Below are 219,161 nucleotides of genomic sequence, written 5' to 3'. Positions count from 1 at the left end.
TTTCGAAACGCTACATCCCACTTCTCTACATCTAAAACAGTAAAACAATCGTCAGCTCCTTCGACGCAGCGGTGACAAAATGAGCAGAGGTCAGCGTGACGAGGAGGCAAGGGGCGGCGGGGTGTCACCCTGGGTCAGACGGAGAAGATCGGACGGGGTCTCCGGCACCGGGGAGAGGGAGGAGGAAGAGTAGAAGTGGGAGGAGGCGGCTGAGGCCCCTGCTGGGTGAAGGGACTGACCCAGCCAGGATTCTCTAAGTCATTTGGTGGGGTGCTTCCAGCATCTCCATCAAGAAGGTGTCGATGGGCGTGTCTCCTATTAGCTTGAAGAAGAACAGGTGCTCCAGGCATTTCAGGCCAATGGATCGGAGGGCAGGGAGGCGAAGCAAGAGTTTTGCAAACCTGCAAGAGTGAAGAAGAGAACATGGTTAGACACCTCACACTCAGCTGGCGTTGTCTGTCGGCGTCAGAGGTGCGGTGCAGCAAGGAAGGGAGCGCTCGCATGGCTCCTGCGCACGTTCCTGGTAGAGATGGGTCTAGTCTGAGCACAGCTCGCCCTTTGGGATGGACTTCTCTCTAGTTACTGGAAAACACGTGGCTAAATCCCCCCTACACTCATTACACTGAGAAGTTACCAACTGGCTCTCTCTTGCGGGACATGCAGTCAAGGTAAACAATGACAAGAGTCTGTGGTTACCAGATATAAAAGGGGGTAGAGGGAATCTCGCCCTCTGGGTTGTTGGGTTCGCATTTGGCAGCACTTTGTGTAAAGCCATTGAAGTCATTTTCCTGTATTGGTTGTGTGAGTCTTACACAATAGCACAAGAGAGAAGAAACATATTGGGCCAGGGGCAGGCACCAGTTCAGTGAAGACAACAGCTCAGCATCTGGCCCCCTCCTTTTTTTCCCCTTTGGAAATAGGAAAATGTGACTGTAAAACCACAAAAACCAGCCAGGGGGGCTGGAGTGACTTTTTACTCATTTCATGAAACTGACTAGACAGCAGCCTGACTGCATCCCTTTACTACAGTAACACAGTAACGGACAACAGACAGCAGTGCCACACGTCACTCTTCACAGATATCCCCAGGCAGGTACCCTGCTTCCACTGCTCTAAGCCTTTGGGACCCGCTGGCAAAGCAGAAATGTGGGTTGAGGGGCACTATACCTGGGGTGAATCAAATGGAAGATGGCAGCATCTTCTCAAGCAGGGGGTTGAAGTTGGAGTCAGGCAAAGACTCCACTGTCTGTGCCAGGGCAGGTGTCAAAACACAGCCCCTCCTCCTCTCGCTGGGTTGGGTGAGCAGCTCCCACTTCTCTTTGGCTGGGGTTTTGGGAGCTGCTCATCTACTTTATCCACCGGGTAAAAGGAGCTCTCTCCCTCCGCTCAGCCCAGCAGAGGCGCTTTTCTTGTTGCACCTACAATGCTTTAAAAAACTTGCTGACAAGCAACGAGTGCTGCATTCACATACATGGGCTTTGATGCTCCATGGGAAAGTCTTTCAAAACACGGGAGAAACAGCGTTTGGCACTGAGGGACACGCAAAGCCGGAGCAGCATCACAGGTTTAAGGAGCTGGCTCTGTGGCCTCAAAAGCTCCCCAGCAGTGAGGGACAGACTGGCCCTGGTGATTTTTGGCAAAACCCTGGATGTGAGAGACCCCACAAGGCTGGCTAGCAGCTCCGGGGAAGGCTGTGCTCTGCCTGCCCTTAATCTAGAGTCCGGTGGAGAGTGGCCAGCTGGTGGGGAATTCATTCCAGGCACCAGTGAAGAGAGGAGGCCAGGAGCTCCTTTTAGCTGGGGTAGCTGCGATGTGGCTCCTCAATACAATGTGGGTTTGGACCTCAGGGCAAACTATGCGACGTACTCGCAATTCCTGTTCGTTTGGGATAATGGGCTCAGGCCAAATGAGTTAGGAATTGCACAGGGCTCAGATGCAGAACTGTCTCTCCAGACACCCTTCCCCACCTCCACCCCCAGAGCAGCTCCATGAGATCTCCGCCCAGCTCGTCTGGCTCCCCCTCCCCCCACCCCACTAACGACCGCAGCGCTTTGGACAAATGTTTTTTAAAAATTCCCATTAATAATAGAGAACGTCTTTATTTATTTATTTTTCGTGTCCCCATGCAAGCAGGGGCTTCAAAATAAGCAACGGAATTTCAAGGCTGGATCTGGGCCAGCGAAAAGGAGTATGCGTGGGGGCGCTGGGGGGGGGAACTGTGTGCTCTTATGTATATATATATATGTGAGTGTGTGTGTGTATTTGCTGAGCTGGAAAGAGCAGTGGGACAAGGGCCAGAAAAAACAGATCAGTCCTGCCATCCCATCCAGGAAGTTTCACTCTAAACCAAACCAGATGATGGTTGCAGCCTTCGGATACATTTAACCGTGAGATAACCAGCCCACAGCGCAATGCACCAGGGCTGGGGCTGGGCCAGGAGAGAAGGGAGCTGATCACATGAGGCTGCTTCATGTCACGTACACACCAAGCCCTCCCTGCTAGAGCAGCACAGACTCAGTTATGTTTGGCCTGGGAATGTTTCCCTTAGCCTGGCTGTTTTGCAGGAGTAGCTTATTTGGTGCACGAGCATTTACACTATTCTTGTGAGCCCAGTTCCTAGAGTACAATATTTATTCATAGTCTTGCAGGAAGGGCATCTGAACCTCACCAATGGACGGTCTAGTCTCTGGCAGTGCCTACTGAGGGATGATCCAGTAAATTGCCCACAGAGAACTCAACTGTCCATTGTTCTACCAGGGGAGGAATTTCTTCCTGACCCCAAATGGGGATCATGTTGTGTCATTTTATTTATTTATCAGGAGGTATCTAGTCTAACCCCCTGCTCAAAGCAGGACCAACCCCAACTAAATCATCTCAGCCAGGGCTTTGTCAAGCCAGGCCTTAAAAGCCTCTATGGATGGAGATCCCACTACTTCCCTAGGTAACCCATTCCAGTGCTTCACCACCCTCCTAGTGAAATAGTGTTTCCTATCAGAGGGGTAGCCGTGTTAGTCTGGATCTGTAAAAGCAGCAAAGAGTCTTGTGGCACCTTATCAACTAACAGACGTTTTGGAGCATGAGCTTTCGTGGGTGAATACCCACTTCATCGGATGCCTGTTTCCTAATATCCAACCTATACCTCCCCCACTGCAACTTGAGACCATTGCTCCTGGTTCTGTCATCTGCCACCACTGAGAACAGCCGAGCTCCATCCTCTTTGGACCCCCCCTTTCAGGTAGTTGAAGGCTGCTATCAAATCCCCCCTCACTCTTCTCTTCTGCAGACTAAATAACCCCAGTTCCCTCAGCCTCTCCTCATAAGTCATGTGCCCCAGCCCTCTCATCATTTTCGTTGCCCTCTGCTGGACTCTCTCCAATTTGTCCACATCCTTTCTGTGGTTGGGGGCCCAAAACTGGATGCAATACTCCAGATGTGGCCTCACCAGTGCCGAATAGAGGGGAGTAATCACTTCCCTTGATCTGCTGGCAACACTCCTACTAATGCAGCCCACTATGCCGTTAGCCTTCTTGGCAACAAGGGCACACTGTTGTCTCATATCCAGCTTCTCGTCCACTGTAATCCCCAGGTCCTTTTCTGCAGAACTGCCGTTCCCAGTCAGTCAGTCCCCACTCTGTAGCAGTGCATGGGATTTTTCCATCCTAAGTGCAGGACTCTGATTTCTTTTAGCCCAATCCTCCAAGCATGGAGCATGGAGATGGAGACCCCTTGTATGTTTGAACCTAGCTTTTGTGTAACTGCGAAGTCTTAATTCCTGTAACTGTCTAATCCATTTTGGAAAACCTATTCAGCTCCCTACTTTCAATTATACCACTTGGTGGCAAGGCATGTCACAACTTAATGATAATTATACCCCGCACTTAGTTAGAGCTCTGTGTTTGTTGCTTTCACAGCTGTTTGCGAAGGATGGTATCCCTGTCCCCATTACTGATGGAAAATGGGAGGCACAAAGAGATTAGGTGACTTGTTCAGTGTCACACAAGTCAGTGATGTTGCCAGGAATAGAACCCAGGATTCCCGTCCACTGGACTATGGTAACGGTCACATGATGCACTGAGTATTTTCTTCCATTTCATGGTGATCACTAGCGTAGTCCTCAGAGTAGAGAGATCTCTAGTGGAGTCCTCACACCTTAGTTGAGCTGTGTCAAAGCCATTCAGATCTTCATGGGTTTTGGAACGGTTTTCTGAGAACATTTGCTTTGGTTTTGATCCAGGTAGGCTCACACCTCCCAAGTCTCAGGTTCCAATGAATCCAGAAACTAAACTGGTTGCAACTCTGAATCCCACCCCGCTTCCATGAAGTCTGCCCAGATCTGAGGTGCAAACAAAGGAGTAGTGATGAGCACAGGCTGGAAAGTTCAACGTGGATTTTACACACCCCTCCAAAGACAGAGACATTTGCATCTGGGGGTTTGGGTCAGTCCATTGCTGAGGAAGAGGGCCTGATTTTCAAAGGCAGCTCCCATTGTGGCTGGCCACTTATTTTGAGCCCAGATGGGAGTTGAGATCTTTTGAAAATTACTACAAAGTTCAGTCAAAATTGGGGACAAGTTTGCTTAAAAGGTGACATTTACATGAACCTGAGTTGGCTTCAGAGCTGGCGAGAGGATCCAAAACTTAGATGCGTTGCATGTGGTTTTCTAGGCTTCAACCAACCTTTCTTGTCCTGTTCTCCAAGGTCACCAACCCACCCCCCACCATCCTCCAAACCAAACAAAGCCGGTAATAATATTCACACTGTTTTTAAGCCCATTCTGACAATCTTACAAACATTGCTTGATTACAGGTTCAGCCCTGAGCCTTGCCTCCTGCCTACCCAGCACCAGAGAGGGTCCCCATGTCTGTAGGTGTAGGGTAAGGTTAGGGTATCAGACATAATGCTTGGTAGGTTGTCAATGCTTGCACTACTAGCTACTACTTTTGGAGGCATCTTTAGACCAGATCACATCACTGAGCATCAGCCCACAGAGCACAGAGCGGACTTTTTGATTTTAACTTCTATCTAGAAGTCTATTGAGAGCAGCAGAGCTCTGGGTTTGCTGTGTGGCTCAAAATTGTTCAAAATCAATTCAAAATGTGTAACTGGTTTTTTTTTTTTTTTTTTTCAGAAAAGAAAGAAAAGAAGAGCCCAGATGAGAAGATGAGAAATTTCTAAACTATGTTGCCGTTTTTACAGATATACGCATTCCTTATAACTTTGTACAACAACACACACAATTCACAGCATCTTCATTCATTTTTTCTGACAGTCTTCATAGTTAAAAAGTTGCCAACTCCAAGCTGTGTGGAAAATGCACCATTCTGGAATGGGAATGGAAGCAAAAAGCATTGTCTTTCTCCTCCTGTTCCCAGCTGAAGGGGGTGTGGGGGGGGGGAGAGAGAGAGAGAAAGGAGGAGCTTCAACTGAGGCTTTTGCTTCCCAGCCGTGATGCTCACGTGCCACTGAAAATTAATTTTGTGTGTGTCTTGTTTTTCCGTGGTTTATTCTTGGTGGTTTCCCCTGGGGTGCACTCATCCCATTGCTATATATGTTTCTAGTGGCTAAAGCAGGGGACCAGAAGGAACCCAACGGTTCTATTCCCGGCACTGACTTGCTGCGTGACCTTGTGCAAGTTGGATCACTTCTCTCTGCCTCCATTGGCCGTTCAGTAAAATGGGGCTGGTGACACTTCTGCACTTCAGAATCGGGGGGCTTGTGAGGCTCCATTGATCGGGCAGGGCAAAAATTAATGGTTTTGCTTCAATCGTGTTGCCTCCACCTAAACCAGCAGGGAAGTGTAGCTCTCGGTCTCCATTTACTCATCTATAGAAGGTTAACATTACCTACCTAGACGATTATTGCAAATCTTAAGGCTTGTAAAGGGTCTGCGCGCCCCAGACAAAAAGCACTGCCTATAGCAGGGGTTGGCAACCTTTCAGAAGTGGTGGGCCGAGTCTTCATTTATTCACTCTGATCTAAGGTTTCAAGTGCCACTTATACATTTTAACGTTTTTAGAAGATCTCTTTCTATAAGTCTATAATATATAACCAAACTATTGTTGTATGTAAAGTAAATAAGGTTTTTAAAATGTTTAAGAGGCTTCATTTAAAATTAAATTAAAATGCAGAGCCCCCCGGACCGGTGGCCAGGACCTGGGCAGTGTGAGTGCCGCTGAAAATCAGCTTGTGTGCCGCCTTCGGCACGTGTGCCATAGGTTGTCTACCCTGGCCTACAGTCAGGGCCTAGTGTTGTTATTACTTGGAATGGGGAGGAGGCGCTTCTTGGAACCCTTCCCTAGGAGCAGCTTTTGGGTGGCACTGCGGACAGGTCTCGTCTAGTAGCAAAGAACAGGAGCTCGGTGCCAAGCCTGCCCATGGCAGGCATCCACGCTCAGACACTCACCTTCCAGGCTGGTCGGGGTATTTGTGTTTGCAGTATGCCTCTAGGGACGCATACACCTTCTCACGCAAAGCCTCCACCTCGGCGGGGTTGGAGAGTCCTTTCGAGTCTGAAACACAACAAGGACCCTTAGCCGAGACGAAGGCACATTTTGGAGCATGTTGGACATTTCCAGGATGGAGACAATAGGCGAGTGAGGAGTATCGACTGGTGGGCCGTGTACATCCAGAGCCATCCCCTAATGGCCAGCTAAGGGGAGTGGATGTCTCTGGTCACTGGTTTGATTCTGGCCTAGTTTGGTGGTGACTGAACAGCACTTCAGGGGCACCTAATTGGAGAGGACTGTTTGGTGCCCTCTGGGAAATGAGTCAGGACTGATGGGGGAAGGTGTTTATCTCAGTTTAGTTCCCAGCAGTTGGGTTGTTGGCTGGCTCAGCACAAAGGCCGAGAGCAGAATGGAAATGGAGACTGAATTGCTCTGTCAATCCTAGAATGGAGTCTCTCCCCCCACCCCATGGCTGTGGTACAGCTCAGAGGAGCAGTGTGCTGCAGGGGATGGGGATGGGGACCTGGCTTGATAGTGCTTTCATTCCCCAGCTTCTTTCACAAGCAACAGAACTCAAGTCAGGCAATTGTGGAGCGCCTCTCCCTGTTTGGGAAATCAGCGTCCCCTTCCGGCCCAGGAAACCAGCTAGCTGGATGAAGAGAGCGAGCCAGGGAACTAGACATGGGATGGACACAGGAACTGATGGCCTTCATCAGCCAGCTATGCCTGCTTTTACGCTGCGAGGGAGGAGTGGGGAGGGGAGTTAGGAGGCCATCTATTGTTCCTACCAATTAATCCCCTGTAAGAAAGAGCTACAAAGAACAGCTCTGGAGCTAGCGAGATCATTACATCCTCAGGACAGATACAGAACTCGTGTCAACCCTGCCACCTCTCTACAAGCCAGAGGGGGAGTTTGGTCTCCACCTTGATTTAATCCCTGGCCTCTTTGCTGAGACTGCCATTAAAGGGGCTGGCGGTACGACTGCTGGTGGATTTTGCCCACCAGGAATTGGATTTCGATTGCCCTAACTAAACAGCAATAAGGTTCAGCTGCTCCAGAGCTGGCCTGGATGGGAAGCAGCAAGCAACAGATTCTCCGCATTATCCGTCAATCCCCTGAGCCATGGGCCTCAACCCTAACGTGACATTAACCCTGTAGTTAGGGGACAAGAGAGGACCGGGGCCATTTTAAGCCTTGGCCTCCTGGCAGAGGCTGCCAACAAGGGGGACAGGTAGCACCAGCTATGGTGCTAGTGGTTTTTGCAATGTGGACACAAGGGAACTGGTCTGAGCCCACCGATCTCATTTCATGCAGGTCACTGAACTGCCATCGGTGGGTGGCAGCTTCTGGCGGCTACCGATCTGGATTGCAAAAGTAAATTAAAATATCTTGAAAGGGTTTTAAAAAAAAATAACATGGCAGAGTTACACTCAAATATTTCCTACTCGGACAAATCCAGTTATGCTGACTAATCTCAGATTTGGGTTTATCCCCTTCCATTTATCTACCATGCTGTGCTGCCGTATTCATCCCTAGAGCCTGCAGTCTGAATCCCAGCCACTTTGTGCATCAGTTCAGTGGGTTCTGGGAGCGCTCAAGCGATTGTGTGTCTGACGATGGCTGCTGGACAGATAATCAGCTGTCGGATTGGCTTTGCCTGACTAAGGTTCTATCCTCCCCACTCCAAATCCAGCACTTTGGTTCACTCCAGCGATTACGAGCCCTCATCAAAAAGCTTTAAACTCCCCCAAGCCACTGTCTTGTGGTTTTGCCCAAATGCTCCCAATGGGACTTGGTCAGCATTTACATTCCCCAGCTGATCCTCGGACAATCCCACGCCTTCTGCACAGCAAGACCTAAGTGACTTGGAAGCCTAAATCTCCTTTTCAAACACGACTTAAGTATTTAGGAGCCTAAATCCTATTGACTTGCAATGAGACTGAGGCTCCTAACTCAGTCACACTTTGCAATGCTGAGTGAAGCAATGGCTAAATGCTTTTACAAATCTGGACCCTTGTCCATTTTCTGGAAGGGTGAAAGGACTCCCAAGGGGATATCAATCCAATGATCTCCTTGAGCAAATGTGTCATGGGAACCTCTCCACGATTTTCTTCTTTTGCCAGACATGGTCATTCCCAAATAATTGATGATTAATGAGAAACCAACAACAACGATCAGCAAGGTTTGCTGGAACACACAGCTAGTGAAGTGTTACATGGAGAAATGCCATCCTCAGACTTGTTTTGTTAGGGATAAGTCATCTTAATCTGATGAGCTGTGTGTGTGTGTGTGTGTGTGTGTGTGTGTGTGTGTGGTGCTGGTTCTCACAAAATCCCACAGTTATGGCCTAGTGCGGGGTTCTATCATACTCCCTATCCAGCTGCTAAACGAGCGTTTCACATGGATCCAGTTACTAAGTTCGCTAGAGTGTTGGGCACTATATGAAATCAAGAGTAATTAATACTGGCCACCATTTTGGTTTTGCCTTGGAGACATCCTTTTTTAGAAGGCAGCTACAAAGTAGTTCTCTAGTTTCGATCCACTTTTGCACCTGTTGGGAGATAACAGAACAACTTTGACTTCTGAAATCTCCGATAATTTTGCCTTTGTCAGTCTGCAGGCATAAAATGGTGCAGGACTCCATGAAGATCAGTTCAGCAGTGCCCATTAATACCACCTGAGAATCTGGCCTGTTGGACGCAACTAGGAAAACCCTTGTGTCTACATATGGTCCAAGCAATCTTCCGAAGAAGTGATATCAGCTGGCTTTTGTGCTGTGCTAAGCTCAATTCCTAGTTAGCCTGCGCCTACAAGAGAATCCTAATATCTTGCCCCTTAGTCTGACAATGAAATATTATATTCACTTTAGAATGGGGAGATTTAAGAGGTGATTATGGCTATTTCTCTAGGCATTACATACACCAGCCCTAGATGGAAGGAGGAACCGCACCCAATACACTGATAGGGTAAACAGGCATATTTATAGCATCACACACTCCCATCCCTGGAGCTCCCCTTTGATTTTCTTTCTCCTCTCTTTCACCTGCCTCTCACTGTATCTGGTGCCTAGAGTTATTTACAACAGCATTTTACAGTCAATAAAAGAAAGAGCCAAAAGAACAGAGCCCCAGCCAAGCCTGAATTGGGACATTAAGACAGAGCAGCTGAATGTACCAGGGTTGAAGAGGACAATGGCTCGCAGGCAGCCCAGCTCCGTCTTGTCCATCTGCATGTCTCGCATTTTTGACACGAGTTCTGTCAGTACTCTGCAGGGAGACAAAAATCCCTTGGGATCAGCATGAAAAAAACCAAACTCTGGGCCAGCCCCTCAACTGATGTCATCTGGAGTAGGTCTGTTGAAGCCAATGGAACAGTGCCAATATGTACCAGCTGAAGATTTTCCCCCCTGCTCCCTCTCCCATTCTCCTGTTGCACAAACATAATCCAAGCTGGGTGCCTATGGTTCCTGAGAGACATAGTGAGGACCATAAAGACTAGCTTCGGAGCGAGTTTAGTAAGGGACTCTAACACTGGAGAAAGGCTAAAAAGTAAAAAGCTAGGTATCCAAAAAGCAATTTCGTCTGCTGGCAATTTTTATTATTCCCTTTTCTCTTGTTGCAAGTGTATTTGCCCAGCTTTTCCTGTGAGATCCTGCAGTGAAGTCAGGATCCCACTCCTGTGATCTCACAGGAAATGAATCTTGTCACCCAGTTCAGAAGAGGGACTGAATGAGGCAAAGATAATGAGCAGTCCCTTGGTCGCAATCCAGCTATCTCTGAGAATTATCAAGGGCAGATGATGCAGTCACAATGTGAGTGGTGTTCTGAGTAATAACTGGGTCAGACAGTAGGGAAGTCTCAAGTTAAAATGCTTTGCCAAAGCAGTGGATTAAATGCACCCTAAGACCAGGAGCGTGGCGCCAGCTGGGTATTTTTGGTGCTTTTATGTTGTTCAGAGTGAAAATCAAATATTTTGGTCCAATTAAAGATGAAAAGCACAATAAACAAGCATCCTCTTCATGGCATTAGAGCCAGCTGGCCCCCATGAACGATGTATTAATTTGCTTTGGGTGAGGCGCTCACAAATTATTCTGGGCTGGACGTTTCTGTGCGCTTAAAAGGAGAGACTTGAGGTTGCAGCCTGGACTGACATGGATGGCAAGTTTCCATATGCATAGCATGGCCAATACATCTCAATCCTGGCCATCGGTCCCATCCCCTCAAACCAAACCCCCATGTCACAGCTCCGCCAACAAACCTTAGCCCTGACCTGCGGCACTCACTGCTATTCCAGTCTTCCCCACCCTCAGCTCTGCCAATGCACCTCAGCCTAGACCCCTTCCACAACATCTGGCGTCAGCCCCCCACCTATCAAAGATGGCGCCGACTCCTGCGCTGTGAGCGCTGTTCCGATGCACATGGAGGCCGGTGGCCAGGAGGATCCCATCTTTCACAGCTATGGAACGGTGGGAGAAGGAGGCGATTAGGAGCTCATTCCAGCCTGGAGAGAAGAGACAACGAAGGATGACGGTTAATACCCATGGCTCCCCTACAGCTTTAGGAATCCCAGGCACTAGCCTGCTCCAAGAGTTGAGGAGGGGTCATTGCAGAACAGGTCTTGGCCCCGCCCTGCCTGCTTTTCTTTGGTATCCACCCCTCTTGCAGGGCTCCTGAGTTAGATGCCAAACATTCTATGGAAAGATCCCTTTCCTGGTTCTTGGAGGGGAAAATATGGGAAGAAGCAGTAAATAGATTAAAAAAATCTATTGCCAACGTTAGGTAACAGAGGCCATCTCCTCTACAAACACAATGCTAGCATTGGAGCAAATCATTCCCCTCCCCCAAGTCTCTCTGTGCGGACAGCAATTGGCCTGTGTATGTGTGTGTAACTACACATACCTAATGTGGCCTAATACCCATGACACGTGTCCAATAAGGAGCTACTACTAACGTTGTTTCCAAGGAATAAGCATGCAAAGGAGCTAAGAGCCTGTGATTCAGGGTACGTCTTCACTACCCGCCATATCGGCGGGAAGCAATCGATTTCTCGGGGATCGATATATCGCGTCAGATGAGAAATGAGCTCCTGTCAACTCCGGAACTCCACCAACCCGAACGGCGGTAGCGGAGTCGACATGGGGAGCTGCGGACATCGATCCTGCGCCGTAAGGACGGTAGGTAATTCGATTTAAGATACTTCGACTTCAGCTACGTTATTCACGTAGCTGAAGTTGCGTATCTTAAATCGATTTCCCCCCGTAGTGTAGACCAGCCCTCAAATGTGTGCTTCTGAGAACCGTTGGGGATATTGTCTGTTTTGGTTCTCTGCTTAGCCTGCAAAGCTCTTCAGGGCAGGTACCATCTCTTTGCTCTGTGTTTGTACAGAGCAATGGGGCCCGGGTCCATAACTGGGGCCACCAGACATTATTCCAACACAAATAAATAATGTATTCCATGTTGCTTTATTTCTTTATAGTGTAGGTGGTTGTCTTATTAGAAGTTGTCACTGGAAGTCAGGCATCTGTGAAGGTATATATATTATACCTTCTGTGCTTAGATACTAAGGGGACAGCTACAGCTGGTTAAAAAATATGTGTGTGTGTGTGTGTGTGTGTGTGTGTGTGTGTGTGTGTGTGTGTAGGGGGGATTTCATAAAAAAAAAAAATCCCAAATTTCCACATTCAAATTTTCATCAAAATATCAAAATTCCGGAATCTCTTGACATGCTCTACTGACATGTGCATTGGAAACATCCAAGATGGATAAGAAAAGATGGGTCTGCTAGTAGAACTGGGAGCTAGGACTCCATGATGCAATTGTTTGGCTCTGCCATTGACTTGCGATGTGACCTTGGATAAGTCACTTCATCTTGTGTGCCTCGGTTTCCTCACCCGTAAAATCGGGCTAACAACCCCGACCTACCTCACTAAGGAGGGGGAGGCTTACTTGATGTTTGTACATTACTTTGAGACTCTCAGGTGAAAGGAGCTAGAGAAGTGCAAAGTATCTGAGTCCTTCATCTGACAGAGCCGCCTATTGGTGAAAGCTGGAGACTCAAATTCTAGTTCCACCTCCAGTCACTGTAATTTACACGCTAATCAGGAGACAAGCCCGTTTCCAAAGAGAGGTGTGTACTGCCCTCTGTTGGCGCCCGCATGAACTGCAGCAACATATCAATAAGCTGGAAAAGCAAGACCGCCACAGAAGAAATTCTTCTCTACTAACCGTTCCCTCACTCCCCTTCCGTAAAAGGCATCTCTGGGAGACGTCATGAAGAAAACAACTTCTGCTAGTGGCTGATACTTATATCAGCAATAGGCATTAGGCTCAGGTATGCTGGTGAGTAGCTTGGTTAGGGATTGTCATATTTACATACTTTTGCAATCACGGGCTATGCGCAAGGTATGCCATTAGAATGACATACAAGGGATAAAGTCCACTGTTTCTAAACGGCCATAGAACGTTTCCACCCCAATTAAGAGAACATTCTATGACTAACTCCAGGGAGGGATCTGGTAGCTACAGGGAGTTTGCAACGCTGCATACCACAAGAGGGAACCAGGGCAAGACACGGGGGCTGGAATAGGGAATATGCATGAACCATGCTTTACAACTGCGTGTGAACTTCTGCTGGTATCATGCTGGAAGGTGTTGTGTGAGCTTCCTCCAGGTAGCTATGTCACGTCACATCCAGATCCTCTGCAATTCCAGACCCAGATTTTCCACACAGCTTCAATTAGTGAAATTCAGGGCTGGCTTGCAGCCCTTCCCCTATTCCTGTCCTCAGCAGGCCCTACACAGCAATGCCAATGCAGCTCAGCCCCATCCAACCGCACCCTGCCAGTCCTTGCCGTTTTCCCCTACAGCTCTGCAATGCTGCCAGGCCAGCTTCTAGCACCAACCAGGCTATTCCAGTCCCGGGCCTCTCAAAGCCAGGGGTGCTCCCACCAAGCATGAGAGGTTTTGTGTGTGTGACGGTTTTGTGAGGTCAGCCGACATCTGCATTATTATTTCAAAGAGGGAGAAATTTCAGATAATCAGCACAGCATTACTTATTTGTCTTTAGCACCTAGAGGATCCGACCCAGATGAGGTATCCATTTATGCGGACTACTGTACACACACATATTCAGACACAGTCCCTGCTCCAAAGAGCTTACAATCTAAACAGACAAGACAAAGAAGAGGGAAAAATAAAGTCGTATCATCCCCATTTTGCAGATGGGGAACTGAGGCACACAGATTATGTGGTTTACCCAACATCAGACAAGAAGTCTGTGGAACAGCTGCAAATTAGGAACACGGGATTGGAAAGGACCTCCTCGGTCATCCAGTCCAATGCTGTACTACTGCAGGCAATCGCTGGTTATAATCCTGTTCATAAACTTATCAAACTTGAGTGAGTTGGGGGTCTTGTCCTCCCTATCCTTGTTTGTAGGCTGCTCTAGTACCCTACTCCTCTGATGGTTTGAAACCTTCTGATTTCCACCCTAAATTTATTCATGGCTAGTTTATCCCCGTTTATTCTTGTGCCAGCACTGTTTGTTACATAGCTCTTCTTCCACCATGTATTTATAGAGAGCAATCAGGTCCTGTCTCAGCCTTCTTTTTGCTAGGCTAAACAAGCCAAGCTCTTTCAGTCTCCTCTTGTGAGATGAGCCCTCCATTCCCCTGATCGTGCTAGTGGCCCTCCTCTGAATGTGTTCCTATTTGAATTCAACTTTCTTGAACACGGGCGACCAGAACTTATACCATATTCCAGATGAGGTCTGACCAGTGCCTTGTACAATGGCATTACTACTTCCCTAGCTCTACTGGACATCTCTCTCCAGATACATCCTAGGATCACATCTGAACCCAGATCTCCTGGATCCTAGTGGCTTTATCCCAAGACCATCCCTTCTCCTCAAGACTAGCTTTCTTCTCACTGTAAGTAAACCCAAGTCTGCCCATGCTGGTTTCACTTGTAACGCCAACCTAGGCACCTGACAGCGAAGAGGCCAGCGGGTTAACAACCTGCACCACTAAAAGTCTCAGTAAGCCACTCAGTCCCATTAAAAAACCCTCATGCCCCATATACCAAACAGAGAACCTGTCTTAGATCTTTGGCCAGCCCACTGTCTAAGATGCAGGACCACCTCAGATTACCTCAATCATCTCAACTGTAATTCAGACTTGGAAAGGAAAAAACAACAACATGAAAGCAGGTTTAAAAACTTGGGCTTTTTCTTCCCCTTGAGAAAGTTCTAAGAGGGGGGATTTTAAATGATTAAAGATTACATGACACGGCTGATTGAGGGCCCGTCTAGCTCCTGCTCCTCAGAAGATGCGAGTTCCATTTATTTTGCCACAGAGGATGCATGGATGAATCCAACCGATGCTCTTAGCTAAATTTTAATACTTAAATATTTCATAGGCAGCTGTTCTCAGCAGGCCGCTCTCTTCACTCAATAATAGATAAAGCCACTAGTTAAAAGACTTTAGGGAGGTTATCTGAGGCCCCACTTGATAGAGACACTTGGATTTTGATTCTCTGTTGGAGTTGTTCCTGGCACTGCTTTTCCAGGTCCTGGCACTTTGCCTTCCTTGGTAGAATCTGCCTCTTGGGCACATGGTTAGGAGACATTAAAACAATGCTAAAGGTCAGAGCAATGATGGAACCTACATTGCTGAGGTGCTATAAAGTTGGAGTAGCCCTTCTAAAATTTGACTCACCCAAGCTGGCTTGGAACAGAGCCAGAAACTGAACCCAGATCTCCAGTGTCTCAGTCCAGTGCTTTAACCATTAACAGCACCCCATGCAGGGCTGTAACTCACCAGTGCACCAAACAGAGCTTTGATTTCTGACTTTCTACATAGTAACACTTTTTTATTGTGAAGTACAGAGCTATGAGTTATGGTTGGGTTTCAGGGTATTTTTTTTTCAAATTTCTTCCTTAATATCAACTTTGCCATTTGCTGGAGGCAATTTTAATAAGATAATGTATCCATCCACTTTGAATATGCAGGCAAAATATTCTGTGATGACAAGCCAAAACCTTTTTAATCAGCTATATTTACCTTATCTGACAATCAGAGCTATGCAAACAGTTGCATGCCCAAACCCCGCACCTGTCAAGTTTTAGCTTTGGATTCTCACCCCTTCTATTTTCTGTGCACACCTTCCAGCATTTGGTCTGCAATCTGCACAGAAGGAGAAGGTATTTTTTAACAGCTCACTGCTTTTAGCCTGCCCTCAGTAGTTCCTCTGCAGAGACAGGCAATTCAGAATGAGCCTGGAGAATTGTATTTTTATCTTTGTGGGTGGGAAAGGACGGGTGATTCTCCCCCGCATTTCTGTTTTTAATTTTGATCACACATTTTATTTTTGTGAAATCTGGCAAAGCCCCAAATCCAGTTCTCTTTCAAGTCTCTGTGTGAGAGGAAGATATTACATGGTTTCTTCAGATTTCAGCAACCCATCCAACTTCTGATACGCTTGCCTCTCAGAAAAGATGAACCGGAGTGATTCTCGGGCTGACTGGCAGCGGGCGCTACACTTTGGAGCAGGCTCAGTGACGTGTTTCTTAGGGCTTTTAAAATCCTTCTTGGCAAATAAATTAGCAGCGACTAAAAGGCAGACGTGACTAGTGCCCTTCAGATTGTAGTGTGCTAACTATAAATATAACATTCGTCCTCGGCCGAGCATCCCACCTACACCAACCAGCCCTGTTTAGATCTTCTTCCTATATCCCCTCACTAGGATATCCCTCTTACCTGCTCTGAGTAAGATGACCTGGTCATCCAACGGCAGTTCTGAAAAATGGGGAATTCTCTTTGCCCATTCCACCAAGGTGAAGAGCTGTTTATCTGCCGCTTGGCATATGTTGGTTACCGGGTCATTGGGCTGCAAAGAAAAGAAGACTTAGAATGAGGCACAACAATGTAGCGCAGGACAAAGAGGAGGGATCAGACAAGCAGCTGGGATGGATCCTTTCGGTCTGAGGGACCCGAGGAGCAGGATCAGCTCTCTCACACGATCACTACACTGCAGTAGAATGACGCAAGGTTAAGGCAAAGCGCAAAGTGCAAAGCGAGCCAGCAGCATAGTCGGGAGCAGAACCTAGGTGTCCTGATGTCCAGCACCGAGCCCTATCCACTAGAGAGATCATGCTACCTCTCAATACCCGACTCTAGCCAGTGCTGCTTGGGTTTTGTAATCATTGCAATCCAAGAGGAAAGAAAAAAAATCCCTCTCCCAGATTCCTCCTGCGGGGGATGGAACAGTTCACGTGTTCCAAGCATCAGAATGTCATAATTCAATAAAACACAACAATAGGGGCACTAAAGCAAGAGAAAACCCCTTCCCTTTGAAATACTACCCAATAACAAGAACCATCTGCTCGTTAGTTGGACAGGCAGCCTAAACAGACCAAATCCCTGTTTAGAGGAACTGCTAACAGCTCAAGTGGGATTGTGATTACAAATTGGATGAGACTATTCAACCCTCTGGAAAAAGTAAGAAAAAAAATAAGTCATCGACTATTTATTTTACATCTCTGAATGTATAAATCCATCTATATACACACGCGCACACACACTACCATACCTCTATAAATTTATATATATATATATATATAAGTCTGTCTATACATACACAGCACTGTATGGCTCCATTTAGAGGCTGCACCTTTTATTAAGCATAACTGTGTCCCTCGATGTCCTTAAAACTGCGTGTACAAAACCAGAGAATGTGTAATTAATTATATTACCATTGGATCTCATGGGAAAATCATACTAATCTGGTGCAGCCTATAAATAAGACATACTATGGTGCTGGCTTTCTATTTAGTGACAGATTCTGCCACCCTTACTAACCACATGCAGGGATCAGGAAGGAAAATTTCCTCAATTCACATCTGGTCAGACGTATGCTGGTGATGGTTTTTTTCCACCTTTCTCTGAAGCATCAGAGATGGGCCACAGCTGAAGGTGGGACCCCAGCTAGGTGGCCCAGTGCTCTGAGATGGTACAGAAAATCCTCTTTCTAGGTGCCTGGCTGATGTGTCTTGCTCACATGCTCACTGTCATGCTAATGGCCAGTTTTGGGATCAGGAAAGAATTCCCTCCCTAGTTCAGATGGGCTGGGACTGTGGGGCGTTTCACCTTCCTCTGCAGCGCGGGGTGTAAATTGCCTGCTGGATCATCTGGGCATGTCTCACTTAATTCCTCAGGGCTTGGTGGCACCTCGGTCTCTCCTGTTCTCTGCCTGTGGCGCACAGTTCAGTCTCCTGAGGACTGAATTGCATTGGTCTAACTAAAGTCTTTGGGCTCAACAGAGGGGTAACTGGGTGACATTTAGTGGCCTGTGCCACACAGGAGGCAAGACTAGAGGATCTAATGGTCCCTTCTGGCCTTAAACTCTCTAAAACTATGAAACAAGCCCTGTTTGAAAATTAAACCACTACTCAGTAGATCCATTTATTCATGGTGACAGGTAATTTCTACCACGATTAGTCCCACCAAAATCAGTGGGGTTGTTTGTGGAGCAAGGTTCTACCCAATGTGAGCAAGGGTATTGCATCCAGACCAGTACGAGTGATGGTGGCCAGATATAGCCCTTCAGCTATAAGCTCCTTGGGGCAGGGATGTCTTCCTCTGGGGCTTGTACATGGCACCAAGGGCACTGTCAATGGACAGAAGTGTATATAAGCTGTGTGTATGATTGATATAGTTGTACACATGGTGATGTAGCTGAATAATAGAGAAGGCCTATTAATGAAGGTAGAGCAGAAATGTAACACAGGTGCGGTTAGTCTCTTGCACCGATTTCACTATACGAATATACAGCTCACACCGGATATCCGACAACTGGTGCCTTGTTTTTACCACTGACAAGGGGAGTAACAGTGATCACACGTTGACAGGCAATCCTGAATGGCCACGAGAAGCTTCATCTGGGAAGCGAGGGAACTGGCCCATGATTGTAAGGGGACCAAAGACCGGTGAGGGAGGATGTAACATATCCTGTCGGCACTGTGGTATTCCCCTGGACATTCTGGCAGACAGGGACAGGAAGGGAACGGTTGTTAAGAAGGGAACAATGGTGTTTTAAAGACCACACAGTGGAGAAGACGGGAATTGTTGACCTAAAACGGGGCGCTCAAAGAGGTGGAACGTTGGGCGGTGCGGGAGACAAGTTGCTACTCCAGAGACAAGTGAACAAGTCTGAAAAGGGAAAGTAAAGACACTGCAAGGGAGACGGGGGGAAGGAAAGAATTGTAAAAATAAATAAAATAAAAATGAGGTTCTGAGGTTACTAACCCAAATACTTCCCTTTTGTTTTCACATTGACTGTATTTTACCCGGAAATCACATTAAACATTCAAATGCTGGATGAAAAGCAGAGAAAATCCTATTTTTGAAGGAGCTAAGATTGAAATGTTGAAAAATATCCTTCCCTTCCCCATTCCATAATATGGCTCTGAGAAAGCCCCCGGTTCTCTGCCACCTAGACGTCCTTGTTCTTAACCTCTTCAAAGATACCACTGTGCTGCTACTCACAGTGCCTGCCTAGGTTAGTCTACAGCCGCATCAAAGGAAACATTAACTTTTCGCCTAGGTAGCCAACAGCTCAAATCCTCAGTACTAAAAAATAACAAGCACTTGGCAAGTGCTCCAAGATCAGGCTCCCAAGTGTCTTCACCGGCTGCCTGCAGAGAGGGCTAGGGGCGCGGACTTGGTTTTAATGCTCTGTCTAAAATGCTGGAAATCTCTGCTTAGGAGTTTTCGCTCTTCTTGCTCCTCTCGAGGAAAAGGACGTGAGAGAACCCAGGTCTCAGAGCACTATTTCCTAGGCTAGAGGCCAAAAGGCAGAAGTACTCTCCTGCGAAGGATCCTGCAGGGCTGTCACTCTGCCTTGGAGATGCCAGTCTGAAGAGGGACTGCTGGGACTTACAAGAATTGGGAGGGGAGGTCAGGAGACATTCAGATTACCCTCTACAGCCCCAACATGGTTATGCCAAGCCTGGTGCAGGATCTGGCACCTTCTGATTCCTTCCCCCTTGGTAATGCTGCAGCATTCAGAACAGTCTGCAGACTGAGGTGAGCAGGGACTGTGATACGAGCGGTTCGCCTGAGGTCCCGAAGTGTTATACTCACATCAACAACTTCGAGCCTTACAGCCCACCTTGGGGACTAGAGCAGGACAATCCTTGTTTCACTGGTGGGAGACTCAGAGGAGAGGCGAACGGCTACAATTTTCAAAAATGGCCACAGATTTGGGGTGTTCAATTTGAGAATAATTAAAAGATGTTTCAAGCTGGGCACCCAAAAATTGAAGCATCCCCAAAATGAAAATCTGGACCTTAGGGACTTGCTCACTCAGCGAGACAGGAACTGAATTAGAAATAGAACCCAGGAGTCCGGGCCTGGTAGAGTTAACAGGGGCACACACTGATAGGACACTATGTATCTGCTCTAAAAAGGCACCAGCCATGGCCTGATGGGGAACCACTGGGCATCTGTTTGCCTACACTGGGGCATGCATTAAAACTGGTATTCTACAAGAATTCCATACCCCAGCAAAGGCCATTGCATTTTGCTTTGCTTTTGAGTAGGTTACCGGGATCCATAAGTAACAGGCCTCCCAAAAAGAGCCGCGAGTGAGTTACCGGCGAGGCCTCGCTGCCTTGACATGGCGTTGGTGATTCTTTTAAAGCAGTGCGGTTTGCACTCAGAGTTCAGGGCTCTGCTTAAAATTCCTCAGAGGGGTCCACTGCTGGAGGGATCAGGCCCTCGGAGACAACAGCGAGTGTCAGCAAGGCCAAGATTCTACCCAGCGCATGCTACAGGTGACAGAGAGAAGACATAGGCCCATCACAGACTGATAACCCATCCATCGTGCTTTAATTATACCTCTGATCTCTGTTCTGGGAACCGCTATGGCATTCACTGGCCTCATTTTAATCACTGCAGCATGAGAAGCAGCTAAGGCTATAGCAGCCCGGCCCACCTCCAAAAAGCAAGCCACTCAGAGTCTTTGGAACCTTCCTCGCTCATGGCAAGCAATTCCCAGGCCTTGCAGTAAACGGTAAAGGGCAAAGCACCAGGGCATGACAGAATTAAAGGACAGTCGGGCACCTGATCCTGCTGGAGAAAGAGGAACTTGGAAGCATCTTCCAGAAAACGATCACTCAAAACCTTCCCTTCAAATGCCAAATAAGAACAACTGGGGATAACGCCGATCGCAGTTATAAGCTTTCCCTTTCGGTGCCCGGGGGCCGTCCAAGGAGAGACTTAGACTGCAGAAGCCCTAGGCACAGGGTTGTCAGCTGATAGGAATGGAAAGGCAGTGACACAAGGGGATAGCAGTGGATAGACAGAATTCCTCCTTTTTGTGCTGCTGAGTTATAGGAGTCAGTGGAGAGACCTTAATGCTGGCCTCTAATCGCCAAGCTGCAGGAGGTGATCAGCTACCTACAGCGGGGACAGAGCGCTGCTCCCAGAACACCCGGCATGAAGGTGCTCTGGGTGCAGACCTCAAGAGAGGCCCCAGGATGAACTTATCCCCATGCTGCTCAGTGTCACAGGAGGGTTTTGCAATACACGCCACCGGAAACCGAGACCGTTTAAAACTGGGAGCCATGTGAAGTGACAAAACCTGCTCAGTGTCACGATTAGCAGCTACCCACCGTCACTAAATAGCCACCCTTGGGTGCGATCGCTCTCCGAGCAGGTGATTTAAGGGTGGCCGTTTAAACCCCAACTCTCAGAGCTTGCGTGCAACGGACAGGTCTGAGCATTTTCGTGGGCAGGTCTCTTCTTGGTCACTGCAGCATTAGAGCCCTTCCACTCGGGAGAGGCAAGAGGAACATGTGAGAGGTGGCTCAGATCAAGGTAGCGTTTTGGTACAGCTAGAATTCCCCTCCTCCATCCCACTGTATCCTGCCACCCAGCGGGCTCAGAACTGCTGCAGTATCTCCCTTGCAGCCAACGTTCAGCTCCAACAATGGTCTGGGCCAGCTGAGCAGAGACAGGCCACACCTGCTCTGTTTTCCCTCTCAATCCCTGGGAAACCCAGAGTGGCCTCTCCCCAACATGCCCCTGCCAGCTAAGGCCTTAGACCTACACAGAGCCCTGCTCTATCATGGGTCTCACTTGTCTGCCCACATTCAGCCTGAGCCACTCACAGTTGCCTCAGGATGGATCATTTGGGCTCTGGTGCTGGTGGGCCATGCATGGAGCAAATTCCCTTATTCTCCACCCCTGCTGTCTGCTTGGAGAGCAATGCTGAGGTCCCCCCTCCTAGATTTCCCGGTCTACATAGGATTGGGCAGTTCCCGGAGATTACAGAGCCTCACAGACCTGAGGAGAGGATTGCCACAGCCTGAGCAAGGATTGCAGGCACAGGCTATGATGGGAAAGATCTGGTTATAGGCAGGGAAGCTGTAGGAGGGGATTAGTTCATACAAGGCCTTGTTTTCGCCAGCCCAGTCTGGCACAGCCTGAGAGAAAGTCCCTGGAATCACAGCTGATTCTATCCTCCCAGAGAATTCCACGCGGCAGTGCTGGGAGCAGATGCATCAAGGTGTGGGGGCTTCAACACAAGGACCCAACACACTGGGCTAACGGGAACCAGCTTGTATTTTACGCTGTATCTATTAGGTACTGAATTTGTCTGCCTTTCCATCACAGCAGCTCTCCCGGGGGGAAGCAGACTCTCCTCTCTATCTACCCTGTAGCCTCCTCACCGCTTAGCCACTGATCTCATACATCTGCTAAACCTGCTATAAATGTCACATCATTGACAGAAGCCGCTTGACAATAACAGGACATTTCAACAAGCCTCCCGCCTCTATTGAGATGCAGCACACATCCTTGTTCACTGTAATGTGTGCTGAATTATGCAGGAACCAGCTTTCAATTTGCTACAAGAGGCTAGGGGAGAGACAGTGCCAGATGAAGCCATTTATTTTAGCTCCCTCTCTGGGGTTTGTTTTCAAGTCGGCGCAACTCAGGCGACAACTCCCCCTGAGGTATTTCTAATCCTGATCACCGACACAGCCGTCTAGTATCAGAGGCACCGTCATTAACTGAGGCACAGATCTCCAGCTCCCCCCTGCGAGGAAGCCCCGACTGTTTGATAGGGATGGAGATGCTCTGCTGTTTATTTAGAACAGGAACGGAAGCCTGGCATCCAACACCTGGGTGGGTACAACTGAGCCCAGTGTTTGGTGCATCACTGAGCTATCCGATACAAGTCAGCAGCGCACACAGCAGTTCATATGCTGGTAGCTTCATTTGTGATTTTCTGAGATGCCACCAGACAGGGTATTCCCTCTCCCCAATCCTATGCTCAGTTCCTGTTGTTTTGTAGTGTTGCTGTGCGCTGTGAAAGAGCCGCCACACCCCACCCCAGAAGTGGCTGCATTATTTCATGATTCTCATAGATATCCAGTAAAGCGTATCAGGGTCACAGGGAAAAAGGCTACAGAACAATAAGCTATTACAACATATTATCACCGTCCCATTGTAGTGCTGGTGCAAAGAGCTCACGCACTATTGAATGTCACGAAACATCATAGCTGTGCTTGGGGCTTCTCACACAAATAAAACAGGCACAGTTCCTTGTCCAGAAGAGCTAAGCACAATAAACTACGAGGGGAACTCAAAGTTTAGAGCGGAGAGACGGCATCTTGCTGAGTGCTCTAGACAGATTAGCATGGCTTGGAGTAAATCAAAATAACTTTGACTTAGGACATGCTCCCCGCGCTTCTTACAATTAAAAGCAGAGGTACCTCTGGGCTGAGAGAGAAGCAGAGATTTTTGCCACCGCCCAGCACCACCTCTTGAAGGAAGAGGCTTTAGGAATGGAAAAGGATCTGGGAGAAATGGTGCAATTAAATCTGGGGTAAAAATCTACTTCATCAGTGTGGATTTCCAGTTACAGAAGACAATGAGGAAGGCATGGGGGAGAACATGTGGACTGACAAAAGACTTTCTTAGTGGAAGATCAGACACATTCTGCAAACATCTCCCTTACTATGCTCTGCCCTAGAAGATCTGAAGGAATTATCAGCTAGTTTTTTAGCAGTATAGCAGACATGGTGCAAGTTGATTAAAAGACTCTGTATCTCCCCATCTATTCGATCTGAGCATAGTGGGCCTCAAAGCACCAGTGGCACAGAAGGGATTCATTTAAATGCTGAGAGCGGGTGGTTCTTTACTGCATTCAGCTGTGCCAGGATCGGGGGCAGGCCAAGCTCAGTGAGCGTGAAGTTTTCCAAACCTACCCCACTCAGTTTGGGTGTGCACCACTAGCAGGAGGTCATGAATCTTTGGTTTTTTGACAGTTTAAACTCTCTTCCCCAAGAGGAGAAATTAATTAAAAAACTAAACATGTTTCCCCAGCTAAAGGGCAACCTTTGTTCTCTATTAGGAACCAGAAGAACATTGCTAGACTGGCTCAAGTAGATGGTTTATATACAATGTATGTATATATTACTATATTTTTTCTTATAATCTCTGCCCTTTCCCCCCACTAATCTTAGCTACTTTCTGAGCTTTCACCCTCCACCCTATTTGATCCTGCAGTTTTTTATTCTCTTAAGTGGAGCATGAACCCAGTGTCACTTGAGTCAGAATCGAACTCTCAAATCCTTAACAAAATTAGGCAAAATGATTAACACCACATAGTACATAAACATAACCCTCAGTGTTGCCAGCTCTCATGATTTCACCACAAACCTCACAAGACTTGATGTGGTTCTTAATGCTCCAGATGCTGGAGTCATGTTAGTACATGAAAAGCTCAGCTTTTCATATGATTTTGGGGGCCTGATACATAACTTTTGAATGTTTGGCATTGGGAGTAACAGAACGACAATGTATTATAGCAAAGATCTCTAATTTGTCACTCAGGTTAAATACTAATAATCAGAAACCACCCTGTGAGCTTTGCTGCATAGAGACCTAAGAAATCTATACTTCCCCCACCCCACTACCAGCAAGACTGTGAATTGTTAGGACCATTTATAAGGCCCTTATCCCCTCCCCCAAGGAAAAACCCATTCAGGTCAGATGCTCCCATTTTAAATGACAACTATTTCTCCCCTCCCTCCAACCAGTTGTTTCTACTTAAGAGACTTCCCAGTCCTCCAGCATCCCAGTGTTCCCCTGGTTAGAACCAAGGGGAGGGTTTTGGGGTGAAGTCACTAGCCACACCCACTGAGCCTGATGCATTATAAATTTGCTCAAACTGGGTGGTGACCTCCTCTAATATGGCAGCTATTCTCAGAGGAGCAGGAGTTCATAGACTATAAGGCCAGAGTTGTTATAGCTGAGAACAGCCACCTAAATGAGAAAAAAAATGCTCTTTACAAAACAGGGCTCTTTAATGGGAGTGGTGGGGCCACCTGTGGGTTATTTATGGGGCATCTTCTGTTTAAAAAGGATTCCACTAGAGTCCTAACCTTTAGAAGGGGCTGAGCCACAACTCTGGATTCAAACACCTCAGAACACTGAGCGGGTTTGAAGTCCAAACCCTCACCCATATATATATATTATTTATTTATTTATTTAACAATGGATCCAAACAATCCTCAAATTTGTGCTGTTTAAAAACCTACAGCTCAGTTTTCCCGCTGTAATACTTTTGCACTTTAGTGACAATGGGTGTGTTTATAGGGTTAAGTTGATTGCAAGTTTTTCAAGGCAAGGCTTTTACTCCACTGTTTAAGTAGTGTCCAGCATAACAGGCTGTGTTCCCACAATACAGATAATTTCTGTGCACCCTCCCAACTGCACCTCATCACTAGCACCTGAGCACCTCCCATGCAATGGTTTTATCTTCACTACACCTCTAGGAGGAAGGAAGTGTTATTCCCATTTTATAGATGGGGAAACTGAGGCACAGGGCAATCAAACATCTTATCCAAGGTTGCACAGGGTGCAGCAGAGCTGGGACTAGAACTCAGCTTTCCTGAGATGCCAAGGGCCCCCCTTCCCCTTAACCATGCCTGTCTGCATAGTCCTGCGGTGACAGCATTCAAGGCCTTACCACCTATTCGCTCCGTTGCATTCCCACAAACGGGATGGTGTCAGCGCACATGGGAAAGGGGCAGGCATCCTTACCGAGCTAGGAGTCAAGCCCATATTTGCCTCAATGTACGTCTCGGTCTTTGGCTCCACTGCGAGTTCGGCTTCCAGGATCTTCTCCACGGGCATGTCCTCATTGGCGCTACTTGTCGACTCCACCTCGTTCTCGTTTCGGTCCTTCCCTCGCTGCCTCTCCTCCTGCACAGCTGCAGACACAAACAGGGAAGAAGGGAGGCACCGTAAGTCTATGGTTCTCAGCTCTGGGATGGGGAGTTAAAACACTGAGATTTGGGGAGCTGTGAGGATCGCTAGGCTTCAAAATCGAAAGGAATATTGACCTATGGTAGCATGAGCATCTGTTGTCATGCAGGAAACCCGGGTTCTCTTTGACTTAACCCTTTCACTGGCATGGCCAGTGGGGACTCAGGCCTCTGGAACCCAACTGAGGAACAAAGCAAGCATTAGTTGTGAGAGGAATCGCCGTACAGTTCTCTTGGCCCAAGAAAAGAGCTGGACTGGGCACGTGCATCTCTGCAGACAAGTTTGGGAGCAGAACCTAAAGAGATTTCTCCAGATTCCCCCCTCCCCCCCCTGCAAAAATTTGTCCTTGACCAGAGTTTGGGCTGCTGCAAAGAACTCCTCTCTTGGAAAGAAACTCTAAAAGGTTAAGGAACTTGCAGTAAAGAGCGAAGGAGGAAGCCGGACACTGGTGATGCAGCTGAAGGGAATGGATCAGTGCTGGGATAGGGAGAGAAAAGGGGGCTGCTGGGTGGCAGGATGGAGGAATCCCAAAGAAAAAAAAATAATTATTTTAAAGCGTGAGTCCAGCTAGCCCAACCATTTCTGGAGGCTGTCCAGGGTGAATTTCCAAAGAGGCGTGTCAGGGTTTTTCAGCTGCTTGATTTCCACTGACGTTGATGGTTGCTACCAGGCTATTATTATTATTACTGTACCACCTCGAGGTCTCAGCTGAGATCAGGGCCCAGTCATGCTAGATGCTGTATGTGCACCAAGGAAGAGACAACCCCTGCCCATAGTTCTGAGCATCTAAATAGACAAGACAGACACACAAAGGAAGCATTATTATTCCCATTTTACTGCCAGGGCACTGAGTCAGGGAGAGAGAAAGTGACTTGTCCAAGGCAACACAAGAAGTCAGTGGCAGAACTAGGAATTGAGCCCCAGCCTCCTGAATCCCAGCACTTGTGCCTTCTCCTCAAGACAGTCCTTCCCCTCACTTGTCTCTTTGAAGATTCGATCCCTCGACACTGAAAGGGATTTTCTTTCTGCACCTGAGTCCTTTCCATGTTGTCAAGGGCTTTGATGTCATGTGTTAAGACAAGCAAAACACTCAGCCTATGAAACCCTCCCACCCATCCAGCTTGGCCCAGTCTTGCCTGAATTCCATCCCCATCTTGTCATGTGTCTGCTCTGCTTTGACCGTCCCGGTCCCAGGTTAGAACCTGGCATTAGAAACGACAGTGAGTCACCAATATTTAAAAAATGATAGAAGGGCAAAAAACCCCATCCATTCCCTTGGGACATTTGGAGGGGGAAAGAAACCAAGTGAGAACTGAAGATTAAAAGCTGGCTGATCAGAACCTTACAGTGCACTGTCCAGCCCTGAGTCACACACAGACACTGGGGAAAGGGAATGCCTCCTGAGTTGTCCACACCACATCCAGGGAACGCAACAGATCTGGAAAGCAAACCCTTTAATGATATGGGAAAAGCCACTGCAAAAACCCTTGTTGTCCAGTCCTCCCTACCTGGCTGTCATCCCAAGACGCCAGCAGGAAAGTCCCCGAGCAGCCACCAGACCTCCCACGGATCTAGAAAGAAAGGCCTTTTGCAAGAGGACTCCTAGGGAATGCAGAATGTGCCAACCCTTCCTCCCCTCTGAGGCCATAACACTGCCAGCCACGTGGCCCTATCTACCAGCATGTGGAGACGGAGGGCATAACTGCAATACGCATTCCCAGTGTGCTGCCCGGAGGTATCGGCCCAGTCCCATATTCTCTGTCTCCAGAAAGCTGGCTCCCCCTTACCCCAACCCCCCCCCCCCCCCCCCGGCTTGGTACATAACATGTTAGTTTTCCAGGATAACATAAGATGCCACATACTTTACTGAAAAATACTTCCTCTCTTGAGAGAGGCATGGCCTAGGCATCTACATTCAGATCTGGGAGACAGGATCCTCCTGTGTTCTGGTTCTTACTCTGATACTGATTCTCTCTGGGCTTAGCACTTAACCTTTCTGCCTCAGTTCCCCAAATCTATGTCACGAAGATAATCTCACCTATCTCACAAGGATGTCAGGACCATGACTTAGCTAGAGTCTGGAAAAGGGCTCTGAAGAGGAAAAACACTGTATAAGTGGGTTATTATTAATTATTATCATTCATGCCAGTCTCCATTTAAATGTAGTACACACCATTTCAATGGCAATAACCGAGGAAAGCAGCACATTATGTAGCTAATTGCATTAGCTGATCTTTCCAAATACAAAATCAAGCTTTAGAAATGGAAAAGAGCCAATGAGTCATCTCATTCATCCACTCCCTCGTACAGAATTGTTTCCTGCATTCTACATTCTAGCCCAGAACCACTCCAGCCATGGAGCGTCCATTGCTTGCCATGAAAAACAACCATCATTTCACCCAGTTCTTTGCTCAGTATTGAAAGAAGCTCAATAATGCAGAGAAAACACTATTAGCAGCTATCCTAATCCATTATCTCTTTGCTGGATGCGAAACTGATTATGTGAGCTAATGGGAAGTAACAGGACACAGAGATTGTTCCATTGAAATCAGCACAGTACATAACACAATAAAGCTTTTAAATCAGATTATCAGGTAAACTGGCTCCATGCCACGTGCAAACATAAAATAACAAAAAATATGGGAAATTCAAACACATGCTAAAAGATTACACAATAGAATACGGCAATCGTGTTAGTCTTAAACTCATCCTCTATGTCTAGATCATGCAAATGCTTTTCAATTTTATCGTTAGCCTCCTATCTTAAACTGTAGTGTAGTGTTGTTACTCCGCTGTTAAACAGCAATCACATTCCACCCTAGAGGTGGATGCACCTCTGTGGCAGGTAAAGTGATTCTTGCACACAGATATATATGTCACTACATATCTCTATAGTCTCTGAAGTGCTTTGGGATCCTTTGAGCTAAAAGGTGCTGTGTAAAAATAAGTACTTAGTTTTGCAAACTGATCTAAAGTTTTGTACTGTGTTTGCTACATCTCTAAAGGCACAATGCAACATCTGCTAAGTGGGGAGTCAGAACCTGATATTCTGTGTTGTAAAGCAGCATAGATCCCAACTGATCTTACATCAGCCTAGGATCTGGCCCTGGTCTGACTTGAATTGTTCTATTACCTTTTATAGGCTGACATTAGCCCCTCAATCTCCCTGTTACTGGGGGACGGAGGTGCCTCTCTCTCTCTCAACTGTCATACGCCTAGAACTTTATTGCTCATAATGTCAACCTTTCATTCAATCTCACAGATGCGGCCTCCTTCACTGGAACTCCTTTGGGCACGTTACGGGAGACAAATTGGCTACAAATGACGCTGAGCAAGCCAAAAACCCAATTTAAAAACTTACGACAGAGGCAGCCCTGAGCAAATGGGATTTTAACAATGACTTAAGCTCCAAAGATCTAATATACAATAGCAGTGAGTTCCGAAGAAAGAGTGCAGACAATGAGTCCTTGCTCTGAAAGTAACAATTACCAAGGGAACAGGCTAAATTCTCCCTCATCAGGAGTTTTTACATTGACTGGAAGTCATTCTAAATAAACACGCTGGTTCAGCCACAGGTTATTGGACCCAATCAGAGTGTCACTGGGTGACGCTCTTATGACCTCAAGAGGTCTGACTGGATGATCACAATGGTCCCTTCTGACCGTAGATCTATGAATCCTGACCCAAAGGAAACCCACTGAAATGCCCTCAGGTATGAGAAGCTGTATGTGGGTATGGAGAGAGCAGATCTTACAGAACATGATGGGACAGGGAGACACCTGAACAGGTTCACTAGTGAAGAAAGTGAATCTGGCTGATGGTATAAGTGATAGACAACAGATGGAACAGACACAGAGAAGCCAGAGAGAGAGAAAATATATAAGTATTGTTGTTATTACTGATCACTGCTGAAAAGCACTACACCAAAAAGTCTGTTCCACAGGCAGTCTGTGCTTGTGGCTGGTGGAAAGCCGACTCTCAATTCTGCTCAACCCAAGTCTAAACCCTTGAGGCAGACTTGCTCCAGCCCGGCAGGTCAAGACGATGACACCTGGTTAGCAGAAGCAAGTAGCACGTTGTCATCAAATGCCCCAGCTCCAAAATGAAAACAGAAACCCTGCAGTAAATTCCCAGTGAGGCAGCTTGCTGACTTGCCGGTTCAGAGCTTCCTTGGTCGCAAGGCGTGACGGGGTAGCATAACCTGTTTCGTGGTCTGTTTTAAAGAGGGGGAGATCCCCAATATCAGAATAAGGTTTCCCCCCACCTCTTCTGACATGGGTACATCCTCCTCTCTCCTTTCCAACCACAGCTTCACACACACACACCTCACCGCTTGTAAGCTCATCCTTCCATTCGCTCCTCTTACCAACCATGTGAAAATGAAAGGTCTGACAAGAATGAAAAGCGATAGCTACAATTTTCCATCATCACTGAATTCGACCTCCCTCCCCAGCGAGGATGAAAGGCATCACGCATGTGGGTGCACATCTGGATGAAGTCACAAAGGAAAACTAGCACAGTGGTCTCATTCCAGTCTTTAGTGGATTCATACCCATATCAGAAAGTTCTGCCCAATTAACAGTCTCTACTCAAGAGAAGCCCAGGGCTGGAATAACAAGCATCTGGATTCACCTCCAACACATTGTTTTTTAGCCATTAGCATTGTCTATGTTACTAGGCAATTGAGAAACAAGTCTTGTGGGTAAATGTTTGGATTTTTAGGAGATTTCTCTCCCCACTGTCACATAGATTCATAGATTCTAGGACTGGAAGGGACCTCGAGAGGTCATTGAGTCCAGTCCCCTGCCCTCATGGCAGGACCAAATACTGTCTAGACCATCCCTGATAGACATTTATCTAACCTACTCTTAAATATCTCCAGAGATGGAGATTCCACAACCTCCCTAGGCAGTTTATTCCAGTGTTTAACCACCCTGACAGTTAGGAACTTTTTCCTAATGTCCAACCTAAACCTCCCTTGCTGCAGTTTAAGCCCATTGCTTCTTGTTCTATCCTTAGAGGCTAAGATGAACAAGTTTTCTCCCTCCTCCTTATGACACCCTTTTTGATACCTGAAAACTGCTATTATGTCTCCTCTCAGTCTTCTCTTTTCCAAACTAAACAAACCCAATTCTTTCAGCCTTCCTTCACAGGTCATGTTCTCTAGACCTTTAATCATTCTTATTGCTCTTCTCTGGACCCTCTCCAATTTCTCCATATCTTTCTTGAAATGCAGTGCCCAGAACTGAACACAATACTCCAGTTGAAGCCTAACCAGCGCAGAGTAGAGTGGAAGAATGACTTCTCACGTCTTGCTCACAACACACCTGTTAATGCAACCCAGAATCACGTTTGCTTTTTTTGCAACAGCATCACACTGTTGACTCATATTTAGCTTGTGGTCCACTATAACCCCTACATCCCTTTCTGCCGTACTCCCTCCTAGACAGTCTCTTCCCATTCTGTATGCATGAAACTGATTGTTCCTTCCTAAGGGGAGCACTTTGCATTTGTCTTTATTACTTTATAAACTTCATCCTGTTTACCTCAGACCATTTCTCCAATTTGTCCAGATCATTTTCAATTATGACCCTGTCCTCCACAGCAGTTGCAATCCCTCCCAGTTTGGTATCATCTGCAAACTTAATAAGCGTACTTTCTATGCCAATATCTAAGTCATTGATGAAGATATTGAACAGAGACGGTCCCAAAACAGACCCCTGCGGAACCCCACTTGTTATACCTTTCCAGCAGGATTGGGAACCATTAATAACTACTCTCTGAGTATGGTTATCCAGCCAGTTATGCACCCACCTTATAGTAGCCCCAACTGAGTTGTATTTGCCTAGTTTATTGATAAGAATCTCATGCAAGACTGTATCAAATGCCTTACTAAAGCCTAGCTATACCACATCCACCAATTCTCCCTTATCCACAAGACTCGTTATCCTATCAAAGAAAGCTATTAGATTGGTTTGACATGATTTGTTCTTTACAAATCCATGCTGGCTATTCCCTACCACCTTCCAAGTGTTTGCAGATGATTTCCTTAATTACTTGCTCCATTATCTTCCCTGGCACAGAAGTTAAACTAACTGGTCTGTAGTTCCCTGGGTTGTTTTTATTTCCCTTTTTATAGATGGGCAGTATATTTGCCCTTTTCCAGTCTTCTGGAATCTCTCCCATGAATTCTGATGGGCCACAGAATGCAGAACCGTGATGCCACGGGTATGATACATGCTGAACGTGCGGTGGGGAGGAGGCAGTAACATACAAGAATTGGGGGATTAGATGATTTAACAAGGAAGTAATGGGCCTGAAACTAGGAAAGTGAAAACTTATCTTAGACATTCAAGAAAATATTCTGATGTGGGGGCACTTCAGGAAGGGGGTAACTCACTAAAGGAGGTCACTCAGGAGACTAGACAGAGCTCTAGTGCTGGGGGAGGCCAGGACTAGGCCAGAGCAGAAGGTGAGCTCTTTAGAAAGGGAGATTTGAGGCCACCTTCACTGGTACATTCAAGTGATGCAAAACAGCTGCCAACTTGGTTTCATCAGCTGCTAAAGCCAAGTTTGCAGTTGGGTCCCATCAGTGGAGCAGTGTGAAGCAGATGGAACATAGTGAATTAACCCCCCTGTTTTCATGCAAGTGTCCCACGGGGGGACACCTCATGCTGAAGAGATGGGATCTGCAAACACAAAGTGGTGGTTGGAGCTTGAATGGTTTCCAAAGATGCCTGCGAAAGCAGCGATTGCTCTGGAAAGGTTTGAGATTGTGTGTCCGTGCTGGATTTCACATCTCATGCACGTTGCACCCCTGTGGGGTGGACGGAATGAATCAGGAACCACGCCATCCTAAACACGAGGCAAGGTTTTACTGGTAACCAGATTGATACATGGCCTGGGTTCTCCTCTCCACATGCACATTCGCTCCCATCGCCAGGGCACTCAGAAAAACGAGACAATCAAATCACAGCACATGTACCTCCCCTCCAGTTCTATGCACCATCTGCAGCTGTTAGTTTCACAGCACCGCACTTCCAGAGGAGGGATCTTTGCAGCAGAAGCTGCTCCTGAGCCCCAGATTGGGAAGCCAACTTTCTTGTAAGGCCTCAAAGCATCAGGACTTCACAGCAGCAGCCACAGCAGAGGGCTGAAGCTCAAATTGGACAGCCCCTTAACAACCATTCCAGCCCCATCCCTGTGGCCACCAAAGGCCCCATTCTAGCAGAATCTGCGCAGTTCTCATGCAGAGAGGAGTTGTGCGTGGCACCGAACAATGCTTCCTGCAAGCCCCTGCCTTGTATGGCAGCATGCAGTCGTTGCAGGGGGCAGGGCATAGTGGTGGTGGGATCTGCTGCCGTGCAGCTCTGCCCATGCTCTCCCCCACATAGTTGGCTTCAGAGCTGCAGCAGACGCTGCAGTCACTCCTTACCCTGCAAGTGAGTGGGGCAATTCCTCTCACTTTCCCCCATCCTGCAGCACTGCCTGGCCCCTCAGGCTCTGTGCTGGGCTCAGGGTATGCTTCAAAGGAGCAGTCCCGCAGCTCTGGAACCTTGCAGTGCCCCACCATGGGCAAAAGGCAGATGTGCCGCTGAGCTACAAAGCGGCGACCGGACCGCTCTGTCATAGCTGCACAGGGAATAATTAGCTCATCCTCGCAGGCTGTGTTATCGACTGGAGAGCTATTCCCTATTGATTCAGCAGTGGATGTTAAAGCACGTGTTAGCAAGTGATACTGCCGAGCCCCGAGTACGGAAATCAGTTAAGGACGCTTGTTAGAAATGCCGCAGGGTCCATTTTTTTTAGGTCAGCATTGCCAGCAAAAACAAACAGAACCAATCAAAGGAGACTTGTCCGCAGTGTGAAGGGGACGGAGCTGATTAAACCTGGGCGCTCGTGCCCCAGTGACCCAAAGGACACTCTTCATACCATCACTGTTCTGAATGTCCGGAGGAGACCAGGCAATGGGCTGCTATTTGCAGACATGCCAGGGGTGTTGCTGTTTTCCTCTCACCAATGCATTTTTAACTAGTGTTGAGAACATGCTTGGGGTGTCTGCTGCACATAGGTCACAGCAGGGAGACGACAGAGCAGCAAGTACTCGGCAGCATCTTGAGTGGTGTTCTGTGTGGAGCAGAGCCTACGCCCCTCAGATCTTTTGTTTATGAACGTAGTGCAGATGCAAGGTGAGGCCTAGTTGATGACTGGGCTTGGTGGGCGGAGTCTACAAGAACAAAAGGCCCGCCTCCTCAAGTGAGGGAGGGGCTACAGAAACCAGATATCAACGGAAAGAATGAACAAACGGCAATGGAAGGCAGGGTCAAAGGAAGGAACCAGAAGGCAACACCGAGCAAAAAATGCCAGACCACGGCTGCTGTTGCGAGGCGGCCAAAGACTCAGTGGATGCTTCCCAGGGGATCCCTGCTCGAATGCATGCATGGACAAGAGACTGGACTGCCAGGGGCTGGATCAACAGTCCTGTCAGCCAAAGTCCTCAGTTTATCCACTCTAATGGGCAGTGCAGACCTCCCAACACCGCCTCAGTCCTGACCTGCAGGGACCACCTCTGCGGATGGGAGACGAGCTCTGTCTCCATGGCCCATTCGTACTGTGGCTTCTCAGCTGAGATTGCCAACGGCTGAGCTACTAGCAGCCACAATATCTGTGATGCGTAGGCTCTGCACTGAGGCCTGCAAATGCATCTCACGCAGGCCACCAACAGCCGCCAGACGGAGGACGACTTTTAGACCCTGACCCAGAGATTTGTGCTGTTTTGCAGGTTTGGTGGTTGTTTTTTAAGACAAAAATTATCATCCCTGACAATAAAGAGGATCCTGTATCTCTAGATGTGCCCTGGCGAAGACAAATTACTGCTGTAAAATGATTACCAGTTACACAAGCGTGCAGTGTTGCTGCAGCCAGGTGGGTCCCAGGATATTAGAGAGACGAAGTGGGTGAGGTAATAAGTCTGTGGTTCAGAAGTTCAAGGAGAAGGTGAGAGGTAGAGAGAGGGAGAAACAGAATTTGCACTTTGCAAGAAGCAAGCAAACCTGAAGATGGGACTGAGTTTAACCCTTCGGTCCCAGGTTTCCTTAATGCAGACACCTCTTTTCCACTCCTTGCCTCCTTTTCCCTCTCCATTCTGGAACCCCAAGCTCTTTCCAGCGGTGATCTCTACAGTATTTTATCTGCTGCTAGTCAGCCGCGGGCGAGAACACTTCCCCCTCCCTCCCGTGCCTGGAGAAACCTAACCACAGCTGAACCTCGTCCACAGGAGAGCGATGTTCTAAACGAAATGCCGGTGTTTGGAAAGAGGAGGGGTCCGTTTGTTTTTTTAGGTGCAGAGAACGCAATGGGGTGGATTGAGCTGGGGGGGAACAGGAGGTAGCCGGGAGGGACAGCTGAGGATACAGCTGGATCGGCTAGTTTTGGGATTCAAGCAAATGGACTGCTTATTATCATGCAATCTGGGAGAAGGGACAAGTTCTTTAGTGGCTGTCAGGGAAGCTCTAGTCACGTAGACTTGGGACCCTGTTGCTGAATCTATTCCCTACTCCCACCTGGTCTAGGGGCTAGTCACGGGGGGAAAGGCACTGCCAGCTGACAGAGCACATAGAGCAGTTTGCGATTAGATGTTGGCGGTGGCTGTTTTAACTCTAGATATATAGATATAGAAACTTGGTAGCTGCATGGCAGCTTGTCTGGTAATATTGAAATGGGAATACCTTGTTCTTCTTGGCTTCCCAGAAGTCTTGTGGGCCGGGATGGATGGTGCTCCATCCCTGTAACAGAATAAAATTTAGAAACAAAAATCATTATATCGTTTGGTGGTCGCTGCTTTTTTCTTTCTTTTTTTAATGCTGGTTTCGTCTTTCCTTTATTTACACATAGTTGCAAAGTTTGGCTTATTTCAAAAAAGGGTCCCTCTCTACAAGGGGTGGGAGGCTGTTCCCTCCACGGGACACTATGCAATGACGTTAAGGGATCACTGTCTCAAAGTGTGTCAGTTGTGTAGGGAAGGCCTGATGAGATTGTAAACCTACTGTGGTGGCCTGGATCCTAGCACTTCTCAGTATTTTCTCAATGCAGCTGCAGGATGCCTCTGTCCCAGCACACTGTGCAACTTCTGTACATCTCGATAAAGGAATAGTGTGGGAACCAAAACTCTGGGTCAGAACACCACTGATACCAGCTCCAGATTTCGTGGCTAGTCCGGTCTCTATGATGGGGCTGAAACAAACCTTAGAGGTGAACCCCGCTGAACCTGGGGAGGGTTTGGATTCTGATACAGATGTTGCATTTCGGGCCCTTCTACTGTACACAGCACACCCAGCTCACACCCTGGGTAAGATCCTTCGTGGTTTTTCAGGGTACAGTGGCAACAACCCAACATCCCAAGGGAATGCCACAGCGCAGCAGCATGTCACTAGGCAGCACAACTGGCACGGGAATCATGTGGGGAATTGAAACAATACCGCATGGCAAACTGGGGAAAAGAATTCTCAGCTCCAGAGGGGCTAGTTGTGTGTCTCTCTCCGCTACATCACATGTGAGAGGTGAAAGACAAGACAGCGTGGTTCAGTGTACTGGGCCTCGGACTGGAATTCAGGAAACCTGCGTTCTGTTCTGGACTCTAACCTGCTGTGTGAAGCTGGCCAAGTTATTTCCCCTTTCTGGTCCTCGACTTCCCCCTCCAACTAGTCTGTCTTTCCTGTAAATTCTCAGGGTCAAAGACTAGTGCTAAATAAAAAACAAATAAACAATTGGAGATATACCAATCTCCTAGAACTGGAAGAGACCTTGAAAGGTCATTGAGTCCAGCCCCCTGCCTTCACTAGCAGGACTAATTTTTGCCCCAGATCCCTAAGTGGCCCCCTCAAGGATTGAACTCACAACCCTGGGTTTAGCAGGCCAATGCTCAAACCACTGAGCTCTCCCTCCCCCTGATATTACTGTGTATTGATCCACTAGGAATCTGATCTCAGTTGTCCCTTCTAGCCTTTACTGTAATAACAATAGTAATAATGAGCAAGGGGCTGCAGATCACGCCCTTTCCACTCTGCACAAAGCTACTGCTGATCAGAGCGGGGAAGGATTCAACCAGCCAAGCTGGGTCTGGAATCAGCGGATACCCCGTTTCGCGTCCCTCAAGACCAGGACCCCCATCTCATGAAAGGAGCCTTTTATTACACAGCATCAGCAGCATACTTTTGAGTACACTGATGCCCTATGAATCCGATGAGTGACTGAGAACTGGGAATTCTTTCAGTTTTAATATCCTTCCGTCAGGGGACACTGTATCATAAGAACGGCCCTACTGGGTCAGATCAAAGGTCCATCTAGCCCAGTATCCTGTCCTCCGACAGTGGCTAATGCCAGGTGCCCCAGAGGGAATGAACAGAACAAGGAATCATCAAGTGATCCATCCCCTGTCGCCCATTCCCAGCTTCTGGCAAACAGAGGCTAGGGACACCATCCCTGCCCATCCTGGCTAATAGCCATTGACGGACCTATCCTCCATGAACTTATCTAGTTCTTTTTTGAACTCTGTTATAGTCTTCGCCTTCACAACATCCTCTGGCAAAGAGTTCCACAGGTTGACTGTGCGTTGTGTGAAAAAATACTTCCTTTTGTTTGTTTTAAACCTGCTGCCTATTAATGTCATTTGGTGAGCCCTAGTTCTTGTGTTATGTTATCCTAGCTTTGTTGATTTAGTGGGGCTTTTCCATCTCTAATTAGGGTTAATCTGGGATTTGATTCAAATATATTTATTAAATGATTCTTTATTCAAAGTCAAAGTTCTACCCCAGAGTGGTACAAAACAAAGTAACTGTAATTAATAAAGCTGGCTGAAGAAACGTCAGTGGAACCATATTCCATTGGAATATGCAGTTCTGCCTAAATCAAAATCGTGCACAAAATCAGGTTAATTTTGTCAGAATTTCATTGAAGAGGAAAACTGGGGGAGGGAGGGAAAGTTCCAACACAGTACAAACAGCCCACTGCAACATTTCTGGAACAAAATCTTTTGATTTTTCATTTCGAAAAGACTTTAACAAAAAATTTAAAGTCAAAATCAACATGAAACAGTTCAATCAACCCAAAACAATTTTTCTTCTCAGAATTTTCTTTGCAGAGAATATGGAAATATTCAGTTTTTGCTCCAATTCAGAACAATATCAGATTTGGCAATCTCAAAATCCTTTGTGAAGTAGAACTTCCATCCTCCACACAGCACTAGTCATTAGCCACAAGAGAGAACTTTTTATGAGATTTCCTCTGACCTACAAGTACAAAGTCTACCAAGATCTTTACAGAGTATTTTTCGCAGCCATCCGTTGAGCCCATGTGATTTGGTCTGGTTTTGTTCTTAAGCAGCCAGTGAGAAGCAATGAAACAGAATAAAAGGTGGCTTCTAGGAAGATTCAAGAAAAATTACCCCCACTCCCTCCCATAATATTTCTCCTGATCACTTGAATAGGTAGATATTTTCTCCTTGCAGAGTGAAATTAATAACAAGACGCTATCTTTTAGAGCATGTGAATATGAACTACCACCATGAGGGGATGGTTGAGTAATAAATCCACCAGCTGCTAGAAAAGAACAAGAGGTTGACAATTAGAGCTTTAAATAGGAAAGGGAAAATATTGGTTACCACCTGTAGCGTCACCAACTCTTGTGATTTATAATGCGACTCATGATAATTCGCAATTATCTGAAAGCCCCATCTCCTGGAATCATGTGAATACACCAGAATCTCAGCTCTCAGTGAAAAAGAAAAGGAAGATTTTAGCCCTCATGGTTGCAGAGAAAAGCTTCAAATGTGATCCCTACAGGCTCAAAAATGAAAAGGCAAATGACTATTTGTATTATTATTACTAATAATCATGATTTTTAACCCCAATCTCAGTATTTGTGGAGCCTGACTCATGATTTTTCAGCACTTTTGTGTGGCAATATTGCACCGAAGAGCTAAGGTGTCTTCTAAAGAGCTGACGTATCTTCTGAGGTTGGGACTGAAGATACCTAAACCACTAGGACATAAGGTGCTCTGCCAGTGGAGTGAGGACCCTCCACTCTTATACCCTTCTCTCTGCCTGTGCCTTGCCCTCTGAGCTGGGAAGGGGCTGGATAACCAATTCCCAGACAAGTCCCCCTCTTAGTCAGTACTCTGAGATGAAACCTTAATGGTTCCCATCATCAGACCCATCAGTGCCTGATGCTCTTTAATGGGGGTGCATGCTAAGCACCCAGCTCAGTAACTCACCCAGTCTCTCACCTGTATTAACCCATCCTCTGAAAGGACTGTCCTGTTTCTGCTCAGTGAGGTCTGACAGGTGCCTCTACGCCAAAATGCAGCTCAGAACCCAACACCTCCCCATTCAACTGCATCAGCTGCAGTTGTGTCCTGGGAGCTGAGAGCAAAGGGTCCTGGGGGGTCTATGAAAGACCCGAAGACGTATGACTGAGCAACAGGTGACATGCTGCTGGAACGGAGAGGGCCAACAGGGAGGGTCTCTGATGCTGGAAAGCAGTGATTTATGACTGACTTATCCACAAGTTTCCATGGGGATTGCAGTGCCGATTCAATAGCCCTTTGGATGAGGTACTCTAAGAACCCCTCTGCTTAGGTCAGGCCTGAGACTGATGCCCAGTTTGTGTAACCTACCCATTGGTATCAACAATCTTGCTTGAGAATTCAGGCTACACTGGGCTCACTCTTGGCTGCTTTACCCGACTCCATGAGAAGCTTTGCTGTACAACTACGTTCATCTTTCCTTCACAGCCTTTTTGGCCATTTCAGTTTCAGGGGAGGAGGTCAGCAGGGAGGAAGATGTAACAGGCAAAGCCATTTCCAAGCAGGAGCTAGAAGATCTACTCCCCTCCTGCCTGCACATACCATTAAGGTCTCTCATAAATGTGGCACCACCCAACAGCAACGTGTGTGATGTTCCGTTCCACCACATGGACTTTGCATTCATGTCCCTGGGCACCGCGTCAAAGCCACCTGCCGTTTGCAAAGCCAGATTCAACGTCCCAAAGGGCTTTTGTGTCCAAGAAGAATTTTAATGAGGGAAGCAATGGGGACAAAAGGAGACTGGATTTTCCACCAGCAGAGTTGCCAGAATGAAGCATTTTGAGAGCCTCCATTAGTGCTAATATTACAGCATTTGTTTGTTTATTCAGGAAAAGCAACAGGCTATGGCAGCTTGTAATTACCACTTATCCTGCACTAATACAGATAAGCACTTTTTTCCAAGACGAAAATGTGTACTTATAGGAATAACAACATGGAAGGGGTGCTGCTATTTTCTCACGGTGCATTTTGCTCTCATCGAAAACTAATCTAATGGAATTGAAGCTTTTCATAGGATTCAGCACTCAATCCTGTTATGGGATGGGCATGATGTGAAAAGATAGATAGATGGATGGACAGAGAGATGGAGAGAATTTTTCTGTGGTAATGAAGTGAAATCTATTACGAAACAGATCTATCGTACAGCAGGTCAGAGGGAAATGTTTTTATTAATATAGTACCATTAGCTGTGCGTGGAGCTTTAGAGATATCTACAATCACAAGGACACGCTGATTTCAGTGGCAGTTAGGAACCTAATTATGCTTAAGGATCTGGGCCAAGGTCCCCGCCCACAGGGGAATAGAGAACTTCTGAGAAATTCTATTCCTGGATTCAGAACAGATTTTGGTGGTGCAGGGCAGCAGTCCAGTTGCTGCATAAAGTATTATCACACCCAGTGTTTAATCAACAACGGGGATTTTCACCTGGTTCTTCCCCCTCCTCAGCCTTTCCTTTCTCTCCTTTTCTTTTTCTTTTTACCAAGCCCTTCTGTTTCACGCCATCTCGTCTAACCACTCGTGTCTCTGCGTTGAGCTAGTTTCCAATCCCACTCGAACACGTTATTGCTGTTGCTTTCCTAGCTGTGACCAAAGCCACATGCTGCACTCTGGTGTGTGCACGGGGTATGAACGTGAGTTACTTACTTTCTAACCCGCTGTTCAGTGCCGGGGCAGGAGCAGGGATGCCCTTCTTGATGCTTAAACCCTATCCCCGTTCCGTGGTACGTTTCTTCTCCATCCACATCGCTCCTCCTCCTCTCTCAATCTCGCTCTCATATTTTTTAGCCCAATTCCCACTTTCAGGCTGAATTAGTATCAGAGCCATTACCAATTGCTTGGAAATACCCCAGGGAGATGCAATAGCTGCAGGTGCCACAGTTGAGCTACCACGTCACCTGGATCTTTGTTTGTAAAATGTCTCTTCTCACTACCCCATCAATCTGCCCTATTTTGCAAGATGCTTTTTTTTAATAGCATGTGGCCCTCTGACCATTGAGTGGAGAGGACACAACTGATTAGTGATCAAAGAATCATAGCGCTAAGAGATGGAAAAGGCCTGCTGGGATTTTCCCCCCCAGCAGTATGTTCACCAACCCATGATCTAGTCCAGTTTTAAATGACGCAAAAGACGGGCCTAGCAAAGCTGTTCCTCGGTCCCTATTTTTAACACAGACGCCCACATGTTTTAAGAAATGGCCTTGAGAGCTCTTGACAAACAGCCTCCTGTTCCAGGGGGACTTCGATTTATCGCCAATCAGCACTAAGGGCAATCAGGCCACTGTCCTTTGGTATTCGCAGACCAAAATATTACAACTGCCCAAGCACCTCCAAGAAGTCCACCAGCCATTGTGTGCAGGGACTGTTTTCCGGCAGCTGCCGTATGTTTGTTTGCAGACACCCTTGTGAGAATGGACTAGCCGTTGTTAAGGGACCTGGAGCAGAGTTTCAGGTGGTAAAGAGCCCGGAGGTTAATACTACACCCAAACACTCAAGTTCAGAAGAAAGCTTTCCCAGCTTTGGTAAGATCTCACAGTTCCACGTCTCTTGCTCCCAAACCCGAGACGATAACCAAGCATCAGTGGTCAATTCCCTCTCTAGGCTACAGATTGTTTCCTGGACACAACTGAATCGCACACATCCTGAACAAGTTTCTGATTGCTGATTGGCTGTGCCCACCCAGTCAATATGGTGAGCGAAGCGGCACAAGCTCTGTCCACCAGGCAGGGCTTAGGGTGCAGTACAGAATGCTGAGGGGGGAGGGGGAAGACCGGTCACTCATTGCCTTCAATAATGCCTGCATAAAGCTAGCAACACCGCATACAAAGGGAAGGGGAGTGGTCTCTGCGCAGACCCGACCATGTCTGGCCATGGTGGTTTGGTTATCATCTACCCGATCATAACAGATGATTCCCCATAAGAAGCAGATAAAATGCAAGGTCCCGTACGCTGGGGGAAAATCGCTCCCTGACCTCACATCTGGTGATTAGTTTAACCCCATAAATGTGAGCAAGGATGGCCTCGGTTACACCCCAGGACTGGTGTCCAAGCGACTGTCTAATCCATTGTCTCTTTCAGCTCTCCCCAGAATCTTGAAGCGACAGCACACGAACAGGGAGGCCACCCTGCTGCTCCTGCCCGAGAGAGCTTCTCTCGCTCTTTCAGCAGGGCTGCCCCCTGGGACCAAAATGCCACTGAAGACAAACAGTCTCCATAGAAATTCTGCACGGCTGTGCTCTGCTGCCGGAACTGAGCCATGCAGGGACAGAAAGCATGGGGGAATCTGGGGTGCTGGATTAGCCAAAGCCGTTCATGCCAGGGATTACATCCATCTCCATCACATGGGCAAAAGGCCCTCAGTGGATGATCGATGGGATGCACATTTTCTCTCTTGTCTCTCTCTCTTGCCCTAGTGCTGCCTGATCCTCTCCTGCTACCATCCCAATCTCTCAACTATAGTTCTACTGTGGAGATAAGGATCCACCGGGAGAGCAAATGAAAAAAGAAGACAATCCAGTGGTGAAGTGCATCCTTTCTGGACATTGCTATTACCAGCCTATCTTTGGTACTTACATAGCCCCATCGGCAGGAGAGCTCTGTGCCTCGTAACGTTTCTGTCCTCACAACATTCCTGTGAGGTATGAGTGCCTCCATATTACAGATGGTAAAACTGAGGCACGGATTGACTGATTAACTGGCTCAAGGTCACACAGGAAGTTTGTGGTAAAGCAGAAAATGGAACGCAGCTCTCCTGAGTCCCAGACTAGCACCGCAACCATTGGACCATCCAGCTCACTTCAGTATTTGTTTTAAGTCCCCTCACAGCAACTGTGAGCCAGCAGAACTGAAGTACCCAGCATCCCAAGGTATTAGTAGGAATAGACAGCGGCAGGAGCAGCATCCCCTCTCCTTTTGCAATACTTCCCCTCTCCTTGTGAGTCAGTGTCCTTTGCTGGCATCCTCAGGGCACAGCCTCAGGAATATTTAGTTTCCTCTCTAGCCTTCTGTGAGAGGGTGGCTGTTTTATTTATGGAGCGTTAGGAGGGACAGGTTATTGGAACGTATTGTGTTCTGCTGCCTTTTTTATGAAGTTAGGTGTTACCCATATATTGTTAGGAAACAGGCACTCTTTGACCCAGGAGTGCCTGTTTCCCTAAAAAATACAGTGGTACCCGAGTTAACTAATTCAGCCTTAGATTCCTTTTTCTTTGGCTTTTGAACCAAATAGGGCTTTATATTGCTGGAAATGCAAAAAAGTTGAGAAATAAAAAGTTAAATTGTAACTCTGTCCTGTAACTTGGACCCAAAATTTGTATGGTTTTTTTTTTAAGTTATGCAAAATCTAAAGTTAATAGAAATATGGTCATGATTTTTTTAAATGAAAAGGCTTTTTAAAAAATGGATTTAAACATCCCTCCTGCAAATGCTGCAGCACTGGGAAGCAACAAGTGAAACTGATGGTACACAAAAGTGAAAATTATTAATCTATTGTCATCAAAGTTGAGTGAAGCGCAGAATGTAAACAAACCGCATCAATAGTTAAAAGTAACACAGGAGCGCAGGTTAAGGAGACAGAGAGATGGATGTGATTTTTCAACCTGACAATAGTGTCCCTTTAAAGTTGTGTTATTATTAGAATTAGAATTTTTAATGGCATGGTTCGAAGAACAAAACATCAGACAGACAGAAGTAACAAACACATTAAACTGAAAGGACAGAATTTTGCAGTCTAAAATTACAGCTATAAATAATTTGTTCTCTCTTGAACTTTGTTCTTGCAGTAGGATATGGCCATTTGCCTGCTTTTATATTCATGCAGAACAACAAGCTGGAAAGCTGAATTCCCCATTTCTCTCTGGACTCCTTTCGCTCCCCACGCCCCGAGTCATGCCAGCTGCCACTTAAATGATTCGACAGGAGACAGCCAGGCTGTGGACGTCCCAGGATTTCCTGAGCGTGTGTGATTCGCAGGGGGGTTGATGCACAAGCCGGGGCATCAGGAGAAGGAGGTTAGGTGTGGGTCAATGGCAACTGTGTTACCGCAGGAGCTGAGCTCTGACTAAGTCATTTTAGGGTAGAACAAGGGGAAAGTTTGGTCACTATAAACTTAGTGATTTATTTGAGAAATTCCTAGGAGAAAAGGAGTCACAGAGAGGTCTCGAAACTGCAGGCAGAAGTAACTTAATGCGTCACTACAGCCTAAATCCATCCTCGGGTTAACTCCTTCGGTTTCAGTGGGCTAACAGCGAAGGGGGAGGGTGGAGCAATATGCAAACCGTACTGCAAGCCTTAGGAAATGTGCAGCGAGAAGACGGGGAAAGACATTCCTAGGCTGGGAAGCTTATTGAATGTTTAGAGTCAGGGATCACATAGTTTACAGGAGGGAGAATGCCCCTGGTCCTCAAAGCACCGCTGCTCTATTGTAGACTCTATGGGGCACGGATCATGTCTCTCTCTTTCTGCTGGCACCACGGGGCCCCGATCCTGAATGGACACATCTCTTTCCAAACACAAAGAAGGTAACTAGGCATGTCACTGGTTCATGCCTTTGGGAACGAGCGTGGGTTTCTTTTGCAGCAAGGCAGCTGGAACTTGCAGAGGCTGGCAAGGACTTTTCTGGTCTCGAGCTGGGGGAACAGAACACCCTGCTCGAGTGGTCAGAGCAGGGTGCTGGAGCTTAGCGGTAGCAGAGTCGGGATGCCAGGGCTGAAGCCGTGGCTTTTTCACTCGCGACGTAACGTGCCATGTGCACCAAGGGTGCACTATATAAATGTACAACAATAAAATCATAGTATAATCTGGGATGGTGAGTCCCCAGAATGAACAGATTGGGGTTCTCAGGACATGGGAAATGGAGAGAATTCTTGTGGAGTTGGGAACCGCTGGTGCCAATAAAGAGGTAAGTTTGTAACAGGGAGGGAGGGATGAGGGGGGAATATGGCCCTGAGCTTCATCTTGCAGCGTTCCCAACATCTGCACTGTGTGAGCTGTCCCAGGACTGCCAGAGGGAGCATGAGAAAGGGCTCCCGACTGGTATTTCCTGCTTGGTTTGTGCGATCGCAGCAGACTCTCCAGTATTGGCTGCAGTGGGATATCGTCACACAGGGACGCACAGCAAGGGAAAGGAGTGGAGTTTGCCCTATCTCCGGTGCTGCTTGGACGGCAAGCCTGCCGGAAGGAGCCTGGCCAGATTCCGTGTTATGCTCTGGACGCTGTGCTGCTCAGGCGGTGCAAAGCAGATGCCTACAGGCCATAGCTGGGTCAGCAAAGAAGTTTCCTGGTGGGACTCCTCAGTATGGTAAAGCTGGCAGAGACAGCTTCTTCGCCAGCCGCCCCACACACTGGCATGGGGGCATGGCCAGGGGTTGCTGGGAATGGCGGTGGGGAAGCTCCGTTCTGCTACACTGATTCTTTCCTGGCATTAGGTCCCTTAGGGATCTTCGGCTAGGGATATTGGTTAGAGCAGCTCCTACATGGTGGTAGTTGATGCCAGGATTGGGCCAGCACAGAATAAAGGAGCCGTAACTGGTTCCTTGATGCCCTCCCCTCATCCACCCACTGTACCAAGCAGAGTTCAGACACAGAGGGCATCTTGCTGTCCATCTCCGGAAAGGCACTGGGCCAGATCCTTAGCCACTCTGATTCACACCCGCTGAAGATCTGGCCCCCTGTGTTTATCTGCCACTGGAAAAGGAGCCCTCAAACCCCATTCTCAGCACCTAAGGACTGTCCATTTGGGGTTTCTGGTTTAGACCTAACGCCCCTGGGAAACACTGGGGTAATTTTAGAGGAAACTTTTGTGCATGCAAAGATAACAGAAGATGCTCAAGCTCATCTGAACTGAAGAGCCACTGCTCTTCCTTAAGGCCCATTCTCCAGGGTTCACTGCTTCCCCCCTTACTGCCTATTCCTATAGTCTTGTTTTCAGATTCTAACCAACCCAAAGTCACCAAGAGAGAAATCTAAGCACTGAAGATGCTGTGTGCTTCTTCCCAGCAGTGTCCTGCCACGGTGAGGCACTGCCTCAAAGAGAAGGCTAAAGACGGAAATAATGGATACTTAAAAAAACAAACCAAGCAAGCAATAATTATGGGCACGCACCCAGCTCCACCATGCTGCCTACAACGCCTGGTGTAGTTGGATAGGAAAGCCAAGCAGCATCCAGACTCGTTTCAAGTTCAATCAGAAGGATGGTGTCCACTCAGTGGGTTGAACGACACCTAGTACTTTCTATTGTATTTTCCCAGATCTAGGAGGGAAACATATCCCTCTGGTAAGTGGTAGATTACTCGGCTTGCTGCAGAGGAATATAAAATGGTACAGAACGTACAGGTCAAGATTTTGTACTAGGAGAGAGAAGGACAGAAACCTACCAGCCAACATTCAGGCTAACTATGATGAAATAGAATGTGATGGCCAGTAACTGCATCCATTGGGAGCATTTCAGTGGCACCTCCAGTAACACGTCGGTTAATCTTATTCAGAGAGCAACATTTATCAGGCAGACAAGACGGAGGGAGACAGCCAAACAAGAGAAATGAAGCTGCGGTTCTAGCCAACAGTGAAATGAATTCCAGAGATCAGGAGCACTTGAAATCCCTCCCAGAAGAAAGGTGCCCTTCTTTTGAACAGCTGTAAAGCTGCCAACCAATATGACTATGAGAAACTCACAAGGGGCCTAATCCATCCCTGGTGTAACTCCACTAAGTCATCAGAGACACATTTGTCTCAAGGGCCTTCACCCCTATTCCCACCTGCATGTTCCATGCACCCTACTGATATTTTTTGAAGCCCGCTTGGGAAGGCCACGTCTACCATTTCAGTAGAACATGTGGTTGTCAAAGAGCAAGCAAAATGCATGGTGGCCATGACTGAGGTACATGAATGTCTGTGCGGCCAATGTGAGAAGCAAAATCATTCTTAGACCCAGTGCTGGCTCCTGGCTATTCTAACGGCTCCATCCCTTGTTGAGATCACTCAGCTTTCCCCATTCCCAACACATGGCAGCTCAGCTCCTCTGGAGAGAAAGGGGTATTCCCCAGGCTCACCTCCCTCAGAGTGTGTCCCTGTGGACAGTGGTAGCATCACTTCCCAGCGGGCTGACTCTCTGACTTCCTGTCTCACACTGCACATTGATAGTGAATTCTCTCCAGATTGGCATTCAGACTAAAAGAAACCCTTAGTTCAACTACCAGCAAGACCCCCCGCAAGAGTCTGGCCGTGCACTGGAAAGTATTAACACAGGCTGTGAGAGGCTCCTTTCCAGAACACCTTTGACATTGGGTCACCCAGTTCAGAATAACGCCCTGGTTTTCTGGAAAGCTGGCATCAGGAACAAGAATTGATCTGGGCCAGTCCATGACAGTTGGGTGCACCAGTGTCTTTTTTTCTGCAGGCTGCAATTTTGGGAGAAAAGAAATTCAGCCCCTCTGGGGGGATGCAAGAGCCTCTTTTGGCCGCCTTCTGTGTAGGGGGAGGACCCACCTGCAGACTCCACTCCTAAGTTTGTGCTCAGATGGGCGCTGCTCGTCTGAGGGGGCCGATGTACAGGAGAGCTCTACCCTGGCCCGGATCAGTGTGAAGCCTCAGAGAAGCTATTTTCTGAATCTGAGCTCACAAGCTTTGCTAGTTCGCGGTGGAAAAAAGCAACAGGAGCTGCACTTTGCGGCAATGTACGTCTGATCCAAACAACAGAGACAGCATTGGTGATCACTGCTCACGGAGAAAGAGAAAAGGCAGGAGAGACAGTTCTTGAACCTGGGACTCTGGGCATAGTCCCAGACCATGGGGAGGGAGTCCATGGTATGGGGGAAAAGACTACCTCTACCAACTACATTCAAAATTCCAGTTATGCGAATATAAACTATCGACTACTCACAAATGTATTTACTGACTATAAGGATAAAAGCTGGAGAAATCTGTGGACGCAGGGACACCACGAGGTGGTAAAAAGGAACAGGAGAGGCATTGGCCCGTACTGCCTCTTATGCCCTCAGTCCGGCGCACGAGGTGAGCTACGGCGTATGTGACACCGTTTGTTAGAATTTCTGGACTCGAGCGCATGGGGCACATGCGCATCCAGGTGTGAAACGCGCATAGGGACTGGCACTTGAACAGTGGTTCTCAAACTTTTTTACAGGTGACCCCTTTCACATAGCAGGCCTCTGAGTGCGACCCCCCCTTACAAATTAAAAACACTTTTAATATATTTAACTCCATTATAAATGCTGGAGGCAAAGCAGGGTTTGGGGTGGAGGTTGACAGCTCGTGAATCCCACCCCCATGTAATAACCTCGCAACCCCCTGAGAGGTTCCAAACTCCAGTCGGAGAACCCCTGCACTTGAAGAAGAATAGAGAGACAGGGTGGGAGGTAGGTAATATTATTACTCTGTGTTATAGAGATGGGAAACTAAGGCAGAAAGAGATGAAGTGATTTGCCCAAGGTCATTCAATCTGTGGCAGAGTCACGCACTGAACTTAGATCTCCCAAGTCCCGGTCCATTGTTTTAGCCACAAGACCATCCTTCCTCTAAGTGGAGTCTTGTAGAGTGGAGTGGAGCCTGGTAGAGTTCCATTACTCTTCTCCCCACCATAGGCAGAAGCTCTTTGGGCGTGGGCTGTTCGCGGAGAAGAGACACACAACAAAACGATGCATCTTCAGGGTGTCCTTCTTTGCAGCAGTCATTAGCTGAGTGCTTATTCCTCCATCAATGCCACCTCCTCTCCCAGGCTGGCAGCACCAGGGATCTGTGTGTGTGTACGCATGTATATTATGGATTCAATTCAGAGCTCAGGGCTGAATTTGTTTCTCCAAGCATTGAAAACGGACGTCAAGGAGTGAGAGCTATACTACTTGATCCAAATCACTAACCCCACCACAATATCCTCTGCATTGGTGAAGCTCTCTAGATGGTAACCTTAGTTTTGGTGAATGTCTGATACTTAGCGGAAGACGAAGTGCAGAAAACAAAGGCTTGTGCCGCTGGCAGTAATTTATATGGCAAACAACACTTTCAGTTAATCATTTATTGCAGCTTCTGTGTCTCAGAATCAATAAGGCAAGTGCACCATGGATATTAGCATCGATATCCTACTTAAATTTATCAACAGGCAGCCTTGAGAAGAGACTTAAATGCCAGAAGAAATGTTCCATTTATATGCTTTTCCTCCCTTAAACTAATAACTAATAACAAGCCTTAAATTTTAACACCAGGCCCAGAGTACAGACAATTTGATCCTTTTCATTCTAAACTTCAACCCTCTTGCCTTTTGCTGTTGCCAATGATATAAAACACAGGCTCTCCTAAGCTAGCTCCCCAGTGCAGAGCTTCTGAATCCTTCCCATGCTGTCAGACATTGCTTAGGGCATGAACAAGGCTATGCCATCTCTGTCTATCGTGAGCTGCTCTTTGCACTTCCTCTGAGTTCAGTCCCATAAGTTTTCCCTCTCTGAATACTCTTTGACAGAGGGATTCTTAGGGCCCGTCCCCTTTTGTGTCTTCCACCAGCTGTTTAATGGCATGCCTGCACTTAGGCTCCTTAAATAAGCATGTTTCCTTCCTCAGCTATTTATATAAGAGGGTTTTTCCTCTTGCATAAATTTCCATTATTGAAGTGTGGCTTACGTCTCTCTCACTCCCCATATTGATTCCCTGGGTCACAACATTATTCTCCTTCCCCACGTGGGAAATGATTTACCGTTGTGTTATTCTTCTGTTAGAGAGAGAGATCTTGGTAAGAGGGTTTTACCGCACGTCCCTGGCATATAAATACCGGTGGGGCGACAGGAATCAAATATTTATTTCGGTTGCCATAAATGTGGTCTCCGGAGCAACATATTTTGAATGGAATTAAGGCCCATATCACTGGCTTTATTGTGAATAAGATGTAGCTGTTTAGATTAGGAGAATGGACAAATGGGACTGGATCACACAAATTAAACCAGCCCAAAACTTCAGCCAAAACTAGAGCTGAGGAGGAGAGGAGGGGAATCAAAGAGAACATGACTGTACAGATCAGCTATTGAGTATGATGTCACGTCACAATGAGCAGGCAATAGATGAGGGAGGAAGATGCAGTGAGGAAGAGCAGATGTTGGAATGTGGTGCTGGTAGGTGAGATGAGCAATGGGAAAAGTGAGTTGGGAAGAGGTCTCAGATGGGAAATGGGCAGAAGGGAACCAAGTCACAGCAAAGGCCTCATTCTCAAAGATGCAGGCTCAGAGTTGCGTGTGGAAAATATGTATGGATTTGCTTTGCGCACAATTATTGCACCTATATACGCATATGGCCTCTGATGCGTCTGTGGGCAAATGGCCAGATGTGTATCTCACATGCAAATGGTCAATTCCCTCTCTCCACTGCAGTAACCGCATGAGCAAATTCGGTCAACAATTGCATGTGCACTCTGCATGCATAACTGCATCCATGAACTTTTGAAAACCAGAACCATATCCAACTGATTTTCAGGAATAAAAAAAGTGAAAAGACTGCTCCAAAATGGGCAGAAGATGCTTCTTGCAACTGTACATCTGAGCCAGATGGATGGCTCACTTATAGACAGTTTTTACCCACAGACTTCAAAATACTTTACAAAGGAGTATTATTATTCCCATTTCACAGAGAGGGCAACTGAGCCACAGTGCAGTGCCAAGAACAGAATCCAGGTCTGTTATCAGCATGGCACCAAATAGCTTTTTACTATGGGTCAGATCAACTTGGGATAGTTCAATGGAAATCAATGGAGCTCTGTTATGCTGATTCACTTCAGCTGAAAATCTAGCCCCGAACGTCTACTAATCACATATGCTAAACACAAAGACTTTCTCCTCTTTCTCCTACTCCTCCGTAATATACACACTGCACTATAAGATCAGTCTGTCAGTAGTGCGTGAGTTCAGTTCTAGGGTTACAAAGGTCCCATCTGTCACACTTTTAAATAATTGGCTGATTATTATGGATTCATTCGGTATACGTTGTGATAATGTTAATCAAGATGAATTAATAGAGTCCTCACACAGATGGCATACAGTATGCACTCCCTAGGGAATTCCACTGCCGTTTAGAAATTAATTAATGGACCTATAATTTTACAATGGCGCTGCCCGGGCAATTGCCATAATTGTAGGAATTTAATAGTCACCTGATTTACAGGATGTCAGTTCAGCAGAGCCAACAGAAAGAAAACGAGAAAATCCACAGATCACCATGGGCAAGCAGCTGGGTCCATCGTCTGAGCATCAAATCATTTCACTTAAATCCATCTGCAACAGCGGCAGGCCCCACGCCCACTGGGTGCTGCCTCCGTTTCCCCTCTGACTCGCTAATGGCTGCCCACACAACCACATTTCAAGGAACATTCCCCTTCTTGGGGCCAGGTTTATTAAGACACAGCAAGACAAAGAGTTCCCTCAGCCGTCCCAGGCGCAAGCCGTTCCTTTTCTGTTCCTGCCACCACTCGACTCCCCTGGAGCCCAGCCCAGTTCCCCTGGCCAGGCTAAGCGAGGCGTCCTGCTGATCTGAACCCACTGAGCCACTCCTGGGCCCTAGTTCACTCATCTCCAGGAACTCCTCCAGTCCCAATCCGGACCCCAGCCACTGCCCTTCCCCACCCAGGCACCTGCCCACTGCACGAGCGCCCTGCACCAGGTCTCTCACAGTATATTCTCCTTCCTGCTCTGAGGACAGCACCTATTATACTCGGTGCCAACTCTGGACTTCTGACACGTCATCCAGAGCTCTGGGAGAGACAGGGTTGATTCAGGACATCGCGTGCTCTCTCCTTCTCTCTGTTGTCTGTCAGGAACACACCTACTGTGCCGTCAAGTCAGCATCCCCAGGGGACATTGGGGGAAGCTCAGGAAACCAGCCTCAAAGCTGGCTTTACCTTCTGACTGTGAGGGAGGGCTGTCATCTGTTTGCCCCTTCAACAAGAAAACAAATGTGACTCGCACCCTTTCTGCCGCAGCCCGACATGGGGAAGATGCAGACTTGTTGCTAGCGTAGAGAGGGATGCTCAGATTTCTAACATTCCCGTTAAAACTATAGCGCCCTAAACAAAATGGTCTGGGACACACACACACACACACACACACACACACACACACACGTCTAAAACATACCAGAGGTACATTCTGTGTCTGATTAAGACCATATATGTATATCTTATACATGGTTATCCCGTGATAAAAAAAAAAGTCCTTGTATAAAACCCAGAACATCTGCCAGAGTTTCCAGCCCTCCTCAGTGCAAAACATAGCACACTCCCCTCCGGAAATCTCTACTCCGGACACCCAGGGTTGAGTCTGCTGGGGTGAGGAAGGTTCCCTTTAGGAATTCAGTACTCTGCAGTTTGCTCTCTCTGGAGAGCTAACCCTTTCCCCCTAACCTCATCCAAATGCCCTTTTAATCAGTTGCCTTTGGAACTCCAAAGCATCGCAAGCAGAGATGGCTTTGACATTTGAAGAAGCTGCATGTGTGGGTCCTTATATGACCCCGTAAATCAAGCATGTCAGGGTTTGTTAAACACTAGACACGGCTTCAGCGCTGCCCTATTTAGCTAACGCTCTTCAAAGAGACACATCCTGCAGCTTTGCTCTCCCACGACTATTGTGACACCGCAGAACAGAGAGCAGTAAAGAAGCAGATTTATGTGCCAGTCAGCACAGCAGATGTGACTCAGATGATGTAATGACTGCAGATATCAGTGACTAGAGTGATACCAATGGAGGATTATTTACATAGTCGCTCTCAAGTCATAAGCACACACCGACCAACGCAGCGTTCATGAGCCATTGTCAAGTCCAAAATTAAATTTCAGGAGGGGGGAAATTTTTACAAAAACTAAAAAAAAAAATTTGTCATGATTATTCTTCCTCATTGAAAAAACAGAGTTTCAACAATACTGGAAACTCAAACACAACAGCACAGGGCAAGTTCATAGGAATCAAAAGTAAAGGTAACTATAAAGAGAAAATGAAACTAACCAGCCTAGTTCAGGCTTGTGCATGAGAAATAAATTAGGCGGATAACATTCTTCCAGTTTTCCTAATCTAAAGTGCTACAGGGAAAGCATTTTATTAAACACACGATTTGTATCTTGACAGTGTCCCATTTAATAATCGGCACCAATTTCCCAGGATTTAACATCATTTCAGATCAGGTTATCTGTAAAAGGAGGGCCAGATCAGATTACAGAGCTTGTCACCCAACATATATTTAATCCAAGAGCCTTGTACCCAAAATGTAGTCCCGCATTCACCCCTTGATATGGGCTTTGCAGCCTTCTGAACGTGGGAAAAGAAAGATTTTTAAAATCAAGGCAAATCTATATTTTTCTGTTGCCTTCCTCCATGCCACTGGACAATCGCATCCGCTGCTACCCGCTCTCGCTTTGCTTCACCCCTTTGAGACGAACACCATGCCTGCACCTTCGAAGCTTTGCTTGGGCAGATTCACACCCAGTAATATCATGCCACGAAGTGTAACCTTGCTTAGGCCTGGGTAGCCAGAAGAATCTGATGAGGATGCTGCTCCTTACGAGAAATAAAAGCGGCACTCTGGCAATGGAAGCTGTTCAGGCACATTCTATTGCTGGTGAAGGAACTAAGTGAGTTACTCAGGGCAACAACTTCCTCTCAGACACACATCTGGCCTGATTCCTCCATGGCCTTGCACCTTGCTACCGGTCACTGTCGAGCGAGCATAGAATATACGCAAGAGAGACGTGCACAGGGGAGAAAAATCCACCCTTTACGTAGCAGAAAACAACATGGTTAGGACCCAGGAGCAGCAATTCCATAGTGAGATCATTGACATATATTCCTGGCTGCATTCACAATTAGCAACAAAAGGGGCTAAAGGCAGGTTTGGTGCATGTTACGTTGCAGGGCTAGAAACAGGAGGGAGGAGTGTACCTGAGCACCCGCCGGGTCCACTGCACCATGCCTGCGGGCTTAGGGGAGGTCACTGCTCTGTCTGCCTTACCTTCTCGCTTCATGCCCATCGCCAGACACTTCTGATACCGGCAGTACTGGCACCGGTTCCGCTGGCGCTTGTCAATCAAGCAATCCTTATTGTCGCGGCAGGTGTAGGTGAGGTCCTTCCGCACTGTGCGCTTGAAGAAACCTTTGCAGCCCTCGCAGCTGTACACCCCGTAATGTTTACCTGCAGGGGATCGAGGGGGATGAAGAAACACAGAAATCATGCAGACCCGCTGAGCAACAAACAGGTCACCTACCTCCCTCCCCTCCCCCCAGCCCTCTTACTACTTCTCCTCTGGGTTTTTTAATTACCTGAGGCCTTGTCTAGCTTAGGATTTGAAGGGGGGGTCAGGCTTTATCTTGGCCAAATTAGCGTGTGCTAATATACAATTGCTTTGTCTCACCTAGGGTTTTAGACTGTTTAATGTGATCAAGCTAGCTAGCTCAGTCTAGACATCCCTGTCTGGACAAGGTCCTGACCACTCTTTATTCATCCACAGAAGAGGTACAAGGTCCAGGCAAGCTTCCCCCACGTTGCCCTGGCAACCTGCCTCAACCATCATGTTTACCATCATGTCCACTGGTCATGGGTCAAACCCAACTGGAAGTACAGGCCTTGCCACAACCAGATGACAAACTGTCCCTGTCCAAACGGGCTGCAAATCATGTTTAACATCATGAGCCACAGTCGTGTTCTAACAAAACCTAATTTCCAAGTGAAGACCACCTTCTCCTATATAGTCACGTGGGCACAACAGAGAGCAAAATTTGCCTGGAGAGAAACACAAGCAGGGAGCCCACTGTGATAAGAGTTAAAATGTCATGAGAACAAAGGGAATTAACTCATGTTACTTTACAGAGTGGGGATAATCAATCAGAAGTGTCTCTTTGATCTGCTACTCTCTGAGAAGGTCATCACGGGATAAAAGGACGTGGGAGAAGGAAGGATATGGGATAAAAAGGCTACGGTCAAAGGAGGAGCTGCACTGCTCCAGTGGTAGCCAATTTCCAATATCTAATGATGCAACCAGCGGCTAAGCAAAGGTTGAGGCAAAACTTCACCTGTTCCCCACACCAAGTTGTTCTCTGAACACAGAGGAATCTGCCAAGTTTCACCTGGCTTGTGATACCAGATCAGGCTCCCTGGGGTGGTCTGCAAGCCGAGTCTCCCTCTGAGTGAACCTGCTCTGAGCAGAGCGGTGGTACGGGCACCCTCAAACTGTTTTCAGCTGTGGTTGAGGATATTCCACACAGCCCTGCCACTCAATTAAATCCAATCCCCTCCGGCATAGCCGCAAAAGGGGTGAAGGTAGGGCTGCTAATTGGGAACATCCCCCCCGCATTTTCCTCAGGTTCCGTTTCTGCTGCTCCAGCCCTAGCTGGTTGACCATCAATCTCCAGGAGCAGGGGAAGGAGACGCTCGGAGGTTAAGGTTTGGGATGGCTCAGAGCACTTGGCATGGAAGAGTGAAAGGCTCCCCCCCGGACGCTGCTTTGTCTTATCTCTTCCTATGGCACTTTCAGAAGCTGGGGGATGTCTTTAAAGTGATTGCTCCCAGTAGCCGGGTCACAAGACCATTCGGCTCTTTGTGCCCTGATGGGAGGGGGGACATGCTGCATATTCTCTCCAAGGCAGGACACAGGTGGGGAGAGAAGCCAGGTAAAACCAAGGCGTTACATTGCTTTGGCCCAGGGGGCGAAGACATGTGAATGCTCCTGGTGGATAACCCTAACCCTAACAAATAAAGACCAGGAAAGGGGATTCTCCTTCCACCAAGGTCCACCTCCCTGATCCCCTCCCCCATTTGCCATCTGGGGGGTTTTACCTGAAGATCTGTCCCCACAGATGGCGCATATGTGCTTGGTGAAGGAGGCCATGGTTCCTGAGGGGTGCGCTGGCACTTTAAGAACTCCATTGAGACCCAAGGGCGGTTTAATGTCTTCTGTGCTGCTGATGGGGTTCATCGGAGAATTGAGCTGTGCGGAGGGAAACACAGGGAAAGTGGTTATCACCGAGCAGAGGATAAAGGCAAGCTGGGGGGAGGGGTGCTGTACATAAACGTGGCATCCTCCCACTCAGGTCTGGCCCTTCACCCCGAGCTCAGGTGTCTCCAAATGCCACTCAGGGAGCCCTCAGTTAATCTGCAGAGAATGGGCAAAGTCATGCTCTCCAGAGTTGGGATCCGCTTTCATTCCTGGAAGTGGAGGGAGGGTTATGAATCTGATCCTTGCGAGCGAAGGCACCCAGTACCAGCAGCGCATGCTGCATCAGTGGAGAGGTGGGGCGCCCGCTCCACCCCCCGTGGCTGGGGGCGGGCTCTGCTGCCTAGGAGCCAGTGGGCTGGGTGTGCAGCCAGGGCGAGCCATGGTGGGGATGCTGGCACTGCCCGAGAGGCCCGAGACGCTGGATGGGAAGTGACGTGGCAAGCAGGTGCTGGACAGCCCTAACTCCAGCCTGCTACCCAGCCCCAGCCATGGCTGCCACCCCCCAGCGCACTGCGCCCCCCGGGCAGTCTGAGCTGGATGCCGCGGGCCAGGCGCTGCCGGCAGTATCCATTAGACCACGTGGCTGCCCTATACTAGACCCTTACCGACAGCCATGGGAAGCTGGGAACGCCTGGCTGCTGCAGATGATTCCATCTACGCTGAGAACGAGGGTGGGAGAGAGCCCTCCAGAAACCCGAGAAAAGAGCCCAGGGTGTGGGCTGGTCCCTTCGGGCATCGCCCCCCTCCCAGCCAGGATCCCGGCTGTAGCCTCAAGACCCCACCGCTCGCAACGCGCCCAGCAGCAGCCGCCACGCCACCCCTGCAGGCAGGGCCAAGCAGCCCCTGAGCTGTGGACTCAGCAGGTGAGGGCCCCTGCAGGGCTGAGCCCGTGGGGGGAGCCACCCCCCAGAGGCTGAGACCTATGGGTAGAGCCCTGCGCAGTTGTATCCGCATCCGCTCCACTATCCGCCAAAACGGTCTGTGGATATGACACAGATTCGCAGGGCTCTGCCACAACCGATGCAAAGTTCTTGCAATTGCACACTCAACCAATGTGATGATCTGGGCACCATTCACAGCCGGGGAAGGAGCCAGACGGGGCCTCACTAACCTCAGAGCTGACTCTATTCTCCCAGTCTCGACTCCCACCCTGACAATTGCGCCAGACTGAATGGTTGCACCAAATCGGGTGTGACATGGAAAATGTCCTTAGTAGGCATGATGCTAGCTTGAAATACCCAGTATCTTTTGAGCCAAGACAAGGATTCGAACACAGATCTCCAGAGATCACTAATCCACTGCCCTGGAAAAAGAGCGAGCAGCAAACACCCAAGCCCACTGTAATCAGCTGACAAGGGCAACTCATCCCTGCAGCAGGATAAAATCCTGCCTCTGTGAATATGCAGATCACAGGCTTCATGTTACAAGGGGAAGGGGCCAGGGGTCCAACGAATCCTTCCATAAAGCCAGGGAAGCAGTAAGAGCTGACACCACTGTCTAATACGCTAGTCCCATAAACCACTGTTGCCGGTTGATTTAATGGGAAGGCAAATTCCTTTCCTGCTGCCAAATTTCCGCCCACCTCCGCAGGAGAGCCCTTATCTAAATGTGTTAGGAAGATTCCCCCTAATGCCGCCTCAGGACGCAGAACAGAGAAAATGATTTGCAGTGATTATATGTGGGAGCACCCCGGCTGAGATTGCCTGCATGGATGATGAAGACCAGGACACCACAGTCTGGCTGATTTAGACCCTGGGATTTATAGAGCATCTTCTAGTGTTATCTCTTGAAGGGAAAGATACTTAGTGAATGGCTGCAGGTCACAGATACTGGAGGGCTGGAATTAAGGATCTGGGGTTGTGTAGGGCCCCTCGCCTCAATTTCTTCTTATGTTCCCTCCGCAAATCCCCTTGACTTCTCTCTTCCTTGTCCCCTTTCTTCTACTTACTCCATCCCCAGCAGGGTCAGTCAGAAAGTGTTAGAGAGGTTTAGGTAGCTCTCCGGATGTATAGCATCAAACACGTCAACCACTAGCATCATAGTATGTATCCCTTGTGAAGTGTTAGTTACATGGAAAGTATTATGAAGTCTCAGTACGGGGTAGAGGTGGAAACAGAACTCGGAGATGTAAAGTATGATATTTAATCCAGCAGACCATGCGACTTTGGTGATTTGGAATGATTTTGCAGTAGACAGACTGAGACGAAAGCACCGTCACTCCTATCCTCCTCCATACTATCTCTCTCTCTCTCCCCATCCACCCCCTCTATCTATCTATCTATCATAGGTACTTATATGGGCCTCATCACTACAGTAATTCATGATCTTTAATGTACTTCTCACATCAGCCCTGCGAGGCGGGGCAGTGCCATTATCCCCATTGTCCAAATATGGAACTGAGGCACAGAGAGCTGGAGGGTCCGTCTACACAGCAGCAGGGAGGTGTAATTCCCAGCTCGGGCAGACGTATACTTGTTAGCTTTGATTGAGCTAGTGCCTAAAACTAGCCGCGTGGCCACAGGCGAGCTGCCAAGCAGGTGCCCAGGACTCTGGACTGGACTGTGCTTGGACAGCTAGCCCATGGCACTCAGGCCCACTGCTCTTTTTAGGACAGTAGCTTGGTCAAAGGTAGCACGTATACATCTATCCAAGCTGGGAATTACGCCTGCCAGTCGCAGTGTAGACGCAGCACAGAAAAACCCACAGTTGGCCTGTGCCAGCCAACTCAGGCTCACAGGGCTGTTTCACAGCTGTATCGATTTCCTGCTCGGGCTGCAGCCCAAGCTCTGGGACCTTCCCACCTTGCAGGGTCCTAGTGCCCAGACGTCTACACTTCTGCAAAGTCAAACAGCCCGAGTGAAACAGCCTGAGCCCGGCTAGCCCAAGTTGGCTGGCACGGGTGAATTGTGGGTGTCTAGTTGCTCTGTGGACATACCCTAAGTCAGTGGTTCTCAGCCTGTGGTCTGCGGATGCCCACTATGTCTTAGATTTCTAAAAGGGGCCGCACCTCCATCTGAAATTTTGTAGGGGTCCACAAATGAGAAAAGGTTGAGAACCACTGCCCTAAGTGACTTGCCCAAGGCCACACAAGAAGTCTACAACAGCACAAGGAGCTGATCCCCAGTCTTCCAAGTCCCAGGGTAGGGACTGCTGGTCCATCCTTGCTGTTATGAGCACTAGGGATCTCATGCACCAAAGTCGTCTTTTGTTTTTAACAATCATCTGGGTGGCGAAAACATTTTGTGCAAAATTCCATCGTGAAGGAAACAAAGCTCTTCAGGCTGTGTGTGTCACAAACACCAGCGGGAAATAGGCAACTTACATCTGAAAAACCAACCCCTGCCGCACCACCACCAAATCCCTTTCGTTGCAGATATTTTGCCTGGCCTCTCATTCATTCATTCTTGCTATGAACTGCTCTGCACTTCAGTCCCTGGCGCATGAGGATCTTAGCAACCAGCATGGCGTGGGGAGGGGAGGGGGGAATGTGTACATGTCATCATCTCAGAAGGGACCGAAGAGAGAGTATGTGGTGGGAAAGGAAGGGAGGATTCCCGCTCTTATCAGGCTGACCAAATGCCTGATGTGATGCACAGCCCGTGGCTTTTCAATCCACTGTGCTGGGAAAGCACCACACAGCTCTCCACCCGCAAGACACAGATGACCGTTCAGATTCTGTTCAGGCACTGTGAGCCTGATCCAAAAGCCATTCCAGTCAATGGGAGTCTCTCCATCAGCTTCAATGGGCTTTGGATCAAGACATGTGATCTTACAGTCAAATTCTGCTCTCAGTTTCTCGAGTGTCAGCCCAAGGAAAAGCTGCTAAAGTCAACAGAATTACTCCAGACTCACCCCTGAACCCCTGAGTGTAGAATTTGGCCCTTAGTATGTTATCTAATACACGAGACTTCTCCCAGCCTTGCAATAGATGCAGGAATGGAGAACACTGAGGTTCTCATGATGTTTCTGCCCTCTCTGCATTTCTTCCATTAAAGCAAAAACCATCCGCTCCCTCTCTAGAGACGTGCACTGGTTTAAAAAGGTAAGTCTGATGGTTTCATTCATACTGGAGTACTGGTGTCCACACCTGGTGTCCACACTTCAAGAAGGCTATTGATAAATTGGAGGGGGTTCAGAGATGAGCCATGAGAATGATGAAAGGATTGGAAAGCAGGCCTGCTAGTGATAGGTTGCAGGAGCTCAATCTATTTTTCTTACCAAATAGAAAGCTAACGGGTGACTTGATGAGTCTAGAAGTACCTACATGAGGAAAAGAAATTTAGTAATAGAGGTTCTTCAGTTTAGCAGACAAATATCTAATGAGATCCAATGGCTGGAAATTGAAGCTAGACAAATTAAGAACAGAAATAAGATGTACATTTTTAACAGTGAGGATAATTACCCATTGGAAGAACTTACCAAGGGTTATGATGGATTCTCTGTCCCTAGAAATACTTAAATCAAGAGGGGATGTTTTGTTTTTCTTAAAAGATATGCTGTCGCTCAACCACTGCTATTGGATTTCAAGCAGGAATTAATCCAGGGAGGTCCTATGGTCTGTGTTATGCAGGAGGTCAGACTAGATGATGACAACGGTCCCTTCTGGCCTTTAACACTGCACATCTGTGATCTGAGGGAGCGTGTCTGTCAGATGATTAATAACCACAGAAAGGAGCAAGGTAAATCCACCCGCAAGAGAGAGTTTTAATTCTCCTCCCTACCCCACCCAAAAGCCCTGCCTGGTTTGCTGAGGAAATGACAGGTCCTTAGGACCTCTGGGCCCCATCCTTCGAGGTAAGGACATAAGAATATATGAACATCTGTACGGAGGATCCACAGGTTCATCTGAGATATACGAGAATCTTCAGTGCCATTCAGTTACCATGGTGATGAGTATGGGCTAAAACCCCTAAATGGATAATAGACAGATGGAAGACATCAAAGGGATGGACACACAGACAGATTTCCATGGGATTAACTGCGATGGTCACACAAAACTCAGACGCTGACATTTTTTATGGAGTAAAACCCCTGTACGCCTAGGACTTTCGAGCTACCACTTTGCCACACAGACGTCACAGCCTCGGTCGGGGTAGAAGTCAGGGCCTACTGCTCCGAAGCCACAGGTCCTTGCCACTGGGGCTAAAGGGGAGTTCCCATTAGCTGGCAGAAGCACAGGGCCTATCACATACAGCCAAGTTGTTCTGATTACCTCCAGTGGAGGGCAATGGTGCTCATTCACATGTTGCCCATTCTCTACAATATTCAGTCCCCTTCTCACGAATGACCCTGCACTTTTGGTTCCTCAAATGCCCATGGCAAAATCTGCATTTCCCGTCTTGCCCGCCTCCGACACTCCTTCTGAATCAGCTGATGTGGTCTCCTCTCTCGATCGATCATCCCTTCTTCCCCATCCTGTCTCCGTTAAGACTTCTGCTGAACCACTCCACTGTTCCCTTTCAGCTGACTGGCACGTTTCCTGTGCAAATCTAGGAACACAAGGGTGTTTGAAAATCTCTTCTCTGTTCTGTTCAAACTGTCCTGTTGGCAGCTGTCCTTGAGAGAGGGAGGAGGGGGGAAATTTGAAACAGAAATGCTACTGAGTGCAAGATTCATTTTCTGAGAGTCTCAGTATTAGTGCCCCCAGAATATTTGTGATCTCCCCTTTCTTACTAGCACCCTAGGCCCCAAAATACACAGTACTGGATTTTTATTCCAAAATGGGGGAGAGGAAAAGGAGGAGTAAAGCAGGCTTGGATCTCAGGACTAAAAATTGTGTTTCCCTGGGTCCTTCTGTTAAATGCTTTGAGCTGATTTTACTTGAGGACATGGTGGGTTCTCCATCACTTGACATCTTTAAATTAAGACTGGATGCCTTTCTGGCTCTAGCTCAGCCAGAAGTTATGGACTTGATGAAGGAACTACTTGGTCAAATTCCATGGCCTGGTTTATTTGGAAGATGAGATTAGATGATCATAATTGTCCCTTCCAGCTTTAAAACCTATGAATTAGATAAGGATCTACACTTTGAATCTTCATAAGATTTAGGAACAATCAGACCCAACAGTTTGCTTCAGCGCCTTATAGGAAAATAGGTCCGATTGCAAAATGCAGCTGATGATTATTAAACATCTTTCGACAGCACCCATCACCACAACATCTGGGTACCCTAATAAGGTCAAACAACATCAGCTGCCTGTTGAAGATGAAAGTTTTCTTCACCCTCCCAGTAAGCTGCCTTTCTTCAGTGCTCAGGTTTCTCCAATGTTTGTTGAGTGGCCTACAACAAACACAGTTGTTGGGTTGTTTTTTGTTTTTTGGGGGGTATAGGGTTGACGCATTTGTTAAATCTGGAGTCGTATCTTGTAGAGCTCCCTAAGGGAAGGGGTGAAAGCTGGTCTCCTGTAGAAGTAATTCCCCAGCTCTGATCAGTGCAAATTCAAACCTGTGCCCCTCAGTCAAAATGTTCTGGTGTGTTATGGGGAGCGGACAGACAAGTTCTCACTGAGATAGTCAGTCCCAAGCCCATATCAGGCTTTGAAGATGAAGAGTGGACCGGAATTTGAGTGGCAACCAACATACCAAAGAAGCTCTGGTTATGGCACTCACGTTCATCTTGTCTAAGAGGCACCACTTTCTGCTGCAGCTTCTGGCGTGACCTTTAGAATCAGGCCCAGATGGGAGCACATTGCAGCAGTGGTCCAGGCTGCAGGTTCCCAAGCAAGAATCGCTGTTGCTAGGTCTGCCCTGGAGAAGAATGGTACAGTCGAAGGTGATCAAAGATGTTTCTGGCTGTATGGGCCACCAGGAGCAGGGAAGAAAATCCAGACAGCAGGTCCCACTTGGACTGCTGGGCAGCAGGCACCTTCGACAAGCAGGGGAGAAGACTTAATATATGCAGAGAAGGGAAGGCTGGTCTAACGGCCAGATCCAGTGGAAAGCACCATTGTCCCCCTTGGCACATGGCTGGGGTCAGCAGTCCCTGGTTCTTCGCCTGCCTGTCCCCTAGGGGCTGGGACCCAAATCTGACACAGGGAGTGTTCCCCCATGAATCAGCAGGAGCCCCAACCAGCTGCTGAGTCAGCACACGGGAATGGGAACCACCTCCGTTTCCTCTTTCAGCGGCTGCCCGAAACCACAGGCAGGCTACACGTGCACCTCTCGGTTCCCACACTCTGCCCTGGCGCCTGCTGCTCCTTCCTCTTGGGTTTAAGGCTGCAGAGCAAAAACCTGAAGCTGGGGTAGTGAGAAAACCAGCCAGCCTGGGCCAAAGCGTCACCCTCATCGCCATATGGAACCTAGTTCTGCTTTTGGTGAGCACAAACTCAGCTCAGTGAGCGCAATGGAGGGCCACAGGGCCGATGACAAGGAAGTGCTGTGAGTCAGCTCACAGTGGAAGTGGGCAGCATTGCCTAGCAATTGGGACAAGTTACTGCACATCAGGACTCCTGGGTTCCATTCCTCTCTCTACTATTGACTTTGTTTTAAGCTCTGGGGATCCAGGTCCTCTCTGTTGGGGCCTGCTGGCAGCCAGGTCTAAAAACCGCTGCAGAGTCCACAGATGGCCTCGAAAAGAATAAATCGTGTCTGAAGGAATGAGGCAGCTTTGAGAGAGTAGCCACAGCCTAACTCGGTGTCTGATCTCTCCTGGTTTCCCCCAGGCATCTGCAGAGCTGCTACAAGAAATGCCTGGGGGGGTCTGCCGCAGTCGTACAGGCTGCTGCTGCTTCTCCAGCTTTGCATCTGGGTCCTGTGAATGGCACTGAAGTGTGCAGAAGAAGGGGTTATGAAAATATACTCAAATGTAATTTATTTTCTTTCTTTCTTTGTCTTTCTGTCTTTCTTGTATATGTTCTTCAGAGATTCCTGGGGTTGTCAAGAAAAAAATGACGATCCCATAAATTTTTTAAAAAGAGCTAAGTCCTGATTTGTTTATCAGGACTCCTGGGTTCCATTCTTGGCACTGCTAGGGACTCACCATCGGACCGGATTTTCATCAGAATTCAACACACTGGATGTCACCCTGGAAATGGCTGGATGCTGAGCCCTTTTGATGTCATATGCACACACATGTGCGTGCAAGAGAAAGCCCTTTCACTAATCTTGCCCTGGGATCTTCTGAAATCCTGCTCTGCGTGGCCTGCGGCAGACTTCTTGGCCTCTCGGTGCTCTGTTTGCCCGTTGCTAAAACAGAGGTGACGGTACCTACCTCACAAGGGGGTGCTCTCCGAGGCTGGAATGTTTGAAAAGCAGTTTGGGATCCCTGGATGACAGAATCCAGTAAGCGTGAGGCATAGCACGGCTACCCACTAGAATACTGGAGTGACACACAGGGCATTTGGGGCACGAGTCCTGCTCCAGCAGGACTGACTTGCTCACTCCCTTTTATTTCTGGATCATTCACGAGAGGGACAATAGGGAATGTTGCAGGCCAGATCAGTAGAGCTGTGCAGGGGGCCCCAGAATGGAATAGCCGGCCGAGACTGCAGTGCAGATTAGAAGTGAGGTGCATCAACAGGACTGGAATAGCAGAGGGGAAGTGAAGGGTACTGGCAAGTGCTACCAGCTCCTCAAGTGCCCCAAAGAAATCAGAGAGGCCAAGCTCTGCCCTCTGGATGCAGCTGGAAGCTACAGCCCTGTTTCCCCTAAACGCCATTTCCCTTCCTCCTGAAACATTCTGCCCTGGCCCAGCCCAGCACTACGGAAAGTCTGGGGAAGACCCTTGCTGGCCCAACCCCTGGCCTTTCTTTAGCCCCATCCACAAAGCTTATGGGCACCAGCGTATGTTCATCAGGGACAGAATGTTCCATGGGAGAGAGAACAAAACAAACTTTGCAAAGGAGAGCGAGCGGGGCTGGGAGGCATACGGCTTCGCGGCTCTTCGCCCGGCACACCTCATCCTCCTGGTGTCCTTCTGCTCTGCTAGGTTTCCAGCTCTAACGAGGCGTCGTCTGATGGCAAGTGGCATCTGCCATCTGATTCAAACCACCTTCCATCAGTGCCATCTCCACTCTGCAATGCGGGGGACACGCTTCATTAACCCTGGCGCTTTGTGGACTGGTACGACAACAAAGGGAAATTGCGTTCCTCTCCTGCCTGCCTGCCCTCCCTGTGCTGTGATGATGGGGACTGCCTCCCTCCCATCTCACTGCAGGCTCAGGTAGGGCCTTCTGCCCCTAACGATGACGGGGACCTAATGCTCACAGACAGGGGACAGATGGCAAAAGCCATTAGACTGAAAATATCATAACTGTCTCCTCCAGGAAAACCATTTAAGACAGGCCATGAGCAAATGACAGGCACTCTTGGTACACCGTCAGGGTGAATGCTTGGGCTCTGCTAAGCACCATCTGATGCGCTCTCCGTTCCCCTTTTCTGTTCTGCGGCTTCTCGTTTCAGTTCCTCTGTCTCGTGCATCTCTGCTTCCTAAAATAACCGCGGCGTGTCATTGAAACGCTGGCGATGTCGCCCCTTCCCATCCCAACCTCGCACTCTCTCCCGCTCGCTGCTCACACACTCGCATTGTTACATCTCTCCCGCTGCCCTGGCTTCGTGCCACAGATAGTTGTGAAGTGTTGTTTCAGTTCTCCCCTCCTGGCCCTAAAGTGGAAGGCAGCCTGTCTACCCAAGATGCTCACTGTTGACACCATGCTAGGGATAGGCATATGTAGTGGACAGAGCACCAGACTGGGAGCCAGGGGACGTGGGTCCTGGGGTTGGCAGAGTGGAGGAGGACTCGGAGCAGGGGCAGGGGCTGTGGCATGTGCTCTGGCAATTCTGCAACCCTGCAAAGCCCCACAGGGTCCATAAATCAGAGCAGTCGTTCTGGCTGCCCTAGGTGGCATCAGGGGCCACAGTGGCCCCAGAAGCCCCTGAACAGACACATGCTGTTCTCCTTCTGTCCACGTACCCGCACCTGGGCAGGGATGAATTTCTCACTATGTAGCTATAGCGATTGACACCCGCGGCACCGCCCTACCCGGCACCAGACATGTGGCTACGGACGAGGTCTCCATCCCCATGCTGGGACGGTCGGTGCTGACAGAACGCCAGCAGACTCGGGCTGATTTAGGACAGGACTCTTGTCTATCCCCGCACCCCTACGCTGTCCTCTGGGGCACAAAGATGGAACCCTGAGGGCGATGAATGGGCTGGGGGGCAGAGGGGCCCAGCCTCTGTAGCTCCATCTCAGGCAGGCACAAAAGGCCGCTCCCCCCATCCCCAGCAAAGAAAGTGGTTATCCCAGAAAATAAATCAGGCTGATATAAAAATAAAGGTGCCGGCAGGTGTTTGACTCCCAGAGAGGCTGTGAAATAAATAAAGCAGCAGCGAGCGGCAGGTGGTAGCCAACTCCTTAATCTGCCCTTTTGCTCAGCGAAATACGCAGCCGGCCAGCAACAGGTGGCAGGGCCTAGGGGCGGCTCTCCCAGCTCTTGCTATTTTTAAAAAGGGGCTTATCTCTTTATAGCTGGAGATTTTTACATAATCTTCAGGCAGCAAACCCCAGCACTTCCCTGCACCAGGGGAGGGAAGGGGAACACATTCAGCCTGGGAGACAAGAGGGAGCAGTATACAGGGGCTATACAGAAAAGTCTCCTGGAGGGGCCACCAGAATGGCACTATACCCAGCCTGGGGGCGTATGATAGTTCTGGCTCTTCTCAGCTCCAGGATGGGACGGCCCCAGCACCAGCACAGGTGTTAAAACAGCCTCAAGGCTGCTCCAATGTATGCCAGGAGCAGGGCAGGTCCCCAGCTGGCCCTGTCTCCCATTCTGTTCCTGGCTCATCCCAGGATGGAAGCCCTTAAATCCAGTTGTCCCATTCTGCTCTCAGAGACACCAGTCTCTAGCAGGGACGGCTCCACTGACATCAATCAACTAGCTTTGCAAAGGGTCCCAAATGTGCTTGCACCCGCCCTGCTCCTAGGAGAGGCACCGGCTGTACTTGTCATTCGGCTTTTCAGGTGGATTTTTCCTGTTGACCAGGACTGTTTTTTTAGATGGCCGAGTGACTGTGTCCCCATCGCAGCCCAGCCAAACAGCCTGACAATGTCCCTTTCGGGTGACGTCTTTCACTAATGCCGGAGGCTGACTCTTTTCTCACATACACGGGTGCAACTCGGGAGCATGCCCCTGGGATCCACAGTGGTACACGGGGCTGAGTCTAGTGTAAGCGAGAGGAGAACCAGGCACAAGGTTTGTAAAGCCAAGTTCCCATCCCTGATTGTACTGAGCCACCGCCCTGCAGAATTCCATGAGTCCGGGTGCACCACGCAGGGAACCTTGCTCCTGTTTGGAGGTGTCCGGCTCTGGACGGCTCCCATCTGTGTAGTTCAGAACTCGATCTGGAATCAGAAGGCCACACCGGCTGATCTGGTCCGGGGCCTTGGTCTGGGCTCATCGCTACTTTTTCATAATCCATGTGGATAAGATGCTTTTCATTTCCCACGGTTTGTAAATAAAACCCTTCTCCTCCCCCACAGCCCACAGCTCTCTCCTCCCTGCTCACCTGTGGGCTGCCGGTTCCGAATCCAAGGCTAGGGGTTGAAGGGACAGACATCGAGTGAGGCCCCATGGGGGAGTTGATGACAGAGAAAGGAGGGCCCATGCCATTGATGGGGGAGCTCAGAGTGCTGATGGGTGAATGGAGCTGACCCGGAGAGCCCAGCGAGGAGCCAATGCCTGGCCCGATGGATGGATGGAGGGAAGGTGCGGCCATAGATCCCCGGCCAGTCGGAGAGTTCAGGGACGTGGAATTGACTTGAGTAGAAAAATCTGTAAAACAGAAAGGAAATGTTGTGGTTTAAAACCCCGTCTGTGGCATTCTGAGGGGATCTCTCCTGAGCAATCATGCTGCATGCTTAACGAGCTGGCCCCTAGCTGCGTTCCGCTAACGATGCCCATCCTCCAACTTTCCCTCAGACACCTTTGTGCTATCTTCCAGGCCACCCCCATGAAAATCTGAACGGCCACTAGAAAAATCTGAACGGCCACTGTCCTTAAACCCGTCCTTAGAGCACCCCTCCCACAGGTGATGGGCTCAAAACCTTTGACAACGGCGAGGCAGCTGGTGTGTGGAGGCCACTGCTTATAACACCCATTCCAGTTGCCTCACTGTTACCTTTGTTCTGCCTTGGATGTTTGTTGTATCCACTTACACTTACAATTAGGAAAAAGCAACCCCCACAGCTCCTGGGTGTGGTGTTCTGTCCCGTCTAGTGGCACCGAGACCACTTACAGACTAATGAGTCTGCCACAGCCTTAGCTAAGAGCCAAGTGGCTTTTAGCTCATGCAGTAGAGGCTCATGCATTTAGCTCCAGAGATCCCAGGTTCAATCCCGCCCGCCGATGACCAGCGTCTGTTGGTGTTACACAAGCTCTTTGGGGCTGAGATCAACTTTCCATTGTGTGTGGGCAATAGCTCAATGGGGCCTCTGGCACCACCCCGATAATGACATTATTAATCAAGGCAGGTTGTATGTCCGTGAATGAGGGATGTACTTTGGTGCCACTCTGTATGTGGGCTATTTGTGTGGTATTTTGGGAGGGTTGTGTGTTTATGTATCCATGTAGGGGAGGAGGGGTTGTGTTTGTGTTTGTGTCCATGTGTGGGGGGGTATGGTTTGTGTTCATAAGGCAGAAAGTGTGGGTTTGTGTGGCACATGCGTATGTGGAGGAGGGGTGCGTGTGTGTATGTGAGTGAGATAGGGAGCTGCGTGTTTGCATGGTATGTTTGTGGGGCGGAAGTGTGTGAGATAGGGGAGCTGTGTGTTTGTGTTTGTGGGGCGGAAGTGTGTGTGTGTGTGTGTGAGATAGATGGGGTGCTGTGTGTTGTTGTTTGTGGGGTGAAAGTGTGTGTGACAGGGGAGTTGTGTTTGCATGGTACGTGTTTGTGGGGAGGAAGTAAGTGTGTGTGTGTGTGAGATAGATAGGGGAGTTGTGTGTTTGTGCGGTGGAAATGTGTGTGCAGGGGAGTTGTGTTTGCATGGTACGTGTTTGTGGGGTGGAGCGTTTGTTTGCTCATGGACTCCAATGAGCACAGGCTGCCCAGGTTCCTATGCCTGGCTTGCATTTCCCTGGGTCACTCCATGCTCTTTCAGGACTTTGAACTGGAATTCAACTTTGCTTGGGAGTGTTCTGTGAGCAGTGTCCCCACACCCCCAACTGCTCTGCAGTCCCGGGAGAGTGGGGGGATGTTTAAAAATAGACTCCAACTCTATGGAGAGGAGACGGAGCCATTCCTGGCACATTTCCTCCTCATCCTGTCATGCTGCCTGAGAAACAGCAAGGAAGAGAAGGGCTCTTAACGGTGCTTTCCAAAGGCTGTGGTGAGAAATCGCATGACAGGGTGTTTGGCTGCTGGGGAAGCACCTCAGACAGTCCCCATTTGAGGGTGAGAGAGGGGAGTTAAGAAGAAACCCCAAGCCTGAGTCCATGTGATTGCTGTCTCTGGCCTAGACGTGTGATTGCATCTACAATCGTCTCCCAGTGCTGGATTAACGAATTTTGAGGCCCTCTGCACTATGGAAATTGAGGGGCCCCCACCTTCACTCAAATTTGGCCTTCGTCTCCTCTCCTCCGCTCCCGGTTATATGACCCAAGCCAAACCTGAGTGGTGCTGTGACCATATGTGCCAGGCTGCACGGTCACCCCCAGCCAGTGGTCGGGGGACCCCTGAGATGGGGGACCTGTGCAAGTCCACTGAGTGCACATTGGTTAATCCAGGCCTGGTCCCACCTTTGTTGTCCCAGTTTTATCCCTGCAGAATATGAGGCCCAGAGACAGGAAGGCTCAAATTTGCAAAAGTGGCCACTGATTTGGGGTGTCTCCATTTTTTGGAGTCCCCAAATTAGTGGACGCTTCTGGAAACACTGTCTTTTGTGATTTGCCCAAGAGCTGCACAGCTGGGCTGGAGGAGAACCCAGCAGCTGACTCCCCAGGCGGGTTCTTCTCTTCAACCGATGTCACAACACTGTAACTCCACTGGCTTCAGAGGTACTGCTGACGTACGCCCATCTAAGAAGAGAGGCAGTCCCCGGCTCAGACCACTAGACCATCTGCTGGGCCTGAATGTGATCTCAACAACACCAATGAGCAGAGAGCAAGCCCTCTGACCCTTAATAAACAGAATGCCATGTCAATATAGTGCCGGGGGGTTTCTGAGTAATAGAATACAAGTTTTTGCAGACACAAAGAAATATACTTCGTGGTTCTATGGCAACTCTCATCTGAAAATGTTTCACCATTGCCCATTCAGTCAGTCAGTCAGTCAGTCAGATGATATTCACTGCAGGCAAGGAAATATTATCTCTGTTTTCAGCGGGGGAAACAGAGCTAGAGAAGTGACGTTTTTTCCCCAAACTTCGCATGTCAAGTCAGCTGCAGGGTCAAGAACAGACACCCTGGAGTCCTGAGTCCCAAGTCTGTGCTCTAACCACTAGTCGAACTGGCCCCTGTAGGCCTGTTTGGGCAACCTGATTAATTCAGATGCTGACACTGCCGCAAAAAGTCTCATTGGCTGCCTGGCTGACCAGTGACCAGGGCCTGTTTACAGGCCGGCTCTATGAAGGTAGGACACAGAAGCTTGCTTAGGGAATCCCTCTGCCTGAAGAGGCATCACAATGGGGCGTCATGCAGCAAGGCCCTCTCAAGCCAAGCAACAAGCCAGACAAAGGACTGCTGTGTCCTCTCCCCGCTGAGCGCTCCAATCCCATTTTGTAATCCCTTGTAGGCTGGTTCCCATTGTGTCTGGCAGGCAGCGAAGTTGTAGACATAACAGGATTACAAATGTGAAGAAAGAGGCTCCCTCCCTGAGGAGATAATTCTTAAACCTCCCAGCCAAGGGCAGAAACTGGCTCCCAGGATGCTCGAACACAAAAGCGGGAAAGGATTAGGCTCCAAAACCCTGCGTTGCAGCTGAAGTTTCAACATCTTCCATGGAGGTTTCTTTTCCTGCTGGTTGCTGTGACATCATGGGACAGGTGGCTGTGGAAAGTCCAGCCTGGACTCCTCGCAACTGGGAGAAGGTGTGCAACGTGTAGGATGCAGCATGTGGCACAAGTGATCCGACCCTGCACACTCATGCCTGGCCTACAGTGGCCCGGGTCCCAGATGCACACTAATGCCCTGGGCTAGTGGAGAAAACAAGACCACGCCCAGTGTCTGATGCCTGGAAGTTCCTGGCATAAATCCCCTCCTCATCATCACCCACGCTCCACCATCCGAACTTGGGATGAACTGGGTGAGTGTCAGGGTTTCAGTCCCTGTGTACTTTTCATTTGGATGTAGCCCATGGAGGGCCTCATGCCTCCCCTCTTCCCCCCGAGTTCCAGGTTTGCATTTGACACTGTCGGTTTTACCGGGGTTCGGTGCAAAATCGCCAACTGGCCCCGGGACTGGGAACCTTGGCAACCCCTCTGTGGAATCTGGGTGGAGTGACAAGTTTGCAACAAAGCATGAACCCAGGCAAGTTTCTTGTGCTTTCAGAATTTGTTGCAGGCATTTAACACGGATCAAGGGAGGGCTCTCTTGCTCTGCCACTTGGTTCAGAAACAGCTCAAAGGAAAGATGGTCCTGTGTTATATAACACAGGCCCGGGACTCAGGTCTCCTGACTCTGCCACGATATCATGCTCCCCACCCAGGGAATAGCGATCTTAAGCAAATCACTTAACTTCTCTGAACCCCAGGCCCTGTCTACCCTACAATGGCACAGTTATGGAGCTGGAGCTGTGTTGCTGTAGTGCCGTAATGTAGATGCTTCCTATAGCGAGAGATCAGGTTTTTTCATTGCTGTAGGAACTCCACCTCCTCACGCGATGGTAGCTAGTTTGATGGAAGCATTCTTCCATCAGCCTAGCTGTGCCTATACCGGGGACTAGGTCGACACAACTATGGACTTCGGGGTGTGAATTTTTTTTCACAACCCCTGAGCACTGTCAATGTGTATTCCAGGCCTCAGGTTTCCCAGCTGTACAGCAGGGATAACAATACAAATCCACCTCTCTGGGGTTTGGCTAGACAGAGGCTCACACTGACTTAGCAATGAAAAAACAGTACTGCTCTAGTCCGCTCTTCTAACTCTTCCCCGGCACACCCCGGGATGGAACGCAGGCTGCTCCATTTCCTCCCATGGGCTCAACCCGCTTGACTCCCAGAGGCACTGCTCCAGTAATGTATGCCGTCAGAGCACTGCTAAGGGCATGGCGGGAAAGGAGCTAATAAACCAACCAGATGAGCGGCACAACGAACCACTTGAATGCAAAAGGGAGCAGGGGCAGAACAACAGAAGCCCTCAGCAGTGGAGCCGAGATGCTTCCTGCCACGAGGCGCCCAGGTCCTCTGTTGTGTGGTGGGTACTCGGGATGAGTCTGACTGAGGTGTTCTTCCCAGCCACCTCCACGAACCACCTCCCACTCTAGCCTGCACATCTCACAAGACGTTCCAGCCAGGGCGGCCCCCTATAAGCGTCCCACGGGTTTCCCCATTTCCAGCCTTATGAGCCACTCTTGACAGTTACACCAAAGAGCCAGCCAGAGGATTCTAGTCAGGATAAGGCCCATCTCCCCCACCCTCTACTTCCCCCTCCATACCCCCGCGAGCCCCAATGTGAAATGAGTTCAGTGGGTGTCAGCCCTGTTCCCCAAGGGACAAGTCTCCACATGGCAAAAAACACTACCGCAGTGGCACTACTTATCACAGCCATGGCTCTCTCTATGTCTGTCGATCCAACTTGGCTGGACACCGATCAATCTGTCCATCCGTCAGGGTAACCTATGGTGATTTATGCTTTGGCAGAGGGTGAGGATTGAGCTCCTCTCTCAGCCTTAGAGAGCATCCCTCCCGCCAGGGCAGGGCTAAGGCACCTGGGTAGGCCAGCATAGACGAAGCCCTTGCCTGGGCTCTAGCTGGATAAACAGAGGAGCATCATGGGCAGGACGGCAAGAAACTGCGACCAAGCAGTTTGAGCACCCCCAGGCAGGCCCCAAAGGAGCCAGGAATGGACAAGACCCGCTTTGGCTGATACCACCCAGAATGCTAGGTTGGAGAGATGGAGCTGAGGATCCAGGCTTTATCAGCTCCTAAGAGGTGCGCAGCAGAAAAGAAAAGGCTGGTGAACTGAAAGGAGAGCGACGGAAAGGAAGCTGGGTGAGGGGCAGGGAGGGTCTTTCCTTTTAAAACAAGGCCCTGAATATTTAAGGCAAATGCACGAAGTGGGGAAGGTCATGGGCAGGTTACTGGAGATCAGCCCACATCCAGCGAACGCTAACAGAAAACAAAGAGCTCGCTGGCCCCAGCCTGCTGTCCAAGCGCCTTTCCCAAAACACACGGCTACCTTTCAGTAAAATTAGAACCAAAAGCAAAACATCCCCCCTCCCCGGCCACCACACACACTCACTCTCCTGAACCGGCTTCTATTACTCATCCTGTTTACACATTGCTTTCCAAGCAGACACATTCCCAGGCACCCAGTGAGGAACTGGGCGTGTTTTCTGGGGCAGGTCTGGAGAAAATCATCTAGGCACCAAGAAAATGAAGACAATTTTTTTTGTGTGGACGAGAAACCTAAGTGTGAGTGCATGAATGTGTGGGTTTGTGTACATGTATGCATGCCTGTGCATTGTTTGGGTATGTTTCTGCTCACGTGTTGTATGTGCATGTTTGAGTGCAAGGGTATTGTGTATGTGCACATACATGGCCGTTGTTTGCATACGCGTGGATATATTTGGTTCTTGTGTGCACGTGTTGTGGGTTTGTGTACTTTTGGGGACATGTGCACACGTGTGTTTTGTTCATTTGTGCTCACGTTTGCACAGGTGTGTTTATCAGAGAAAACCATGCTTCTTCAAATCTGAACCAGATCTGAATTTTTTAGAAGGCCTCTCTATTCATAACAGGAAAGACTCAACCCCTGGAACCAAACAGCCCTTGAACTCTGGGTGCTTAAAATCCTAATCCAAATATCGCTATCTTGCCTAGTGCTGTCTCACAGCTAGTCTTAAAGAGGTGGTTGAACAGGGGATGATCAATAACATTTCACCGCACATGGAATTTTCATTAAAACAATAAAAAAGGGAAAGGAAACTTTCAATTAATTTCACTTCCCATTTCCCAACCAGCTCTCGTGCACACGCTTTTGTGTATGTGGATGGGTACAGGTGTCAGGTGTATTTTTCACAGTCACCACTCCCTCACCAGGATCAATAAACCTCTGATCTCATAGGAGACTGCGGGATCTTGATTCTTACAGGTGCGATAAGAGCCGAGCAGCTCAAGGGCTCGGTAACAAGGCTTATGCCCCCAAGTCACCGGTTAGGAACCCAGTCTAGGTCGGTAGAGACTGACCTCTGCTCATTGAGCCGTGTAGAATGGATTTGGGGGGTCTTAGTCAGCCCCAACAGAGCAGTGCCCATGTCATACAAAAACCACGACACTAATTGTCCCCTTTGTTCGCACTCTCAGCCAAAAGACCAAGGACTGAATAGAGCATTGAGACTGAGTTACTCACCCCTGCAAGGGCTCTCTCCATGCTTGGGTTAAGGCACATTGACAGGGAGGTTGGATGTCATTGCCTTTCACTGTACATGCTCTGTGCAAAAATACAAGGTCTGACTGCTAAGTTTTGCCCACATGCTCAGGGTCTAACTGGTCGCCATATTTGAGGGTGGGAAGCAATTTTTCCCTGTGGTCAGATTGGCAGAGACCTTGGGTGGGGGATGGGGGATGGGTCACTTACAAGTTTAAACTAGTGTCAATGGTGAATTCTCTGTAACTTGCAGTCCGTGATTTGAGAACTTCAGTAAGTCAGCCAGAGGTTATGGGTCTATTACAGGAGTGGGCGGATGAGGTTCTGTGCCCTGCAATGTGCAGGAGGTCGGACTAGATGATCATGATGGTCCCTTCTGACCTTAAAGTCTATGAAATGCCGATCTCCAAGAACGTCAGTCTGGAATGTTTCACCAGCACTGAATTCGCATTTGCTTTTTCTTTTCTTATCTTTTTTCTAAAAAACGCAAAAAACCCAACAAGAGTCCACTCTAGACTAACACAGATGTTACCAGGCCCTTGGCATAACCATTTCCAGCAGCAAAGTTCTGTCCTGGGAAAATCATGACTCAGGGCATCAAGGAAGCTGAAGTAGCGAGCTGTGTGCGTAACACCTTTAATCCACAGCTGACCTGACAAAACCCTTATGCAGCTTTCGAAATGCATTTCTCATCCAAAGAAGCCCTTTTCTCATCTCAGTGAGGATGCTACAGCAGCAACCTCCCAAGGAAAATAGTCTCAGCCGTGAATGTGAGTCTCTGTACCCCAGACGGTCACGAAGGCACATAGTGACTTGCACTGGGGATGGGTGTTAGCACCAGAGGAAGAGATTGCCCAGCTTTTCCCTGGCTCTCTCCTTTATCAACACCTGTTGCTCAAAACCATAGGCTCAAAGAGGGATTTAATACATGTTCTAAAGGACTTAAATTCTTATTATAGTAGGGGGAAAGGACAAGCAACACCAAGGTTCATTCACTCCTTATGCACACAACAGCCTCTATGAAAAGTCAAGAAGAGGATGGCAAATTCCACAGGAAATTCACCCTTTCTGGACTATATCTTTGAAGGTCAGGGCCATCCTTTATCTGGCACGCTACCAGCACAGCAGCAGTCATGCAATTACAAGGCACAAACCTATTTCTTATTTTTGGTGGGTGGGTTTGTAATTATTAGTGAACCGTGCAATTAAAATACATGGAGGTCCTGACCTAATGACAAAGAATGTATGGGCGCTCCTGCCTGGGACAGGTTCCTGCGTCTGTCTCTCTTCTCTCTCCTTTCTTTGTCATCCATCTCTTCTTTCTCTCTCCCCTTTAGCTGGGTCAGCACCATCCAAGGAGGATGCTCAGTCAAAATGCATCAGAGAGCCTCATGCACAGAGCAACTAGCAGGAGGAAACTCACTAGTGACTGCAGCTGGCTGTGGGCTTGAGTGGCTGCAGGTACAGGCCTTTCTTATCCTCTAGGCTTCTGGGGCCAGAGTGCACCCTGGCAGGAGGAGGATTAGCTACCAGCACTGGGCCAACAAGTCATGCCAGACCCAACACAAGGGCATGTGGTGCTTTGACGAATGTGGCAGCCTTTGAATGCAATTGTTTCTCATCTCCCTTGCTGACTGATCTTCACCCTGGAGAGCCGCTATTTTTCCTTTCTCTTATTCTCTTTCCCTCTCTCAGTTGGTTTCTCTCCACACGGTGCCTTGAGAATGTTAATAAACTCTCCATGTTGTAAGTATTCCATTAAAAAAGAAACCACCTGTTGTACGTACCGAGAAGACCCAAATCCTTCTTAAAACAAATAACTCCACTGCGGGATCATTGTACAGCCACATTTTAAAACAGCCATTTCGCCCCCCAGGCACGGCACTGTTATGCCCCAATCCAGACCCATCCTGTTTGGTTTCAGGGTATATTTTGTGGGGATGCTAATGACCAAGGTTTTGTTTCCACGTCTTGTATACACCCAGGTGCCAGACTGTAGGCTGTGCCTGGCTGCTTTAACATGGCAGATGTAGGAGTGCACCACTTGGAGGTGCTCAGGAAGCGTGGCCCAATGGTTAGGGTGTTGACTTGGCAGACCTAGGCTATTCCTACAGCAGCACTGATGCAACTGCTCTGAGCCAATGGGAAAAAGCTCTCCCATCAGCTTAATCATTCCAGCCCCTGCACATGGCAGTAGCTAAGTCGGTGTAAGTTATGTTGCTCCGGGGTGGCTAATTCACACCCCTGAGTGACATAACTTATGTCGACTTAAGCTGTAGTGCAGTGGTTCTCAAACTTTTGTACTGGTGACCCCTTTCACATCACAAGCCTGTGAGTGCGACCCCCCCCCTTATAAATTAAAAAACACATTTTTATATATTTAACACCAGTCTAAATGCTGGAGGCAAAGCAGGTTTGGGGTGGAGACTGACAGCTTGCGACCCCCCATGTAATAACCTCGCGACCCCCTGAGGGGTCCCAACCCCCAATTTGAGAACCCCTGCTGTAATGTGTACATAGCCCTAGTTCATTCCCCTGCTCAGCTACAGACGTGGACAAGTCACGTGGTCTCTCTATGCCTCAGTTGCATGTCTGTAAAATGGGGACATAGTATTTCCCACCTCACAGCAGGGTTGTGCAGTGCTCAGATACTGTGGTGATGGGGGCCATATAAATGTGCAAAGTTAGATAGCTAAAAAAAAATTCCAAAAATTCAGTTCTGCATTTAAAAAAAAACTGTCAGAAAATAAGTAAACACAAAAGTGATGGGCACTGGTTGGACTGTGGCTAAAAGAGGGTTGGGTGTGGGGAGCATTTTCCAAGCACATTTTAAGTTAAACAAGGGAATTATTTATTCGCCTGGTACGCACTGTTCATTTTTCTTATGCAGTTCTGTCATTTGGAAACGGTTTTGTATGACTAGTTTGAGACCAAAATAAACTCTGTGTTATGTGTGCCTGTTTCTAAATCAAAGAAATACATTATCAAGGCATTTTCCCCTCCCGCTCCCTACCCTTAAATTGCAGCTATTTCTCTCTCTCTGCTTTCCTTTTCTAAGCACGGATGATCTTTACATATTCACAAGGCTCCCCACAACAGTTAGAAATCAGAGTTGGGTCTGTTAGGCAGCTAAATGAGTTGCAATAAAATTCTATTTTTTTCTCTTTTTTTTTTTAAACTAATCATGAAGCCACAAGCCACAAAGTCTGGACTGGACTTTTCCTAAAGTTCAAGGATGTTTAGATCCAGGAGGTTAGGTTTGACCTATTGTAGAGATAAGAGACCTGACTCTTTCTATCTTGGGTACTCATATGGGTTCCTATCACTTTAATAACTAAACACCTCACAGTCTTTAATGTATTTATCCTCAAAACACCCCTGGGAGGCAGAGCAGGGCAGCACTATTATCTCCATGGTACAGATGAGGCACTGAGAGGCTAACGGACTTGCCCAAGGTCACACAAGAAATCAGTGGCAGAGCTGCTAGCCAAGAGTCGGCTTAGTGTCTTGCCACTGGGCCATCTTTCCCCAACCTTCCCTATTGCCTTGCTCATTATGTCCTTGTTAGAGCCAATTGAAATTATTTAAATTTTGAACATGTTCAGTGAAAAAAGGGGACACGATTTCTGCACAGATTTACACTAAGTATTGTTCCATGTGTGAGCCAGCTCTAACTGCCATTCACACCGGTGCAAAGTGAACGTGAAATGCCACTATTCTGATTCCCCAGCGTTTCACACCCATTTGCACAGGTTACTAGAGTCTTGCTGCTAAGTCACAGCCCGATCCAAGTTCCACCAAATGTTGGGGGGTGTTCGAATGTGCAGGTCCCCTTGCGTTTGCTGCTGTTTTGGAGTTACACGCACTGAAAGCCGCTGAACAAAACTGATCCCTGAAGCTCATTTTGTCATGTGGTGCACTGGACGTGTTTCTTTTTTTGTTGTGTGTTGCCTTTATTGGGTGTCTCTGGACTGGGTTCCCTTATTATCCCTGAGGCCGGGTCTAAACTAGAAATGTTTGCCAGTATCAAAACATCAGTTAGGAGGGTGAGTTTGTTATAACATTTCGATACCAGCCAAAGCCCTAGTATAGACACAGTTATTCCAGCATAAAGATGCTTTTGCCCAGCCAGCTTATTTAGCTCACTGAACTGGTATAAGCTATACCAGCAAAAGCATTCTTTTGCCAGTATAAGCTACATCTATGCTATCATGGTTTGTCAGTCTAGCTACACTGGCAAACCTTTTCTAGTGTAGACCTGGCCTTGATCGAATACTTTCATCAAAAGCTGCATGGCTTAGCAGTTTGATGTGACACAGAGAGGATGTGAAAAATCAAGTCACAACGGATTCTTCTACCTGGGCTTCCTGCAGCCAACGAAGGCTGCATTCGCCGGGGCAAAACCAGAACTGTGTGGCAAAGAAACGACATCCGGGAAATCTGAAAGGCTGCCTGATGCTTCAGTTTTACATCTCTCTGTGGTCTCAATGGGGAGGGAGTGCGTCAGGCTTTCTGTTCGAAGTCCCACACGCGGATTGCAGCTAACCCCGGGAGTTCCAAACCCGGAAACTAACACAGATTTGAAAGGCAGCCCACACCCCAGCTCTTCCTTTTTTTAAATCTTTCTCAATCTCTCTTCCTCTAGTCAGAAAACAGATGAATTCTGGGTATTAAACAGCAGGAAATTCTAAGTTTGGGCGGCCACTCCCTTCCTTTATTCAACCCACTGCACATAACATCTGCAGCATTTGGAGGCCAATTTTCAAGGGCTGGGATTTTCAAGAAGGCTCAGACTCCTTTCCCCCTTGGCCTGCGCTTCTCGTTGTGACCCACAGTCAGATTCTCAAAAGAGCTCAGCACTCATCACGCACCCAACGGGTTGAGCTTTTGAAAACCTGGTCACCTATTTTAGGCCTAAATGGGAGCACAGCTCCTTTGAAAATCTAGTCCATAGCATGTACTAAAGATCATTCATTTTCCCAAAATCTCTGCAATAACAACTATATTGTTGTTGTAGGCTGCTATATTCTAGCATGCCTTTCATCCAAAGAACCTAAAGTGGCTGACAAACTTTGCCAATGTACATTAAGGGATTACCAAAATGCAGCCATTTCTGGGGTAGACTGTGGCGGCTGCCTACTGCACACACCAACACTACACAATGGTATAGGAGAGAAAGCAGCAACGACTATTGTACTGAGTTGTGACACTGTAGGAAAAAATTCAACACACTCAGAATGAACACAGCTGAGGGAACTGAAATTTGGCCAGAACATCAGAGCTGACCCCAGCATTCATGTGAAAATTGCCTCCAGGTATTTAATGACCACAAGGGGTCAGGACTTCACTTTTATGCCGGATGAGAGACAAGCATCGAAGAGTGGGCTTATTTGGAGTCTTTTATTTATATAGATTCTGGCCCACTGTCTTTAAGGAGAGCAGCTCCTGATTTACACCAGCACAGCTAAGAACAGAATCAGTCCCACCGCCTCCAACCACTGCAGCTCCATGCAGTTCCCCCCCAGAGTTCGTCCCATCCTACAAGGAAAGGCGGAAGCAGCTTTCTCTGTGGCAATAAGGTCACAGCCAATTTCTGTGAGCCTGTCGGAAAGCTCGGATCTCTACCCAAACCACATGTGTGTTTGTGAGAGAGACAGCCAGACAAGGGCTAAGGACGATATGAAGAGGCAGCCTGGAGCAATGAAATGCTCTCTCTGTTTTTAAAGAAGCTCAGTTAAATACACTCAGACATGTGGTAGGATGGGGTGAGGCCAAGATCTGCCCCTCTGCTCTCCAGCTCATGGTTCCAAACATCAGTCACACGGAAGAACTTCCATGGGAGAAACTGCAGCTGGTCTCACGTGAGCTTGTGACTGGACATCATACGACATATGAGCAAACCTGCCTGACTGCCCCTTCGGGAGAGAGCCCTCCAGTGCACGTTCCCATATTCTGGTTTGGCCTCTTCCCCATAAGACCAGCCCATATTTGCGATCAAGGAATCAGGGGGATCTTCTGGCCCAACTACACTGCAGTGCAGTACGGTGGGATGACATTCGTATGGCTTTGGCCTGGCGACCCAAGACTGGGAAGTGCCCCCCCCCCCGCCAGAATCGACATGAGGTTCCGTCTCCGACTACCCACCAGCCATCCACGTGCTGGAAGCGACTCGGGAGCCTGAAATCCACATTAAGCCAGGATGCACTCAACGGCTTTGCTCCCAACTTGTCTTTGTCCCAGCATCGACATTTGCGTTCAGTAGCCACTGAACAAAGACCCACGAAGTTCAGGGCTCCCTTGCAGGGCTGCCAACTCTTATGACATCCAGTGGTTTTCTTACGGCTCCAACGTGTGGTTGCTATGTAAGCGTCACCACTTCATTCCACGGGGGTTGTGAGAATCTTTATTTCCCCAGAGTTCTGATCCGGGTGGGTTCACACCCACCAAGTTTCACTTTGAACAAACTCAACCGCAAAACCAAACGCTGATGAGGCCACAACATTTCTCACCCCACGCTCTTACATGTGGCACTAGGCGTGCCTGAAACGCAGGCTATTCGGCACTCTACCCTGGGCTCCGTAAAACATGCGAGACACTGATGTACATTTCAGGACTGGAGCAAAACGTTTGGGTCTCACTATGGAAGTTTTGCCCAGCTCTAGGAAAATCAGCCTTGGCTTAGTCTGTGGTCTCTAATCCTCCACACGCTATGACCTGAGGCCCCGCACCACACACACACACACACACACACACGCTCTTTATAAATGTTAGATGTTGCCTCCTACCAGTTTCAGCTTACTGGGCCGACGTTATATGGGATGGGGAATAAAATTACAGCACTGATTAGGTGCTTTTCCACTGTAACACTGTACACTAATCTCTCCCTCCTCCAGCTCCAATCCCATCAGCCATAAAGGATGAATGAAACATCTGCTTGTCTCCTACAAGGACAACGGGGGTGGGGGGGAGGTGCTACATAAAAATCCCCGCAATCAAGAAATGGAAGCTGGCAGGGATGTCTTTCATTTAGGACCTTCCCCCAAATTTCCAGGGAATGACTAAATAGCAATACTGTGGCGGCACGTGGTACAGCTGTCAACACTAGAGCTGCGCAAGTAATGGTTTAGGCTTGCTGACAATTCAGAAAAAAAATTAATAAAAATAAAAATGTGTTTTGGGTCAAACCGAAGAAGAATTTTTTTAAAAAAATTCAGCAAATCAGAAAGTCCAAAAAAAATTATTTTGGTTTTGATAACGTTTTCTTCCACCCAAAGTCCTTTTGATTTTGAAGAGTTTTTAACAGGTTTGATTTTTTTAAAGATAAAGCTGAAGGAAATTTAAAAATGGAAACATTTTGAGCCGAAAATTTGAAATGTTTTGATATTTTTTTCTGAATTTTTGTTTGTTTGGTTGGTTTTCTTTTATACAAACAATTCAGAGAAATCCACATGAAATCGCAAAACATTTTGGTGTCAATGAATCTACAAATTTTCACTAAAAAAAAGTTATGGCCACAAAATTTTGCCCACCTCTAGTTCACACATCAACCCATCCAACTTCAGTGCTTTCTCTCTCTCTTTACCTCACTCCTCTTTGCTTTCCAGATACAATTTAGGAATGGGCAGACCAGGGTGGATTAAAATTAGAACAGAGCAGTGCCAGGAGGAAGGATGACCTGGCGGTTAATGCACAGGGCTAGGACAGGGAGTGTTCTCTTCCCAGCTCTGCCACAAACTCACTCTGTCACTTCAAACACAATTTTTACAAGTGACCTGGGGCTTACTGGGCCTGGTTTTTGGAAGTGCTAACCACTCACAACTCCCAGTTAAGGTCAGTGGGAGAACACCTCAGAAAATCAGGCCCCCCAAGACATCCCAAGACAGGCACCCACAATTAGCAGACATTTGAAAATGGGGCTCCCCTCCCTCTCTTTGCCTCATTTCCCAGTTCTGTTAAATGGGAATTCTGCAGCCCAGGATGCTTCACTAAAAAGGAAAGATCCACGAAAAGTGAGCTGTCAGGAGACGCCTGAAAATGCACAGTTGCCAGAAGATGCTGTGGAGGAGACACGGAAGAGTTAATTGCCGTGGGCTTGATGCTGCTGTCTATAAAAGCCAGGCAGATCCCACAGGATCTCCCGGGAGCCGCTGCCTAGCGCTGGAATCACTGATTCAGCAGGAAGCCCGGCAGGGCTATTCCCACCTCTACGTGGAAAAGCTTCAAGGACGAACAGTCCAGAATCACGCTTCCTGCAACTCCCAGCGAGCGTCACTGGGAAATTCTGACACATGCTCCTTCCCGGAGCCTACAGGCCCACCGCACTTACACGATCCTCACTTGCCTGCGGTAGCCTCCAAAAAGCTCCCTACGCCCAAAAGACGTGTCCTATTTATCTCGCCACGGATCCAAGCAGCAGCATGGCCATGGATCCAGGACAATGTTTTCAACCCCATTCTCGACTCCATTCCACTTGGTTTGGGGGCGGGGGAGTTGGCTTGCTGCCGTGCGCTGAGCAGGGGTCTCCAGTGAGCTGCTCGCTCAGGTTTTTTAGCTGTCAGTAACTGAGGCGAGAATCTGGCCCACAGGATCTTAGCCCCATGGTCAGCAGGGGTGGAGAGCGTGGGTGACTGGTGAAGGCAGGAGCAGGAAATGTGAGCAAGCAGGGGACCAGGAGGGACTGGAAAGCCTGAGGAGCGTAAAGAGACAGGAAATCACAATGTGAAGGAGAAACAGGGGGAGGGGAAGGAGAGAGAACCGGCTGTTCCAAACTTGGCTCTTTCTCTGCCCAGGAGCATCATGGGACAAAGCCCTGGTGTGGGGCGGGGAGGAGGGAAGGCACTGAGGCAAACAAGGATTGTGCTGATAAAGCAAATGTGACTCAATCGCACGCTTGTGCAAAGATGTCACAACAGTCCTGAGAAATTACAGGCTCCTATTTCATCCCTCGAGGGCCAGCGCTGTCCTGGCTCTCACAATGCGCTCTGTTCTGCTGTCAGCCTCTCTCAGAAAGTGCCCCTAATTTACTGGCTGGGAACCCATGGCAGCAATAGGCAATAACAGGGACAGTGTAGTGCGGGCCACTGGGAGCTCCTGGGCCAGCAGAGGGCTGGCTGGCAGGTTTTAAATGAGCAAATACGGTGACCCTTTCGCGCCCACACTGTACTGACTTGCCATTGCTGTTAGTGGGGGTCCGCTAATCCAGAGCATCTCTTATCTAGCTGCCCCCTACATCTTTCCGTTCTGCCCCTTCCTCCTGCCAGAACCTCCCTGCCAGGCCGGCCTTGCCACAGCCAAGGGGTGTCCGTTCTCACACACACGAGCACCTAGCTTACCCACGAGGGGCTGACGGGAACACTTACAGGCTGGTGTGAGTGCTGCCGTCCCCTCGCCCCCGTGCCAGGCTCGGTGCCCCCAGCTCGGTCACTGCATCCCCCAGGCCGTCCCGCACTGCACCGGGGACATGGGAATGGGGAACACACTGACCCCCAGGCATGGGGGAGGGAGGGGAAGTGGCAGGTGAGTCCCTGAAATAGAGGGGGCTGGAAGGGTGGCTTCGGGGGAGGGATGGAGGGATGCAAGGAGCCCCTGGTGCATGCATTGAGCTTGGCCGGCAGAAGCTATGAGAAAGTGTAACCTCCCCCAGTCAGAATCCGTTCTGGCCCGGGGCCTAGGTCCCATTGGAACCTGAGCCTCTGGAGGAGCTGACAGGCTCAGTGCAGTAGCACTCTGGGCCCAGAGACTCTTGAGTTAAGAGCAAAAGACCAAATCCTTCACTCTTAGATACTGATGTGGCCCCCCCCACCACAGCATCTGAACTGCTCCTCGTCATTAGTGTAGTTATCTGCCCAGCGCCCCGGCTAGGCTGGGTACTGCTATTATCCCCATTGTACAGATGGGGAACTGAGGCACCGCAGCTAAATGACTTGCCCAAAGTCACACAGGAAGTCAGGTGGAGCAGGGACTGAAACCCAAGTTTTCCAAGTCCTAGGCTAGCCCCCTTAACCACCGAGTCAACCTCCTCAAATCCTTCTCCAGGCTCGCTCCGCTGAAGCTGAATAGAGTTACTTCAAGGGATGAATTTTGCCACTCTCTGAGCTATGGTCCTCCTCCATCCCACAAGGCATTGCGTGTGTGCTGAAATGCCCACACAGCACCAGATGATGTGTATGTATGGGCTGTTTGCACCATGGTCACGTGTCCTTTTGAAGTGATGGGTAGGGAAGTGGTACATTCCAGATGTGCCACCCAACATGTGTTGAGAGTTCTGAGCCCAGGCTGCTGGAATAATTTGTAGATTTGGAGTGCTGAGAGCCACTGAACCCAACTGTACACCTTATATATGATGGAAGACACTTCAAGCCAGGGGGTGCTGCTGCACCCCCAGCACCCCTAGTCCCATTATCTATGGCTGAGCCCCACTCCTTGCTATCCCAGCGAGACAGAGTCCATTCCACAACCATGTGCCACGCCCGACGTTATATTTAAGGGCAGCTGATGACCCTGTAATTTTCCCCTCTGGTGAAGTGCAGGGTTTGAGCCCCTGCGCCGCTGCTGTCAATCATCCCAAATGGCAGCCTAGAGCCAATTCAGTTCCGATGCCAAATGGGTGCCGCATCCCCAGGGGCACCTCTCCTGCCTCTGCTAAAATTAGCTGCTTGAGCGAAAGAAAGGGAATGGAGGAGGAAATGATGCCCACTTAGCCCTGTAAGAACTGCAGGCAAATGGGGAGAAAAAATGGCCTGAAAGGGGCACTCAGAGTCCTTTCTTTAGCTGCTAGCACTAGCTTTCTATTACACGCTGGCCTGGGGTGTGAATGGCTAGTAGCAGAGACAGGCGACGTAAATAAACAGCCCTCCAAACTTTACTGGGAACCCTGCAGTTACAATGCAGTCAGCCTCCTGGAATGCCCTGCAGACACCGGCCATCGATGCCTTCCCTGCAAGGACACTCTAGAGCCAAACCAATGCGCTGTGGCGCCCACTTGGCCAAGCTTCCCTCATGCCCCTTTGCTTCCTTTAGGGCCTACCCGTTCTCCGCGGGGAGCGTGCCGAGAACATGGGCCCACGGGTTGTCGAGGACTTTTATGGCCTTTTAATTACACTGAATTGGTTTTATGGGTGACGGGCAAATTGGAAATGATCTAATGGCCCTTGAGGGGGCGCTGCGTCAGGATTCAGTGAGCTGGGTTTTTCAAGGAGGAGCTGACAACATTAGGCTGGAAGCAAACAGAATTTGGTTTCACTGGTAACATCCCAAAGGGCCTGACGATAATGAGTCACACACGCGGAGCGGGCGCTGACGGCACAGCTGAACACAGCAGCCATTGAGCAACAGCTCACAAATAAATTTGGACAACACTAGGGTTACACCTGGCTTTTTTCATACAGGGATTTCAGTTCCCCCCTGAAGCAGCCACTAGACCTGGGTGGAAAAGAGCTTGGTTGAGCACCTCATCTGAAGTCCAGCATCCGCAACAGCAAAATACCCTACTCCTTCAGTGTCAGCCGCAGGTACAGGCCCAAGTCATTGGGCAGGACTCAAACTCACATCTGTTGGGCTAGAGAACTCACAACTGAGCTATGTGGGAAGGGGCATCGATTGACATGGAGAGAAGATGCACTTCTGAAGCTGGGGCAAAGAGGAACTCTTAACTACTGGCCGTCAGCGCATAAGTAGCAGCCTTCCTCAGGGTTATTGCTACACAACAGAAAGCCAAGGGGAAAAGGAGAGTCTTGTGGTTCAGGTATAATGAGCTGGGACTGAGATCTGGGGTCAATTCCCAATGAGGAAGAATGCCACAGACTTCCTTTGTGCCCTTGGGCAAGGCACATGAAGTCAGACTTTCCAAGTGCTCAGACCCCAGCAGCTCTCATGGTGACACTCAAGTCCAGATTTTCAGATGGGGCCATTTAGCCATTGTACTGAGCTCTTTGAAAATCTGGCCGCCTCTTTTGGTGCCTAAATGAGAGCCCTGAGGTCTTTTGAAAATCTGATCACTCCATGCCTCAGTCCCCCATCTGTAAAATGGGGACAATAATCCTTCCTTTCTCCCACCTTGTGTCTATCTTTTCTATTTAGAATATAAGCTCTTAGGGACAGGGACTGTCTCTCACTATGTGTATGTAAAGCACCTGCCACAATGGGGCCCTGATCTTGACTGGGGTTTCTAAACACTAGTGGAATACAAGTAGATAACAATAATAGTAATTTAACTGTGAGGGAGCTAGATCAGTAGCTATCTCTCTGTGTCCCTATCTGTAGTAGTGGAAGGAGCTAAAGGAAGAACTGGAGGTGTGTTTTTAAAAAAAACTATTCTAAATCCAATCTAGGGAACACAGTGTTTGTTGCAATTGCTAAAGAACAACTGTGCTGAGGAATTTGCACTGTTAAATAGAAAGCATTACAAAAACCTTGCACACCTGGACTGGGATGGTATCAGGAGGCTGGCAACAAAGGAAAGTTTACTCTCTGCTGCATGAAGATTGCAGTGTTGATTTAACAAATCAAGGGAAAATTTGGCCCAGACCTTCTGACCTCCTCTTGCCCAACTCTCCTCTCAACTTAACACCGGCCCCCTTTCTGCAAACAGATCGGTTACAGCAGCAACCGGTGCAGGGTTGATTGGTGCTAGTGAGTTCTGATAGCTGCTGAAAGCTCATATTACCCCTATCACAGTCACCATTAACCCTTGAAAGAACACCCATCCCACTCCATCCATTGCAGGGGGGCAAAGATGCTGTCAATATTCTCTGCACATACTCCAGAGAGTCCAGATACCAAAGTCTCAGGCTACCACAGAACATCAACAGCCAGCCGGCTCCTATTTCCAGCGGGTCTGAACTCAAAAGGCCCCAAAAGTCATCAGGTTGACCACAACAGCTGACAGATCTCACTGGCACTCCAAGCCCCGTGGGGGCGAAAGGCACTACAGGAATCTAAGCTATTTTTATTGATTGCAGAGATCGGCCAGAGGCAGTCAAAGCTGACGGGAAACTGCCAAAATGATATAAACAGTGGCAGATCCAAAGAGGTGGGCTCTTCCCTCTCTTCATTGGTGGGGTCTCCCACCTCCTTAGCCTCAGACAGGTGAGCTTTGCTTGTCATTAAAATATTGGTGAGGATTTTACTCTTTTTATTATTTAATATTTGCATTGCAGTAGTTCCTCGAGTACCAGTCCTGGTCCCCACGGCACTAGGTGCTGTACAAGCTCAGAACAAAGAAATGGGTCCAGCCCCAAAGAGCTTACGATTCGCATCTGCAGCTTTGTGGTAGTGAAGCCATAACAGCAGCATCTCCTGAGTGGCTGCTTTTCTTCCCCTGAGGAAAAACATCTGATTGTTTAGAAACGAGTCTAACTTTTGGCGATGACTATAGGGGCTGTCCTGCTACACAGCAGCCCCAACCCACTTAAACAGATGCACCTAGGCTGCTCTCCGTTGTCAAGTGAGGATGGGAACACCACTGAATTCACTGGGAACCACCCCAATGTAGAGTGAGGACAGAATTGGGTCCAACGTCCTTTACACCTGGCTTGCTAGGAATCCAGATTTGCCCCTAAAGGAAACAAGCTCAAATTTGGTGCTACGCCTTGAGCACCAAAGATGCAGCCTGGAGGAACGGGGGAAAGGAGGCTTTACACTATCTTCGCACCCTCTAGAGTCTGAGGCCTGAAACGGCCCCTGGTCTAAGGTAGATCAGCCCCCAGTTGTGCTAACTTATAGCAGCCTCCATGGGGCTGCCTGGCCCAGAATCCCTGTAGCGATATACACTATGGGCACACCAATTCCCCAGCCCCATCTGTGTCAAAGCTTGAGAAGGAGGCAGCATATGCTTCTTACAGTGGCTCTGTGTTGTGCCTGCACCAGGACAATTCTCCTCTGGCCCATTATTGTATATTAATGGCCCGTCCCTACTCCTAGAATAGCACATAGAGGCCAGGATCTGTCCCACCATCCCAATTCAGCAATGGGGTAGAAGTGCAACTCTACACAACTCAATGGAGCTGCACCAGGGTTGAATCTGGCCCAGTATTTTAGCTGGGCTTGTGGTTTAAGAAGAACATCAGGAATTTTCCAGAGCAGCCGGTCATGTCTGCAAGGGAAAACCAGCAATGTACATACGGCCCGAGCGGCAGGAGCAGCTGACCTGGGAGAGCAGGGGAATATGGACTTATCTGGTGGAGTTTCTTTAAGACTAGTTTCCAGGAACGCTGGCCTACAAACACCCAGCCAGAGAGATGCTATTACGGTGCAGCGTGCATGCATTAATCCACATGTGAGATAATTACAGTCATTCCCTGGGCACCATGGGGTTTAATTGACCCAACATGGCTGACTTTTGTGCTTGCTTGCCACTATGCAGCTGGCATTTAAAGCCCCTGAACCTGCTTTGCCACCAACAACACGGCTACCTCCAGCAAAAGGAGAAAGTGCTGGATCAGGTGGGGTTTCCTATGACCCCCCATCATGAGCTTTTTTCCTTTTCTCGTCAACCTTTACTGACTTCAAGCCTTGGTCTCCCCTTTTATGCCATTTACTTTTCTATTACACGGGTGACTGTTTTCTCCCCTTGGCAATAAAAATCTCTCTCCCCCCTTCTTCACCTCAACCCTACAGTCTGCTCACCTACGAGTCCCCCAGGAATCATCTGAGCACGCAGTGCTCATACTTTGCCATCCGCCTTTTGAACCAGTCACTGACACTGGAACAAGCCAGAGAATTTGGTGAGAGGGGGAGATGTCCTCAGAGCACATCTCTTGAATTGCTGAGTGTGGAGTGATGTCTCTGAAGGCAGCATTTCTGCTGTAACTGTTAAGCACTTGGATGCCTTGAGTTAAAATAAAATACAAGGTGCGCAAAGAGAAAAGGCATATCATTGACTCCCAAGCACCCTGTTCTTTGGCCCAGATCCTGGTCTTCTTGGGGAATCAGCCACCTCCTATAGAACAGAAGCATGACGCCTGAAATCTCAGGGAAGCGCCAGCTATTTGAAGCAAGGGATCCTCTATTCCTGCTCTGGAATTACACAGTCCTAGTCCCATCCACTCAGGAATAACAACACCCGACTGTGCTCCTCTTTTCGCCAACTGGAGCATGCTCCAGGACAAGTCACTGGCCGCAGGGCTACTGCGGCCACCCACCCACTCGCTTTCTGCACCGCAGCTGGAGGTCTGGGGGAACAGCAAGCCTGAGAACTGGGTGCCTACGTGCTGCAGGAAGAGGCCTGACAAGATAGGGAAGGCAGCTGCCAAATCCAATTCGCCTTCGCCCCTCCTGCAAGCTAGACAGAGCGCTCCTTTTAAAGAGACAGGACCAGATTTTACTTTCCTGAAAACCCACTGACTTCAGGGATCTTATGTGTCAGGGAGAGCAGCATCCGACCGCTATGCTTTCCCCTTCAAATCATCCGTGACGTAGCTGCCTGAGGCTAATGAAAAGAGTCACGTGGCTACTGACAGCAATATATTAATTACTACTGTACTGTCATTTTTGTTTGCGCGCTCTGCCACTTTTGGTCACTGGCTCTGACCCCTACCAAACACTAAGAACTCCCAGAAGCCCCAGGCTGTCTGCAGCTGCCTGGAAGCAAATGACAGCCGGTCTGGAAGTGGCCTCTGGGCTTTCATGTCTGGATTGGTTCCAGGCCTAATTAGGATGTTCCAAGTCCAGTCGGATAACTTCAGTGATTCCAGTCCGGAAAGGTCCGGTCAATGGCCAGTGGACTGCAGCATTCCAGGCATACAAGGAGGTCTCTGGATAGATAAAGAGGTCGGGGGCTGCAAAAGAAAGGACCCTTCCAAAATAGAAAAGCTTGGTTCACACACCCCCTAACCCTTCGCCAGTGGAATAGCAGTTAACCCCTTCTGTGCCATGGGCTCACACCCTATGCTCAGGCTACCCTACCTCCTGCAGTTATGAAGACCCCAGTTTGGCAGGCAAGGGAGCAAGGCTCAAAGTGCAGCAGCAGCTAAAAAGGTAGGGGAGTTGTCTGGATGTCTCTAGCATCCCCTCCCACATTTGTCAGCAAGCAGGGGTCACCTCTAGCATCCTACCACCCCACTCCTTTCGGCACTGACAGACCAGCACTTGCAACAGAGTCATGAACAAACTGTGAAGGAACTGATGCAACGTGCCATGGCAAAGGGTGGGGGTTCTCTCGTGGGGGCATATGCAAACAGCAGGACGCAGCGTGGCAAATCTCTGACAGGATAAAGCACTCTAGCACCAAGTGGCATTCAGATACCAAGTCCCATAAAGTTCCAATGGTGCTCTACCACTGAATCTCAGACTGACTAGCAGCCCAGGTAATCCCCAGCGCTACTCATCTACAGCTGTTAATACCAGAGTAGCACAATGGAAGATATTTTAGAATGCATTCCTTATCAGAGGGGGATATTATGTGTTGTGCCCACTTACAAATAGGGAAACTGAGGCAGAGAGGGGGGGAAGTGACTTTCTCAAGGTCACAGAGCTGGAATTAGAACCCAGAGCTTTTTATTCTGAGGCCTGTGCTCTAACCATCAGACCATCCTGCCACCTAGTGTCGCCACTACACCAGCATGTCAAATCATAACAGCTGCCCCCTTTACCACCCGAAGCGTGGAACTAATGTTTGGATAATAACTATCATTGCCATTATTCACATTTGGTGCTTTTTCTTTCCTGAAAGCCAAAGCAAATCATGAACACTGCAGAAATTGTGCAACCAGGGAAGTCGCCACTAATCAGGCAATTGACATAAAACACAGTGTGGGAAAAGTTTTGAAATCAAGGATGCTGCGGAAAATACCAAATCTTATGGAGCGTGCCATGGCCATCTTTCATGTTCATAAAGAAAAGACAACTCATCCCTCCAGTCTTTTGGATCATCTCTGAAAGACCCCACCCAGTAAACTATCGACCTGAGATGGATGAAGGGCTGATTTGAACCTGTGGTGCAATGGCACCATATCTGTGACCGGACTCCCCTCTTAAGGCCATTTTCACACCAACCTGACTCAGAGGAGAATCAGGCCAGTGGTGAGTTGAATGGAATACAACTTGTCAATCATGTAATTTTCTATAGAATGACACAAGCAAGAAGAATTGGACTACATCAGTTGCAAAGGGAATACTGAAAAACAACTTAAACTAAAGCCAACCACCCCATAATTCTTGGTTTATATGATGTCTTCCTATATCCGCAGCTGTGGTCATTCCTCAGCCACTGCATCTTGCAACAGCCTGCACTCTGCTACTCTAAGTAGTGAGAGTAAACTCCCTAGAGTCAGAGTGAACTCCTAAGAATAATGCAGCTAATGTTCACAATGCAGTAATTGCCCCGTATCTCATCCACAGCTTCCAGCTGATTTCCTCCAAGATTAATAGTGTGGAACAGCAGGAGAAGATGCTCACTCACTGTAACACCCCTTGTGAAAACAGCCACTAGCCTCTTTTTTTCCTATTTCCTCCTTTGACAAAGCAGCTTTGGGATGTCCCTTCTCCAGGGGCAAGCTGCCACTGAATGAAAGGAATGGCTGCTGTCCCCTGGGCAGGTTCTGAACTGAGTCACCAAGGGGGTCTTGAACATTCTCAGACAATGACCTTGAACCAGCAATGCTCTTGATCCATCAGTGCCCTCCATCCATGCTGCACCATTCCTGTCGATGCCAGTGGGAAGTGGGACTGCACTTTGAGGGCATTATATGGTCTCGGTTGTTCCAAGAATAAGCAAGCGTCCGGGTTGCAAAACATTAGATCAGAAGTGGGATCATCATTAACATTTGGTTTTCACAGACTCAGCGTATATCCCAAGATGATCCTCATAGCGCTGTCTCCAATGTGAGAAAATGCAGCTCCTCTTATTCATTCAGCAACCGCTCATGGACAGACTTGGGCACTAGAACCTGTTTTTGTTGACAGAAGGAATGTACGGTGGGACGCCGTGGCTGTTAAGCGCTAGTTATATTAAAAACCTCCACCGAGACAGCTAGCAGGATAGCAGTGAGCATCAATATAAGAATCTACATAAACAGGACGGGTAGATAGCTAGTCAATAGATAGATACAAGACAGAACACTGATTTGGGCATTTTCAGATCTATGAAATAGTGTCTCATTTGAAATGTGTTTGAATTTCAACAATCAAGAGTTTACTATCAATCTTGCTTATTACAATAGTGCCTAGGAACCAATCAATAGCATGGTCCCATTGTCCTAGGTGCTCTACAAACACAGAGTAATAGACAGTTTCTGCCCCAAAGACCTTACAATCTATGCCAGCTGACTTCTCTGCTTCCACCCAGTACAACTTCTCTGCTTGCACCCTGTCCAAAGTAGCCTTCTCTCAGTTAACAGGATTCTGATCTCACTTATGCATCAGTGGTGTAATGAGAATGTAACTGAGAGAAGAGTCTGGTTCAGAGACTTAATAATAATGCAGCAGTGGTCCGGTATATGTATTGTCAGATCTGAGAGCCCATAATGGTGGGAGCTGTAGAAGAGCCTAAAAGAGAAGGATGGATGGATTTATGTTTGAAATCAAAGATGTTTCACAGACGTAGAGTATTTGTCCTTTGATCTCAGCACAACTACAAGGAATGAAAAAGGGAATAAACGCTCAAGAAAGGGAATATCGGGCTTTTCCTCCTTTCACACCAGGTTTACTCCATGAGACAGATCTGCCAAAATTAGCAGCCTTTCAATAACTTCAGTGGACCAAGAGTGAAAATGAATAATCCCTATGGCCATGCTGAGAGGGGACATTGACTTCAATGGAGTTATCCCAATTTATCCCAGCAGTCGGGATTTCAGTGGCGTTACCTGTAATTCATGGTGGGGAGAGCAGAGAATTGGACTCCTAGCTACAAAACTGGAGAGTGGATAAAAACACTGGAGCCAGGGCTCGGTTGGCGTACCTCAGCCTAGTTCTACTGAAGTCAATGGAGCCATGTTGATTCACACCAGCCAACTCTTGCTTTCTACAACTGAAATTACAGCTAGGAAAATGCAATATCCACCTTCCTAGCAAACATGCACCTCCTCTGTAGCCCTGCTTTTGCCTTCTGATGTCAGTGTCATTAATCTGCCAAAATGGCCAGCAAGATGGCAGCCCAGAGCTTCGTTAGGCACCAGACCCGTCGCCCTCAGTGGCAATGCCAAGTGAAATCAGGGCACTTCCATCCCCTCTGTTGCTCGCTGCTCTGAGGAAGGCTGGTCCTTTTCCGCTGACAAAGAGATGAGCCGTTTCATTAATAAGCCTCGGCTTCTCCTAACACGTCTGATTACAATCTCACTACTGGGATCCGTGCTCATGTTACATGGTCGTCTCGAGTCTATTTTCCTTTCTCTTTAAATCCCCACTTATCTATTCTGCCATGTAAATCACCAAGTCTCTTTCTTTATTCTGTATTTTGAAAATAAACACAGGTGGGTGACTCATGGAAATCACATGGGATAATTGTTGCAACTGGGGGCCCATCTGGAGAGATGAAACCTCTTGCACACAAGCCTTTAAATCCCCTTGCTGGGGCTGAGCCAACGTAGACGATGGAAAAGCTCCCCCTGACTTCCGTGAACTTTGGATCAGGCCCCGGGAGTGTGTATTTTTCAGTCTGCCTTCCCAAATGTGCACGTTACTTCCTGGTCATTATGGGCCAGATCGTTACTCAGGCTTCACCAGGGCTAAGGCTCCCTAAACGGCTATGCAAAGCACTGAGGAAAGGATCACTTGACCTTATATTATGGAACGTGACTCTAAATGACAGCCAAGCGGAGAGCGGGCAGATTCCCCTCCCATCATCCATGCCACACCCCTGTGGCAATGAAGGCAATTGCTTGCATGGGGACGTAATTATATTAGGAAAGTATTTAGTCATTTTTAACTGTTCTGCTGGGGTGGTTTGGCTCCCTGATAGCTGCTATGCTGGCTTCTCCTTTTTGCAGCTGCTTTTAATAGAGAGAGGAACAGCGCGGTCTAGTAGTTAGGGTCCTGGGCTGGGAGTCAAGAGATCCAGGTTCTGTTCGCAGCTATAATGTGTAACCTTGGGCATATCATTCCACCTCTCTGACGCAGGGCCGGCTCCAGGCACCAGCATTCCAAGCAGGTGCTTGGGGCGGCAGTCCCTGTGTTTTTGCCCCCAAGCAGCGCGCCGAATTGCCACCCCGGACGGTGGGGGCAGTCCGTGTGCCATTAGGGCGGCACGCGCGTTTCCGCGGTGGCGGCAATTCGGCGGCAGCTTCTATGTTCAGCTGTCCCCGGCGGCGCAGCTTCTGTCTCTGACTAACCATATGTACAGCACCAAGCAGAATGGGGCCAGCAGATACTACTGAGATGATAACAGTAACAATGCATTTACAGGCATCCAGGTTCTTCTTTTAAATGAGGTGTCTTGACAACCGTAAGCAGCAAAGAGGGTGGAGACAGCACCCTGTGATCGGCTTAGCCCTTCCTTGCGCTCTGCTGCAGTCTGAGAGCCAGGGAAGGATTCACAAGGAATGATTTGCCTAGTTCGGCTCTCATCATATGAAGCAATAGGAATTTTAGTATGTTCTGGATCATCCCAGACGCGTATTTCTCATTTGAACCTTATCGTTCTAAGGGAAAACTCCAATGACAGAGACACCAAAACATGATTCATCCTGAAAAGGACCAGCTGGGAGATTCAGGTCTGAAACTGGGTTCAGATTCTCTGCTTGACCCCCCCACACACACATACCAGTGGTCAGAACTGAGGCTCAGCTGTACTAAGCACATAGTTTAAGACAGGGTTCTTGGGTAATAGTGGTCACAAATGCCTAAGTGATTTAGAAGCATGTATCTCATTTCCAAATGACTTAGGCACATAGGATCCTAAATTCCATTGGCTTGCAATGAGACTTATGCTTCTAAGCCACTTTAGAAAATGAGAATCATTCTCCTAAGTCACTTCGGCCCTTTTGAAAATTATACCCCTTACCTGGAAGCACTTATACTGCAAATAGATGAGCTGCTAGACAAAGGACATATTAGTATCCCCATTTTACAGATGGGGAACTGAGGCACTGGGAAATGAAGGTCACGTTTCCAAAAGGGCCTAAGTCCTATTTTCAAAAGCACCTAAGCGAGTTGCCCCCGGTCGTTGGGGCAGAGCTGCGAATAGAACCCAGAACTCTTGAATCCCAGGCAAGACGACCCTTCCACTGTGCTTTCGATTTAAGCTCACCTCTGTTTAAGTAAAACAGCAGATACACATTTCTGTGCAATCCCATCTCTGGCGTTCCTGAAGGAGATGGAGCCAAGGACATCCAGCCGCAGCCTTCCCTTCCCTTCCCTTCCCTGTAACGGGGAAAGCCTAATAGCTGTGCTGTGTCTTTAAGAGGTGAGGAGGGAAGGTCTACAGTTAGTTTGCCAGGGTCACATGTTTCGCAGCTGCAGCCTGGCAGTGATTTATAAGGCCCTGAAGTTCATCAGAGGGAAAAGTACTTTCCAGACGTCCTTTCCCCCCACCCCCTTTCCTCCTCAGCACAGAGCTCCCCATGGCCAAAGCCGTTCTGAAAACCAAAGGAACCGTTCATCATCCCAATGTGTTATTTCCCCTGCTACTGCCCCCACCACCGGGCACCCCCTTCGTCTGCACACTAAGAAAACATCCTCTCACTTACTCAAGTCACTGACCCACCAAACAGCAACCCATTAATAAGGGGCAGCTCAGCTCTGGCTACTTCTTGAACTGTAGTTGTCCAGTAAGCCTTCCCCCGCCCCCTCACACCCAGTCCCCATGGCCAAAATAAACCACATAAACAAAACAGATCTCCCCTCCCCCATGCCGCCACCGCTCCACCCCCTTTACACCGTCCTGCAGGGAGGTTCAAAAGTTCAAGATTTTCACATTTCCCTAACGTTATTTCAGGAAATTGCTGGAGAAAGGAAAGAATATGCAGCCTAAAAAATGTAATTCAGAGGTGGAACTTTGTTCAGGGAGTCTGCACTTGGCAAACTGGAGTGGCTAACTCAGAAAGCACATCAGCTGCGCAACACTGCCTCCCGAAATATACAAGGCCTGATTCTGATCGACTCATGCCATTTTTATACCAGTATATCACCACTGGCATCAGTGGAGTTGATCCTCATTGATACGGGTGGAACTGTGATCAGAATCAGGCCTGAGGTTCCCTTGCTAACATTCTGAGAGAGAAGTAGCAAAAATGAAGAGATTGTAATGAGGGTTTTGCTTGTGTCTGTCTGGGAATGGGTGTAAATGTTGCCAAATCTCCCCCACTGAAAGTATCACTCTCTCTGTCATTTTATCCAATGATAGATAGATAGATAGATAGATAGATGATCGATCCAAACCCTGAACGATCTCCCCTGAATGTTGGAATGTTTCAATCCGACTCCAAATTTTATGCCTGGCTCTTATCTCTGTGAAGGTTCACATTGGTTGAGTCAGGATCCAAACTCTGTGGTTGACTCCATTTCTATACTAGGCAAAACCAAAATGTTGGATTTCAATGCTCCAATATTTCAGAGGAGTTGGGATCTGGAACAAGTTAAGTAGAAGCTTGGGTCCCAATGTGCAAAATTTGGCAATTTCAGAACATTCCCAGGGCTTCTTCCAAACATTTCCTTCTGTTTTGATCTGTATATTTTTCTCTCTTCCTCGGGGAGTTTAAGTCTGACTTTCAAAGTTGCTGAGTCACACCTGGCTTTGCATCCAAATTACAGACTTTGCATTGTATTGCTAAAGATTCATGGGAAAAGATCATAAAGTGACCCAAAGTTTTCACTAACCCAGCCTTGGGTTTGTAATAAAATATGAATGCGGGCAATTTTCATGTGGTTTGGGGGGTTTTCTTGAAATCATTTTGTGTAGCAGCACTACACACAGAGGCTGAAGATGAACTACAGTATGGTGTGTGTCTCTGGCAGTAAGCAATTAGTATACTAGAACAGTGTTAAATTGACAGATTGGTAGCTTTTATTTGAAGCCATCTAGCTAGCCTGGAGATCTGCATGGAACTAACGCACTGGAAGTGTCCTGCTGGAAATGCACTGGGTCTTGGAATGGAAATGGGATGGATGCCTTGCTCACTGCTGTCGTGAGTCACTGGAAAAAAAAAAAATAATATTTCCATGGTGTTTGCATAATGAAAAAAATGGAGAAGACAAGAAGAAAAACAAAGACACACAAGACTGCAATTTTGGCTTTTGCTGGCCCAATTGGCTTGTAACTACAGACACTAATGTACCTGTAGACACTATGACTAAGTTCTCTGAGGTTCTGATCCCCTAGAAAGAGTTGAAGTTGTAAGTTGTTTTGTTCCTTGTCCTGGCTCTGTATCATGTCTATGTAGTCTCACATAATGCACCGCAGCCATCATGGACCATCATGGATGCACCATGCACCATCTCCCATCGTGCACCATGAGATGGGGTCTGACAGTAGGAACCACCAGAACCCAGGAGAGAAATGGGGAATGGGAGCCATCCCCACTAGACCACTTATGAGGCATCACACATTTCCATTTCCATTATGCATTTTTTCAGTTTTATATTTCATATTTCATTATTTTTGGCCAAAAAAAAAAATCTACACCGGGCGGGGGGGGGGTGGCTTTAGTGCCCAGCTTCCCAGCTTCCAGTGCCCCCTCTGCCCAGGGAGAGGGGGGGGGGGAAGAAGAAATGAAATGAATGAGCTGGATGATGATGGAGAGGGAACAAGAAAGGAGTAAAATGCTAGTGAGTGGTGAGGTTTTAGAAGTGCTCAGGGGTATTCTGCTCTTGCTCCCCATGTGAGTCAGTCTCACCAATGATGCCAATAGGAGAAGAGTTAGGTCAGTGCAGCGTGATTTTGAAAACCTCACCCTCAATTTCTTCCTCTTGTATGTATATTAATTACGCAAACTATATCACAGAGATCCCACCAGCACCAGCCTGCCTCCCTGCAGAATGCAAACTTTCGACTTTAAAGAGCAATCCCCATTGATAATAACTGCCCCGAATGGGGTCTTGGAAGCCCTCAAGCCAGAGTATTGTTTTATTCCTTCCAAGCATAAAGTGTTAAAAAAAAAGGGGGGGGGACATTTGGCCAATTCCTTTCATGTACATTGCAGTTTTCCTGCTTCAGTTCCCCAGAAGCTGTTTTACTCGAGAAAGCTGCGCTTAATAAAACCAACACATAAGGCTTCTTTCATAGCATTCGCCTGCGGAGCGTCACCCTTGGCCATTCAGGGCTGGCTGGTGCACAGCCATTGCTCATCATGCCAAATGACAGGTTTGGTGCAGCCCGCTCTGGAAAGCGTCAGACAGGAATCGCACTCCACGCCCTGACTGACAAGGGTGCCCAGAGGAGGTCAGTGTGGGGGACGATGGGATTGGAAATTTGCTGCCAACCCCGCATCCAAGCTTGGAATTAGAGATGGACCTGCAAGTCTGTGGGGTTTGGGGAGCTGGGCCCATTTTAGAGAACGGTCTGGATTTACACTTCCATAAAGTTAAAAGGGGTGGTTTGGGCCTAAAGTTTCTGGTCACATTTCTGCCTGTACCTCAGGTTCATATGGGGGGAGGGATAGCTCAGTGGCTTGAGCGTTGGCCTGCTAAACCCAGGGTTGTGAGTTCAATCCTTGAAGAGGCCACTTCAGTATCTGGGGCAAAAAGCAGTACTTGGTCCTGCTAGTGAAGGCAGGGGGCTGGACTCAATGACCTTTCAGGGTCCCTTCCAGTTCTAAGAGATAGGTATATATCCTACTATTATAATGAGAGGGGTTCTTATATTTAGGGTGACCAGACAGCAAGTGTGAAAAATCAGGATGGGGATGGTGGGTAATAGGAGCCTATATAGGAAAAAGACCCAAAAATCAGGACTGTCCCTATAGAATCAGGACATCTGGTCACCCTCCTTATATTCAAACAATAGACCTGAAACATGGTTTCTGTTCATACAAATACATGCATGCACTTGCAAATTTTGCAAGCATGATTAAGGTTGAAAATTACCAACATACACATCACAGTAATTGATTTCCTTGAAGGAACGTGATTCTCACAGATTAGTTCTTTCCATGTATCAATGACCCCGCTGGCTTGTGTTCACCCCTTGCTCTTATGCATGAAAAACAGTCAGTGTTTGGCCTTTCAAGGGTTATTTGCAGAAGAGAAAGCATCTCTGGAAGGAACCCTGGAGTCTGGTGTTCTCGTGCTCCCATAACCCACTGGCACTACCCAGGTAACAGCAAGTGAAAGGAACAAAGAGATAAATAGCTGCATTTTCACACCCGCACTTCAGCCTCTGGGACAAAGCTGTGAAGGTGCAATCCAAGGGACATGCTGTTGACAGCAGAGACTGAGGCACTGGGCAATTTGAGGGAGCTCAAGCCATCAGGCATGTCATCAGAACGAAATCTCATCCGAAACAAAAGAGAGGAAGATAAAGAAGAGTCACGTGGCAGCGAACGGTGATACTTTGGGACTCGGTTAATTAGGGAAATTCGTAGGAAGTTTATAGAAATGTGCTAATATGCTGGATAACTGGGAATGTGGAATATAATCGCAGCGAGTATGTCTCTTTCTAGCCCAGCTTCCGCCCCTCAGCAGATTTGTATACCCCTACATACAGCTCTGCTAATGCACCCGCGAGGTCTCTCTTTATTCCACTCCTGGAGCCGCAATACAGCTCTGCCAAAGCTCAATCCCAATTGCAGCACCCCGCTGCTATTCAGTACCCTTTGCGCCACCCAGCTCAGTCTATCTGTCTCGCTCTCTGTGTATTTCTAAAGCCGCCAATAGTATCTAAGCACTACCAGAAAATCTGGGACCCATTTCGCACAGATTTATGGTTACATTGCAAACAAGTTGAAATTTAGTGGCCTTTAATGCAAGACCAGGAAAAAACTAGTGGTTTCAGATTAATTTTTGCCTTGAGTTTTTGGGGTTGTTCAAAACCAAAACTTCAGAGATTCAAACCCACACAAAGGGAAAACAAAGAAAAGATCTGCACAAACTCCAAGAGCATGATGCAAACTTTGTGAGCACATCCCTACTGGTGAAGAACAGAGAAAGTGTCTGATTTTTTTTCTCCCTCCTTATGTCTATGCTGAGACCACAAAGTGCAACTTAATAAACAAAAGAAGCAGCTCTTCAATACACTAAACTCATTTCATAGGCTGCCCAGCCAAAACTAAGGTTTCGCGGTCTGCATTACATAAAGATGCTTATAAGCTGATTGGAGGAAAGTGGCAATTTTCCCCTGGCAAAAACGTTATTTAGAGCGTTGCTCCAGTCGGTAATCGTGTGAAAACAATTAACATCATTAGAAACGCAGGAGTGGGAGGACCCTAACAGGGCATGGGGTCACTCTTTGGAGCACGGTCCCGGCCAGGGAGTCACTGGAAGTCATTCACAGCTGAGCAGTAATAATAAGGATGTCCATTTGTGCTGTGGAACTTTTTTCAATACGCCTGGATTTGTTAGCGATCAAGAGTAAAAGTTTTCAAAACCACCAACTGACTAAGGAGTCAAAGTCCCATTTTCAAAAGTGCCTGCGTTACTTTTGAAAATGGAACTCAGGGTTCTAAGTCACTTAGGAGCTTTTGAAATTGTCACCCCATCACAGATATTAAATAAGCCCCTTAACGCTACAGCGCCTCCAGCTACAATCAATGTTCTCTATTATTTCCACTGTTGGCTCCTTAGGAGCCTATGTGCATAGGCGCTGACTTTTATTTTTCCCTGTAGGTGCTCCACCCCCCAGGCCCTGCCCCCACTCCGCCCCTTCCCCCAAGGCCTTGCCCTCTCTCTGCCTCTGCTCTGCCTCCTCTCCAAGGCCCTGCCCCACTCTGCCCCCTCCCTGGGGGCCCTGCCCTCCTGCCCACCGCTCACTGCTCTCTGCCATCCCTCAAGCCCCTCCCCGAGCTGCCAAACAGCTGCTGAGCACCCACTATTTTTTTGCCCTGTGTGCTCCAGCCCTGAAGCACCCACGGAGTCGGCACCAAGGCCTACGTGAAATGAGTTTATGATCTCAGCCCTGCTGCCAGTGGGGAGGTGACTATGTTACAAAACCACCTGCTCCAGCTGGTGACTTTACTGGCAGTATCCATGATGAAGCAAGAGGTAAATGAGGCGGTGGAACGCTGTGCATCCATCCCCACCTCTCCTACAAAGGCACTTGTGGCTCCGGGTCCAAGGCACATTGTCGGGATGTAGTGTGAGGGGGGGATGCTAGCACACACGGCGCTATCCCCTGAGTTCACTCTTCTCCAGCAATAAAACAGCAAAATAAGAGTTAGGGGTCGAAGTAGCAATCTAGTAATGAAGGGGACCTTTTCCAAATGTAGCCCTGTCCCAGGAGCACGGGAAGTCAATGCCACGTAGCGTTGCACATCTGGGACATGTCCCTTCCATATATCACAGAACACGCACTGCCTGGGCTGATGTGCTTCTCCATTCCGATCTGGCATTCCCAGTTTCGCTATTGATTTGTGCTCATTACTCATTTTTATAACCTGGCCAGCACTTTTACTGACGACTGTGACTAATTTCACTTCAACATGCGGAAGAGGTCAGCGCATTTAACTCCTTGAGAACGCAGACCCGGGGCCTTGCTGTTGGGTTGACTATGCTGAACTTCCCTTCCAATTCAGAGGGCTTTAGATCCCCGGAACATATCTTCGCCCAACAGTAGGAGAGGGTATTGAGGAAGGGTTGATCCTCTGTAGTTTACCATAACGCACCCTCGAATCATTCAGATCCCACTCAAAGCAACTCAGTCATGGGTGTCTTAGCTTTGTACCACATGGGTCCTTCTTCTCAACTCTAAGCCACTCTAATAGAAAAGAAGAACCCTTTAGCAGCTGTGAGCCATCCTTCCTACAGAGATAGGGCAGGAGGAAATTGACTCCTGGCTGCACAGAGAGATGAGAAATGTATGGGTGTTTTGCCCAACAATTTAAGCCAAACCAAACCAAACCAAACCAAACCATCTCCCCCACCCTGTTTCTGTGATCAGTTACCTTCTGCACTTAGATTGCAAGTTCTTTGAGGCACAGACCATCTTTTGGTTCTGTATTTGTAAAGCAGCTAGCACAATGCGGTCCTGGTCCATCACTGGGGTTCCTAAGCACGGCCACAATACAAATAATAAGGGATGATCAGCAACAGGAGTCAGCCTGTTGAGAAACTAATTTGTTTAAGAATCTAACTATAATATCTATCCACTTTTCCTGGGTAGATCTCAAAGCACTCCATAAGAGAGGTCAGTAGCATTATCCTCATTTTACAGATGGGGAAACTGAGGCACGGAGCAGGCGGCGACTTGCCCCAGGTCATCTAGCTGGCCAGTGGCCAAGCCAGGAATAAAACCCAAGTTTCTTAAGACCCAGTGCAGTGCTCTACTGGTAGACAACACTGTGCCCCCTAATGCCCAATGAGTTTGGATCAGGTGCCTTTCCACTGAGCTCAACAGGCTTTTGATCAGATTCTAAATAAACAAGCCAGTTTTTATATAAAGTGACATTTTCATAAGTGTTCAGCACATACTGTTTACTCATTTATATAGACATCTGGGATTAATAAAGGGCTACAGTGTATGTAATGCTTCACATTTACATCGCAGGGCAGTATGTTAGTCTAGTATTGATTGTCCTATGTCCAGCCTTATAGCCACTCCCAAATGTCCTCAGGTCAACCAGCAGGTGTGTCCATTACCTCTGTCTCCAGGAATGGATAATGGATACGGCTGCGCAGCCAGACAAGTCTTAATGAACTTGTAGCTGACTCATGCCTCCTGATCTCTGGCCCAGACGAAATACAATCCTGGCAGATTGCGCCTTCTTCAATACCTGGCAAACCAGAACCTGGGGACCCAATGCCCCTGTGAGACAAGAGCTGATAACAGTGTCCATCTTTCAACAAGTGTCAGGCTCACAGATCTCTTATGGTGTAGTGTGTAGTGCTTCCCCAGGAGTGCGAACAATACCCACTGGAGTGCTACCGAGGACTCAATGAGGCATGGTGAAGAGGCTCAAGAGGTAAGAAGCAGATTGTTTCCCACACAACCCTGCCCAGCACTTGAGCTGTTCATCGTCAGGGAAAGCCGCCTCCTCCACCAAAGGTCCATTAAAACTAGTCCCCTCAAGAACCCCCTTCAGAATTCAAGCAGCAAATGCCCAAATGAGCCCAGCAACTTGAGCATCGGCACGAACACCAGAAGCTAAAACTAGTGACACGAAGTCTATTCACACGGAACCAGTCCAACTTAATCTTGGGTTTGATGCATTCAGAAAATCTCTGCTCATGCTCATAGAAATACCACAAATGGGGGCAGCGGCTGTTCACACAGCTGGGAAACCAACGTCGCCTCCTGTTCGCCAGCAAGCACCGGGACCTCCCTAATTCCCTGAGACGTCCTTGCGGAGTCCTGAGATTGGATCAAGTTCCCTAGAGAGGTTCCGGTTTGTCAGGCTAGAAATTTACAAGTGAGTCCCCCGGAGGTAACTGACATCCAGCCCCTGCAAATCCAACCCCTTATGTCAACTGAATCCTCTGCACAGCTTAGCCAGCACCATAGCTACCACCTCTGCCTAATATGCAGATTGACTGGAGGAATGTTAAGAGCAGAGGGAAAGGGCTGCGCATAGGAAGCCATTTGCAGCGCATAACTAACGGGCATTGCTTTGCCATTGTTGAAGATGATGAACATGGAGAACCCATGCTTGCTTCAGGTTGCATGAAGTATGAAGGTTCAGATTTTCAGTGCAAGGATTCACCAACTTGCATTGGTCCTAGAACACCCATCACCAAGGCTGCGCAGTCTTGAGTGCCACCTGCTACCACCTTTTCCATGAATTAGCTATTTACAGCTAGACAAACACCTCTGTTGGGAGTACACTCTCCTAAGAGGTGCACCGAGCGCACAGAAGGGTTTGAAGCGCCCCGAATGCTGCAGCAAAGTCCATCGACGAGGGCTAGCGCAGAACACGTATCAAACATCTTTTAAACTGTGCTGAAAATAACCAAGGCCACACCCTGATTTGACAAAAACCAGAACATGTAGAGCGGAGGCTGGAGTGATGTTCTTTAGGTCAAGGTATTACAGGGAAAATCAGAGCAGTGAGTGCTCCTAAATATTACTATACTATTGCTGCAATAGTGAGATCCAACAAGTTGTGTTATGTTCTGCCACCCTCCCTTTCGGAGACAGGAGTTAAATAGTCAAAAGCTGATTACAAATGTGACTTTCGGATCAGTACACCACTATTTTCTGATCTTGCTGGTTTTTTAAGAAAAAAAAAACCCAAACCACCACCAGATTAACTGGTTTGAGACTGTCCATAGCCACTGCACCTTGGACTGAGCTCTCTGGTCTCGCAACAAGCTAAACAGGGTAGCTAGATATAACTGCTGCTGCATTTCCCCCCAGAGGTGGCTGCATTTCAGTGGCAGGCAGAGTGATTACCGTACTATATTTGCTTTGTGAAGCGTACTGAGATCCTTTGGGGATGGCAGGCATTGTAGATATGGAAAAATCCATGGACCTGATTTGGCTCTACTTCTCTCCATAGTGTGAGTCCATGGCCTGCAGTGGAGGTCCTCCTGATTAGCAGTGGGGTGAGCCTCAGCAGAACCGTACCCCTTGACACAGAGATCATGCTGGTGGACTGAAATTTGTCTCTTGGTAAGAAGCAAACCTGGGGCTCTGTTGGGGTTTGGCCCCTCTACTAAGACAAACCTTAAATCCAACATGGGAAAAACTCTGAAAAACTAACGTTCAATAAAACCTTCATGTGACTGCAGGCCCACTGTCCTTCAGTGTCCCCATTAGGATCTCGCCCCCTAACCAGGGCAGCTTGAACATGTCAACCCCAAAAATAACAAACGCCAGACCCAACTGGCAGCCTGGATACCTGCATCCATTCCCCCTTACTCTTATGCCAGCTTTAAGCCTAATATGACATTAAAGGGGCCAGAAGACTTCCACCAATGGTCTGAGATAACACCTCACCATACCCCACCCCAGCCCCAAACAATGGGAGCTTGGAAGGGAAACAGCAATGACCATTGAACTGCAGCTGCCCTGTGCACAGCGATGAAAACCCGGGAGTACCTAGAAGCCAGTAGTGAGGAGATGCGCTCCACACCTCTCCACGTGCCCAGGGGCATTCCCAGCACAGGGCATGTTGAGATCCATCCACCGGGGAGGGCGTGTTGAGTGAAATGCTGTGCACGGCATTTTCAAAAGGGCTAGATAAACTTATTATTGTTTATAGCTTCTGTCACTGTGCACATTCAGCTACGGGAAATTCAAATCTCATGCTTCAGGGTTCGGGCTGATCAGTGCAAGAGTCAGCGAGGAATTTCTTTCCTCAGATACAGCAATGCACGCTTGGGCAGATGAATTAGAGAGAGGGGCGGGCGCCTAAGTTTGAAGCCACAGTGAGAGGCAGAATACCAGACTTGAGCTAACAATGATCTAATCCGGTACGGTGACTCCTGGGAGGTCAGATTCTCCTTTCACTTCCACTAAATCAGCATCACTATTCCTACTTAGCAAACCATGTGTTGTGTAACTGGAACAAACTCCAAGCAACATATCCCTGCTTCATCCTCATTCCTTTTGCTTTGCTGATCTCACACGTGATCCTCTCCGATACCGTCTACTCCTACTCTCGTGCCTGATCCTTAATTACTTGTACTGTAGCTGTCTAAATTACGGCTGTAGGCTCCTCAAGGCAGGGCTCTTGTCTTCCTGTTTGTAAAGCACCATGTACACCTCTGGCACTATTTAAATAATAAGCAAGAGTAATAAAACTTGAAACCTTGGCTTGGAAAATAATTGCACAGAGAGGAAAGGGGGAGAAAATCAACCTAAGACTGCTGAGTGCGCTGGAACAGAATGGCTGTCAGTGAGATGTGTGACATTTGACGTCTTCTATTCTCTTCCCACTAACAAGGGAAATTTATGTGCAAATCTGTGGGGAGAGAAGCTACTCCCACTGAGAAGCCACGCAGAATGGCCAAAGCCACATGTCTCTTCACTTGCACGTACTGGGAAGGGTTCTCGATAGAGGAGGCCGCTCCTGTATTACCCCATAGCACCTCTCCTCCTTAAATATCACCATTTTACTGCAAAAGAGGTTTTACTCGTGATGGAATCAACCTCAGAAATGGGTTTGGGTTTAAATAAAAAGCAAACAAAACAAATGAAAAGACTGTATAAAAAATATCTGTACCTACAGTAGGCCCTTGCTAATCCGCACTTTGCCAAACCACACACTTTATAATCTGAGCAAACAATTACTGGTCTTTTCCCACTGCCGGGCAAATATTTAACAGCAGATGATTCTGTGTTATGAAGGGCAGCGTTTTCAAAAGCACTCTGGAGTCAATTTTACCGCTGATTTCAACGGGACCAGAATCAGGTCAATGTTGAGCACTTTTGAACATCAGACCCTGAGGTTTCACTGCTTTTACGAAATATATGATGCATTACCAGTCTACGCTCACGTATGAATTTAAATACTTAACACCGCAAAGGAGCCAAGTACATTTGACATTATCCTTGCTCTTTTATTATGATCATTCTCTTGGGGTCGAATCAGCTGAGCCTTTAGATTCGCACATTTTTAAGGCCAGAAGGGACCATTAGATCATCCAGCTATAACCTAAGCTAAGCTATAACATAGATCAGAGAATTTCACCCAGTTTCTCCTGTTATATGCCTGATAACTTGTGTTTAACTAAAGCATGCAAGGACCCACTTTGAAATCAATGGGACTCTTTGGGACTTGGTTCTTGCTTGCTAATTTGCAACATTTACAATTTAGTCAATGGTTTTTTACCCACGAGAGCTTCTGCCCAAATAAATCTTTGGTCTTTAAGGTGCCACCGGACTCCTTGTTGTTTTTGTGGATACAGACTAACACGGCCACCCCGCTGATCAATTGCAGCGAGTTTCCCAGGCAGTGTGAATTAGCAGGGTTCTGGCTGGTGAGTGTATATATCTGGGTATATCACTACCACGCAGCAGGAGTCCAGCATATGCACAGATCTTATGCATTCTCTGTGTGTGGGGATACATGCGCATGTACCCAGTTTGCCAGAGGCAGAATAAAAGGCGTGAAGTCTGCTGTAATGTGGATCCACCTGTGCAGACTTGATCCCAGCAATCCAGAGGCTGGGCCAACAAAAACAGAATGCTCGGAGCTGGGAAGATGGGAGTTTCACTGCTGCAAACACATGGCAGGCAAATGGAAGATCTAAATTTAGGGGCAGGTTTAAGGGAGCCTGTGGGGGCTTTTTAAAAGCTCTCTTTAAGGCAGCTCATCTGTTGTGGCCAGCAGCTTTAATAGCCACATGGCGCAGCAAGGGGTGGGATAGCTCAGTGGTTTGAGCATTGGCCTGCTAAACCCAGGGTTGTGAGTTCAATCCTTGAGCAGGGGGTTGGACTAGAGGACCTCCTGAGGTCCCCTCCAACCCTGATATTCTATGATCTCTCATCAGCACAGAGAGGGCTCTTTTCCTCCTCCATGTGACTTGGCATTGTCACTATGTGGCTGAGAATGGAGGACATGGTGGAGAACAGAAGACAAGGGGTGGCTGCTTGGCAACTGGAAGCAGTCACTCTGGGACTACACACAAAGTACAAAGGCTCCCAGAAGGGAAGGGCTAAACGACAGGGACGGAGGAATGCTATCGGAACAGGGCTTTTGCTGGGTGGTAGCATGGCCTCATGGATAGAGGAGACTGAATCAGCACAGGTTGGTTCTGTCCCGACTCAACTCTGAGCCATTGAGCAAATCACGTAACCTCTCCGTCTGCCTCAGTTTCCTTATCGTTAAACAGATCTCCTACTACTCACCTGTTTTACCATGCCTCCCGGCGCCACTGGGTGGCTTAATTAGTTCATGTTTCAAAGGTACCCTGATGCTACACATGTGCCAGGAATTGCTGCCCTACGCTAGAACAAAGCGAGGCAACAATTTCTGTAGCAAATTTGGGATAGAAAAAATCAGCCCCTGGTGTAGGGTGCCTCAGTTTTTGGCCACTGGGCCTAATTTCCCGGGCGCTGAGCACCTGCAACTCCAGCTCAAATGGGAGCAGCACCTCTGGAAGTCAGGCCCAAGGTGTCTAACGTTGGTTAACCAGGAACCAAAGCACCCAGAATCGGTGGCCACTTTGGAAAATTTGGCCGCATAGCTCCAACTAGCATCCCAGAACTCAGCTTCCTTTTCCTGCCCCCACCTCCTCCTGTCGCTCATACTCTGCCCTGGTTTCGATTACAGCGGTGAAATCTGCCATTTGCCACAAGCGCCGACTGAATCTGCTTCAAATTACCAAAACAATGCTGGGCCCCAAGCGGACATGTAGAGTGTCTCAAATTTATTGTAATTTTAAGCCATTCCTAAAACTCCACCGACATTGCTGGAATATTTCCACCTCCTTTAAGACAATGTGACGACTTTGCTACCCAGGCAGAAAAGCGTAAAAGACAGCGAAGGGTGAGGGGTTGGGAGCAAGATGACCGAAGCCAGCTGGTTTGCGGCGGAGGGGGGGGGGTATTTTCTTTGCTGGCTGTGTAAACTATAAGAAGCAAGCAGCAGGATACCCAGAGGTGAGATGCAGGGGAAGGTAACTCTCCTGAAGGTAGGAGGTGATGGACGAGGGCAGAGAGGAGCTCTGCTGCCTGATGTGTCAAGCAGAAAAAGGTCAGGGAGGGACCGAGGATGGAGAAGACATTGGAGGGAAGGAAATGCAAACAGTTAGGATCATAGAAATTCAGGGCTGGAAGGGACTTCAAGAGGCCCTCTAGTCCATCCCCCCCTGCTGAAGCAGGATAATTGATGCTTTAGTTTCTCTGGAGTCTAAACACCGCGGAAAAGGAAGTTCTCACTATATACCCAGCCTGTCCAGAATCAAAGCATCTCACAAGATAATCCATTTTTGCAGGCCCAAGATCCCCAGATCATTCAGATGAGGTTTGGATAAGCATTCATCTCCCACGGATCCTCTCTCCCTGTCATCAGCTTGGGGCAGTCCTGAATCTCAGTAACCATGTGAGCGGGCATTCCCTGAGATCTCTAGATGGGATCACACACACTAACCCAATGGAGCTGCGCGCTGTAACTAAACAGCCAAGCAACTCCTTAGCTTGCTTAATCCTTCACCCGGAGTCAGCATAACGTCACACAAATTACACCTGCGAAACGCTACAAGAAATAATTGATCGTATAAATGCAGTAATTGGAACTTGCAAAGCAGAGATAATCACCCTTTATTAGTTCCTGCAGATAATCCATTATGCACTGATTGGGTATGGGTAAGGATCTAATAGTCTTAGTTTGATTAATGACCGCTTATGGATATTAAATTCAAACTGGGGCAGATAACATTACTGTTTGCTTTCTTCAAATCCCACCCAGTGAGCTGCTCGTGGAAAAGCTTTTCCTGCCCTCTGATCTGTCCTGGGTAGAGAGGCGTGTCTGAATTCTGATGCAATTCGGAGCCATTTTCCCCAAAGGCAGCTGGGACGGTGGGGTGGCCTGTCTGGGGAGTTGAGACAGGGCAATACAGAAGAGAGACAAGGAGAATTGTGTTCTGAACATCTGGGTGTCCGTCCGCTGCTGTGTGGTGGAAACTCACAGCGCCTGGGAGAGGCTGTTCCTTCTCCTCTTGTTCTGCTTTTGCTCAGCACTTCTTCTCTCACACCACGCCAAACCCACAGAAGTTAACCAAAGGGAAGAAACCGCCTGGGGGGCCTGATCCGAAGATCCCTGACATCGGTGGGAAGACCTGCACTGAATTCAACGGGATTTGGACCAGGCCCTCAGTCTTGTGTAGCAACAACCCATGTGTGTGTCATTAATTGTAGCAGCTGCTAGGTTGCCAGATCGGCAGCAGACTTATCTACCTAGCTGGGTGCCTATCTGCTGCCTGCACATTACCAAACCCTGGACCCTTGCAGTTCTTACTTCTCTGCCAGGGCAGCTAGGCAAGGTGCACAGGACATGGTGGGGTCTGCAGAACCCCTAGTTGGGTTTGCATTGTGTTTGCACCCCATATGAAATCCCTATATGATGCATCATTGCCATCCACAAACCAGGTCACGTCCACCCCAAACCGGTCCCAAGTCTGGTTCGCAGAAAGTCTTGGGGCAAGTTTGGGGCAAAGTTTCAAGTTAATAACAGAACCTGAGACTCAAGGAGTTGGGTTCCCTTCTGAAACTGGGTCCGGCTGCAGCTCCGAGGCCGTGCGAGGCGAAAGCTGATCTCCGTACGGGTCTGGTATCACTAGCACGGTATTGCTGGAGCGTGGCTAGTACCTTTCACCTCGCATTCTCCTCACCCTGCTGCCAAAATGGAGAAAGACAGAGACACCTGCCTAAATTAACAGGGCTGGAACAAGCTGTAGATCAACTGTAGGAATTCTTAGACAGAGAGGAACTTCGGTTCTGCTTAAAGAGACAGCAGACACAAATTCCTGCCCGGAATAAACACGGATGAAATTGGGGATGTTTATTATTATCAGAATTACAGATGCAACCAAGCCCAAAAGTCAGATCCCTATCTGAGCTTCCCTGAAGATTAAGCAAGGGAAGTGTCTTGGATCAGGAGTGTCATGAAGTCTGCTATCAAATAATACTTTGTACTTCTCCAGCACCTTTGATCTCAGGGTTAAAACTGCCAAACTTTTTGAAATGAGACAAGACATTTTCATCCACGCAAAAAAAAAAAAAAACCCACAGTGGTGGAGAGTCTTACTATGAGTCCCACTACCTGGGCCAAATCCCATTTTACAGATCTACGTGGAAGGGGCAGGGACCCTCTATGTGTGGATTTCTCATGGCCTTTATGACAATGTCGTCCGTCTGTCCATCCTCTCTATCAATCACCCTCCTCATATGAACTGCTCCCCAGTATCTCAGGACCTCTCTCCATGTCCTCAAAGGGTATGTCTCCGCAGCAATTAAACACCTGCGGCTGGCCCGGGTCAGCTGACTCAAGCTCGTCAGGTTTGGGCTCCAGGGCTATAAACCTGTGGTGTAGACATTTGGGTTTAGGCTGGAGCCTAAGCTCTGGGAACCCCCAAGCGTCCCCCCCCCATATAGGGTCATGGGAGAGAGGCATACACATCATTTGCCTTCCTACACCTCTGTAATGAAGCCACCAAAATATTAACACATCCTGAAGCTTTTCTTTTCCCTTCTTATTTTTTCATCCTCCTCCTCCTCTTCTTAGATTCTTTTTTATTTTTCCATTACAAAATTGCTTATATTTGGGGGCTATTTAGTATTTTTGACCATTTCCGTTTTAATTAAATGTACATTTACCCTCATTTTGATCCTTTGGCAGGGATTTTTAAAAAAGCCAATATTTTGATCCATTGATTTTTGTTATACTTGTTTTTGTAAACAAATGAGCCTCTTTCTCCTCAGACTGCGAATTCCTGCCCACGAGCTGTCTGTACTTGGGTGTGATTTTATCTGTTGGGTTTTGCAAAAACAGTTAAAGTTTTGAAACTTTGGAAAGAAATATTTTCACACTTGTCATCATGGAGAAGATTCATAACAGGTCATAAGGCCAGAAGGACCCATCTGATCTCCAGGATAACTCAGACCGTAGAATGTCACTCTGTGAGTCCTGCATCCAGACTAATAATTTGTGCCTCAGCTAGAGGTTCGCTCTTAAACGGCCTCTTGCTTTTATCCTCTATAGGTCTCAAGGTGTTTTCCAAAGGAGGGCAGTATTATTACAGATGGGGAAACTGAGGCACTGAGCGATGACATGACTTATTCTAGGTCCTCCCAGCAGGCCAGTGGCAGAGCTGGGAATAAAACTCCTGGATCCAAGTCCAAACCACACTGCTGCACACACTCCGGTAGCAATCGGGCCCAGTGTAAAGGGCAACCATTTCAACGTCCGGGCTTACAAAGTGGGTCGGGACATCTTGGGAACCAACTCTGAGAGGAGATCGCTAGTAGTCTGAGTCCTATCTGGATCCAGGAAACGCATGGGAATGAAAAAGAATGAGGAAAATAAGGCTAATCTGATCATCTAAAGAAAAAGCGTTGGCTTGCATTGCATTGTGGGAGACAGCAAGGCCCGTCCTTATTTGAATCTCCTCACCCTTAATTAGCAGTGGTCTCACACTAGGTGACACACTCCCCACGGAAGGCACTCCATTTCCGTGAGGCTCCGGACACGTTTGTGGCCACTCAAAGAAATAATAGATGGCAGCAATCATTTCTCCGGTGAGGAGGAATCCTGCCTTTGCAGCTAAGCCAGCCACAGGGAGGGTGAAGTGTTAAGAGACATCAGCAAGAAAAATCTGCTTGACTAGCTGACGGGAAGCAGACTTCCTCTCCTGGAGGAACACAAGCGGAGAGAGAAGCCCCCGTGCCCTCGCCTGGGTGAGTTCAGGGGTCACCCCTCCGGGGGAACGAGGTCTTCTCTGTAGGTTAGGCTCCTGCGTCAGCGTGTCACAGTTACCAGCAGAATGCCCTTTGCAGGGTCCCTCAGGGGCTGACACAGTGATGGTTCAGGAAAACAGCCAGCTTCTTAAAGGGACAATCGCTCAGGTTTCATGAGACCCCAGAAGAGGCTCTGGTTTAAATCTTCCATTGGTTCCAAATGCCGCATCTTAGCCCTCGCACTGTTTGCTCAAAGACCCTCGCAAAGGAGGTGATTTTAACAAAGCAAGAAACCCTACCTGGCTCTTCCTCCCCGCCCCCTGGCAGTTCAGACATTCTCCTTTGCCTCTCTCCTGGCAGTGCCCACGCTGAAGCCACAGGCGCTGGGTGGCAGTTGCACTGGAAAACGCCATCAATCAAGGGTTTATATAAGCTGGCTGGAGAACTGCTGCCGTAGATTGAGAAGTTGGCACATGCAGACAAAGGTGCAAGAAAGCCTGATTGGGCAATTATGGAACAGTAATGGTAATTTCTGCCTTAACTAACCTCTGACATGAGGGTTTATAGCCTTCTAAACCACTGGTTTGCTTCGTTTTAGATCCTATGTCACTATGTGGATCTGCTCATCACCTATAAAAATGCCTAATGCTTTTTTAAAACTCTGAAAGCTCTCGGCCTCAGTGATACCTTGTGGCCATGAGTTCCACAGGTTAATTGCATGCTATTTAAACAAGTATGATATAAAATAAATATAAGTTATGAGTACAACTCTCCCTTCCCCAGCACTGTATGACTGAGGAAAACATAATTCAAAAGTGGCTTTGATTCTGAAGTGCAAAGGAAACTGGCTAATGATTGCACCACGAATCTAGCCTGCTTTCATATGTTCTTGTACTGTGCTCATCACCATCATACCTGAGTGCCTTCCAGCTGGGCATTAAGCGATGGGACTAACGTCTGTCACATGTCGTTTGTTCTTTCTCTCTCTTCCTCACCCCAAAGGGAGAACTGAGTGTGTGCAACGGAGTGCTATGTTTTGGTAGGGTTTGGAGATTGGATTTGTTTTTTTAAATGTCCACGCTGCTCTGTGTTTGTTAGCAAGGGCCAGTCGGAGAAGCACGCCTGGCATTGGGAGTGGAAGGTGAGGAGAGTTGCAATGCTCCTTAGTCCCTGCAAGGCTGGGCCCTGTCTGTTTCCTGAACAGATGAGCTTTATCCTGATGGCAGAAAGTTCTACCGTGCCGGGGAGCAGAGTTGTCAAACACGATCCTGCTCCCGGCACTGTCAGGGATGTTTTCATGTGACGAGGGACACGGAAACAATTCCAATGCCCAGAATGAATATTAGGATTCAGAGCAGACAAAAACATACTTGTACAAAGCAGCTGCTCCGCCTGCCCGGTTGGGTCTGGGATTTTTTGATTAACACGGCACACACCACTGCAAGCTTTAACAGCTGCACAGAGTGTAGAACGCAGCAGGTATGCATGTTCCAACAGCCCGGCAGGAACGGGCTTGTCTGTCAGACAATAATCTCCAGGCGTGTCCTCACTTTCGGAGCCCTGGCTGTCTGTTGTGCAACAGTTGTGCTGCAGCTGAGGGCGAGCACATTAGGCAGCGAGGAGTTAGCTCACAGCTAGTGGGATGTGGAGTATTGGCACTGCTGGCAGTGGAAGAAGCAGCCAAACACCCATGGTGTGGTCTGACGCGCACTCAATCAAATGGATTCTCCTCCGTCTCCTCTGCAGTAATTTGCTGGCATATGGGAGGGATGGAGTCTGTATGGTATCAAAGTGCCCTCCCTCTGCATGGTTGGGATCTACTGGGGAGTTACTCAGAAACCCTGGATCATCTTATGTCTCTGATTCTTCCAGCCTCCCCCCTCTGCAGCACTCAGCCCGCTACCATTTGGATTAAATGCTTATCTAGGAGGCAGACCCAGTGTCAAGAAGGAGGCTAATGGGGAAAGCTTGGAAGTATTTTGTTTCCTTCCACTGTCTGGCACTGCCTTCCCAATTCCCTCTTTTACTTCAGCAGCTCGTCCATTTTCATTTGCTCCTGCCTGCGGTGCCCCAGCGACAGTATCTCAGCGGCTCTCCGTTTAGAGCGCTAAAAATAAACACCAGCCAAGCGGCCTGCCTCCGAATCGCTGCACGCAGAGGTGCATTCTGGAGAGTCTGGCGTGATCATAAACTCATAGAATGTAGGGCTAGAAGAGACCTTGCAAGGTCATCCTACAAGCACAGCGCTCTGCATTGAGGCAGTACCAGGTAAATGTAACCCATCCCAGCAGGGGTGAAAGTAAGGCGGTACGGGCCGGTACGGCGTACCAGTAAAAAGTGGCCGCCGGTACCAGCCCCTGCTGCCTTCCTTTAAAGCACTGCCGCAGCTGCGCTTAAAGTGCCCTGCTTAAAGTGCTGCTACGGCAGCGCTTTAATGTCGCTGCCGCGTTTGTACCCCCTGTCGGCGGCTGAAAGAGCGGCTGATGGAACATATTGGACTCTGAGGCCTGGGCTACACTAGCAGGGGGGGCTCAAACTAAGATACACAACTTCAGCTACGCGACGAAGTATCTTAGTTCGACTTACCTGGCCATCCTCACGGCGGCGAGTCGACTGGCACAGCTCCCCCGTCGCCTCCACTTACTCCTCCTGCCAAGGTGGAGTACGGGGGTCGATCAGCGGATCGATTTATCACGTCCAGGTAAGACGCGATAAATCGATCCCTGATACAGCAAACACTACCCACCGATCCGGCGGGTAGTATAGACGTATCCTTACTATTCTTTCCGCCTTCCCTTCTCATTGGGATAGTTTGCTGTTGTTGCCTTTAATACTGCCTCTTTGAAAAGCTGCCAGGTCTCGTGAGCTCGTTCCGCTTACATTTTCTTCCCATGGGACTCACCTACCAGTTCTACCAGATCATCTGGGCCTGCAAGTATATTTTCACTAGAGTGTCTACATCACCTCCGCATCCCCCAACGGCTGAAAGGAAAGGCCAGCTATCCTCTCGGTGGCCCTACTGTACCACTAAGGCTACATTATCTACCAGCTAGAAAACAAGGGTGAAGCAAAGTGAAACACCATCTCCTGATGGAAACAGCAAACAGGGACCAGTGCTGCACCAACAGAAGAAGAATATACCATATAGCAAACCCTACAATGAGGCTCAGATTGGAACTGGGTTTTATCCGAACCGCCCTCCCACTCTGGCAGTCTGGTTAAAGTGGAACCTTGATTCATAGATTTTAAAGCCAGAAGGGATCATTTGGATCATCTAGTCTGACCTCCTGCATGACACAAGCCAGAGAACATTGGCCAGAGAGCCCGGCATCGAGCCCATGAACTTATGGTTCAAGCATAGCGTGTTTTTTTAAAAAGACATCCAACCTCTATTCAAGCCACTCCCCTGTTTTGCAGAGTATAAGTGAGTGGGCTGTAGACAAACAGACAGCAGTACAGATAGCAAGAGACAGCGAGAGAGAGATCTTGACCGATGATGTTTTACAAGCTTAAATCTCCCTCCCCCCAACCTTTCTGACCCATCTTTAATGCACACATCTTGCATGTCAGAATTACTTCCAGCGCTAGGTAGTGATGAGCACATTTCAAAAGCTTTCAAGAGACTTGAAATATATCATTTTCCATCTCTTAAAGTCACAACCCCCAACAACAAATACGTCACACCAGGCCTAGTTAGCTCTGAAATAACAGCTTGCATCCTTGAAACTACTCATCAATGACCCCTTTACATTGAAAGCAGGAAAACTTTCTTAGTCACTCACCATTTGGCTCAAACATTTTCATTTATACAGAAGATACATTTGTGTTATTGTGTTATTACCTAACTATCTACTTCGGTAGATATTTTGTTCTGGCTTTTCAATGCCGTCACTAAACTATTGGGATATTATCACCCATATCATTTCCCCCCCCCCTTCAATGTGTTAATGTGACACTCTCCCCATTGATTCCCTCAGGGGCCGAGATGCTGCATTTTTCAACACGAGAGGAATCCATCAGAAACATCTGATTGTGGCATCTCGGCCCTCTGGATGCGAGTCCTGCCGTACTGCATGCCAGGGTCAGTTTTCACATCTCTGAATGTACGGGAGCTTGGGGGTAGAGAGAGAGAAAAATCTGGCCGCAGGGGAGAGAGGATGATTACTTATAAAATACTGTCTGTGATTATCTGAGGCTAGTCTCCAGCTGCAACCTAGAGACAGAAAACAGAGGGGGGAAAACATCTTTCAAGCAAATAAACAAAACCTAGCACAGAACGGATATGACAGACTGAATCACAGGCACAGAACCCTAATTTCCTCCTGACCAGATAACCTCTCTGGTTTATCAGTGTCATGAAGGGGATTAAAGAAAGGAGGGAAAAAATAAATGCAAGCAAGGGGAGGAAAAGAAAGAATCGGCCATGAGATGTTACACAGAGGCAGAGAATCCAAGAGCACAGACGCAGGGACCCTGCAGTTAAGTGTGAGCCCATTAATCCTGCGTGCTCGTGACTGCCAGAGCTTGGGATGAATGAGATTTACTGCCCATTAAAATAAAGCCCTTTCTGTAGTTTATAAACAACCTTGCTGCTCGGTGGGAGGTTGGACATTTTAGTTCATTAAGCAGCAAATAATCTCTGTCACTTTTTATTTTGAAGTTTATTTACATGTAGCTTTTCCTCTCCCTCCTCATCCCCCCCACCCACACCGTGGTGAGCTGCAGGCTTGTTTGCGCACGAACACCAATGCACAGGCGACTGCTGAACCGGAAGCTTAATGGCACAGCTCTGATTGAGAGCGAGAACGAGCGCACACACGGAGGGAATCGCCATTGAGGAGCCCAGGCTGTCTGTTTATGGGACCACTGGCCATGCCATTAAAATAATCCTGTTAATAAGCACAATTATATATATACAGGTTGGGTGGTTGGTGCATCATAGCTGCACTTCAGGGTCAGCAAGTGCACCGGGAGTCACAGGCCAAATGCAACGCTGGGTGTAAATCCACGGACGCCAACGGAGTGGAGAGGAAAGGAATCTGCACCCAGGACTGTGCAGTGTACAGTGCCCCCCCAGCAGGGACAGCACTGTTCAGGGGTCCCCTCACCCTGTAAAGCTGTCTCCTGGGAACAGTGCACTGACTTAATCAACGCCTCGCCCATGTGCGGGGTTTGCAGACCAGCGCCTTATCTGATGGAGCTTAGGCAGATCAGCGGATAGTAATTCAGGGAGGGGGGGTTGGGAGAAATATCTCGGGCTGAATCCTTACGGCCCCTGTAACTCCTAGCAACTTCGGCAGGAGTTGTTGTGATGCTCCCAAGAGCTGGCCCCTTACTTTCAGAATGAACGTTCCCAGGGGGATGAGTCGATACACTAGCGGCAGATTAATGCAACAGGGGGCTATTATTGTGGTTTTGGATCCTTTGTACAGAGGTGGCAGGAGCTGCACTGCCCTTCAATAACAAACTAATGTCCTGGCAGGGTGTTACTAGAGAATGAATCTTTCAGATGAGTTTTAAACTCAACATCCTGGCATCTGCGGGTCAGTAACGACCCCAGGGTACCATTTGCAAGAGGAAGGATGTTAACTTCCTAGATATTAGCCCAACTTGAATTTGGGTATTTACATCTGCCTGACCTACACTTCCCCTGCGGTTTTCATTTGATCAGCATAATTCTTCATTGTCTATAATGAACTATGGGAGAATGTTGCCGGTCACTGTTAAAACAGCTACCACGTTTCACCCCAGAGGTGGCTGCTCTTCAGTGGTGGGTGAAGCAACTCCTGCCCATCCAGTCTGCAAAGCGCTTTGGGATCTAGAGGGGCCACATGAACGTCATGATCACATGGTGACACGGTGGCACTTAATGACCACCCTGGAGGCAAGTGCTCCCTTAATACATCAAAGAAAAAAGTAAAGATGATGCATTGAAAAGAGGGAAAAAAATAAAGAGCTTACAGTTTCCTGCTGCGTGTCCCCTTTAGATAACAGATGCTCTCTTCTTAACCTCTCACTTCATCCGATCAGCTCCAGCTGTGTTTGGATCAAGTGCACAGCTTGGCCGGCATCCAAACACCCTGTTTCCTGGGTCTAATGCCAGCTACATCACTTTGGTTCAGAGTCAGCAGCCACTAGCTGGATCTGAAGAGGTGGGGAGGTGCAGGGGGAGATGTGTGATAAATTCATGCTTATTCCTCTAATACGAGAAGTGAATCAACTCCCCTCTTAAGCACTTCAAGTGGTCTAAGATAATATAACACACGGACTAACTGACCAGAGACCAGTGGTCCATCTAGCGTTAGTATCTTCTCTCTAACCAAGATCCTTTCAGAAAAAGGTGCACAAAACCTTGTAATGAGCAGTCAGGATATAACCTGCTCACAGGGGATGTTCTTCTCTACCCCTGTTAGATACTAGTCCATGGTCTTGGCACAATAGCCAGGCGCTGACATTGTTAGTAAAACTGTTTCAATAGACAGTGCTAATAGGTTGATACCATCTCAGATATAAATCACAGGACCACCACCTGGAAAGTCATTCAGCCTCCCTGCTTCCACTCACACCACCCAGTTCTGTGTTTATTTGTAAATGTCTCCTCTTCTGCTCCCTTTGGCTCTCAGCCCAAAAGAAAACCCATTGATTAATAGCAGTACAACAGCAGTAAAAAGGATCCCTTACTGCGAAGCTGTGCCAATGCACCGACGGGCAAACGTGCTAGGATCTTTATTTGCCATCCAACTGCAGTTTCTCCAAACATGATCAGATGAAGTCTGTGCTCTTGCTCCCTGTGTATTACCGTGATTGGCTTATCAACCAGGACCCATAATGCCTAATTAGTTGTTTTTCACCCCCTTCATACACCTCCTGCCCCAACACCCCCCAAGCACCATGCTAACCTTATATACAAAGTCCCTGAATTAGCCCTGCAGAGATGCCTAATTCTCAATCAGGAAGCGGCTAGAAATACAACAGCTGCATTTTATACTGTAGCAGAAGCTGTTGCCATAATAGGGCCAAATCGCCGGCTGGTGTAAATGGGCAAGACTCCACTGAGGTCAGTGGCCATGGTTTTGCACTTACAGCAGAGGACAGTTTGGGAATATACTTCGGCGTGCTCACACATAGTGGCTGAGAACTTGGTCCTAAGGTGACAGCAATTTATACCATCATCAGATATGCCTGCTGTATCTCCAGCGGCTTTCTGCTGGAGAGCTGGGCTTCTCTGACCAACTCCAGGACTACGGTGCTGATCTTAGCTCAGCCCCTGGTGAGATGGAAGGAAGGTCCCACAGCTGAGCCCAACACCAGAAGGGAAGAGGAGAAGCACTGGCAAAGCGAATCCCTCTGATCAGTACGCCTCTCGCTCCAATGAATTCAGCGTGGATAAAGCCTCTTCGTAAGCCTTTGATAGATCCCAATGCTGCTAATCCTCCAAGAGCACAAAAATAATGAAGTGTTATCTCATCAGGGCCTTAAACCCAGTCATTTCCCCAGGGGTGAGCTTAATAAGGAAGAGACATTCACCTGCCAAATAAAACTCAAGGCTCGCTCCTCATCAGTTATACAACACAACCTTTACCCTGCTACTTGAGGAGGCAGGGTGTGAAAAAATGCTACCCAGTGAAGAAGCAATTATGGAGGTTTTACCTCCCTGCCCTTTAACTCAGCCAGCTGGATGGCAGGAGAGAAGGAGTCAGTAAAGCAAATTAAAAATCTTCACGCCTCCTGATTTTTAGGACTTCATAGATTCAGGGATACGAGAGACAGGTAAGACCCACTGGCACCAGTCACTTTGTCCGTCCATCCCATCCGCAGCCAAAGCAGGGGAACCATTCCCTGCCGCAAATACTCCAGTGTTGTGTCCCAGTCTAGTTTTACATGGCATAAACCCAGGTTGGATATGGGTAAGCCCAGAAAAGGTCTCAGGTAAAGGTGTCTGCAGCAGACGGAAAAGGCTGTTTACCACCTAATCCCCCTACAGATCCCCACAAATCTCAGCTGTTTATTGGTCTGTTTGCTTACAGAAGTGAGTCGGAGCCGTTCTGCAGGCCTTCTCTAGCACCTTCCTTCCACCTGCTCCCCATCTCAGCGGCTTCCCTTCGCCACATGCTTCCTCCCATGGCCTTTCTTGAATAAACATGACAGGTAGGGGAAGGGGAAGGCCCAGGCTGAACGAGATGCTCAACCTGCTTTCTACCATGAGCCAGAGAAAAGCTGTACAAATCCCTTTACATCGTCCTCTCCCGCTGTCCCTTCTTCACAGCCGTGGCCCACCTGACAGCGCTTCCCTGGTGGAGTTTTGCAGCCAAACCCCAGCCTCCGATAAAGGCATGGGTCACCATAATTGTGAACCCAGATCCAGAGACGACATCAGCTGACGGGGATGCTACCTCACTGCATTAAAAGGTGACGAGACTGAGAATGTATCAAATGCCTCTTGAGTTTTACAGACATCAGTGCCAGGGGCCAGACCTTCCTCAGCTTGTCCTGGTGACATCAATGGGAGCTTTGGCCTGAGCTGAGGCCAGGAGTTTCAAGACTGACTTTGGACACCTGACCTTACAGGGGCTCCATTTTCAGACATCAGGTGCTCAGCACCTTTGGCAAACAAAGGGCCTCTTTCAGAGCACCCCAAATCACTCTCATTCCTGCAAATTCCGGCCACGGATTTAGCCTGGCCCTGCAGCAGGAAAAGGGAGCCAGCCGCAGAGGAGAGTTCTTTCCTTGCAGCTCCCAGCCGCAGGCATAGGAAAGAGCCCTGGAGTCTCTGACAGCTACGGGCTACTCTCTGAGCCGCAATATCATGAGATCTTGTACAAATAAATATCATTGCTCATTATCACAGCACTCAAGTTAGGTGCTGGGTAAGATGGGTACTGAGATTTCTCTCGCTGATCTAAAACGGATGCCGGGGTTTCTATGATTAATCTCCCAGGTCTGTCTCCCTCACATGCTCTCCCTCTCCCTCCTGCCTCTGATGAGCTGCGATAACATGGCTGAGAGCACGTGCGTGAGGAGGGACCTGGCATGTGCCTCCCTCTCTGGCTGGGCTTCTCCGTCCAGTAGGAGATGCCCCCAGGCACCCAGACTGGGCTGTTGGCAAGCTCAGAAGCAGCCCTGCAACCGTAAATCTGTATCAAACTCCCCTAACTGCTGCACAGCGGGTCGCCAGGGTCCAAGAGTTTTCAGAGTTTTTGTTCCTCCGCTGAGCCCATTTCTGAACGAGATCCTGGTAGACGTGGTCATTGGGGGCCAGGCACCTCCTCTTTCCAAACTGTCAAAGAGGAGTGAAGAAGGACGGCTGTTAGCTGGGATGGCAGGAGGCTTATGCATGGAATAGTATTTAGCTAGCTGGTACAGCACAGGACTCAGACAGAGTGAACCTCTGTAGCGAGTGAAAGCCCCAAATGGCTTCAATGCATCACACTGGGCAATTCATCATACGAACCCCCCTCCTGCTTGGGCCTTGTCTGCATGGGGATTTTGGCCACCCGTGCAGCTGCAGCGTAGCAAATCCCCACGAGTCACACCTGGGCAGTGTGATTTGCACCAGGGGCTGCAGACCCCGGTTTGAAGCCTCCACGTCAGCGTGAAAGCCAGATAAAAAAGCCCTAGTGCAAATGGTGTCCACACTAGTGAGATCTTCAAAAGGCACGAGTGAGCCCAGGTGCCTCCATGGAGGGAGGGACCTGTGAGACTGCAAAAGGGCCTGCGTGCTGAGCACCGACCCTCTGACTATCAGGCCCCTCCTTGAGCACCCAAAACCTGAGGCATCCAGAAGGACTAGATCATTGCGGCTGATCTAGTCCCCCCTAGCGGCCCCGCTGCCGCTCCTGCAATAACTACAATCCCAGTGTCAGACAGGGCCAGGCCTAACACTCTGCATGTGCTCTGCTGTACCCTGGCCCCACTCCGGCAGCGGTGCATGACCTACGGCCTGTGAACGTGTCACCTACACACAGCCCGGCGCCCCTGCTCGGGGAGCAGCCACAGTCTGGTGGCAATGCCAACAACTCCCCCCCTCCCCTCCGGTTGAGGGATCAGGTTCAGTTTTCTGCAGCAAGGTGAACGCTGCCACATTGCATATGCTGTAAATCTTGCGGCGCACGCTGCACCAGCTGTCCACACACAGGCTTGGCTGCTGTGAATTGGCACCTTGTGCTTGGCCGAATAAGAACGGGCAGAAGCCTTCAGGGCAGCCTGTATCTGATTCAGATGGCGCCTTCTTTAGTCGTTAATTCTGCCTCTATCTCTGGTTCCTATTCCTGCCCCTGGAGACTTGCTGGGGTTGCCAGTGGGGTTCAGCAAGGCTTGGTGAAAACAGAGCTGAGAAGTAACTGCCCAGCGCTTCCTTCTGTATTTCAGCACATCCAACAACCGCTTCCGCAGAGCCCAGGGGACAGTGAGTCACTGACACAAAACCATTTGAGTCATCGCTGGAGCTTGATTTGTCATTTTGTTTTCTTCCCCTCACCCCTCCCTGACTTGACTGAAAAGGAAACAGGAATCACCTCTTATACCCCTGGAGTTAACGAGCCAGATCCGGCTGGTGGTGCCAGGGAATGCACAGAAAACTTCCCCGGTTCTTGAACCCAACCCAACCAATATTAGTCATTATTATTATTTGTACCAAGGCAGCAGAGAAGTCCCAACCCAGATCGGGTCCCGTTGTGCTAGGGGCTGTACACACAAAGAGTAAGGGACAGCCCCTGCACCAAAGATCTTACACCCTAAATAGACAAGCCATGGGAGAAACTGAAGTATTATCCCCAACTGGTAACTGAAACGCAGAGAAATTAAGTGACCCCTCTAAGGTCACGCATGGAGTATGTGGCACAGCCAGGAATGAACTCAGGTCTCCTGAGTGCCACGGCTTTAGCCACAAGACTCTGCTTCCTTCCTAAGGGAAATATTAAACTTTGCCATTTTGCACCCCAATGTAGGTAGAGAATAGCTTTGATCACAGTGGTAATCCATCCTTCGGTGGATCACAGCCCCCAAATTCACGGTCAGCACTCTGCCTATGAGACAGCTAAGACCCAGGGACTAGACAGCGACTAGCTAGTCCCCCTTAGGAGGAGAGATCTTGTCCTCAAGATGCAAAAATCCCTCTCACCCATTAGTTTTATGCCACATGAGTATCTAAAATAGTCCCAGAGGACTCTTCACCCCTGGCTACTAGAGTAGGTGGGAAGTTCTGCTGTGCTGCATCACACTGCATACCCTGAAAGAGAGAGAGCTGTTGACACTCCAAGCTGGGAAAGAAATGTGTATTTCGACACACTTTCACTTGTCAGCTGTTCATTTCAACATTCGCATAACTTGTCACTCCATCGCACTCCCTCGCTAAGCATGGGCCAGTTGAAAAACTGTAGTTGTCACCTCTAAATAAATATTTATTAACGGGACTATAGGTGTCTCTGCTCCCTGCCTCCTGATCTCTTGCAGCCACATGTATGTCTCAGCTGCCTGATTCTAGTCTTCTGCAGAGCTCAGGGACTTCGGCTGGCAAAGGTTCTGATCTCTTCAGTTTCTGTGAGTTTTGGGGTCGAAAAGCCGCCCCCCCCAGATCTCACAGCCAGGGGCTTCTTACTACATTTGGCTATATAAGAGTCAGCAAAGAGAGGGCAGTTGCCAGGGACAAAAGACCTGACACTGGAGGTAAACCTCCCCCAACTCCTTCCCTGTCATAAGGACCTGGGCCAATAGACGAGACTCCAAGGCACCAAGCCAACTTGATAGCTCCAGTGGATGGAATCTGGCCAGCCCTGTGCCGTATCACCCATGTATCACCTGAAGTCAATAGGATGAAATTCAATAAGGACAAATGCAAAGTGCTCCACTTAGGAAGGGACAATCGGTTGTATGCATACAAAATGGGAAATGACTGCCTAGGAGGGAGCACTGCGGAAAGCATCTGGGGGTCATAGTGGATCACAAGCTAAATAGGAGTCAACAGTGTAACAGTGCTGCAAAAAAAGTGAACATCATTCTGGGATGTATTAGCAGGAGTGTTGTAAGCAAGACACGAGGAGTAATTCTTCCGCTCTACTCCACGCTGACTAGGCCTCAACTGGAGTATTGTGTCCCGTTCTGGGCGCCACGTTTCAGGAAAGATGTGGACAAGTTGGAGAAAGTCCAGAGAAGAGCAACAAAAATGATTAAAGGTCTAGAAAACATGAGCTATGAGGGAAGATTGAAAAAATTGGGTTTGTTTAGTCTGGAGAAGAGAAGACTGAGAGGGGACATGAGAACAGTTTTCAAGTACATAAAAGGTTGTTACAAGGAGGAGGGAGAAAAAATGTTGTTCTTAACCTCTGAGGATAGGACAAGAAGCAATGGGCTTAAATTGCAGCAAGGTCAGTTTAGGTTGGACATTAGGAAAAACTTCCTGTCAGAGTGGTTAAGCACTGGAATAAATTGCCTAGGGAGGTGGTGGAATCTCCATCATTGGGGATTTTTAAGAGGAGGTTGGACAAACACCTGTCAGGGATGGTCTAGATAATACTTAGTCTTGCTATGAGTGCAGGGGACTGGACTAGATGACCTCTCGAGGTTCCTCCCAGTTCTATGATTCTATGTGCTTTGTAGCTATTAATAAAACCCAGCCACCCGCATGGAACGTAGAACTTCTGTACATCCCTTGGAGAGGACGAAGGACACTAACCTAGGACTGGGGAGACCTAGATTCAAGTCGCTGCTGTGCCCCGGGTTTCCTGTGTGACCCTGGACAAGTCATTTTGCTCCGTACAATGGGGACGATAGCACTGCCCTACCTAACAGGGGTGTTGTGAGGATAAACGCATGAAAGGTTGTGAGTTGCTCAGATTCTGCAGTCATAGGGACCATAGAACTACCATAGATGGTAACTAGCGAGGGCCCTGGCTACTCTCCCTATCCGTGAACTGATTCTTCCACCACTTACGGAGCGCAGCTCACTCCAGTAACCAAGGTCTACTATATCCTACCTTTGCAGTTAAGAACCGCAAGCCCAAGCATGCCCTCCTCCTGCCCGACTGCCTCCCCAGGGCATTTCAGTCCCTTGCTAGTGACCAGGAACATCAGCTTCTCCTTTCAAGTTAGAATCCTCTGGAATCCTCCGACACCTTTAGGAGAAATTCCTCCAAGGGAAAGACCCGCAACATGTCAAGCTCTAGGCTCTGGAATGCCAGCACCGACCTAAGAAGGGGCTCTGCGCCTTCTGCCACAGCCAGTGACTCCTGCCAGGCTGTGAGCAACTCTATCACGCTGCCTTGACAGCGTAGAGAATGAAATTGAACATGCCATAAGAGCGGAGATATTCCCCAGTGCTGCTGGCAAAACAAGCTCTGTCTCCTGCTGGGTCTACTAACCCCGTCTTCTGTCACTCGGTGGGTTTTACTTTTCGGAGACCATTATCCCCCTATTGATTCTGCGGATCAAGTAACACTGCACTCTCCTGCACACACCCCCGCTTTGTGTGCTTCCCATTGTTCCCAGCCCTCCTCCAAGCACAATGGAAGACTTGTCAGTGCAGCCCCAAAGATGCTGAGTCGCTTATGCCTCTGCATTGTCTGGAACCGTGTCAGTTCAAGAAGGTAGCCTAGAAATCAGCGTGCTGCTTCCACCTAATGAACCAGGCAAACAGGAGTTGCAGCTCATGAATCAACACCAATGATAGCATCTGGAGAGAGAAGAGGACGTCTTTCGACTGGTTAGAGCAGGAGAGTGGGAGACAGGACTCCTGGGTTCTATTCTCGGCTCCAAACTTCCCCCAAACCCCAGGAGCTGCGCTTGGGTTTGATCCCATCTCTAGCCTATCACATTCTGCAAAATGCACCAGGGCGGCGTCTTTCTTGTCTTCCTTAAACATCACCCGCTTGCTAGAGCACAGAAACACAGCCCCTCATCCCACTAGCTGCTCATTAAAAATCCAGTCCAACTCCAACTGAAGTCAATGGGAGCTTTCAACTAATCTCAAGCGATAGGGATCGGGCCCTAGATCTGTCGACACGAGAAGCTCCAGCCTGCTCCATTCCATCCATCATTCTCTAGGAATCCAGGACTTTGTTTGCTCGGAGCGCATGTCGTTTGCCCACTGAGAAATGTGGTCTCTCTTTCTTTGCTACGTCCTGATGCTTATAATCAATTCTTTGTCCTTCGAAAGCGTCAAAGAGAATCCTGGAAACTCTGAGCTGCAGCATGTCTCTCTTGCCTTTAATTCAATGGAAGTTTTGTTTTGCTTGGTAATCTGCAAAACACATGCTCTGTTCATTTTTTAAAAGTCTCAGGTCAAAGAGTGCAGCACTTCTGCTTAGAGCTAACCAAATAATGATCCAGCGACTTCAATGGTAAAGGGCTTAGCGGGTCAACTGCTTTCCTGCCTCAAGGAGGATCTGAACTAAACGCTTGGTTAAGCAAAGTAGCCAGTCTGGTGGCGATGTCAGATTTAATTGTCAGTTTACCAGGGGATCCACTTGCTGTGTTTTGATATTGGCCCCATGCCGTTTCGGCAGGGTGTTCTCTCCCACCCTTCCCCCTGCACTGCGGATGCACCATTTAAAGCAGGGGGAATACCACGTGTACAAGGAAACTCTGGCCTGGCTCTTAGCTTTAATGGCAGTGCACAGGATGGGTTCCGCACGAGGCCCTGAACCTGCAATGAGCTCCATGTGACCGGACAGCTGGGCTTGAAAGCAGTCTTACTCCATTGCACAGAGGGTGAGATTGAGGGACAAAGAGCTTGGGGCCAAAATGTTCAGTTCTGCCATTTTGGGGGTGCCTGACTTGAGTGCCCAAAACCTGAGGAACCTGAAATTAGTGGCCACTTTTGCCCTTCTGGCTGGTGACTTGCCCAAGGACACCCAAGCGAGATTGGTGGCACAGCCGCAAGCCCTAGTCTCCAGCCCTTCACCACAAAACCATCCTTCCCCTCTGTACCCCGCCCCTGCCCTCCGCCTCTCCACTACATTCAGTGAAGAACGGCAGTATCCTCCCAAAGCCGCGCTCCATGCTTCTCTGACCGAGCCCCCTCTCCCAAAGCAGAGACTCTTGCAGCCAGCGATAAGAAGCAAATGCACTTCAGGCGATACTGGAGCAAACACCAAAGATTTGAAATGCAAAAGAAGCGTAGCTGCGTGTGAGACATGCCGGGGGAATAAAACCATCCCCAGGCACCACACAAACCGCAACTGGGGAGACAGGACACCAAGGATGATGCAGATGAGACAGTCTTAGAATCAGAACTACTGACCGACAAGAGTCCTGTGGTTTCTGTGCTTTAAATATGGGGATGTATTGCTCAGCTCAGGGGCTGGCTCTGCTGCTGGAGCGATGCAGTCATCAGCAAAGGAAGGTCAAAAATAGCTGCAGGGCATGGTGAGCTGACTGCATGCACTAGCCCTTCACTCCAGAGGCCTGGGTTCAAACCCTGGTTAAGGCCACAAGGGAAGTGGGTTTGATGGGCCCTTGTAAAAGGACATTAGCCTTAGAGAAAGATGCACAGAGCAGCAAGGCTGGCAGTGTTTGCTTAGGGCAGGCCCAGGCTGGCCCAGTAGGAGGAGGTGTTTGAGATCCAGACTGAGGTATGCAGAACTCAGGTGCAGGAGCACAGCCCTTTGAAGGCTGGATGCTGCTGGGCAGGATTTCAGAGCTGTGTGAGCACCAAGAGAATAGGGGAGCTGGCAGCCCGCATCAGGCTGGAAGCTTGTGCTGTGTGGCTTGGTCGACACTGGAAAGTGACATTGGCATAGCCGTGTCTCCCTGAGAGAGACAGTAAATACACCCGCCTGGTGTAGGCGGTGCTAGGATGATGGAAGAAGTGGGTTACTTACAGCGAGGGGAGAAACCCTCTCATCTCTGTAATAAGTGTCTACACTGAAATGCTACAGCGGTGTTGCTGTAGAGTTTCAAGTGTAGCTACTCATTTCAATGATGGGAGGGGTTCTCCCCTTGCTGTAGGTAACCCACCTCCCCGAGCTAGGACAGGGGTCGGCAACCTTCCAGCAGTGGTGGGCTGAGTCTTCATTTATTCACTCTGATTTAAGGTGTCGCGTGCCAGTCATACATCTTAATGTTGTTAGAAGGTCTCTTTCTATAAGTCTATAATATAGAACTAAACTATTGTTGTATGTAAAGTAAATAAGGTTTTTAAAATGTTTAAGAAGCTTCATTTAAAATGAAATTAAAATGCAGAGCCCCCCGGACCGGTGGCCAGGACCCGGCAGTGTGAGTGCCGCTGAAAATCAGCTCGCGTGCCGCCTTCGGCACGGTTGCCATAGGTTGTCTACCCCTGAGCTAGGTTGACAGAATAATTCTTCTTTGACCTAATGCTCTCTACACTGGGGGTTAGGTCGGCTTAGCTCCATCTATCGGGCATGTGGATTTTCCGCACCCCTGAGCAAGAGAGCAAGGGAGCTGGGTCAACTTAACTTTGGCGTGCAGACCTGGCCATAGCCTGTGTGTCTTTTGGAATGGGTGTGAGTCCTTCGCTCCCAGGAGCATGGAGTTCACCCAACATTTAAACAAGTGAAAACAGAGCTGTGCCTCGCAAAAGGGAGAGGTGAGAGCGAGTGGGTGTGTTCCAGGGATGGAACCAGCCCAAGTGCAACGCACTGGAATTTATATAAAAGCTGCTGCGTTTAATTATCAACTTGCCGTACTGGCAGGGTGGAGAGATGTGCTGTGAATGGCCGGATCTCCATGTCCCTCGTCCTTCTCAGTGACCCTGCTGGACTTTGCTTACTCATGATTCAGCCTTGGGCTGGGGCTGGCTGAGGGGCCGCAGTTCTGGCTGAGTCCTTCCGAGAACCGGTGCACGCAACTGGGAAGGGGCACTGGAGCCCGGCTTGGGAGAAGGAGGTGCCACAGATACCAAGTGAGAGACAGCGACACTGCAGAGCGAGTAGCAAGAGGGAGCGGCGCAGTTGCTACAGCTCTCCGGGCAGGCAGAGGAAAGTTGTACTACAGAGGGGGGCTCGCGGTGGCCAAGGGGCCAATGGACCATGAATTTACACTGCCTCAGCCGATTGCTGCACACAGGGGTGGCTGGACACTGCTCTCCTAGCAGAAGGAAGGACACTACCTCTCCGCCATCTACCAACAGTGGACCACCTACCAAAGCTCCACGGGCTCGTTAAACTGCTGCCTAATGTTCTTCTGAGGTTCCTAGAGACATGAAGTGCAAGATGCGCTTGCTTCACTCTCTGGCCTCTGGCACTCAGACATCGCCCCTTAGAGACAAGGGTGAGACGCAAAGATACAGCAGATAAATACCTGATCCCTTAATGCAGCTCCACAAACGTTGCAGGGGCAGAGAATTCCCAGCTCTAGCAGTAGCTGGCTGAGCTGCCAACTCAGAGAACTAACCCCAAGGTGGCTTCAAGAATAAAGTCCCAGTCGTTGCAGCATCTAATAGTGAGATTGTGATGGACACACGCCCTCTCCAGAGCCAGTGAGCATGGGATGAACACTCTTCCTAGTCCCCTACTGGCCAGAGCCCCATTCACCAAGGGACACAAGTACACCAGATGAGAAAACCACAAGTCTTCAATGGGCCTCCTTCATGGGATCATAGATCGCTGCCTAATAGATCCGGCTGGAGCATGCCCATTAGACTGCCATGCAGGTGCCGGGACCAAGGATGCCCTTGTGATTAAGAGTCAGGACTCCTGGGTTCTATTCGCAGCTCTGCCACAGGTTTCCTGTGCGATTTTGGTCCGGTCACTTAACCTCTCTATGCTTCTGTTTCTCTGAGAGCCTCCGACCGAGGCTGCATGGAGACATGCAAAGAGCCACTGATGGGGCTGAACAAATGTGTGGGCCCTGTGTCCGTGCCAGCAAGGGGCAGCTTGAGTCACTTACCTGCTTTGCAGGCAAAATGGGGGGTGGGTCACACACAAGCTACCACCAAATTTTGCAGGTGCAAAAAATCAGCCTGCTGGGAAATTTGACCCTGGAGCAACAATGAAAGAATATGCAAAAACTACATGTAAGAGCACTGCCCCCATCCTCATCCCGGCCGCCTGCACATGGCCCCGTACTGGTAACTGCCCCCCATGTGAGCCAACCTGTGGCATTCACAGCCCTGGCTGAATCCCACCCAGCAATGAAGGGCTCCCTGACCCGCCGGCTGGTTCTGCTGCAGCTCATCACACTGTCTGGCCTAACTGGTTAAATGTACAGGGAGGTGGGCGGAAAACAGAGTCCAAAAAACTAAAATCAACCCTGGGAGGTTTGACTGTGGGAACGAAAAGTTTTCCAAACCGCAGCCTTGGGAGGCCCGGAGCATCAGCGGAGGGACAAAAGGGAACCACAAGGAAAGGAAAAGCAAAAAGGAGATTTGAAGTTCTGCTGCAATGGGCCAGATGTGTCGCCAGGAACATGCACCGCACAACAAGGCTTGTGGGGGTGCTAACTTCTCCCCCAGCCCGTCGTCGTCTGTCACGTCCCACTGAAAAGGGCCTGGGGTTCCCCCCACCTCCATTAATTTCAGGGAGGGATGGAAATGGCAGTGGCACTGGAGTTCTTTCCAAAGCACCTCGGGATAAGAAGTGTGTTGTGAACTCCCGGGGTTGGGGACAACCCCTGCCCTCTGCACTGTCACCTGGAAAGAAACCCTTAGCCCTTCCCCATCCCAAGCACTGTACAGCCTACAGAGGGAAGTCCTACTATCCCCATAATACAGATAGGGAGACCGAGACAGAAAGATGCAGTGACTAACCCAAGCCCATGCAGCGAGTCAGTGGCAGAGTCAGAATTAGAAACCCCCATTCTCCTGATTCCCAGCCCAGAGCTCAGCCATGCCTGGTGCTGACCCCCTCAGAGCCCATGGAGCTCTCAGCCATCAATAGCCACGTCTGGGCCAAAACACCCACTTGGCCCTGGCAGAAACACCAGCTTGCAGTCTCCCCACCAGCTTCCGCTGGCTAGCAGCCCTCCTGAATTTGGCTGGACAGTGCCAACGGCAAGAGGCCAGAACCAAGGCCACAGGGCAGGAGAGGAATTCCCCATTCCTCCCTGCTTGGGTCAGGTGAGATGTTTCCCTCCTCCCATCCGGGGGGATGATTCCTGGTGCGAGGGGATATTTTTACCTGCACTTGAAGGAAAAGCATACGTCCTCCCTCCCCCACCCCAAACATAACAATACAATAATATGATCAATATTAGACCATGAGGATGATGAAATGGGCTGGAACAAATGCCTAAGGGGACAGTTTTCAGCGAGCTGTGTGGCAAAGGGGTTAATCTTAGACTCAGCAGACCTGGCTTCAAGTGCACACTGTGACACAGACCCCCTGTGTGTCCCTGGGTGCATCACTTAGGGTACATCTGTGGTTGAGCTGGGAGGTGTGGTTCCCAGCTCGTACAGATATACCCTGATAGTGCCTAAAAATATCAGTGTGACAACAGCTGCTCGGGCCAGTTGCCCCGAGTACGATCCCGCCTGACCCCCTGGCTCAAGCAGCTAGCCTTCGCCGCCATGGACACACTGCTAGTTATAGGCACTAGCTCGAGCGAAGGATAACTCTGCAAGCTGAGAATCACACCACCCAGCTCAAGTGTAAACGGATCCCGTGTGCCTCTCTCCGAGCCCCATTTTACAGATTGGAAACTGAGGCAAACAGCCTGCCCTGACTCACAGGGGCACTGGGAGGAGAAATACATGGATGCCTGTGAGGCGCTCACATACTGCAGTCCTGGAGGCCTGATAAATGGCATAAATAGAGTGGGCATTTTGACACTGCCTTCATTAGGAGCACGATAAAGCCTTTGGCAGTTAAAATCTGGGTTTCTTACCTTGCCCTCTTTATGCAGCTTGACTGAAAAATTCGGGGTTAGTTTCCACCATTGTTTTTTCTTTTTTTTTGGTCCCCTTTTCAAAACAGCAAGCATCGATCTCCCCCCGTGGAGCTGACATTAATATGGCAATGTTTATTTAACGACAGCTTCCATTGATCTGTAACCTGAGCTCTGAAGTCAATAAAGAGCTTTGCCTGAGTCTCTCGAATGTAGGATCAGGCCCCAGAGTGCCCCGTCGAGCCACAATGTCTGCGTGCGCCGATGTTATCATCTGATGTCAGTACTGCTCTGGGAACATTAGCTTTAATTACCCAACGCTTTATGGGCCACATAAAACAATGGGTCGGATGGATCGCTGGCGCAACACTATTGACAGAGGAGTCAGGGATCCATTTGGAGTGCGTAGGGTTTATAAAACCTGTGCCTGTCTTTGTGGCTTTGTTTTGTTTTACTCAATTTTAAAATCCCATAATGAAGGGCTGCGTCAGTTTAATAACAAAACCAACATTTCTGGATGCTTATACACGCTGATATCTGACCAGATGTTAATGATGTTAAATCTGGGTACATTTAATAATGTGTAGAATCATAAAAATGTAAGGTTGGAAGGGTCAGTTAGCCCAGCTTTTCTAGGTTCAATTAAGAACCTGGATGTACTTTACATCCATTCAATAATTAAGCTGTACACCCTCCCTGTCAGACCAGTCAAGACCGTTACCCCAGTTTTACAAATGGGGAAACTGAGGCACGGGGCCACCATTCCTTTCCAAATGTCTTTTGGTCTGAGAGATGTCACTCATTTTATTCCAAAAGTTACCTGTGCTCCGTGCAAACTTGGTGCCCCTCCACTGTTATGGTTGAACATTATTTCCGTCAAAATTGTAGAATCATGGAGCTGAGATTATAGAGATCATTATGTACCCTAAGGTAAATGAGTCTCACAGCATCTTAAGTTTCTTGTATGAATAAAATGTTTGTGCCTGTCATTCTGGGCCTTTGTCCCACATTTTGTCCCACGGCTGCTTATTATATTCAAAAGCTGTGTTTGCATGTTCTTCAGCTGCGTCACCAGGATGAACAAAACACCCCAGACTCTCCATTGACATGCAAAAGGGTGCACACCCTGACGCCACCTGGTGCCGTCTGCAGGGCTGCACCAGAGATTCATGGAATCCCAGGAGTGAACCAGATCTGGGAACTTCACTACCCAATCCCTGGGATGACTCCATCAACCATGGTCCTCCGTAGACTATGTATATTTGGGGAGGAGGAGGGCTTGAGAGGTACACACAGAGAGGCTAAGGGACGTGCCCTTGGTCACGTAGACTATCAGTAGCATAACGTGGAAAGGAGCCCAGGAGCCCTGACTCTCAGCCCTCTGATCTAAGTAGAAGACAAGGCCACCACTCCTTTACAACTCTGGCAGTTCCCTGTTCACTATGAAACCAGAACCACGATCATTACAACGCTGATGGTCCCTAGGACACCTTGTAGCTCTCCTAACACGGGCCCTGTCAGCACCAGTGGAGAGGTTTAGCTACATCCGCAAACTGCTCTTCAAACTCAGCTCCTTAGCCCCCCTGGAAAGCATTTTCCACAGGCGGGGCCCGATGCGCCAGGGCGTGACAGCCCTTTGACGCTGTGCCGTGTGCTGGCCAGCGGGGAATTCCCTCTGAGCTGGTCATGGAGCCCTGGCCTGGCACCTCCCCATGCCATTCCCAGGCAGCCTCCTGAATAGGGCACCCAACCGCGGGCCTGGCTAGAGCAGCTCTGCACTCTGGCTCGTCACGGTTCCTGGAATGGCCCGTTGGGGCCATGGGCTATACATTAGGCCAGGCCTGAGGCTGTTCCAACTAGGAACTGACCCTAGGAGCGTGACGCCACAAAGATGGCGTACAGCACATCTCAGCCAGGACGGGGAACCAGGCACCCAGGAGGGGATGAACTGAGTGAGCCAGGCTCCCATTCAAGATCCCTCAGCCTGACGCACACCCGCCTCTATCTCGCTTTGCAAACTGCCAGCCCTGCTCCCGAGCGTGAAACCACGATGAGTCCCTGCCCATGTGGACTGGGCTAGAGAAGGGATCTGGAGTCAGAGAGACCGTCGGCTTCTCCGCAACCCCTCTCCTCCCACCCCCATCAGCCCTTTGTGGTCCCCTCAGCTTGTCCGTCACAATCGTCCATTGTGCCGGAGTGAGCTCTTCCCCCCACCCTGCACCCCCGGGCTCCGTTGGAAGGGAGGAGCTACAAAGATGGGCTTTATGCAGAGGAGAAGGAATGGGGTTTCTTCGGGGGAGTGAATGCCAGCCCTCGCTCTGACAGCTGACACCCTGATGTAACACTTTCCAGATGTGGCCGCAGGAAGACAGAAGCAGAGCTGTTCCCTGCTGAGGAAGCTGGAAACGGTTTGAGATAATGTGGAATTCCTGAATGTGGGCCAGGGCCTGCCTGGGCTGGAGAGAGAGACAGAGAAAAAGAACGCCTGAGTCGACACCAACACGACTCCTCTCTCTTTTGTGTGGGTGGGTTTTATTTCGGGAACTCTGCATGAAAAAGACCCCAACTTTTCTGCTGTTTAGGGTGCCAGCCGGCAAATGGAACATTTTCCCCACACCCTTACGTGTGATAAAAAGCCACTATGGAGAGGCAGAGAACAGAGTCTTTTTCTGTATGCCGAAAAATATGCTCCCAGCAGCGCAAAGTTTCTCAGCTCAGAGATTTTCTTTTTTCCTGTCCAAGAGGAGACCTCGGCCTCTCGCCAGGTGCCCTGTACAGCACCAGGCATGTTGTCGGAGTGCAACAAGGAAGGATGGGTGGCTGAGAAGAGAGGGCAACGTCTGGGCTATTGGTCAGCCCAGGAGCCTGGGCAGGGCCCGCCCCTTCACTTCTTTACGCCTCAGTTTCCCCTTCTATAGAATGGGAATAATGATACTGCCCCCTCTTCCCCCAAGTGGTACTGAAGCTGCACTTGTCAATGGTTGTAAAGCATAGCTCTCAGGGGCGAAGGTGCTGGAGAAAGCTAAAAGCTCAACCTCTGCTCTTCCCGGCTGAGCAGTGTCCCATACAGCTTCCCCTCCACCTGGGGTGTAGTGAGAACTCCCATCCGTTTCAATCTCCTTTAACCCTTGGCTGCTTGCTGTGGCAGTGGAAATGCAGTCAGCTCCCTCCTGCTAGCGTGTTTGGAAATGCAACAACTGCACGGGGGACTGTAAAACTCCCGGCACATCTTCTGGAGACACAGAACCAGGGAAATGTGCAACGGGAGCCTCCAGCTCAGGGGGGGCCGAACTGGCTCATGAGCTGCATGTGCCTCTTTCAGAGCCCCAGGCCCTCCCCCCACATTCTCCACCTACCAGACTTGGGCGGGGGCGGGGAGCTTGTGACCTCTGCCTTGCAGCAGGGTGCTGGGGTAGGGGTTTCTGCCCAGCAGGAAGGGGGATCTTGGGGTTTCAGCCCCACAGGGCATGCCTGTCAGGGCTCGGGGCTTCAGCAGGTGAGCCTCGGCTCTCCAACTTCTAAAGACTGGCGTGTGGCTCGGAGGGCGTGGAAGTTTGGCCACCCTTACTCTAGCTTGCTTGTTTCTGTCGAACAAACCCTTCCGTAATCCCAACCGTACTGTACTAAACAGACACGTGCGACCCTCCGTTTGTGAGCAGTACACGTGCGGTCCTGTGCTCACAAACACTACAGCAGTAACAAATCCATCCATACGTCCCATCGTGAAAACCCATCGTTAACAAACCGGGGAAGGTAGCCCACATTCACAAGCAACAGACCCCGGTGTGCAGCAAACCGTGCCATCACAAACCAGTCGGCACAGCTCTTCACTCATGAACATGCCTACACTGGCAAAGAGCCAGCATGCGCAAGCCAGCGCTCATAAGAAAACCATGCTGTCGAGAACCAGTGTGCCATCTTCAGGCAACCCTACACTAACAAACCTGCGTGTGCTGCTCCGCACGGCAGGGAAGGGGTGTGCCTAGGGTGATCAGGTGTCCCGGTTTTATAGGGACAGTCCCAATTTTGGGGTCTTTTTCTTATATACGCTCCTACTACCCCCCACCTCCGTCCCGATTTTTCACATTTGCTGTCTGGTCACCCTAGGTGTGCCACGGAGGGAGATCATGTTTCATTTAGGAAACACACTGCCATTTCAAAGTTCCAATGAGTTACATTTGTGATGAGAAAGACTGAAGGATACCCAGGAGTGTCCCCTTTTAACAGCTTTATGGAACAACTCCAAGGCTACCTATAAAAGCATTTCACAACACAGCATACATTTATCTACGGTTAAAATTAAAAGAGCAGCCATTTGGTTTATTTTTGCCAGAGATGAAGGGGTTAACGCCATACAGGTCTAGTGGGACAGTCAATTCCACCCAGCTCTGATCACCCCAGGTTCAAGCAGGGAATCTTTAAAACAATCTGACACAATTAGGAAACCTCCGTTCAGTCACTCTTGCTGTCTTTGATTATTTGCCTGCGATAGGGATCATGCAACATAAAATGACTTCCTTTGCTGCCTGTGTGTTTTCCCCTGTTTGCACAGCCGTTCCTGATGGCCGTCCAGTTAAGCTGGTGATAATGAACTCGCCTGGGATAGCAGAGGGATAAAACAGATATTTGCAGTGAGTGAAAAGGGCACTCCAAGCCAGAGATGAGAAATCTGCATCCAAACCATTCACGCTCCTGAAATTCGGGGGCTCTAATGCAATGGAACCAAGATCAGCACCACCCCTGGGTTTTGCAAAACTAAACCCCACACGCAAGAGTCTTTGTCTGCTCAAAGCTCACATTATGACACGCATGGGTGTGCTCTTGTCTCAGAAGGAGCTAATGGTATGGCCCAGGAGTCTGGAATCTCCTTAAATTCAAAGTACTGAGACTTGATAAGGTACATAACCAGATCTCCTCCAAATGGCTATCCACATACAGCACTCAAAGTCCCGTCCCAATATACATGAGGCTCAGTGTAAAATATGGGATAGATTTTCTATTTTGTGTTTGTTCCAAAGTCTTGGTCTAGGCACTGGAAGGAACGTCCCCCCCAAGATATTTACACCTGATGTTTCCTCAGATGTCCCATTACTAAGGAGTTTCTCTCCCATCTTTGCCATTGCCACTCATCTAGTTTTCACCACGTGTTTGGCTGCTTTCTCTAAACTATCTGAACTTCATGGGGCTGCAGTATGGGCTAGAAAGTTGAGCTTTCCTTGAAGATTTCTGGTATTTCCAGCTTCTTGCCAGGGCAGATATCTGACAAAAACAGCATTTCCTGTGGTATTTCAACATTTCCATTCCTGGCCAGAACCGGGGCCCGACGGAATGACTCCCGCTGACTTCCACGGACTTTGGATCAGGCCCAGGAGAAGAACAGAATGAGGATAATCAAAGGGATTCAGACTCTTTTGAACATCACAAAAAGTTTGGCTGGACTTTGAGGCAAAAGCCTGAGTCAGTTTTTCCCCCAACCTGAATGGTTCACTTAGCCCACAGAGCAATTCACACCGCAATGCAGACATTCACACAAAGGGAATGGGGGGAAAGGGATACTAACGAATGCATTGGAGATAGAGAGGAGACCAGGGCCCCTCCCCAAGACAATGCTAAATTCCTGGGTAGAGAAGGTAAGTAGACTTTTTGCAGCGGGGATTACATTGAGGACCCTGCAAAAATCCACAATTTAGACTGGAAATTTTAAATATCTTTGTGGCCCACATGGCATATGATATTAACTGTACAGTAGAACCTCAGAGTTACAAACACCAGAGTTACAAACTGACCGCTCAACCCCACACCTCATTTGGAACCAGATATACACAATCAGGCAACAGCAGACACGCACACAAAAAAGCAAATACAGTACAGTGCTGTGTTAAACATAAACTACTAAAAAAAAATAAAGAGAAAGCAGCATTTTTCTTCTGCATAGTAAAGTTTCAAAGCTGTATTAAGTCAATGTTACGTTGTAAACTTTTGAAAGAACCACTGTAATGTTTTGTTCAGAGTTACGAACAACTTCCATTCCCAGGATGTTCGTAACTCTGAGGTTCTACTGTATCGTTGTTCCCTAGGAAGGCTAATGACTAATCCCATTTATAATCCAGCTGATGTACTGATATGAAGTTCAGGCATCAGTTAATTAGGTGACGCATGGCACTAAGCTTCTTTAATAAAAAGACAAGTAGTGTCATGTGGTCCCTCAGACAGCACGAATGTGTCAATTCCCGAACAGCATGGAATGGAGAGTCCCTGCTTGCAGTGTTGTAATGATTCCCTCCAGAGCAGGATTCTCTTTGCGTTTTTTGTTGGTTTGGTTGGTTGTTTTTACAGAGTAAGATCCGATCAAGTGGTGAAAGCACAGGACGAGCTGTCTCAAGACCAAGCTTCTAGTCCGGGCTCTGCCTTCCATGCGCTGCGTGACCTGGGGCAAGTCACTTCCCCACTCTATGCCTCAGTTTCCCCATCTGTCAAATGAGGCAGAACAGTCCCCACCTCTTGCATTGGGAAGCTGAGTTCATTCCTGTTTGCACAGTGTTCTGAGGTCCTCAGATGGGAAGGGCAAAGTATTGCCATTTATAATGCAAAAATCTTGTTGTTTTATTGCAAGCTGGTCAGGTAGAAGGAACTTCCCTGAGAGAGGGGAACATTCCACCAGGAGGAAAACCCACCCCTGGGACAGCCATTCCCCCCAGCTTTCAGAGAGCCAATAAGAGTGTCCCATGATGCTGAGTGGCAGGTGAGGGGAAGGTAGGGATGTTAATCCAGCAGAGGCGAATCGTTCTATTTCAGGATCAGACCTCTCCTGCAGACTCGCCACCCTCCCTCCTCTGTTAGAGGCTTGCTACATCCCAACGCTCAGAACAGTTTCCACACAAAGGGCTGAGGCAGCAACTAGGTCCAGTCGAACCAGATTCCTGAAGTGAAAGCACACAAGCCTGTGGGATGCAAGGAGGTCATGCCACCTAACTAGCTCTGTTCCACCTCCCTAATTAGTGTTTAACATGCCTGGAGACGAGGTGGCTCGGGAGGCTGGCAACAGGCTATGGAGCCCTTCACCTCTAAGGAATGAGTTTGGTTTCTTCCTGCCTCCCCAGTTAAGGCAGGATATTTCCAATGAAACCGAAGGGAGTTTGGCACCCATTGGAATGCAATGGTAGCTGAGCGCCTAATTACCTTAAGCACCTTTGAAAAGTCCACCAAGAACTTATGCCCTGAAGTAAGGCCCAGGCAACTCAGCTGAAGCCAGTCAAGTGTCCGGGGCTGTTGCTGGGCAGTTCCGAGGGCTTTCAAGGGCAGAGAACTCCCTATTATTTCCACAACCACCAGCAGCAGAGTCATCCAGCCTTCCCGGAAGCAGGCAGAGAGACGGGGAAGAGCCTACTTAACATTCCAACCCTTCTTCTCTTGTGGGCTGAGACCGGCCTTTATTTCCAAGCACATCGCTTACTTGATCTTAACATCCTGCATCCTGCGTCAAGCCAACGCAGAATGCCCTCGGTCCCGTGTTTCAATAGCAATGATGCAGAAGGGCACTCCCTGTGATACGAATGTAGAGGTACAGGCCACGGCTAAGACGTCACTGGGGGCCAGACATAAGCAGGGTCCTGTATTTTCCAAACAGGCTGTCCTCTGTGTCCTGGAGACACAGGTAGGTCACCATAGATGACAGGCTCTACTACTGCCCTGAGGGACACACAAGGCCCCAGAGATCCCAGTTCCATGGTGGTTCCTTTATTCAATCTCATTTCAAGTTTTGCTCTTCTGTTCTTTTGTAAAAGGGTGAGGGACGGTGGAAAGAAGAGGGTAAAAGGCAAATCGAGTGGAAGAGGCCATCATTAACGATTTTCCCAACAGATCATAACACTCCCCTTTTAACCTCTGTTAGCAAGCCAAAGTCCTTGAATTATACGGCCTGGTGAACCTCCTTCCCTCCCAGCTCTTCCTGCTGGACCTTTCACATTCTCCAAACATCGCTCCTTCCTCTCCCTGCACCCCAACCCCCACCCCACGTCCCGGCTGCATTCCGATAAATACGCTCATTTTCCTTCCCACCCCAGACCCAGACCAGCATGAAAAGACAAGCTGGTCCTGAGGCTTTTCCTTCTCGCACAGAGAGAGAGAGAGAAATGCCAACTGAGGCTTGCAGGCCTGAGCGGCTTCGACTATAGGCCTCCCTGCTTCATCCTGAGAGCAGAACGGATGTTTAAGTGCAGCAAAGCTGATACTAATGGGCATGAAGGTCAGCTGAGAATCAAGGTCATCTCCTCCAGTAGACCCAGCCACCCTCCTGAGCCCCTGCAGGGAGCATGGAGAAACCTGTTCGCTCCCAGAGCACTAGGATACCCCTTCCTGAAGAGAATCCTGGCAGCAGGTTTGAGCACGGCTCCTTCCATGCAGAAGCAAACCTTTTAAGCACATCATCTGAAAACCACAGCTGCGTTTACCTTTATTGTCGCTCCCTGCATCATCGGTTCCCATAGTTATCCCTCCCTTCACTATCTTCATGGTTAAAGCAGAGGAGGTCGGCTCCCTCTCTACTCCCTCTCTCATTCATGCCTGGACGCCCACCCTCTCTAATGGCAGAGTCTGTGGCCTGACATTTGATTGGGATCAATATTGGTGGGGCTGAGGGAGTTTTTGGGGATCTGGTACCACTGGAGAAGTCTCCTGCCAAGGTGGACTGGGTGGGGATTGTATGTTTAGTCCATAGGAATGTACAATGCGCTGGGGGACCATCTCTTGGAAATCCACAGAGGTTTCAGTATAATGATCAGATATCAACACTGACCCCTCTGGCCAACAAAGGGATGGTACTTATCTGGTCCCCATTACTACAGTATCTGATCACCTCACACACCCCTGTGAGGCAGCACTGGGCTATTATCCCCATTTCACAGATAAGAGAACTGAGGCACAGAGAGATGGAGTGACTAGCCCAAGGTCACCCACAGAGTCTGTGGCAGAGCAGAGGCTTGAACCCAGGTCTCCAGCATCCTAGGCTAGCACCTTACCCACTGGATCATTGCATAAGTAACCTGGAGTAAGTCATCAGAATTACTCACATGAGTAAATGTTGCATGTTCAGTCGCTAAAGTAATTTAGAAAAAAATCTGGGTGTCGTCTTCGCAAACTGTGGCCTTGTCATAACCCTTTCTGTGCCACAGCTCCACTAATGAATGGCACCGCTTGGCATACAGTGAACGGTCCAGCCACAGAACCCTGCAAGCAAGTAAGCGGGATCTTCTGGGCCAGGATTCGGACCCACTTCCATCTATCCAGACGCTCTGGGGATGACGTCTCTCCTGCCTATTCGGAGGATGTCGACAGAGTTCCCTCTGATTTTAATCAGAATCGCTAGGCACTTGTACACACAATTAGGGGACCCAAATTACAGTATGGAAAAGCTCATTACAAACGAATGATGTGAGAGAGTCATTTACAGCATCTAATGTCTCTGAGAAATTGGTGCCCGTTAGGACCACTTAGTGCGCTGCAATCTCAACCCTCCTCGAGCACGGAACTCATCTGTCAAACATTCTCTTTCGCTCTTACCTTCCTTCTTCCTCCCAGGAAACAATGGATGTTGGGGCAAAGCCAGCCGGGGGCTGACAACCTTGACAAAATCATTAACGGCCAGTGGAGTCCAAGTAAAGGAGGTGGTTCCCCTAATGCCCTGGACGCCCAAACCCTTGAGCCATGGATAGTCCCTGGTTTTGACCTGAGCTCTGTGGCATGAGTCTCCCTGCTGTGCCCAGTCACCCCCAGAGCCTTTAATTATTCTGTAACTAAAGCACACAGACACTGGACTGACTTTACTTGACAGTCAGCTCCTGGCATATTGAAATATTCACAAACAATTTGCTCTGGCTCCTTGGAAACCGGGGCCCCATTTGTGGGTTTGAGGCAAAACCAGGCTCAGCCGTTTTGAAAACTGGGATGTGCAGTCTCCACTCAAGAGGGAAACGGGTTGTATCAACCAAGACAATTGAAACCATTGTGGTTCCCGCCACTCTGGGCATCAGCTACTTGACTGCATGGGAAGAAGACTCGTGAAGGCACTGGACTGGGACTCAGGAGATCAGATGTCATTTCCTGGCTCTGCCACTGACTCTACTGTGTGTCCTTGAGCATGTTCCTTAGACGTAATCACCGTAATCTGCCCTCCGTAATCTCTCACTGGCACAGAGAGATCCCAGGTCACACAGGAAATCTGTGGCCAAGCCAGGGATCGAACCCAGGTTCCAGTCAGTCCACAGAACCACCCTGCATCTCAGACAAGTCTTTACATCACAAACCTCTTGCATGGCCCTCGCTGTCCACTTCGCAGTGTCAGCAGAGAGGCCGAGAACTGAAACGAGCTCAGAGAACGCGCTCCCCTCTCACTGTGATGGCAGTGAACAGGGCATTGCGGGGAAACAAGCACAACGCACGCAGTGCCCGTTCTGTGGATAAAAACAAGGCACCCGTGACTGGCATTAGGATACTCAAAACAAACAGGCCTAAATCCTGACGGGCCACATCATCTACCGAATCCCCTTCCCAGAGCCACCACCCAGCCTCGACCAAGGCCAGCGCTATCCTGGGGTCTATTTCACTGGCCTTTTTTCTCTCTCTCTCTCCTCCCTTTAAGCAGAGGGTCTGATGCTAAAGCCCCCATAGTCTTCCAAGCTCCTGACCAATTAGCTTCAGAAAAAAGGCAAGATGAAGCCATAATCTCCTTTACACTATCTGCTGCTCCGAGTTCATGCTCAAGTGAGCGAACCCGTCATTTCCCAGACGCAAGAGGAGTAATTCAAATTAATTGCCTCGTTTCCTGAGCTGCGTCCATTAGGGTTGCTATATTTAGAGAGTGGGGAGGATGACCAGGAGAGCACAGCAGTTCTTTGGAGTCCACCCCGATGCTAGCTGTGTGTCTGTACATGATACAGAATCCATACAGTATATCTGTCAAGGCAGCATAAACCCATGTGGTCATGCCATGAGCAAGACGTTACTCATTTGCTAGCGTTGCTTCTGCCGGGCGATGTGGTTTTGGTTCAAGAGCAGAGACGCGCCTGATGACGATGTGTTTATTAGTATTCCTCTGTGGACAGAAGGAAGAGGAGCGAAGGGTGAGCTGGAAGCAGTGGGGGAGGGGCAAGTCTAGGAAAACAGGGATGAGTGACACGGCATGAGACTCAGGATAAGGGATCGCTCCTTAGCCACAGAAAGTCATGGGGAAGGTGCACCTGCCTGTGAGTCTGCAGATCTCGGTGCTAATGCCAGCTCTGTCACTCAGCTAATGAGAAAGACGCTTAGGCTAAAGTTTTCAAAGGAGCCTAAAGAAATGAGGTGCCAAAATCCCACTGAATTTGAGTGCTTGTCTTCTTTAAATGTCCCAGCCTTAGACACTCCGTACCTCAGTTTCCCTTTCTTTAGGTGGGGGAGAAGGAGCCTTGCTATGTAAAGTGCTTTGAGACCGATGGGTGAAATACTGCCTTCGGGTAGGAATATAAAACAACCCTGATTTCCATTTCCCCACCCCCCACCTGGAAAAGCCAGTGGGGCTCCAGCAGGGCTAATGTCACTTGTGATTTGTGGTGTTAATATTTCAGGGCAGGATTGCAGGGGGGAGAGGTGCGAGACAGGCTGGGAAGAGCCATTTCTTGGAAGTCAACTAGCAGGGTTATAGCTGAAGGCACGGCAATGATGCTTGATGGATCGGCAGGCTTGGCACTGCACAGGAGGGAGAGGAAGGAAGAAAGGGAATAAAAAGCTGTTGATCGAGAGTGACTGATATTATTAACCACACTTCGCCCTCATACAGCTGCCTTCAAGTGAGGCTCTCTGAGCCCATTACAAATGGTGAACTAATCAACCCTCCCCAACGCCCTGAGAGAAGGGGCAACGCCCAGCCTACAGATGGGCAAACTGAAGGGCAGAGAGGTTATGCGGCTTCACTACAGCTATTGAGGGAGTCAGCAGAAGTTGGCACAGAACCCAGGAGTCCTGGCTCCATGCTCAGTTCTGGCCATTAGGAGACGCTGCTTCTGGGAATCACCCCTTAAGGCTCCGCTCCAGTTTCCGACTGAAAACTAGAGCTGAGCTTGGCTTTCCAAAACAGTCTCCTTTTCACGATCCAGCACCCTTGGCTGCGAGCAGAGCGAGTGATGCCGTGGTGCACTGAGAGCAAACGTGGCATGAATCTGGCTCTTGCTCAGGTTGAGCCCGGTTGCCACCACGAGAGGATATTTCAGCATTTCCTCCTTTGCCGGGAGGATTTGCACCTGGCAGCGGATAGCAGAACTCCAGCACACGCTGGCTTCTTCTGGGAGGTCTGGTTCTATTGCTGGCCAAAATGCACATCCCCTCTGAGACGTCCTCCACTCTTCTCTGTCTCGCTCACTTCCCCGGATCAGCCCTGCCCTGCAGCATTGTGGGAGTCTCCCTGCTTCCCCATCTTGCCCTGTGCTCCACTCCCCAGCTCAGACCTGGGTAAAACTCACAGCATCTTCTTCCTCTCCAGCTCCCCCGTGCTCAGCCCCTCTAGAAGAGGTACATGAGTCCTCCAATGTCTTTCTAGCGCACAAGTTCCTTCAGTCATGAAAAGAAGAAACAGGAGGGGAGAGAACAGATCTCTGTTAGAACAAAATGCCATGGTCTGAACATACAGGAGAGCGTCCCTCGGAGAAGCCTTCTTCTTCGGGGCAGTTCTTAATCCCAAGGGTACTCACGATAGGTCCAAGGGAGCTTGTGTTACTACAGCCTTGTACAGTCGCAGAAATTCCCCCCTACACAGGGTCCAAACCTGCTCTGGTCTTCTCTGCCCCCCAGGACATGACAAACCCACGCCTGCAACGCTTGAGTGTTTATGGGAAGGAATATCTCAGTTATCCTGGCACGAGAGCTCTCGGGGCGGGGGAGCTGCCCATGCTCTTGAGAGGCTTAAAGGACAAGAATATCCTCCTGATTATTCACACCGTTCCTTACACTCCTCTGAAGCAGATGCCGGCTTTAGCGCTTGTCGTGCGCACGCACACACACACACACACACACACACACTCCACACCACTTCTGGGGAAGCAACAAACTCATCCTCATCGTCCTGACAATTGTCAACGCTGGCTGCTCCCCGGCACACTTCGCACCTGAAATCTGCGGCGAGGCGTGTGTAATTGGCAATGGGGCCACCGCCAGCCCTGATAAAGAGTCAACACGCAGCACGAGTAACATTTTGCCAGGAAAAGGGCAATTTAATTATCCCATCTTGTGCTTCGTGACAACACAGGAACACGCTGCTCCGACATGGCGAGCACCAGGCAGACAAATAGCATCATTTAGGGCAATTTTAGCTCTGACACTAACCCTGCTTCTCCTCCTCTCGGCTCCCCAGTGGTGGCAGCTCCTGACGCTTTCCCCCTCCCTCCTCCCTCTCCAGCAACATTGGGGGCCAAAACTTTCAACAGAGGGGCAAGAAGGGAAGCCTTAGGGGTCCATAGTGCTGGGCATCATAAGTGCCAGGGAGAGCTCGTCAGAGTGGGGAAAGGTTTTTGCAAATTTCCTTTTGCTGGATATTTTCCAACCAGGAGAGCGTGTAGGGAGGCGGCTGTAGGACTGGTTCCCTCCCACACTGTGGCTCAGCGTAAAGGGGGCAGAATGGCACCCCTGGGAAATACCGCCTCTGCCAACAGCTCTTCCCGCAAGGGCACAGGGCTGGTGGAGCAGCCCCCAGGGGGCAGCTCAGGGAGAGGGGCCCGGACCCAGGAGCTGCCATGCAAAGCTGCAGTGATTCAGAACAAGCCAGGCAGGTGCGGATTTTCGAGTGGCACAAAGATGGCATAAAGCAGAACAGAAGCAGCTCTCGGTGACACTTCTCCTCCCAGTCCCAGCTGGCAACACAGGGAGATTGGAACAAAATGTTACGCGAAAGCAAATGGGAACTTTTCTCAGCTTCCAACGAGGTCAGTTCCCAGCTGGGGGTGAAAATCCACTTGGGTTATTAATTATGACGACGCTGATTTATTTGAATTACTGTTGCGCTCAGGACCCCACTGTGCTAGGGGCTGTACAGACACAGAACAAAAAGACAGTCCCTGCCCCCAGGGGCTTTCAGTCTAACATCCTGCCCTCGAACTAACACTCCCTCACTTATTGACACAAGAGACAGGCCCAAACCGGCACCTTTGACCCGAGCCTTCTCCCCAACCTCAGGGATCCCCTGCCTGAACAGCCCCCGGATTTGTGACTCCTCGGTGCCATTTCTAAGGCCCCATGAGCTCTGATCTGGCGAGTTACATGGGCAGCCCTTAAGCATCCACAGCAGTTCAGCTTTTAACCACCCTCCTTTGGAGGCCACCATCAGGCAGGTTAAAGCAGGAGCCCTTCCTGCTAAACCATGGCCAAGTTTCGCCTTCAAAAAGAAGCTGCTCCCCCAACCTACCTCCCCACAGGGCACAAACTGAACCAGCTGACCTGCTCCCGTGGGCTGAATGTCCAGGCTGCTTGCAGCGGAGAGCTGCCTTTCTCAACAAGAGCAGTTTTCTACACAGGGAGAGGCCGCAGTCAGAGATGCATTCAAAGGTCTGGAGAGGGTCTTGTGCCTTCACACCGCACTCAAGCTTCTGCCTCAAGCCCCTGGCACCTCTCACCCTGGCTAGCCTGAGGCCTGAGCTGTGGTGAGTCTATGGGCCAGCGTGCCCTGCTTCTCGCCCTGCGCACGCTGGCTGGGTTTGGCGCACATACGTGTGCTGCGACAGCTCGTCAGTTAGCACGTGGGACTCAGGGCCGCCTTCTCTCTTTTTCTCACACACACGCAGAATGCCCCTCCCTGAGGAAACGGGAGAGCCGTCCTAATTAGTACATTAATCAAATTCATTTGCTGGCAGAGTGCAGGTGTGGGGGAAGGGACCTGAGAGACGAGTCCCACCGGCGTTGTATGACACTGTAACGCCAAGCTGCAGGGAGCAGCTGGGCTAAGGGAGTTCCTGGCCACGGTCCCCCTTTCGGGGGTAGCCACGTTAGGTCAGTGACTGGGAGATGGCCTGATTTTCCCAGGCCGCTGGTCCCAACTTACTGCAGAGCCCTCGTGGCCAGTTGTGCGCAGGGTCCGTGTGTGCCGGCTGGCTGGCTCTCGCCTGGGGAGGAAGGTGTGGAGATCCCCCCCAGCTCCAAGCCACTAACGTGAAGCAGTGGGGTTGGTGCAAGACGTATACCTAGCTAGCCCAGCATTCTGGGCCCATTCCCCTAGCAGATTTCCTCTCTCTCCCACCACGCACTCGGCACACGGCGTTCGGAGCTCAGCACAAGGCGGGGTGACGGATTTCTCCGCGACTGTAACACAAGGGAAGTTATCTGAGGAGAAGGCAACAAAGACTCACATGTCGGAATCTGGGAGCATCCCCTCTGCAATCTAGCAGGCCTCGGACCAGTACTGAGCCCAGATAACCTGCGCAGGGTGTGATGCTGTCTGCTGAGCCTCAGAGGATGCAAACGCTCCCGAAGCCAATTGTCTGAAGCCGCCCGATTGAAGTGCACAGCCGCAGCCGGAGAGTGGGGGAAGCTGATGACAGCAAAAGCAGGGGTGCATCATATCAGGGCTCTCACCGCACCTGTTCTCACTCAGCCTGGCTCCCGCCAGCCATCCCAGTCCCTCCTCTCTTGTGGGCACGCCAAAGCCCTTCAGGCTCATCCAGAACACAGCAAAAAGCGCAGCAGGTCTTCCCAAGTGGAACAATGCTCCTGAGCCCCCTGCAGTCCCCACCCCTTCCTCTCAATGCCCTCCATCGACTCCATAACTGCACTGGACGTCTGCAGAAACCGCAGCGACGACTCAGAGCTGCAGAATGGCCAGCAGGATGGAGATACTAGCCTGGGAACTGCTTTGAATGGCCTGCTTTTGTGGGGGGCGGGAGGCGTGTCAAATATTTCTGTCTAGGGACTGACCTCCCTGTAGTTTACTGAGCAGGGGTCTTTCGATTTCTGTCTGCATTAATAATTCCACACACCGCCGCCGGGCACTTGCTGGCTGCCACCCTCCAGCCCAGAGGTGGCTGCATCCTGGTGATACTGCATGTAATCCCAACACTCTGGGGTCCGATGCACCAAAGAAATGCAAACTGCTGGTGTGCTATTATAAACTGATTCAGAGCCAAGCCGGCTACAGAGCCCAGTAGGAGCAGTCAGAAGTGGGCACCGTACACTCTTCTCTCTACCACCCTGGTCGGAAAGCATGACTCCCACCCCAGGCCCAGGCCAGGGGGGAATGACCCCTCTCTTCAGAATTCAGTGTCGATCCCAACACTGCCCGGACTCGGGCCTTGGCTCGCTCTCACGCTCTTTGGATGGCAGCCAAATGGCCACATACCAATTCAGGCCATTCAGTGTGTTCCAGACAGTTTCAGAGCTACGTTGTTCCAAAAAGCCCGAGCATCGCACGGTCTCCTAGTTCTACCGTAGAAGTCACTCCTGTTCCTTTCATTGTCCAGCAGGAGGCGCTGTTCTGCAAACCAGCCGAAATACTTCTGCTATTCCACTTTACAGGTAGGGTATCCCCCTGAAAACCTCACCAGCACTGCAGTGACCCCTCGGCTCCCTGCTCCTTCCCGGCTCCGGTGTAGGACTGACCCCAGCGAGTCCCAGGCCTGGAACTGCCCAGTCCCAGCATCATTTGCCAGCCTTGCAAGCTGAGGGCAGGGCTCAGTCGATGAGGAATATGTGAGTGACATGACAAAGAGAGAGAGAGGGACCAAAGGCCTTTGGAAGCGGGGCATGACGGGCGAGGCCCCCGCTCCATCTCCATCCCGAGAGCTGCGGTTAGTTCCAGACAGTCAAGGTTCTTTGCAGATCTCGCTGTTCAGTGTTATTTCAAGACAAGAACGCCAGTGCTAGTAAATAAGCGCGAGGGGGAGGAAAGGGGCGTTGCATCTGACGAACTGGGGATTCACTCACGAAAGCTCATGCTCCAATACGTCTGTTAGTCTTTAAGGTGCCACAGGACTCATTGTTGCTTTTTGCAGATAAGAAAGCCCGTGCTCCTGCTGGAGAAGGGGAGAGCGAGAGCAGAGACAGATTTTTCTGCTGACTTCCCACTCACCACTAACAGCTACTGAGAAAACTTAGCGTGATCACCCTGCGACCACAAAGCAATAATGAAGGTCCTGCTGGATTTTCATCCCCATACACTACTGGGTACCGATGGGCCAATCTGGTCACAGGCTCCTGTCTGTACCAGGAGCCTTATCTGAAACCTCCCACCCCCAAATCTTGGGGAAGTTAGTATCCAGACCCAAACTTAGCTGCTTGGGTCTGTGTCCCCCATGGTCCTATCACAACAGTGTCACCATCAGAAACCTTTGGGACTCACAGCAGGCCCTACGAACCAGATGGACGCGATGTTCAATGGCCTGTTAGGTGAGTTGATGGTTTAGGTTGTGCTGCCAATGGGCAGGTGACAAAGCCACCTACACTACACAGAGCCCCGCTACCAGATAGATCAGGCAGACTCACTACTGCCCTCTCTCCCCCCCAGAGGTGGTTCCCGACAGATCACGCCTGAGGGACCAGCTTCCCTCAGGTCTGTGGTAGTCTCCAAGGCGCTCTCTCTAGTGCCCCTCATCACATGGAAAGGACAAACACCTGAGCTGAGGAACAGAAACGAAAAGCTGCTGCTTTGTTGGTCCCTGAGCATTAGGGGTAGCAAGTGGCGTTTTCTGCTTTCAGTTCCTAGGAAGGGAGGGTGCTGCTAGCTCCAGGACTTTCACTTTGACACTGGGCATGTCCATCAGAAGCCTCTGTTCAAACTGCATCCTTCGAGTTCAGAGGGCAGAGAAACAGAGCCAGATCCTCCGTTGGTGCAAGGCCGCATCGCTCTGTTAAAGGAGCAGCAATTTGCACCAGCTGAGGATCTGGTCCATGGAGAGAAGGGACTCCGATTTACCAGCCGTGACTAACGCCCGCCCCTCCATCCTCACCACCCAGGACCCCCAGACATGGATATTCTACTACACTCATTGGGGGGGTGACGTTTTGCCACGGTGGAGGCCTGCTCCTGCTGCTCAACAGAGCGCAGTGTGGGCCCTCCCAGACTGTGCTTCGCATTTCCAACTGGCAAATCAACGTCAATCCCCAGAAACGTCTTGAGCGGGCGAGACAGAACCAACATGCTTAAAGGCTCCTGTCCCCCCAGTGACACGCAGCTTCTCGCTTCAGCTCAGCAGCAATAACCGACCGGGGGAGCCGCTTCCGAAGTACCCAATACGACAGAGGAGGCCCGACAGCAAATGTCTGATACCAAACTCGATGACAAAAAGCATTTCTCTCCTCAGGGAAATCTGTTCACATGCGTTTCCCTGCAACGCAGCCAGGCTCCGCCTTGTAAAGTACGGCTGCCACAGCAAAGCCCCAACTTAGACGTGCTCAAATCCTCCCAAGGGACAGCAGGGTTATTTTTCCTCTGATTTATGTTGTGCGTAAAGTGAGGAATGAGCAACAAAGCTGTTAAAGGGTTAAGATGTTATATGCGGCGCGGGGGCATTGCTCGAGGGGCAGAGGTGTTCCAGCTCCTCTCCACCCGGGGAAAAAAGGATTCATCTTAGCGCAGCTCTGCCCCTTTTCTCGCGCAGGCACTCAAGGGAAAGACTACACCTGTGCTGATGTCGAGAAGCACGCCTTCGGGAAGGTGGGACTCCACACCCAGGTGCATAGACTGGTTGAGTTTTCCAGAGCTTATGTCGACTCGCTCTGATTGCTGCTCCTCAACATTATCCCTCGAGGAATAACCCTTGCTGAGTGCACCTGGGGTTTGCTCCTGCAGAGTCAATCCACCAGCCTGCAGTGCCAGGCAAAGGTTAGGCTGTGCACCCAAACTTTGACCTCAGCCCTGGAATTCACTGTATTCTATCATCATCCCCATCCCCGGTAGGAGGTTTCAATGACTGGGAAGAAGGCAACCGCTGATCTCAGTGGCCGGGTCCAGAAACGAAGTCATTTTGCCATGAACTTGTGAGGAGGGTTGAACGACGCACGATTCAAGCGACCTTTGTCTGACCTCAAATCAACAAGAGTCGAGGAAGAACTGACCAAACCCCTGAGCAGGTCGGATATAGAGGAGACAGTTGTATAACACATCCCAGCCAGTGCAGGCTACAGCTTCACCTGTTCTCTGCACTGATCTGGAAAGCCCAGCAGTCCATATTCACTGAACTGAGTTGGACTTTCACCAGTATCTTAAAGGAGAAAGGAGTTCAGAGAGGAAAAGGTCTGAGCTCTGTTCCTGACTCTGCTCCGGGGCGACCTTGAGCCAGGCACTTTACGTCTCAGTTCCCGATCCGTACAAGGGGGGGCGGTTTTCGTTCCTGGTTCTCTTTTGTCTGCCTTGCCGGTTTAGATTGTAAACTCTCTAAGGCCGAGATTGTAGTACCTAGCGCAACGGAGCCCTGATCTCAGCTGCCTTTTAAACCCTACATGATACAGAGAAACCTACCTGCACAGGAGCTGTAACAGATCTATAGCCTTGGGCTGCAGGGCTGGGCAAAGGGACCCTATTCGTTTTTCATCACAGAACATAACAATTGCTCCGCCTGGCCTAGTATCTCGTCTCCAACAGTGGCCAATGCCAGATACTTCCCAGGAAAGTGTATAACCCGGACCAGGACCCAAACCACAACGTTCAGATCTGGATTCAAACATCAAGGACGCTTGGATCCAGATTTGGGAGGTTGTTTAGGACCCATTTTCTATACAACCCCCTATTAACACACCCAGCTGTACAATATTATACCCTGGGGACATTTCTTCTGGATCCCAGTTAGTGATCAGTGAAAGTGATCTCAGTATCCCACTGCCCCCACTCCAGAATTATCTAGTCGAGCTTTGCCTGCTCCCATGAGCAGATCTAATCCTTCATGCAGCTCTCCAGTGATCCCTGTGTGACACATCGGAAGCAGCCCTTGCTTCCTCTGTCCTCCGCCTTCTGCAACTGTCTGGGAAGAAATTTTTTTCCATGCTTGTTAAGGAGCCAACTCCCTTCCCTGCCCTTCATGGAGGAAACCTAGCAAGAGCAACACAAGGTGTTTGGAATGTGCTGTACACACACATACACACACGCCCCTCCTTGTCCCACCTGTCAGCAAGTTGCACGTACTGTGGTTGCTTCATAATTCTGGCTCTGTTCCCAATTAAACTAAGCTCTCAGACGCTTCACCTCCTCCAGCCACGGTGAGCATGACTTCAGCAGCCTTTTAAATCCACGCTGATGGAGTTTTAAAAGCTGTGCCAGGATTTTGAGGATGATGATATTGATGATGGTTGTTGTTGCTGCTGCTGTTTTCCCAGACATTAATGCTTCCTTATTTCACCCACATGATGTTCACGGGAGGATGGTTTCTAGGGTCCAGCACCCACCCCTGGCTACAAAACCCAGCCAAAAAAACCTCAGTAGGCAAGGAGGGAGCATGTCTCCCTGATCTTAGAAGTTCTGCCCTTTTCTAACAATGGGAGACAACTAGCACGAGTCCATGATGAGGGGATCAGCTTTTATCTGCTCTGTTCTATCAAAATAAAAAAGCTTAATGGTTAAGTTGGTGGGTGGGAGGGGCGTTGTTGAAGTTTTTGTGCCATTTCTTGGCCCAGCGCTGCCCTTGCCAAGAGGGTCATGAGAACTGATGACTAGTTTGTCAAGTGCTTTGAGAGCCACAGGTCAAAAGCACCACATGGAAATTGGAAGCCAGAATATCCCAAACAGCTCAGCTCCTACGTAGGCACCAAAACTGAGCGGTGAAAATGTGGCCAACAGAATTCTGCTGTCCCAGCAACCTCTGACCGGGCCCCTCTGCTCATCATGTAATTTCACAGGAAGGCAAGTTGGCTCCAGCTGACGACATATATGACTCACCTGCCGCTCAGCTAGGAAGGCCTGGAGTTCAAACCCTGGCTCCGATCACAAGTGCAATGAGTTTAGAGGTCTTGCCTTGTCCCTTAGCTGTTAATTGCTCACAGTACAACACTACACAACCTGCCTTTATTGGCAGTCGCTGGCCAGGAGACGTGCAGAGCTGCATGGAGGGTGAGCTGCAGGCCAGGACTGAGGGGTATTGCCGGAAGGGGAGTAGCCGAGCAGGGCTGAGGGGCTCACAGGACGGAGTCCTCCTCTCATGGCCATTTAGCCTCGCTAAATTCACGCACACTAAAAACAGAAACAAAATCTTTTCCCAAAGACAGTGTCCAGAAACCAGCACATAACTTAACACACCCGCCCTCCCCTGTGGACAAACGGCTGAGTGATGGAACTGTCCTCCAGAGCAGAATGCATCAGAGCCACCATCAATGCACATTCAAGGGGCTGCAGTTCATCCTGCAGGGCCCGCTCCCATTTTGTGCGGGGGAGCCTTGTGCTCCTATTGATTTAACGGGAGTCGAGGACGCTTTGCGCAGGGGGAGAACCAGGCCTTTACGGTGGAACTGGTCACAACCACTCCAGTCCCCTGTGTGGTCTGGCAACAGCTGCGGCCAGGTTCCAGTCTGCTCACTGTTCTAGATGCATTAGCACTTCTGCCAGCTGTTTTGTTAAGAAGGGCCAGGGAGGGGGATGTGTAGCTACGCCGCAGGCTTCTTCGGGTGCTGTGTTCGTTATGGGAACCAGGCCCATTTTCTACAGCACAGCCAGGGAAAGGACTCCGGACTTGGTTATGCTCAGGCCACTTGCAAGGATCCCTAAACTGGTACTGAAGCCCTCCCTCAGCAGGTGGCTACATCTCTCTAAAGCAGCCTCTATCAAGCCAGCCTTATTTGCTCCATTTCTGCCCATCAGGCTCTCCCCGCCACCCGCCCCCACAGCCATCCGAAAGCTGTTGGCCGTCAGCGCGTTCCCTGCAGAGATGGCAACCTCACTACAGAATGGAAGTTCTCTGAAAAGCACACTCCCTGCATGGAGCTATTTGCAAGCTACTGGAAACAGAAGCAGACAAGGTTGCAAAAATTAGGCACAAATCCTTAAAAAAAAGAAACTAACGCCTTCTGGGCTAGCCGGCATCCTAAGCATCAGATACCCACATGCACCTCCCGCTCTGACCTCAATGCAAGAGTCCAGCAACACAGGGGATCAGCCCCCTCAGCTAGACCTATATCTCAAAGGCTTTATTCTAGCATTGTACTTCTTCATTCTGCTGACACTCCATAAGAGAAAGACAGACACTCTCACAGGCCCACTCCACTCCCAACCACCCAGTGCCCCACAGCACGGTTCTCAACACAATTCAGCCCACAGACCACCCAGCACTAGTCCAACCATGGACTAGAGTTTGGGAACCGCCGTGTGCCAGAGATCAAATGCAGACAGGAACAGCCATCAGCTCATTTCGAGTCCTCGTCACCTCCCATCTCCCCAGGAATCGGAACTCCAGTTGGCTCGCAAGTATCTGTTGTCAGGAAGTGGCCCCTTTTCTTCACATCGGATCTTGTATTTCTCTCCAGACAAGCTCCCAGAATGAATTCCCAGCGGCCAGACTGGAGCGAGGAAACAGATTTCCAAGGTCTAAACACTAGGAAATATAATATTGAGGAGCAACCCTGCACTGGCCAGTGGAAAGACTCGGGTCTTTCCCATAACTCATTCCTGTGACTCCTTATCACAGTTCCATGAACAGTTCCTGTCCCATAAAAGGGAGAATTCCTGATGGCAGGGTAGATGCTAACGACCAAGAGGAATAACCAGGGTGATGTGATAGTAGCTAGTTCCTTATTCTGAAGGCCTTCAGAATAATCCTAACAAGAGGTAGGCGGAATCTGACAGATGCATAGGGCACTTGATCCGGACACAGGAATTTCTGAGTTCTAATCAGTAGGGATTGACTCACCAGGGAACCATTCCAAAGCCTATTGAAGTCTTTCCCTTAGCACCATTAGGGTGCAGTATCAGGACCTAGGGTGCTTTCAGCAAGTCACATACCATTTTATGTCTGAATGTCCCCATCTGTAGATCAGCGATAACACTATTTCTTTACCTATCTTGCAAGGATCTTCATTTGTTCCCTTCTGCAAAGGATGGTACATGCTACATGCTATTGTTATCATAGAAATTACAGTCAAACACTGTGGTTTTGATTCTCAACAATATAAATAGTTCGCTCTTCCTAAATATGTAGATTTCCTCCTAATCCTAATCTATACGAGCGGAGCATTGAATCCAAAACTGTCTCTTTAAATCTGTCCATGGGAAGCACAAGAGGAGGCACTCGCCCTGCAAACCCGACTGTGCGTCATTCAACTCTCATTTTGATTGTTAAAAATTCATTAATGAGAGCAGATTGGTATTATATCGCTGCCTTAATTAAAGAGGGCTACGGAACAGCATTTTAAATAGCAATGTCATTTTCTAATTGACACAGCTACATTATAAAGAAAAATACTTAAACAGAACTTGAAACCGAGCTGGTTTCTCCTGATGGCAGGGCTCATTTTGGCTTAAATTTTTAATCCACTCATGAAATATTTACCGGCAAGGAAAGGGATAATATTTCTCAAGGTGTACAGTTCCTCTTCTCCTGCCTGAGTCCACGACAGCAGCCGCATTCCAAGGTTATTGTGGTGGGGAATGCTGCTCCATGGCTGCAGACTGGAAATTCCTTAGGATCATTCCAAGAACGTGCTTGGGCATCTACATGTGTATAACACCAGAAACCAGCAGTTGCTTTCTCATCACCCATGAGGAGGACCACCGTCCTGGCCACAGCTGTCGAACCTTCCCACGGCAACTAAGAAAAGTCCCCCGCTTCTCCACCCAGGGAACCGTGTTTCTTCTTCCAGCAACCAAACCCTAACAACAACACCCCAAGCACCAAAATCCTCCAGACCTGCAGAGACACATGCTGCATGACAACACTCTCCACTGAGGAACCAACAGGCTAAATGCTGAGCGATGCTGAGCGCTTGCGAATCGCATGCAGTGACGAGCGCGGGATGATGGATGGATCTCCCTTGACTTCACTGCGAGTTGCACTGTTTAAGATTTGGCCCAACGCCTTCTGCATTCCATCCCAGGCCACATCCAGATGCCAAATCTCAGCAGAAGACACCCACATGCTCACACGCACACACCCTGCCCTCCAACTACCTACCCCCTCCCACCCTATCTAACATGTCCACGCGCTCCGACCCCTTTAGCCGAGATACACATTCATACCCTCCCATCACAGTATCATTAGCAGACACCTCCTGTTTACCATTTTAAAAATCAAGTCACCTCATCAGCACCCAAGCAGCAAATATGGCATGAAAACTGCAGCCCATGCCATCAGTGACAGCCTCAATGCTTAAGTCTCCTTTGCCCTCCATCTGGCGCGGCCACTGACACCTGTGTGACATGGGTGCCCAGTGACGGTTACACGCCAGCGCCAAGGAGTGGAGAATTCTCACTTGCTAACGTTTGATGGCCACTTTGGCCAAAGTGGCATGAATATAAACGAAGGCACAGGGGAGAGTGGATAGCCACGCCCGCTGTGTCTGCCTGGGTCACATCCCAGCACCAGAGAATCCAATGGCAGTTTGGCAACTGAATTCAGTCGGACCATGGATTTGACCATGTGAGTTTAGTGCAGCACCAAAGCAAAGGAGCAGTGGGATCCAGTGGACGGCAAAGTCAGGAGAGGGGGGTTCTGTTCCTGGCTCTGCCACTGACTTCCTAAGTAACCTTCAGGAAGTCACAGCCCCTGGCTGCCTGTCAGGTTACCTCCCTTCTGTAAATGTCACTGGGTCCCTCCTTTAGGAAGTGCTTTGACAGCGGGAGCTGCAATGGGAAGTGCTAATTGTTAACAGCAACTAAGCCCCCGGGGTGCGCTGGAGGCACCCCGTTCAAGGTGATCTGGGAGGGGCAGACTCCCAAGACCTGGGCTTTAGCTGGGGGAGAGGGAGGAAGGTGACATTACACCTGTCTGTGTGTGTTTGTTGAGATCCATGCCCGGCCCTCCCTGCTGTCTCCCTGGTGCCTTGTCACACTCTGCCTTTTCACAACTGATCAGGATTTTCAGAAGCAAAAATGTCACCACACCGCAGGGTAGTTTGGTTTGGGTTTTGTTTTGTTTTTTAAGGCAGAAGATTTGGAGGCGGGGGGAAGGAAGGCAAGTCGCCGCGAGCAAAGGGCAGCCACATCAGTTTCTTCCACCCGCCTCCATGCGGGTTTCCGAACAGCCTCTTACAAAGCAGTCTCTTCCCCTCCCTTCTCCTTGGGTCTTGGGAACAGCTCCCTGATTCGGACAATAGCCGGGCGAAGGGCCAGATCCCTAATTCTGCTGTGTAACGCTGCAGTAACGCCCCAGACGCCGACGCGGATTTACACCAGCATAACTGAGGTTGGGAGGTGTCCTGCAGGGTATGTCTAGCCTTCGAGCTGGAGGTGTCATTCTCAGCTCCGAGAGACATACCCGCCCTAGCTCTTGTCAAGCCAACGCGCTAAAAGTAGAGAGTAGCCGTGGCGGTGTGAGGGGGGCGCTAGCTGACTGAACAGGTGCCTCGCGTGTGTACCTGGGACGGCTAGCGCCTCTCCTGCTGCTCGCGTCACCAAGGCTGCAGTCTATTTCTAGTGTGCGCGCTAGACCAGCGCTAGCGCGAGTACGTCTCCTCGCGCTGGGAATTACACCCCAGGATCAAAGTGGCCGTGGCTTCGTATTCAGCAGTGACTTTCATTGGAATGGTCGCAGCTTGACTGGCGCGTAAGCCGCAGGGAATTAATTCTCAATCAACCCTAAGCCGGTTTGGCTTTGTTTAGTTTTCCCCAGTGCTGAGAATCAGCTGTGGAGGATGAACAAGTAGGAGGCGCCCGGAAAGGAAAGACCAGGGGAAAGGCCTTCAGAAACTTGTACCGCAAAACTCGCCACCGCCTGCGATTTCTCTCTCCTTTTCCCATCCCCCAGACCCGGAGCTTACGTCTCTGTTCCCCACGCCACCACAGGCTAATACCTCGCATGAGCCTGCTCCTTCATTTTACATCCTGTCACGAAAGGTTGAAATTGTCCAACTGGCTGGCAGAGGCTCTGGACAGGCTATTTAATCAGAGAGAGCAATTCGGCTGTAATTTCTTCTGATGAAGTATTACAGATGCTACATTTCTAGCCATCTGGCAGTGGGTCTATGTTTCCTGCTTCCCTGCATCTCGCGCTCTCGGGAGGAGAAGAGTGCAAGAGAGATCAAAAATTAATGGGAGGACGGAAGGGGATGGGGTGGGAGAGAAACAGGGGTGGAGAGGGGATGTAAAGAAACCCACCTCCCCACCCCCTGCCAAGTAATCCATCCTCTACAGCTGCCTTCTTGGAAGCTACAGAGCATGGCACTGCAGAAGACACGATGGCAAAGGAAAGAAGTCGGAGCACTTGAATGATTCCCAAGCAATAAGCAGGCACAGAGGATGGCGCAGCAAGCAGCGATTTGATCTCTTAATAGCCAATCTGTCCCCATTTGTTTGTCCCAGCCACGGACACAAAGCAGCAGCCGCTGCCACAACAAGCCATGAGTAAGATGCCGACCCTCCACATTTTACCTTGTCCATCCCACCAGGAAAGCAGGCCACCGTTTCAGGAAACAACAAACCCCTCTGGAGTCGTATAGACGGGTGTCTTGCTCTTAGCCCCCAATTCCAGTGCATCGCATAGGGCAATGCTCCGTCCCCTGAAGGCAAACGCTGTGTCAATGATTTATTATCGGTAGTGGAGTAGCAGTCGTGAGCCCCAATCCTGGACTAGGGCCCTATTGTGCTAGGTGCTGCACAAATCTGGAGTAACCGCATTGATAGGAGTGCCAATTAAATTAAACTGGATTTACATCCAAATAAATTCATCATCAGTATTATTATAGGTGATCCAGCAGTGCCTAGAAGTCCCAGCTGAGAGTAGAAAGCTGTTGTGCTAGGTGCTGTATGAAAGTATAGTGAGAGAGAGTCCCTGCCTCAAAGGGTTTGCAATCTAACTACACAGTCAAAGCGAGAAGAAGTATGATTATCCCCATTTTACAGATGGGGAACAGAGGCACGGATTTTTTTAAAGTGACTAGTGATTTGGGGTGCCTGAATTTTGTGGGGCCCAACTTCAGATTCCTTAAACCGGCCTGTGTTTGAAAAGTGCTGAGCACCCACCCTCTGAAAATGAGGCTTTTTATGGCGCCTCCAGCTGGGCACCCAAAATAATCAGTCATTTTTGAAAGTTCTAGCCAGACAGGCTAAGGAACGTGGCCACGGTCACACAGTGAGTCTGTGTCAGAGCCAGGAGCGGCCCCCATTTCCCCTGTGTAGTGCCTTAACCCCAAGGCCATGATTCCTCTTTGAGTGAGCTCTTTCACCAATGCCACTCGAGTAGCTCCACTGAGGTTAGTGATTCATGCAGGCATCAGTGAGCAGAGAATCAGGCCCAGTGACTTCACTGGAGTTACTCTGGATTTACACCAGTGTAGCTGGGTCCCAGGGAGGGTGGTCATGCTGCACGCACCTAGAGCACTGAAGTTGGGATTAGGAGCTGGTTGTGACGGGACAGCACATTCAGGCTCCCAGCTAATGGGCGAGAAGTGTCTCGCTTAACTTCCCAATGGGAATTAGGTGCCTAAATACCTTGAGGATCCCGGCTATGCCCTGCCTTCCTCAGCAAGATCCAGGACTTCTGATGATCAGACAGTCCTGGGGATGGCACTGCCCATGGAGGAGACAGAATTGCAGGGATGGTCACACCACGCAGCATCGCCACTGGGAAGGCACAGTGCAGCCACCTGGACTGGCGGCCTAGACTACAGCTCCAGCATTTGGGGCCCAACACCAAACGGCAGCCACTGTCACTCTTTCAAGCGCTAGTACAAGGCATCTGTTCTTATGGTAATATGACTAGATGGGGAGAAGCCCGGGCTCAAATGCAAGGGAGCCATAGCCCAACGAATAATTTACACACAGATGATCAATTCTACAGCTCACACACACCCCCAGCACCGGAGGTGGAATCAGAAATTCGGAGGTGCTAGGATGCTCCCTGCTCTGCTTTGCAAACAAAAGGGCAGCGCTCTCTTATTTCCAAGAGCTGGAGCAGAACCGTTGCAGGCTCAGTGCATTAAAAATAACTGAGGGGAAGGGCTCTCACTTCATTACTTTCGACAGAACTGGGTCTTGGTCATGCCAACTGTTTACTTCGGAGAAATCAAAGGAGCTATTTGCCATGGATTCCCTCATGCAGCTCAGGTGTGACGTGCCCAAATTCAAGCTCATCCAGACCTTGGGGGCTTTTTATCCCCCCCCCACCCCACCCCCTTGGTTAGAGCTAAACCCGACTTTGTAAAATGCACCAGTCATTTGTGTCCAGAGCAGCTCCTGTCTATGCCCGGCTCAGTCACTGCAGCCCCTGGTCCGCCAGCTGTGACCACACCCCTCTGTTTGTCATGTCACCATCAGAGGTTTTCCTGCATGATCTCAGTGCCAGCGGAAGTGAGGAACAGGTAGCTCAAGCTTGGAGTGGATATAAATCTGGCAAGCGTCATGAATGTAAGCACATAGGAATCGCCGTAGCAAATCAGATCAATAGTCTACTTAGCTTGTTATTCTGTCTCTGACAGTAGCCAGTGCCAGATGCTTCAGAGGAAGGTGCAGAATTCACAAATATGGAGTAATCTACCCATAAGGGAAGTTTCTTCCTGACCCCAACCAGTCAGAGGCTGGCTTATGCCCTGAAGCATGAGGGCTTATACATATATATACTAATGGAATAGTTGTATACTAATGTATAACCATTACTAAGACAGTTATGCTAATTTAATAAATTACATTAGTCAGATTATTCTATCTATTGTAATTTTATGATGATGTTGTTGTTGTTTGTGTTCCATGAGCTCCCAGAGGCCCTAACTGAGCTCAGAGGCAGGCACTTTTACATACACATAGCAGTAACTGACAGTCCCTGCGGTAAAGAGCCTAATCCCTTTTCAGTTCCTGCTAAGCTCTTGGCCTCAACATTATCTTGTGGTGGTGAGTTCCAATGGCCATTTATGCACTGTGTAAATAAGTATTTCCTTTTATCAACTGTGCAAGCTTCCCGGGCCCCCCCAGCTCTGTTAAGGCACCTTGTTCATAAGCCTCAGCACCCCTTGCTAGTCCACCAGGCATGCATGCCACTCTGTTGATGAACCTCACTTGTGAAATTCAACATCCCTGCTAGGCCAGTTCTTTCCTCCCTCCCACCCCCAACTCTACGAATGCAATTCATTCATGACCCGCAGCACCCCCTGGAGTTCCAGCCCTGTACCCCTGCACCTGACTCCTGCCCGGCAACGCTCCCTCTGCTAGTCCAGTCTGGCCTCTGCCCATACCACAAGCAGGTCTGCCAATGTACGTCTGAGGCAGCATTCCCTGTACGGCTGTAACGTTCAGAAGGGCTCAGCCCCTGCGACTGGGGTCAGATTTTTCTCAACAGCATGTTGGGTGCTGAGCAGAGTTATGCGGCATGGCATGCCAGCCCTGCCTATATTAAGGACAGCAAACGCTGCACAGAGCCGTACAGTCAGTCACGTGGTTCTGACACCAGGTGACTTTAATCAGCACCAGATACATAAAACAAAAAGAGGAGGCGAGCCTCCCTCTCTCCCCAGAGAAGCCGCTTTGGGTTTCTCTCTCTGACACACATGCAGTTCAGTGCAGGACTTTCAGTGGAACACGTAACTTGTCACACTAAGTCCCTATCTAGACTTGGGTGCCTCGGGCTGAACATGACCAGCTAACGTGGTGTCAAACTCTGCCTGGACTAGTGGCTAAATACCAGTTCGCTCAAAAGCGCGAGTGAACATTTTCCTAGTCTAGACAGGGCCCACGGCACGATCGTCACTTTGGCCCTATTTAGTAATATTAAAAAATAAAGCCCGAGGGTTGTTCGTCCTTTGTTATGAAGCCACTACGAGCCAACCCAGGTAATGTCGCTGCCTCCTAGACCCACCGATCTCAGAGCTCAGCCCCGTGGGATACATCGGTCAGAGATTTTGCTTTGTTTTGTTGCCTTTGCAGTGGAGTTTGGCTTATTCTTTCGGGGAAGGAACAAAGCCCAACTGGGCATATGCAGCAGCCAATTAATCTTGATCAACGCCATCCGCCAGAGTGAGTCATCCACCCAAAGTCAATTTACATTTTTATTAAATCACACAGGAAAATGAGAAGCATTATTACTTCCCTCCGATTCAATACTCCCTCCCCATTCAGGTGTGGGAAAACAGCTGGGCTTTCTGGTGTAACCATTCCTTCCCAGTGGGCCTGATCCAAAGGATCCCTTGATTTTGCCTGAGAATAAAGAGAAGGCTGGTCGGACTGAAGGAAACTATGGCAGAAATCAGATACCTGCAGAGACAGCAGCATCACTCTTGTACATGCAACATACACACTCTGTGTACAGGCATAAATGTACATGAACACACGGCATACGGGTTTGCTCTACAGCTGCTCTACATCGCACTGGTGGCTGCATCAAACCCCAACCGGCCCATATTATCCACAATCAACGTAGGGAGGGTTCCTCGGCTGGTGGAAACTGTCATAGCTCCTATCCCCACTGAGGATCTGCCTCATAAAGTTCATTTAGACATAAATGCAGACACATACACACCACAGCCCAAGTACAATCAATACCCATTTATTTCCATCCTTAAAACCATCGCCTTCTGCCATTTCGAGTGTGGGCAAGATTATATCATCCTCCCTGCAACAACACTGGCATCTAAATCCAACCTCAATTTATTTATGGTCTCTACACAACACACGTAGATCTGCGAGAGAGCAGGAAGTATATCTTGTGAGGGCGATAAAAATGTGCGTCTGAGTGAGGGTGATTATAGTAGGTCCGTCTGGGGATAGATGAGTGTGTGTGTACATTGCTGGAGTACAATTAGAGAGAGCGAGAGGCGTGTATTGTAAATGGAGAATTATCAACAACTATATTATTAAATATTATTTGCATTACTGTAGCCCCTGGAGGCTGACATCAGGGCCTTGGCGCTATGCAAAAACATAGAAAGAGACACTCCTTGCCCTGAAAAACTTACAAACCAATGAGCTACTTCACAGCTGGGGAATGAAGGCCAAAGGGTGTGTCTACACTGCATCTGGGAACGAGCCTCCTAGCCTGGGTCCACAGCTGTTTTTAGCACACTAGCGCAAATCTGTGGACCCGGGCTGAGGCGCTCTCCCAGACGCAGTGCAGACAGACCCACAGGAGGTTAAGTGACCTGCCCTGTGGCAGAGGCATCAATCGAACCCAGATCTTCTGCTTGCCCTGTGCTTTAAGCACAATCCCATGCCCCTCTCTGTTAGCAAGTTAGAGTTGTCAGTGTCCGGTCTCAGTCACTTTACAAACGTCACCGGCTGTAGCCTTCCAAAATATACAACTTTAATGCAGATCTGGTCTCTACATCAAGAAGTGTTGTGGGAGGGGGTTATGTCTCTTTTGGTTTTTTTTCTGAGGGGGGCTGGAATCCTCTTTCCTCATTATTAAAAAAATATCTTGCCTCTTTTTGGTTTTAAAGAGCTCCACCTCCAATAGGACTGGGAATAGGATGCTGACATCTGACCTGGGAAAAGGTTAGGCTTAGGGTTGGAAATCTGCTTTGGCTTGACTGACTCACCGGCTATTGAAAATAGCACATGGCCCACAAGCAGTGCACTTTGTATGGGAATTTCCTCTTAGGCTTGTAAAGTGCTCGGTGGAAAGCCAAGTGAAATCAACAGGAGTTTTCCCATTGCCTTAAACAGGTTTTGGATCAGGCCTGAAGAACACAGCTGGGGAAGGTCATGCCGCACATGTGGGCATGGGTAGCTTACAGTGAAATACGCCCCTCTGCAGAACGCGTAGAACTTCTGCCAGCCCTCTGCTGCGGGGCGAATTTCAGCCCTAGTAAGCCTGGGATGAGGGCTCTGAAGTGGATACTAAGATGATACGGACTTATCTTTTGGTCTCTCCAATCACCAGCCATTTGGTTAACAAGCTCTGAAGTGGATCTTTGCTCCAGCTCTTGTGTCCCTCTGATAAAATCTATCTGCCTCAATTCAGACTCAGTTTCACCCTGACATTTTGGGATCTCCCAGTCCGATCCCATGCATTCAGTGCCCTCTGAAGAAGGGACCCTTTTAAATCACCAGCTGATTTCCTATTTAACCCACTTTGCATGCTCCAAGCACAGCCCTTTCTGTCTCCCTCCTTATTCTTCTCTTGGGAGACGTCTACACTTGACGGCATCTGACGAAGTAGGTATTCACCCACGAAAGCTCATGCTCCAATACGCCTGTTAGTCTATAAGGTGCCACAGGACTCTCTGTTGCTGTCTACACTTGAAACACTGCTGCAGCACACTTCAGTGTGGACACTATCTACATCATCTATCTACACTATCTTCCATCAGCGTTCAGTCATCCACCTCCCCAAGAGGCAGTAGCTAGGTCGACGGAAGAATTCTTCCATCGACCTAGCGCTGTCTACACCAAGAGTTAGGTCGGCTTAACAACGTCACTAAGGGGTGTGGATTTTTCACAGCTGGGTTGACCTAACCTTATAGTGCAGACCAGGCCTTGGTCATCTATTGTCTCTTCTGCTGCTCCCGCCAGAAGAACGGCTGCTCCCCAACCACCACCTCAGAAATGAAGCCAATGGTGCTCTTCCAAATGCCATGTGGAGAGAATCCCCCCTTCAAAATGAAGAGCCTGAAATACATCCTCAGATGGAACTTGCATGCCAGTTAGCCAAAGCGGGGGCAGGGGAGGGGGTGATATTTCTCCTGGGAAGAAAGGATGCAACTCTGGGTTTCCCAAGCTGCCTCGAACGTGCTTTTGTGAATTCCTTTAAAGCCTCCAGCGTTTCTGAAGTCCTGTTTTTCTGTTCCGACCGCCGCCCCCCGCCCCTTGTTTTCCTTCTCCGGCTGCTGACCCAGATTTAGTAATGAATGAATCCATGCAGCACTGTTCAGACTTTAATTATTTTTTCACTTTTTCTCATCATACATTATGCATCAATAAAAAAGAAAAGGCACAATTAATTTAAGCTTCAGTGTTTAACTCCTGCCTATCACTAACAGCAAAAGTCTCTGGAAATTGCAGCTCTTTCATTTTAGATCGTCTGTGGCATATTTGGAAATCCAACTAAGCATTTTGAAGGGACTGACGCGGGCCGGGTAAGACGGCAGGGAGAAATGGTTATATTTCTTCATAAATATTATGTAGTTTCAACGTTTTTTTCCTGCCAGAGAGGACCTGATTCTTCCTACGTTTTCATACTGAGCAGTACCTCACTCGCTGAGAACGTAATTAATCCTCTGCATTACTCGAGAAGCAAGATACTGCTTAAGATAAGGGAGACAGAATCTGGTCCTAAATACTTCCTTTAACATAGAGCATTGCCCTGTATCTTGTACACTCTCCATAGATAAACCATGATGAGCCAAACTCCAGAGGCTTTATTCCCATATCAGGGGTTTACTCCAGGCAAACATTCCACTGAGCTCAATGGACTAAATCCTCAAGTCCTTACTCAGTTCTTGCCCCATCGCTACTCAGGCACAATTCTCATTGACTTCATCAGGAGAAGGCCCCTAATGCCTTCCTGTTCCAGTCTCTGACAGAGGTTGCACTTCGGAAGTGGCTCTCTGATGTCTGGATTTAATAACATTTGGGGGGGAGGGATAGCTCACTGGTTTGAACATCGGCCTGCTAAACTCAGGGTTGTAAGCCCAATCCTTGAGGGGGCCACTTAGGGATCTGGGGCAAAATCAGTACTTGGTCCTGCTAGTGAAGACAGGGGGCTGGACTCAATGACCTTTCAGGGTCCCTTCCAGCTCAATGAGATAGGTATATCTCCATACTGTTACTGCTGCACCAATACCATGCACATACTGCACCTGAGGATCTCAAAGCACTTTGAAAACATTTATGAATGAAGCCTCAGAACCAGGTGAGGGTCACTATTAGTTAGCTTAGTGGTCTGAGCAACAACCTCACACTCTGGGTGTCCCCAAACCTCCAGAAGCATCTGGCACAGGCCACTGTCAGAGCCAGGATAGAGAGCTAGGTGGACCATTGGTCTGACCCATTCTTATGTAAGAGGCAATTCTCCTCTAAGATACACTGATACGATGCCACTCATTTCAAAGGAGTGGGTACTGATACAACAGAGGGGCAAATCTTGCTTTAAGTTAGGCATAACTTGGACTCACAGGTTCAAATCCCAACTCTTCTACCTCCTGAGGAGTACCAGGCAGTTAATTGTATGTGGGTCTTTTGAACCGAACAGAGGCCTTAAAGGTTTTTGTAAGTGTCTGCCCTGGTGGTCTAAAATTCAGGCCACTGTCACCTTCTGCCCCAGAGGCAGTTGCATGTACAGAATTTGCGAAGCTTGGGATGGTAGGAGGGTAAGATATCATTAGAGCCATTTGCTAGACATGGGAAATTGAGGCACAGAGCAATTAAGTGATTTTCCTAAGGACACAATTGGCAGAAATGGCATTTTGAATGCAGAGCAGGGTAGGAACACTGGCCTAGTGGATAGGACCGGAGCTCAAGAGAAGTGAGTTCAATTCCCTGCTCCACCACAGACTTCCAGTGTGACCTTGGCCAAAATCACTTAATCAGCCCTGAGCTTCTGTTTCTCCTCCGTAAAATGCAGATAATACGTCCCTACCTCACCGGGGTGTTGTGAGACTGGAACCTGCAAATGGTTGTGATCTGTTCATGTACTTCAGCAGGGAGGGTGGAGAAGAAACTCATATAAGCACCAAGATAACGTTGTGGCCCCTACACCCCTGGTCATACCATTAGATTCTGGCACTAGCATGGCGATCTCTCCCCAGCAGGGATGTCCCTACGGGACATAACACTTAACCACACATATAATTAAAAGCACCCCACGTCTGGCATTAGGGGAATGCAAGAATTCCCTGCCTTCCCTGGGCCCTTTCTGCTCCTGTTTACTCAGCTGTTATTGGCAGACTAGAAGGGCAGTCAGGCAGACAGTCAGGCTGCTCCCTGAAATACTGTAATGCGGCAATTGGGCACCAGAAGCCCAAGCCAGTTGAAAATTAACGTAACGGCTGGCTCATTGGCTCAGCTGAAAAGCAATGTGGCGTCATGGAACAGGCCCCACTCAAGAGAGACGAGACAGGACGGCAAGAGCGGAGGAATGCAACGCATCGTTTCTTAATTTCACTCTGAGTCCTCTCTTGATTCCCCATTGGCTGCTTCCAGCTCCGGTTCTGGATCCCTCCTTGCCCACGGGTTAGCGCTGGCCGGAAGGACAAAGGGAGCTGGGCTTCCCCCTCCTGCCCTTGGCGAATTAAGGCCTAGTCCTGCAAGGTGCTCAGCGCTTTGTACAAGGCGTTGGGCACCCTCAGCTCCTAATGACTTCAAAGGGAATTGGAGTATGAGTGGAACTGGACAAAAAGAGTCAGACTGCAGGAGGCATCTAGCCGATGTTACACCAAGGGCTAGAGGGTTCCAGTTCAACAGAGGTCTCTTATCATGCAACACTGGCTTCTGTGCATGCTCCATAAAGGTCTCTTTCCTCCAACGCTACCTGCACATGGCATCACTGATTGCTAATGTATAGGGAATGGAGGGTGCCCAGCTCCCTGAAGGATCAGACCCTTGGTGGGTGGTGGGTCTGGGAATGGCTGCTCTCGCTGGGCCCCACACCGCCTTTCTCTCCCTTAGAATCTCCAATCAGTGTGAGTCCCGTTTACACCAGTCACACCAAGGCCTCATATTATCTCCCCCTATGGCTTCCCCCGTCCCGTGTCAGGTTTCCAATCATTACAGGCCCCAAAACAGACCCAGTTTGAGAACACCACTCCCAAGGCCCCTCCTTGTGCCTTCTGGAGAACACCAAAGGGCCTGGCAATGACCGAACCACGTTACCACGGACGTCTGTTGGTGACATACATTAAACAAATTCGGTGGTTTCGACTGGCTCAAGAGAAACCACAGAACAAACTGGTACCCAACAGACCCACTGTTGTTAGACTCAGCAGAGAAGCCAATGTCTCAGTGGGCCACAGAGATTTAACTATCCTTATACCACTAGGTCTCGCCAGGGAGGGGAAGAGTCACACGGTCAGGGCCGGATGGAGGAAGGTCACATTACCCACTCTCGCTATCAATTCTGAAGTGTCCAGTTCAAATCCTAGCCCTGTGGAAGTCAAAGGGAGTTTTGCCATTGACTTAGACAGGGCCAGGATTTCACCCTCCATCTTCAAAGCTCTTAATCTGGCCACGCACACACAAGCACTAAATCCATTTTAAAAAATAAAATAAAATAAAGAATAAAGACAAAAATACCCTAATTTGTTAATATTCCTCTGTAGAACATTTGGGCTAAATTTCCACCACTCCGGTTGGAATTTACCCTATCTGCTGTCAAAGGATTACTATTTAAAATAGACGTGTACTCAAGAAGACAAGCAGGCGTCAGCAGGTTATGTAGCTATCACTGAGGCTTTTCATTCAAGTGCACGGGAGAGGTTATCACAGCTGGTGACATTAGGAGATTGCGATCTGCTTTCTGTCCGGTTGGACTGATGGACAGATCTGTGAATTATTGGCTTAATTGCTCTGGAGCTAGCATTTTGAGAGGGGGAAGTGCGGAATCGGTGAGCTCACAGCATCACGCCAACACTTGCCCCATCCCGCAACAAAAAGGAATGTGGATCTAGACTTTTCTCCTGGCAATATCACCTCTGCAATTTCCAAGAATCCTGTCCGCGTGCCCAGGCCATAGGATGGGGAAGGCGCTCTGTGCAGGCCATGCTTCCCTCATGCTTAGCACAACTGCCTGTGAAGCTAGGTGGATCTAATTTTTAAGTGTAGACCAGGCATTGGTTTTTATCACTGAGTTTGGACTTCTAAACAGCCAACTGGGATTGGACATTGCAGTGGAGGGGTGTTTGGGTTAGGGGGAAGGGAGCATAAAAATGAAGTAACACATGATGTCCTGCACATTGCTTCTAAGTTCTGGTCAATCACGAGCTCAGCTGTAACAGGCTCTGAATTTGTCAGCACCTTTGGAATGGGCTTCCTGGGGAGACGGGAGAAAGGAGATTACGAAGTGCTGACAAGTTCATAGGATGTTTTCAAGATGCCCTGCTAGCTGCTGGCTAATACTGATGCCTGTTCCTTCTGACTCTGCTCCGCCAGGAATGCTACACGGAAACGGGCAATCGAATGCTACGGGGCTTAATAGTGAGATCCCACCCTTGAAGGACCTCAGCAACCATCTCAAACACTTCTTTGGAAGCAAGTGAGACACCGTGGGACAGAGCAGGGAAAGGGGTTAAGGCAAGCCAGGCTGAGTCGCCTGGACTCACCAGCTTTAATCAACCCTCCTGGCAGAAAGACCAAATAATCCTTGGGGAAAGATGTTTTTGGAGGCCGCTGAATTATTCTTGGCAGGGCTCAGGGATCGTCAATTCGCAAGAAAATCCCAAGCATTTTAATATAGCCAGAACATTTGCTTACGGGACGGTCAGCCCGGTGAAATGCTTTCCAGCCTGAAAGGGGCCAGTCCGCAGCGAGAAAACCTCTCTTTGTACTTTAGTGCATGAGAGGCAGGACAGCAGGAACCAAGCTCTGGCTAAGCTACGAAAGGCACTAAGCGGACTCAGCGCAGCAGGGGCCCACAGCCACTGGTCTCCATGCCACTATGGGCACTTCAGCCCTGAGACCCCACACTACACTAGCATCCCCTTCCTCCCCCACGGCCTGTTCTCGCTCACACTGAAGGCAATGGGAGGAGAAACTGGACATAGCCCCTAATGATCAGCCCTTAGCGTAGGGGCGTTGCCACCATCCCAGGCCTGCAGCCTCTTATTCAGCAGCACATGCTCTCCTCCACCACTGAGCTTGGGCTTCTCAAAACTCCAGCTTCTGTCTTTCTGGGCTTGGAAGGGGTGAGACCACTGTGGTCAGTGAAGGAGCAATACTGTAAGGCTCTGCCGGGGACTCCCATCCAGGCTTCCTCATGAGCCGGGACAATGATGGCCACAAGGCAGGGACTCTATAACAGTGTGTGTTTAAAATGCAGGGGAAATCTTCAGGATTCCAGAGGCCGGTGGGGGCAAATCAGCTACACTGGATGGTGCTGCCAACTGTGTTGTTAACTCTCATGACTTTATTGCGAGCCTTGCAATGTTTGATGTTTTTCTTAAAGCCCCAGCTCCTGGAGTCCTGTGATTATGGGAGAATCTCAGCATTCATTTAAAAAAAAAGTACATTTCTGACCCTCATAATTGGGGAGAAAAGCTTGAAAAGTGCATTCGGTAAGCTCAGGAACCAGGAGGGAAACAAAAAGAATCCCCTATTGTTTGGGAGGACTTTTTGATTTTTGAACATCTGGGATTGGCAATACTGTGCTGATGCCATGTTGACAGGCCATCGGTGACATGCATGGCACCATCTTCATCACAGAACTCCAATTCAGGAGACCCTGCCATCATCCAGAGAGATCTGCAGGACACAGGACAGACTTGTAAAATATCTGCACAGTCCTGTTAGTGTCAGGTCTCATAGCCCATCCCTGGAGATGCCTCTGGGAGAAATGCACATTTCATCCACAGTCAACCGGAGCTGGAGGAATGGTGAGAAGAATGTGGTTCTAGTTCAGCTGGTCTGGTGCACACAACCAAACTCATACACTTACATTTCATGCGACAATGCAACCCCAACACTTGTGAGAACCTCCACCAGGCATTGCTAGAATGAGACACCCATTGCCATCACCAAACGGCTACAGAGCCCAAGATGAGAAAGCTGAGAACCAGTTGGCTTGATCAGAAGGAGCACAATGGACGTCCCTGCATAGGGCTGCCGTCTGACCACTTACCATTCAGCCTGGTTGCTCCAGATACCTTGGCAGATAAACGTTGCTATTTGTTTTAATTCCATGCAGCCCCGATTGCAAATGGAGAAGAAGTGGAGCTTCTGCAGGCATGCAGGGGAGGAGTTAGAGAAGTGAGAACAAAGTACAAATCGGAGGAGGCATGTGCTGTTCATTTAGGTCCACAAGTCTGTGATGGGACAGACTCACCCCTAAACCTCTGGCTGCCCAGACATGTGGCTAAACCACACAAGGATAAATCACCGATCACTCCAGTGCCATTTTTGGAAGTGGCTCTTCACCTTGGTTTCCTGGCGGCTGCTCTCGTCACAGGCACGTCTGTGAACTAACTGCATGGAATGGTTGGTCTATATTAAGTGGTAACAATGAATCACTCCAATTCCATCCACACACAGGCTTTGTAAATCCCTTGGCACAGGGAAACTCTGTACAACTCTGAGCACACTAGCCGTGCTGCTTAACATGGAGCCAGAATAAGGATGGAACCAGTCCTGCAAAGTGCTGAGCAAGCTCAACTCTCACTGATTTCCAAGAAGCTGGGAGAGGAGGGGGCGGGGAAAGAAAGGGCAAAGAAGTAAAACCCCAACGTCCTGTCTGCCTTGGAAGGCACCAGATCCCAGGACTAACCCAGTTGCGATAACCCTTGTGAGGCACTCAGGTGCAAAGGGGATGAGCACAGCGCGAAGGATGGCTGCATGTGTGGATGGCTCAGAAGCTCTAGGTATTGGTTCCACACTCCGAACACCCTACCCGGGATCCCTGCCCCTGGAACATGGCAGTTTTGAGCCTCACATTACCGCCAGGTAGCCCAGTCTGGAGAAAAACGGTGTTCTTCCATTTCTGGAGACGTTCCGAGGGAAGAGAAGACGCCCTTCCTGATGCTCTGTGACAAACACAAACACCCCTTTGGCCCTCAGCCCATCCCTAACGGAAAGGCACGGTGTGGCCCAGATGACCTTACGGATGCCCCGAGGCCCCTTAGACCTCACTAGTGGAGGAAGTTAGCTGTGTGGCTAAGGGCGCTCCACCAAGCCTGGTATTATTGATTCAACAGGGATGTTTTCTGTTTTGTTCTCACGCTGCCCTTGTGGGGCGGGCAGTTGCCGTCCTTGAGGACGGCTGGCTCCCTGGCTTGTTGACATTGGTTGACCACCTGCGAGGCGGCCCTGGTGAAGAGACACTGCCGCAACCAACCAATGTCTGCTGAATATTTTCTCTTGGCTCGTGGGGAAACCCATTTTCCTTTCATCTATTTTAACACCAGAGAACTAAAATTCTAGTCACACAATGGACCGCTGAGTTTTAATCCCATCCACATACAGACGCACCAGATTCAACAAGTTTCTATATGTGAGTTTTTTATATAAACATTTTATGCCACCAAAATAAAAAATAGTAATAAACTCTGTGCTACATACCTCAGTCAAATGGTGCTTTAAAAATAAATGTACCGCACACTGTCTGATTGTTATTATGTGCATAAAGAATATTAATAAAAACATTGATATAGTGCCTTTCATATACATGTGACACCACTGAATTTCCACCACTTCTGGGGTGGAGAGGGAGAAACTGATAGGCACTGAGCCTGCTGCAGGGGAAATATTTACCAAGGGTGTAAAAGCAATCCCTTATTCCTACAGAATGTGACGCTGGATTGATAATGTCTCAGGCAGACAGAACCAACATTTGAGAGAGACACAAACTTTAAATTGCATGGATCTCAATTTATTTATCTCAGAAAAACACGAGTGAGTCAACTGTGCTGGGATTTGAACCTCTGATCTCAGGAGCCCTATGTGTGTAAAGTACAAGTGTAAAAAAGAAGAGAATTTGGCCCATGGGCTTTAATCCCAGCTCTGACATTAACAATCCTTGACATCATGAGCAAGTGACCTCCCCATCTGCCTCAGTTTCCCTGTCTGCAAAGAGGGGATTATTATATGTTCTGACCGCCTTCACAGCAAGCTAATTAGTTCACATTTGTAAAGCACTCTAAAGTTAAGTCCTCATGAATTATTAGAATGCACTAGCTAGGCTTTGACCTTGAGGGCCTGGTTTCAAATCATCATTTGCTTTGCAAGTGAAAATGACACTCGATGGATGTTGAGGGCACTCGCTGCTTCTCGAGACACCCGGCACCTTACGGGATCAGGCTCGGTGTTTGGATTGAGACAGGATCCCTGCCACTTGCTTGTCAGCGCGTCGAACACCTGTCAGTCTAGAACACACGCGAAAGAATCCAGGGGCCAGGTGTGTTACACGAGCTCCTCATTCATGTCAATATTGACGCCATCTGACTCCTCCATTTGGTGTTTGCCCCAAAATATTGATGTCGGGAGGCATATTTGCTGTACACAGCCGCTGGAAACCAGCAGCAAAAACATGTCATTGCTGTGGAGCAAACCGTGCCATGGCCTGTCTTAGGGCGATCTGCACACGCAACAAAGCTGAGCAACGTCCCACACTGGGCACAGCCCCCCCCTCCCTCCTTCTGCAGCCCCCACCGTTCCCTGAATAGACACGGCCTTCCCAGCCCCGTGCCCTGGCTCCAACCCACAGCCCGGCTGTGCCGCCGGCCCGTTCACAGCTTCTGGGCAGCGCTCATTAATAACCCCAAAGCCTGGATTGAATGCAGCCTCTTGCATCTGACCGGGCTGTCCGGCTTCCCAGAGTGAAAGCTCGACATTTCCACAGGGGGTCCACGCCATGGAAACAAATACCCATCTGGCGCTAGACTACGACCATATGCTCCTCGTATTGGAGTGTCTGTCTCGTGTGCAGCCAGGAGGGGGCGGGGGAACCCACCGCGCTCCCCTCTCTGGGTTGTTCCCCCCACACCACCAAACGCACTCTCTGTTCCTGGGCCTCTCGCTGTTTCCTCTTCCTCCTCAGCGGCCCCAGGCACGGCAGGAACTAGTGAGAAACAGAGCCCCGACCCGCACCCCCACCCTGCCCAGAACGGACTCCTCTTCCCAACCCAGTGCACACGTGTCTTGCTGTCACTCCTGAGTCACTGATATTCCTCCCAACCGAGACCACACCAACGTGTCAGTCAGGGGCTAGCTTCACTGCCTGGTGCATTACAGCCCCCTCAGTCAGTCCTGCCTCCGGCCCTTAGGGGAATGGCTGGAGAGTCACCTGCACAGCTCGCCGTGGGCTCACACACCTCACCAGCTGGCACTAATTGTGAGAGGCCCGTCCGGCACCCTGCGAGGCTGCCCCACGGAACGCGCCCCTGTGCGCATCACACGGACATCATCACGGCGGGGGAATGATGTCATCCGCTCATGACTCAGCCCCTCAGGGATGACACTGTGAGAGCAGCAACTGTAGAAAGTCACTCTGCTAAAATCAGCCCCCCACCCCACCCCAAACCTGGAAAACTGACAAACTTCTCTTCTGCTGAGTCTCTAATTAATCCCAACCTCCAGCGCAGCGCGCAGCAATGCAATCTCCCTGACTTGGGTCAGGGTAAAGTTTCACACACACCCAGCCCAGGGCAGGGAAATATCCCACTAACCAGCCCCCCTAGATCCAGCATTCAAGAGCTCTGCACAAGTTCAAATTGGAATCTCCCCTATGCTAAATGGAAGCAAAGCCAAGTCTTGCGATGTTTCTGTCTGGCTCGCTCCGCTGGACACGTTGGTGAACAGGGGAAGCTCAAGCAATCTACAGCGCTTCACGAAATCCATCAACCTTGTTTGTGACCCCGATAGAGAGGATCAAAATGATACTTCCTTAAAGTGACAATGGTAAAGCCCAAAATGTGACCCACCTTTTGACTTTCTTCCATTCGCTAAGGCCATGTATTTCTGCACACGTGTATTTTTGTGTTCTTAAAATAAAGCTTCCTGTTAGCTCAGCCCTTATGAGCAACTCTACAATAACAAACCAGTGTTTACCACCAAGCAGACACGAGTGACCCTACAATAACAAGCCAATGTATACAGGTCAGTTTTTGTGAGCAACCCTATAATAACAAACCAGGCCAGCACATAAAGCCGAGATCTCAGGGACAATCCAACAATAATAAACTCGTGCATGAGTGACAAAGGGAAAAAACTAGTAAGAAAGCAATATTCAGCTTGACTCTTCCACGAGAATATTATAAATAATGAGCTTTTGTTTCTTATTTGTTTTAATTATGACAAATACCTTTGACTTTCCTACTAATTTGTGAGCACTCAGGTCTATTAAGACAGGAATGAGGGCGGTACATCCCCACAAAGCCCCAGTGTCTGGATGCTGCTGCTTCTCCAAAGAGAAAAGGAAGCTCTCTAGGGTCGTTCTCTGGGTTCGTACAAAGTAAAGAGAAATCTGTTGGGGAGGAAAGATGGTCCGGTTGCTCAAACACCGGGCTGGGACTCAGGAGATCAGCATTTCATTCCTGGCTCTGCCACAGACTCCCTCTGTGACCTTGGACAAGTCACTTAATCTCTCTGTGCCTCAGTTCCCCATCTGTACAATGGGTTTAACAATCTTTCCTATCTGCCAGCCTTTGTCTTCCTTGTCCATTTAGACTGTAACTGTCCCTCGCAATGTACAGCACCTAGCACATCAGGTCCCTTATTTTGATTGGGGGCCTGTTTACAGCTTGTGAACTTTGCTGGGACTCAGGTTTGGATGCCGAAGGCCTGCTGCAGTCGCAGGCTCTCTGCAGCACCATTAAGGAAGCCCTTGGGCATAGCAAGCCACAGCACCTCTACGAGACCACGACCCAAAGGACACGGTCAGAGGGCTGGATCCTGCTCCCACAGACGTCAACGGCAAAACGTCCATTAATGAGAACTCTTGTAGGCTTCCCGATGGAGCGCAGGCTTCCCATGCTACCTGGTTGTTCTAGGGTTGCTTGTGAGCGCTGGCCAGTGGTGGCTGCTTTGTTGTTGTAGGGTTGCTCATAAGCGCTGGGCTGCACACCCTGGTTTGATATCACTGGATTGCTCGTGCCCTTGTTATTGTAGGGTTGCTCAAGACAAGGCCTAAAGAGATGTAGCCAAACCTTCCAGCAAGTTCTCTAGCTGAATGCTACACTTTTTACCGTCCTCATTTTATGTGGAACGGTGCCTAATAAATTCAGTGTTAGCAAAGCGTCACCCCGCCACCGCCCAGCACTCTGCCCTGGCTGCTGTAGGAAATCCCGAGTCTCGGGGATCCTCCCGAGGTCTCATCCCAAGTTCGTGCTTGCAAGGCGGGGAGGAGAGCGAGGGGATTCTCCACGCAACCTGGCAGCAGCCTGGCTCTTGGGGGTGCCCAAATCAGCCTGCCAAGAGCAAGAGGATGTTCTTGGCATCCCCTGCAACGCGAGGCTGTAAGACAAGAGCTGGTCCCAGGAAGGGCTGGAGTGGGAAAGGTTATGGGGCAAAGGTTTGAAATTGCAGCCCACGCAGTGCAGATCAGCACGGCTCACTGCAACGGCAAGGAAGGAAATGTCTTAGGCGCTTCTGCCTTCCCCCACTGCAGTGAGGGAGCAACTCTAGAATAACAAAAGAGTGTGTATACCCCAGCTCACGCAACCAACCCTGCAACAACAAAAGGGCGTGTATATCCCAGTCTGTATGAACAACCCTACAATAACAAAACAGAGTGCATGGCCTCCTCACAACAACAAATGTAAAGCCCAACATTCATACGCAATCCTACAATAACAAACTATGTCAAAGAAAGGATTTACAACGGGACATTTTCACTATAAATTTCTGATCTGAGCACTGCCCCTCAATGGGGCAGGCCAGTTAACTTTGCTGTTTCTCCTTTGAGCCCTCTAGAATAATGCCTAGCTCTCGTACAGCACTTAGCTGTACATCTCAAACCACTTTACAAAGGAAGGGTAGGATCATTATCCCCATTTTACAGATGGGAAAACTGAGGTACAGAGACTTGCCCCAGGCCAACCGGCAGCAGAGCCAGGAATAGAAAGCAGGTCTTAAAAGCCCTAGTCCAGGACTCTATCTACTAGGACACACTGCTTCCCAGACAGGGGGATCAGCAGCTGTAAGTAATGTTTGTATGGTGCTTTGCGAGGCACTATAGGATGCAGTGCACTAAGCCCTTAGGGTCTGGCTCAAATTTTACTTAGTCCTTACTCAGGCAAAACTCCAGCTGAATAAAGAACATAAGAACTGGCAGACAGGATCAGACCTGTAGTCTGCCTAGCCCAGTATCCTGTCTCTGACAGTGGCCAACAGCAGATATTTCTACAAGAAACCCTGCGGTATGGCAGTTATGGGATAATGTGCCCCCAAGCAAGTCTCTTCCTGACCTCACGTAGTTAGTTGATATAAGCCCTGAAGCCCGGGGGTCTGTATCCCTTCCAAACGTCTTCCGGTATTATTTACTGTTACAACTCGGGGTATGCTTGTTATCCATGCCCATGTACAATCCCTCTCTGAATACTACTAAGTTTTGGGCCTTCAAGACATCCTGTGGCAGTGAGTTCCACAGACCAGTTGTGTGGGAAAACTCCCTTTTTTCCTCAGTGTTAAATGGACCGCCTCGTCCTTGTGTGAAAAAGTATTTCCTTTGATCACTTCTGAACTCTCCACCTGTCCTGGGCATGACCGGTCCCAACACCAAGAGACTTCTGAGCAGAGAGCATCTGTGGAAAGCTCAGAGGAAAGGACTCAACCCAGCTTAAGGCAAAACAAATGAACAATTGCAGAGCAAAGCTCAGCCCTCAAACCAGTGATAGAACCAGGGGAAAATGCAGCAACACCATCTGGTGCTGCCGTTCCAACGACAAAACCCTCCCTTCTCAGGAATCCAGTGAGGATTCTTAACTAATCCACTCAGCACTCACCAACATTTCTTTCTTTTATTATTATTTTTTCCGCCTGCTCAGCAGACTTTAAGTTCATCTTAAATAAACGAACAGCCAGGGCATGCTGTACTATAGGGATTTTTAATCTAAATCTTAGATGAGCCAAGTTCAGGAAGCCTGAAAATGGCATAAAAGCACGTGACCCGCTTAGGGGGACGCAAAATGAAACCAACCCGCTGCTCTACGTTCGCTTTATTGTTTCACTTTTAGATTTAATGAGGTCCCAGAAATTAGAGCTGGTAAAGGGAATCGCCCAGGAGTTGCGGAACTAGGCTGGGACTTGAGACACCAGCACTCAGTTCCCTGTTCTGTCACAAACCTTCTTTGTTCAGTCCCTCTCCGTTCCCCAGCTGTGAAGGGGAAACAGCACTGCACTACCCTGCAGCGGTAATGTGAGGATAAATCCGTTACAAATAGCGAGGGGCTAAGATTCTGCAGCGATGGGGGACATACAAGTACCCAAGGTAGAGAATATCATCCAGTGACCATTCTCGTACCAGCTAGTATGGCACCTTCTCCTGCCTAGTTTAAATGTGCTCACTACTATTCATTCCCCCGCTTCCCTTGGGAGACTATGCCATGGGCTTAGCCATCCCCATTAGGAACAGATTTAAAAATTTTATTAAAGTAAATGTTTGAAATGAAATATACAGAGGTTGAGAGGGAAGGCACTGTACATCTGGGGGCAGGCTTGGGTTATGGGGGGTTACAGATATCGTTTGCAAGGATGAAAAGATACATACATACCGCATACTACTACTCTTCCAGCTCAGCCAGCATTTTCCTTTGCTCCCGTCCAACCCAGGAGTCCTGACTTGGAGTGCCCTGAACAATCCATCTCTCTCTCTTGGCTATCTACGCACTTCGGATGCTCTTGATCCCCCTTTGTTCTCGGTGGTGTGGTATTTAGTGCTGTTTCCCCTGCCTTGACATGAGAACTCAAGAGAAACCATCAGTGGATTGAAAGATTTATTGGTTTTTGCAGCAGTTCCTGCAAGTGGTTCAGTACGCTGGAATGTGCTCAGACAGTGGCTCCTCCATCAACCACAACCGGTATCTCGACATCTCCTTCGGCACTAGCGGGCAGTGACGTTCCCACCATTATCATCAAAGGCTGGACAAGACTCTAGTTGTCTCTGAGAGGGAACACAGCCCAGGACTCTCAGGGTTTGTTCTGCGCTCTGACACTGATTCAGTATATGACTCCAGGCAAGTCCTTTAAAATCCCCAGGCCTCACTTTCCGCACTGCACACAAGGGATAATGATACTTACCAAGGGTGTTATGAGGCTACGTTTCATTGGTGTCTGTAAAGCTTTGCATGGAAGGCATTAGCCAAGTACAAAGTGTTCCAGGGATCTCCAAAGGTTATTATCACATTCTCACAGCCCACGCCCAGAACGACAGGTCAGTGCATAAAGGATTTCATTTGGCTGCCTCGAACAACCTCCCATCTACTCACTGACCCAAATGTAGCCAACCAGGCTTATTTATAGGTCACTTCAAATAGCTTCCACCCCTCTGAGAGCTCAGTTCATGTCACACTTGTCCTGGTAAAATAGCAGCCAGTACATTACAGACTCTGCATCATGTGATTTCGCTCACTGGGTCCCTATCAGCGAGGACTTTAACTCTCAGGAACTTGCTAATCCCCTGGTTGGACGGACTGGTTAATTTCCTAAATTGCAAGAGATCCACTAGGAGGTGCAGCTTGAGGGGAAAGTTTCTGGCCAAGGAAGGGGCAGTTTGAGAATCTAGAGTGAGTCTGGACTGGCCCGTACTTTTCTCTTATCCTGCCCTCCTCGGGTGACCCTACTGCTGGTTCCCAGCCCCCCCATCAGGCTGGAAAATAGCAGCCGGGAGGGATGTTGTACCGACAGGTCAGGCCAGGAGGCATGGATGCTTGCAAAGTGTTTTACCAATGATTTTGGCATCAAGTCCCGCATCCCTCCGTGGGGCAGGTACATGGCATCACCCTCATTATACAGAAGGGGAAACCAAGGCACAGAGCAACTAAATGGCTTACAAGTCGGCAGCAAATCTATGACCAGAACCCAGGAGTCCCGTCTCTCCCTCCCCTGCTCCAAACACTACACAACAATCCCTCTTATAACAGGAATACATGAGTTACCAGGGCAGTCAAAATTCCAAGCCAGTTGCCCAGAATGCATTGAAAACCCTGAGTTTTTGAAAAACCCTTAATTGCCTGAAGACCCTAAATCCTTTTGTGAGAGCTCTACCTTTCCTTTCTCAGAGAGGTGCCCGTCCCCCACCACTTCCCAGAACGGAGGGAAAGAAGCCCTAGCTGTGGGCGGCAGGAGGACATCATAACAATAATGACAGTAGCGATGTGATCGACAAGGTGCTTGCGGAATCCTAACTGCAGTAATGACAATTTCTGCAATGAAAAGATCACAAATGGAAAGGGAGGTCCAAATCCTCAGAGGCTGGGGAAAGTACCGCAGCGCTTCAGTCAATTTCTTCTTCGGCCTGAGCAGATTCCCGTGTCCCTGCTAGCTAGCGCTCACCACTTTCTCACAACTCCCCGGTTCCTAACCCTGAGCGGAAGGATGGTTTTGTAGTTAATGCATTGGACTAGGACTCTCTAGACCTGGGCTCTGTTCATGCCTCTGCCACAGACTTCCTCCAGGACCTTGGGCAAGGAACTTAATCTTTGGTGCCTTTGTTCCCCACCTACAAATGGTAACAACACTCCCCTGCCTCCCAAGGGCATTGTAAGGATAACCAGGGACCAGCACCTCAGCAGGAGTAGCTGCATTGAAGTTCTGCGCCATCAATATCTGAGACTCTCAGCTACATGGTGATGGAAGCCATATAGCTACATATCTATATCAACAGAGGTCTCTTATCACAATTGCCTCCCTTCAGAGCTGATCTGCACCTCCCAGACATCCTGAAGGATCATGAGTAACCAACCTAAGCCAACAACCTCACTACTTACAGACCTAGGAAGCAAGTCATCAAGTGTGATATCCAAGTCTCTCGCAAAGCAACACGGAACATTGAAAACTGAACCTCAGTGTTAGTCCTCCTTATGTCATCGCCAGAGAGGATTTACCACCTTCCAGTCAGCTGAGAGACAGACACTGTTTTTATTCCCAGTGATACACACCTTAAGGAATCCTCATTTCATTACTTTACAGGAAAGTCTATTTAATGATAGGTATCATGTTGGCTTCTTTCTTTTGCAAGAGCCATGAGCTAATTTCCTGATCCCCAGTAGATGAGAGGGTTTTATGAGTAATTTGCTCCTTTTGTATACAAAGGGTGATGGGTTTTTGACAAAATGTGCCAGAAGGGTTAGATCATGGCCTAATGGGGTTTAAACTTTTTACACCATTTCTTCAGAGCATATGCAGCTATCTTCAAAATTATGATCACTTTGTCTCTCCCTGCTGGTAAGAAGAGGAGCAGGCTGACAGACGGTTATTCAAGGATCAATTATGGTTTCATACACAATTACTCAAAGGTTCATAACCAAATAAGAACATTCTGGCATATTCCTTACATGTTCCTCATAATCTGGCCAGTCTGGGATCTTTCTATGACCGAAAAAATAGCAGCACTTTCCCCAATCAGGCCTCCATTTTTTATAATCTAAGGTTAGAAACAAGGTTATGGCATATTCTAAGGTAGGTAGGTAGGTTCCTCAGAAGCTTAAGAATTGCCGTAGCTTGTTGAAAATTTTCAAAACTTCAAGGAACTTTTTTATTGCAGTTTCAAATTACAGCTAAAAACAATCAAAGTTTTCAACAACATTTTCTTCAAAATTTTATCCCATTTTTCATTCAGCCCTTGGAAGGATTAACAAACCAGACACTTAAAATTTGCATGGCTTTTTAACCAACATTTCTCAAATTTTGATTTAAAAAAAAAAAACACAAACTTTTGTACGAGTGAATTGCCTTTTCTTTTTCAGAAAGGTGCCCAGTCCCCGCCCTCCCCCAGAATGGATGGAAAAACACAATAGCTGCCAATGGCAGGAGGAATTAATACCAATGATAGTGACAGTGCAACTGACAAGGTGCGCGCAGGATTCTAACTTGCAGTGATGGCAACCACCCTTTTTCAACTGTCTCCACATATTGCACAAAGGATAACCCATGATTGGGGAAGATTTTTCACCAGACACACGGACACCTCAATGGATTTAGAAGTTGGATGAAATTCACTCCGGGGTCTAAAACCTATGCAAAGTGCCCTGCATCACATATCCTCCAATGCAGCGTTCAGTGGATCAGAAAAGTTTGTATGCACCCACTACGAATGAATGAATTCCACTAAACAAATAGAAATTAGCGATCACATAGACCAGCTGGTTCTTACTCAGCGTCCCGAGATAACGCAGTATTGTTCCACATAGTGCGTTCCCTAGTTCAGTTTTAAATGTATCAAGCCATTGGGTTTCAGTCACTTCCCCTTGATGGGAGACTATTCCACGGTCTAAAATATCTCTCATTTAGCAACGGTTCAAAGAGCGTTCACAGTTAAGGAGGTTGTAACAATTCTGTGCCATGCATAAACTTTCGATTATCAGCCCCCTATGGATAATAATATTAGTAGTCCTCACAGAATGGCCGGCCTCCTTAAGTGGAAATGGGTCCAGCCCCACCTGTGACACACTTGCTCGCCTCCCCAGGTGAAGAGAATGAGGAATATCAGGTGGTTCATGTGATTAAATCAGGCCTCTAGGGTATAGCTAAGGGAGAGGCCTGTGGAAGTTAGCCAGAGCAGAGCAGAGCGTCACAAGGTAGGCAGTGGACTGTGGGAGGGCCAGGGAGAGAAGCTCTTGGATCCTCTGAAGTAGGAAACTTTCAGAAGACAGTACGGAGCCAGGAACCACTAGAAAGGCTGGAGTGTAGGGAACAAGTAGGGTGAAGGAAAAGCTTCCCCAGTGAGTTTTGTTTCCCTTTGAACTTTATGTTAATAAACCAAACAAAGAAGGAGTGTTCATATTGGACCCATGAAAACCTTTGTGAGTTAATGAGGAGCCCAAGAGGGAAAACTGAGGCAGCAGCTAGCTCGAAGCCAGACTGGGTAGGCAGTGCTGCTGCTACAGTAATATACATATTTAATGCTTTTTTCAAACATTAATCCTCACTAATGAGGCAATCCTGATCTTCCAGATAGGGAAAGCAAAGCACCCAGATATCAGGTGACTTGTCCAAGGGCACTCAGTCGCAGAGTCAGGATTAGAGCTGTCGTGTTACCGAACGCTAACCATTTTGCGCAGCCCATTAGATCATGCTCCCTCACAATCGTAGGCTTGTTTCTAACAGAGTTTTCTTTCCAGTGATTTTTAAAGGAACTCGTTTGCTCCGATATAATGAGAGCTTTCCTCTGTATGCATAACCGTTATCCAGCACAAGGAGACATGAGAATCGTTAACGAGCAGATAAATCTATACAATTTATGAGAGAATCACAGAATCCAGTGACGGACCAGGTCCATTAGTCTATCTTCCCTGCCGGAGCGGGTTTGTTGCTTATTGTTTTGTTCAGTCTCGTTTGAAATGTGCCAAGCGATGGGTTTCCTGCCTCAACCCTCGTGAGACTGTCCTGCAGCCTGACAGATCTCTGTCTGGAAAGCTGATCAGACATCCAATCTAATTATTACCTGGCCAAATTTCATCCTGTCATTCCTAGCGCCAGCCAATCCCTCTTCCTTATTCGCATCTTCAGCGGGGTCACATCCCTCCCAGTCACCAAGCTGCAAATAACCAGGCCCCGATCCTGCAAACACCCATTTGTGATTCAATTCACACCTACCAGAGGGCCAGCATGTGGCCTGCGCCCCATTTAAGTCCCTCTTAAGGCCTATTTTGAAGACCTAAATGGTGCATATGGTTGGTGTTGGTTGCTCTGCACATGGATGAATTTCACCCTCAAATAACTTTACGCCCCCCGAGTTCCCCCATGGGTTTCATGGCGTGCAGCATCGGGGTCCCAGTTCTTTCAATCTTTCTTTACGGGTCTACCTCCACCAGCCGCCTAACCAAGGAGTCTGCCAGTGATCAGGCCCCTGAACTGCACTGCTTTCCATAAGCACAGGCTGGAAACTCCCATCTCCTGCAGAGCTGGGACAGGACCTAGGAAGAAAGAAGCCACCCTGCTAGCACCAGCTTCTTGGATGCCATTTGGGTTTGGTTTTATAATCAAGTCACAAGCTGGGCAAAGGCCACAAATAAATAACCCAATGCAGAAGCATCTCTTCGTTTGGACCAGATGGGACATAGGGTAAATGGCAGCTCCCTTTCCTGCCTGGCTTAACCATCAGGAGGAGAAGTTTTCAAGTTCAATATTTCACTCCACTGGGGCTCGGATCAGATTTTTACTATCCCCCCTTCTCTTCCCAAGAAAGAGGGGCCCAGACCAAAACCCCTACAGCCATAGTTAATGGCCAGGTGGCTTTTAGCTCATGCGCTAAGCTCCAGAAGTCTCCGGTTCGATCCTGCCCGCCGACGACCGGGGTCTCTCGGCATTACACTTACACCTGGCGTTGTCACATACACCTGTGCAAAGTGGGGTGTGAGATGACCCCCCCCCCAGACCAGAACTGCCCACCTGCTCCATAGTTCACGCCCCTTTTGCAAGGGTATAAACGATGACGCGAGGCACAGGGCAGGGGAGAATCGGGCCCCCAGTGTTTCAGACACCTTGGAGCACCCGGCCACAGTAAGGGGCCTACTCCTGCAAAGGGGATCAGGGAGCCCTCACCTCCCAGCAGCATAACGCCATTGGGTTCAGTGGAGTCGCGGGAGCTCAGGATTGGGCCCTTACAGGCCTATAACTCCCTCCAGGTTTTGAGCTCATTGCCATGGTGGGTAGAAGGATCTGAGAGGCCCTATAGCCACTTGCAATGTCATGCCAACCAGTAGCCATGGCAGCAAGCCTTGCGGCACATCCAGGGTGCTATGGGCCATGTGGCCCTATTTCCTGGCCAGGCCGCTCGGGCATGGGAGGTAGGTAAACAACAAGAGAAAATCTTCTCCCCGCCCCCACAGAGCGTAAACAGCTGTGTGGAAGGAGCAGATTGCGCAAGGCAGGCGTGCGGGCAGCCTCTTCCAGAACCTTCGCGGCGGCAGTCGGCAGAATGCACAGCCCCAGCAGGGCAAAACGGAGCACACCGGGCCCAAGCAAAGGGTCCCTTCAGCTTGGTTGGGGCTCATACACCCAGTGGAGCCCTCCCGAGTTCAGAGCATCCCAGAGCTCGGGCTAACTCTGGCAGACATGTATTAGATTGGCCTGACAAACCAGTGCAAAAGAGAGACAAAAAAAAAAACCCAACTTGATCCTCCTCTCAGCTCCGTTTTACACGAGGGTCACTGCAGCCGAGTGACTCCTGCTTGAGGCTGGAGCAAAGGATCAGGCCAGATGGGGCCAGCTCTCAGAGTTTGGGATTTGAGCCTCCCTGTCACTGAGTCTGTTTCTGACAGGTTGCTATAGATGCGTTCCCTTTTCTCTCTCCACAGCCCTTTTCCCTCCTGCCTTTTTAAAAGAAAGGTGGGGTTTTTATCATTTGAGGAAACCTCTCTTGCTCGTGCTTTTATATTTTGGACATTGGAGTAGGAAGTTTTCTTTCATCTCAATCTCTGCTCTGTCAGACACACACCCACACCAAGATAAGTGCGCGTTGTAACACTCACACTCTCCCTCACCTGCCCACAAACCAAAATAAATGGGTACAACACACACACCAAAATGTCAACACTCAAACATGCACACCCACACAAAGGGAAGTGAATATTACAACTCTCACTCTCACCCACACACTCCATGACAAGCGAGCATTAACGCACTCAACACAAGAGTACACAATGCTGGCTGGATTTCTGTTCCCACCTGGAAGGGAATCTTGCCGCAGGATTTATGAGGGTAACACCTTCCCGAGTAACAACCTACACTACTCGCTGAGGGTCAGATCTGACATAACATCTCTGCAATGTCTCACATTTATTTTCCTTTTAAATGGACAGCGTCGGCTTGAAATCTTATCCATTAACACACCAAGAAAAGAAGAAAATAAAAGAATGGGAGTTTAAAGTAGTTCCAGGTGCTACACTTGAACACCAACCTCCCTTCACAATTTTGGGGGCTCTGCAATCACATTTTCCTCTCTTTTCAATTGATTTTTCTCTCCCCTGCTGCTGTGTGAAAGACCAGCCCAAACAACAGAGGAAAGCATGGCTTTAATCCTGCAAAGATTTAGGCATATAAATAGTCCCATTTATTTTGATGGCCTACTCACACGTGTAAAACTAAGCACACGCCTACCTGTTTGCAGGAGCCTGGTGTAATTGACTATACAGAAAAAACAGTGAAACTGACTACACACAAAGTGCTGTCAAAAGCACTAAGTAAACAAAGTGAAATAACAGAGAAATAATGTGTTTTTCTTCTCTAATCTCTCTCAGTTACAGTAATCTTCGGTATTATCTGTAACAATAGCAGGGTTTTCTCTTTAAAATTGCCCACAACCGTGTGATTTTTTTATTGTTTTTTTTTATTATTATTATTATTTTAGGTTGAGGGTGTCCCTTTAAACTACTGAGGAAACCAATAAAATGATACTTGCACAACTGGCAGCATCAGTTTGAGGAAGTGACATTTTAAAAAAATAAATAAAGTTGAAAACCCCGAACCCTCATAAAACACAGAAAATCTGAAAAAGCTGAGCAAGTCTCCAAAGCAGAAAACACAACGGGTGACAAAAACAAAGAAAACAAACTTTACCCACTACTAAAGGGTTCGTGTTTGTAGTTTCTCACCATAAAATAAGTTTCACTTACTGAGAAGCTCATGCGACTGGCAATAAGGTACAAAACCTTTCTCCCCCGGAACAACGGTGTGAATTCAAAGCCAAGAGTCACCAAAAAGTCAGTATCATCTTACGTTGTGTGCAGCGTCACTCAGCCATGCTGGTCCCGGGATATTAGAATGACAAGGTGGGTGAAGTAATATCTGTTATTGGGCCAACTTCCGCTGGTGAAAGAGACAGACTCAGCCGTGAAGTCCCAACCTGAAGTCGAGCTGTGAGCAGCTCGAAAGCTTGTCTTGTTCACCAGCAGAAATTGGTGCAATAAAAGATATTACCTCATGGCTGTTGTGAGTAAGCTCTGTCCGATGATTTCTCAGACCCTAACCTAATCCAGGGGCTAGTCCCTCAGACAGTGTAAATCAGTGCAACTCCACTGACTTCAATTACACCACCTCAGAATCTGGCACCGCAGAACCCACCAGCATCAACGGGCACTAATTTGGCACACCCATCGGTGACACAGCTTCCACAAGCATGCTTATTACAGTCTGCTCTCTCAGCAGAAAATAACTGGGATTGGCTCAACATGGATCTGATCTGGCTCTCCCTTCTGCACCTCCTCCCATCCATAGGGAGCCTTGTTCTCTTTGGACTTCACCCGATTCCTGCTGAAACATACGGGAGCTTTTCCACTGATTCCCCCCCCGAGCACTAAACCTAGCGGAAAGCCAGGCACATCAGCAATTACTGGGACCCTGGGAAAAACCACGTGTGAACATTGTACGAGTTCAGCCTGATGAAAAATACTTTCCGTGAGGTTCCCAACTCCTCGGCCTCCCAAACGCGACTATGGCGAGCTCTGCTCAGCAACAGACAAAAGTCACAGATTTCACATGACTCAGGCTCTTTAAACACTAGCGTGCCTCCTCCCTCATTGGAGCTGCGTTGCCCGCGAACGCATGGAGTCGTCCACAGCTGCTGCAAATTGATTGATTCCCCCTGTGATGGTCAACATGACTGGCCGCATCATCAGAGAGAAGCTGTCTTTTGATTTAGTTTCCTGGACTAACTTTAAACCATTTCCCCCCCCACCCACCCCCACACACACACTTCAACTCGCTTTAACATCTGCACAGATCTCGGAAACGTTCCTTAGACCCACGTTCCAAGTCTTACAGGACGCTAACACTGGTGAGCAGCGCTGGCCTGCGTAATCCGTTAGAGCCCTCCACTGGACTCACCCAAAGGAAATAAGATTAGCAGCCTCCCGACACCTCTGTAAAGCCAGGAGGGGCCAGAACAAATCAGGGTAAAGGGGCTGGAGTGACAGCCCTGAAAACTGAACTCTTGTCCGTGTGGCAATGCTTGGGAACCTACTGACCGGGTCCTCGCACACATCTTTCCCGGCCAACGTGCCTGAACACTGTGCAGATGGCTCTGCCATGGGAGAAAGGCGCTCGGTCTCTGTGGCCCATTCATTCTCTAGCCTCTCTGCAGAGGCTGCCAAATAAGGCGGAGGTTCGTGCAACACAGAATCATAGACTTTAAGGTCAGAAGGGAACATTATGATCGTCTAGTCCGTCCCCCTGCACAACGCAGGCCACAGGATCTCACCCACTCATTCCTGTATCAAATCTATGTCTGAGCTACTGAAGTCCTCAAAGTGTGGTTTAAAGACTTCAAGGTGCAGAGAATCCTCCAGCAAGTGACCCAGGCTCCATACTGCAGAAGAAGGTGAAAACCCCCCAGGGCCTCTGCCAATCTGCCCTGGAGGAAAATTCCTTCCCAACCCCAAATATGGCGATCAGCTAAACCCTGAGCATGTGGGCAAGACTCACCAGCCAGCACCCAGGAAAGAATTCTCTGTAGTAACTCAGATCCCATCCCATCTAACATCCCATCACAAGCCATTAGGCATAGTTACCACTAAATAGTCAAAGATCAATTAATTGCCAAAATTAGCCTATCCCATCATACCATACAAACATGGATGCTTGTCCACCAAGAAGTGGACTAACACTCTCCCCACCCCAACCTTTCTTCTAATAAATGTGTGCAATAGCAAGGGGCTCCGTTAATTCCTGGTGATGTGGAATGCAGGCTACACACGTGGGTTTAGAGAGCATTGGACCCACAGGTTCCGTGGCCTGTGATGTGCAGGAGGGTGACTAGATGCCCATGATGGCCCCTTCTGACCTTCAAGTCTATGAGTCTCTGAGGTCAAGGGGAGCTGGCAGCTCATCCTGCTGAGCACAAATAAAACAGGCCCAGGGGGGTATCGCAGCCAGTCGGGAAGTGCTTTCAGGTCTGGTCTCACAGAACCACAGGGCCGGAAAGGACCCAAATGGTCATCTGGTCCAAACCTCCACACTGAGGCAGGACCACTGTCAAGCGTAGTCAAATACCAAGTTTATCAATGAGCGTCAGACGGTGTGGAAGGGTTTTGTTTTCAGTGACGCTGGCCGGGGGAAGAAGGAGAAGGAGAGTGGGGAACCGCCTCTCAAATGAGCGGGGGCAAGATCGATGGAGCCAGCACGTTGCACCTCGGGATGTCGCCATTGTATTGACACCACCCATAGAAAGGGTCGCACACTCCACACGCATTAGGGACTCTGGGCATGGCGACCTGTGAGCTCTTTAAAGGCCTCCGTCACCATAAGACGCATCTAGCCCTGAATATTCTGGCCCCACTGGGGTGTCCCCTTCCTTCCATGCCGTGGCGGGGAGGCCAAGCTGGGCAGTGGAGAAAAGAACCTGAAATCCACCGGGAGGGAATGTGCTCTGTCTAGCAAGAGGCTCACTCATGCTGTAACCCAGACATTCCTGAAAGCTGCCTGGCCTGTTCAATTTCACTGCTCTGACACAACAGGAGAGGGAAGGCTCTGCCTTAATCACCTCCCTTTTCACAGCCCTCTAATGACAGCCTGGAGCGAGAAGCCAGCCTCAAAAAGAGGCCACTGTTTGTTGTTTTTCTGTTGGCTTTTAGAAGGCGATTGCCATGAAACAGTTAAGGGATCCAAGTTCAGGTCTCCCTCTGACTTGATTGAAAGTCCACAGGGCACTTTCCTGCCACGGACTTTAGCCCCCCGTATGGAAGCTGATTTTCTTGCTAGCAAAACCGTTCCACCCTCCTTTACATCGTGACCATCTACATGGCACAGGCTGTACACACACCCCTGTGTCTCCAGTTCAAATCCAGCCCAGGTCAGACAAGCCTGGGGGTGGAACTCTACTGAAGCCATTCCCACTAGCTGAAGATCTGGCTGCAAAAGTCAGGCCCTCTTTGATGGCTGCTCAGCAGCGCACGGGGGAGTGTGTTTGGGAGGTTTTAGTCCTGTTTATAGTGGACAAGTTGTCCACACCACAAAAACCACCACCACATGTACACAGACTGGACCCCTCAGGAGAGAGGCAAGGACCTGAGCAGGTCACGGAGACTTAATTCTTCTTTTGCTCTTTGGGATACAGCCCCTCCATAGCAGGGTGAGAGGCCTTCGAAACACATGGCTGGCGGTAAAGAAGAGATCTCTCTCTCCAGGGTTGTCAATACAGCCCCTTTCAGCAGGGCTACATATACCATTTTTTAAAACACCAGGTGATGTAATGATAAGCCAGTATTTACAATTCTGAAAGCATCCCACGGGCTCCATCTCTTCCAGCTGCCAAGCACACTCTGTACTCTTAATAAAATAATTGAAATGATGAATAGCCCCTTATAGCATTCCTCTTCTACAGCTCCTGACAGGGTCAGGGATGGATGGAGAGTCCCTTCTTAGCTCTCTTTCAAGGCAGAGAGGATTTCACCTTTTTCACAATGAAATATACAATAAAAAATAGAACTGTGAATAGTAGCCATGATAATTCCTTAGACTTCCACAGAGCCTTTTCTTGGAGGATTTCAGCACCATTTACAGATGTTAATTACTAGCACACCAGTGAAATCATTGTCTTAATAATAATGTCAGAAAATCACTACAGGTCAATTTCATTTCTTACTTAGGCTGATGTGAGGCTGAATCAGTTCAGAAGAATCAATTCAGTTGACCCTGCCGATTTTAATGGTATTACAAAAATCTCACACCAATCCACGGCCAGCTCAGACTTTAACTCCTGCTAGAATATTAGCCATTGAAGAGCATGCCATAAGCCAATGGAAAGCTGGTTTTGAAATAAGGCATCATATCGGATCATTTGCTGCCAAGTCATGATGTATTGATGATTTCCATCTGCATAGTTATACAGGTAACCAAATGTGCTATTTTTTAGGTAGACTGGCTCCTACCTTATTCATTTGCAAGGATGCATTCAGTGGGGTGAACAAACCTCTCTTTTAGGTGGACTGGAAGTTTCACTATCCACATTCTTGTTAATATTTGCATGGCTGCAGCCCCTAGAAGAATGTTGTTCTAGGCACTTCCCATGGTCAGAGGTGGTCTCTGCCACGGAGAGCTCACAATCTAGATAGCAGAGAGTTCATTTTATAGCTGGGGATCTGAGGCACAGACAGATATAAGTGACTTGCCCAAGGTCACACAGGGGTCTGTGGTAGGGATGGACATTGGACCCCTCTTCCCTGAGTCCCAGCTCAGTACTTAACCACTAAGCCATCCTTCCTCTCACTATGCTACTCAGTAAAGCGCATTATTGGACACCAACCAAGGTAAAGCGACGACTTCTTGGGATCTATTTATTGTCCAGTCTCCCCGGGTGACAGCTTGTTAGCAGCTGAAAACTCTGCCTTGAGTTCCAGTGACTGCTGTACCTAGTGGAATGCAGCTGAGTCAGGGAGGCATCTCCCTGAACTGCCCCAACGCGGAAGCTGCAGGCATGAGGCAAAGCTCACTCGCTCTGGTTGCCTCGCCTTGTCTCTGAGTCTCAGTCACTCACCGGGATCCATCTGAAGCTGGGTCTCAGCCACGGCTCAGAATGGGATTTGTGCAAGGTTTGCCTTACAGCTGGCACTCTGAGTGGGAACCATGGCCCAGGCATGTCAGGGACAGTAGCTGATCCTAGAACAGCTCACTCCTACTGAGTGAGCAGACCTTGGGGCTTCTGTGCTCTGGCCAGTGCAGTCTGCAAGCCTGATCCTTGGTTCCTCTGTTTCTGCACTGGGGGTTTTGAAGCCACCTTGGCACGCTCTGTACTCTGGGCCTGGCCCCAGGTGTAAATTAGAGTAGCCACGGGGCTGCTCTAACTTATACGCTCATTTCCAAGCCCCCCTGTGGGCTCTGAGAGGCAGACACTACTTATGATGCAGTGCACTCTGGCTGTGCCCCAACTCACCCTCTACCCTGGGAGCTGGGATACATCTGGCACAGAGCTCTTACACTAGCTGGAGAGGCTGCTGTGGAAGAAGTATTTGCAGTGGGTCATTGCCACATTCCAGCGCAGCATAGAGGGACTCAGTGTAACTGGGAATCAGGCCCTGGGGGTGTTTCAGAGGAATTGCTCCTTGGCAGAAGGGCAGACAGAGGATTGCCCAATACCACTCTCTGCTCAAGCAGCAGAGGCCTGGGCTTTTGAGTAGGAAGGAGCGGAGTTTCAGTCCCACAGCTTGGATGGGTGTGGAGTTTATATAGTCACTGTGTCTGTTAGTTGCAATCCCGGATTTGTTGCAACAGGCTGGCAATAAATCCTCCTCCACATCGCTACACACACACACACACACCCACCCTCAGGCCCAGCTCTCGCCCATGGGCACCTTTCCCCCTAATGGGACCCAGCCTCTTGTTACAGATGCTGCCAGCACCCACGTTGCTGCAGCACATCCGGCCTGCTGCCCGGCATCTCCGAGTACTTGGGGCAGTAACGCGGTGTCCAGGAAACAGCTGTGAGCACAGCTGTACATGGGAAAGCTCTAAGAAGGAGGAACAGCAGCATTTGGGCATAGAAAGAAAACCGAAGGAGGCAGAGAAAAGCTAGAGCAAATCTGGAATTGGTGCCTCTGGGTTTTAAGGATGGAACCCATTTCTCGGGTAATGTAAAACTAAGGCTCTGGCCACTAACTGCGACGGAAGATTTGTTGATTCTTTCCCCATGAGCAAGGGAGAAATCTGAACAACCACATTCTTCCTGTCTAAATTCCTCCTGGAGTTCCCCTTTGGACCCAGTAGTCTCCACCCCCTGGCCTAAACAGCTGTGCAATGTTGCTGTGGGTTCTTAAACAACTGCTATCCAGAAGTTGCTGCATTTCCTTTGTGGCTGAAAAGTAATTCAAGGAAGGAAGGAAGGATAGATAGATAGATTCTGTGAAGCATGTGGAGATTTGGGGGATGAAAGCAAGATCTGATTTTTATATTTTGCCCTTCATCACTCGCTTTTCCAGAAGGACTCAGCACCCACAACTGGGAACAGGTTTTCAAACATGCTCTGCTCCCTATGGGCACCCAAATAAGTGGCCAGATTCTCAAAAGAGCTCAGCACACTGGGTTCACATTGAACCGCGAGCTCCTCGGACAATCCAGCTGCACATGCTGCATTTGAAAATATCAGCGTAAAAAGGGACTACAGCCTTAGAACTAGGCTACAAGGATGGGGAAATAACTCCCTCCCATCCCAAGGGGACTTAAGCACATCTGCCGTGATGCACCGAGGATTGCTGCAGAAGGAGAGGGCCTAGCAGAACATACACGGTGGCACTGGCTAAACGGCTCTCCAACATATTTATTGAAGGGCTAGTGAGTCCCATTTCCAAAGCATGTGACACTGTAACAAATGCCGAGCCAATGAAGTGCATCTGTGTCTCAGAGCATCATAAACAATATGACGTCTCAGAGACTCTCAGCACAGAGTGCCCACTGGGTTTCATTCTGGATGTTATGGCCCTTACTTGATATAAAAGTGGATACTCACAGTAATATATTGGTCTCTTGTAGTGGTGTTTAAGAGCTGCCGCCTTTGATCTGAATCTCCCAGATTTCCCGGGGTTAACTGTAGTTTAGTGGTTGGACAGCAGAAGGCCTTTAAATAAGTAACCTTGTTCCACATCACAAGCATGTTCTCTTAACAGGTCCCTTCTTTTGAATGGGTGTTTATACAAGGACTCTGTAAATTTACAAACAATAGGCCTCAGCTGGCCTGGAGCCATCCTATCTCTGCCTGGGCTCTCACTGGCTCTCGCAAGAGCTAAGTCAGGTCAGGCCTCCTTACTGCCTGACCGGGGACCACCAAGGAAATCCCTGTAGCTGTAGCCAGGGTGAGTCAAGAGGGAAGACGCTTCCTTTCGAGCCACTGCCCTGGCATGGTGGTAGGAGGCACTGTAGTGTGGACGGGGGCTCTGCAGTTTAGAAGAAAGGCAAAACCAATGGCCTGGCTGCATGTGGGTAACAAAGACCTTGGACAAGATGCTCATTTACACAAGCTGAGGGTCTTGTCCTCTGTGTCCCTTTCCAGAAGAGCTGGTGTGAGCTTCACTGCCCCGAGCTACATTCCAGCTGAGGTAGATCTAGCCTGCCTCCCGACAGTCCCCGTAGAGTATCCTCGAGAGGATATTTTTCAGTTCCTCACTGAGCTATTTTGCTCCGTTAAACAGCTGCCAAATCCTGCTTCAGAGGTGGCTGCATTGCAGTGGGCGGGCAAGGCGCTATTAACAATTTGCAGAGTGCTTTGGGGTCCATGTAGGTGAAAGATGCACTGTACAAAGGAGGTTTGATTAATGTCCGCTGGCATGTGTCCATTTCACATCATGTATTTTAGCTGAGGGTTGTAGAACGTTTGCGCTGTCACACATTCACTATTCTCTGTGCCCTAAGGATAGGCACTGAGACTTCCACTGTGGTGCCCTGACTTTACCACCCACATACGGGGCGAGCTTGGACAAGGCTCTTTAACTGCCTCAGTTTCCCCATCTGTAAAATGGGGATAATGATGTTGACTTCTTTTGTAAAGCGCTTTGGGATCTACTGATGGAAAGGGCTATACAAGAGCTAGGTGGCATTCGTTATTTTAACAGAAAGGTTGTGTGGATGGCAGAAGAATGTAGAGGAAAGACCTTCATCTCTCCCAGCACAGCTATGTTTCTCCAAGGTTTCTTTCCTCTGATTTACGCCTTATACTGTTTTTCCGTACACGTAACTTCACTGCCATCAATACCATTGCTCGTGATTTATACCAGTGCACATGACAGCAGTCTCTGGCAGCTTGAAAAGCTCTTAGCATGTGTTCTGTGAGAGATCTCATTCTCTGTAACTCTTCAAAGAACCCTCTTTAGTGGAGAGAGAGCTCGGGCAAGGATAAAGTCCATTCATGCTGCATCCTGTGCTCTGCAGCGCTGTTTGCTTTGCGGGCGAGCAGACAATGTGCGATTATGTGCAGCCAATGGAATCTGTGTTCTTTGCATCTGGCTGGGAGACGGTGGACAATGCACTCGAGCAGTTAATCTGGGACCTGAGGGGTAGGTCCGACCAACAGGAAATCAGAGACTGAGTTTTACACTGCCTTGGAATGCAAACAAACATGAAAGGGAGTAATCAGGGCCTCTGACGTGGGCAAATAAAGGACTAACTATGCCTCTGTGTTCATTAGCAGAGAGGGAAGCGCCAATTGCAACCACAATATACCAACTGTGTACTCTGAATGGGAGACAATTATAACCAGGGGATGTGGGGGGGAGAATACAGCCAGGGTTTGTCACTGTCGGAGTGCTGTATCAGCTGACAGTTTGAATACACCATGCTGACCCCGCACCCGTAAACGTAGGACCTACTCCAATGAGCTATGTTGATTGACACCAGCTGAGGATTTGGCCTATTGACTTCAATGAAAGCAGGATCAAGCCCTTGTAAAGAAACGAAGGGCTTGATTCCCAGCTGGTAGAATTCAGCCTAGTTCCATCCACTTTAATGGAACTATGGCCAATTTACACCACCGGGAAATCCGTCCCCTGGACTTCAATGGAGTTATGCTACATTACACCAGCTGGAGATCTGACCTATTGACTTCAATGGAGAAATGCTGATTTACACCAGTCAGGGATCTGGCCCACTGACTTCTATGGCGCTATGCTGTTTTACACCAGCGGAGGCCTTGGCCCTAAGCGTGGCACTCAGCTATAATCCTGAGTTTCTCAGGCACAGATGCCAGGATCTTACAAAACCACTTCATTTCATCAGCACGCTTTCGTGCCACCCCATGTGGCAAAATGACCACCTCCCCAAAACGTCCATGCTGTGTCTCTAGTGGAGTCCAAATTTACTGGTTCCCAGAGCTGGATGGTGCTGGAGCAACAGCGTCAACCGGCCCAGCCCCGCTGAAGTCAATGGAAAATGTATGTGACGAAGAGGCAGCAGACAAAGCTCTTAAACAGGGATCGTGATTTTTTTTATTTTTTGGTGGTCCAAAAATAGTGCCTGGTTTATTTGACTTTTTAAGCCTCCCAAAACCAGTGTTCTTGGGTTGGTAGTTTTTTTTAATAGCAAAGACGTGGACATTTCCAACCCAGTCAAAGCTAGGCTGAACACTGGGCCTAAAGGAGCTGGCAGCCTTCTGGGTCCGAAGTAGCACAGCGACTGCGATCCTTTGACGCGGCTGCGAAATGCAGCCCGGAGGGGTGGAATGCTGTGGGCAACACCACATTGTAACCGCGCCAGCTGGAGCTACCGAGAAAGCTGAGCAACATCCCACAGAGAGCAGTAAACATGTCCCTCGGTGCCAGGCCGAGGTCTGGGGTGGCACCGAGTGGGAAAGGGAGAGCAGGGAGTTGGCCGGCGCTCCAGAATGCAACTTGACTTTCACTTAAGGGCCTCCTGGGTGGTCAGATTACAGGCTTATTCCCATCCTGTGAGGGATCTCGCAGCAGAAGGAGGGAACCGTCAGACAATGTCAGAAAACATATAAGCCTCCACAGAGCTAATGAAGGGAGGGTACCATGCCCATATCAAGGTTAAAGGCTCCTGGGCAGCGGTCTGAGGATAACGGCAGGCACTTGCTGGAGGGGTGAAACACAGCAAGGGGCTCAGTGAAAAGTGGGGGAGAAGGAATAGGAAGAACTAAGGTGGGCTTATTTGGGGCGCTTGTTGATGACCGAACGGTGCAAATGCTGAGCTCAGCAATCAGGACTCTGAATTTAAACAGGCCAAATCTACAGGCCTCCACTTTTGCACATGTGACTGACTGCGTCTAAGGAAACGGACATGCCACCGTCGGTGGCATGCGGAAAGTGGAAGCTGGCTGACCCGTTCATGCAAGACATGACCAGTGGGGCAGACAAGCAAAGAACAGAAGCTGGTTGAGCCTGGCTGGAAATGAGACCTTATAGATCTCTGCTGCACCCAGGGTTACACCACAGGGGTGACCCAGGGCAATGGCACAGCCTGGTCATTGGGCAAATGGTCATTGGGCTAGTGAGTTACACAGCTCTCCGGGGCAGGGACTGCGTAAGTTACACAGGTCCTAGCGCAACGAGGGAGGTTCCTAGACACTGCTGGAACCTCAGTAAACAGTAATGATACACAGCACAGCAGCCCCCGGCACTGCCTGCTTGCCCACCTCAGCCAAGGCTGAATGCCGCTGCTGCAGCCACATCTGTAGCAACCAGCCAGCTGAGCTCAGCAGAGCAGACAACTGGGGGGGGGGCAGACGCAACGAGCTGTATTGATCTGGGTTTTTAATTTCATGCCACGATTGGCGCTGAACTTCCAACAGGTCCATCGATCCTGTTAGTTACAATTTGTAACGGGCCTGGTGATCACTGGCCTTATGTTACTGGGCCAGCACTCGCAGGGGTGCACATCGGGGCAGGTAATAGGTGGCCCACGGGCCAAATCCGGACAGCCAGACGCTTTGAACGGACCCTGAAATCTTTCTATTTACTTATTATTATCGTTATTGTTAGTATTTCTGTATTATTTTCTCTGGAGTCTGGACCTTGACTATACCTTGAGCAAGAAATCTGGACCTTGACCAAAAAAGAATTGATTCCCCCTGGTGAGAAGCCAGCCCTTCTCCTTCATAACCCAAAGAACCAGATTCCCACCCTCACCACACAGGGCCAAATGTGCACACAGGAGCCAGACACACACACAACCAGATTTCCACCCCTACGATCACACACAGGACCAGATTCCTGTCCCCGACACACACACGCAGCCAGATTTCTACCCCCGGCACACACATGCAACACATATACACCCCCTCTGGGCCAGATACAAACAGAGACCAGATTTTCACCTCAGAGACAGACACACACTTCCTCTTCAGCTGGTGTAAATCAGCTCTGCTCCACTGATTCCCACAGAGCTATGGGATTTTACACCAGCTGTGGATCTGGCCCAGGAGAAGAAGGAACAAGCAATGACAGCATCTCAAAGCCTAATTTCCATTGGACCTGGCATGCCACTACTAACCAGCACCCGCTTCCAGCGGTCCCCGAGTCTGCAGCGCAGCCACAGCAGAAGGGAAATGAAGTTGCAAAGGTTATCGTTTGAATGTTTGACTGAGCATAAAAATCCAGCTCTGAAAACAAAAAAGGGAAAACAAGAATGGGAATCGGAAGGGGGGGTCGTAAATAGAATGACTCGCTCACCCACTACATGTATTTTCTGTTAACAAAAAACAACCACCCAACTAAACAAATTTACATTTTTAAGAGTTTCTATAAAAATAAATGCCAGCTCTGTTGTAAAAGTTTATCTGTCTCCGTGTGTGTATGAGAGAGAGCGCGAGCGTGTCTGACTCCAGTATATAGATGTCATTATTTTCATGCATCTGCCTCACCCAATTTTAGTTAGTTGCTTTCTGCACCATTTCATGCTCATTTCTGCTGCTGAGCTAGACAATTGCTTTATAACTCTAGGGTGCAATTTCACTGTCTGTGAGCCACACACACACGCACGCACACGGGCGGGTTCTGGGCTGAGACAAAGCCACGGATAACCGTCGCCTTTACTATCCCCCAGCGGTTTTCTTTTCTTTTCCGTAACTTTAAAAAACAGGGGACTTAAATTAAAATGCCGAGCCACCTATCTTAATTTATGATTTGGAAGGGATCGTGGAGGGGGAGGATGGGGAATAGCGCTGGTGAGCTCTGTCTCTCTTTAAGAATTAGGAGGATACATTGGAGAGCAATCTTCTCTCACACTAGGTGCACTTGGAAGGGGAGAGGGAGAGGGAGAGACTCGCATGTTGCAGGCTGGAGGGCAAAAGCCCAGTGAATCACATCGGTGAATCACACTGGATTTTCATGATCAATTGAAAGTCACACTTGAACAAGTGCAGGTCAAATGCGAGGGCTGGATTTCAGGCGCAGGCTCCAAGAGGCTTATTCAAGTGGCTGCAGTTTCACTGGGATCGGGATGGTTTGGATCGCAGGGTCCTCTGCAGCGCTTCGGAAGCCCTGTCTTTACCTCACCGTTAGCCCCTGTGCCTCCCCGCCCCCAGTCTTACAGCCACCAACATGCGTCTCTAAGGGATCATTCCTTCCCCGTCAGGAGTGATCACCACTGAACACAGCCCAAGGGGCTGATAATCATGCACAGCAGCGCCTGACTGTTCGCCAGCCCCCTTCTCCCCACACACAATGGCCAGCCACCCACCAGAGGCAGAGGCCACACATGGCCCTTGCCACCTCCAGCTAAGGGAAGACTGGAGCTCAGCTTGAAGGAAGCACCTGCAGCTACCTGGCTCAAAGCGAGAAAGCCACCGGGGCAGGAGGGGAGTTCCGTCTTTGTTTGCCCCCACGTGCTACGACCTGTTTGCCAAGTGGGTCGTCTGCACAATATCTGGGGCAGAGGAGTAACAGGGACCAGCAGAAGATGGGCATCTCGAGCCACAGCCTGCACAGGGGAGCAGGGGCAAGGCCGGGGAGCAGCTGGGACCAGAGGGAAGGAAGACAGGCGCCTGTAGGAAACAGGTCTGAAGAAGGGGAGAAAGCTTTTCACTGGAAACCTGAAGCAAGGCCAGAGGAGATCAAGCGGGCTCAATGCTCAGTGCAGACATTTAAATGCAGAAGAATGAAGGGGTAAATACAGCGCTGGGTGGGGCGTGAGGCTCTCCCTTAGCACACCCCTCTGTGGTAAGGGGAAGCCTTCACTGCCAGAAGCCACATGCCTGGCTGGCAGGGGGATCCCCTCGGGCGCTCCCAGTGCTGGGTTCTCAAAAGTGCAGCAGCACATGACCCAGCAAACTAAGGCCAACGAAAGGATCGGCCTCACCTTAGGGCTGCTACTTGTGACGGAAGCGGGATCGGGAGGATGAAATGATGAGGCTGCTTTTTGCAGCTCAAGCGTCCCCACCACTGGGACACTCCTCCGCCCCATCCTGCGCTCTCTCACCTTGGCTCTGGCCCCTCTGGCCTCAAGCCTGCAGCTCTCCTGCGGAGCAAATGCTGCCGCCTGCCTTCTCCCGTGTACAAAGAAGTGCAGCCGCCTCACGGCCATTCCCAAGCAACTCCGTTCCCTGCAGGATCCAGTCCAAAACTGCCTTCGTTCACATCACAGGGCTTTGCTCCAGCCTCTCACTCTTTCTAACCCTTCTACGCTTTCCACTCACCTAAGGGCAGCCTGCTCTCTTTCCCTCTACACGGTCATCACTGCTGGTGTATGAGTCTTCTCCTTTGCCACCCATGCCAACGCGGAGCAGCCTCGCCGGCTCTCTCTCTGTTTCAGATCTCACCTGGACATAGATCTATTCCCTTATGCCAGCACCTTCCCATGGCTCACCCTCCTCTCACAAACCTCTGCTACTGTATCACATTGACTCTGGAATCCGCAGGTGGGACACACACCACCCAGGACGAAACTGCATCGAAACAGCCCGCAGAGTTCACAGAAAAACTCTCCGGCACTAACCTTCAGCCAAATGCATCCTATTGTAATTACATTTCTGACTTAATGCTGAGAGCCTCAGAGCCGAAACTAGACAACGGTCCTGGCAGCTCTGAATACAAAGGGGTCTCTCTGCAAGCTGAGCGGAGCAGTAAACCTCCAAGGGAGGGGATGCGTTAGGGACTTTGGATTAGGGTTCTCATCTCCCTTTCTCCAGCCTTCCCCACCCCCGGTTTCTTTCTTTTTCGGGAAAGTCTATAAACCCTGATAAAAAGCCCAGGCTCCACAAAGCAAAAAGAGGCCATGAAAAGTAACAACCAGATGGGAATCCCATTACCATTTTATTGGTCACAAATAGCAGCCCTGCCCCTTTTATCTCTTCCCTCAGCAGCAATCACACACACGGTTCAATACAAGGAAAAGGGTCAGGGTTCAGAAGAGACTCAAATCCAAATATGCCAACAATAAAGGAACCTGACCGCTAACTGCGATGGGAAATCCATCCAACAAACTTGATTCTGGCAGTTCCTTCTGGCAGCCCCAGCAAGCAAGTCATTAGCCAGAAAGGTCTCCAAAGCCACATTTTCTTCCACTTCAAGTTAAAAAGTGAGCTTGAGATCAGAAAAGTCACTCCATTAAAAAAAACCTGACACCTGGTAAATTGCACTTATCTTCTCCCCATGTATCTTCGGAGGCTTCCCTGCTCCATTAACTAACCAAAACAAGATTTTACTGCCCAGCAGCCTTGCAAATTTGTCAGGAACAATAGCTAGTTTCAGGATGGCCAATCCCAAGCATTTAAAGATCATGAGTCAGGCCCCCCCAAAAATCACGAGATTGGCTTAAAAATCGTGAGAATTTTATAAAATAATACAGTGGTTGGTTGTTTCCTTTGCCTTCTGGTTTTTGAGCCTTTCATTTTCATTCCTATTCATGTTTTCAAGTGTTTCTCCCCAACCATAAGGAATAGAAACTTACTCTATTTTTTAAAGGAAAGCCAAGATTCTCACATAATCACTTGACCTCAGAGAGTGGGTGTGTAGGAAACACAACAAATATCACGAAACTCGCAATAAAATCATGAGAGTTGGCAGCACTGCCCGGCCACTCACCAAAATCTATTCACCTTTCCCCACAGTGCCAGAACTACACCCAATTCTGATTTCAGTTTTACCAACATGCGTCTCCATTGACTTCCGAGAGATTACTCCTGGTTTACAGAAGTGGAAATGAGCTCAAAAATCAAGCCCAATGTGAGCAAAATGTTGATTCGGCAGGGGGAGAGACTAACGGGTCTAGAACCTCAGTGTAAATTTTGCCCTGTTTTGAGGAGGCAAGTGCTGCATAGATCTCGCTCTGACTCCTCTGCACAGGGGAGAATTTCACCCCTTGATTTCATTCTGCCCAGCTCAGTCTCCAGATCCAGACCCTCCTCTCAACAGTGATATGGAGCAGAAAGAACCCTGCTCTGTTTCCAAAAACCTGCCTGAGGTGCCAGCGGAGGTGGCCCAAAAAATAACACCTGCTGCCACTCGTAACCAGAGCGTATTCAATGCAGATGCTGTTGTTGGGGAATCCAAACAGCCAAGATGTCCTCACACATACCCAAGTCACAGGGACTCTGCCAAACTTAAAACTTCGGTTTGGTTCTCCTCTCGCTCACCACCGTGCTAAGTCAGGAGTGAGTCTATCAAAGTCAGTGGAGTCGCTGCCGCGTGAAACGGGTGTAAGTGCCGGGAATCAGGCCCAGCATGAACACGGAGCCCTCTCCAGAGTCTCCCATCCCAGTTTCTCAAAGCTCTTCACCAGCAGAAATGAATGTAGCTGAACAACGCTGGACACATCAGCGTCACCGGACCCATGCAGCAGAAGGTGATGCATAGGCCCCAATCCGGCATAGCACTAAAGCACACACTTAACTGGAGAGGCAGTGGAGCCTATACCTAGCGCACTAGATTGGGAGCTAACAGAGCTGGGGTGAAATCCTGGCTCTCTTGCTGTCACTGGGAATTTTGCCAGTTACTTCAACAGGCCCAGGAATTCATCCCTGGGATCTAATCTCAGCTCTGCCATTGAGTGGCTGTGGGACTTCGAGGAGTCACTTCCCCTTTTTGTGCCTCTGTTTCCCCTCCTACCTTTTTTCTGTCTTGTGTAGATTTAGGCTGTAGGCTTTTCGGGGCAAGGACTGTCTCTCACTATGTGTACATACAGCCCCTTGCACAATGCAGCCCTGATCTCAGTTGGGGGCTCTAAAGTAGACACTACTGTAAGACAAAGAATAGACGATACTAATAAATCATTTTAAGCTGGTGAGTAGTCCTGTCTGAACTGGAATCACACCCCAGGTCTTTGGACTCCCAGTCCGAGGCCTTCCATAACCACAAAACCATGTTTGTTTAACTCAACTTCAAATAAAAAGAGGGGGTTCCGGCCAGAAGACCAGAAAATCCCTTGGCAATGTGTTCAAACCAGAGCACAAATAACTGACACCTTTTAGGGAAAACTCCTCTGCCTTAGAATGTAGGCTCAGCACATCCAGTACCTGCCTCCATCTTCTCTTCTAATGCCACTTCACTTTCTGTTGATCAGTTGCCAGGAGAGCTAGTCAAAACCCAGAATATCCATTCCCCAGGGAATTCCGACATGTCAACATTTGTTTTAGTTCCGACTCAAAACATTTTTTTAAAATGTCCCATGAAACGAAATTTTCTGAAATATTTCATTTTGGATCAATCCAAATGTTGCATTTTGGTAAAGCATTTTGTTCCCGGTTTATTTTAAATGTTACATTAGCATTTGGAATAATACATTTTCAAACAAAAAGTAATTTCAAAGTGAAAAATCAAAATATTTCCTTTCTGGGGGTTCACCCCCCCAAAAAAACCCCAAAACTTTGTCAAAATAGACACATTCCAATGGAAAGTTTTGATCTTAACAAAGCAGCATTTTCTGGTGGGAAAATGTTCCGCTGGAAGATTTTCAAGCGGCTCTAGTTGCTGGCATGCAAGGGAGAAGAGGAATAGTTTGTAGGGTTTTTTAAATTCTTATTTGTGATGTCCCGTCAACTGCTTTGCTCTGCCTTCGCATCGAGAAGCCTTCGGAGAGACGCAGCCTCTGGTCTCTTCTACTCTGTCCTCCCTCCAGCCATCTCCTTTTCTTTGAGAAGGGGGGGGGGGGGGGCGGGGGAGGGGAATAAAAGACCTTCCAAGAGGAAAATGTCAGAAAACTGCTTTTTGTGTGTGTGTGAAACGTTCAGCGCTATCCCGTAGTCTAGTCTTTAAATGAAATAAAATACGGCAACTACTGACAAAAACAATTAAAATAAAACCACCCAGGCAGCTTCCTCGTCGCTTTGTAGTTATGGAGAGGTTTAAAGCCCACCTGGGTCTTTTAGGAAACATTACGGAACCCTCTCCCTGGGCTGGATCCTGCGCTGACACGCAGCTTAGTTCTGCTGAGTGCCTTTCCATTGATAAAATCCCAGCCTTCAGAAAGGAAAGGCAGACTTGTCGTTAAAGAACTCAGGAGATCTGGGTTTAATTGCTGATTTGGCCTCAACCTCCCTGTAAAACTTTGGACAAATTACTTCATTGCTCCGTGCCTCTGTTTCCCCAGCTCTAGAATTGGGATAACGATACTTCCTCCCCTCCCAGGGGTGCGCTGAAGATGTCTAAGAGATGCTCACGTACAATGGTGCCGAGGGCCATGGAAATGGATAGTAAGTCAGCTCATCACAAAGGACTGTCCCCCTACACTGCTTCCCTCAGCCTAGTTTTCAATGTACTGAGCCTTGCGCAGTCATTCTCTATGAGGGGCAGTATGGTTTAGTGGCTAGGATATTAGACTGCAAGTGAATGGAGTTTGGGAATTAGCACAATCCCCTTCATCTGCAGGGCCCTCTGTTCAAATCCTGGTACATGCCACCAGTGAAAAAGAATTTGATCTCTTGTGTGCATAACTGGAAATCACCACATAGATCAGCAACACCACGGGCAAGCCTGCATTCAGGAGGCACCAAGATTGGACTTATCCGGGGTACTACAGCTCGGGGGGGAAGGTGCATTGGCAGAGCTTGGAGCGGTGCAGCTGGGAATCAGAAATGTTCAAGCTCTAACAAACGGTACCAAAAATGGGTAAAGGCCTTTATACCTGAAGGTGTGTTTGTCTGATAAACACCAGAGCTGCCCTGCCATAGTGACAAGCTACAAAAGCTTCCCAGAAAGGACTTCACAGCCTTACGCTAAGTTGTTGGCCACTGGAGTATCCAGCAGACCGACATCAGGCATGGGGTCAAGTGCGCTTTCTCCTTGTCTTAGTTTTTACCAAACCCCCCACCTAGTAAATAAAGGGATGTCCCTGAACCAAACCCTGCACGTTCCCGGTGTAAGGAACCACTCTTGGCTTCCAGGGCTTTGCCCAAGAATGTAACATGACCCTGACATTTGGATGACTCCAGAACTTCTGTGAACTCGGGTCTCGGGGGGGTCGTGACATCATCTGGAGCCAGAGGCCCTGCCCCGCTCCTGCAAGGAGATCGGCGCCGACACAGCTTTGTTTGTTTATTTTTGTTAACGGTGCCACGAAAAATTCAGACGGGTGGCAGAACCATGGCTGTGAGGAACCTGCCCCCTACCCGGGCCGCCCAACCACAGCCCTCCACTCAGAGTATTTTTAACCCATTTCTCAAAAAAATATTTATCTTTGCATTCAAAAGGTTGAGGGACAACGTTGTCGTATATTTCTCCAGCAAGATGTTTTGATTCTCTCTTGGTCTGTGAACAGGATGGAAATGCCAACAATAATATTTGCAATGAATAACTAAAATTCTGTGGATTTCTCTCTGCGTCTCTTACTTTTAAATAAAATAAGAGAAGGGTAGATTCTGCTCTCTGTCATACCAGGGTAAATGTGGGGTCCACTGACCCTCAGGGAATTGATTCCACATGTATAGCAGAGATCTGAATCCAACCAAGGTGTCTTATAAACACAAAAACCCCTTTCCAATTTATTTTGCATACGTAAAGTCGGGAGGTCCGGCACTATATTAGATCCAAAGATATAAAAGCTGAACAGAAGAATTATTGTGCATATCTCAGTCCCCTGAGGACCTGATCCTGTGCACCTCAAGGAGATGTGAAGCACCTTTATTTGTCTAGATCATCGGATTTCCTTTTATTTACAAGAACACTCAGTGAAGACTCAATTGTCTCAAGATCCAGCAAAAAAAAATATTTGTTAATAAAAACACATTCTGTCAAAAATGGCCTTTTTCTCAAAATCGAAAATTCTGCCAATTGTTTCTTACATTTTTCTCTGACAAAAACCTTTTTTTCATTTTGCAGAGGAAGGGCTTCCTCTTTTGCCTTCTTTTTTCTTTCCCCTCCTTTTTTTTCCAGTAGCAAAATAGGGAAAAGGGGAAAAGGAGGAAAGTGCCCCCAGGAAAAGGAGAAAACAAAAAACATTTAAAAAAAAAAAGATTGTGTTCTAAATCCACCCTTTTCACAAAGCTGAACATGAAAACAGCTTTGAAATGTTTAACTGTTTGGGGGTTTCTCCCCCACCCCCTCATTTTCCACCCAGCTCTAGGTCACATCACGTCTTCCAGCTCAGACACAGTGCATCGGGATACAGCCTGGGCCACAAACAGACATCGGTCAGATGTGTCTCCTCCGTGATGCCTTTTATTCACATAACGAAATCCGCCACAGAATTCTGCCCAATGACCAGTCTCGGATGGTGACCAGGCCCCACTTATCAGGGATATAAGCAAGTCAAGATGAAGGTGCATAGGCTGTCCAGAAGTGTACATGCGTGGTGGCCTTTAACCAATCTGGATAGTTTCTTATTCTCCCCAGCACTTTGTTCTCTACCACATTCCTTTCCTTCAAAACAAAACCCTGACTTGGTTGGGGTTTTTTTTTTTTTTTGGTAACCCTGCCTGACACTTTTGCTTATTTTGATTCTACAGTTTCTTGGACAGCCAATGCTAAAGCCACGTCCTGAGCAACTGCAACTGTCCCTGGCTGAACAGCTCCGATGGGAAGACGGACTTTATGAACATGGAGACCAAATGAACTGAGCCACTCTGCGACCTCTGGTTGGGAAACAGACCTTGGATTCAACACAAGACTCCGATTTAACTGTTTCTTTCCTCCAAGAGCCTGATGCTCAAGTGTGATTTTCCTAAATGCACCTGTTCTGCAAAACCAGGTACAGCTAACTACTCACTGTAGATTTTTTTTTCTATCTATCCATGAATCTATGAAAATAAAAGCAGGTACAAAAGTTATTGGTTTGTAATGTTCAGACAGAGACCAAGCAAACAAAAACAGAGATTAGTTTCTCATCTGTATTTCTCTTATCGAACTCGGTCTATCTTGGTATTTATAAAGTCCTAGTTCAGCCTAGTGCCAGAGCATAGCCCAACTAACACAGAGCATACCATCAGCCTGAATGTCTGTAATCTCGTCCCACCAGCCCGTGCTGAGAGCATGCGCGATAACATCTTCTTGTTTTTCTCCTTCTGAGGCGCCAGCACAGCATGGCTGATGTAAAAGGGTGAGTCCAAAAGTAGGAAGGTCCCTGGCCATTTCCTATCTTGTAGAAGGGAAACCTACAGCCCATTACGAAGAAGGCCCGTGTGCACCAAGAGTTATTTGGGAGTTTCACTCTGGAGAATTGTTCACTCCAGTGTCCCTGAGCAGCACAGCCATCTTGGTAAGGCAGCCATGGGAAGAGAGGCAGATACGGAGATATCAGGAGTACTGAGATACTAGTCATTGAAAGGCTTTTGGAGGGCAAGTTCAGGGCCTGGTATTACCTGGGGAGACAGTGCAGGGTGGAGCATTAAGGGGGGGGGGGCGTTCTCAGAACCCCACGGCGGTTAGAAGATGTACTGGCACACAGTGCACTAACTGGCGTTTCTTCATGGCATTCACTGGTACGCAGATAGGTACACTCCATTATAATCTTTAATGGGCCCAGTTCTGCCCTCATTTACACCGGTGACATTAACCGAGGGTCACTGAGGGCAGAACGTGGCCAGAAATCTTTACTTATTGATCCTCTTTAGGCCAAATTGAACCTCAAGGAGTCTTCAGTGGGACAGCATAGTACCCAAGGCCTGATTCTGGCCCTCTACCAGTATGTGTTCTCTGTGATCATCCAGCTAAGAGCCCTGCGCTTTGCAGGGAATACAGGAACTGCACAAACTTTTTTTCCCCGTAATTCAGCCTCTGATTACAACTGCCAGCTTCCCCCGCTGTCCCTCTAATATTTCCAAAACAGTCCCATGCTCAACAAAGTCACTTCTCCCTGTTCCTTACCAATCAGACTGCACAGAGCTGCAGACGACCCCTGTCCCAGCGAGACATTCTGATTTCGCTGGGAAGGACTCAGACAATATTCCAAGGGGTTCCTCTCTTTCTTGAGCTCTGCGTCTGCCCTCTGTGACCAAACATGAACCCTCATCTCCCCAATCTGAGCCTGGTGCCCTAAACACAAACCAAACTTTTACAAAGGTGGAAAATGCACCTGGGTAAATAAAGCCTGGGAATTGTTCATACCCGCAAGTCATTAACTAACACTGAGCTCCCAGTTCAAACAGCTCCTGAAAGTGGACGAATCTCTAAGCTAATGGGTTTAGCTAGCATTGTGGATCTCCTCTGAATGCTTCACTAGACAGACAAGATCCTGATGGGCTGAAGTGTGTGTTGCAAATTTCTATAGCAGAGAACCAGGCCCTGCCTCCACCATTTATAAATGAGTTTATAAATCAGCTTTTTTTTTCATTTGCATCAGGGTAAAAATCCATCAGCCTGGTCCCACATGTTCCCCCACCCCCCACCTTAAGATCAAATTTCTAATAACGCTACATTTTGTTTAGGGCATATAACGCCCGGCTATCAAAATATCTCAGGTACTATAGAAAAACACAAGAATCGATTTAGGAAGTCAGTAGAGGTTTTTGCCTTTGTCTTCGATGCGGGCACCTAGGTGGCTCCCAACATGAAGCGTAAATAACATACAAAGCTGCAAATAAAATTAAGGCATTTGTTGGGGGAAAGCAGAGAGACAGCATCACAGCACTCGGCAAAACATGCTTTTTTAATGGTTTCAGATGCTTTGGTCTGAGCCACCCAAAATAACAGTAATAAAAAACTAAATCTGTTTGATTGAAAATAAAAGATGTTACGGGTGTCAAGCTGCAGAGGGGATATTTCCACTTGGAACAGCCACTTGGGCACTTCAAGGGCATTTTTATCGCCCATCAAAATCAATTGCATGTGGCAATAAAACCACAATGATTTTTAGGACCAGATCAGGTCCAAAGAACCTGACACAGAGCGCAGGGGCTGAGGCTGCTCCAGCTGAATGACCGCTGGCGCATGGGCGAATGGAAGGCACCGGTTTTGCTGTGGTTTATTCTGCCATAAAAAAAGAGGTTCATGTTTATTAAAACGGTGACTCTTTAAAAGGATCCGTGCGCTGATATGAACCAATAGAACTCACAGTTCAGGGTAGCACCTTGCTCTGCATCACGCTACAGTGCTGTAGCTCATGTCATATGTGTGACCAGCCCTAGTACCCTACTAATACAACCTGGGGGTAAAAAGGTGAGATGGAATTTAGGGCCAGATCTTGTGCCCATTGATACATCATCAGGAGTTTTGCCATTGAGCTCAGCGAGAGCAGAATTGGGCCCACGGTCTGAGCTGTGAATTCCCTGTTTCTGTAGCCCAGAGTTATTCTCCCAGAGGAGTTTGATATAACTTTTTTTTTTTAATGTTGACCTGTAGAATAAGTTCAAAGCCACAGCACTTTTCTGAAATCGAGACACGAGGAAGCTTTTACTCTTACAAGCCAAGACTTGACTCCCTGGCTGAAACGCTGGCAAAATCCAGCTGAAAATAAATTTAACACACAATAAAACAAAACCAACGAACCATCCGGTGTGATGCATTTTTTTCTGGAAAAAGAAGGAGGACGCAACTGAAATACATCTTTTGGATCAGCACTTGACTGTCAATGTATAACAGGCAGGCACCTTTAACCCCAGCAATTACATTTTGTCTCTGCCAGCCTGCACACTGCAAATGCCTACGGAGGAAGGAGAGGAGAGGGGTGGAATAGGAAAAAAAAAAAAAAAAAAAAAGGAGGCTGAAACAAACAAGTAAATAAAGAAGAAGAAAAAAAGACTTTGCAACATGTCGAACAGGGCTCCAGAAATAAACCAGAGCATTAGCTCAGTGCAAGGCAGAGCCACAGCCTGTTGTGCAAAACAAAACAAACCAGTGTCTGGAGTCGGGGGGGTGCCCCTCAAAATAGCAGTTTTCACTCCAACCCTGCTTTTTCTTTTAAAACGGACAAGGCTGGAGGGGCTGGTTCCTATGCCCCAAACCTGAGATCTGGAGTCTTGGGAACCGCTTTTAAGGCAAACTTTAGTTGTTGTTGTTCTGCTCTGGCTGCACCTTAGCTGGTCCCGCGTTTGAAAATAGCGCTTGCGACTGTCACTTGCCTTCGCAGATCTCTCGAGCGCTCTCGCATTTTGCTCCCTAAAAATGTCTCCAGATGGTCCCATCTCCCCGCCCCCCCTCCCCGGCCCCACGCCAGCAATGCCAAGCCCGTGCCATCTCCCCAACACTCCGGACACGAAGCCACACGCATTTCCAGCCCTGGTCACGGCACTTTTTAAAACCAAACAAATAAAATAAATCAACTCCCCCTTCCTGAGCAGTAGTTTAATCTGTGGTTTCCATCTGCAAAACACAATGAGGCTCGCTCGACAGTTGTCTTACCCAGAAAAGGCAGGGAGGGGAGAGGGGCTGGAGGGGGAAACCACCAGACACGCATCTACTCAAATTGTTCCTTGCAAAGAGGGACCAACCAACCGAACGAGGATCGCGGCTTCCCAGGGCAGTCGGCGAAACTGACAACAACTCTCCACGCTGCAGCGGTCACCCCAAATGCCTCCCCTTCCCATGCATTAAACAAGCCTGCTCCAGCCTGCCTGCCTCCCTGCAATCGCGTTTGGAAAAGGGGGCGTGGGGGGGTCCCGGATCAAACGATCAGCGCTGCAATAAAGCCACTTTTTTCATACCCCCCCATCCCCTCCCTCCACTTCTCCGATCGCCTCTCCTGTCCCCCCCTCTCCCCCCAAACCCCTGGCGATCTGGAGCATTTCAAGCCGAATACATTGCGCCGTGTGGCAAAGCAGAAGCCTTTGCAACAAACTCACCCAGTGGCAGGAAATGTTTGGTGTCCATATCGGCTGTTTAACTCATGCCAAAACGAGTTGTGAAGATCGGTGGAGGCAAAACACACGCGCGCGCAGAAATCAAAGCAAAAGAGAGGAAAAAAACCGGGGGGGGGGCCGAGAGGGGCAGGCCAAAAAAACAAAACAAAAATCAAAGCCTGCAGCTTTGCCTTGATTTAAAAAATAAGCAGCAGCAGAAGGCACCCCGCACGGGAGCGGGTGGGATAGGAAATCCAGTCCCCGTGTGTGTAAGCCCAAGGCAGGGGGAGTTGTTTCAAACTCACCCAACAATGTAACTAAAGTACTTGTGTCTCTGTGTCTCTCTATTCCAACTACAGGAGCTGCAATGCAAAGGGGACCCCGCCAAGGGGGAGCGGGAGGGCCAACCTGGTAGCAGCGACGGCGCTGCCAGCTGGGAGGCTGCAACCGACCAGTTTTAAGGGTTGGCGGCTGTGTGCTTCAATCCTCAGCTCGTTTTCTGGCGGGCGGGGTGGGGGCTTTCAGAGGGGGCTGCTCGAGGATCAGAACAACCACCGTAAATTGTCTCATGCCTGCAAATGTTAATTTAACAAAGCTGCAGGATTTAAAGAATATTAAGGGGAAACGCTGGCAAAGTGCCAACTCACAGGTACATTTATTTGAGGAGGATAAAAGACCTGCTCTGTTGTGTAAATGCTGCTAGATAAAACCCTTGCTGGAGTGATTCCCTTCAGTACTTTTATGGGGGTTTTCAGCTGGTTTAGAAAGGCGGGACCCAGCACTGAAACTTGAGTTTGTACAGGTAAGTAGCTAGTAAGGTGATTGACTAGAGCCAATTAAATCAATGGGATTACTTCTGTGAGTAAAGGATGCAAGATGGGGCCCTTTAGGCTGAGATTTTCCAAGCTGCCTAAGGAATTAATTTTGACGGGAGGTTGGAGTGTTCGTATTCCAGAGGCAGCTTTGAAAATCTCTCAGCCTTATAAAGAACAGTGGAGGGTGGATAAATAGGCTAGATCCGCTGGCCAGTGTCTATCAGTTGTTCAAATGATCAGTCGATCTACCATAGACACACACGCGCGCATGATAAAGCATGTTTAAGTAACTGACACAAGTCACAAAGTGCAAACTTAAGGAAGACGCGAACAAGCTCCTTCCCCTCCGGAAAAAGCAAAGTGTGAGTTCTGACTCCAAGGGGCTCTTCCCTTTCTCAGGTTGTCTCATAGACTTTACGGTCAGAACAGGGACGATCATGATCATCTAGTCTGACCCTGCTGCTACTTAAACATGCTTTATTTCCTTTCCTGTAACACAGATACAAGTCAATAACGAATGATAGGTGTGCAGCTTATCTGCGAGCTCACATAGTCCAGCCTCTCGGGTGCAAACCCACCTCGGCCTTCTTCTGTTTTTAACTGTCTGTGCTACATACCAATATATCGGGGTGTCTCCAGCTTTAATACCTCGCGCTCAGCCTGTTAAGAACGTGTATTAGTAACTTGATGGACCGGAACGACTTGACTGCGTGTAAAGCATATTAAGCATCATATCGACCCACACTCCGGACGACCACAATGTGCATAACGCAGGTTTGTTCCATAGGGTGGAGTTGCTCTCGAGCTGTGGGGATGCAGGCCTGGAATGAGTGGCATGATAGCACAGATAGCCTGAAGTGGTATTGGACTGACGGCTAGGGTGTAGGAACTCAGGTGAATGGCCCTGCATTCCATTGACAAGAGCAAGTAGGAGAACGCCAGGGGATCCCAACCTGGCAACCCGTTCACACCTGACTGATCCCGTTGAAGGAGACTCATGTGAACAAGGACTCTGCGCGTGGGAGGCATTGAGGAGCAGGCCTTGAGTTTTTGGGGGGATGGAATGAAATTTTAAGTCTAAAATGAGGAAAGGTTGCAAATGTATGCGAGGGTTGCTGCTGCCCTGGCATGTCTGTCTATCTTCTGCCCATCATTGTGGTACCCTGTAAACGAGGATAGAGAAAGGCTCAGGTAATTTACTATGCTAACAACTCCTCCTGCAGCCTCTTTAGTGTGTCTGTGTTAGGGGACAGGCACCCACCCTGGTCCCTTCTACCCAGAGGGGAGGGGGGTTGTGATCACACCAAAGGGGCAAACCTCTGCTAATCCCCACGATCCCTATGTGGACCAGCTCTGGGACCATGAACAGAACGGGGCCTCCCTCTCCGCCCCTTGCACAACTAGCGATAGCAAGACCTTACAACAGGAATGAAAAATGCCAGCAGGACCCATTCTGCGTCAGCGGCAAGCGGCTGCAGCCTGGCACTCATTGGGAGCTGTAGAAGTAAAAACAAAATAAAGCAGCGCACTCCTTTTCATCCTTTGCTCCTGTAATTTAAGCATGTCCAAACAGATTGGTGTGTTTGCGTTTATAACTGGTAACATCATTTGCTCCCGGGCTGGGACCTTGCATGTCAAGTTTCATCTCCCAGACAATTTTTATGGCTGAGTTTGTTAGACGAACTCCTGGGGGAAAACAATAACAAATGGGAGTGGGCTTGTTTGAGGGGAGCAGGTCCAGCCTTTCTAACTATGGTGCAGCTGTGTGAAAGTCGGACATTTAATACATGCGTGTGTGTGACACCCAACAATGCAAGGGCAGAGATCAACTTCACCAAATCCGAAGTCAACTATAATCAATTGTGTCTGAACGCACTAATCTAAAAAGGGCTGAACTTGTTTGTAAGGGCAGCGAACCTTGGGCTCGCCCCGAAATGAGCGAGGAAAAGGCCCGCGCGTGTGTAGATCAATATATCCAAATTCTGCGCTCGTCCACACCACTGCAAACCCTAGTCAAGTCACTGGGGCCACATCAGTGTAAGTGAAAGGAAAAATTGGTCAATAATAATGGGTTACACCGTCAGCTGGTGTACCCAGGCTACAGCCCTATGAGACGCGAGCTGAGGATCTGGCTCAGCGTTCCACCCCTCAGCGAGTTAAAGCTGATACACACAATGACACAGTAGCCACTGCTGGAAACAGACCCTTGTAGACTATAAAACGTGCAGTTTTCATATCTAGTGTGTTTCTCCTAGCAAACTGTTTGGAGTAAATTACATTTTTCCCCAACCAGCCCAAAAGAGCTGCTGTTCAGTGCAATCCAAATGTTAATTGTAGTGGCAATAGGTCGGATCCTGCAGTCGTTATTCCAGTGATACTGCCAATGGGAATTTTACCCTGTAGAAGGCTGCCAGACGAGGTCCCATATTTGCAGTCTCCATGAGATGGCAGAAAGTGGCAAGGATATTTCTATGCTGTTACAAACCATTCACCGCCCCCCCCCCCAATGAATTTTAATGTGCTTTAATAACCGGCATCAGGCTGCTCTGTGCTACACTGAGCTCTGGCTTGGCACTTCTTAGTAAAGACTTGAATAATTTAAAAAATGATCCATTTTCAGGGCCTTTGGCTTGTACATCTGTTTGGCACTGGGCTTCTTGGAGTTCCGACGCTGTCCTGCAAAACGCCTTCCGTGCCTCTGGGTCTCTCTGTTCATCCTTGCTTGTCTCCCTGATGCCTTGAATTTATTTTTAATTTCACAGTTAGGGACAGCATGAATCACACTCCACAGCTCTTGTTGGTGCAGGGTAACAGCACCTTTGCTCATGTTTGGGGACTTCTTGTTTCTCACATCACACTGGGATTCCCATGCTGTGGTTGGCTCTGACTATAAAATCTAGCCGTGGCTGAGGCTCAGCTGAGTACAGGCAGCGCTACCCAGCACAGACTCCACCTTGAATGGGAATTGGGTGTTTAAATCCTTTTGGTGGCTTTGAAAATTGCGGTCTTGATTATTTTTCCTAGCGGGATTTATTTATTTGATCTCATTTGCAACTCAGAGGTGACTGATGGAACAAAATTAGAACTTGCTGTGGTTTCCTGCTGTTCCATGTTTTCCCACACAAAGAGCAAAAAGCAGGTGTTTTCCACTCTAGATTACTTTTATAGCAGATTAAGGAAAACAGCGAACAAAGAAAGAACAAATATAAGGTCTCCATGAGAGATAACCCTGTGTATATTATGGCAATTTGCCTACTATAACTACCTCACTGTGGTTGTACTGATCTAACTGAGGTGGTAGAAATGTTTTAATGCCTTTAGTGTACATGGTAGTTCAGTGTCCGAAAGCTGTCATGCTGTTTTCCCTTTGTCACACAGGTGCAAATTTCCCTCACCTAGGCAACCCCGAATGTGCTGCATCTGAAATGGACACACAGTGCAGCAGACAGGGAGACAGCTCTACACTGAAAGGTGTGATAAGGAGAAAACAGAATGACACCTTTCATACAGGCCTACCGTGCTTGTAAAACCCATTACGGCTCGACTCTGATCCTCAGTCAGACCAATGGGGTTGCACCGCCCTGCAGTCAGAATCTGGTTCATTGCCTTTAAAACTGGACACTGGTAGTAAGGGTCTCCTATTACCCCCCGCCCCACCTCCACCTGCCACCAGCCCCTGTCCTTTGTAGTGTTACTGTTTTGCCCAGGAAAACAAGATACCTAGAAACTGTTCCATTTGCGGTTCAAACACTCGTAATCCGAAAGCTTCTTGACCATCTCACATCCCTTCTGACCTTTGGATTTTGCTAGCAGATCCCAAATAGCAAACAAAATGCACGTTCCCTCAGCCCGGTATTCTACTTCCCTCGTTCCAAACACATGCAGATTAAATAAATACAGAGCATGGGGCGAGGCAGGACCTGGGTGAACAGCCTGAAAAACCTGTTTTCCCTCCCACTCTTCTTCTGTCTTATCTCTCTAGATTGTAAGCTCTTTGGGGCATGGCTGTCTCTCGCTTTGTGTCTGCACAGTTCCCAGTGCAGTCTCCAGATCTCAGCTGGGATCTTCAGGCACTCCCATAATACAAAGAATCAACAGTAATGATAAAACCTGTTGAGTCCAGTTGCTGATTCCTACAAGACACATTGCAAATGCAAAGCAAAACACTCTTAAGGGTATTTCCATAAGCATTGTAGATTCAAAGTTATCAGTTTATTTTTCCCAGAAGCATTTAACAGGCAGATGATGTTTGTTTGTAAAGTGAAATTTACATGATATATTTGATCTTTGATCCTGGAAACCACATTCCCACAATGAAGTTAGGCAAGAAGACTCTGCACCCTACTCTCTTTTCGAAACAACTTAATCAGAAGAACAAAGAAGTGCAAGAAACACTGTCTTCTATGGTCCGCTCTTAGTATGGGACATAAAATGCTATCAAAGACCCTATCACTTCTAAGCCATAGGGGAGTATTTGTCTTTGTCTGTCTATAGCTGTGCCTATGTGGTTTATCTACGTAGCATGGTCAAGTAGTTAAAACAGGCACGGGGAGTCAGGACTCCTGGGTTCTATTTCTGATCTGTCACTAGGTCTAGCCTCTCTTGTGCCTCATTTCCCCTCGCTGGTGACCCTGGAGGAAGTTGCTCACCTGTTGCAAAGGGCTGGTGGTTGTGACGTTTAATTAATTCATATTTGTAAAACGCTTTGGCAACCTTGCAAAAAAGGCTCTGAATAAGTGCAAGCCCAACTTGCATCTGCCTTACACAACGGCTGGGGATCCATCTGAGTCTCTGGACCAGAAGTTGATGAGCAGGGAAGCGATAAAGAAAGAAAATTTCAATGGATTGAAGATTAAATATCAGATTTACAGAGCTCTGGTGAAAGAATCTGAGCTTCCCTTTTTGACTTATTATGGCCTGGATTCTTGGCCGGTGTAAATCAGCGTAACGCCAGCCAAGTCAATGGAACAATGCTAATTTGCACCAACTGAAGATCTGGTTCTGTGATATTATCAGTAACTCCCATTGCACTAGTAATAGGGCCAGATCCTCAACTAATGTAAATCAGTATAGTTCCAGTGAAGTATATCCAGCTCTACTGATTTACACCAGCTGCGGATCCGGCCCAGTCTATTCCGGTGCTGCTTTCTCCTCCAGCCTTCTCCCCGGCTCTGCATACAAAACACTTTGCAAATGAAGTGTGAAGATAATATGCTTTATCAGGAGCATTTATTACTGACAATTGTTGTATAAATCATTCCCCATAACATACATATACATAAAGGGTGAATAAATATGCAACCGGTATCCAGCGCACCATCTCCTTTTCGATGATGTCAACGTAGACCCCATAAAGACAGTGGGAAATGATTCATAATATTTATATGACAGACATGATATGAACCGTAATAGTCTGTTGGGATTGAGAATATCCATAGGTCTCTGTCAGCCGCAAATGTGATTTAAATATTATATATGTGGCAACTGTAGCATTAGTAATATGATAGCTGTTATTGATAGCGGCCATAAAATGCAGTAGTTTTGCACTGAAGAATGTGAAAAATAATCTAGTGGTTTACCTAATGGTCTTCTCAGCAATGCATTGAAAGAAACTGTCCTTTCAAACGTCTCTCTCCCCACCCCACCGTCATCACCATCAAGTTCTATCAGATTACTGCCAGGGTAATATTTTATTCTGCTGATGTCAGTTCATGGCATCCTAGCCCTCCTGGCAAGACTCCAGCCGACTGCACAAAGTTTGTAAAGCAAAGAGGGTCTGTCAGAAGTCCCCTTCCTTGAGTGTAGGTTTGTATGGTAGGTCATTTGGAGGTTATCTGTGGGTACGAGTGAGAGTGGTAGGGGGTGTGTGGCATGTGGTGAGCCGAGTTCAAGGTGTAGTGAGCAGTAAATTGTTCCCTCTGGGCTGTAAACAAAAAAAATGTATGAAAGGGGGGAACATCAGGACGAGATTGTCGAAAACAATGCAAGATCGGAGGAATTCAATCCAACTGGGCCAGACTGGACACTGCATTAAAAACGGGCAGAGGAATTCCTAATCCAGTGGGCTACACAAAATTATTCCTGGATCTAAAACAATGAGGGATCCTCAACAGGCATAAATCAGCATAGACCCATAAAACTCCATGGAGCTACTCTGACCCAGCGTGTCGTGGACTGGGGGAGTGGGAGTCAGGACTCCTGGGTTCTGTTCCCACTGACTCTCTGTGTGGTCAATTCACCCATGTGGCGGTGGGGGAGCCTAGGAGGCTCTCCACCTCATTTAGGCCCCAGGATCAGGTTGCATTACAGGGCTGAAGATGGAGTGGTCCCATTATTGCAGGGAGTTTTGCACCCCTGTATGTCACAGAAAGGGCTCCATGCTAGCTCCACATAGCCTAGAGTGAGGGCAGAAAAGGGGACATGATCTGAGATTACACTGTAGACTGTAGACTAGCATACCGGGGCTGGGGGGTTGCATCCTATCCCTGGGTTGATAGGTGATGGGTTTCATCTCTCCATCTCTCTCACACTTCACCTGATTGAAGACCAGTTATCCAGTCTTTATACAGACTAAGCAAATTTCAGGCAAGCCACTTAATTTCTCTGTGCCTCAGTGTGACCATCTTTAATATGGGGATAGCCAAACTTCAGAAAGGAGTCAGGAGGGAAAATTAACAAAGTGCTTTGAGATCTCAGCTTTCAAGGGGCTATACACATCCCAAGGGATGGCTAAATTCCTTTATTAATAACAACAGAGCAGACTTTACCATTCGTCTCCCCTTCCCATCTCCCTTTTCCCAGGTCTCAGCTCTGATCCTTTGTTGCAAGGAAGCTCAAGCTTCACGCAGAAAAACGCCAGGATCCATGAATGTTTGATGAATTGCATGGCCGTTAATTACCACCGGCCCTTGTTTATCTTATTAACAGAGTGCTCCGCTCTGTGAGAGGAAATCAGCCTTGCCGGGCTAAGCCTCGCCGAGGGAAGGGCATTGCTCTCATACGTAATAGACGAAGAAAGGCGGATGGGGCAGGCTTGAAGACTAAATTTCAATGATCAGGAGTCTCCGCGGACATGATCAGCTGTCAGAACAAAGTGTGGTTGGAGTGCTTTGAGCAACAGCAGTGAAACCCTCTTGAGGTT

At 48.8% G+C, this 219,161-nt stretch overlaps 1 protein-coding gene across 3 annotated transcripts; it reads right to left on the bottom strand.

Annotated features, from left to right (window-relative positions):
- Positions 1-253: 253 nt before the first annotated feature.
- Positions 254-211,577, bottom strand: RXRA (retinoid X receptor alpha). 3 transcript variants are annotated; one of them, XM_039506652.1, is made up of 11 exons: positions 211,209-211,577; positions 67,615-67,880; positions 55,947-56,097; positions 54,126-54,305; positions 35,512-35,568; positions 25,559-25,728; positions 16,202-16,331; positions 10,815-10,947; positions 9,622-9,713; positions 6,404-6,509; positions 254-401 (listed from the first exon to the last, which is right to left on the bottom strand). In XM_039506652.1, exons 1-11 carry the CDS (start codon positions 211,234-211,236, stop codon positions 254-256), a joined length of 1,461 nt encoding a protein of 486 aa, XP_039362586.1. In that variant the 5' UTR covers positions 211,237-211,577. The 3 variants fall into 3 exon arrangements, with proteins under 3 accessions (XP_039362586.1, XP_039362588.1, XP_039362587.1); XM_039506654.1 differs by lacking the exon at positions 211,209-211,577 and adding an exon at positions 118,951-119,002; XM_039506653.1 differs by lacking the exons at positions 35,512-35,568; positions 211,209-211,577 and adding an exon at positions 210,769-210,850.
- Between the last annotated feature and the right edge of the window lie 7,584 nt (positions 211,578-219,161).

This window comes from Mauremys reevesii, linkage group 19 (assembly GCF_016161935.1).
Source record: "Mauremys reevesii isolate NIE-2019 linkage group 19, ASM1616193v1, whole genome shotgun sequence".
NCBI classification, from domain to species: Eukaryota; Metazoa; Chordata; order Testudines; family Geoemydidae; genus Mauremys; species Mauremys reevesii.
The sequence above is the reverse complement of the archived record's forward strand: the minus strand, read 5'-3'. Positions and strand labels throughout refer to the sequence as shown.

Bases quoted from the DNA above. Each gene is read 5' to 3' on its own strand.
- RXRA (XM_039506652.1), bottom strand. From the start codon at position 211,236: ATGGACACCAAACATTTCCTGCCACTGG. The intron at 16,332-25,558 runs GTAAGGATGCCT...TTTTCTTTGCAG, and splicing joins TGGGCTTGACTCCTAGCTCG to CCCAATGACCCGGTAACCAA. The intron at 6,510-9,621 runs GTACATTCAGCT...GTTGTGTTTCAG, and splicing joins CATTGTCCTCTTCAACCCTG to ACTCGAAAGGACTCTCCAAC.